The 288,358-nt window shown below is 38.7% G+C and overlaps 4 protein-coding genes and 1 long non-coding RNA gene across 9 annotated transcripts; 3 read left to right on the top strand and 2 right to left on the bottom strand.

Annotated features, from left to right (window-relative positions):
* Nucleotides 1–50,843: 50,843 nt before the first annotated feature.
* LGR5 (leucine rich repeat containing G protein-coupled receptor 5) lies at nt 50,844–186,201 on the top strand. Of its 2 annotated transcripts, XM_081130395.1 has the most exons (18): nt 50,844–51,250; nt 106,866–106,937; nt 120,676–120,747; nt 129,139–129,210; nt 144,780–144,995; nt 147,215–147,286; nt 150,071–150,139; nt 151,460–151,531; nt 154,754–154,825; nt 154,975–155,043; nt 155,181–155,252; nt 158,592–158,657; nt 159,809–159,880; nt 178,502–178,573; nt 179,352–179,477; nt 180,744–180,889; nt 182,456–182,539; nt 183,503–186,201. In XM_081130395.1, exons 1-18 carry the CDS (start codon nt 51,039–51,041, stop codon nt 184,585–184,587), a joined length of 2,721 nt encoding a protein of 906 aa, XP_080986521.1. In that variant the 5' UTR covers nt 50,844–51,038; the 3' UTR covers nt 184,588–186,201. The 2 variants fall into 2 exon arrangements, with proteins under 2 accessions (XP_080986521.1, XP_080986520.1); XM_081130394.1 differs by lacking the exon at nt 106,866–106,937 and having other exon boundaries at nt 50,960–51,250.
* Nucleotides 181,846–183,908, bottom strand: LOC308553913. Its single transcript, XR_013998314.1, has 2 exons — nt 183,585–183,908; nt 181,846–182,406 (listed from the first exon to the last, which is right to left on the bottom strand). It is a non-coding gene; the product is annotated as an uncharacterized lncRNA (long non-coding RNA).
* A 13,881-nt stretch (nt 186,202–200,082) lies between the features above and the next one.
* On the bottom strand, nt 200,083–251,563 carry ZFC3H1 (zinc finger C3H1-type containing). Of its 2 annotated transcripts, XM_081130786.1 has the most exons (36): nt 250,696–251,563; nt 245,370–245,780; nt 238,219–238,283; nt 234,601–234,799; nt 234,126–234,349; nt 232,551–232,674; nt 230,531–230,628; nt 229,330–229,539; nt 228,628–228,792; nt 227,522–227,659; nt 226,641–226,762; nt 226,078–226,227; nt 222,294–222,468; nt 221,949–222,080; nt 221,054–221,593; nt 220,862–220,971; nt 219,908–220,039; nt 219,689–219,810; nt 218,490–218,591; nt 218,117–218,236; nt 217,054–217,237; nt 215,573–215,759; nt 213,830–214,018; nt 212,988–213,225; nt 211,002–211,107; nt 210,720–210,918; nt 210,087–210,181; nt 206,000–206,110; nt 205,622–205,726; nt 205,325–205,490; nt 204,045–204,145; nt 202,083–202,184; nt 201,406–201,445; nt 201,085–201,147; nt 200,929–200,956; nt 200,083–200,598 (listed from the first exon to the last, which is right to left on the bottom strand). In XM_081130786.1, the coding sequence occupies exons 1-36, from the start codon at nt 251,288–251,290 to the stop codon at nt 200,579–200,581; spliced, it is 5,868 nt and encodes a 1,955-aa protein (XP_080986912.1). In that variant the 5' UTR covers nt 251,291–251,563; the 3' UTR covers nt 200,083–200,578. The 2 variants fall into 2 exon arrangements, with proteins under 2 accessions (XP_080986912.1, XP_080986911.1); XM_081130785.1 differs by having other exon boundaries at nt 200,083–200,956.
* An 83-nt stretch (nt 251,564–251,646) lies between these two features.
* THAP2 (THAP domain containing 2) lies at nt 251,647–265,846 on the top strand. The gene is made up of 3 exons (XM_081127615.1): nt 251,647–252,253; nt 259,061–259,256; nt 261,675–265,846. The coding sequence occupies exons 1-3, from the start codon at nt 252,183–252,185 to the stop codon at nt 262,059–262,061; spliced, it is 654 nt and encodes a 217-aa protein (XP_080983741.1). The 5' UTR covers nt 251,647–252,182; the 3' UTR covers nt 262,062–265,846.
* Nucleotides 265,847–268,338: 2,492 nt separating this feature from the next.
* On the top strand, nt 268,339–286,909 carry TMEM19 (transmembrane protein 19). Of its 3 annotated transcripts, none has more exons than XM_081127614.1 (7): nt 268,339–270,186; nt 270,523–270,561; nt 273,002–273,115; nt 281,447–281,584; nt 281,974–282,228; nt 283,310–283,519; nt 285,365–286,909. In XM_081127614.1, exons 2-7 carry the CDS (start codon nt 270,534–270,536, stop codon nt 285,526–285,528), a joined length of 909 nt encoding a protein of 302 aa, XP_080983740.1. In that variant the 5' UTR covers nt 268,339–270,186; nt 270,523–270,533; the 3' UTR covers nt 285,529–286,909. The 3 variants fall into 3 exon arrangements, with proteins under 3 accessions (XP_080983740.1, XP_080983739.1, XP_080983738.1); XM_081127613.1 differs by having other exon boundaries at nt 270,439–270,561; XM_081127612.1 differs by having other exon boundaries at nt 268,339–270,561.
* Nucleotides 286,910–288,358: the final 1,449 nt, after the last annotated feature.

The following is a 288,358-nucleotide window of genomic DNA, read 5'->3' as shown; positions in this document are numbered from 1 at the left end:
GTGCACCAAAACATTACCCATTTGATTCCTAGTCAGGGCACATATCTGGGTTGCAGGTTAAATCCCAGGTCAGAGCATGTATGAAAGGCAGCAGACCAATGTTTCTTTCTCACATTGATGTTTCTGTCTCTCCCTTCCTCCCTCTAAGCATGTCCTTGGAGGAAGATTATAAACAACAGGAAAAAGATGAACACAAAGAGGACCACAGCAAGACACATCATAGTTAAAATGGCAAGGGCTAAAGACATAGAGAGAATATTAAAAGCAGCAAGAGAAAGACAGTCAGTTACCTATAAGAGAGATTCCATAAGACTGTCAGCTGATTTCTCAGAAGAAACATTTTGGCCCAGAAGGGATTGGCATGAAATATTCAAAATGAGAAAAACCAAGGATGTACAACCAAGACCACTTTAACCAGTAAGACAATCATTTAAAATTGAGAGAGAGCCTGGCCAGGCATGGCTCAGCGATTGAGCGTTGACCTAGGATCCAGGCAATTGGGGTTCGATTCCCAGTCAGGGCACATGCCAGGGTTGCGGGCTCGATCCCCAGTCGGGGGCATGCAGGAGGCAGCCGATCAGTGACTCTCTCATCATTGATGTTTCTATCTCTCTCTCTCCCTCTCCTTTCCTCTCTCTGAAATCAATAAAGATATTTTTTTTTAATAAAATAAAATTGAGAGAGAAATAAAGAGCTTCCCAGATAAGAAAAAGCTGAAGGAGTTCATTACCGCCAAACAGTATCACAGGAAATGTTAAAGTGTCTTCTGTAAGAATTAGAAGGAAAAAAACAACAAAGGAACATAGTTATAAAGACTAAAATGGCAATAAATACATAGTACCTATCAATAATCACTTTAAATGTAAATGGTTTAAATGTTCCAATCAAAAGACATAGGGTAACAGAATGGATAAGAAAGCGAATCCCATATATATGCTGTCTACAAGAAATCCACCTCAGAATGAAAGATACACACAGACTAAAAGTAAGAGATGGAAAAAGATACTTCATGCAAATGGCAATGAAAAAATAAGCTGGGGTAGCAATACTTATATCAGACAAAATAGATGTCAAAACAAAGGTCATAACAAGAAAAAAAAAAGACAGTACATAATGCTAAAGAGATGAATCCAAAAAGAGGATATAATCCTTGTTAACACTTATGTACCCAACATAGGAGCAACTAAATATATAAAGCAAATTATGATGGACATAAAGGGAGAGATCAACAGTAACAATCATAGTGGGGGATTTTAATACCCCGTTGACAACAGTGGGTAGATCTTCCAAACAGAAAATCAACAACAAAACAGCAGCCTTAAATGAAACATTAGATCAGATGGATTTAATTGATATCTTCAAAGCATTCCACCAAAAAGCATTAGAGTATACATTATTTTCAAGTGCACATAGAATATTTTCTAGGATAAAACACATGTTAGGACACAAAACAAGTCTCAATAAATTAAGAAGATTGAAATTATATCAAGCATCTTCCCTAACCATAATGGTGTGAAAATAAAAATCAATCACAGGACTAAAAGAGAAAGGTGCACAAAGACATGGAAGCTAAATAGCAAGTTACTAAATAGCAAGAATGGGTTAACAATTAAATCAAGGAAGAAATCAAAAGATAGCTTGAAACAAATGAAAATGAGAACACAACAACCCAAAATCTCTGGGACACAGCAAAAGCAGTCCTAGGAAGAAAATTCATAGCATTACAGGCCTATTTCAAAAAACAAGAAAAATCTCAAACAATCTAACTTTACACTTAAAGGAACTAGAAAAAGAACAAGAAACAAAGCCAATAAGAAAAAGAAGGGAAATAATAAAGATTAGAGCAGAAAAAATAAAATAGATTTTAAAAAAATAAATAAACAATAAAACCAGGAGCTTGTTCTTTGACAAGATAAACAAGACTGAAAAATCTTTAACCAGACTCATCAAGTAAAAAAAAGAGGACCCAAAAGAATAAATTCAGAAATGAAACAAGAAGTAACAACTGCCACCAAATAAATACAAAGGATTGTAAAAAAAAATGAACAACTATATGACAACAAATTAGACAATATGTTGTCATATTTAATGAAATGGATAAATTCCTAGAAACATATAATCTTCCAAAACCAAATCAGGAAGAATCAGAAAATCTGAATAGACAGATTACAACTAGTGAAATTGAAGCAGTAATCAAAAAACTCCCAGCAAACAAAGTCCTAGACTGGATGTCTTCACAGGTGAATTTTACCAAACATTCAAAGAACTAACACCTATCCTTCTCAAACTATTCCAAAACACTGAAGAAGAGTAAAGACTCCCAAGCTCATTTTACAAGGACAGCATTACCCTAATTCCAAAACAAGATAGAGACACTACAAAGAAAGAAAATTATAGGCCAAAATCCTCAACAATATATTAGCAAACCAGATCCAACAATACATTAAAAAGATCATACATTATAATCAAGTGGGATTTATTCTGGCGATGCAAGGTTGGTACAATATCTGCAAATCAATAAATGTGATACAAGGTTGGCACAATATCTGCAAATCAATAAATGTGATAAACAAAATGAAGGCTAAAAAGCACATGATCATATCAACAGATACAGAAAAAGCATTTGATAAATGCAGCACCCATTTATAATAAAAACTCCTAGCAAAGTGGGAATAGAGGAATTATACCTCAACATAATAAAGACCATATATGACAAACCCACAGCCAACATTATATCAACGGGCAAAAACTAAAAGCATTTCCCTTAAGATTAGGAATAAAATAGGGATGTCTACTTTTACCATCTTACTCAACATAGTATTAGAAGTACTGGCCACAGTAATCAGACAAAAAGAAGAAATAAAAGGCATCCAAATTGGAAAGGAATAAGTAAAACTGTCATTATTTGCAGATGATGATACTGTATATGGAGAACCCTAAAGGCTCCACCAAAAATCAATGAGAACTGATAAATGAATTCAATAATGTACCAGGATACAAAATGAATATCCAGAAATCAGTTGCATTTTTATGCACCAATAATTAGTTATCAGAAAGAAAAATTAAGGAAACAATCCCATTTACAATTAAATAAAAAATAAAAAAATATTTAGGAATAAATTTAACCAAGGTTGTAAAAGACCCATACTTGGAAAATTATAAGACACTGAAGAAAGAAATTGAAGGAGATACAAATAAGTGGAAGCCATATACTGCATTCATGGATAGGGAGAATTAACATCATTAAAATGTCCATAATACCCAAAACAATCTATAGATTCAATGCAATTCCTATCAAGATACCAAAGGCATATTCACAGAACAAAAACAAATATTCCAAAAATTTATATAGAAGGCCCTGAATAGCCACAGCAATCTTGAGAATGAAGAACAAAGTTGGAGGAATCATGCCACCTGATATCAAACTATACCACAAGGCCATAGGAATCAAAACAGCATGGTACTGGCATAAAAACAGACAACCCACTGAATGGGAGAACATATTTTCCAATGATACATCTGATAAGGGATTAATATCCAAAATATATAAAGAATTTATACAACTCAACACCAAAAAAACAAACAATCCATTAAAAATGGGCAAAGGACCCGAATAGACACTTCTCCAAAGAGGACATACAGATGGCCAAGAGACATATGAAAAGAAGCTCAAGGTCACTAATCATCAGAGAGATGCAAATTAAAACCACAATGAGGTATCACTTCACACCTGTCAGAATGGCTCCATCAACAAATCAACAAGTGACACGTGCTGGTGAGGATGTGGAGAAAGGGGAACCCTGGTACACTGCTGGTGGGAATGCAGACTGGTGCAGCCACTATGGAAAACAGTATGGAGGTTCCTCAAAAATTTAAAAATGGAGCTGCCTTTTGACCCAGTGATCCCACTTCTAGGAATATATCCTAAGGAACCTGAAACACTAATCAGAAAGAACATATGTACCCTTATGTTCATAGCAGCCCAATTTACAATAGCTCAGATCTAGAAACAGCCCAGGTGCCCATCAGTAGATGAGTAGATGAGTGGGACATTTACACCATGGAATAGTATGCAGCTGTAAAGAAGAAGGATTTCATACCCTTTGGGACAGTATAAATGGACCTGGAGGATATTATGCCAAGTGAAATTAGCCAGGCAGAGAAAGACAAACATCACATGATCTCACTTATACGTGGAATCTAAAGAACATTATAAACTGATGAACAAAAAAGATTCAGTGACACAGAAGCATGGAACAGACTGACAAATCTCAGAGGGAAGGTTGGGGTGGGTGGATGGGGAGAGATTAACCAAAGAATTTATATGCATATATGCATAACCCATGGTCACAGAGAATAGTGTGCTAAAGGCCTGGGGTGGGAGTGGGTGCAGGTTGGAAGGGGTCAATGGGGAAAAAAGGGGACATCTGTAATATTTTGAACAATAAAAAAAATAATAATAATAAAAATTAAAATGTTTTTTAAAAAAGATTGGGGATAGGTAGAAGAGGGCAGTGGGAAGAATTAATGGCTATGGATGGAGACTTGACTTAGGGTGGTAACAGACAATACAATATACAGATTATGTATTATAAAACTGTACACCTGAAACCTATATAATTTTTATTAACTAATGTGATCCCAATAAATTCAATAAAAGTTAAAAATAGTAAATAACAATTGATAAAATAAAATATAACTAAACCAAACCAAACAAAGGTACCAGTTTTAGCAAACCTGGATTCATTTTAAGTTTAGTATGAAAACCATAAATGTGGTGGTTCTGCTCTATTTCATCTCCTGGAATTTACACTCTGATTTCAACTGTGTGTTGTTTTCATTCATTCAAACCCACATACCTGGATCAAAATTCAAGGTGCGGAAGGAAAGGCCTATATATTAATGACATTTGTAATGACCCTAATTTAAACTTTTGTTAATTTAGGCAGCCAAGTTTGCATTGCTTTATTTTGTAATCGTTTACAACAGCAGTAAACACCTGTGTGGTGCTTACAACCTGTTAGGTACTGTTCTAAAGAGTTACACATTAACTCATGAAACCTTCACAACAGCCCATGAGGTAAGGACTCTAATAATCAGCATGTTGAAGGCAAAGAAACTAAGGAACAGAAAGGTTAAGTAATTTGCAAAGGGTTCCTCAGCTAGCAAGTGGCAGAGGTGGAATTTAAACCCAGGTGGTCTGGCTTTGGAACGTGTTTTCACAACTCTTATGCTACATTGCCTGTCCACTTTACAAATCATATTGCACGCTTGTTGTGCTTTGTACTTGAAGATTTGTTCTGAGACCCTCCCTAGGGCATCATGTACAAAACCCTTAATTCACAGTGTATGTCAATGCAAACTGCCCTGCCAACTGATCCAGATGCCAGCCAGCAGTCACCATGATCCCCTTCCATTTCCAATCATCTAATTAAAAAATAGTGACTGCTGAGAGTTAATAGGACTCATGCGCTGGGGAGGAAGTGGAGAAGGTAGTGGGGAGTAGGGACGACTCCGCCTCACAGCTGTTTCCTTCCTTCTTTCCTGTGGCGCTAAGGAGTTAATGACTGCCTGTCAGGGGAAGGTAAAGAGAAGGTCTACGCAGGAGGGCCATGCTGGCAGCTTCTCACTAAGAGTCCATAATTACCCCTTTTCACAGAGGGAAATCCTGCTCAGAGAGGATAACTAACCACCCAAGATAATGGGGTCAGAATTTAAACCCAGCTCTGTTTTAACTCCAAAGCCCAGGCCCGCTTTCCACACTGAAGGCGCAAGCTCAGGAGGAAGAAGACAGTCCTGGTATCTGTATATCTCACTGATGCTTACCTTTTCTTCTGTAAAAAATGACATGAAGAGCAATTTTTAGCATTGTTTCCTGGTTGGTATTACTACTGAATATTTGCTATTCATTATTATAATTCGTATCATGCAATATCATGCAATAAGTGGCTTTATTATGTAATCTCTAGGGAGCACAAAGTAAGCAAAAAGTAGGGTATTGATATGGCAAGAATAGTCATATGTTTATAAACTGCTTATATAGACCTGAATTTGTTTTTCTCGATCGTCTTTCAGTGAGAACGTATGTGTTTGATTGACAGATATTTTCATTTTAAATGGCACTTAGAATGTAAAATAGCTATGCTTATTGTCTCAAGACTAATATATAATGGGAAAGAGTTGGAAACATTTCCTAAGGACAAAAACAAGCAGATGAAAAGCATCAATATTTAAATTTGACGAAAGTTTTGCATAGGGTTGTTGTGGAAATAAGTGGGACAATATGTTAAAGAGCATTTAGCACAATGCTTAGTGGGTTTTAAATAAGTGGTAGAGATTTTAGAAAAACACTATAAAATTCAAATATTGAAAAATTCAAAGCAGTATTGATTGCCAAATTTGTTGCTTTTTAAAATGTTTTCATGATATTTTAAACAATTTCAATTATGTTTTAATTATTTCAGGTAAATAGGAAACTAACAATACCTTTCCACTTATTTTTATACACAAAATACAAACAGTATTTTCCAAAAATAATTTTGCCTATATCTATAAAATAAGTGGTTTTTACTTCTCACTGGTACATTGATTTACCCAGAATCCAAAAGCAATAGTAAATAATTCCAACTGGTCCTCTCAGAATAGTATGGCCTCACTTTCTGCATTTTTAAAAATAGTTTGCAGAGATTCCAAAAGCATCTTTCTATTGCTTTTTCCTATTCTCCAAGGATAAGCATCCTCAGAAAACACTGGTTTAAAAAGTAAAGTTCAGAACATATTTGTAAGCAAACTCATTCTTATAATGCAACCATTAGAACTTTAAGCATTACAATGACCACACACATGCATCAAAACCATAGTGGTTTGTGGGCTGTTGAAAACACTCTCGAAGAGAATGGAACAAGATTCTGTTGCATTTGTGACCTCTAGAGGCCAACATGAACGTGATCTATTTTATTCATTCAAAGATGCCTCAAAGTACGATCTTCAGGAGTTTAAGATTTATAGGCTTTAGAAAATAAAGCAAATTCAAGAGAAGAGGGGTTCCATTTTAGGTGGATATGTTGCCTTGAACTAACAACCACAAACCACAAACTGAAGGTTTAAATAATAATTTGAAAAAGCCTCAGACTCTTGGAGAACCTTCATGGAAAATGAAAACCTTGCCTACTTCACAGTGGAGCTGTCCAGACTAATTACATACTGTGAGTAATCATCATATTGAGGATGAACACAATCAAATGCATCCATTGGACCTGAGAGTCAGAACTCGATTCTAATGTTTGCTAGTTACGTGTTCTGGAAAAATCATTAACCTCTCTGAGCTTCAATGTCCTCATCTGTGAGTTAAGTAGTCCTAATAAAACCTACCTTAACAGTGTAACTTATAGATTAAATGATATAACATAAACTCAGAATTATCTTGAAAACTGTCTAGTAGTAAACCCATAGCAGATTTCATGCTGATTGCATCACTATTTGTTCAGATGCTTCCTGTTATCTCTAAATGATACTTTCTTTTATCACAGTAATAAACCAAAACAAAATATTGATGAAATAAAGACTTAAGGTAAAAAAAAAAATTTTAAGCAGAGCTGGCTGCACTCTCTCCCTACATTGTGTTATTGCACAACAGTCCTAAAAACTGAGTAGAATCAAGCACAGAGCAGCAGTGAGTTAGCTGCCCAATTAGATTTATTTACCTTTGTCTTAAAGCTGGCAATTGAGATATAGCCTCTGGAATGTTAGGGCATTTCTTCCTTGTCAACGTGCTCAGAAACAGTACCCACCCACGTCCCCACACACTCTGCTATTGTGTTCAGAAACTTTCTTCAAGGGCCAAATCTTCCAAATTGGCTCCATTTACAGCTGAAGTTTGTGTTGTTGCATATTGGTACGTGTCTATGGTCTATCTATCATACAAGAAAGGTCAAACAGAAGATGACTGAAGTGTGGCTGCAAAACCCTTTTATCCTTTACTCATTTTTATAAAGCGAAAGTCTAATCTGGCTACCTCTACTGTGAACCTTCTTCCATCCCACAGAGCACTACAGGAGGGATGCGCTTCACTATTATAATTACGTGGTCTCTAACCTCAATGACACCCAAACCCTTACTTGTCAGATCTCTCTCATGCCTCACAATGATTTTTGTTGAATCTCCACTATTCACCTCAAACCTGCTCTACTAAAATCTCTTCTGTTATTCTCAACAAATAAATCTACTCTTATTTTCCAGAGAAAAACTAATGCCTTCGGACAGGAACTCTCCAAACTACATACCATCTGCTTACAAAGGCATCTATAGCCAGAACCATTGTTCCATCAGCGCCTCCTGCCTCAATGAATTAGAATCTCTTCTGCCTGATCTCCACATCATGCCCTGGATCTGTATTCAGTCACAATTAAGTTCACCTTAATTAAGTTCAACTGAAGGAAAGCATAAAATAATAATGGCTTAAATAACATAGAAATTTATTTCCTGTTTGCAAAAATTAAGACCTTACATAAGAAAATTGGGGCTAATATAATGCCTCCATGATCATCAGAAATATGGCTCCTTTTGATGTGTTGTCTCCATCATCCTTAACACATGGCTTCTGCCACATGGTCCAAGATAACTACGACGCTCCAGCCAATGTGTATGCATTCCAGTCAACACACAATGCGTCTACTTTCCTCCCACTGACCAGAACCCAATCACAAGGCCCACCTTGCTGCAAAGCAAGCTTAGAAAATGTATTCTTAATATGCACAATTATGAACCCAGCTAAAAAACTCAAGGGGAGCGGAGAGAGGAATAATGGATATTGAGGGAGAAGTAACGGTCTCCACCACAGTAGTATGTGGCCGCCTCATGATGTTCATTATGTCCACATTTTCTTTTCCTTATACATTTTAATTTCTCCTCTCTAATGAATCTTTCCTTTAGCCATTCAAACATCTTCCTAAACTGTGTCTCTCTCTTACTGCTCTGTTTCTCTCCTTCTCCTCACCACCAAATTTTTTAAAGATTTTACTCATTACCTTCCTTGCAGCATTCACTTCTCAGCCTCCTGCAATCTGACTTCTACCACTGCTGTGCATCAAATTGTGTCCCCCCAAAAGATATGTTGAAATCCTACTCCCTAGTACCTGTGAACGTGATCTTATTTGTAAATGGGGTCTTTGCAGATGAATTCAAGTTAAAGTGAGGCCATACAAGATTAGGATAGATAGACCCTAAATCCAATAACTGCTGTCCTTATAAGAAGCCATGCGAAGCCCTGGCTGGTTTGCTCAGTGGTTAGAGCGTCAGCCCAGGCTGAAGGGTCTTGGGTTCGATTCCCGATCAAGGGCACTTATCTCGGTTGCAGGCTAGATCCCTGCCCCGGTCAGGGCGTGTGCAGGAAGCAACCAATCAATGTGTCTCTCTCACATTGATGTTTCTCTTTCTCTGTCTCTCTCTCTCCCTTTCTCCCTCTCCTCCCTCCCCTCCATTCTCTCTAAAAATCAATGGAAACAATATCCTCAGGTGAGGATTAATAACAGCAATAACATAAAGCGACGAAGAGGAAACTAAGGATCATCTCCTGGAGTCTGCATGGCCCTGCTGACATCTCAGTTTCAGGCTTCTAGCCTCTAGACTTGTTTATTCCCTCCACTGAGTGGATAAATATTTGTTACTTTAAGCCATTAAATTTTTGGTACTTTGTTATGGCAGCCCTAGCAAACTAATGCAGCCTCCAATGACTTGCCAATGTCACAATGGTCTTTTTTCCCCACTGATTTTTTTTTTTTTCTTCAGAGAGAGCAAAGGTACGTGCCCTTGACTGGGAATCAATCCCAAGACCCTTCAGTGCGCTGGCTGACATTCTAACCACGGAGCACACCGGCCAGGGCACAATGGTCTCTTTGTTGCTAAATCCAGAGAGCAATTTTCAAGACTCATTTATTTTCTCTCTATATACAGCATTTGACAAAATTACTCCCTGCTATTAAAATCCTTCTGCCCTTGCACCACTCTCTATTGGTTTTCTCATATCTCTCAAGCTACTCATCTCAACCTTCCTTCCTAAATTTATTTCATACTCTAAATATTCATGTTACCTACTTCAAATTTGATGTGTTAACTGAACCAAAATATATTGAACCACCCCCATTCTGCTCCCAAATCCCTGGTGAAGTGAGTAGAACAATACAACATTTTAAAATCTATCTAAGTCATTTATGTATCCAGCAAACATTAAGTGTGTATTGTGTTCCAAACACTGTGCCAGTACTTGAGATACAGAGATAAACAAGGGAGACTCAGTACCTGACCTCGAGGACTTTCATTCTTTTGGGGATATGATAATAAATAACCAAAGAAATACATGAGACCATTACAAGTGTGGTAACACATGGCATAAAGGAACAAACAGGACGATGAGACGGAGCAGGGGCCAGCAAATCTTTTCTGCAAAGGGCAACATAGTAAATGTTTTAGACAGTGCAGGCCATACGGCCTCTGTTGCAGCTACTCAACTCTGCTATTACAGCACAGAAACAGCCATAGACAATAATACGTCGATGACTGAGTATGGCTGTGTTCCAGTAAAATTTTATTTACAAAAACCGGCAGTGGGCCAGATTTAACCTGTGGAACATAATTTGCCAACCCTTCAGAGAGAGAGAGACAAACTAGACAGACCATTTTACATAAAAGGGTCAACAGCGACCTCCTTGAAAACGTGGCATTTGAACTGAGATCTGAAGGGAGGGAGCCACACCTAATTCCCTCAGCCCAGCAGCAGTGGAACCAGCAATGACAACGACAACCAAAAAGTTTCATTCCTCTTTTGTTAGGATCGGAAAGATCTGAATGGCAATCCACAAAATTCCTAGCTTCAGATGTTAGGGAAACATCAACCCCTGCATCCCCACTGTGGGAATTTGCAAAACTAGAAAGATCACTCAACTTAAGACTATGTTTAAGCTTTAAAGAGGGCTTGGGATCTGAAGCACTAGGTAAGAATTTCTCTTTAAGCAGACTTACTGAAAGAAATGGTAGACAGCATTACAAAATCTTTTATCTGTGTTTCAAGCAAGAGTAAAAATATACTGCATATCTGAATGAAGAATAATATAAAGTGTATATTGCTTTATTCAAAATCCTTATCACCATAGCAGCATCTAATTTTACAGTAGGCTACTATAGAAAATTGAATCAGTAAATTTGGTTTTTTATAAAGATGCAAAAAATAAGATAAGAAGACTAAATTCAAGAGATGGGAACTCTATACAAAAATAGAACATATAAAGATAAAGCAAGAAATTATTAAAATCTCTATTTCAATAAGAGGTGTGTTTTTTTTATTACTTGGTTGTATGAGTTTGGGCCCTGTTTTTTCTCCAAATGTTTTGCCAATTTTCACAGTTCTATTTATTAAATAGTCTACCATCTCTTCAATGATCTACAAACAATTCACTACGCTCTCATGTACACATGGATTTGTCTTAAATTCTATTCTATTCTTTGTCTATTTGGCATTTCTAGTACCAGTATCACACCAAATTACTATAGTTTGGTAATATATATTAATACCTGGTAAGATATTTCCCCACATCACTCTTCTTTTTAAGAATTATTTTACCTTTGTGTGGATTTGTATGGGCCCATTCCACTTCTTTTGGGGTTTTTTTTTAATGTGTTTGTTTTTATTCTTGTTTCTTTTAATTGAGATATAAATGTCAAATAACTTTTTATTAGTTTCAGGGAACTCTATGCAAATACATGATTTGATATTTAATTATGTCTTTTATTCTAACTACATTAAACTTGTTTTAATTTGGGAAGAATTTACATCTTTAACAATGTTAAATCTTCCATCCACAAGTGTGGTATTTCTTTCTTCCTAGTCAGGCCTACTTTTATGTCCTTTAGAAATGTTTTAAAATGTTCTTCATAATAATTTTTACATTTTTACGTCAGTTCCTAGATTCTTTCTTTCCTTTAGGCTATTTTATATGTCATGCTATGGTCTATTACATTTTCTGACTGGCTATTGGTGTAAAAGAATTTTATTGATTTTTACTTATTGATTTGTGCTCAAGCAACCATGCTGAACTCAGTTTAGCTTTAGTAGCTCGTCTATTGATTCTCTTGGGTCTGCTGTGTAAATAATTAAATCATCTACACATACTAACCATTTTGTCTCTTCCCTTATAGTCTTATTTCTTATTTATTTTACTTCTCATATGTCATTGGCCAGGACATCCAGTCCTTTGTTGAACAGAAATGGTCATGGCAGGCACCCTTGTTCATTACTGACCTTAAAGGGAAAGCTTCTAAAGTTACTCCATTAAGTGTGATGTTTGAACATTTTTACCAGATTTACCACTTAGACAATACAATCTCAAATGGTGTGTTTATTAATAAAGAAATTGAAAACCTCATTTTGAGAGACAGAATCTCTTGCCAATATAACACTAAGTTCCAAACTAAACTAAAAGCTTGAACACATTTTTCCAACTTAAAATAGTTTTAATTGTGCTTTTACCTCCCGCGTTTGCTCATTTCCTTTTGCCAAATTTTGACCAGGGGAATAGAGTGTAACAGTATTTATTAGTAGCCATCTATAAAAGAATTAAAATAATTTACGGTTTGAACTGTAGATACTCAAGCTCTGTACCACTATATATGAGGTGTGTAACTAATGGAACTGTTTTTACTATCAAATATTCAGTTTTTACATTCATATATTCATGGATGATCAGTGTTTGAAACCTATCTCTACCCAGAAACTAGCTAGCTATGTGACTGTAGGCAAATTACTTAATCTCACTAAATTCACTTTCTCCTTCTGTAAAATGTGAATTATATACATGTCAACTTATAGGATTGTTGTAATAGGAATAATAATAATACTTAACTCATAAGATTTTGGTGAAAATTGTATCTTCTAGTGACTACAACACTCACAGTGATGCCTAACTTAAAGCTATAATTATTATTGCACAACATCTTATTTAAATCTCACAAAAATCCTATGAGGCAGGTAGAGCCTATGTGAATATGTACTTTTTACTTATTTTACAAATGAAGAAAGTAAAATTAACTTTATAGACAGGCCCAAGATTCAATGAGTATACAATGACACATTCTTATCAGGTGTTAAATTTTTTAACTACTTCCATAAGGATTCACTGCCCAAGCAGCGCAAGTTCCACTAACCCCTCCTCCTCACCCTGATTCTCCAGCTTCTCCTCTGGGACCCATGACCCACACTATGATACAGCAACTAAAAGGCTAACAGCTGGTTAGCAGAAGGGCTTGAAGACAGACTGGTTGGTGAACATGAGTTCCAGATTATTAAGTATTTTAAATATCATCTCTGCTTATTGTAAATGTCAAATCTAAGATTTATGCCCAGGTCTTCATGACACCAAGTTCTAAGTCACATAATGGGCTAAATAAGGAGGAAAACAAAGGATCGTAGTTTTAATGTATAAGCTTCTCATAAGTAAAGAATGTAACAGAATCCAGAAGAAGGAAGAAAATGTAACAGAATCCAGAAGAAGGAAGAAAATGTCAATAGCGCCCTCCTACTGATAGAATTAAATCAACCAAATAATGTTTTAAATGTCAATATAGTTAAAGCTGAAGAGTAATAAAAAAATACACGTATGCAATATTTATTATAAGATTCTTTTCTATTTTGCAGCAAAATTGAATGTTTTACTTTTAATATAACCATATTAAAATGTTCAAAATTATAGAAGAGAAAAAAAATCACAATTCTACTCCCTAGTACAACCATTCTGAATATCTTTCTAAAAACTTAATGTTTTATGATGAAATATGAAGTTATTATTGCTCTTACAGTTTCTGTTATATTAAAGCCTTAAAAACATCCTACAAAGGCATTCAGGGTAATCATAGTAACAGCCACCTGTTTAATTGAACTTCTTAATTTTGAAAAGCGTTGCTCTTTTGGCATTAAATTTAAGAGAAATTCTAGAATAGAAAAAAAAAAAACAATTAAAAAGACACCATGTTTTCATATCTAAAATTCCCAATATCAAAAGTTTGAAATATAAATTACCTGTGGGTGAAAATACCTATAGCAAATTCAGAGACCGTTCATTATTACAAGACAATAGGCAACACTGGCCAACTTCTTGTAGATTTTGTTTCAATTTCACTAGGAACTATAGCCTTTGTATTATAGAAGTAGAATATCTCATTAAATAAAATTTCTATTACATCATTTTAATAGAGTTTATAACAAGTAAATAGAGATAGTAAATATTTACAGGTGAGCTTGGGTTTACTCCCATTTGGGGTTCCAAAAGTCTATGAACTTAGAACTTATAAACCTTGAACTCAGATAGCTTTTCCTGTTGTAATAATTTTCTACTTCATTTTCTGCATCCTTGCATATATATAATCTCCCACTTGAAATTATAAATCCTTTGAAATCAAGACCCACGTCAAATTCCTATATTTCCTCATGGGATCTAGCACATTCGACTATAGATGGCACACATCAACTACAAAATAAGTGAACATATGAATTAATTAATAAACAAACTAGCAAAAAAACTGATTAATGGTGATGAGTTTTCTAGGCCAGCTCTACTTGATTGTCCAATTAAATTCAATAAATATTTATTAATCATCTACTCTGAGCCAGGCACTTTAACCTTATAAAAGTACAAGACCTACAGTGTAAAACCAAATAATCTAATCATAACTCACTATGGATTTATTTTTTAATGCGTTTTGAGTTCCCACAGCTTGAAATGCAAAAAAATCCTTGTTAATTCCTTATTCGATATTAATGTTTTAATAGAAGAAAGCAGTTCTACACATCTCTAGAACTACTCTTAAGAAAACACATACAGGTAACACACACACACACACACACACACACACACACACTCACAGAAAATGAAGGCAAAGAGCACCAAAGAAAAAGGCATCTGTTGGTTAATTGTATCTAAATTAGACACTGATTAGTTTACTACTCAGATTTTTATTTATTTGTCCATAACCTCACTCTCAATAAATAAAATAATTTCCAATCATGTTTAAAAATGGGAGGGGGGGGACTCTTTCAAGGAATTTAATGCCATCACTCACCCACTTCAAAAAAAAACAGTTTAAAATAGCAAGCATTTGTCAACCAACCCAACCAGGAGCTGTAACTAGACCACAATACCGCGTGGCCAGCCATCTGAAATGCTGTTGACAAATCTCCAATTAGAACAGGTTACAATGTCATCATTAGCAAGTCATCAGTCAATCTGCTGAGAGTCATTTTCTATATAATTTCCTCTCTGAAGGCAGGAGGGTCACATAACACCATTGTGTTAAACAGCTCTGAGAAATCTGAAAAATATTTAAGATGGAGAGTATGACATAGTGTATAATTTCCCACTTGCAGCTTTATACTATCAGACGAGCACACATGGTATTCTCATCAATAGCATCAGAAGTTCCATAGACGTATCATAAGTAGTATAAGATTCTATGGTTATAATTTGCTTAAAGTCACATAAAAAAAAAAAAAAGAAAGAAAGAAAGAAATTTCTTGGTATCTAGCTGCTTGGTTCCAGGAGTCATTTATTCTTATTAGAAGACCAAAGCCAGCAATGACATGAGCAGAACTGACAATCACTGCTTGGGAGAAACTCAGAACTGTGATGTCACTTGGCTGACTGTTAGTTGATATTCAGGTGGAAATCAGCCTAGACCTGGCTTATACAAGGTATCTTTTAAGTTTAGTCCAGCTTAAGCCTAATTTTTAAGGTAATATTTAGAGAGAAACTCTCTACTCTCTCTAAAAGTTGAGGGATGTCTAAACACATGGTGGTGTGTTTGTGTGGAATTACAAGACTTTTTAGAAACCTTTATCTGATGTTGTATGGATCTGAGATATTTTTCTTGGGTTTCCAGGTCTATAATCTGTTTCCTGTGTAGCTTACCATGGCCAATTTTCTTATGAGAAAAGCTCAGTTTCATGGACTAACAAAACCCAAAAATCAAATCGAAGTCCAAAGTAAATAGTCATCATAAAAGAATATTGATTAACAGGTCCTTAGTCATTTCAAAATTATCACTGTTACAATTTGTTGACCACTTTTATAATAGCCACTAGTTCATTAGTTGTATTCCTAGAAATATTTTTAATGCAATTGTTCATAAAGTTTTTAAGAGCCGTAAAAATGACTTTTATGTTAAAAATAAATTAAATACAAAATAACTATTTAGCATTGTTATATGCTACATAGGACTTTAAGATGGCTTTCAGAGTAACAAAGCTACTGGTTTTCCTCTTACCTTACAGATTGCTCCTTGTTAGTGTCCTTTGCTAGTTCCTCCTCAACTTCCTCATCTCTTAGCAATTAATTCAAGTATTGCAGCACCCCATCTTCAGACTTCTCTATATACATTGATCACTTCAACTCTCAGGGCTTTAAAGACCATCAAGATGCTGAGGATGTCCGAGTTTATACCACTAGTTCTAAACTCCAAACTCATATATGCGACCACTTACTCAGCATCTCCATTTGGACATCTCATATACATCTCATGATTTATATGTTCAAAATTAAGTGCCTGATATCCTAACCTCCCCACCTACCAACCTGTTCCCCTCACAGTCTTCCTTATCTCAGTTCATCTTTGATTCTCCTCTTCCTCACATTCTACAGCCAATCCATCAGAAAATCTTGTTGGCTTCACATTCAAAATATAGCCAATGGAGTACTAGTTGGCAATGAAAAAAGATACACACATGTGTATGTATGCATAAAAATGAGCTTCAAAATATTACTTTGAGCCAAAGAAGTTAGACACAAAAGAGTATATACAGTATAATTGCATTTATGTGAAGTTCAAGAACTGACCAACCTAATTTATAGTGATAAAGATTAGAATAATCATTACTTCTGGGGAGTTGCTGAGGTATTGACTGAAAAGACACAAAGGAATGTTAGGAGAATTAAAATGTTCTATAGTCTGATCTGGGTGGTGGTTATAAGGATGCACATACATGGGAAAATCCACCAAACTGTTTGCTTAATATTTATTAATTTTATTGTATATCAGTCATACCTCAATCAAGTATTCATATGTGTGTATTACTAGTGTCTTGGAAAAGTCAAAAGGTTAAAGTATTCATTCACAAAAAATTCTTTGAAAAGATTAAGGATATGACTCACAGCCCCCTTTGCTATCTCAATAAAAGCCAAAAATGGGGATGAGGTTATCTAGGAATTCTGTCTATGAATTTGACTACTTTAGGTACATAGAATAGGGAGAATAAAGAGTATTACAAGTCAATGGTTCTGGATTCCTACATTAGTTAGATTCTCAGTTCCTCAAGGTCAGCCCAAGAATTATACTGATTTGTGTTTTCCTTCTTAAATTTCCCTTGCTCCATCATTCACCCCCATACTTTATTCTTACTATCCCCAGAAGTCTCATTAACCTTATCAATCAAAATTCAATACATTTTAGTCACTAAGTTATCTAAAGGGAAGTAGAGTGCCTTATAGCGATCATAAAAATAAAGCTATGGTGATGAAGCTAAACCCTTATTATTGGTAATTTTTAATTTCTACTCAATAGTTCTATGAGACTAACCCAAAATACAGATAAAAGCAACAGTGGCAATAAAAATAGTAGTATAAATAGAGGAAGCTAGCATTCATTGAATGCTTACAATGTGTTAAGAACTTAATATTAAATCTCCTGAGGGAGAAACAAGATGGCGCGTAGGTAACAGCTGCACCCACCGCCTCCCGCAACCACATCAAAATGACAACTAAAATACAGAACCACCAGCGCTCAGAGCCTCCTGAGATCCGGCTGCACAGAAGCCCCACAACCAGGGAGCTGAAGGAGCATCGAGACCGGGAGGAGGGGCGGAGACGCGGGCGGGGCGGGGCTGAATAGTGGCTGAATCACCAAGACGCAGCTGGGGGCCCGCAGCCGAGGGCCCACACCCGGTGCCTCGGCTGAAACCCGGAAAGGAACCTCGGCGGCGGAGGTTTCCTGGAGGAGGGAGGGCCCCCAGCCCAGGGCTCCAGGCCGGGAAGAGACGTCCCCACAACTCCGGGCTGTGAAACCAGCGGGGACTGTCCCTGAGGGTCGCGGAGGCTGCGGGAGCCCCAGCAGCTCCTCTAAAGGGCCCGGCACGGACTCACTCGGACGCTCCCTCTGAGCCCAGCGCCGGGCAGCAGCCTGAAAGGACCTGGGACCCTCGGGGAGGAACTAACCTGCCTCAAATCCGGGCGAGAGCTGGAGGGCGGCTTCCTCCCAGGCAGAAGGGCTGGCGGAGGCCATGGCTCCTTTGGCGAGTCCTCCCCACACACAGCCGGCAGGCAGGCGCCATGTTTGAATCGCCAGCACCTGACTCACACCTTTGGCCCCGCCCCGTGATTCCCCGAGGCCCCGCCTCTCCCCACCTGCAGCTCATCCAGGCCATTTCCAGGGGCTTTTCTGTGCAAGTGGCCTCTCGAGCCTCACACTTAGGACTTTCCTAAAATCTCTCAAGCAAGCAACAGTATGCCCTATAGAACTTGATAAGCGGCCCCAGGCCTGGCACTAGCGACAGCCTGCATTGGCTCATAGCTTGGCCTCTCCTGAACCCCTCTAAGCCCAGCACAAGTAGCAGCCAACTACGGTTTGCTGTGTAGCTCATGCTGGGTGGCCCTGGGCAAGGCACTGGCACAGGCTGACTTTGCACCTCCTGGGAGGCCCCAGAGACAGTGCACCTGGTGCTCAGACTCAACCACGCTGGATTACAACCCTACCACATCCACCAGTGACACTCAAGGGGCGCACTTGGTGAAAAACAAAGCTCCACTGAACTAAATCCTGCTCCATACGGGTGTCTCCAGCACAGCAGCCCTCTGGCTGTAGTTGCAGCTGGTCCTCACAGCTGATTGGCCTGGGGGTCAGTTCCTCCCAGGGATGCCAACAGCAACCAAGGCTCAACTACAACAGGACAGTGCACACAGCCCACAGAGGGGAGCACCTAGAAGGCCCAGCTCAGGTGACTGGGGAGGCTGAGCCACTGGAACCTACAGGACACCTGCTACACAAAGCCACTCTACAAATTCCAAGAGACATAGCAGCTCTACCTAATACATAGAAACAAACACCTGGAAGCAGCCAAAATGTGGAGACAAAGAAACATGCCACAAAGGAAAGAACAGAAGAAATCTCTAGAAGAGGAACTAAATGAAATAGATTCAAGCAAGCTAACAGAGAGTTCAGAATAATGGTTATAAGGATGTTTAAGCAGACCGTTAGGGAAATAACTGAGAAAATCGATAACATAATAAAGCCCCAATTTGAAATGAAGGCTACAGGAACTGAAATGAAGAATAACTTACATGGAATCAACAGTAGAGTAGAGGATGCTGAGAATCAAATCAGCAATTTGGAACGTGAGGAAACAAAAAACACCCAACCAGAAGAGCAAAAAGAAAAAAGAACCCATAAATATGAAAATAGTATAAGGAGCCTCTGGGACAACTTCAAGAGGCCCAACGTTTGTATTATTGGGGTGCCAGAGGGGAAGAAAGACCAAGGAATTGAAAACCTATTTGAAAAAATAATGACAGAAAACTTCCCCTACCTGGGGAAAGAAATCGACTTACAAGTCCAGGAAGCACAGAGGGTCCCAAACAAGAGGAACCCAAAGAGGTCCACAGCAAGACACATCATAATTAAAATGCCAAAGGTTAAAGGCAAAGAGAGAATCTTAAAAGCAGCAAGAGAAAAGCAATTAGTTACCTACAAGGGAGCACCCATACGACTGTCAGCTGATTTCTCAACAGAAACTTTGCAGGCCAGAAGGGAGTGGCAAGAAATATTCAAAGTGATGAAAAACATGGAACTACAACGAAGATTGCTCTACCCAGCAAAGCTATCATTTAGAATTGAAGGTCAGATAAAGAGCTTCTCAGACAAGGAAAAGCTAAAGGAGTTCATCACCACCAGACCAGCACTACAGGAAAAGTTGAAGGTCTTCTTTAAGAAGAAGCTAATGAACAAAAGAATCTGACAAACTAAATAGATCCAGAGACACTGACGCAGGCAACAAACGATCATATTTCAGAGGAAAGAGGGAAGAGGGGTGGAGGGTGGGAAGAGATTAACCAAAGAAGTTATATGCATAACCCATGGACACAGTTAATAATGGGGTGAAGGCCTGGGAAGGGGGTGGGAGGGAAGAGGAGGGGATCAATTGGGGGGGGGGGAATGGGATGCCTGTAATACTCTCAACAATAAAGATAAATTTAAAAAGTAAAGAAAGAAAAAAAATGAAAATCAGAATAATAATTGCCTGGTGTGGACCGGAGACTGACTGGCACAGGACAGGAGGAAACTTTCTGAAGACATGGAAATGTTCTACATTGTGATTCAGTTGTGAGTTTTACATGGATGTACATGACTGCATCTGTTGCATTTCAATATATGTAAGTTATATCCCCCAAAACGTTTAAAAGTAAAAAGTGAAAGGATGGGGAATGGATAGAAGTATATGAAACAAGCATGACAAAATATTGGTTAAGTGTTGAAGCTGGGTGATGGGCCCATGGGAGTTCATTATACTATTCTGTTTGGGGTTGTTTTAATTTATATAATAAAAAGTAAAAAAAAAAAACAATTCATTTAGTTCTCAAAATAACATATAAGACAAGTACCAGGAAGCTGTAACTTTATACTCCCAAGGGGATCACTACTTCATTCCCTGCAGATCACTGGGGAAAAGAATCCAACAAAGGGGAAGATGGGCACATGGGCAATGAAGTTGGGTGATATAGAGAAGGTGCTTGCCTGTCAGTCTAACTTAGGAACAAAGATAATTGGCTAGAGGGTGCAGCCACTGCACTGTGCAAAATCTGGGAAGGGTAAAATCCTCCAAAGAATTCTCTCTCTTGCCACTCACCCTCCTGTTTCTTGGTTGCTCTGTGACCTGCACTCGCCATGTGCCTCCATAGCCTTTGGCCCTAAACCATGAGGAACCTACACACAATGGACTGCAGCTGGGACCATGAGCTAAGCTGGCAGATTCTGGACTGGACTGTGCAAATATGGAGCAGGAACTCTGGGCAGTCACTTTGATTCTAGCTCTGCTGAACACAAAATGGGACTTTTTCCCTGGCTGGACAGAGGAAAATGGGACCTTGGAAACCCAAGAGTTTAATTCCACAGAAATAAAACTTTCCTTCCCCGGAGGCCTTGGGAAATTCTTATTCCCGTGGCACCCCAAGAATCCCACTTCCATCAGCAACAGGTGGAGACACAGACAGCACCCACCCATAACACTCTTACCAATTACATCAATATTTCACAAGCTTTAATCGGTCAGGTACTACTTTCACATGTTTGAGATATTTGTATATAATCTGTATTTCCGTATTATCAGTTATTTATATTTTTCTTTAAAGTCAACTCTTCTTTTAAAAATGAGAACTTTCCTTTTAAAAGTACAAAAAAAAAGGACATGAAAAATGTCTTTCCTGCTACACAAATACCTACCAAGACCCTGAGTATAAGACCTGCTCCCCTCTTTAAAACGAGAGATTCCAAGTGTTAGAAAGTTGTTATAAGTGAAATTAATAGCAAACTAAGATTTTCTTTTGAACTAATCAGAAGATATGAAAGAAAATCCGAAAGCAGTGATTTACCTACTGATTTAATGCTTTGTGATGCCTGTAATCATGTCAAACAGACTGAGGAATCATTCCCTATCTGTTCATGATACCTGCCTCCTACCTAAGGAAACAACACATTGCTATCTATTGGGCCTGGGTGTGCAAGTTAACTCTCCTGCCAAACAAGTACATAAGTGAGGTGTCTGCAATAAGAAGCTTCTCCTAATCCTCATGTTTACTATAAATGATAGTTAAGAGTCTGGTGGAGGGAAGAGACAAGATGACTTGCAAAAGCAATGACAGAGATGGTAGATACAGGTAATAGAAGGTTCAGGCCCCTTTAAAGACAAATGGCATTAAGAATAAAGGTATAATAATGTCTTGTTTAATGAATAAATTTAAAAGAAAAAATGTATATAATATCTAATGTAATAGGTTTCTGTAGACTTCATAAATTATAAATACATTTTTAAATCTATATTTTTATCTTCACAAAGTGTCCCAATCATTAACTTCATAGACACCATATCTTTAATCACTCTAAATATAAAACTGCCTAAATTTTTAACAAAAAGACTTATTTTAAAAACTTACCTTAGACCTGAGAATCTCCTTTCTCCAGCCTGGCCCAGTTGCAAGGCTGAAAAATGCATGACTTCTCCCCTCCTATCCTCAGGCACCTCACATCTCCACCCACTAAAGTGCACCCCAGTTCTTCTTCGCTCTGCCTTTCTCTCCACAATGAATACGGCAAGTATATTTCTGAATCTGTAGATGGAATTAAGTCAGTTACCCAGAAAACATTGTAATTCTTGCCTATAATTTGTCTTGTTGAATTTCAACTATGAAGAGTAATCAATTTCATCATTAAGTGGTGTTTTAAGCACCCATATGTGTTGGGGACTTTGTGGGGGGAAAAACAAAAAACCCTTTTTTAAAGATCCATTTTTAGAAATTTTACTAATATCAACATGAACAAATCTAGACTTGCACAAAAAGCAAACACTAGCCAATCCTAGAATTTTTTTTTACTAGTTAAATAATTGTGACTATTCAAAAGCAGGATCAGAAGAATGAATGAAAATAATTCAGTTTAACTAAACGTATAACATAGGCAGTTACCTGAAACAGACGGGCCAATGGGGAGTTGGGTACATTTAGCCTAATTAGAAAGTATGTTTGGTGCATCACCCACAGGATAGGTACCTTGGTTGAAAAGGGGAAGACTGTGTGGCAGGTATGGGGGGTGAAGAGAATGCAGGGTGGAGGGGGTCAAAAGTGGGGAAAAGGGGGACATCTGTAACACTTGAACAACAAAAATAAGTTAAAGAAAAAAAAGAAAAGGGGAAGGCCCTAAGGGACTGAGGAAGCCCATTCAGGGAGCATCCCTGAGACAAAGGTAGAGCCCCAACATAGCCACTAGGAGTCTATGACACAGAGTCTTAGCAGTAGCCAGAAGACCCCCGTTTCTAAGGCCATAAACATGGTACTGCCTAACATTTTAAGCCTTGTGAAGGCAGTTGTTGTGTCCTGAAGGATGCAGTCTGCAAAGTGTCCTCTAGTGTCCAAAAGCTCTCAGTGCACGTTAAAAACAGAAACCTTTCTCAGTTCCTAAGATCAAGGATCAGTTCTCTCTTACCACAACCTGGTACTTGGTAGTCTACTTGTGATTATTAGTTTTCAAGTTTCCACATGGTTTTCCACTTAATCATTTTTTATTGAGGTATACTTGACATGTAACATTATATTAGTTTCAGATCTAGAATGAAATGATTTGAAAATGATCACCACAATGAAGTTTAGTTAACATCTATTTTTCATTTAATTTTGGTATCAGTAGGCAAAGCAAACAATGTAATAGAAAGCATCGTGAGTGAAGAGCCAAAGGAGGCGTTAGGGCAACTAAGAGTAGGTCTGGGGTCATACAGCCTATGAGAGTAAGGCCTTGCATGTCATTTATGGGCTTTGTGACCATGAACAAATGAATTAACCTCTCTGCCTCTGGGCTGACACATCTATAAAGTATGGGTGATAACTTCATTACCTCATAGGATAATCGTAATAATCTTATGAGATAATAAATACTATTAACTAAATCTGGAGCCACCCTAACTCAAAACCTTGTTCTTATGTTATAATACATTTTCCTCATTTTAAAAACCATCTTTGGTGTGCACTTTGTACTCTAAGTTGGCAGAGTTGGGAATGGCTAAAACTCAATGCACCTGACTCCTAGTCCAAGGCCCTGTTAACACATAATTCATTTCATTCCTCTTCTCGGTCCATAAAAACCAACACAAATCGCACTCCAAACCAGAAGGAGCAAAGAAACCAACCACTTCTTCATCACGTTTCCCAGATGTAATTACAATTCACCACTTTTTGAAGACAAGTAATGGATTAACATGAGATTATAATGAAAAGATACTGGAAGAAATCCTATGAAAGAGAAAAATGAGTGAGTTCCATACATGTCTGGAAACATCATTGATCAGACCTTGAGATACAGAAAAATATAGACAAGTGGAGGAACCATTTTAACATGTTAACTCCCTAACCAACCAATGATACTACCTCTACCTACTTCCCTTCCCTCAGTCCAGCCCTGTGGTTAAGATCACTAGTCCCATTACTAGTTCTTTAGTTAGCGCCTGGCTGTCACTCTGCCTTTCATCCAAGTTACATCCTACTATTTCTTCTGGAGTCTGGGGAGTGAGGCACAGGAAGGTGACTTTTACATTTGCTATTGTGCAGATCATTGGTGACTTCTTTATTGCCAAGTCCATGGTTAGTTCTCAGTCCTCAAGACTTCTTACAGACATTTAATATAGTTGATTGACCACCCCCTTTCTTCTTAAAACAGCTTCTTTCACTGGGTTTTCATGACTTCAATCTCCTGGGCCTCCTTTCTCCTTACTGGTCTCCCCTGCTTGTTCTCTCAGCTTCGGAATGCCTCAGGACTCAGTTCTCAAGCTGCTTCTCCTCTCTCTGCTCCTTCTCTAGGGGATCTTTTCAAATATCACATACATTAATGGATGACTTCCAAACTTGTCTCCAGTCCTGACTTCTTCCCTAAACTCAAAATGCTGTACCCAACTGCCTCCTTGGCGTCAATACTTGAATATCTGAAATAACAAGCATGAAACTGAGCTGTTGATTACCGTCCCCAGAGTTCTCCATGACTCAGACCCCAAATCTAGAGTCTCCTCTTTCTTCCACATTCCATACCCAAACCACTAGCAAATTTGGTTGAATTTACCTTCAAAATACGTTCCAAATCCAATCACTTCTCACTAACTCCATGGCTACCACTCTGATCCCATCCTTCATAAACCATCACCTTGCTAGGCCACTACTATAGCTGCCTTATAACCAATATTCTGCTTCCGCTCCCATTCATTATAGCCTAAAAACATGCTAGATCTTGTCATTTCCATGTTTAACCCCCCCAGTGACTTTTTATCACATTCAAAAAATTCCAACACCTTCTCTTGGTTTACATACCCTTCATAATGTGGGCCTTGGCTTTCTCTCCAAAACCATCTTCTCTCTCTTGCCGCTCCACACTGGCTTCCGTGCCCCTACTTGCTCCCAGCTTAGGAACTTTCCTACAGTTTCCTCTGCTCCTCCGAGTGTTCCAATGGGTGGCTCTCACTCACACAGCTCAAATGTCACCTGTTGGAGAAGCATTCTCGATTTTATCTAAAATAGAACCCTTATTATTCTGTCCTCTTATGCTGCTTTATTATTTTTTTTTCTCAAAGCATTTATTATTACCTTACATTATACTACAAATGCATTCATTAACTTTTTTATCTTTTGTCTCTTGCACTAGAATATAAGCTTTATGATGGCAAACACTTTGTTTTGCTTGTTAATGTTTCCCCAGCCCCTGGAACAGTGCATAATACATATTAGGTACTCGATAAATATTAATTAAAAATGTAAATTAGTGCCTCTCTATTTTACATCTTAAGTTGCAATTCCTAGTGCTTTCTAGTTTGGAAACATAATCTATGCACTGATGAACTGTTCTTAGATACCTCACCAAAATTTGAGGTTCCACCTCTTTTACACCAACCGCTGTAAGATATAACTCAGTGGCTCGATGTTAAATTGGTCTAATGATGGAAACTGCCTCTTAGGCATCTCCAATATGCCACAATGCCTGAAATTCTATAGTAAGCCTTTATAAAATCATTTCAGCCCTCAGAGCTTGCAGTCACCTCATTTGAGATCACTTTATGGGTTGGAGATGGGGAAGACTGTTGGAGGTTCGATTTGCTTTCAATAAATGTGGCTATGATGCCAGAAGATGGGTAAGCCTCCAAGATGTCAACGTTGACCAGCTGGTAAGTATGCCACATAGTACATACTGAAGAAATGATTCTATTGTAGGTCCAAGCCTTAGAACCATCTACTTGAGTGACATGAGAGTCCCATTGTAACTGAGGGTTGAATCAAGTCCTGTGGGCATCATAATCTGGTCCAATTCAACCATCCCATGCATGTCTTTGATGAGAATATCCTTGCAGGTGCACAGGAAACAGCTCACACTCCACACCCTTGCGCTCTGCAAGGTAGAATCTCACGCGCCACACTCATGGCTCCACTTGCATTTCCTTCCAGGCGTCGCTGCCTTCACAGAACATGTCCTGGCTGCGAGCACATCCACCACAGGCATAAAATAATCATGTTCATAATCAGTTCTGTATAAAACATGAAGTGCGAATGTTTTTAAACACTACATATATTGACATCTGGAGTAATGAAAAATGTATAATTTATTCCCACCTCTCCTTTTTTGGAACTGTTTCTTTAAAGTTGTTATTTAATATAGAAAAGGTAACTAGAAATTACTGAGCCTTCACTTGTACCAGATACTTCAAGTGGGTTCCTTCATTTGATTTCATTCTTACAACAACAACCCAGTAAGCTGGGTATTATCACTGACATTTGATAACTGGGGACCTGGCTTAGCGGTATCAAGAGGTCTGCCCTCCAAGCCTCCAATTCACTGTGTAAATGCCAGTTGATTAATATATATATATCATCCCTGAAATTTACACGTGTTTATCTCTACTACACCTACCAGTCAAAATAACCATCATTTCTTACCTGGACTACTGCAAGAGCCTCCTAAGTCATCTCCCGTTTCTACACTTGCTCACTACATACTCCAACCCAGTCAAAGTGATCTTGTAAAATATAACAATAAAACAAACTGGTTTAAACACCTCAGTCATTCCCCATAATATTTAAAATCTAATCAAAATTATTTTACCTTGTAGACAAAACCCTGGAGGATCTGCCAAGAATTCTAACTTCAAGCTCCTCTCTCCTCTCACTCTTAAGTATAAGGACATTTTATTCCTGGAACACTCTAAACTCTTCCTACCATAGGGCTTTTGTTCCAAAATTCTTCATGCAGATCTTCACATGGGAAGTTCATTGTTATTCAGATCTCAGCTGGAACGTCACCTCCTCAGATGGGTCTTTTCTCATAACAATGAAAGCAGCCCACTCTCATCTCCTTATCACACTACCCAGTTTTATTTTATGACAGTACTAATTACTCCTTGCTATTTTCTTGTTCCTTCTGTTGTAGTTGTTAGCCCTCACTTGAGGATATTTTTTCCATTGAGTTTTAGAGTGGAAGGGAGGAAAAGAGAAAGAGAGAGAGAGATGTCGATGTGAGAGACACATGGACTGGTTGCCTCCCGCACATGCCTGATCAGGGCAGGGGATCAAACCTGCAACCCAGGTATGTGCGCTTGACCGAGAATCGAACCTGAGACCCTTCAGTGTGAGGGCCAACGCTCTAACCACTGAACCATACCAGCCAAGTCTATTTTCTTTTTTTCATTCATTCCATTTTTTACTTCTTCCCATCTCCTTCCACTAAAACGCTATTCAATACCTTGCCTGTTACATTTAGCATTGTAACTCCAGCACTTAAAACAGTGCCTGAGACATTGTTAAGTGTTGAGCATTGCCTAGACTTACACTCGGGTGTCCGTCCACAAAGTCTTTTTACTACATTCTGCCTTCTACATGAGTTTATCTTGGAATACAATAATTTTTATAACTTACTACTACTTTACATATACTGACCTCTATCTACCAAGTCCTTTACATTTAAATTATATTTATTTTTCAAGGCCTGTTTTACTTCCCCTATAGTGCTTTTTTTGAAACCCTAATCAAATCTAACCACTCCTTTATCAGTGTTAGTATAACATCTTTATTATATTTCATTTTTGAAACTTAGCTTGTTTTTATCTGACTTGCCACCTAGACCATAAGTTGTTTAAAGGGTGGGATCATGTCTAATTTTTTCTATTTCCCAGTGTCTATTAGACTGCCTTGGCCATAGGAGTTTTTCAATAAAATTTTGCTGAATTAAGTTATTTTCTCTTCATACAAAGATCTTGTTGATTTCCAGAGATTTAAGGCAATCGTAATACAATAAAAATCACTCAAGAAGGCAGAACAACCTGTTTATGGACAATAGTGATACCTCCAGGAAATATATTGGAATGACTAAGGTTCAAGGCAGTATTCCACACAATCTAGAATGACTTCCATGGGGGAATAAATTGCATCTCACTGACTCAGAACCTATAAATATTTTTCAGCTAATATCTACACAGGATGTTGAATTCCAAACAACTTTTAAAAACCACTAATCATTCACATTCTTCCCTAAATGTCACACAGTGTAAAACTGATGGATCTTTTGTGACCTGATGACATTTGTCTCCATTCCTGAAAGCATTATAATGGAAATGTGGTCTTCTATCATCCTGCTACAGTTGGTAGAAATCCACTAGATACTTTTTAAAAATATTTTGGGAACACACAGTCATGCAAACCAATATCTGCCTGTCCCAGCAGGGGATAGTAAAAGACTTTACAAACACCAGATGGGATTTAACAGCTTTAGTAAAACATAAAGTGTTCCAAGAGTGCTAAGCCACTTCACAAACGACTTGAAGCAAATACATTTGATTTCCATTTTACAGATTTTTCTTTCTTAAAATATTTTAAAACTTTCAAATAAAATTTTTGTCACAGTCCTTTGACACTTAATTTCTCTTAAAATTAAATTATAATTTTTACCTTGTGCATATTATTATTTGTGGATATATTAACAACTTTCTAACTTTACCACAAAACTAGAACATAAGGAGTTCTAATAAGTCACCTGATTTCAATATGTTAAATGCCTGCTTCACCAGAAATCCAAAAGGTCACAATGTGACCTTTTATTTTTGTTATCTCTAACTTTAATCTTGCAACTGTGCAAGTGTTGCTATTCTGATAAGTATTTTATAATATAGTAATTGCTAATCATGTCATAATATATGACCTAGAAACACATTGCTATCTAATTTTATTTTTAAAGATTATTTTCTTGGACTTTTCAGGGAATATAAGGTTGTAATAATAAAATAAAGTCAATTTTTTATTCAAAGTGAGCAGAAGCACCAGTAACCCTTCCCTCTAAAAAATATTACTTATGCAGTTGGATTTCATATAATGAGCAGTCAGGTTGGGAATAAGAAGAGACAGTGTCTACAAATGTTCTTTACTATTGTTTTACTTAGATTAACATTGGAAAATGGTTTGCTTTGCTTAACTAATTCTCAGCAAATGGTTGCAAACCAGAAGAAAGAAGTTGAAAGTCAACCCAAGATTTCATTTCAGCTGCATTTAATATATTAAGTATATAATCCACAAACTGTAGGCAACTCAAGAAAAAAAAGTATTCGTGTGGCCCATACCATGGACCACAGCCGTGTCTGTGAGCAGAGATGCTCTGTTCCACCTTCTGAACCACCCCACTTATCTCAGATAAGAAAACAATTCAGCCCTGGCCAGTGAGGCTCAGTTGATTAGGCATCATCCCATGCACGAAAGGTTTCAGGTTCAATTCCTGGTTTCGGCCTCAATCCCCAGTAGGGGGCATGTAGGAGGCAGCTGATCACATCGACACCTCTCTCTCTCTCTCTAAAAATCAAAAAAAAAAATTTCAGAGCAATAAGAGACTATAACAGAAATTAGAGCAGCAAGAGTCAAATGTCTGTTAGTTCATTTGATGACACTCCCCAAACTGAAGAGGTCAAGGTCAAGTATTTGCTCAAATGTGGGTTCAAGAAAGCCACAGATAGTATCTTTAATCTCAGAGTGAATGTCACAAAAAGCAAATCTAATTATGGCCCTCTTCTACTTAAAACTCTTCAGTGGCTCCCTTCTGCCCTCAAGAGAAAGTTCAGGTTTCCTCGAATGCCATCCAAGGCCCTTGAGGAATAGGGCTTGCTTTTTTCTCCAGCATGTCTCTCAACATTTCCTCTCCCTGCCTTTGCAGATGTGCAGTAACGCAATTCTCCAAGAACACGTTGACCCTTCCATCTAGCACGCCCTCCCCTTACTTGGTCTGGACCTGTTTCCATCCATATCGCAGGCCTCCACTTAGAGGCAGCTCCCGCAGGAAGTCCTGGGTCCCCAAAGTCCTGGGAGAGCAGAAAATCCTCCTGTAAGCTGCTCCTGGTGCTCTCCACCCACATCTCACTGTATTCACACTGCAGGGTTGCTCATCTCTGCTGCTGGTCTGTATTATTTAAACCTCACAAAAACTAATGAGGCCTTATTGTGCCTTCTTTCAGATTAAGAAATCAAGACTCGGACATGTGTAATATTTTAAACAAAAATAAAATTAAGAAAAAAATATATAATAATCAAAATATATTTCCAAAAAAAAAAGAAATCAAGACTCAGAGATAACCTGAGGTCAATTAATTAGTGGTGGGAGAAGAGCTAAAACCCTGTACCTTCCCTTAACTGTCAGACTAGGCAGCCATCCGGGATGGAGGCTTTAATCCAAACACTTTGAGCTGTAATTATATTAAATGAGATCACATATATAGAAAATGTAAAGCATAGGACCTAAAACACATACTATGTGCTCAATAAATATTAGCCAGCAGCAGCATTAGCGTTATTACTGTTAGGTCCGAGTTCATCTCTTTCAAGGCAAAACTGCAGGAATCCTGCCAAATCCAGGATCGCTCCGAACAAGGAGATCAATCGTAGGTGATAGTTTTCTCAAACTACTTCCCCTTCTTTCTTTCCTCAGAAATCTTTAAGACCAACCTGTATTATGCTTCCAAGCCAGTCAAAATGGGATTGCTCTCAAACACAGTCTCTTTTCACGTCCGCCCACCAGCAATTACCCCTTGGTTACTGAGGGCTTCATTAAAGAGTCTATAAAAGGATGTGTCTCACATCTTCCGTGCTGTTATTCTATCACTGTTTTAGCATGATATCCATCTCGATCCTTTGGGCTTGACTTGGTCCCATTATATGTGAGGCCGAGGTAGAGTGAACTTTCACAAAACTCTTTATTTCTTCGGGGATGTGAAACTGAACCTCGTCCCAATAGCAGCAGCATCTATTTAAAGACAATCTGATTCTGTAGAAACTTAGAATGAAAACAGGAACTGTCTGCTATTAAATATGTTTCCTGTAACCCAAGCTCAGTAAATTGAGTCTCTTGGTTTTGCTGTTGTTCCACCTCTGGGAGCCCTGTTTGAATCAACAGGGTCTTGTGAGTCCAGAGCAATGGCAGGATTTTCGGTTTCACAGAGGAACAAAGCTTTCCAGGAGGAAAAGCAGCCAGTGCACAGCAAGCACAGTGTCTTCATGCAAATACACTCCGGAGCTCAGAACTGCGTTAGTTCACTGAATCTGAGATCCATTCCTCCGCACTAAAAACGAAGTGCACAATTTAACATACTTGGCATTTTCTTTTTAAGGGCCATCCAAACTTTGAGATGCCTCTTGCATTACAGGCCCAAAGAGACCTCATGAAAAAATAAAATAAAATATTTTTATTATCTTCTTATTCACAGGAGCAATCAGAGTTGCAGTTTATAACTTTCCATTTCCTGAGAGTAAAGTTAACGTATCTAGCCATTAAAAAAAAAAAAAAAAAAATCCAAATTATAAATGACTATACAACGTTTTCAATCAGCTCCCATATTGGAGATGTAGCTTCTTGATTTAGAATTCACAGTTTCATTTTAAATTTGTGGGCAAAAAGAGTGAAGATCTAAAACTTGGCCACATCTCTGGAGAACGACACTAGACAGTGACTCCAACCAGAGCTCCCAGGTGTGGGAACAGCAGGTCTCACGTCGCACGTGCAGGGCCGGGGCTGGGGGAGGCAGGGGGCAGGAGAGAGAAGAGTGAAGCGGGCAATAGAATGGTGGCCAGAGAGAAGGGAGGAACGGGGGGAAATCTGGAGGCATCATCCTCCCCTGTGAACGCCTACGTAAAAATTAAAAAGTGCCTTCATTCCGTATTGAATCTCAGCGCTATCTAAATTAGTTCTAAATTAGGAACTCCTCAGCCAACAAGGAAGGAACCTCAGAGCACTAGGCACTCCCCACCCCCTCTCTCTTCATTGTCCCAGGGAATCTGACAAAGCTCCAAGGTCTGGTGTCTCAGGGAATCTGACAAAGCTCCAGGATCTGGGAGGAGATTTTGGACTATGCACAGATCCCAAGGCTTCTGGAAGCCTCAGAAGGGACCACAGTCCTCCCCTCAGGGTTGCCTCCCACACCCAGTCCAGAGTGGGGAAAAGCCATCATGTCCCCAGCTCTCCTCGCTTCCATGTACAAAATGCTCAAGGCTTTCACCCACACAGGCCTAGCAACCTCGCAGCTGAGCTCAAGAATCTTTACATACTTGGGAGCCGTGCACTGTCCTCTGAGCATCATTTTCTTTTTGTCTCTGTTGTGCCACGAACTTAAGACTCATACTATCTTTCCCTAAATTTCATGAGTATAACCTTTTTTCAGAACTGTGAGGGGGAAAAATGAATTGGCCATTTTAGTAGTTCAAGCGCGGTGATTAACATGCATTTTTCCGAGTTTTCTGAGAATGAGAGTGAAAATATTTTAAGTAAAAACAAAGAATTTCAGAATCCCTAAAGGGGGACTACATAAATAAATAATCCTTCACATCTTATGCAGCACTTATGAACATGGACTTCTACAGCCTTCACCGCATTGGTACATAACTACCCTGAGAATGTATGCAAATTTTAGTAATATGCACATAAGAACATTTTATGTAGACAGGGCCCATGGTTTTTATGAGATTTTAAATCAGGTAAGTGGCCTTCACAAAAGTTTTAGGGGACTTAAATTAACAAGAAGTTCAAAATCTTTATTTTATTCTATTTTCAGCCCTTTAGTGCCACAGAATTTTTGCCAAGATCAAGCACTTTGCCTCTGAAGATGGAGGTATAGATAGAAGATTCTGCATATCAGGACGTCAGGACAATCCTTTCCACTTCCAGCTCTATAGAAGAGCCCCTATTTAATGAAGTATCCATCTTCTTCCAGGACTTACACCTACAGACCTATTTACAGCTCCACTGCCAGGCAGGCTCATAACAATATCCGATAACCATTGAGAGCTCCCTATATATGTACCTGGCACTTTGTGAAGCACTTTGTCTCGTTTAGTTTCCATAACAACCCTATTAGATTACTACCGTTATTATTCCCATTTTGTACATGAGACTTAGAAAATTAAGACCTTGCCCAAACGTATGCAATGAAAAGCGGTAGACCAAGGATCTAAACCCGGAGAGTCTGATGCCCGAGGCAGCTCTCTAAGCCACTGTGACACGCTTCTCCAGAAGGGACTTTACAGCAATGTCACTGAGGAAGCTAACGATGAGGAGAGGACTTTTTTTTTCATTTTGATCTAATATTTTTGAGCTGAGTGGGAGCTCGGACATCATCTCACCATCCACCTCTACATGGGCGAAAACTAGAGAGATTTCACAGTAGTACAGGAGGAGTGATAGACTGAACAACAATAAAAATGTAAGGGGAGGCAATGTAAAAGTACTTAAGTAAAAGAGTAGAATAAGTACAAGGACATTTATTAAATTTCCGTTCTTTTTCTCTTAAGTACTACTTTTTAAACCTATCTGAAAGAACACGTGTGTAAGAATGTAAAGGGTACACCCACTTTGGAAAACAATTTGGCAATTCCTCAAAATGTTAAAATTAGGTTTAACCCATTGATTCCACTCTCAAGTACATACCCAAAATAACTGAAAACACGTGTTCACATAAAAACTTATACACTAATGTTCATAGTGGCAAAAAGTAGAAACAACAACCAAAAAGTGGAAACGATAACCCAAATGTCCATCAGTGAATGAACAGATAAACAAGATGTGATGTGTCTATAAAAACATGGAATATTATTCAGCAGTAAAAAGCCATGAAATATCGGTACATGTTACCATATGGGTGAAGATCTAAAACAGTACGCTAAGTGAAATAAGACAGTCACATATTGGCCGCATATCATATGATACCAATTATACAAAATTTCCAAAAATAGGTGACTCTATAGAGATAAGAAGAGGAGTGGTTGCCAGGGGCTAGGGGCAAGGAGTGGTGAAATCAGGAATGAGGAGTGAGAGCTAATGAATGAAAGGTTTATTGGGGTGGGGGGTGATGAAAATGTTCTAAAATTAGATTGTGGTGATGGTTGTGCAACTCTATAACTATACTAAAAATGATTGAATTGTAAACGTTAAAGAGGGGAATGTTATGGCATGCAAATTATATCTCAATATGGCTGTTAAAAATTGTTTACTAAAGAGCATGTGCCTCCTACCTTTTACTACAGAGAGTGGGTAGAAATGGTCAAGGTATTTTTTTCTTGCCTGTCCTTCAGCAATACCTGCTCTCTCTTCATCCGTCTTCTGCTTAAAGCATCGCTCACCACCAGCAGAGGGAGCTCAAACGATAGTTTTACCCACTCCTTGCACCCAGTCGGATATCTAGCGAGGACAGAAGAGTATCTTCAGAAAATAAAATAATATTTCTTTAGAGAAAATAAAGGATAGTTGAGTTTTACTCTTTCTTATCTCTACCCAAAGGATTTAAAAGTTGATAAAAAATATTCATCAAACCCACAGTGATCCAGTTACACATCTCAGCTTCTCAGTTTCGTGACAATGACACAGGCTCTGGGCCCCTTTCACCGCAAGCTCCCAAACCTGTGTTCACTCCAGTTCTCTACCAACAACAATCCCAGCTAAATTCTCAGAAAGGATCAATAACTACCAAAAGCATAACCAAGCCAAATGTAATGCTGCTTTTCCTTCTCTGGGGTATGTACAACCAATCTTAATAGAGAGGGAAAAAAATCAATCCACAGACATGTTTCCCAGAGAAAACATGGCTAATTTAAAAAATGTATACGTGCTTCCTAAAATCGCAGGCCCCTGTTGCACCAGCTGTTAGAGTTACAATGGTGCATCAAATGAGGGTAATCAATTTTACACAGATGAAGAAAGATATAATATTTCAAGCAGAGCTTTGGAATTAACAAAATTTATATGCATGTTGTAGTGGAAAGAGCGTGGAATGTAATTTCAGAGGATATAGGGTCAATCCTTACTCCACCACTTACAAGCTCTGTTACTTTGGGCAATTTACCCAACTTCTCCAAGCCTCTTCCCCGTGTGTAAAATGTAGCTGACAATGATGTCCACCTCACGGAGAGGCTGTAGACATGAAGTGAGCATGTTCGATGCTCAGTGGCTTCCCATATGGTTATTTTAAGAATGTACTTCCAAAAATGTAATCAAGTTCCTCAAAATAAACCTCTACAGAAAAGAAATCTTTCTAGAAAATGACATTCTCTTTACTTACATTTTAACACAATTGGCCATGTTCACCTATTCAATGAATTGAAAAATTTGGCCTAACTGTCTACATCAAAAAAGCAAATAATTATTAAAGCAACTGGTTATAGTTTCCATATTGTAGAAGAGCTAGATATTGGAAAAATAAAGACACATTCCATAAATGGAATGAACAAAATGGAATGATGATACTTAGTTTCTAAAGAAAGAGACTACTAATTTCCAAAAACAATAGCTATACCTTGGAAACAAAATGATTGTTCAGGTTAAGAGTATTAATGAAAATACTTCCAGTGCCTCAGCTTTACCGCTTACTTATTACATGACTTTAGAAAAACCCCTTAGACATTGCAAACTTCACTTTCCTCACTTTTAAAATAAAGATAACAGCACCTAATTCATAGATTTATTGAAAAGACCAGATAAAATCAGGCATGTAAAACACTTCTGCACAATGCCTGGCACAAGCCGGTGTTGAATACGTCAATTGTATTTTGTCTCAGTATCTGTAAGTGCATTTTAAGACTTTGCATAGAGAATAATTTTGAGTGTTTTATCTCAGATATTTTCAAATATATTAGATCACTTCTATGTCTATTTCAAATAGATTCATTGAATTCACTCCAAGTACACTCTGTTCCCATCACTTCATCAAAATTGTTGAGATTCGTAATGACCTGCAGGAGGCTAAATCCAATAGACAGTTCTTTCTCTGCATAAGTCTATTAGAAGCATATTTTACTTTCAATCACTCATTTCCACTTGAAATGTTTTTTCCCATGGCTTCCAGAGCACCATTCTCCTGATTTTCCTCCTGCTTCGCTGCAAATGTTCCCGTGCCCCATCCTCCACGGCAGCGATTTTCAGCCTGTGTGCTGCGGCTCACTGGTGTGCTCCAAGGATTTTTAAAACATGCGGTACCTGACTATTTAGTCAGGGGCACTGACATCTTTTCCCTGAGATTGTCAAATAAAAAAATGACAGCAGCCAACACAATAGCCGTCTGGTGTGAATGAATCAAAATTACACCTATTTTTTGTCAGACCAGCAAAAAATATCCTTTTTTGTGTGCAGCAGAATTTTAGTAATTAGTGGATGTGTGCCATGAGATGAAAAGGGTTGAAAATTGCTGGTCTGCAGTTAACCTTTTATAGGACAGTCTTCAGAGTACTTCAGGCTCAGTCTTTGGGCCTCTTCTTTTATCTGCCTGAACTCACTCTCTTAATGATCTTAAAAGGTCTTATGGCTTTTAATAGCCATAAGACATTCTAGCAGTTATCAAATTTAAATTTCCAGCCTGGAGTTCTCTGAGCACCAGACATCTATATATTCAACTACATTTCCAGTGTTTCCGTCCAGACATATGCTATGCTCTCAAAATGAGCATGTCCAGGTCCAACCTTCTTCTCTTTCCCCCCAAACCTTTTCTCCCCACGGTCTTCCCATCCCCATTAACGGCAATGTCAGTCCTTCCAGCTGCTCAAGTCAAAAACCCTGAATTCTTCCTTGACCGCTCCCTCCTTCCCACAAACCCCACATCCGATCCATCCGCAACTTCTGTCAGCTTTATTTTCCGAACATACCCGGAATCCCACCCCTAATCCAGCCGCTTGTCATCCCTCCACCACCACCCGGCCAAGCCATCACTCGGATTACAGCAGCCCCGGCCTTTTGCTCAAGCCTCTTTGTAATTCATCTCTTCCCCACCTAGCAGACCAGCGTCATTCTTCTGAATGAAAATGAGACCAAGTGGCTCCCGGGCTCACACCCTCCAGGCCCCCCATCTCACTCGAAGGAAAAGCTGGAGTCCTTCCAATGGCCTTGTTGAGGTCCCCTTCCCTCCTCAGTGCCCTGGAGCTGGCCCAGCATCTCTGCGGTCCCTGCAACACGGCGGGCCTGCCCCAGCCCCCTCAGGGGCCTTCGCATGTGCGACTTCTTCTGCCTGGAAAGCTCCTCTCTGCAGATGCCTGCACGGCCCGCTCTCCCACTTCCTTCAGGCCTCCACTCGATGTCACCTCTCGGTGAACCCTCCCGGGGACATTCTACTCATGACTGCGCGCACCCTCCCTGCCCTCACACTCCTCACCTCCCCATCTCTGCTTTATTTTAGCTAATTACCACATGACATTCTATATATTTTAGTTATCTATTTGTTACTTGTCTGCTTCTCTAGAATGTAAACTCTCTCTGGAATGTAAAGGGAAAGAATTTTTGTCTATTTTGTTTACCTGCTGTGTCTCCAGAACCAAGAACAGCATCTTGCCCTAGCAGGCACTCAGTAACTATTTGTTGAGTAAGTGAAAAGAATGAAGGGATAGTTTTCCTAGGCCAAGAATAGATGTTAATTAACCTCCTAAATATAATTAAAGCCTTAAGGCTTTTGGCACTTAAATAGATTAATTTTTAAATGTTAAAAACTTGCTTATGAAACTAAATCTACTATAGCACACAAAATAGTTGGTCCCTTAGCATCCAATACTCTCTCTCTCTGTGTATATATATACATATACATACATAAATATATATAACCCATTAGGCAAACACATTCCTTTTATAGTGCCTCACTAAGTTTAGTTTATACATCAAACTAAAATTTAAACCACAGTAACATGCTGCTCTTTTTCTCTAAAGGATTTCCATTCTTGCTTCTCTTTGGGGATATGTGTGATGTGCATTGTGCAAAGCAGTGGTTTTTTTGGAATTATAGTTGATATATATAAGAATTTGAATTAGAAATCAGGGAACAGCCTCCATTCTCTCATAAGAGTTTCAATAGAATGAAAACAAGCCATTTCTCCATCCTAGAACCTATAACTTAAGTGAAATAGCCAATAGCGAAATAAATTACAGGACATGAGAAATTCCACCAACATTTTTTATTAACCACTTTTTTTTTCTTTTTTTTTTATTATAGTGTTTGGTTTTTGTTTTTACTATCCTCTCGGACGTCAAAAAAATTTTATTCTTACAAAAAGCCATCCTATAGCTCTGGTCAGTAAATGGACATAAGAACTATGCTCTAGCCAGAGATAGTAACTAAATATTATTTCTTTTACTATTCTAAGTTTACCACCAAATGAACAACTCTTTTTAATATTCTTCTGCCATAGACTTTTTTGACTCTTTTCGTTTCCTTTGTCTTACCCACATCGCGTAAAATAAACAAAAACTTTACATTTCAAATGGTTTTGAGTGAAAAATAGTTGCCTATCTCAACAGTTTCTAAGGAAAATTACTTAATTTTAGAATTATATTGTATATATTTTTCATTTACACCTCAGAATAAACTAAGTTGTTTATTTTTCTTTGCTCGGTGGCCTCTCCTTTTATATGTTTCTCCATTTCGAAAGTCTGTGATATTCGCTCTTCCTTTCTATGTAACTAATACACCTTTTCCTCTGAAAAAGACCTGCCAGATTTCTGCCACATGTTCCATCCTGGGCTGGGAACACAGGCTCTCCGTGTGAAGGCTGAAAAGCATTTGGAAATGAAATAAAAAGCAAGTTGTCAAAAGCTGTCAATTTCAGGGAAAAACACAACCTCTTCTGGCATTTCATATATAGACAAACCCACAATACAAACCAACATTAGAAGTCAACGTTAGTGTCAATTAACAGTTTCACTGTCCACAGTGACTTGGCACTGGAGTGATCACTCAGGAGATTTTTTTAACACTGCAGAACACACTGATCTTGTTCTTAAAAGATTTCAACTGAATAAGTATCTAAAGCAAGCTCCCCTACTTTATATATCCACCTAGCCCAGTGATGGAGCTTGCACACACACCATTTATAATACTCAAGTCAGCCTTGAAATTGGGGCATTTAAACCTCATTTGTTAACACGATTTGTTGCTCTGTTTTCTTTGTCTGCTTGCCACTAGAATAAACCTACAATCAACAGGCCAGCATCACAGTTATACAGCTTCACATGCAGAGGAGAGAGAAAGAGAAAGAGGGGGAAAAGGCAGATAAAAAGTAAAACTATACTCCCATTAATTTAAGATGATAATAATTTATATGCCCTGGTTTCTCTTTAGATAGAGCTAATCTTTTGCCTTTTACTAAAAGAATTATAATTTTATTAGTGTCTGGAATGGTGTTTATCTATGAAAAGAGAGATTGCTAAACAAATTAATGGCAGGAAAACCATTCTAAGAAATGTAGCTTTTTTTGCATGCCATTTTATTTCATTCTCTCATTGGTAAATCTTGCCCAAAAGATCATTCTCAGCACTCAGATCAGTTTGTGAAAAAAAAAAAAAAATTAAGAGTGTCTGTTTTTAATCAATGTCTGTCACTCCCACTAGACCAGAAGCTCCAGGAAGTCGGGGACCATTTCCATTTTACTCACCATTATATCCTCAGTGCCAAGCCCAGAGCAAGTTCTCAATAAATATTTATTCAACAAATAAATAAATGTCCCCTTTTATAGCACTCTCTGTGCCTAGCATAGCTTAAATCTATAATAGTGGTCAGTAAATTTGTATCAAATTGCATTAAGAGGATAGTCTTGAGGGAAGTGGTTTTAGAAATACAAATGTATTCATTAAACCAATGAAGTAATAATTATAAGACATTTGTAACTATTCGTTCAGGCACTACTTAATTTGACACAATTTTGTTAACCTAATTACAGTAACAGTTTTCTTTCTGGTTCACACTCTAAATTAGTAAACATATTTCTTTTCAGCAAAAAGCATATGAGTCAGACTTCTCTTGCCCTCCAATGAATTATTCCTCCAGCTATTCCAAATTATTAGAGTGTGTGCTTATATCAAATTTCCATTGATTACTGGTTAGTCTCAGTGCTGGAAAACTAAGAATATTTAAATGTAGATACAGACTATTATCAACCAACCAGGTACTAGTTTCTTAATAATCATATTTTTCTGAATATTCTTCCTAGCTAAGTAACTAAACAAAGTCGTGTTTCAAATCAAGTAGATGCAGCCTTGATGTTCCCCTGACACCTGCTTCATACCAACAATGATGTTCCTTTGAACAGATATAAATGCCTGTAGTGTTCGATGCTGTGCCTACCTATCCCCTGGCCACAGCCTCTCTGGGCTTCTTTCTAATGCGCTTTCTAACTATTCCTTTTTGCTCTCTGCTAACTCATCTCCTCTAAGTGTTGATATTTCTCAGATTTGTCTTTTTGTTCTCTGTCTGAAAACTAGTATAAAGTAGGGCTAACAGCATAGGTTTAGAGTCAACCTGCTTGAGGTCAAATCCCAGATCTAACACTTTCTAGCTGTGTCATCTCAGATCTGAGTTGCTTCATCTATAAAATGGGAGGACCTACAATAGTACCTGTCATGATGATTAAATGAGATAAGACCTGTAAAATGTTTAGGACAGTGTTTGATGACTACTTAGTGCTGAATAAATGCAAGATATTTATCTACAATCTCTTCCTCCACAATTTCATCAGTTCCCACACTTATATCCACCACCTCTCAATATCAACATTTACCATGACCACTCCATCGACCAAATTCCCAAAAGTAAGGACATCGATTCCTACTCTCTCTTCCAAGAACCCACCTGAAGACCCAGCTGAGTCCCAGGCCACCCACACTCAACACGCTCAGATCTAGACTGCTCTTCCCCAAATCTGCTTATTTTTAGCACCATCTTCCTCCCAACCAGTCAGATTAGAAACTATCTGTTATATTCTGGTTGGTACACCCTGCACACCCTTGTGCTCAATAAGGACACACTGAATCAGACCTTTCTGTCACCTTTTCCCTGCAATCAGCCCCCTGCTTCCAGAGGGAGCTTCCTAAGACTTAGTTCCTTCCCTACGCATCAATCTACAAAGCAGCCAAACTCTAATTCTCTTAATCTTCCACTTTATAGCTTTCTCCTTGGCCAGAACTTCCTAAAGGCCTAAAAGTCAACCAAACTGAATTAATAGCAACTTCCCAGGTAGGTTCTCAGCTTTCCTGCCCTCTTCCCTTTGCTCATGCTGTGCCCTGGCCTGGAAACATCTTTCTCCAATGTCAGATTACTGCCCAGCCTTTCAGACCCGTCTCAGATACAACCTGCTCCCTAAAACCCTCCGTGGTCCCACCAGCAAGACGTATTCCCTCCTGCCTCCGAACTCCTACAGCCCTGTGAACTTCTACAGAACGTCCCCTGTGCTACACCCCAGTTTATTCCAACTTGGAATCTTCCTTGCCAAATTGAGAGGTCACGTACTGTGCGAGAGAGAATCAAATCTGCAACACATTTAGGGAGCTTTTTGAGTTCTCTGAGCCTCAATTTCCTCATCTGTAGGATGGGGGAATAAACTATCATGAAGGCATTAAAACTGGTGTTGACAAAGATTTTAATGAGGAGGCATATTATTTTTCTCATTATAAGTGAAAAATTATAACAATTAGGTAAAAATATATGCACACTAAAAAGGCTGAAAGGAGACAGAATGTTAACAGCACTTGTCTTCAAGGGGTGTGCATGACTTTCTGTTTTGTTTTATGCCTGTTTGTTTTCCAGTGATCCTACAACTGGCATGTATTTCTCTTGCAGCTGACTCATAAACAAACATTTGTAAAATGCCTTCAGAAATTATACAGTGAAGTGATGATACAAAAGGTATTGAGAAAAAACAATTTATAAAAGGAGATATATTTTTTTAATTACTTAGGATAGCACTATATGAAGGTCAGTACCATCAACAAAATAGTGGGAAGAGACATGTATGCCTTCAAAATGCATCAGATTTCAGCTATAATGTGATTGGAAAATGATTGAGGAGAATAAAGAACCTTAGAGATTACTTTCCAAAATGATTTGCTATCATAATTGGTTAGGACACTGGCACAGCTCCTGAGTTGGGGTTTTTCAGAGCCCTGCATCCCGCTCAACACTGGGAGAGAGCAACCTAAACAAAGAGGCCACTGCATCGACCCTGTGATCAAGAATTTACATCTGGCTCAAATCAAAGAATCCACATCAAGAAAGGTGGAAGCTACGAAGGTACATGTTATAGTCAGCACCCTGCATGATTCTGGAAACCTCTCAACTGCACACTCAACATGTCCACTGTTAAAAAATTTACTATCTTCTCTTCAAAGCCTGCTCCCTTTTCAGGGCTCAGAAGCATGGCTCTGAAGCCCGGCAGACCACAAATTCAATGTCAGCTCTGCCGGGAAGTGGAAAAGTGGACTTCGGAAATGTTGCTTAATTTCTCTCAGCCTTATTTCCTTATTTGTAAACAGAAGATGTCTATATTTACCCTACAAGTTGTTGATAGGAATAAATTTTTTTTTAATGTGTTTAAGTCACCAGGCACAGCAGCTGGCACAAATAAGGACTTAAAACTGGTAACAATTCTTTTGTAGTTAAATAATCACCATCTACCTCGTATTCCGAGCCAGAAGCAATAGAGACATTACAGCCACTCTGTCCCCGGGAACCACCACAGACACCAAGTTCTGCCAATTCTGCCCCCGGAAACATCTCAGGAATCTAACACTTCCCTCCTCCCCGTGTCTACTGCTACTTGCTGATTGTCGTTTTCCTCGCCTCTTGCTCAGATCTGCATACTGAAATGAGTGCTAACCCCTGAGTCCTGCTCTTACCACTCATCTCCGACTTCTCCAGCAAGGCCCCACGCTGACACTAAAGCTCTCTTTTCCCAAGGATGAAATAGGACAGTGTCGGTCCCCTGCATTAAGATGCCCTGGCCCCCTGCTGCACCCAGGTCAAGCCCAAGCTTCAAACAGAGCCTACAACACCATTCTCACAACCCCTCTGCCTCTGTTAGCTCACCAGCTCCAACGCATGCCAGTCTCCCAAGCCTCCCACGTGCTCGCCCTACGCTAGAGCCACGCTAACCACTGTGGAAAAATTGCACTTTGCCCCCTTCTGACTCCCAGGGATGTCCTTGCACTCCTCGCCCCTTAACAAGCTCCTGCTGTGCCTTCAAGAATCCTCTCCACACATCACCTCTTCTATGAAGTCTGTCTCCGAGACAGCTAGTTGCTCCGCCCTTTTTATCCTCGTAGCAGGTTCTTCATCCCTGTATTTCAGATACTGCATGTTTCCTGTGTTTTCCATGTCTGTCTTCTCAAACTCAACAATGAACTGCTTGCAAGCAGGTGCCACATTGTAACCCACCCTATACATGCAGCCTCGCATAGATTAACTTTTGTTTAGAGTTTGTAACTTTGTCTTGATTAACCTGCAGCCTCACTGAGGTCACTCTAAAGTTTACAAGGTTTGTGTGGTATTGTCTTTTAATTTGCCGAAAGCCTCACAGAAAGATCAAGGCCTAGCGGGATGTTCAGCCCTGCCCTCGACTGCTAGAACTGTTTTTCAGGAACAAGCCCAGGATGTTCTGCAGGACCAGGGGGGCGAACCTGCTGAAGGTGCCTGAGAACTAAAACATCCTGAGACCGAAGGACCCTCCAGTGCTTCCTCGTGACCTTTCCTCGTTATATCCTCATAATAACACTAAAATCTCCACCCAGCGGCAGAGATTTTCTGCCATTTTGAATATGCGATGTATGTATAGCCATGTTTTCTGAATGTCCCTGACATGCTGGCATGTCCCCACCTATATACGCAATGACAAAGTCTATCTCCGTTTACGCATGATTTCCCCTGATAAAAATAGATTAGGTGCTTTGTTCGGGAACACGCTACTCCTGGAACGATCCCCAGTGTGTCTTTGATTGCTGGCTTATAATAAAGTTCCTTCTCATAAAGTCATCTCAGAGCCATCTTTCGTCTGGCAACTACTTAGCATTCAGCCCTGTCCTGTCCAGTAACAATATGTATTTATCACCATGTGCCCAGTGCGGGGCTTCTATTGGATGTGCAGTAGATGCCTTTGAATAAATATATTGTAACTAAAACCGGGAATTGACACTTTACTGAAAGTGGAAACTGAGACCTGCTAAACGTAAGTCAGACTGTTTCACTCGCAAATGTTCCAAACCAAGGTGATCTCAAAATTTTATGACACATTCTACTTTCATGTGAAACCACCATAAACGTTCAAAGTACCCATGCCATTAGCAAACAAAAAACGAGAGAACCATTGCCTGTTTCAGTTCTCCTATCTCTGTAGAACTGAACAGACTATTTAAGGAAAAAACTCTTTAAAAAAGAATGGAATGTCCCCTTATTGCTACAAAAAAATGCTTAGTGCAAGAACATATTAGCTCTTCTTCTAATAGTTCTGTCAACTTTGTACAATTATCTCACCTTGCCAATGAAGAAACTGGGCCTCAGAGATGAAGTTGCTCCAAGTCCCACAACTTGTAAATGACGAGAGCAGAGATTTGAACCCTGGTCTGTGAGAACCCAAGACTACAATACTGCTGTGTCATGTTGCCCGTCTCATAGGTGACCTAGCACCCTCATGCCATTGCACCCATTCCCAGCAATCCTAATGGAAAGTGAGGGAGAAAACGGGAGTGGGAGAGAGAATGTGCGGGGTGGGGGGAAGAGTTAAGGTTGGTAAGGAAATGAAGGGGATTGTCTCTTAGAAAATGTATTTAGAATGTATTTTTTGAAGCTGCAATGAGATTTCTTTCTGCCAAGTACCAATCCAAAAATCTATGCAAAAGAGAAAAAAAATCTATGAAACTTCAAATCAAAATGTTAGCCTTGTTAAAGAAAAATTAAAACAAACAGACTCATTTTATTAATCTACAAACTTAACAACACTCAACAAAAGGTTTCTGTAAATTTTAATTGCAGCAATCTGGACAATGTTTTATTATGACTCACTGACTAGAGGCACAATGTTTGTGCAATATATTTTGCCCGGCTTTATGAGATTGTAATCACACTGAAATGCTACTATGCATACTCAAGTAAAATACACCAGACTTATCAAAATAAAGCATTTTGGGAAATAGTGTTCTCCCCATTTGCTTATTTTACTTTATAAATCCTGTATATCCAAGGAACAAAACCTATAAATGTGTTCTTCTAGGTGAGCTGTACAATTCCTTCTCCTTGCTTTTACTATTCCTTCTCAATACGTCTGGTTTTTCTTTTCTGAAAAATGCATTCAATTGTTATTTATTATCTAGTGTGTGAGAGAGCTAAGTCCTTACACTTGAATGTTTTCTACTAGCCATTTCACAAATATGTGGCCAGAATAAAAGTCAGGAAGTTCTGTCCTGTGCTCTGCAAAGGAGAACATGTCCAGTGATGGCCACTTATTCACCTGAGCCGACCACTTCATTTCTCCCTCCCCTGGGCTCTGCTCTTGATGGTACTTCCACCCTTCCCTCATCCAAGGAGCTCTAATGCTCTTTTTTTCTGTCTTTTTCTTCTGAGTATTGTTTGAGATAAATATTCCAAGGTTTGATGTTTACAGGTCGTACTCCCTTTACCCAAAACATTAGGGTCACAGATGTTGCAGAATGAAGAATTTTGGAGAATTTAATAATAGGACATTTTGAGAAAACTATCCTGTATATTATATGAAACCTTCAATGGAGTTGGGGGCAGCACCCTACAATCAAACACATCAACATTTCTGCAGCAAACTGAGTGAATATTGATGTGAAATGAGAGAAAGACTATAAATAGAATCATATCCATTCAGTTCTGTTGGACCACCAAGTTTGTTTCAAAAACCTTTCCCTTCTCAGAGCTCTCAGGATCTCTGCATTACAGATGAGGGGTGTAAGTCTGTATATCCTCTAGAGACAGGCCTGGGGGGAGCAGCTCTGCAAACAGGAACTTGTTAGCCCCTTGCCACTCTGGAGCAAGGCTCATGTTCTGTCCAAGCCCTGACATTTAAATATGAGCATGTGGACACGGTAGATGGTTAAAAATTCTAAAAGTCTATTTCTAAAGAGACTAGAAAAAGATTCATCACACTGGGCATGTGGAAGAGTTTGTCTGGATACTAAGGCAATATGTGGCAGAATTAAATAAAGCATGTGAATAAGCAGAAAGATGACTTAATTTCAAGAATTTTATTGTTTCTTTCTCATTAATTTTATTCCTAAAAGAAAACCTACCCATGGCTTACATGTGAGACTGATTGGACACATGTTCTCAGGAAGAACCATGTTCATTATCACACATGAATTAAGACAAGGGGATCAAAATGAGCTAAAGAATTGATAATATCACATCCCGCTATCCTTTCCTTTGGCATGTTTTGAGCATATGGGTATATTTAAAGGTTTCCTTTATGTTGGATAATATGAAAGACAGATCCAATTGATTTTATATAATAGGCTATTTCAAAGTAATGAATTAGCTGAACTAATGCTTTCTTGCAAAATAAATAATTCTGAAAGAAAATAGATCTTTATTCTTAAATCCTCCTTCCTTCTCAATTAATTAGACTTTGTTAGTGAAAGGAAGTTAAGAAATTCAGTATAAGACTGATTATATCATGAATGTAAAATGAGCAGGGCAAATAATGGGCTCTATACTCTTTTAAACAAGTTAAATAAGTCCATAATAGCCCACCAGTTGTGTAAACACTATTTCACTATACTTGTAAAAGAAATATTGACTTACCTGTTAACTAAAATTATCCTGGCATGCTTCAACTAAGCTTATTAGTAATTCTTGTGGTGCCCATGAATGTTTTTAGATTTGGACTTTTATCAAAGATTAAAGAATTAGGAAATCATCCGTTTAGCAAGCCCAGAAAGTAGACACGTACCAGACTGCCCTTTACCAGAATCGATTTTAGGAACTTGCAAACTAAGAGTCTAAGAAGTAAAAAGTGATTTAAATCCTGGCATAAGATATTCCATTACACAACAGCTCATTAACACTGAGATACCTTCCAAAATCATAAATAAGAATGTTTCAACTTGACAAAATACTAAATGAATCTACTTTAGCCTATTAAACTTACTATCACATGTCAGGAGGTTGTTTTCCTCTGACATATATCCTTGTGAGTAACTGGTTGCTGAGAGAAACTAGAAATATATATAATTAAGGGCAAAAAAGCTTCAATATATGCAGACTTGACCCTATTGTTTACATTTTTAAAAATCACCATTCTTTCCCCAACTGGTTCTAATGCAGTCCAAAAATACTACACTTTTCTTTACAAACAATATGTGAATTTCTTAATAAAATAATAATAAGCCCAAAATCCTATCCAGTTAAGTCTATATGTGCCTAGAGTTCTCAAGAGATTTAGAAAAGGTACAGAACTTAAAGTTAGAAGACTCAGGTTAGAATACTGGTTTCATCACTGACTAATTCATCACCATTAGGAAAACCACTTGCATTTTTACCCTTCAACTTGAGGTAAGAATAATACTTACCTCTTAAATTGTTATGAGAGCATGTGAATGTGTAAAAGGCTGACCAACGCTGATGGTCATCATGCAATCTGAGACGTGTGTGTGTGTGTGTGTGTGTGTGTGTGTGTGTGTGTAAGGAATCTAGTTTGCTGTGTTTTCATCATTATTAGCTAAGATAAGTGATTAACATACATGTATTCAGGCAATAAAATCACCATTAGTTGAACCACTGTTATTTTCAACCCATGAGTTTCTATATTTTAAGGTCTACAAGGCCTTGAGCGTTCAAGCTTCCTGTGCTTTCAGGTTTTTACTGAGTGTTGTGGTTTTTTTTAATTATATGTTTTTTATTGATGCTAGAGAGAGAAGGAGAGGGGGAGAGAAAGATCGATGTAAGAGAGAAACATTGATTGGTTGCCTCCTGACCAGGGATCCAAGTGGGAATCATCGAACCGGAGACCTTTCGGTACATAAGACAACATTCAACCTACTGAGCCACACAGGCCAGGACTACTGAGCATTCTCCACTGCAAGTGATCACAGCTAACTCCTCACTCATTACCTCAAGCAACAAGACTAAACAAAACTGATTGGGTCATCCAATTGGGAGCTAATGGAGTAGAAATGGCTTCAGCTCCAGGTGTTTAAAAGATGACCTGAAGATCTTGCTTCTCTCATTCTAATGTTAGTGTTCAGTATCTGGTGAGCTTTCTCCACAAGGCAGAATGGCAGACCCCCTAAGCTCCACATTTCCTTGTCCTTAGAGCTCATGAAGCCAGAGGAGAAGACCTTCTTACCCCAGGGTCCATGACTATCTTACTCTATTTGGGTCACATAAGTACATACCCAGGGGTAGGCAGGGCCACAGGAGCGATAGCCCTACCAGAATCACCTAAGGTTTGGGAGGTAGTTTCCCATAGGAAAAATGCAGAGTACTCTTACCAAAAGGAGAAAGAAGAAATATTGGGCATGCAAAAAAAATAAATAAATAACAGATGTTCACTTCACCTGGTGTCCCCCACTTAATTGAATTGGAAATCCCTCTACTGTACATGAATTTATTAAGGGGCTTCAATTCCTGAAAAGAAAGGCACCAACACAGGTTGAAAATCTACTATTCTACAGTCCAAGTCCCAGGCATTTTAACATTTAGAATCATGAAGATGAATAATATCCCCCTTTTACAGGAAAGGTAACTGAGACTGAGATAGGCTTATTTGTGCTTCTGATTAAATAGCCTGAAACTGGCAGGACCTTGGTTCAAAGCTAGTTCTGCCTGATTCTTTCCACAAACAAAGTGCTATGCTCCTTTTAGCAGCCCTGAAGTCGAAGAAATGAAAGTCCTTAGATGGTAGACACAATCATATTTGGATGCCTGTGTTGATAAATCAATCAGTCAATAAATATTTGTTGATTTCCCACTACCGTGAGCTCATAGTTTCAGTCCTGCTGGTAAAGACAACTGGCCGAGTTCCTGCCTCCAAAATCGTCAATTAAGTTGGCAAAATGAAACTTTTAGAGTTAAACTATGTGGTATTTATAACATACCCTTCAGTGGGATTCATTCTGTAAGTGTGGAAGGAATGGCTGGGCGAAGCATGAATAATGGGAGAGTAAGCAGAGGAATGGTAGTGGATGTGGTGCACAGAGAAAAGCGAAGGAACAGGCTAGCACTGGGCACCGCACTGATATCCAGAAACCAGGGTTAACTCACAGCTTTCAGCAGCTACTGTCAAATTTTCCACACTCTCTGGGCCGGAGTTCCTTTATTTGCAAAATGAGGAAGATGGAGTCTATAAATCTTAGCTACTCTCTCTCTCCGACTAATCCAGAGAATCACAGACTTACTAATGATGGGATTCACCCAAGAAAAGAGCATGTCCAGAATACTAATTCAGGTGCAGGAATCTATATATATTTTGATCAGTTCCACTCGTCATCAGCCAGGTTTGAGAATCACTTCTTAAACGAAGGAGGGTAAACGTACCTCACACAAAAGGGAGGGAGGGGAGATCTTCCCAACTGTGAAATTCAGCAATTCATATGGGAAACTCATCAGAACAGGCTAATTGGAAGAAGATTAGGAGGGACATTGAAAGCCAGAAGGGTTCTCTGCTTTCATCAAGCCAGGAGGCATCGTGCCCCCGAGGGGAAACGGTGCATTTTTGTGAGTTGATGTGGCAGGCTTGGGCCGTCACCTCTTTCGGCCACTCACTCCCTCAGGGCTGGAGACACTGATTTTCCCTTTGGCTCACCGAGGCCTTCTCGCCCCGTCTCCTGCAGGTTCGAGGTGGGACACAGTGCGCACCCTGCAGGGGCCCGAGCCGGATCCTGGGAGCGCAGGGCCTCTCACTGGGCCGGGCGGCACTTGTTAGAGGACCCTGGGACCCTCAGGATGGAAGGGCCGGAGCAAAGGCGCCCGGCCGTCGCTCCGCCTTTCCCGCAGCGTTTTGCTAAAGGTCACTTCCAGGGGGTCCTAAAACGCTGGAAATACCGTCACTCCGCCGTCGCAGGGTCAGTTGGGAGGCAGCCTGGGCGCGCTGCGCCTCCCAGGCTGCGCCCCTGTAGCCACTGGCCCAGCGCTTCGATTTTAGGGCAAAGGGGAGCCAGCGAGGCGCGGGGTTAAGACGCACAGGACCACCCATCGTCCGCCTGGGGACACCTCCTCCTCTGGTGTTGGATTTTAGTCCTTTTTATTTTTCGTTTTAAGCCCTCCGTGTATTACACCCATTATCTGAAGCGGGCTTGGAGGAAGCGTGCCGCATCCTTCGGTCCCTGCGCTTGCGTCCGCGTCTCTCTGAAGCAGGTCTCTCGGGGCTCTTCTTGGATCTGGGTCGCCAGGATGGGAGGAGTGAGGGTGGGGGTCCCCAGCGCCTCACGCGGTGCTAAGCGCGGGAATCCGCCCCCCACCCCCACCCCTGCCCCCCGAGGCGCAGTCGGAGCGCGGAGAACTCGCGGGCGCCTCGCGCCGCCTGCAGCCTCCCAGCCCCGGACTCGGGAAAGGAGGGCGGGAGCCGGGGGAGGGAAAGCGGGGCCTGGCAGGGGGTGCCTGGGAAGCCGGGCTGCGCTGACGTCACTGGGCGCGCAATTCGGGCTGGAGCGCTTTAAAATGCGAGCGTGCGAGCGGAGATGCTGCTCCCCGCCGAGCAGGCCGCCGGCTGCAGCTCCGCGCCCCGCGCCCGCAGCGCCTGCAGCCAGGGCCGCTCCCGAGGTCCGCGCGCCGGCGGCGGGCACGGTCCGGCCCCGCGGCGCTTCTCCTCGGCGCCCCGCCGGGGGGCAGGCGCGCGGCGCCCCTCGCTGCACACGCCCGCTCGGCCGCGTCCCGCGCGCCACGGTCCGCAGCAACCCCGACGCTGCCCTGCGACCGCGTCCGGCCCTCGGCCCCCCGCCCGGGCACCATGGGCACCTCCTGGGTCCGCGTGCTCCTGTCCCTGCCCGTCCTGCTGCAGCTGGCGGCCGGGGGCGGCTCCCCGAGGCCCGGCGCGCTGCTCCGGGGCTGCCCCGCGCACTGTCAGTGCGAGCCCGACGGCAGGATGCTGCTCAGGGTGGACTGCTCGGACCTGGGGCTCTCGGAGCTGCCCTCCAACCTCAGCGTCTTCACGTCCTACCTGTAAGTGCGCCCCCATCCGCTCCGAGATGGGGACGGGCGGGGGGGAGGCTAGCTCAGGACCAGGCTGGGGCCCCGGTGCTCCCGCCTGCTGCGGAGGGGGCGGGAGAGTTTGCAGAGTGCACCTCGGGCCTCGGGGAAATGCACGTGTCTCAGCGGGTAGCGCGACCGCACTTTCTGGGCCGGCGGAGAAACGACCTCCAGCGCAGCCCGGGAAAGCGCCGGTGCGCCCCGGCTCCGCTCCGCGGTCCGGCCCTAACAAGCCGCAGAGCGAACTCGCCCAAGTGCAGGCACTTGCCCCACGCGTGGGCATCTGTGCCCCTGAGCCTGGACCCAGGGCGGGCCGCCGGGCTGGTGGCGGCCGCGGCCTCCCCTCCCCTCCCTCGCTCCCCTCCGCGTCCCGGCGCGCTCCTCGGAGACGCGGGCGGTAAAAAGTTTCCCCAAAGGAGAACTGCAGCCAGCCCAGCGCCAAAGGAACTTACTCGGCATCCCTGGCACGGTCGCGTAATGAAACATTTTTTTTCTTTCTTTCTTTTATCCATTTTTCTTTCTAATGAAGTGATTAAAATGTGGCAACCGCGAGCGCGATTAGAGCTGCCAGAACGTTATCTGCGCCTTTGGCCGCCGCGCGCCCTTTGAAGCGCCGGCCCGCGCTCTGTAATCTTTAACCATCTCCGCTCCCGGGAGGGGGAGGCGGGCGCGCGGCGCGGACACCCGCGCGGAGACCCCGAGCTCGCCGTCAGCCCCGGAGGATCCGCACACCCCTTCTTGCCCCCCCCCCCCCCAGCACAACCTCGAAAGCCCCTGCCGCGGAGCGAGGCCGCGGCGCGTTTCATGATCTTGTCTCTGGAAAGCCCGGGCCCGGAGGGTAACAGGTGGCTGGCTGGGTGGATGGGGTGACGCCGCGGGGACCCAGGCGACCGCGCTGCCTCCTCCGAAGGAGAATCAGGGGCTCGGTTCCTCCGGGCAGAGAGACCAGGGTGGAGCCACTCTGGAGAAGGGGGCACTGGAGCCTCCAGGTGGCACGTTTCGGCGTTAACTCGAGCCCACCCCGAGCCCGCGCGGCCGCGGCGTCGGCGTCTCTCATGTACCTTGGCAGCGCCAGTTGGGATGTTTGTGAACTCGCTCTTTCCTCATTTCAGTTGTTTTCTGGAGGGGAAGAAACATGAAAAGGCTTGCACAATGCCTTCCCCTAAATAGTGATTGTTTTTTCTGGAGACAGACTGGGGAAGGAATATACCTATTTTTACTTGTTTTATATGCAAAGAGGTGAACCATCCTGCTAGATTTTTGGTATTAGTAAGTGGCAATCCCCTCCTCCTCTGCCACTGAACTATGGCAACTTCTTTTCTTTACCTCAAAGGATGATAAAATCATCTATTCCCCCCTCCCCCCCCCCCGTCTCCTTCCGTCGCACTCAGTGCCTGTAGCAGTGAGATTTTCACAGCGATAGAGATCTACTCGCCTAAGTGATCCCTCTAAGAATTCACGTTTCCTCCTGAACAACTGTTTGAACGGCAGAGCTAAGGACTCAGCCCCAGTCTCTCTGCTTTAACCGTGAAACTCGGTTGTTCCAAGAACCGTGTGCTCTCCCATATAGTGAATTTCTGAGAGCACTGTGGCAATTTCCCATAAGAGCTTAGAACTATTCTTTGCCATCACCCTGAAGAAACTGACTTTATGCAAGAGAAGTGTGTGTGATCCCCCCTCCCCCAAACACTTCCCTATTAAAACCATACACTCATTTTAAGATATGTTTAAGAATACAGAAAAAAAAATTTATGAATAGTACCAGGATGCTTTTCTTTCCCACTTGAAACAACTAGCGTTTGTCAGGCCTCTATTACTAAAATGTGGCGTGAAATGCTGCCTCAAATCATTTCCCACACACCGCAAACGCGTTTAACTGCATGGTCCATGTGCTCAGGAGGTCTGACTGCCCCTGTAAGCTATCTATGGTTGCAGATAACTCCCTGGAGTTAAAGTACCGTTAATAAATTGTCATCTTCTCGCACTGTTTGAGGACAGTCTGTACCCTGGCCTAAGGGGAAAGGTTCTTAAACTCGGGGGTGTCTGTGAAAAGTGTCACAGTGATTGTTACATACTTGCTTCTCGTGGTGAACATTTCAGGGAGTGAGTGTACAATGTAGAAATCAGTCCTGAAGTACATAACCAAACTAATGTTCTTCCTATAATGCGATTTCAGAATTTGGTCTCCTTATGGAAAACAAAGTGCCAAGGCCCATGGGATACTCTTCCTTCATGGGTTGAGGGCTTTGAGTTTTTTTGTGTTTTTGTTTTTAAACCATAGGAAATCTGTGCAGACATTAAGGGTAGATGGTGCCCTCTTTTGGTTACACCTAGAATTATCTGTTTCCACCTTCCCTTGTGCACTCATAACCTAAAAGAAGAATTTTTTATTTACTCATATTCAAATAAATAAGCATGTGTCTTACTGGTTTTTCTTATTTTAAGAAATAGCTTCCTTTGCTCGTGAAAGGGAACACTAAGTTACAGCCCCACACCACGGGGGCCCTGCGGTAATTAAGCTTTGATGAGAAAGTTGCCCTGTGTAAAGACTCGTGGGTAAAAGGCCAGACTACTATCTTTTTTTGTTTGTAGTAGGTTATCACCATTTACTTGAGTCAAAATGTTATCGCTTAATCTTCTTCCCTTCCCCACAAAAGCACAAGCATTTCATTTCCTTCACACAGATTGATGATGGCAAGTTCCAGCTGCTTACATTTGGCAAATAGATTTTACCACAATCTGAGAGCTGGCTAGTCAGGCTCCTAGGTAAAGGAAGTTCCTAACTCACTTCATAGAAGACTAGAGCTATTTATGTGCAGTTTTATAGTCTTTCTTTCTTCCCCAGAAAAGCTAAATGTTAAGCCAACATTAATAGTACCTCTCTTTTCTTTCTGAACTGCACTGTCCAGTAGATCTGTAATTGGACCACAGAACATGGTGGAAACACTGGAAAATCTCAATCTTAATTCTCTCCCTCCCTCTCTCTCTCTTTCTCTCTCTCTCAGTCGTTACGGGCTCTGATTTTACAAATAAAGTTCTAAGTAAAGTTCATTCAGCAGAAAATAAGGAAAACACCAAGGTTGAGACATAAAAGCAGACAATAATTGTTGACGATGCTTAATACATCTCAATTTACCAGGCATCATTTATCAGAAATGAAGTAGCTTCTAACCTTATTATAGGTGAGTTATCTTACTTTACCAAATGTGAACATTTGGAAAATATGTTCAAATAGACCCTTGAATATAAGCTCCTGTATGCTACTTTGATGTGTCTTTCATTCAGTTAGTGCGGCATCCAAATAGAAAACTAAATTCTAATGAACACCCTGGGAGAGTAAATATGCTTTTCTTTATTGATCTACAACAGCCATTTTATTTTTAAATGAAAACAGAGCTGTTGCTTAAGGACACGAGCATTTCATCCACAAGCAAATTTATGTCAAGTGAACCAAAGGAAATGAAGAAAGATTTGTTTTTTAATTTAATGTATGCAGCTTGGTTACTTTTCCATATGTAACTTTGGAACAAAATTTAATTTTATACACAATTAGTAAAACGGGTATTAATAAGAACCTATCAAAAACCTCAGTTAGTTGAATTAAGTATGGCCCTGTTGTCATACATATGTTTTAAGCATTTAAAATGCAGTTTCAGTATTTAAAAACATTTTTTAAATCTTTGAAAATGGTTTCCTATATTTCTGCTTCCCTTCAAGCAAAGAAAAGTATTTTAAATAAAGGAAAATGTTTGTACTTTAGCAATGGTTACAAAAACCTTGACAGGTAAAACAGTCTTAAAATTTATATCAATTCCAAAACTGTAGTTTGCTCTACAACCTACTTTTAAAACTCATTTAAAATATAATGATGCCAATGACTTTTCTGCATTTTAATCAAGTTTTTTCTTTTTTCCAGGATTCCCATGGGTTTTTTAAAAATTATTAATGCTTTTATTATAGGGACAATTATTGTAACTAATTGACCAAAGTAGTCTGAGTGATTTTTTTTTCAGTAGTGGCTCTGATTCAAACAATTTTTTAGCATAGATTTAAAATGAATATTTTACCGAATGTGTTCATCATATGCATAGCAGAGTTTGTGTGACGAGAATGAATTTTTACATACAATTAAACATGATCTTCAATCAGGTCTTCAGTCTCTTTCCTTCTTATTCATTTCCTTCAAAGTGAAGGAGTTCTGATAAGCAACCAAAGGTAGCAATCACAAATGAGTTAGGAGATTGGAATAAAAAAATAGCCTTTGTAGTTAAATTAAACTATTTTTGGTAATGGAATCAGTCCCACTGGATGTATTTAAAGAAGTTCAGAAACACAAAACTGGTTTATGGCTTGTCATAGTTACGTTTTATTAATCAGAACTATTTGATTGTTTCTCATTTCTAAAACATATAGCTGTCAAAAGCATAGATATGATACCCAAGTAAGCAGTTAACTCAATAAACCTATCATCTAAAATTAAAGACATTGCAGAATATTTCTGCTTTTATAACTGATACTTAATATCTACCTACCTTAGTAGCATTTTTATATTTCTTCTATTAAATTCATATATTTAAGTCATTTTAGCTATAAGTTTAAGTATGTTTCCAATTAATCCAGATCACATGGCATAAGATAGAAATGAAAACAGCAGTGGCCCTGGCTAGGTGGCTCAGTGAGTTGGAGCACCCTCCCATACCCAGGAGGCTGGAGGTTCAGGTCCAGGTCAGGGCGCACACCTGGATTGCGGCGGGCTTGGTCCCCGGTCAGGGCACATAAGAGTGACAACTGATCGATGTTTCTCTCACACGTCGATGTCTGCCTGTCTCTCTCTCTCTCTCTCTCTCTCTCTTTCTTTCTCTCTCTCTCTTTCCTCTCTCCCCACCACTTCTTCTCTCTCTAAGATCTATTTAAAAGAAAGAAAAAGAGTGAGAGAGAAAAGGAAGGATGGGAGGGAGGGAGGGAGGGAGGGAGGGAGGGAGGGAGGGAGGGAGGGAGGGAGGGAGGGAGGGAGGGAGGAAGGGAGGGAGGGAGGGAGGAAGGGAGGAAAGGAAGAGAAAGAAACAGCAGTGAACTCTAGAGCAATTTTGTCAAGTAATTTTTTTTTAGTTTTGTTTGGTTTTATATAAATTTAGAATAATGCTAAATGGTACTTTTACTTGTAAACACCCCACAAGTGGGTGTTTCTGGTAAACTGAATTTTTCTGGAGAAGACAAATTCCTTTCTTTGAAATTCAACCTCCTCACTCCTGTTGTCATGTTTTCCTTTATAGAACCTCCTGGTAGAGAGATGCATCAGACTGGCGTTAGAGCCACAGCTGATATACACATACCAAGAAAACAAGCTGACTGTCTAGTCCTGTTGCTATTTTTGCTGTATCTTAGTAAAATTTTGTGTTAAATCTGCTCATGAATTCAAACCTACTAGAATTCTTATTCCCAGATCTGTCAGTGTCAATTCACACTTTAAATCAGTTGTTATGGATACCAACCACATGCTCAATTTCACCTGTCGAATTCATTATCTATGGGAAAAGAAGATATTTCACGCGATAAGGTAGAATTTTTTATAAAAATTTTCATGATTCAAAATTAATTTTGTTCTCCAGAAGTTACATGGTAGAAAGCAGGCCTATTCTTGAAATCCCTGGCCTTTTCTCCTACCTCTCCCAGTTAATTTTTTTGTTACATTGATTGAGCCCAATGGATATGTCTTATTTGAAACTGGTGAGTAGAACATTAGTCATTTGATTTCAGGTTACCTAGTGATAATGCTAAAAGATTGTTGACTGAGTGTTAGCATTGGTAGTTTAAGCAGGAGTCCTTCCTCATACCCTCATCTGTTACCCCTATCTCAGTGCTTAAACCTGGGATTGCAGAAGCCGAGGTTCACTTTGACAGCATTCGAAGGAACCAACCCGTGTCCCTGAATGCATCTTCCTTAAAGTCAGATGGAATGAAACTCCAGGCTGTGATGATGGGCTCTCTTTCCTCCCTAGACTGTGAGCTCTTCCATGGGAGGAAATTTCCACTTTCTTTCCCAGTGCCCACATCAGTGTCTGACACTTAAGGGGTATTTAGTAAATATTTGTAATGTCGAATTGAATAGAATTGGCCGAACTGGCTGCTGAAATTCCAGTGCCTAGAAGAGGTCAGAGACAGAGAACTACTTATCTGCAAGGTAACAGAACAACACAAGGCCCCTGGTGTCCCACAATTATGGCCCAGCCCTATTTGAAATACAATTAAATTGTGTTCAGCTTAAATGATGCAATGAGTTGTTTATTTTAACAAACACACGAGAATTTACATATCTAAATTACTTTATTATTTTAATAACAATAATAATAACAGCTGTTTATAGTTCCTTCCTGTGTTCTAGGCATTGTGCTAAGTACTTTACTGATCTTATATCCATCCCATAACAACCTTCTAACACAGGTACTATTTTCGTTCCTAACTTGGGGGGCCTGTAAACTTATTCCAAGGACATTTCCATTGCTCAAAATATTTTTGAACTTCTTTGAAGTTATCTTCAGGACCGGTTTACCAGAAACACAAGAAAACCAGCCTTCTAAGTTAAGGTTATGCCTCAAAGTAAATGTAATTGGTGCTGAAATATTTCAGCACATTTTTCCTTTCAGGAGCACAATTTATGAGGCTCTGGGAAATGTGGTTTTTAATTTCCAATAAAATGAGAATTATATTATATAGCTTAAGGCCAAGATTTCAAATTTAGTAAATACTTTTTCACTTTTTCTTGTCTCCAAGATAAAGATAAATTGTGGTAGCTGCCCATGTATTATAAAGAGTGATCAATTGACTGATAACTTCCAAGTCCAGAACAAAACTACTTTTTTTTCTAAGTAGTTGCATTCTTTGGAATTATTTCTCCATTTAAAAAGACATGAACTTTCTTAAGTCAATGTTATTTGAGTTTGTATCCACCTTTATAACTGATGCGATGAAATGAATTGATGTCAGGAAGGTCTTCTCCATACTGTCATTTATTTAATTAGAAATGGAGAATTATTTCAAAGTTTACATATATAATATATTTTGCATAACATACATATGTAATGTCTAACCTTACATATATACCTTCCTTCCCAAAGTCTATACTAAGAGAACCTAAGAAATTATATCTTATATATATGTGTGTGTGTGTGTGTGTGTGTGTGTGTGTGTGTGTGTATATATATATATATATATATATATATATATATATGATGCATAGTTTAACAAATATGGCAGCAATACAGATTTCTTTGTAATTTAGAAATCTTGGTAAGTCAGAGAAGAAACTTTCCTTAACTATTCATTTAATTTTTTCAGCCCTTCAACTGTTGTTGTAAACCTAACACTGCTAAACATTTACTATATTACAAAGTTACCATGAAAAACAAATAGGTGGCCAATTAATCATAAATTATATTCAGTACAGATAGCCCCTCATCAAGTAAGTACTGATGTTTAGAAAATTTAGGAGATATTGAAATATAATCTCTAAAATTTCTTAAAACAGTTCTCTCAAGTCTCGTTTCCTATTAACTTATCATTAATAATTTAAAATTGTTCAGCAATCCCTAATTTTCAAGTGCCTCATTTCGTAACGCGTGCACATTATTTTCGTATCCATTTGATCCGTCTTGCCTTCAAAAGGAGTTTTGTTCCATCTTCTAACAAGGACTGTGGTCAAGGGGGACGAAAATGATCTCATGCACACACTAACACACACACCAACACCCCAGCAAGAAACAGTTTCTTTTGTGCCACTTGCTCAGCGGCAATGATACATAACATTGACATGGCTTGACAGTGGAGATCCAACCCTTTTGAGGGGAGAGGCTGAGCTGGCTGTGTGCAGGCACCTTCAGTTCAGTTCAGAAGCTGAAATGCAGAAGACAATTGTCCTGGCAAAGGGAGCCCAGCTCCAGCTGAGAACGCATGCACCGAGCTGACCTTCCTCGCCAGCCTGCCAGCGGAGATTAAGGTTTCCTCAAGTGGTCCCTTGTTAGCCCAGCCTTTTCCCCAGTGTCGCTCATCTTTCACAACTGGAAGCCAAATGTTTTAAACTGTTACTCAGTTTTGCAGCCAAATTCCTTTATTTCCTCCTGCCTCATTTCCTCCCTCCCTCCTTCCCTCTCTCTCTCTCTTTCTCTCTCTCACAAGCTGTGATGACTCACCTTACATGCATACTTTCCTTCCCAAAGTCCACACTAAGAAGAGAACCTAAGAATTTTTATGTTTTACTAAAAAACTAGTAAATATTTTTGTGCTTCTTTTTTTTCTTGAAAGCTTGATGACGTAGAACAAGAACCTCTACAAAAGATATCTATTTGCAAAAATAACCTTCCTTTGATCAAAAAGCCACAAAAGTGTAGTTCTCAAGAAAGTAAAAAAACCACACATGATCTCAAGTGGAAAAAATATAAAGAATTTGCTGAATTTTTAACCTTAGCACATAACAAAGATATTATTTCAAACTTGGTTGGTTAATGTGGGCTGTGTTAGAGCTTTCATTGTGTTGTGTTTGGGTTTGCCCAGTGTTATTTTAATGAGTTTATTGGTTCGACACACAAAACACCACATGGCACTCGAAGTTCTTAAGTTATAAATTTTCTTGTGAGGTACTTGAAGGAACTCTGTTACATAATCAATTGGTCTTTAAATCTATCAGCACAAAAATAAGCTTTCACTTTTTGTACGCATATACAGTGAGGATTATTTGGTTATAAAAAACAAGTAAAAATTCCCATGGAGGGAGTTACATTCCTTAATCATCTATTTTGTACATATATCGAGACTTTTGCAATAAACCTTTATCTCACAGTCAATCTATAGACTCAGTTTGGAGTCTTCTAGTAAAGACATCTTCCTCTTTGCCCTCTCTTCATCCTTGCTGTCCTGATGAGACCCTTAGCAGACGGGCTTGCATTTGGCATTAGGCCTACTCTATTATTGTTATAGTGTCAACTGCCCAAAGAATAAAGCCCAGCAAAAAAAAAAAAAAAAAAGATGGCAAGAGAAGTGGTAAGGCTAACCAAGGGAGTCTGCTCTCCAAGGAACAGTGCAGGCAGAACTGAGAGACTGAGACCTCTGCTGGGCGCCCTGTCCCCAGATGGTTCATTTCTCCTGTGTCTCTCCTAATCCTTCCCCATCCCTTTCTTCTAGATAGCATCAGAGGAGGACTGGAAGGATGCATTTTTCTTATCTCAGACACTTTCTCCCCAGGGCTTCAAACTACAAGATGAAGGGAAGTTTAGAAAGAAGAGTCTGGGATTAAAGTATCAACTCTAAGTGCACCGAAATTGGGGTCTTTGATTTTAACTCGGGGGAGCCATTTCACTATCATTGTGGTGGGAGACAACTCACCACAGCCCCTGTTCCCCAGCAGCTGTTGTTCTCTGGGGCTCAGGGCAACAGAGTACAGGAGGAAGTTCAAGATCTTTTTTCATTGAGTCTTCAAGCTCGGGTAGCAAAAGGAAATCCTAGTTAAACCAGATTCTCCCAGGGTGTAAGCATATCTCATTTGAAGATCTCAAAAGTTTTAGCAACATGATTAGCTGACAGCAAGTATCCACCTTCCACCTTCCAGCTTCCCCCTTGCAGCTTAAAGTCCACTTCCACAGGCTCTTATAATCGTGAGAAGTGTTGGGCCGCTATGGGCAGGGCTATGGGCAGGTCCCAAATGACTATTACATAGTAATTTGAAGCTCCCTTTGCCTTAGATGTAGAAGCTCCTCAGAGCATAGGTCATTGTATATTGAGAAGGAAAGGCTAATTTGCGTAGATTTATATTAATTATAATAAAGCCAGTTCAGAACTTGAGCTAATAGCTAACTACGTTTAGAGTAAGTTCTACTCTTAAGAACTCAAAGTATAATCTTTTATCGACAAATTACCAGAATGACTAAGCCATACACCTAAGGTCACATTACACAGTGCAAGACTGAAATTTAATCACAATTGCTAGGGCATTGCCCTAATTGCCCAAATAAATGGAATTAAAATCATTTAGAGGTATTGCAGAAGTTTTTGATGAGTCGAATGCAATGTCTACCCCAGTGCATGGGATTTAGAATGGAAAGGACCTTGAAACTCACCTAATCCAACATCTTTCATAGATGATGAAAGTCATGCTCAGAAGAAGTAAATGACGTTCTCAAAATCAGATAGCTGGCAAAAATGGAATTGGAACCCCAGTGTCTTAAAAACCCCAGTCCAGTGCTCTTTGCTGTCAACTTTTTGCTCCAATGCCAGATACTCAAATGAATTCTAAAACTCTGTTACTTTTCTAGATGTTTCCAAATATCCTGTTGCTCTTCTAGGTTATGTATGTTCATATCTAAGTATGTGCTTGAATTTTAACCTTACCACCTTTTTTGATCTGTCCTAGATACAGATAAAGTGTACTTGGAATCACCTAAAAATCTGTAGAGCAGAATGGAACAATCAAACTTAGTTTGAGGAATAAATTTCCCAAATTTTTGTTCATGGTAGGTTAACATGCCTTTAATGTAATTTAAATTTTATTTGTGACCCTTAATTTGACTAAATTTAGGTCTCATAAATATCTCTTGTATTTTCTTTGCTAGCACTGAAATTGCACGAGTCCACACTCTCCTCACTTTTCTCCAGGATAACTGTGACAGTCTCCTGTCTTTGTTGGCATAGTCCTCCAGGACACACACACTCCCTATCACCCCACTAGTCTGTCCAAGATGCAACTCTGGTCTTGTCTCTCGTATAGTCAATCTCTCAATGGTTTCCTATGGCTTTTGTGATACAATTTAACTCCTCAGTTTAATCCACAAAGCCCACCTCTCTTGCCTCACCCTCAACTGCAAACTCTCTAGCCCCCTATACTCTCTCTCCAGCCATATCAAACTACCTCCTGCAATTTCCATGTTTCATGACTCCAGGTATTCACATGTGTTGGTCTCTGCTTGAAATGCCTTTCTTATTTTTCATTTGCTGACTTCTATGAGTCTCTCTGTACTCAATTCAAACATCACAGAACACTGTCTGTCACCCACCATTTTAGAAAACTGTCTTCGATGTTCCCATATCACACTGAACCCACTTGTCACACACTCACCACACTTGATCACCATACTTGATTTACTATGGTTCTTACTACTGGACTATAAAATATATCCCTTGAATTATCTATTTTCTTGGACCAAAGAAGAAAAGAGTCTCTCTTGGACTTAGATCAAAACACAGAATTAATGTATATTAATCATGTTTTTAATTTTTTGTATTTTATGATGCTTTGCTGTCTTGGGGCCTTGCTGACCCAGAAGAGACTGCCCCTCCCAGAGCTAGCTAATTCCCAGCAATAGCAAGGGCTCCTGGCAAGCACACCTTTCATATGCAGACCCGCCAACCAAAGTCTACACCCCCAGGCACCTTCCTTATCAGGCTTTTGCAGAAAGCTCTTACACTTAAGGTCAATATTCCCTGTCTTAATAACCCAAGGGCCAGATATTGGACAACTTGAGACAGCCCCTACACCCACAGCCTTCTGAAATGATTCAAACTAGCTGATTCTAAGCCTGTTTACCCTGTCCATTGCTTCCTGTGGAGACCACAATAAAGGCTCTTACCCCTGCTTTTCTCCCACTCCTTCTACCTCCTGACAGACCCAGGTGCTTTCCCGTGTAGCCCTGCAAACTGATGTGTCCCTGCAAACTGATGTGTCCCCTACTCTTGGGAACTGTAACAAACTATCTTTTCAGTAGCAGTTGCCTCCTGATCTACTGGCCATACCACACCTGAATAATATTAAAACCTACACTTTAGATGTCTGTGCCTGGGCAACTTCAAAAGAAGATATGGCCAAGGCACATTTGAGAGAGAATCAGCATCATTTTCTCACTCTAGGAGGCACTATTGTTTCCCTAAACTCTATGTAAGACTCGTACTTTGCCCAAACCTAAGATACAAGGTGCCATTTTCCTGGCCACCAAGTGTGTAACAGAGTAGATGAGCTGATATAACCTCTGGTATAATCTTATAATGTGGTGATAAAGAAGTCCTTCCCTCTAAATTTAGAAGACTGCATTGTTTGTAAACTCTCATGATAGAAAAAAATTCAAATAGTGTTTTTAACACTTTTACTCCCAGTTTTTCATTTGACCTTTATAACAAACAAGTAAAAAAGTTATCACTATCCCCACTTAGGGGATAAGAACAGTTCTTGACAAAGATTACAGCCTTATTTTGAGTGACCTTGACAGGTATTCTGTGCCTTGGTTTTCTCACCTGTAAACTGGCAATAATGATAACACCCACTTTACTGGGTTGTTGTGAAGACTGGTAAGATGATGCACGTAAAGCACTTTGCACAGAACCTCATATGTGGAGCATTAACTGTTAAGTGCTATTGTGGTTTTGGTGATGATGTTACAGTTACTTTAACACTAAACCCAAACATTGTTGGCTCTTACTGTTATTTCCCAAAATATTTAAATTAATTGCCCTGAAATTTTACAACTGTAAAATAATTTTCCTGAAACAAGGTTTTTTTTTTAATGTTAAAAACAAGTTAGAGAACAGCAGAGAGGTGCCTAGTTGATCAAAGAATAGGGGAAGCAAATAGGGGCAACTTCAAGTGAGCGGGGTATCACCCAGGGTCTGTTTAAGTAAAAATATTCTAATTTTCATCTCTGATCCTTGGTATCAAATAGATGAAAGATTCTGTGTATCAAACAAAGTTTTAGATTTTCATCTGGGTGTATAACATTGTGTAGACATTGCACAAACCTCCAGGGTGGCTGACTACTGAGTGAATACTTTGTCACAGATTGTGGCCTGGTGGCCCAGGGTTAGAAGTCCATTCCTCAGGCACAACTTAATGAATGGCCCACAATTTGTGGTCCTAGATTTAAATTGTTTTTTATTCTCTCATTTTTCATCTTACCCATCTCCACGATTTTTCGTGCATAGAGAGGAAAACTTCAGTCTGGCAACTTCTTGGCTCTTAGAAGCTCCAGTCTCAGCTGCTGACTTGCTACACATAGCAGCAGGTGAGAGATGGTGGACTTAGAGAGTTGAGAAGAGATTGGGAATCCAACTTTTCCTCAGAGCCAAAGGCACACTCTGGAAAAAACAAGTTTTTAACACACACACACAAAATGTGTTCGGTCATTTTTTTTTATATTAACTAAAAAAATAATTCTACTCTAAGGAACAAACTGATTTAAAGAATAGGCTTATGTCTCTCTGAAAATACATTCAAAACAATTGAATTTTCATGAGGAATTTCTTTGATGAAGAAGCAGTTGGTTCGCCCTGCCAGTGTTTCTAGGTGGTTAGAGCATCTCCCCGTGCACCAAAGGGCCATGGGTTCGATTCCCAGTCAAGGGCATATATCTGGGTTGCAGGTTTAATCCCAGCCCCCAGTTGGAGTTCATGTGGGAGGCAACCAATTGATGTGCCTTCTCACATCAATGTTTCTCTTGCTCTCTCTCTCTACCCCCTCCATCCCTTACACTTTCTCTAAAAAAAAAGAATCAGTGGAAAAATAAAATATCCTCTGGTGAGGATTAACAAAAAATAGGAAGAAGAAGCAGTTGGTTCAACACAATTACAGGAAGAATCTTTGCAGTCGTTGAAGACAACAAAGCTAAAATTATTTCCTGAGGAACAATAGGTACCAGTGACTTGAATCTGTGAGATAGGGGACTCAAAGTTATATAGTGGGGTCCAAGTACTCCTTGGGCTTGTATCTGAGCAGTAGGCGTCCCAGTGATCCCTAGCAGAGAGGAGAGATGGATGGGTGGCCCTTGGACTGGATAGCCTTTTAATCCTGCAGATGAGCCCTGTGTCACCCTCGCCACAGATTCTCCACACGCCTCTACAGCAGAGGCCAGCTGTACGGCCCATCACCAATGAAATCAAGAGAACAGGTCTGAAAGGGGCAAGGGAAATCTCCCCTGTAGCAACACATTTGTGTCTTAGTACATGTGAAAATATGATTCTGGAATTCTCAAGTGCCTACTGAATTACCAAAGTAGGAAGCTGATTAATTTTACAGCCCTAACACAAAAACTGAAGCACTTTCAGGGAGACCTTTATTACGTGTTATCCAGCAGCACAGATTAGAGTAGTGGGATCTATCAGCCCAGCTTTATTAAGCAGCTTAAATAATCACTAAACCAGAAAGGACCAGAAGGCAGCAAAAGTTGAAGGATTTCAAATTAAGGGTCAGAAGATCCTCTCTCAAGCAAAGCCAGTTCTCCAGGTGGAGAGGGGGTAAGAGGACAGTGACAGCCCAGAGGAGACTGGCAAATAAGAAAAAAATTAGAAAGTGTCAAGAGGGACTCAAAGGTGAGGTGACCTGCAGGACAAAGAATACAAGGATAAGCTGGCTACTGTCTCTGGTGTGGGGTTGGCTTCCCAGTGGGTAGAGTTCAGGCCTTCAAAGGGTCTACACACTCACTCACACACATACTACACAGACACACACATGCACACGGGCACATCCCTGTATGTATATATGTAAGTAAAAGAAACTCATTTTGGAAACAACCTCAAAATACATACATCTACCTACACTAACCCTAGGATGATAAGGCAACTGACACACTCCTAGGAACTGGAAAGTAGTTAACAGTACAGTAGTTAGTGCTAATTACAAAAGCAAAACATTCAGAGTAGAGGTGTGCTAGAAGTCTGGATCCATGGTTCTCAAACTTGTATGTACATTAGCTCCAACTAGAATCTAATGTTAACCACCTCAAGGCCCTGATCACACACCAAACCAACTAAATCAGAATCTCCAGGGCAAGAATGTAGGCATCTGAATGATTTTTTCACTCCTGCAGGCAAATTCAATGTGCTGTCACGTTTTGAGAGCCTCTAAGCTAGATCTAGCTACCCCACCAACCAGCCATAGTATCTCTGTCAAGAGGCATAACCTCCCTGCCTCAGTTTTCACATCTGTATAACAGGAGGTGAGCGCATGCTCTGAAGTCTCTCGTAATTCTCTTGTTCTATGACTCTATCAGCTTGACGTTTGTGGGTATTGTAACAGGGCAGGTGTAGCAAAAAAGGAGGTTTCCACACACCCACACCATTCTGTGCAGCCAATCTGGGAGCATTGTTTACCCTCCTGCAGTAAGCATTACTTAAAATGACATTATTTGTTTTACAGTTTAGAGGGCCTCTGTAGGTAGCCTCAGGAGCCCATTCATTTCATTAACATTAAATCAACAAGCAGACCTTCTTTCTGCCCCTCTCGAGCAGGATTAATGGATTTTGGCATGATTTGTGCATCTAGCAGCAAAACCTCGTGCTGAGAAAGCTAGCAGGCTTGACTAATTCCCAGCAGTGCTAACTTCATAAAGTTACTTTAAGCTTTTAACTTTGACTGAAGATTAAAGGTAATGACTTCATGCTGTGAAGTTTGAATGCATGATACTCAAGAGGTATAAAAAAACATACAAAAATGACACACTATTTGATAAATTAATATTATATGTGCATGTTTATGTGTGTGTGTATATATATAGGTGATTTTATGCTTATGAAAATACTCTTATTCTGTGTATCTAAAAAAGGATCCTCTAAAACACTGAGATTTATGTAATAAATAATCATTACACTAAATAGAGTATTGGCAGCTGAGTATGTAAAGTGTAAGCTTGAGAACTTATGGTTAGAATATCATATATATGCTAATAGAAGGCCCAGTTTTGCGTGAAGCTGTAACATAATGGTCTGTTGGATATGAATAATTTCCTAAGAAGCAAAATGATTCTACTCTCTGAGACAGTTATCACCTATAAAGAATCCTACATATGACTATGCTTGTACTTTTTCCTTCTAGTCTTAAATTAAATTCAAAATTCAGAGAAGTCTGCATGAAGAAGGGAGAGAAAAGGAGAAAATACAATATTTCCAGCCCATCTGACAAGACTACAGAAAAGCTTTTGATCAAAGGGTCTTAAGTACACTTTACTGGTGTGACAAACAACATTTTTATCCCTTTATTAGATTTATTTTTCTTCTGAAAACTGCAGTGACCAGGGTATGGTTTGTGAAAGAAAGCTGGCAGGGTTGTGTTCTTTGATTCCTAATTAACACCTTCAGTCTCAAAAGAGAACCAACAGAAATACCATAAAATGTTGCAGCTGCATTGTGATTCCGCTTGGTTGGTTTGTTAAAAGTCGGCTGGGCATTGGCAGCTGCAATAAAGGGAACGCTCAATGGATGTTTTGTATTGTGCCCACTGAAGTGAAAGAAGGCAACCATTTTATTTTTCAAATGGGCAGCTGCAGAGGGAGGTTTAAATGGAGCTAAATACAAGATTTACTGTTAATTTATAGTAAATATATAAAGAAAATAAAACCTAACTCTTACATTTTTACAGTCACATAACAGAAATTTTAGCAAGAAATTCCTAAGGACAGCAATAATTTTGGAACGTTTTAGCAACTGACTTGGGGAATTTGGCAACAAGGAATAGCATTCATTATTAAAATCAAAATAGCCTTTTTGAAAGAGCTGAGTAAGCCAAAGCTTTAGAAATTGACGTTTCCACTTTGAAAGGTAAAGGTATATCTTTCCTGTCTGTGGTAATGGAACTCCCCCCTCACTTATTGAAACCCTAAAATTTGTTCAGATTGGAACTGAGTAAGATTCCATACACCCCTACCTCACTTTTTTTTAAAGAGCGTGGAGTTGAATTTTGCCTGGGGTAGGGAAATAAAGGAGGCATTTAACTCTGGTCAGATAAATCTCACTCACATTCAAAAATGCAATTAAGGAAATATGTAAATCTAGATGTTTCATCAAATGCTAGCTAAGGGGTTACTAGTTCTTTTCGAACACAATGACTGAACTAAAGAACTTTAGTGTCTGTGTAAGAACCATTGTCCAAGCCCCAGTCCCTGTTGGAAACAGAGTCCGGCCTGGCCGTGGGAAATACCTACATATTTGACACAGGCCCTATTTCTGAGAGAAAGGGGATGGAAAAGAAAGTATGGCGATTTTACTGTTGCATTCTAATCAGCCATGATCTGCCTAATTTGCTTTGATCAGGAAGATAAACTAATTTTTCTATGGGCTGGATAAAAGTAATTAGCAAGCCAAAGCTTTCATGTTATTTCAAAAGAGCTAAAGTAAAGAGGATCAGAAATTGTAATGGTGGGAGTTAAATACATCTTTTCGGCTCATCTGAGAGCATTGTTAGTTCAAAATAGGATACTGACACAGAAGAGGAACTCCGGTTAAAGATAGTTTCATGGGCTGCACAAGCATTGTAAATTCTGGGACCCACACTGCTATGTAACTAAACAGAATTACCAAAGGGCGGCTTATAATTGGTGCCTGTGTCATGCAGCCCTGTTCTTTTGTGGGGACACCTTTACCTTCGTGTGAAAAGGTGCGATTATTGCCTGGTTTTAGAACGTTGTTGGTTCTTCCAGAAGCTCTGCATTTCAGTTGTCATATTTAAGTTGTTGGGGTAGTTGCATGTGTTTACTCGAACCCTCGGCCGCTGCTCCCCTAAGCACACAAGCGCCGGCAGCTTGGGATTCTCCGATCCTGGATGCGCTGGAGAAGGATCTGAGATCAGACTGCGAAAGCTGATCAGGAACCTGACTCCACAGATGCTTACATTTCACAGCCTGGCTCACAGGTTTTTGCGCCAGTTACCAACTTCAGTAATGCCGTGTCCTCCTGTCTTGTTTTTTTTTTTTTTCTAAACACCCAAACACATGTAGTTATTAGATGAGAAGGAAAGATTTTGGAATATGGGATTTTGTTTCTTCAAAAAAAATCTATTTAGTGTTAACTTTTTTTCTTGTTGATGTGACCTTGGCATTACTTCCTTTTCTGGCCGTTGTACTAGATACGGTATCTGTAACCCTACTGTAAACTTAATTGCTTTTTTGGCTGCTAATCTCCTTTGCTGAGTTCTTAGATACCAAAGTGTGCATTTCATGTCAGACTCAATGCGTCTTTAAACTACGTGGATCTTTTCAAAGGACCTCTCTGTGTGGTTGGAGCTCACTAAGTTTCAAGGTTATATAGCAACTATTATTGTAGAATGATTCCACAGGAAACTAGAAAATATGAGTTTAGGACCACTAGTCTGTCTTGTTTTTAAAATTGTTTAAAATAATTTTATTTACCTTTTCTCATGTCTTTCTGCTCTTTTGAGGAAGCTGCAGTCAACAAACATTTAACTCTTATTGTTTGCAAAGCTATTAGTAATAGTAAGTGTTCAAAATTGCAAATAAGTCTGTTTTCATTTTGTTGTTAACTGTCAGAGGTCTAGAAAAGATGGCAACTATTAAGATTAAGAATTCAATCTGTGGCTATGGAGGAGATCTTCAATAGTGTCAACCTCAGTGTCAACAGTGTTAACAGTGTCAACTTCATGTTTCTGCATATTCATTCATTCATTCATTCATTCACATAATTAATGTTTATTGATTGCCTACTTTGGGCTAGATGCTGAGAATATAGCAGTGCATAAGGTGGACAAAATCCCTGTCTTTGCAGGGAAGACAGACATTAAGCAAATGCTTATTTAAATGCATAATATTAAGATTATGAAAGGGCTCCAAATGAGAATGGGAGTGCACTAAAAGAGAATCTGCCTGGTCTTGGTGACTAGGGAAGACTTCATTTAGGGAGTGACATTTAATCTGAAACTTGGAGGGCAGTTGGAGTTGGCCAGAAAAAGGAGAGGGAAAAACAATTCTAGACAGACTTTCTCACTTAAGTCCGAGCACTGGTTGAATTATCCTCTTTGCAGTGTGCAACTGTGATGTACAGGATGATGCTGAGGACCCCTTAAGTACCTGGTACTGTGGGGGGTAGGTCTTAACACGGTTACTCCTAAGGCGCAGGATCTTCCTTTGTGATCTGACCTAAACATACTTACTAAGAATTCTCTTGAACATCTGTATGGCAAAGGGCTTTGCAGTTTCTGATCTCATCAAGTATATCTTCTGCTTTATTACCTTATAGTTTTATTGGGCATAACAATTTTCAGTTGTTCTAAAACACAATTATGAACTTATTTACTTGTACTCCTAATAATAACCTGAAAAGAAGAGGCAGTAATCATGTTATATGGACCTGTATGTTTTCCCTGGATTAGATAGGGAGCCACGAAGTAGAAGGCAAGATTTTCCATTGGTCCTCTCATTCGCAGTAGACCCGCCCAATGTCTATTCACAAGGGGAAGCTGGTTAAACCAAAGGGTACACATTTATTCATTCTTTTAATTACACCTAACATTTACTCGGTATTTACGATCAGACAGGTTCTGGACTAAGCCCAAGAAACAAAGATGAATCAAGGAATGGCCTCTGCTCTCTGATGTTCACAATTTAGTTAAAGAAGAGAGACAAGTAAACCAAAGCAGTGTCATGGGTAAGAGCCTCATTCTAGGGCCAGGCTCTCTTTGCTGGAATCCTGGCACTGCCATTTATCACCCTACACAAATAATTTAACTCCTCTGAGGCTTCGGTTTCCTCATCTGTAAAACAACACTCCTTATAGAGTTGTTCATGCGGTTGTTTCTTGAGAGCACTTAGGACAGTGCCTGGCAGGTAGTAAATACAAGGCAAGGTTAGCTATTATTATTAATAGAGGTTGGTATCAAGTCTTATGGAAGCACAGAGAAGAAAGCCATCCCCTTCACCTGGAGTTGAAAGCACTTCCCAGAGAGGGTCGTGTTTGCCCTTGAAGGTTGGGGAAGATTTCCCCATGTGGAGGCAGCACATCCTTCAGAATGCAGGAGCCACCACACCCGCAGGGGCGCAGGCATGTGAACCCACGTGGATGAAAATGCTCGGGTTTGCTGAATGTGACACAGCAGCCGCTGGGAGTGAGAGGGCTGTGAAGAAAGAATGCAAAAGGCATCTGAATGGCCGCAGGAATTCATGAGACCAAACTGAGAGGTTAGTGTGGAGAAACTTGCTAAAGTTCAGCTCAAATCCTGACTGACACCTGCCAAATCAAGTCTCTATTCAGGCTTTCCTTCAAATGACTGGGCCTTCCACAGTAAACCAATCCCTCCACAGTAGACTGGATCCCCTGCACTAGACCAAGGCTCTGAGGCCCAGGGTTTTAATCTTGCCTTGCAATTGATTAATTACATGACTCAAGGATACCATTTACCTTTTCTGATCTGTATTGTCATCTGCTAAATGAATGAATCCATCCAGTATCCATTTTAGTGCAAATATCACCCTGGGTTAACTTTATACACAGCAAGGAATGCTTAGCATGCAAGTTACTGCCTCCAAGCGTGTTCAGTGCGCAGGCATTGCATGTCCAGACACCAGTGGAAAGTGGAAGTGGGATCAGATTGGGAGCTTCCTCCATAACCAGCATCTTTTATCAGGAGTCAGCCAGCTCCAGTTCCTCCTCCCTGACAGAGTCGCTTCCATTCCAACCTGCCTGAGACTTCACTTCCATTTCCTTGTAAAACAAGATTCATTTTCTTCTTTCTCCACACCCTTTCCCATCCCCCAGAATAAGAATAAATGAATGAACAGTCCCTGGGTGGCATTCTCAGCTCTGCTGTATCTTGAAACTCAATCCCACTCGCTTCTAAGGGTCTTCAGCGGTCATTGTCTCTGCTGAAAACAGAATCATGACAAGTCTTCCCCAGGAATCGCTTCTTACCCATTCTCATTGCGAGTCTCTCCCATGTGGGGCCTTAATCTCAACTCTTGCACCTTTTCTGGTTGTAAACACTGCAGCTGGAATCCACAGGGTAGCTTTATCTGGACCGCCAGGCTCCTGATGACCCATGAGTCCTCCCCACTCCACCTCCCCTCCCCTCAGGTCTCAGAAGGGATGTGTCCTGCCTCTTTCCCAAAGATCTCCCCCATCCAGGATTTCCCATTTACCTCCCGGGCCCCATGGTTTATTCATTCAGAAAAATTTTACTCAGAGGGTTCTGTGCAAGGTGCTATGGGAAGACACGAAGATGAAGACAAGTATCAGTTCATTTTCTTCTAATAGTCCGAAATCTAAAAAGTTGGTTTCATTCCATGCTGTATGAAATTTGGTAACCTGGTATGTGACCGGATAAAGAGATTTCTATTTAAAGATAATTACCACTGTAGCATCCTCTATTTCTCCCTCTTTAGTCTATTTATAATCATGGTCCCCACTCCCTGGCACATATAAGTAGTATATAAATGTTTTCTATGGCTGGAATGAAGATTCCTCTCTCTGTTCTGCAATTTCCTCAAATTCTTTTCCCTTCTTTCTCCTCCCAGTTGCTGCCAAAATTCTTGAAAGAGGCTATACTCACTGCCACAATTTCATTACCACCCACTCACTCTTTCATTCCTTTGAAAATCAGCCTGCCACCCCCACCATTCAACTAAACTCACTCTCTCTTAAACACCACCAATGACCTCCCACTGCCAAATCCAAATGGTCTTTTCTCAGCCCTCCATCATCCCAGGCTACTCTGCAGCGTGAGACTCTGCCAACCATCCCCTCCTCCACCCTAAGCAGGGCGAGTTCTCCACAGTTCCAGCCTCAAAATGCACACATCTTAGAATCTGCCAGACCTGGGTTTGGCCACAGTCCAAAGCTCAGTTTCCTTATCTATAAAATGGGGCTAATAAAGCCTATTATCTATGTCTGGCACACATATGGTCAGCCTCCTAATTGCTCTCCTTACTTCACTCTCACCTCACACAGGAGCTGCTGCCAAATTAATCTTTCTAAACTTCATAATGATCATGTCACTCCCCTGTTCAGAAAGCTTCAGCAGCACCCAGGGACTGCAGAGCTCCAAATCTATTGCCCTGCACAGGACGTCTCCACAGTCAGCTCCAGTCGTGCCCTGCTGTGCTCCAACAGTAGGAATCCTGCAGGACTGAGCATCTGGAGACAGGTCTCTGGTCAACTTGGCCTCCGACTAGTTGTCATTTAATATCTCTATCTCTAGTGCCTTCGCTAGCAAGTTGAAACAGCAGATTCATTTAAAGCTAAATCCCCTCTTAGCTCTAAAATTCTATGAGTTTACTTTTGGACTTATTTTTCCATACTTTCCCTTCAAGTTTCCTATTCTTCATGCAGATTGGACTGGACCCCATTTCCCTAACTTACTCCTTGCTTTCCTGCTCTTACCAGCCCCTCTTTCCCTTCCGGCATGTGTAAAATCTCTCCTCAGGCTCTTCTCAAGTGCCATCTTCTCTTCCATGGCCAGGAGGAATTGTCCCACCCAATGGATGCCAATTGAGTGGTATGTTCACATCGGGTAAGTCCTGTTAGGGCCACTGCAAACTTCTCACTCCTTCCCCTACCGCACTGGCTTACCTTTGCACTTTGGCCAATTCTGTCTTCCCATTGCCAGCTTTGGCTCTGCCGCATCTTCTTTAAAGATTCACCTTTAACACAGTCCAGCGCCTCAAGTCCAACATCTTTACCCGAGGCTTCAAAGCCCTTCACCAAAATGTCCCAGATAACTTTAGTTCTCTCATCTGTCAACCACTCTTTAGGGCAAATGTAAGTAAAGGTAGCTGAGCTCGTAGATGGAGGCCAGTGGGCTGTAAGAGCCTTGAATGTTTAATATTAATTGTGCCGTGGACCAAGGATAATACACTTACAAGTTAATGTAAAATTAGCAAATAAGCAAAAGTGTACTTTAAAAACTTCAACTGTTATAGATATATTATTTAAAATCTGGTTACAGTATTATGGTTATTGCACATTTAGCCACTTAATGATAGATTAGGTAAAGTTCCATAATATTTTAATGCATTTGTACTCTAGTTCGATAGTTCATAACGGGAGCAAAAATCAGAATCACTCACGGAGATTTTTCTTAAAGTCCACACTCCTAGATATCATCCCAGAGATTCTGACTTGGTAGATCTGGAGGTGAACCTGGGCATCTGTTTATGAATAGTGCCTCAGGTTATCAAGATCACGGGATCACACAACTCGAGGAATTGTGCAATGCATGGCTGCACGGCTGGCTCTAGGCAGCAACCTAGAGTAAATCTGATTGCATAGTCTCTTTTCCCAGACTTTCACATCAGAAACATTTGGGTTAGGATCTTAGCTTTGTCACTTATTAGATGTGTGACTTTGAGCATCTGTCAAATGGGACAGTAATAGTAGGCGCTGTAGAGGAAGATAAAATTAAATCGAGTTTACAAAATACTCAGGACAACACCTAACACATAGCAAGTAATAAATGTCAACTATGATGATAACAATGACGATTATTTAAGTCCCTCTCTTCAAATCTCTAACTATAGCTTCAAGTAACTTCAAAACCAATTTTCATAGTACTGAAGGAAATATTAGCATAAGTTGTTGATCATTCTACTTATAGAGATTAGTATCTCTTGCATTTCTTATTATTTTTCTGTAGGTGATCAGAATAAATTGTAGCACATATTAATTATAAGGTTTTGTATATGTAATATACATGTGTGTGTAACCTTCAATACATCAAGTGATCATATAAAAGTTTTTGAGCTTGTCTGGTTTTTAAGCCAAAAGTGTTTGGGGGACTTTGTTGACATAGGTAAAAACAAAGCAATGTTTAAGAAGTGATTTGATGGCCCTTTGATGTGTCAGTCTTTGGCCAAAGTGTTATAAAAGCTTCTTCCAGAATATATTATTATATAGTGAACTTAAATACTAGCTTTAAAAAAGATTCTTTAAATCAGATTTATTGCATCAAAATATATCATTTTCCTTTACAACATTTAAAATTATAATTAATTATTTGCATTCTGATAAATGTCATGCCTTTTTCCATGACAAGTATCTCAATGTAAGACTCTAGAGAGACAGGAACTATGTCTGTGTTGTTTACTGTAGAATCCCCTGAGCCTAGCACAGTGCCTGCCACACAATAGGTGCCAAGTAAATATTTGTTGAGTGAGCCCGGCCGGGCATGGCTCAGCGGTTGAGCGTCGACCTGGGATCCAGGCGATCGGGGTTCGATTCCCGGTCAGGGCACATGCCCGGGTTGCGGGCTCGATCAATGACTCTCTCATCATTGATGTTTCTATCTCTCTCTCTCCCTCTCCTTTCCTCTCTCTGAAATCAATAAAGATATATTTAAAATATATATATATTTGTTGAGTGAGAGGAAGAAAGAAAGATGGGAGAAATGGAGAACCAGGAGCTATGCATAGGATAAACTTTGAACTAAATGTGAAATATAAAAAAGACAACCTCAGCATACCAAAGTTTACAATCTAGCTAGGGGTATGTGGAACATTCAGAAATAGGTATCATTTAGCACACTCAGTAAATGTCATAGGAAGATGATAACTGTCTGGGAGGTTAACATAAATGTAGGAGAGGTATGGCTCAAGGCTGATCCAGAAGATAGAACAAAAGCGAGAAAAATGAAGACCCAAGTTAGAAAAATCAGAATTATAGAAGCTACAATTATAGCCTTTGAATAGACAGAAGGGAAATAGTCCTAAGTACTTCTTAGAGTAAGTTTCCACAGGCTAGACAGTGTGAGGATATGTATGTTGTTTGAATAAGTACATTGAATATCACAATTATTTTGGTTTATTCTAGTGGTGGTACTTAATTTGAAATACTTTGAACATTAAAAATTGCCGTGAGGTTTTTATGTTCAGAAAACAAAAGTGTATACTAGAAAAAAAAGCTATCCTGAGAGGAAGGCTCAGAGTATAGGTTTGAGTACAATAGCCCCCCTTATCCATGAAGGATATGTTCCGAGGTCCCCAATGAATACCCGAAGCCACTGCTAGTACCGAACTCTGTACAGCGTTTCCCCTATACCTACATACCTATAATAAAGCTGAATTTATAAGTAGGCAGTTTCATGGGTAGAAGATTTGTGTTTACCGTAGATGGTAGCAAACACTACATACAATTTGTCTTCCCTAAGTCCAGAACTCTCACCTTTTCACTAAAGGAAGCTCCTTTTGAGTTTTTGGTATATCCAAATTGCCAGCATCATTGCTCGTGGGCTCTGAAGCCGTTATTAAGTGAAATAAGGGTTACTTGAATACAAGCACTGCGATGTCGTGACAGTGGACTGGCTAGCCCAGATGGCTACTAAGAGAGAGTGGGGAGCTCGTACAGAGTGGAGACACTGTGCAAAGGGATGGTTCAGCTTCCCAGCAGGATGGAACAGGACAGTGTGAGATTTCATCTCACACTTTGTTCGGATTGGCAGACAATTTAAAACTTACGAATTGCTTATTCTGGGAATTTTCCGTTTAGTGTTTTTGGAGCTTGGTTGACTCTGAGTAACTGAAACAACAGAAAGTGAAACCCCAGATAAAGGGGTACTTCTGTACAGAAAGTTTGGGGGGGGGGGGGCATGCCCTCAGGATCAGACCTGTTGAGAGAGAGGGGAGTGAAGGAGGCAGGACAGGGCTGAGGGAGAAGCTGAACTGAGCTGAGGTTGCAACAAAGTCCTCAGCCAAGCCCACAGGGAACTCTGACATTGGAGTGCTCCTTTAGAAGTGTCCCTTCATACCCTACGCTGGCCAGTTATCGGATGTAGGTCTCCTCTTTCCAGCCCCCACCCAGAGTGTGACCTTGAGCGAGTAGGCTCACTTTAATTGCTCAGCAGGACGACTCCGCTGGAGCCCGAGCCAGCTGTGGGGATGAGCAATTCAGCTCTGAAGTGGGGCATCGGGGCAACATACCATAGCATCCCCTACAATTTAGTCTGGAAGAGGGAGGAACAAGCAAGGCTGCCATGTTTCTTAGGAAAATAATCAGAGTTGACTTGCCAAAACGAGGCAGTGCTGCTCTGAGAATGACCAACCCCCAACAGTATCCTGAAAATTATCTCAGACTTGAATCCTCCTCTGCCTCCTCTTTCTCTTCTGTTCCATGGGCTCCTTTAACTGTCTAGCCAGTTCCTTTTCTATCTTAATCATATGTGTATATGTTTGTGCATTTCTACTCTCCCAAAGAATTGTATGCTCTTTGGCTTTCCTCTACCTGTCTCTCAAACAAAACCCTGTCTCCTAGGATTCCTCAGGGAGTTACAGAAAAGCCTGAGAATACTACCATGCCAGCCCAACTTCATCTCAACCAGCTGCACAAACTACCTCTCTTCCTACATGTATACTCTCCTGATCCATAGGGTAAGCCTCCGCCATATAACACCTGGCACAAGTATGTTTCTCAGTTGCTCTGTTAGAAACTTACCTTAACACTCACTCTTCAGCTAACATAAACTGATTAACTGGCAAGGAGGAAACAAGCAATCTCGTAATCCACAGCGCAAAGGTTACCAAATGGCCACTTCCTAACCACTCAGAAAAATCTAAATAAAAATGATGCAGTGAAACAACAGCAGCAAAGATGCTTTGTTGGTCTTCAACTGCGAACTTTTGAAAGGCGGTAACTGCACCTGTTCTGTGCTCCTTTCCATTGCACAATGTCTAGCACACTGTCCGAACTCAATAGGATGAGATAATTTTTTATCCAGCCCTGCACCTGGGAAGACTGGCAGGCTGCCACCAACTAGATGGCTGGCGTACTTGAGTGATTCCTGAGCCTCTATGGAGAAGTAGAAAGTCATGAATTAAAGCATCTAGACAGACTGCTATGAGGATTAATCCAGTGAATAGAACAGAGTTTTGTTTGTATTTTTAATCAGGACAAAATATACTGGTATAATCCTTCTTTATGAATCGAGGAGAACTGAAGGAGCAAGGCGGATTATGAAATTATGTTACTTCTGTATCATCAACCTTGAAAGGGCTTAACATTCCTTCATTTCATGTTAGCAAAGATTTTATTTTATTAAATAGAATTTAAAAATTTGTATTTGTTCTTACTGAGCTTGCAGTAATTCAGGACTTCTTACTTGGTAAAATGTTAGATGGTATAAAATGAGGGTATCATGCAGAGAAAAATCATCTTGTGTTAACACCTTTAAGCTGAATGGGAAGCCCGGCCGGCATGACTTAGCAGTTGAGCATCGACCTAGGACCCGGGAGATCTTGGTTCGATTCCCGGTCAGGGCGCATTGCGGGCTCGATCCCCGGCGGGGGTTGTGCAGGAGGCAGCCGATCAGTGACTCATCATTGATGTTTCTCTCTCTCTCTCTCCCTCCCTCTCCTTTCCTCTCTCTGAAATCAATAAAATATATTTTCTAAAAAAATAAAAAATGAATAAACCAAATGGGAAGATAATGAAGAAATGCAAAGTAAATGTAGCAGATTAAATAAAAATTAGCCTTTATGTTGAGGACAAAAAGAAAGTAATACAAAAAGATGTTCTGCATCTCTGATTCTTCATGATGATACTATTTTGCATTTGGGTTACCTGCCAAAAAGAAAATAAAACGAATGCTACATGTGATTAATATTTTCCTCTGTCTGCTCTGGCTTTTTATGAGTAGTATCTAAGAAAGATCTGGAAAATTATAAGGAACTGAAAAATTAAAAGGACTTTCTTGGGTATGTAGGTCTGGTTATCAGTCTAGATTTTCCAAAATTAAGGAAACTGAGGAGATAGGAACGTAACTGTGGCTCTTTGGGGAGATATTATTTAGTGAAACTGGCAACATGTCCTCCTTGAAAATAAGGAGAATACAACTGATTTTAACATTGCCGTGAATCTGGAGTGATAATGAGAGTTACCAAAATAGTTATTTGAGGCAGGGTCTGAGTACTTGGAGTGTGAGGAAGGCAAAAAAGGAAAATAATGTAGAGCAGGTTTTGTTGTTATCTCTTTTTTTAGCAAAAGTAGCCACCATTTTTAATGTGCCAGACTTCCCATATGTTATCTTATTTACTGCTGATATCAAACCACTGAGATTTGTTATTTCTATTCTATAAATAAAGAAGATCAGAGAAGTTAAGGAATTGTCCAAAGTCACAAACCTAATAAATTGTAGAGAGAGGGGATTTGAAAAGAAGTCTGTCTGATTTCAAAGCCTATGCTTTCCCTGAGACTCCAAGAATTTGCAAATGTGAACTTCACCTGAATATCAGCTGTGATGACTATTTCACTTACCTTCAGAAGGATAACGGTTTAATTAATAAAAAAGTTACTTTCAAAGGTGGTGAATGTAAATGTACAATTAAGAGAGAAGTGTTCAGGATTTCACTGGTTTGGAAGTACCTTTGGAGTGAATTTGGCCTAAAGAACTGAGGACACAAGAAATGCCAGGGGACTCAATACTGAAGATACTGGACAGTCCCCATTTGTTTTTATTTTTAACATCTGCATCAGGCCTAGCTGGCTGTCATTTCAACTGTGTCTCTGATTACCATGATCTCTCCTGTGATAATCAAAGTGGTTTTGTTTGTTTGATTGTTTGCCAGTTAATAGTGTTGCTTCCTAAGGACAGAGTAATTTGCATGTAACTTCAGTGATAATTAATAACAACAAAAAATATCTTGGAATGATGGTAGAGATCAAAGCTGATATTTTTCGTTGGAACTGAAAGACTAGAATAATTGATGCCAACTTGGCAGGTTGCACAAGAATGACATGGATAGTAATTTTAGTTGCCCTAATTCTAAATATTGTGCCTCAAAACTACTTGTTCTGTTCATGTCATTTCTACAAAAATGCTGTAAGAACTAGGGATGAACTTCAGGTGAAATCCCTAAGTAGGTGTATTTTAACCTCATGAAATTCCAAAGAAGTATTTTATTGTTTAAACTGTATAGCATCACTACATCCAGAGATTTCCCAGAGAGCCTTATCTGAATTCTTATTAATTCTCACAGCATTTCTATAAAGCTGAGATAAATATTTTTTAATATTATATAAACCAAGGAACATTATGTAATAGTAATACAAAATAAGCAGATTCATTTCACTACACATTGTGAAAGTTAAAAATGGCAATTAAATATTTTTAATGCTTTAGCTTTCACTTATCTTGACTTGTTTCTATGTTTGAGTGCCAGAAGTGCTATAAATAATAAACTGGTAAGTAAGACAGTACCCAAGACAGGTACATGTAGTTTGAGCAGGACTACCGGTACACCTGGAAAAATAAAATAAGATCTCTGTTTTAAATAGTAACAATTGTAAAGTTGTCAGTTGAAGGTTCCTATTTGAACTGATTACACTTGATAAAAAAATAACAAGCTGTGACAACTAGAAGGGCAAGATTTCAGTAATTCACTAAAGAATGTCTCTACTCAAAGCTTTGTGGCAAAAAATGTCTTGTTTGGGTCACAATTGCAGAGTTGAAATAACAGCCCATGAATACCCTAGAGAAAGGACTATGTACCCAAGGTGAATGCTAAAGCCTTCCCTTCTGAATAAGCCTTTTAATCAAGGCATTCTCTGGGCCTTGAAAAAGTCTTCAGTGGTCCTACCTAAGGATTAATGGGAAAAGCCGAAACTGAGTTGGCCTATTTGCAGAAACAATTTTAAAGATTTACTGATGGTTGACAAACGCCATTTAAGCTTTCAAAGCCAGCCATATGCTTTTGAAAAGGCTTTAAAGGAAATCCTCCCACTAAAGAAGACATCTTTGAAGGATCTCTGTGGTAGCCTCTAGTTTTTAGGTATGTGAACCTGTTGAGTTTTCTCTTTCCTACCTCCCCCTGCTGTCCCTATATCTTTGCTGAATTTCTAAAACATGTGACTCAGAAAAAGACCAGAAGCCTTCCTCTAATAGATTTCTATATTCAGAAGGTACCTGTATACTTTTGTCAGTGAGAATTAAACCAGCTCTTGCCAGACAATTGTACATATAGAGTATGTTTCTCAATTACCTTTCTATTGATATAGGGGCTGTAAATAGGCCTCTAATAATGAAAGTTTAGTGTAACATTGCTCAAATATATGGTTAATGCTTTTGAAAGGTGTTTACTTTTGTAGATTGTATGTCAATATATAGATTACTTTAGGCTTCTAGAATATCAGAGCCACAGATACATTATTAATCAGATTTCAATGAATATGGGCATCGTTTTCCTTCCACACTCATTCTTCTGTGCATTTTGCCATTGGTTTTTGGCCCAGGTAAATTTTATTCAGCCTCACAAGTGACACATTGCCAAAGAGATTACACTCAAAACATTTCTTCACAGGGTAAAAATCCGAATGCAATTTAAAAATATTATCTAGTCACAATGGGGATTAGAATTGGCCCCGCTTTATACTTTGTCATCCTTCTACTCACTTCTGTGAGCTCCTTGGGTGATTTCATAACTGGAGGGCCCCGCCTGCCTCCCTGATCCCCAGAGCTGGTGAGTCACCCCTGCTGGGCGGGCCTGCGGGACCCTAGCTGCCCCGCTGCCCAGGCCCCAGTGGGTTCAGGAGCAGCATGCTCTGGCCTTGTTTGCCCATTTCCCTGGGTCCCTGACACTGATCCGACAGAAAGTGACACTGACACAAAGCAGCTGAGAGGGGCAGGAGTTGGGGGTGAGGTCAAAGCAGAGAAACTGAGAAAATCCAACGAAGCGGAAGCTGAGAGGATAAGCACATGGGGGCTTAGGGCTGCTCTCGGGGCTCACTTCAGTCGGCCACACCTCCCCCAGCCCAGGAGGAAACGCTGCCACTTAACTGCCTTGGGGACAATGAAAGGCCACGAAGGCAGGGTTTGGACACATGAGCCTCACATCCCTCTCCGCAGCAGTGGGAAAGCCTAGTAGTCACTCTCCTGTTTTTTTCTTTTAAAAGTTAGAATCTAATGAAAGAAAGCTCACCCATAGCCAGAGTGGCACTGCACCACACACATGCCAGCAAAGTGGCCCACCTCTGTGCCTCCTTTGTCACCTGGGTTATTGGAAGGGCCCCTCTCTGCCGACTGACCTCCAGTTCATTCTCCAGCTTATCACCAGGACCATCTTTCTAGAAATGTCCTTCTAATGCCATACATGTTTCTGCCAAAATGCCTTCGGTGTCTCCTGGGGTACCCATATGTACCACCGGCAATGGCTGAGTGTTGGTTCTCGGTCACGGAATCTGGGACATCTCATCGCATAGTGGTTACTCCCTTTCAGTTCCCTTCCAACCTTTCTGGCTTCACCAGTGAGAGCCTCAGTGAGGGCGACTTTGTCTTCAACACCTCTCTTATGTCCACTACACTCCCTTCTTATCAAAGGGAACACAGGCTTCTGGCTTAGCTTGACCTGCAGATCTAACTAGGAATCCAACTAGAATTTAATAGCATCATTTGGTTTTCATTTTATATACCTTAACAGTTTCCTTCTGACACTGATAAACTGGTTTTCTATTTATAGGTAGTGATAGAAATTTTCCACTTTTATTGAACTTACCTAGGTAATTTGAGTTAATTAATCTATATATCTAAATATCTATCTAAAGGTAATCTACATATATACATATACATATATATACACATATGTATATGTATATATGCAGAGTTCAGCTACCATCCTTAAATGGCAAAATAAGGAGTAGTTTGGGAAACACAGAGCTTTGAAATAAAATTCAAACTCCTTACATGGCCTGTAAACTTCACTATTATCTTTCTTCCACTCCTGTCCCCAGGCGAGTTCAGCGCCCTCCACTGCCCCATGCACACCCTGTGGCAAACTACAGCACCGCACACACGGGGCGCCCTTGGAGAACACGCGCTGTCCCTGTTGTCTAGATTGTGTTCCTCAGTCTCCTCCATCTAACTCACTTTTACTCATCCCTCGAGTTTCAGCACCAGGCCATCCCTCACGGAAGACTTTCTGTCCCATAATTTTACCTGCCCTTCCCATGCTCCCATTGGCTGAATTAGGGCCCCTCCACTGAGGTCTCACAGCACCTTGGTTACATCTTTATTAGAGTACTTATCACTTCTGTGCCTCTTAAATTGTTTATCTTCTCTTCCTAGTCTATAAGCCCCATGAGGGCAGGAATTTTGTTTAGGTCTCTGACACACTTGTCTGGAATACAGTATTTGTTCAATAAATGTTTGATGAATTAACACATTCTTTTTACCTGGAAGGCAAACAAATAAGATAGTTAATAACCAAAATCTTAACAATAGCACAGTAAATGACATATAAATAATGCAGCCTACATTCATTGATAAAACAGAGGGCTCTACCAAAATATGAAAACAACCCGAATGTCCATTAGATAAATACAATGTGGTATATCCACACAATGAAATATTATTTGACAATAAAAGAAATGGAGTACTGATACGGAATACAACACAAGTAAACCTTGTGTACAAAATGTCCAGAAGAGGCAAATCTATAGAGACAGAAGGTAGGTTAATGGTTGCTTAGGATTAAGGGGGTGGGAGTGCATCTGTTAGCGACTGCTAATGGGCACAGGGTTTCTTTTCTGAGTGATGAAAATGTTCTAAAATTAGATTTTGGTGATAGTTTCACAATTCTGTGGGTATACTAAAAATCATTGAATCGTACACTTTAAACTGGTGAATTGTATGGTATGTGAATTATATATCAGTAACTGTAAAGTTTTTTAAAAAAAGAGTGAGAGCTCTAAGTCAGATTGCCTGACTTTGAATCCTCCATAATTTACCAGCTAGTGGTTATAGGCAAGGTATTTCGCTTCTCTGTGACTCAGTTTCTCTTCTGTAAAACAGAGGCAATAACAGTGCCCACCACAAAAGATCATTGTGAAGATTGAATATGCCTACCCCAGTGCCTTTGAATATCAGCACTGCAAAATTTAGCTGTCATTATGCTAAAAGGTTATGTAATATATTCTGAACCATGAGGGAAAATATTACATTTTAATGTACTTATAATATTAACTGTCTTGGTTCTTTCGCGGATAGTGATATGCCTATATCATGTATGATATTTTTGGTTAATAAGTCATCCTGTATATACTAAGAAGAGTTCACAATAAAATGCATGCATATATGCACATTTTGTTGCAATTTAATTCTCAGAACAACCCTATAACTATTAGTATCCCCATTTTATAGACACACACAAAAAATGGATATGCAGAACGAGTAACTTGCTCAAGTTTCCATGCCTTATCAGTGGCAGAATGGAAGGCATCTGACCCCCAGGCCAGTGCCCTTGCTGGCACACCAGGTTCTCCCATGTGCAAGTGTGCCCACATATACATACTCAACAAACGGTAATCACCCATGGAGAAGACTGCCCAAGTGGAGACGATGGGCTCCACAGTGCTTTCCTTATTTAAACACATCTCCCACATCAAATTGTCACAACAGGCCCTCCTGTCTTGTCTGAGATTTCACAATAAGAAATATTCTTTTGAAATGGAAAACAGGCAGAGCCTTTGGCTCAAGAATGCTGTTAAATAAATATAATCTAAGAAAGGATAGGCCTGGGGGGTCTGTACTGCAAGGGTGTGATCCTTGTCTCTCAACACCAGCATTATGACACTATTAAGAATACTGGCTAAACAAGTGCTTACAACATCTGACTTCAATCATTGTAGTCAGTAGCAAAAAATGTGTTGCACATGGCATATGCATACCACAGCACGCCTTGATTGTATGAGGCACATCCTATGATCAAAAAAGACAATGCAAAACTAATCCTAAGTGGATCGCAGAATTCACTTGGAACATCTGGGAACAAAGGTCATGGTTTCAGGTTAAATTCTTTCTCTAATAGAGTATTCAATGAATCCATAGGTTGAAGCTTCAACCCACATGTACTGTATTATAAATAATTCACATATATGCATAGTCATATTTGAGTATTTAATTATCACTATATCTCTGGCTTCAAAGAGATTACAATGTAGTCTAAAAGATTTTAACAATGGCTATGTCTTGGATTTTGCATTCCTGGCACTTTTCATGGGTCTGGCACCTAGAAGGTTCTCAGTAAATGTTGGTTGATTCGATAAATGAGTGAGTGAATTATGATTTGGAGGGAAATTACATAACATGTTTATAAATTAGCATTTACTCAACACCCTTTAAAATGTTATTTGTTGAATGGTGAATGGATGCACTTTAAATGAATTAATATGACAAACTGAGTTTCCCGAAAGAGACTGAAAAATGAATAAGGTTTTTATTAATTTCCATTGCCCTATCTGTTTAATTCATTTACAAATGTTTTCAAGATTTGATTTTAAAAGGGGTAAGTTTGTGGTAATAACCTAAGTCACTCTTAATTTTCAGAAAGTGATTATTCAGTTTCACAGATTACTGGTGTTACATGAAACAAGTGAAATTATAAAACAGTTAGATTTCTCTTCAGACCCTGAAGCGATACACTTTGTGTTCATCTGCGACCATTAGAGAGTCTGTGCCCCTCCGGCGCATGAGCGGGGCCTCGCTTTCGCTGGAGTCAGTCTTCTAGCAACTTCAGCCTCTTAAAACAGAGCCAAGAAATGTAATAGGGCTCTGAGCATCGACTCTTACTGTACCAATCCCACGCGCTAAACCCTCTTTAAAAAGGAGCCTTTGACTCTTCCATAGCCTGTTTTCTTTCATATACAATCGTGATAAGCTTGATTTTTATCTTCTGAGTGCATGTTGAATATAAATGCAATTACATAAAAGCTACACACCAAGTCTCTCACTTTTCATTGATAACTGCAGGATTTACAAACAGATAGCCCAATCATTGCAAAGGAGAAAAAACTCCCAAATTACACCGCCCAAGATAAAATAAATCTCTCTGCGTTCATTCGGTGTGCAAGAATCCTGCAGACCTCACTCAGTAGTTTCAAAAGATGTTCCAAATGGCAGCCACGAATAATCAAGACACATTTTAATTTTTTTTAAGAAGGCATTAAAGTATAGAATAAGCTTTTTAAAAGATTTCTGTATGAAATTTTAACATGGAAAAAATTAGGCCTTTTAATGATAAGATTGAATTTAGATGGGAAATTTATTCTAAAATAGATCCAGTAAATGGGGAGAAATTGCTTCTGCATTTAAGATATGTAAAGGAGTGGTTTACTGCCAAAGCATTTTAAAACACTAGATTAGTAAAAATTTTACAAAGCAACATGTGTTTACTAGGCTCTAGATTATGTCCTTGTTTATGTTCAGTTTCACATGATGGTATGTGGCAAAATCAATTTGCTTAACTTTAAGCTTGTAAGGTTTCTTTCAGACAATGTTAAAAACTATAAACAATGTGGCAACTGACCATCTACAAGAATGAGGCTGATAAAAAGTGAATGATATAATGCTTGAACTTGGAAAAGAAGGAAAAATACATCATAGCATAGAGTTACTTTAAAGCTTTAATGTTGGCCAAGGGAGATTAAATTGCCTTTGGGGTGTACAGATGCAGAAGATTCCGTTGGTGTGCTTTTCAAAGCAGAGACAGATGATATTAGGAAATAAAGCATGAGGGCTTCTGCTTTAATCTGTCCACATTATTGTTTTGATCTATGACTAATTAGAATTGCAAGAGGGTTCAAGAAGATTCTTACAGCCAGTCTGAGGCTACAGACATGTAAGTCTCCTAAAAATGCATCTAGGAAGACTGCTTGACCACAAAAGAAGGAACGTGTGAAGAATTGTTCTAATTTAAGCCTGTTGGTGTGTCTAATTCAAAATTAATATGGAATATGCACAAAAATGACGAAAAATTCAATGTTTGCTACCGGGAAAGAGAATAAATGAACTAAAATATACTACATGGTCTCCAAAAATAATATACCACTCCCTTTGTATGTCTTTAAATAAAAGAGAAAAACTAACACCCAAGAGATTTACTAAATCCAAAGATGATGTCATATCTCTGCTTAAAATCCTGCAGTGGCTCTCAGAGCCTCCAGGATAGTCTGAGCTTCTCAACATGACATACAAGGTCAGCTTGGTCTGGTTCTGGCTCTTGGTGCTTTTCCGGCCTTGTGTTGGGTCCTGTTGCAACACAAGCAATTACCATTCAACTATGCCAATCTATTTGTAGTTTCTGGAGAACAGCCTGCTCTCTTATGCTCTGATGCTTTCATGCGTGCTGTCCTCCTACCAGAAATGCTCTTCCTTCTTTCACCCCTCCCTTTGTCTCAGCCAACACATCTCTCTAAGGCTGTTTTAGTGGTAGGTGCCTCTTAGAACACTGTGATAGTAGAAGCATTGTGACTATTTAATGTAAGTGAAAAGAATGTTTTTTAAAGTTTGGTGGAGAAAGAGATTAATTCCCAACCAGCTAAGATCTGGGAGGGTTTTTATGGGAAGGTTGGTCTTATATTGGATCGCATAGGACTAAGAAGCTTTTATCATTTTTATCTTACTTAGAAAATGAAGACTTTTATTCTGTACATCTCATTTCCTCTTTGGTCATTTTACTCCCACCCTGGTACCTTGAGAGTTAGCTTGGACATACTAATAATATAGAAAAATCATCAATATGTCCATGATTGAAACATGATATTGCTCTACCTAGGAAGGTTGTTCTCTTTGAGCACCAAGTTAGATGAGACTGACATATTAATGAGGGAATAATACAACACTGTCAACAGCCAGATCAGTAAATGGACAGCAAAGTTACCCAAGCCCACCAGTTGGAACTCCCAACTATTCCCTCTGAACACTTACCTTGCCTTACTATTCTTCTTTTGACACTAAAAAGAGCTACTGAAATCTCATCTCCTTCAAGATGCCCTCCCCAACAAATGGAAAATGTGTTGACATCTTTTTGGGCATGCAGTATTAAGACATGTTCTTTGGAGGCACACAGACTTATAAGTGGGATCACTCTGGGTAAATTACTTAACTTGTGCCCAAGCTGTCACTACTCTGGGATTCAAGCATGACTGAAGACGGGTTTATTTACATGGAGGACCCAGGACCCTCCTAAGAAGTATCTAAAGTGCACAACTGCAAAATTTGGGTCAAGAGCAGTGGCATTAGTGATGGTGGTGGCATTGGTGATGGTGGTACCAATAAAGCACTAGATACTTTTTAGTCTCCAGTGGAAAGGAAAACGCCTGGGTTGAGCATCTAGGGCATCACTGGCTGATCATTGATAGCATCTTAACACATCACCACAGCAAGTCAAGTCAACAGCAAAAAGAAGTCAACAGCAGATACTATACTACGGTAAAAAAAAAAAAACGCAAAAAAAAAACTAGTTCTTGGCATACAGATGAGTCATCCCAACCAAGGCTCGAACTTCCATAATAATTTGGGAAGGAAATTTATTGGGGGCTAAAGTTCCTCAGTATGACTAGGAACAATGCCATGTAAAAAAATCATGGCTATTTTTAATCAGGCTGGTATGGATTGTAAAAATAAAGCATTATACCTAAAACAAGTAGACTTTTGAATAATTGGTATTGTGGTTTCAGCTTAAGAAAAATATCAGAAACACAAAGCAGATTAAACACGTGTTTACCTCAAGTGGCAGAAAAGTAATTTAAAAAGTAGAAACCTACAAAGACAAAGAGAGCAGGAGACACCCTGGCCAGTGTGGTTCAGTGGTTAGAGCATCGGCCCATGCACTGAAGGGTTTTGGGTTCGGTTCTCTGTGAAGAGCACCTGCCTGGGTTGCAGGTTCCATCCCCAGCCCCAGTTGGGAAACATGGAGGACCAATTATTGTGTCTATCTCACATTGATGTTTCTCTCTCTCTGTCTCTCTCTCTCTCTCCATCCCTCCTTTCTCCCCTCCCTTCCACTCTCCCCTCCTCATCTTCCTCTTAGGTGATGATTAACAAAAAATAAAGAGAACAGGAAAGATAATTATAATGCCCAGGATGTGTTAACAAATTTGTGAAATGACTTAGCAGAGAAATGACATGGGGTAAGTCAAGAAGTAAGCCAATTCCTATGTAAAACCTTAGAAAGGGATACTTTCGAAGGTCCAAGTATTGTTGAAAATAAGGAGGATCATTTAAAAATCTTAAAAATAAGTAGTTAAACATCTCCCTTAGCTCACACAGCCAGACAACTGTCTCCTCACCACCCAAACTCCCACCACAAATAATAACCCTGGTAGAAGACTAGAAAGTTGTAGTCTATAAAGAAAGTGACCCTGAGAGACTCTGGACTAAGAGGTGCAAGTGGTTGCCTCTGGGAAGTAGGAGTCAGAGATGGAAGGGGTGGGGCAAGGGCCTAGTAAGTTTATTTTGTTTTTATATTTGTTTTTTCACTATAAAGCTTATAGTTTTTTAAACTATATATATATAATAGATAATAAATTATACTTATGTATATAAGTACAAATATAAATATATATACATATATAATCACTTTGACTTAAAATTTAAATTGTTTTTAATTTCAAAAAGTAAAATAAAAGAATAAAAAGTATCATATTTTTGAAAACACATTTAAGACTACACACTATTGTATTAGTGGATAAACTCCTTATCTTATCACTGATAATTAATTTAACCAGCTCTCCTGGGAATTTTTTTTTATAATGGCCTCCTTTCATGACACTGAACTGCCAAGAACACGGTAAGTAGGACTGCCACCTATAGCCACACAAGCTGTGAATACCCAACTCCAGGGCAGCTGGAATTGGCAATGTGACAACTAAAGTAAGTTTCCATGAGCGCTAGAGCTCTATTTCTTACTGTTTAATTTGTAGTAAGATTTGTAAACTCGCTTCCTCATGGCTGGTCCAACTCCTTGCCTTTGTTACTCTTTTAGCTTAATCATCAGCATGCACTTGTTGAGTTCCCACACAAGACTCAGTTCCTTTAACAAGATTCATTGCAAAGATACAAGCATGGGCTTTCCTTTTTGAGGTTTCCCATTTTTTTTCTCTTCCATCGTTTCTCAGTTAATAATTATACATTTGATGTAGCTTACACTGACATTTCGAATTTCTGATTCTATATGTAGTCAGACTTGGTCTAAAAGACTCTAAATGTTATACTTTTTTTCATTTCCTTAAGCTTTGTAACTCATTAACCAATAACAATGAATGATTACTCCTCTGGTTGTTTTTAAAAGTTCATCAGTGACTTATTGGCTCTTGAGGTGCTCATAACCATATAAATGAATGTCTCATAGCAGATGTAAGGAAAGGCAGACAAATGCCTTTGTGAGAGCAAAAACTTGGAAGATAAGTAGATAAACCATGTTACTAAAATTACATATTTTTCAAATTAATTCAGCATTTGATCTTTTCACTGTTGAATGTCTGAGTTTTTAAAATCTCTCTCTTAATTGTTGACTCTGCTCCCTCTACTGGAATCTTAGTTAAATTGAATGGGAAAACAGTTTATCTGAATTGAATAGTGTCTCTTTAGAGTTGGTCTGTCGGCCCCAGACCGAAATGCAGACAAACATTAAGTTGGAAAATTATTTCCATGGCATAACCAAAAAGTGCTGCTGCAACATGGTGAAATGTTGTGTCTCTCATCTTTCCAGTGCAGGCCAATGTTTGTGGGATTATTTTAGCTGAAAGGAAAGGATGTTTAAGTCAAACTCTTGGGTAACTGAATTCAATTCAGGGTCTATCTTGTAGCATTTTGTTCTCTCAGATAATTACATTTCTGTTTTTACTACTTTGTTTTGAGTTTAAAATGCTTAAAAACATTGCAAAAATAGCAAGAGCTCATTAAGTATATTGTAGGCACTTCGAAGGATCTCAGAATATGCTATATAAATATTGCATTCACATTCCCTGTACCACTGAGGTAAGAATGGCAAAGATTTTTCCATTAAATGGGAGAAAAAAGTTGATTTAGGGAGAAGTTTAAAAATCTATGTGTCTTACATACTATTCAATAGCAAAATAGGAATGAAGTCCATGCCCTCTCTATTTAATTTGGAAATACAATCATGTTTCTATATCTTCCCTATTCAACTAGAAAGTAACTCAAAAGTTAGTCAATGAGAGGAGTTCTTTATTTTTCCTATTCATTAATCTATGTTTGATAGATTAGTATTCATAATAGAGTTATTTTTAAAAGTACATTTTAGCCAACTGTATGAAGGGAACACAAGGAAGACAGTATTCTTTTTTTTTATGCTCACCTGAGGATATTTTTTTCCATTGCTTTGGAATCAAACCCGGGACCCTTTAGTCCACTGGCTGATGCTCTAACCACTTAGAAAACCTGCCGGGGCTAGTATTCTTTAACCTGCTTTCTATACTATCCTCCAAGACACACAAAAACATCCTTAGTAAAAATAACCCTCCTAGAAATAAGAAAGGAAAGGACTAGTGTGGGAGAATGCAGCATTCATTAGCTGGCCGATCCCTCAACAAAAGCATGTACTGATCGCCCACCGCGTGCCAGAGGCCGTGCTGAGAGCCGGTGGTTCGCCCCCTGCCCTCGGGGCATCCAGGGAAGGAAGATGGGACCACGAACTGTTCTAAGTGAAAAGAGTGGTGGTGGGGAGTTGGGTGGGGCGTGTGGAGGGAAGGAGGCGGGGGCAAGAAGAAGAGCAGGGAAAGGTGGGGAAGGGCCTATTCTGGATTGGAAGTTCCAGAGGACGTATCTGAAAAGGCGATATTTAAGAAGAAAGAGGAGTCAGCCTTTGGAAGGGAGGGCGAGGCACGTGGAGTGCCGTGGGCATAGGTCAGTGCACGGAAAAGGCCCAAGAAGGGAAAGCACTTGGGGTGCAGGAGCAACTGCGTGGGCGCAGGTGTCACCTGTGAGCTAGGGGACAGTGAGTCCCGTTGAGGATGGGGGTCAGGCAGGAGCCAGATCAGTCAGGGCCTGTCAGCCACGCTGAGACATTTGGATTTAATCTAAGGGCAAACAGGAATCTATTGGGGAATTGCAGGCAGTGCTGGGGAATTATCTAATTCTGTTTTGAAAGCTACGTTTGGCTGCCATGTGGAGCCTCGATGGAGGGGGCAGGAGTGGCAGCAGGAAGTGGGAGAGCCTTGGGGATGAGGAATGAGGGGGATCTAGGCCGGCAGATGTGGCTGGGGGGAGATGACGCCTGCTTCCTCTCCATGCGGCCGCGGGCCAGGCCCTCGACGTGCAGTGCCATGGCCTGCGCAGCTCCAGCAAAGCCTGCAGCAGGGAAGCACAGGACCGGGCTCCTCCACAGCCCTTCCCTGAACAGAAAGTTCATTGGCAATATACTTCCCGTGTCCATCTCAAAGGCAAAACCTCAGGACACGTTGGGAGAATCAAAGGCAGTTTGGTGTGGCTGGAATATAGACTATTTAGAAAGGTTTAGAGCGTGGTAAACCTAATCCAGGGAATTAGGACTGGACCATGGGAACTTCAGCCAACAGCCGGTGAAGCCCTTTCCAGGGTCAGACACTGAGCTGTTGGCGTGCACCTACATTATCTCATTTAATCTTCACCATGGCAGCATGAACTAGGCGTTACAACACAGCCTTAGAAAGTTCTGGCCACAAAAGCATCAAAGTGAAAAGTTCTAACAGCAACAGTGACAGAACCGTCATTTGAGACCCTGGCCTCTTTTCCAAATCTATAACCTATTTTCCTTTCCGCATCCCACAGCTAGATAACAACACCTAGGCTCCATTCTATAGATGCTGGGCAACAGGCAAAGGCCTTTTGAACCCATGGCATAGGGTAGGATGATAGATCAGGTTCACTTTTTTTAACAATAACTCAGTTCCTTTGCATGTGCTTCAGGATATTAGATGGAATGTGGATGGGAGAGAAAGATTCCAACCTGTTGTCATGAAAGGGTCCCATAGTCACACCATGTTAACTGCAAGATACTTTAGCACCTTGCTTATTGCACAGAGCAGGGACAACAATGGGGATTTCTGCCTGCGTGAAATAAAATAGACCTAGTTCTTTTAATGAAACATTCTGGAAGATTTTTTTTTTTAAAGATTGCAGTGGAGGTCTTTTCAGGGTAATTATCATGGAACCATTAAGCACAGCCACAGGCCCAGAATTATTTAAGAGACTCAGTGACACAATCCCAGACTAATTCCCTGAATTGTATAAACACTATATCTTACAGCCTTTTGCTCTGCCTTTTATTTATATTTTCATTGTCCAATACCAAAGTAATGAAATTATCTGCTAAAAGGTATTTCAGTGTGGGAGAGGAGCATGGAGTAAAGGTCCTTCTCAAGTCTCTCTTTTGAAGAAAAAGAAATCATTGGCAACTTACATTTTCTGTCATCACAAAAGGCAAAATTAACAGTTCCCTGTGTGTAATTCATGCGCACTAGCTCAGTGTTTCTCAACCAGGGGCGTTTTGACCCTATGGGACATTTATTTGGCAATGTCTGTGCGTTAGTTTGCGAGGGCGGCCATAACAAAGCACAGCAGACTGGGTGGCTTAGACAACAGCCGTTTCTCACAGTTCTGGAGGCCAGCCTTCCAAGATCAAGTTATCAGCGTAGTTGTTTTTATCTGAAGCCTCTCTCCTAGGTCTGTAGAAAGCTGTCTTCTTTCTGTGTCTTCACATGGTCTTCCCTCTGCCCTTGTCTATGTGCAGATTTCCTCTTCTTATAAGGATACTAGCCCTTATAGGGCCCACTCTAATGAACGCATTTTAACTTAATTGCCTCTTTAAAGACCCTATCTCCAAATAGGGTTAAGACTTCAACATATGGATTGTTTTGGGAGAGCTGGGGAATACAGTTCAGCCCATAACAGTCTAGAAAAGTTCTTGGTTGTCACAACTGGGTGGGGAGAAGGGCTGCTGGCATCTTGTGGGGAAAGCCAGGGACGCTGCTCAGCACCCTGCAATCCACGGGATAGCTCCACGACAAGGAATCGTCGGCCCCAAATAACAGTAGGCTCAAGGTTGAGAAACCCTGTTCTAGGTCCAAAGCCAGTTGTTTTGTTTTGTTTTGTTTTTAAGCATAAAGAAAAACAGAATCTGTTACTCAAGTGAACAGCAGTATTATGAATTATAGTACAATCTTAGGACTATGCAAATATCCATGTTTAAATATCTCACAGAGAAAAAAATATTTTCACTGGTTTCAAAGCAACTTTTTGGAAATATAGTGTAAATTATGTTCCAACATTTCTGCATTTCTAAGACAAATTGGGGAAATTTGTGGGTATGAATGTGATATATAAACTATAAAGTTCTAAACCAAAAAAAAATTTAAAAAATGGAGGATTGTTAATGAAAAAAAAGGAAGCACAATATAAAATATTAGCTCTTTTATCTTTTAGGGGAAAAGTTAAGATAACTCAAGAGGGACTGGGAAAGCAGAGAGAATGAAGGCAGGGAGGAGGACCATTAAGAACTCATTTCAATTGTTGATTTACCCTCTGAGATAAGTAGGAAACCCCAGTTTCTACTGGAATTCTGGAATCTGGGGCTATGGGAGAGATGGACCAGGGACTGTAGACAATTGAGCTAAGCAGAACCCCAAAGATGATGTTCAGAGGCTAAGTGGAAGTAGAGTAGATGGTCTAGAGAGGTGGTCTGAGTAAGGTCACTCCAAAGGGGCTGGCCAACAGGTAAGAGCAGCCGGAGAGGCCGCAAAGGTCTAGAGAAGTGGAGAGGCTTTCCCTGAGGCACCTCCTTAAATGCCTGGCTCTTCTTAGGAGCAGAAAAAGGTCAAGCAGATATTAAGACCTAAATTTAAGCTATGGAAGCAAAAACTGAAAATTAAAGCATGGATTCCAGTATACAGTGTAGCTGCAAAGTGGCTGATCCGTTAACTTTGGAGTCAGTCAGACCTGTTTCAGACCCTGGCTCTGCCACTTACTGCTAGTATCAACCTGAGAAAGCTGAAGTTTTATGTGCCTCTGTTTCTTCTTCTCTAAAATGTATTGTTATCTGAAGATTCGTTAGGTTGTGTCTATGTGTGTGTGTTTGTGTGTGTCAGATAAATGTTAGTTATTATTCCAGAAACATTTCAGAGATGTAATCAATAGGACTAATGACCATTTAGAAGAGAGTGAAGATGAATGATAGGATAATGTAAAACAAAATAAGCCCTAAGTTTCTAGCTCGGTTGCTTGAAAGAATGGTAACGCTTTAATCAAGATAAGGAAACACAAAGGGAAAAGCTGGTTTGGGGAAAAGAGCAAATGAGTTCAGTTTATAATGTGTTGCATTTTAGGTGACTAGTCGATTAACCACATGGAGAAGTTAAGAAAGGAAGCTGTTAGAAATACAGATCTGTAGCACAGGTACAAGTTCACGGCTAGAAATTGTTCACAGAAAATAGAAAAAGGCAGAAGAGATAGAACCTTTAAGTGCTCCTAGATACTTAAACTTTATGATGATTTTTGGTGATTGGCTAGTCTTCTAGAATGTATAAAGTGCTACACTCTCTTGGGGAAAAAATTAACTCCAAATAGGCTGAAAGCTTTTGAAATATCTGTAACTATGACACTGAATGATCAAAGACCTATGTGTTTTATGATGATATTATTATTATTAATCATTATTATTATAGTTCTTACGTCTGCATTCCCATATCATTACCAGCCTTGCTGAGTCTGCCTCCCACTGGTAACTTGTTGCTATGGATTTCAAAACAAAACAAAACAAAAAACCCACCAAGATGGCCTAAATGAAAAATAGTTCACTTCTCATTGGGACCTTTTCCTCTGAGAAAAGTGCATAAACATTCATGACGAACTCCATGGCTTTTGCTTCTGACTGTTCAAAAAGGGTTTGGTTTGCTATGGTTATTTTTTGTTTGTTTTGTTCTGTTGTCTGCTTGCTTTTTTCTCTCTTTGGGGTGTGTTCTAAGCACATAAGATTTTTAGATAAGTGATCTCCCCACCAATAACTACCTCTAACTCTTCTCTTTTATAAACAAGGCAGATGAATGCCCAGTCACATTAACAATTTCTATCCATGACAGGAGAATGATACTGTAATTCTTTTAAATGAGCTTTGCTTTGGGGCTCTGTCTTTTCAAAGCTTCCATTAAAAGATTATTAACAGCCCAGCCAGCATGGCTCAGCAGTTGAGCATCGACCTATGATCCAGGAGACCTCGGTTCAATTCCCGATCAGGGCACATGCCTGGTGTGTGGGCTGGATCCCCACTGGGGAGGGGGCGTGCAGGAGGCAGCCGATCAATGACTCTGTCTCATCATTGATGTTTCTCTCTCTCTCACCCTCTCCCTTCCTCTCTCTGAAATCAGTAAAATATATATATTTTAAAAAATTATTAACAAAGCAAAGGGACCAATAGAACATAAGTCAGCTGTCTAAACATTTTTTAAATTATCCTGTAATTTTAATTTTTCAAGATGACCATAAGCATCAATTAGCTAACATTTCTCTACTCTTGTTATGTCTGTACAAGTAAGAGTTTTAATTTGTCAAAACATTAAGAGTTTCCGTTATAATAATGATGATAGCAAAATATGCAGTGCTTATACTATGCCAAGTACTATTTTAAGCACTTTTTATATATTAGCTCAATCATTTCGCACAAAGCAGATACTATTATTATCATCTCCATTTCACAGATTAGGTAACTGAAGCACAGAGATGTTAAATAACTTGCTGAATGTTCAACTCAGAAATAGCAAAGCCAGGACTCAGCCTAAGGCTGAATATCTCCAGAATATAAGCTCTTAACTATTATTACACTATCAGCTATTTTAAAGAATGCCTTTGAAACCTCAGGAAGGATAATTGCAAGAGAAAAAGAATGAGAGGATTATTAGCTTGTCCTTCACATATCAGTGTATAGTTCCACTTGTTACAAGTAAGTTTTACATTTAATATGAAGGTCATGAAATAAGACAAAATATTCTTCTGGCACTTGTAAAAAATGGGTATCCTGATGGCCAAAAGTCATATGAAAAGATACTCAACTGTCTTAGACATGAGGGAAATGCAAATTAAAACCACGGTGAAATACCATGGTAATTTAGCCAAAATGACTAAAATTTAAAAGAAAAATAATACCAATTTTGGTGATAACAAATGGAAACAATTGGATGTAAGGCAATTGGAATTCTCTTACAGTACTGGTGGAAGTACGAATCAATCTAACCACTTTAGAAAACTATTTGGCGGGATCTAATACATGTTAAAGTTTAACATATATGGACCAAGACCCAGCATTTCCACTCCTACATTTATACCCAACAAAAATGCACGCATATAATTTGTTCAACAAAAGACATAGTTAAGAATGTTTATAGCAGCACTATTCCTAATAGCCACAAACTGAAAAGAACCCAAATACTCAACCAAACAGTTGAGTAGATGTATAAATTGTGGTATAGTAATAAAATGAGATACTATATTGCATTGAGAAGAAATAAACTATTGCTATGAACCACACATGGATAAATCTCATAAACATAATGAGCTAGAAAAAAAGCTATGCTTTGTATTACTAAGTGGGGGAAAAACAATCGGAAAAAGCTACATACTGTATGATTCCAAGTATCTGACATTCCGGAAAAGGCAAAACTGTGGAGACAGTAAAAAGTTCAGTGAATGCTAAGAGGCATGGTAAGAGAGGGGAGGGATGAATAGACTAAGAGCACAGAGGATTTTTAGGGCAGTGAAAATACTCTGATCCTGACCTGTGTGGCTCAGTTGGTTAAGTGTCTTGCCATGCACCGAAAGGTTGCCAGTTCGATTGCCAGTCAGGGCACATGCCCAGGTTGCGGGCTTGATCCCCTATAGGAGGCAGGCAGGAGGCAGCCTATGTTTCCCTCGCACATCAATATTTCTCTCTCTCCCTCTCTCTTCTTCTCTCTCTAAAAATCAATAAAAATGTTTTTTAAAACAATAAAAATACTCTATGTAGTACTATAATAGTGCATACATGTCATTATACATTTACCCAAATCCACAGAATGTTCAACACCAAAAGTAAACGCTAATGTAGGCTACAGACTTTGGGCGATTATAATGTGTCAGCAGGTTCATCAGCTGTAACAAACATACCATTCTGATGAGCCATGTTGATAACGGGGAGGCTGTGCACATGCAGGGAAGGGAGTGTATGGAAATCTCTGTGGCTTCCTCTCAGTTTTCCTGTGAACCTAAAACTGCTCTAAAAATAAAATCTTTAAAAAACAACCATGCACTGTGTGATTCCATTTATAGAAAGGGCAAAACCAAGCAAAACCTAATATAAAGTACTAGAAGTGAACAGACTAGTTCCTTTTGAGGGGGAGTAGTGAGTGGAAGGGAACAGGAGGGAGCTTCTGAGGTGACGGCACTGTTCTGTGTCTTGAGTACCAGGGTTTGTTCACACTGAAAATTCATTAGGCTGGACAGTTAAGATTTATTCATTTTCCCATATATGTTTATACTTCAGTAAAAACTAATTTTCAAAGGTACATTGTTTTGGAGTTAAAAACAATAACATGAGAAAAGTACCTGGAAGTAACATTATTCATATTATCATAAAATGCTTCTCAAGCCTGCACCTTTCCTTTTGAAGGCTTATCTTCAGAAGCATATTTGAAAAGTGATCAATTAAAAAGTGCTGGAAGGGCTCCAGCCTGGATCCATTGTTAACAAGGGTGTCTGGCAGAAAGCTAAATGCTGCTGGATCTCCCAAGACAAGTGTTAAATGGTTGTACTTAGAAGAAATAGGAATTGCACTGTGCTGCTAAAGAAGAAAATATTTGTCTTCAGCTGTGGCAGAGATTAAAGACCATTTTTTTGTTGTTTTCGCCATTTGTTTAATAGTCATACTGTAAGAAACAGCCTCTTTGTTCATTGATTCCTGTACTGAGTCTCAAACATTGACAGTGTGGCTGGATTTGAAGATGGTGGGCTCAGTACCTACTGCAGTCATCCCTCCCACAACGAATCCATAGAAACGATAGAAAGACATTTCAGCAGGAAAAGAAGGAAAAAAGAGGAAAGAGGAGGGAGAGGAGAGGAGGAGGAGGGGCGAGAAGCAGTCCCAGCAGGGTATCTGGTGAGTGAGCCTGGGGGTAGGAGGGGAGCTTTTTTTAAAAAAAAAAAATACCTTTATTGATTTCAGAGAGAGGAAGGGAGAGGGGGAGAGAGAGAGAGAGACATCAATGATGAGAGAGTCATTGATCGGCTGCCTCCTGCACACCCCCTACTGGGGATCGAGCCCGAAACCCGGGCATGTGCCCTGACTGGGAATCGAACCCCAATCGCCTGGATCCTAGGGTGATGCTCAACCCCTGAGCCACCCCCGGTCGGGCAGGAGGGGAGCTTTTAAGGAATGAGAATCTTTGAGGAAGCCCTAGGACAGAAAACCGATACTGAAAAGAGAAACCACAACTCTAATTGTGAGCAAAAATCATTGTGGAAGGTGGGCACAACACAAAGTGGGTTTTCTTTCCAAAACTTTTTATATGAGAAGGCTTATATACCTCACACTTAGGAGCAGTGTAGCCATATGCTAAGAAACAGGATCTTTTTTTAAAAAATGGGTAAGATCATTTGCTCACTCACAGAAAAGAAGCAGTAGAAGAGAGTTTGGTTCAACATTCACCGAATATCTTCTACATGGCCAGGCATGGCTAGACACTAGAAGGACTGCGATTAAAAAAAAAAAAAAGGCCATTTTTTGATGGCACAGTAGGCTGTGCCATCGATCATGAGCACAGCCTACTGTGGGAGATAGACACATAAACATATCATTTCAATATGATGCTGTTAAATGTGTGCACACTAAGCTTAAAGGTAAGAGAAGGTTTCCTGGAGGAGATGACACCTTACCTCATATCTTGAAGAATGAATTAGAGTCAATATGCCTGGGTGATGAAGGGTTGGTGTGCTGCACAATGGAGCTTATAGGCAATACTAACAAATCTGTATTTCACTTGGAAAGGTTTTTAGTTGGGTAGTAATTGGTTAATTCTGAACTTTTTTATATATATATAGTTCTCATTGCCATTTGGAAGGTGAGACTAAAGGCGTAAGACTGGTAGCAGCCAGCCACAGAATTGGGAGGCAATTTCCAGTGACTGGGTCAGAGGTGGTGAGGGCCTGCAGCAGGGCAGAGTAAGGAGAGAAAAAACGGGATAGGCAAAGATGGTGAAAAAGGGGGAAAAGGCTTGGATAATATCCAAGATTTTGTCTTTTTTTACTGGAAACAGTTGTGACATTAACTAGAAACTACCTCTAAGAAAACAAGTTTGGAATAGAAAATAATTTTTTCCATTTTGGACATGGTGCATTCCTGTAAGATTGCTAAGTGAACACACCCAGAAGGTTAGTGATACGATTCTGAAACTTAGGAGAGAGATTAAGACTAGGAATATGGATTTAGAAGGTTTTGGGCCTCTAAGTGATACTTAAACCCATGAGAGTAACTAATAACCTCAAAGAAGAAAAGGTAGAGATTGAAGAACACTAGGCCAAGGGCACAACTTCAAAGACGCTGACATTTAAGGAATAGATACAAGAAACTTCCACAAAGGAGTCTATAAAGTAGAAAGGTTGGGAAAATATGAAAAGAATCCTGAGAGAATGATGACTTGGAAACAATAGAGTACAGAGTTTCCAGAAAGAACGCATCTAATGAGGAGTGAGGCCCAGTAAGTCATGTGTTCATTAGATTTGATAGTATGGAGGCCGCTGTTTCTTTGGCAAGAGCAGTGTTATTGGCGTGTAGAGATGGAAGCTTATGCGTTATGGTCAGAAAGGAAATGGGAAGTGGAGACTACAACTATAGACCAGAAACAACCCCAAAGGGAATGAGAAAGATTGGGTAACAAGTAAAGGAAGACAAGGAATTGAAAGATCCTGCTTTCCTTTAGTTTTAGTCGTGGAAAAGACTTAACTATGTTTATACATTGAAAGGGAAGAAGAAGAGATTTTAAAAATACAGAAATCAAAGGAATTACTCATGGAGCAATGTGCTGTAGCATCCTAGAGGGGACAAGATCCAGGAGCTGGACTGAGCGAGGAAAAAAGTATGGGTACAGTAAGTAGACTATAAAAGAGAACAGGAATTTGGCCTATAACATGTTTGGTGGTCTGAAGAATTCCATTTATTTCCATGAAGTAGAGGGAAGGTGACCCATAATGGGAGTGGTTGTCGATTAAGAGGTTTGAGGCAAGTGGTAAAGGTTGGCAACGGTCCCTGTGGGAGTAAATTGAGCAATAACAAATAACAGGATTGTGCGGCAGTGTTGAGAACCCACAAAGACCATGAATTTATAGTCACTAATCTGCACATTTGTGAGTTTTTATTTTCTAGTATCACTCAGTTCCCTGGAATAGTAACAGAGAAAAAGAATGATGGTGTTTTTCCAGAGCTGGGGTTTTGCCAGGAGAGTGAAACAGAAGATGGGGCCTAGGGAGTTGAAGGTGTTGGTGAGATAGTGATCCAGGTGATCAATGCATGATCTAAGCTAGGCTCTTAGGCTAAAACAAGCCTTTGATACTGGAAGTATCAAAGGACTAGGGATTGAAATAGAGAACAACTAAGCTAGAAAGATAAGAGGTTGTGTCAGAAACACAAGGGTCTGTTAAGCTAGATCTTCAATGGGAGAGGGAGGCAAGGGAGCACAGGAGTAGTAATTTGGAAATAGAGAGACTAATGTATTCTTGAAAAAGAGAATCACATGTGTAAAGACAGAGAGATGCAAAGAGGAACAGCAAGAATTTCAGTGTAACTGGAGCACATATTGCACAGAGACAAGTGGTATCAAATTAAGGTAGAAACAAATATCAGGCCAGATCATGAAAAGCCTAAGAAGTTTGGGCATTAGTTCCTCTAAGAGGCCTAAAGCCAGCAGAAGCTCTCAGACAGGTGAGTCCCATATGGCTACAGCTGAGCAGCAGCTCCTCCATGGGGCCAGAACTCCGGGCCAAGCTCTGCTTGCCAAGGCATTCACCCCACTCTGGCTACTTCTGTGGGAGAAAGATCTTTTCTAAAATTTACACACACCTCCAGAGGAGGAGCTCTTTTCCAAATCATCCACCTGAGGGCATGTCTTTCCTATTGGCTAACAGTGGGTTTGAGTGGAATGACGAGCTGATGGACTTTTCAGGGCAACCTCTTGGCCATGGTTATAAGATGGCCTAGAATCAAGAGACATGGTAAGCAGTTATCAGTATAACAAGGACCTGACCAAAGGTAGCAGCCAAGAAGAAAGAAGAGAGGCCAGATCCAAAAGCAAGCTCTGTGGTAGAATTAACACTGAGGGTCTTATGGATGTCAGGACAGTGGGAATGGGAAAAGTTGTAGATGACTTGGATTCATTCTCCATTGTGTTTTTAGACCTGCACACAATTAATGCTCAATTAATATTAATCAAATGAAGAAAAAATAATGGAGCTGCAAGCAACAAAAACATTTTCAAGAGAGAGCTACTATCTGCTTGGATGGCGCCCTCTAGTCATAGGAAACAGTATCTTCAATCATCTTAAGTCTCCTAAATTTTGAGTGACTTACAGAGCTCAGGGCACTCATCTAGAAACTTACAGTTGCTCCTGTGCAGTGGTTCTCAGCCTTGGCTGAACGTTCAAATTACCTGAGAAGCTTTTGAAAATCCCACGGCCCATAGCCAAACAACAGTATGGTGATTACTAGAAGGAAAGGGGGATGGAGGGGGTAGAAGAGAGTAAAGGGGAAATAAATGGTAATGGAAGAAAACTTGACTTGGGGTAGTAAACACACAATGCAATATACAGATGATGTATTATAGAATTGTACACCTAAAACCCTATATAATTTTATTAACCAATGTCACCCCAATAAATTCAATTTAAAAGAAATAAAAATTTTAAAAATAAAAATCCCATGGCCCGTACTGGACAAATTAACTCAGAAACTCTGGGGGGAGGGGTATTAATATATGTATATATTTTAATATATTTTTATTGATTTCAGAGAGAGAAAGGGAGAAGGAGAGAGAGAGATAGAAATATCAATGATGAGAGAGTCGTCATTGATCGGCTGCCTCCTGCAAGCCCCAGACTGGGGATGGAGCCTACAGCCCGGGCATGTGCCCTGACTGGGAATTGAATGGCTATCTCCTGGATCCTAGGTGAATGCTCAACTGCTGAGCCACTCCTGGACAGGCACCAGGCATTAATATTTTTTAAAGCTCCCTGAGGTGATTTCAATATATAGTCAATATCTCCCATAAAACTTTGCAACCCCTGTTCTAGATTACTAGATGTGGTCATTAATGTATAGACAAGAACAGGGTGAGACAGGGCAGAATAGTTTAACACATTTGACCATCTTGGCACAATGAATCATCTATTTTTTTCTGAGATCTTTTTACCTCATGACCAGTTCTTCAAAATTAATTCCAACATCTTGGCAAAGATGAAAAAATTAAAGAAATCCATTCAGTTGCTTCACTAATTTTAGGAAATTCAATCAAGGGCAAAATATGCTACAAAACAGAGCCATCTTTTAAAATAATAGTCTAAGAAGTGAATAATGCACAGGCTTAGAAATGACTTTAAGACCCCCTCATCTGCTGCTAAGGATATATGTGTTCCAGAAAGACCAAATACTATAGAAAAATGAAAGGCTTAAAAATAATTTAAGAGTCAGAATGAGTATGTTTTTGCACAGAGTAGATAGGTTGTTCTCATTCTATCATTTTTAACTCAAAGTTGAGTTCAATTACTCCAGTAATTTATGTCTCTCCCTTCTTGACATGAAGGCGAGAAAAGCACTGACAACCAAAGAATTATCTGAGGACCTGTCCTGTCCATGGCTGTTTTTTACTGATTCACAACAGATAAGAATTTGAGAGTAAAAGTTTAGAAACTTTTATAATAACTGAATAATCTCTACTGAATATGTAACAAAATATTGAGGCTTCTATTTTGTGTTTTTACTTCACTTTTTATAAATTTTTATTATATTTTATAACAATATAAGTCCACAGTGAGTTAGAAATTTTTAAAAATTGGTCTTTCACTCACACAGAAGGAAAAAGTGAATGAGAATAAATTTTACCTTACTCATTTTGAATTAATATTTTAAAGGCCTATTGTCATTATTAAAAGTTGCTTTCTGCTATAGGCTTATGCATTTTGGGAAACTCTTTAAAAGAAACAGCCTGTGTTCGAAAACAGGTGATAAGGTTTTGGTTTAGTGGTACCAGCTCATTTTCTAAGAGGAACCATAATATCAAGTAATGTGGAAAAGATTTTAATTCCTGTTGGGAAAGGGAGGTACTCTCCTTTTTTTTTTTTTTTCTTTTAAATATATTTTTATTGATTTCAGAGAGAGGAAGGTAGAGGGAGAGGGAGAGAGAGAGAGAGAGAAACATCAATGATGAGACAAAGTCACCGATTGGCTGCCCCCTGCACGCCCCCTACAGGGGATCGGAGCCCACAACCCAGGCATGTGCCCTGACTGGGAATCATACCGAGATCTCCTGGATCCTAAGTCATTGCTCAACCGCTGAGCCACACCAGCCGGGCAGTAGTCTTCTTTTTAAGCAGAAAATTAAGTCACTCTCTTCTGATTGGAAACAGCTAATCATAGGGTTTCAGACGATTAATGTAGAGACACCTTTGTTTAAATATGAGGAGGCCTGCACAGGGAGGTTCATTTTCCCAAGATGGTGCAGCTAGTGAATGGAGAGGCCTGAATTCAAACCCGAGACACTCTACCTGACAGCACCTGCACCCTTTCTGCTGCTCTCCCATCAGAGGTGCTCCGGTGGGAACCCTGAGAGTGAATGCTTGCATAAGCTTCACTTCCAGGTAACTGAAATCGGGAATAAATAATGCGGAGTGCTTAAGGATCTCCTTAATGTGTAAATTTCCTTGTTCTATTTCGAGCTTTCTGCACATAGACAAGATTAATGGTTGTCCCGGGCTTATTTGCACATCGCACAGTATTTCAGAGGAGAGGAGGGTCCGTGCTCTCCGCGCCAGCTGTCCTGATGTTGAGGCTGGTTCCATCTAGGTTACCAATAAACACGCTCCAAAAGCAAACCACCTTGATCCTTTTTAGAAAGTAAGTGGGATATCGATTAAAAAGTAAATTAATATCCCTGAGAAATATCACGTCTTTGCAGAGATTACATAGTCACTGTGAGGAATCCAGAAACCGCATTGATTAATTTAACTCATGTCTGTTCAGGGAACTAGACAACTTTACTACTTCAGAGAAATATCTGCACACAAAAAATTGAAAATGCTAATCAGTTATTTGGCTCTCTTATCTAGACAATGACGGAAAAATCCTGATTTTTTTTAATGTGGACAATAGAAATGTTTTAGTCTGTATTTTTGGCATTGTTTAGTTTTAGGTTGAGAATATAGCATTTAACTCCGCTGTATTATTGCTCACCAACATTAAAATTCATAATTCTGCTTTTTTACCACACTCCAAACATTTAGCAAAATATCTTCTCTTTCTTGTCCATACTAGTGACTTTTTTTTTTTTTTTTATATGAGAGTTTACTCGAGCCATACCTGAGGACAATTGCAGGGAAGCAAGATCTAAAATGCCTCCACTGGTAACTTTTTAAAGACAGAAATCCCTCAATTTTTAGCCTCACTGATTAAAAGTTAATATTTGATAAAGGAATCAAGCTATCAATACTGAAATCAGCCGGTTAGGTGCAATGGATGTGGCCACTTCAATATGAGGAAAAATCCAGATTTTTTTTAAAAGCTCATGGATAAAATGGGTGAAGGTGGTCAAAAGATATAAACTTCCAGTCATAAGATAAATAAGTCCTGCGAATGTAATGTACAGCATGGTGACTATAGTTAACAATACTGTGTTGTGTCTTTGAAAGTTGCTATGAGAGTAAATCTTACAAGTTCTCGTCACAAGAAAAGAAAGCTTTGTAACTATGTGTGGTGATGATGCTAACTAAACTTATTGTGGTAATTATTTCACAATATGTACCTATATCAAATATTGTTGTACACCTAATACAATGTTATATGCCAATTAAATCAATATAAAAGGAATAAATGTGAAGCTCATTGTGTTATTGCAAGATAAATTTTAAGTATGTAGACCTGGTCTGAGATTATAATGGTGTCACTTCTGAATCTTTGGGTTTGAGCAACAAGTCTTTTTTAAAGTCAACCTTCAGCGGACTGTTATATACGGTCTTAGCTGGTCTTGATTAGAATCTGTACAGCAGTCAGACATTGGGGAGCTGAGATATGGATGGCATATACCAGTGATGCTGTGGGATTATGTGGGACACAGTAAAACACACATCCACATCCACACACACACACACAGAAAAGTAAAAACAGAATAAAATCTAATTACATGGAGTTTTGCTTAAAACAAAAATTGATTGAGTTCTGCCCAGAGTGGCTTGTTGTTTCCTGTGCCAGGAACTACTGTGCAGGCCCAGCAGGAAGTGTGCTACAGAACAGGATCACATTACACCCTTGTTTTATGGTTCATTTCACTTATTTAATGCAATCTGAGAACCTGTAAAAGGAACATGTTAGAAGGAGGGAATAGGCTTTTTGTCTTGTTTGGTTTTGTTTTGTTTTTTTAAGTTTCTTTGAATCAAAACATTTGTTTTTACAAGGTGCTTATAGTCCCAGAGAAACCGGACTTCCAGGGTTGCACGGTGAAGACATTTCTCTTTGTCACAAAATGCAAAGCAAGACACGAAGTTGAGTTATGTCTAGCACTGAGTTATGTCTTTACTTGCTGTCCTAGTCACGTAGTTTTAAACATGAAGAATTGCAACCATGCCCGCGGATGGCCTAAATCGGTTCGAATCCATATAAGCTCCTCCTAGGGTCTCTAACTTGATAGTCCATGGCGGTGGGGGTGGGGTGGGAGAATAGGAATATGTTTAAGATGCAGAATAGCCATTCATCTGTCAAGCGAAAGAATGAGTTCGTTGGGCTCTACGGCTCGAAGATGTGTGAATCGAACAGCTGGATTTGCTTGCGGTGGCATCCGCTGCTCCTCACACGCTGTCTGTTTTCCTCTCCAGGGACCTCAGTATGAACAACATCAGTCAGCTGCCCCCGAGTCCCCTGCACGGCCTCCGCTTCCTAGAGGAGCTGTAAGTACCGCGGCCGGCACGATGCGCCCAGGCCGCGCTGGACGCATTCTTGTGTTTGTCTCTCATGCTTGCTGTGGGAACCAGATAAAACACGGCAGAAAGGCTGTCAGCACCAACAGTTCTGGCACATGAGGAAGCACTTAGCTGGGGGGAGGAAATAAAAGAATTGCTTGGGATTCTGGAAATCAACTTATAAAAGAGTTTACCATGAGGCTACGGCATTCTAAGGTGAGACCGGGCCAAACAAATTAAAATTTTAAAACAAAGGCTGTTTAAAGGAGCTGGATGGCTCTTTGGAAATAGTTAAGCAGCAGGATATTAAAAGCTTGAATACTGGTTCATGTTTATTAAAATAGTAAGTAAAGCTATAATCAAAACCAAAAACTGCTGCTTGGTTCGGCTTGGGCCAGGGAGTCCACAAGTCATAGCACCGAAGCTTTTCGTCCTGATCACTTTTAATTACTGTTTTCCTACTTTTAAATTTAGCTTCCCTCAAGGCTTGAGCAGAAAAATATGAAATCCACAGCAGAGTTAAAACTGGGCTCTCCCAAACTCACTGTGAAAAATAAAATAAAATTAAAAACGAGGAAGCTAAATTGGTTAATGATACACAGAGGAATCTTGATTAAGTCTTGTAATCAATTTCCAGAAGATGAAAAAGAACTGTAGAAACCAAAAAATCTGCATTTAAAAATTCGTTTGATGCTCTTACCCTTTTGAGTGGTGGGGACTAAGGAAGGGAAGTACCATGGTAGTCTTCATGAAGAAAGTTTGGCACCATTCATTGAGTAAATCCTCTAACTTCTGATTAAAGGAATTGTCTAGACAATGACCTCTTTTAAACATACTTTTTAAAAAATAAACCCTAAAGTCAGTGTCCAATATGGGGAGTATTTGAAATTGTTGATGCACCACACGATCTGCTACGGGAGGTGGAAAGAATGTTCCATCACAACCAAATTACACTACATCAATCTTTTTTTTCCCCAAGAGGATAATATTCTCAAATTTCTCCCCTTTAGTTTAGCTATATTTATTTTGAAAGCATTATATTTTTAACAAATGCTATTGTTTTAATACTTAAATAGGCTGAATATGCCCACGTTGTTATGGAAAGGTTTACTGGGGAAGCTTAGATTACTAGACTGTACAGCCAGTTTTAATCATTCAGTGAATGGATTTTCACTCTGGGTTGTCCAGGAGCCTCTTTTTTCTTCTCTTATTTTATCTCTGGCCATTCTCGTGACTAAAATTCAGCCTTCGTCAAGGTTGGGATCATGTCTGTCTTTGTCACAGCTGGTATGCAATCAGTAATAAATTTTTGATGAATGAAAGAATGATGAACTAATAAGAAAGCAAAACACGGAAAAGGAGCCTCTTATGCAAGTTAGCTGCCTTAGGAAAAAAGTAACAGATTTAGTTGTCATTAGCCAATATTTTTAAAAATTAATTTGAGTACATTTCAAACATCAGGATTATTTTCTCACTTACACCCTTCTCATCCTGCCACCTCCACCAAAATTAATATACAATACTTAGCCCTCTTTAGCCCCATACTTCTAAGACATGCATTTCATAACCTTTTCCCTTTAATTTCCTTATAATATGTAATGGCAAAAGGAACGCCTCAACTTTATACCACAAACTGAATCAATAAATAATTCACTTCTCCAAGGACTTTATTTAATGGAACTCCTCCCTCAGTGACCCAACTTACTCAAAATAACTCCTCTTTCTTCAAGAGGTGAATGTTAATTCTGTTCCAAGGCCAGTTTTTCAAAAGGTAATTGAGAAAAATCAGGAAAAAAGAGAGGGAGGGAACTACCATTTGAAAATGCTGTTTTTCTGAATTGTCTTTTTGTATATCTCTGGAAACTCCATCAAGTATCTCGACCATGGAATAATAGAATGTCAGAAGTAGAGGACACCTTTTAAAACGCTGTTCATTCCACTTTCTCATTCTGTTCTTGAATTCCCTCTGCTGAGCTGGCCAACTTGCTGAATTTAAAGACCACTTTCCCATGTATAATTCTGCGTTGCATCTAAGTGATGTCCTGAAGACATCATTATTTATTTAGTGGGGAAAGGGGATAGTATTTATAGGACCTGGAAAAATGATCAGTTCTGCTTGGTTTATTCCTTTATTCCCAAGGCTAAGTTTATGGGTTGCCTTTGTTATGTCACTAATTGTTTCTGTTAGACTAGCTATGCTTAAGTCTACGTTCTCTTTTCGAATATAAAATCTTTGAAAGAATATCATTATAATGACAATTGTAGTTTACACTGTGCAAAATATTTTACCCATATTATTCATTGAATCTCTGAACAACCCTGTAAAGTTAGATATTATTATGATTTCCAGTTCATAGATTAAAAACAAAAAACAAAAAACCTGAGATACAGGGAAATGAGGAAATTATCCAAGAAAATGGAGTGGGAACATGTCAGAGCTAAGATTCAAACCCACTTTCAAAGGCAGACTCAGAAGGCAGAAGGAGGGGCAGGAACTGTGTGTGCTTCACCTGTGCTCTGCTTTTCCTCGGCATGCCAGCACAGTGCTTTGCACGGAGGAACACTGAAGCGTCGTTTAAACTGAGTTTCGTAATGATAGTGTGACACACGAGTCTGTGTGTATGTGGGGAATGAAAAAGAGGGAGCGAGAGAAAAAGTAGCCAGGAACTATCTACCCAGCAGGTAGAGATCGGATATCCAGGTTATTGGCTATGAGAAAAGTGTCATCAAAATTTTCAGGTATAGAATTTTACCAATTCAGCATTGCTCAACAGGTGACAAAACCTTAATTAATGTTGTTACATATACATGCATATAATTAAGCAGCATGTTTCATATAGTATTCTCCCTGAACTAACAAATGACCAACCATACAGCTAGATACAGACATTTAGACGGCTGTCATTTTCTGTGTGTGTGTGAGTATATATCTTTTGTTATCACAATTAAGGCATTGTTCTGAAAGTATTCTTTCATTCAGTTTATTCAGCTCATCTCTATGTTTTATCTCTTTATCTATTAAATAGAAAACTGCTACTAAGACTGTCAATAATACTAATAAAACTCCCACCCCAAAACCCAATTTTTAAAAATCAATGTTAATAAATCCAAGTTACCACTCTTCCTCTTAGTGCTACAGGATGGGGCCAAAGTAAATTTACAGTTGTTCATATGGAAAATAATACAATAATTAATAAATAATGATACAAGAATAAACTCTGTTTTGCCTACTCACAACTGTAAATCTACTTTTGCGCCACCTTGTATATCATTTCCCTAGTTTAACTTACTTAATTATGTTTTAAACCCTGTCGACAGCCGTGGTTCATTCCTCATTCATCACTGGAGCTTATCAACAGTGCCATATTTTTAAAAACTCATGGACACAGACAACAGTAAGGTGATTGGGGGGGGGGTGGAGGGAGGTGGAGGAGGGAATAGGGGGGATAAATAGTGATGGACGGAGACTTGACCTGGGGTGGTGGACACACAATACAGTGTACAGGTGACGTGTTGTAGAATTGTGCACCTGAAACCTGTATAGTTTTGTTAACCAGTGTCACCCCAGAAGATTCAATATAAAGGAAAAAATTAAATAAAATTTGTTTTGAGTCTTAAATACATAAATAAATAAATAAAATAAAATCTTCTAAGACTCAATAAAGCTCTAGAGATATTCACTGACTTAATGTGTAAAGAAATGCATTGCAACCCTGAAGAATGTGACTATCTACAGCAAATATTTAAGAAGAAGAAAAACCGTCACAGTTACTTGTCTCTTTCTCCCTCTCCTGACTTTCTGGAACACTTACTACCTGTGCCACATGTCTGGGCACATTCAGGTCTCATTTGTTATTTATTTTGTATAAATCTACAAGGTGACCAGACATGCATAGGCAAAATGTCCTGCTGGTTTGACATGAGAAGGAGGACTTTTCTCTTGCAGGAAAAAACAATTTTAAAAATCAAGCCCTATCTGATCAGAGTGCGGTGAGACTGCACTGTTAGAGGCAGAATCCCAGGACGCCTGTGCTGTCCTGACTCCGCCACTTACTAGCTAACCATCCACTTGACCTCCCTGGGCTCAGGGGATAAGAGAGCTTCTTGCCTGTGTTTTGAGGTGTTCCTGAGGGTTGAATGAAGTGATGATGACAGAACTTTGGTAAACTAACTTATATATTGAATTGTATTAGTAAATGAAAATGCTGTCAAGAAGCTTATAACTTCCTTTTTTCCTATTTCATGAGCTTGATTTTGCAGTAACCCCAGGTATCCAGGACTTGTGATGGAAAAGCTATTCCTAGCTATGAGTTTTAACAGATATAGACAACCAATGCAGATAGTTCTTTACCAAATTTTAACATCCTGAGCAATAATTGCTTTTCTCTCCAACAGTATCTCCCCCCGTTCTAGTTATTCAATTCTACTAGGGACTTTATGTTAATGTTTTCTATTTGGACACATAAAAGGTCGTGCACTTGGTCCATTAGAGTGTGGTTCAGATGTTAGGAGCTAATTGTCCCTAATGCTCACATCTACCAGTTCCATTAAACTTAGGTTGGTAGTGTGATTAAACCAGATGGAAAATGAGTTGTGCTCTGGCCGGTGCTGCTCAGTGGTTAGAGCCTTGGCCTGTGAACCAAAGGGTCGCGGGTTCAATTCCTGGTCAAGGGCATGTACCTGGGTTGCAAGTTTGATCCCGAGCCCCAGTTGGGGGCAATCGAATGATGTGTCTCACATAGATGTTTCCCTCACTGTCTCTCTCCCCCTTTCTCCCTCCCTTCCACTTTCTCTAAAAAAAAATCAATGGAAAAAATATCCTCAGTGAGGATTAACAAGCAAACAAAAAGAGTCATTACCATTTTAAACAGTCTAAGTTCTTTATTTACAAGTAGTATTTTACAATATTCCCAGATTCTAATGCTATTGGAATCAAGTACTTGATTTAGGAAGGGAACATGAGACGCTCTAGAGAGGTCTGTTTCTAAGTTACTATTGTTCCCTGGCCCTGTTTGCTCATATTATGGTTGGCCTTGAAGAATCTTTATATAAATAGTAGGTATCTATTATTGCAGATGAAATTTGTAATGAGAGATACCACCGAACTTCCTGAAAGCACACTCTACGCTTGTTACTTCTCCTTCCTCATCACATTGCTGAAAATAGTGAGAGCTGCCCTGCCTGTCTTTTGAGACATTTTTTTCTGAGGATCAAATGAAATGATGAAAGAACTTTGGTAAACTGTAATTTGCGCATTGGATTGTATTAGTAAGATGAAAACACCTTCATGCCCATGAATAATCTTCCTGCCCCTTGGCTTTGGCGATGCTTAATCTCTTGTCTTCACAAATCTGGCAATTGATTATAAATGCTGCTGCTTCTCTGAAACTCTTTTTTTCTCTAGTGTTATTTTATGGAAGTTATTTTGCTTCGCTTCCAAATGTCTATTCATACAAGCTATAGGCATTTAGATACCTGTGTGTATGTATGTGCATATATATGTGTGTATGACTGTGTACATGAATATGTGTGTGTATGTGTATACATGTGTGCATGTGTATAAATTTTATAACATATAAACATTTTTGTTGCAATAACCAGGGCACTATTCTGTAAGTGCCCTACCTCTCTGCCTTGTGTTCTTTTTCCCTTTAGCATCCTTTCTTCTCCACTCCCAACTCCTATAAAATGTAGACATTCCCCCAATTTCTGCACTTAGTTTTATTGTATCTTTTCTCAGTACTTTTCAGTTAATTCATTCAACATGTATTTATTGAGCCCCTGCGAAGATAAGAGTGACTAGGACTTGCCACGGTTCATTCATTCATTCAAGAAATGCCTGCCCTGGGGGAGCTTGCAGCCTAGTGGGGGAGACAGATAATAAGCATATGATGTTTGATTGTGATGAGAGTGTGAAGGACACGAACACGGTTAATTACCAAGGGATGACAGGAGGAAAAGTCTCTCTAAGAAGGTGACATCTAAACTGAGATCAGGAGGGATGGGGAAAGGGCGGTGGTCCTAAGAGCTGGGGTGGAGTGGTTCTGGCAGGGGAACAGTGTGAGCAGGGTCCCTGAGATAGGAAAGAATGTGACATGTTTGTGGATCTGAGAGATCAGTGTGGCTGGAGCAGAGTGAGAAGGAGGGGCGGTGACATGGAGAAGAGGCCCACATCAAGTTGGTCCAATCAGACAACATATAAAATTCAAATAATAGCAATGGGAAGCCACTGGAGAGGGTTGTATGCAGCTTATTGAAAAAATAGGATTTATAATTTTTAAAAATTTCTCTGATTTCTGTAGGCAAGATATATTGGGGAATTATGGGAGCAGAGAGACCCAGTAGGAGGCTGTAGAGCAGTTAGGAGACAATTGCATTTGTCTGAGCAGGAAACCTCAAATCTGAACTATTTCTGCTATGTAGAATACCCCAAAATCAATATTTGTGGTTCAGATCTCTTTTGTCTTTGACTGCTAGACAGACCAGTGATTCTCAGAAGTATGGTTCCTGGACCAGCAGCCTTGCACCACCTGTGAACTTGTTAGAAATGCAAATTCTGTGTCCCACCCCATCCTAGTGAATCAGAAACTTGGGATTGGGCTCAGGAAACTGCCTTTTTAAAAGATCTCCAGGTGATTTTGATGCATGATAAAGTTTTAGGGCCACTACTCGAGGACAGTGGTTCTCAAATTCTTAGTGGTTCTGAGAATTACCTGGAGTGCTTGTTACACCACACGTTGCTGGGCTCCACCAGAGTTTTTTCAGCAGGTTGGGGATGCAAGAGAAGGATGGCAAGAATTGGCATTTAGCCCTGGCCGGTTTTCTCAGTGGTTAGAGCGTTGGCCAGCGGACTGAAGGGTCTTGGGTTGGATTCCGGTCAAGGGCACGTACCTCAGTTGCGGGCTTGCGAGGCCACCAATCAATGTGTCTCTCACACATCAATGTTTCTCTCTCCCTTCCACTTTCTCTGAAAACCAATGACAGAAGCTTCCTCAAAAGCTTCTTCTCCTGCCTTTCCTGCTTGCCAACAGCATTCTGATTATCCAAACTCGTGATTACCATGTCTGTCATTCTTTCTCTCCCACCCTCCAAATCAGCCAATTTCAAAGTCCTAAAACTTATCATTCTACACAGTCTTTCCATTTGTTTATTTTGTCGCCACCTAGTTCAGATTCTTATTATCTCTTTTGTTTAACTGTTAAAATTAACTAATCACCTCTCCTAATTAATGACTAAATCGTTGACTTTGGGGATGGAGACCATGAAGGTCTCTAGGTTAACTTATCAATATTAGACTGTGTGTGAACTGTTTCAGAGTTTCCCACCTTGAATATGCATTAGAATCACCTGAAGCATTTTTAAAACTACTAATTAACTGGGTTTATTCCTAGAGGTTCCGATTACATTTAATGGGTCTCAGTGGGGGCCCAGACATCATTTTTTTTAAGTCTACCTGGGTGGTGGGAACTGAGACCCACTGGGATATATGGAAGCATCACAGCAGAGGAAGACAGTCAGGGACTCATCAGTTGACTGAATGTAGGCACTGAAAGGGAGCTCTGAAGGTCAGAGATGATCTGAGTAAGGTTTTGAGAGTAGATGCCAGGAGACCAAAGAGGCACAGTCAATAGAAACAGGAAATTCAAAGGGAACAACTAGTATTTTGAAGGCAAGAGGATGCCTGGTTCTGGATATAACAAGTGTCAGGTGCTAGCAGGACATCCAACTGCAAATGTCAATAACACAGTGAGAATGTGAGTCTGGAGGGTGATGAGCCTGTTCTAGAGATAATGATGGAGAATCTTACGAAGAGGTGATTGTGGAAGGTGCTGGGGCAGATGGGGACCTTGAGAGAGGGTATAGACTCTGTTTCCCAGTGTGCTTCTCTACCCATATTAAAATTGCCCTGGGCTGCTTATTTAAAATGCATATTCCCTAACCTTCCTCTAAGAAACTGATTCACTAAATCTGGTTTGGGGCCTGGGGCTCTGAATTTTTTATGGATCCTAAGGCATAAAAAAGGTGTGAGGACAGAGACTTAAGGATCATCTATGTTTGAAGGATGAAAATTTAAAGAGAAGCTAGTGCCTCAGCGGCTGAGCATCAAGGCAGGATCCAGGAGGCCTCAGTTCGGTTCCTGGTCAGGGCACACGCCCAGGCTGCAGGCTCGATCCCTAGCAGGGGGCATGCAGGAAGCAGCTGGTTTCTATCTCTCTCCCTCTCCTTTCCTCTCTCTGAAATCACTAAAAACATATAAAAAATTTTAAAAACTAAATAGAAGCTAGCAAGAAAAAGAAAGTGAGACAACCAGTCAGTGGTGAGAGCAGTAAGGTTGTACGGGACCTGGAAGCCAACGGGAGGAGGACTTTGAATGAAAAGCAGTGAGCCACAGTTTTCTTATGGATAATAAAGGATGCAGCCATTCGTGTCCTTGTGTTATCCCTGTTTTAGACCAACCTAAGCTCCAGGCCAACCTACTTTTAACCAAAGTTATGTTTAAACACCCAAAATTTAGAACCAAAATGCTATGTTGAACTGAATTCTCTTGTGTAAACTTTTTTATGTAAGCATGAGCAAATAACTTGACCTCTCTTAGTCTCACTTTCCCATCTGTGAAAGGGAAATAGTCATGTCACTTGTTTAAAAAGATTATAATAATTAAAGATCACAATGTAGAGAAAGTATTTAACATTGTGCCTAGGACCTATGTATAGTTTAATAAAAGGTAGGTAATATGTATATGTCCAAAAGCACTGTGCGTGGCTTTTGCAAGGGCTCAAAGAAACTGATGAATTTAAATTTCATAAGGAGTGTTCTCCAGCTGTTCCTGGCCTGTTATGTAATATGACCTGGCTGCCAGCTTGGAATAGTTATGCCAGACCTGAAGCAACTGTAGCACTACGGCCAACTGTCTTTGGAAACAAAAGCAAATGATCAATCAATAAATATTGATTCAGCTTCTTACTCTAGGAAGGCAGTAAGATGCTTGACCTTAGGAGGCTATAATCGAATCAGGTAGACAGCATTCAAAAGAGTATAAAATTAACCTTTATAGATAGCATTATATAGAATCTATCCTAAAGGAAAGTTGACTGTGACTGAGGTAATTAAGGAAGACTTCAGAAAGGAGTTGAAAATTGAACTTCATTAGTCTGTGGTTAAAAATACCATAAGGTCATATGCCCACGAAAGGATCCCCCCTGTTGACCTGAAGAGTTCATTTACTTAGTCCAGTGGGCTTAGCCCTTGAATCTTGAAATCTAAATTTTTTAATCCTATTTAATAGTGAAAACAAAATGGACAGGTCATAAATACACTGTTTTTGAAAGTAAGATTTGGGGGCTGGATTTGAACTCTTAAATATGCTTAACTCATTGAGGAGCGGGGTGGGGAGATACCACAGTTTTTGAAAGTTGCAATTTCTTGAGGCGTATTAGGAAAGACACTTTTTCTTCAGTGGGAAGAAAAAGAGTTGATGGAATGTCATAATCTTTGTATCCAAGCTGCTAAGTAGGCTTTAGCAAACCTTACAGAGATGAACTCCACAGGATTAAACTTTAAGCATCTGGGCCCTTCTGACTCGCATGGGCATCTTATAAAAGAAAACCTACCACAGGTGGGCTTGGTCAGTTACAACAATGATGCATTACTGCCAGCAGACGCAGGATCAGTAGGTTACAGCTGACACTGAGTCCATCCTATTTGTGTCTCACTCTGACGACCCAGACACTTGGCTTCTGTGTGGATAAACCCCAAAGCCAAACCTGTAAATGTCATGGTCCCAGAAACAAGAGCACTTAATCAATTGAATAGAATCATGAATAGCCTATCCTAATTGACTATTATATTTGGTTTGGTTTTTTTAAATTTTATTTTATTGTCTTTTGAATGTCCCTAATTACAATATTATGGTTTTTGCTAACTTTGTTTTAGGAGAATTTTTTTTTCAAATGGGAGTATTTTGACACCAGAAGAGAATAAAAATTTTAAAAAAACTTCAGAAATTTTATGTTTAAGTGATAGTTTACAATTATTAGGTGAATTATAACACAGAAGAGTGAAAGGAAATTCAGAAAAAGTAACTGAAATTAATATTGGAAAATCACAGAGAAGGAAAATAGTACCAGAAAACTGGAAATAGACAAGGGTCACCCAGATCTTCAGAAGGGGAAAAGAGGGAAAATGACTACCACTAAGCCTGATGTGAACTCTCACCAAATTTCTAGAACAAATTAATTTAGCATATCTAGGATATGTGCCCTCATGTACTTTGTAAAAGTTGGAAAATAAAGCAGTAATTTCTAGGAGCCACCATGAATTTGCTAAGTAATCTGAAATGTCTTCTTTTAAATCATATGCAAGTTCATTCGGCTGATTATTTAAGTAGCACTGTTGTTACATAGCTTCATGCTCCATAAGAAAAGACTGTATTACATTTACATGAAATTGGAAAGCAACAATGTTTTTTGTTTTACATAAAACCTTCCTGAGCTTTGGTATCTTTATCTACAAAGTGTGGATAATAATAATCTCTGATCTATCTCCTGATATAAAGTATGACAGTGGTTAGATCGTCGGCCCAGGGACCGAAGGGTCCCGGGTTTGATTCCAACCAAGGGCACATATCTCCGTTGCAGGCTCTGTCCCCAGACCCTGGCTGGGGCCAGTGCAGTAGGCAACCGATCGATGTGTCTCTCTCACATCGATGTTTTTCTCTCTCTCTCTCTCACATCGATGTTTCTCTCTCTCTCTCTCTCTCTCTCTCTCTCTCTCTCTCTCTCTCTTCCTTCCACTCTCTCTGAAAAGCAATGGAAGAAATATCCTCAGGTAAGGATAAATAAATAAAGAATAAATAAATGGAAGGAACCGGAGACCACAAGTTGCCCTGCCCACCGTGAGCCTCTCCTCCCTTCCTTCCCTGCCACACACAGAAGCAAACGCTGTCACCACAGACACCCACAGAGCACTAGCTGCTCACATCCGCTTCATTACAGTCTTACTAAATACTTTAAAAACAAAATAAAATGTTAGTGGTGTGCAATAAAGAAATCTTACAATAAACAAGAAGAAAAAAGCCAAGTGGAGGGAGGGTGAGAGAGGAAAGAACACGGGTAAGCAGGAAATGCACATGTAACATAAAACAGTTTTAAGGCAGAAAAAAGACCTTAGTGGAAGAAACCTTTTTTTTTTTTTAATAAGTGAAATGAGATGCAGGGAAGTAAAGTGGCTGTGTTAAGTCTCAGCAAATTCATGATGAGAAGAAAGAAAACCAAAAAGGGAAAGAAAAAAACACACACACAAAACAACTAAGAGCTAGAAGTCAAAGGAGTTCCCCCAAGAACTGACCTGGGAGGGCTGGTGGGATTGGCCTGGCCCTCTCGCTTGGCTCTGAAAATGCTACTCTGCCTTTGGAATTCGGCCTCGGGGGCCCATGTTGGACCATTGTCCCTTACACAAGGGTACCGATCAGAAAGCATGGACAAGCACTCCTTTCTGCTCTCAGTGCTCACCCCATTTTATCCACACTTCTCTCTCTCCAGGCAATGTCCAAAGAGGAGGAATCAGGGCCCACATCTGATTCCTTTGCTCTTGTCCCTCCATTTCACAAATTGAAGCTACAAGATAAATAAAAAAATAAATAAATAAATAAATAACCTTTAGATTACTTTACTTTAGAGATCCAAATTACCCTAAAGATTCAAAGAAACATAGATTCTCAAAAAAATGTTTTTGTAGGTTGTTACAGCACTAAAGCATCTAATCATTTGAAGAGGGATGTGTCTACTTAATGATTTTTTTCTTTTTAATGGCAGTTAAGTCAGTAAAACTAATAATTGTGACATAATATGGGTCTTATAGATGGAGCAGGTCTTATATATTTTTTTAATATGATATAAAAGCTTTTTCTTAAGTTGTATCTTATTGTAGAAATGAAGACAGTGACAGAGATATCCCGTGAAACAATTTTAGAAACAGAGAGAAAACAACAACTTCTCAGCCAATTTGTATGTAGGTCTCTAGGGTCAGAACATAGTTGCCCAGAGATTTGTTAGTTCAAATTGTCACAGGAAAGATTTGTGTGCATTCTCACTATTTGTGTATTCATTTGAAAGTGTTTTTTCCTATAGTTTAAAATTACTAAAACCATCCCCCATGACAAAGAAATAAGAGGGGAAGAAGGCAGTGATTTCCTTAAATTGTTTTTGTCAATGAGATACATCTTCCACCAACCCAGCAAGTAGTCAATAACACATCAATTCCTTTGCTTGAAGACAAACCCCCCTGATAACACAGGTCACTGGTTCCCCAAATTAGTTCTGAACACGGTCTTAGGGCTCTCAAAGTCCTTGCCCAGAAGAGAGAAACAATTCATGGGAAGGGAGTTATGTTTCAGGAAATGTAACAGAAAGTTATTTACCCCAACAGTAATTTAAACTAATCAAATAAATAAATAAATTTTACTCTCTCCCTTTTGCTTGCGAAGTCATTGTCCCAGAAGCCATCAAGCTGCTTACGCAGCAGCAGCAGGAAGAGTGACGTCCCCGGCCCAAGGCCACGTCCCGGAACTCAACGATGTGCCGCTGAAGTCAGGACTGTGAGCAGGGTTGATAGGAACATTTTGGCTGCACCTAAACAGTTACTAGCTGGTTTAGTCTGATTGGTTAAGCTGTCTGTGATCATCAACCAAGACTGAGTCTCTTAGTTTAACAAGCAGCTCTTTTATATCACGGTCACACACAATTCATTACTTCAGTATTCTGTATGGTACTTAGTAATCAAATGCCTGTGGGTTGTCTCTAATGTAACCATAATATAAAATGTTGCTCTTTTTTGGCAGCCTACATTTCCCCTTGACCCTAGTGGTTTCACCAGTTGGATTTTTATTTCTTCCACATCAAATCCCACACTTCTCACCACCTCTGCCACGGCTGCCCCGCCCCAGCATCTCTGAACTCCAGTCGTTTCTGTGTTTCCACTCTTGCCTCTAAAAAGCTCCCATCTTTGTAAAGTATATGGTTGTCTAACCACTATGCTGTACACCTGAAACTAATACAGAATAATATTGAATATAAACTCTAATAGAAAATTTAAAGGAATTTTAATTTTTTAAAAATAAACAAGAAAAACATGGCCCCATCAGAAAGCATCTTTTAAAACACAAATCTGGTCACATCACTGCCCCTTCTCCAAATCCTATTATGGCCTCCAAAGCCCTGCGTGGGATGGCCCTGGACACCCCCCAGCTTCACCTCCTGTCATCCTCTCCCTTGGTCATTCCGCTCCAGCCCACCAGGCACACCCCGCCCAGGCCTATGACGATGCTGCTCTTTCACACGGATGCGTGCTTGGCTCAGACCTCTGCCCAAATGCCCTCTCAGCGGAGCTTTCTCCCACCCGCTTATCTTAATAATAACCCATTGCTCCCTCTCCCCTTGCCTAGCTTTTGTATAAAAAAGTTGTTAAATGAGAGTTATGTATATAGTGTGTGTAAGCTATTAAATGATTTCTGCAAAATAGGGAATTTATTCTACTTTTCTTAAGCACTTCTTTTGCCAGCGTTTTGAAAATTTACAGAAATTTTTCACAAACTATAACCAAACAAGGTTTTTTATGGTTGTTTTGGCATTTGTGGTTTGAACATAATTGTACTGTATTTTTTAACAGCTAAATGAATTCCACATGAAAAGAACTGTGCTCACTCTCTCCTCTCCCTTCAAACCCACAGACGTCTCGCCGGAAACGCTTTGACATCCATTCCCAAGGGAGCATTTGCTGGCCTTTACAGTCTTAAAGTTCTGTAAGTAAACCGGGTGTTATTTGTTATATTTCTGACTGTAGCGATAAGTGGATGCTAATTAAGTTGTAAAGACTGAGTTCCTCTAATGAGCTGTTTGGAGCCATGGGATAATTCATTTAAATTCAAGTCTGCCTTCCTTGGTACCACAGAGCAGTATTACACCTAGCTGGATTTGTGTGTGAAAAAACTTCATCTCTCCTTTCCTGATTTTAATATCTAAAATCGTTTGCCTCTAAATAACCAACCTATTAACTCAAACTTAAGAGTATTTCCATTTGCCTTTGTGCTATGAAGTTGGAGAGAGTTTCTTGAATCATTTTGCTCACCAAGGGGATAAATCCTAGAGTTTGTTTCCTTATGATTAAGGATCAGCTAAAAAATACCAAGTTTATTTTACAGTTGTGACTAGGTGTGAAAAAGCCTAGTGATTGTAGATACCCAGGTAATTGTTTGAGAAATGTTAATTCACTGAGACTTGTAAAAGTGGGTTTTCTTATTACTTCATGTCCAACTCCCCAATTTGTTCATCAGGAAACTCATTGTTATTGACTAGCTCCTTCTTCTAGCGCCCACTGCTTAATTTTCTTTCAGTTTATTCTGTGTAGGGGAAAAAGGGCACCCAGGGAGAGAAAATAGGTAACGCAAGTTGAAAGTCATAACAGGAAAATTTTATCTCAGAGAAAATACCCTGATTTTATTTCCTTTCTTTGAGATAAAAGTTATAAACTCTAACTTTTGATATAACATTTGATATATTTCTGATTAATGGAAATTATATTTTATTCACCTTGGGGAAACATAGGCTATTTAAAAAGCAGTTTTATATAAATCTAATATTTGTTAAATATTAAATTTGTTGAAGGTCAAATTCAACAGCAGAACCATTTTTGGTCTGCTTAGGTGATTGGGTTTGCTCCCCTCATACTTGAATTATTTTTGCTATTAAACAGAAATATTTTTAAATTGTCATATTGCCAAATCCTAATGTTAATTCATTATGTGGTAGAATTCTGAGTTATAGCACCAACTTCAATACACCTCTGTCTCCATGAACACAGCAAAATATTTGGAGCCATTCTAAATGCATCACATAAATCAAGTTTGGATAAGACAAACAAGGTGATGTATTTCTTGCGTCAACCTATGTACCACTAAGTATTTTGGATACTTGTTAAATTGATTATACTGAAACTAATCATTTTAATTCACTTAACAAAATGTAAATCAGATATACTGAGCTAGAGTGTGTGTGTGTATGTGTATCTTTGTCTGCGTGTAAAATATATCTCCAGCCATTATAATTATATGTGAGTTGTGAATATATAATGTGAATACATATAAATTATATAATATGAATTAGATATACATTAGATATGATAATTAGATAGAATTATAATTTTATATTTTTGAATTCTTATGCTTGAATTACTCAAGTTTAGTATGAATTTTTTTATAACATTTTAAATTTTCAAATTATATATTTCTTTCCTTTTTTTCAATCCTCACTTGAGGATATTTTTTCCATTGATGTTGTTGTTGTTGTTAGAGACAGTGGAAGGGAGGGAGGGAAGAGAGAGACACAGAGAGAGAGAGAGAGAGAGAGAGACAGACAGACAGACAGACAGAGACAGAGAGAGACAGAAACATCGATATGAGAGACACAGTCATTTGGTTGCCAGCTGGGGATGGAACCTGCAACCCAGGTACATCCCTTTGACAGGGAATCAAACCCAAGACCCTTCAGTTTGTAGGCTGACATTCTAACCACTGCGTCACACCAGCCAGGGCTCTAATTATTTCTAAATTTATCACACTACATTAAATGCCCATGAAATTAGGGATGTTATTTTTCTTGGCCACTGGTCTATCGCAGCTCTTAGAACATGCCCGAATCATAGTATGCACTCAAGAAATTTTGTTGAATAAATGATCCAGATTGATGATACAGTGAGAACAAGGGGTTTCTGGACTTGTCCATGTTTCTTCATTTTGGAAGCTGTAGACCTAATGCTATATGTTTATTAATGGATTCTCTGTTGCATTCTAAACAAAAAATGTGGGCTTCTACCTGTCCGCAGGTTTTATTTACCCAAAATACTTCTGTACACACTTTATTGCTTCCTACAATATATTTTGCCTCAGCACTTCAGAGAGCTTTGGATTAATATGAATTAAAAATGAAAATCATAGGTTATCTCTCAGGCTTGTCATTTTTACATGTACTTTTTCCACCAGAAAAAAAATGAAATGTGGTGTTTAGTTAGACACTCATTTACCCTCTCCCAACTAAGCAGTCTCCTGTCTTCCATAGTCAAGGGTTCAGCAAAGCCTGCTGAGTGTGATACTCAAAGTGGCATCAAACAAATTACTGCTGGAAATACAATGATCAATACTTGTGGTCCATGACCTAAGGAGCTTATAATCTAGTGGTAGATTGAGGGATCAAGATAGTGGGTCCAAGACAGACAAATAGCTCACCTCTGATTCTTCTAGAAAGTGTGTCTAGACTGTGGGTAGGCCACTGTAGAATTTAGTCCAGTCTGATGATTAAGGTTCAGCTTCCTAGGAGAGATAGATGTTTTCCCAAAGAGATGATGGCCTAGGAGTTGAATCTTGAAGCACAACTAGGAATTACCCAGACAAATAAGGCGGATGGCTGAGGGGACAATACGCGCAGAGACACAGTGGCAGGAAGCACCCGGCACGGACAGGCCCCTCCACGCAGGCCGGGCTCGAGCAGGTAGGAGAAGGGGGAGCGTATCTGGAAAAGAGCCTGGAGAAGTAGAAGGAGTCCTGCTCATTATGTTCTAGGCACAGTGAGGAGCGAAGGGCGAGATGTAAGCAAGGGAGTGGCGTGTTCGGACTTCTCAGTTTAGCGACATCACTGTCAAGGTGGGGAGGATTCGAGAGGAGCAAGACCCCCTGAAAATCATGTGCGCTCTTCCTTTTACTTTGCTGACTTAAAGATTAATAACTAAAGAGCAAATTCAGTTGTCAGATATTTTGGAAGTATTTCAGTGTCAGAGCAATGGTTCTCAATCACAGGGGTTCTTCCTACGATAGAGTTTTGGAAATTTGTGAGGGCGTCTTGGTTTCCAGATGATAGACATGCAGGAAGCTGCCCTCTGATGTGCAGCCCAGCCCAGCATGAAGGCTTCTATCCACCGCATCGTACTTGGCTTCTGACCGTCTCTCCACGCCACGCGTAAATCAGTAATACTTTCATAACTAAAAATACTGAAAGGTTTTCCAGGAAGTTCTGCATAAGACTAATAATTTATACAGGAAAAATTAAATGGAATAAATATATTCTCCCAAAATTGTTGAATAATTAATTCAGCTTTTGCATCCTGTCTGTTCTGGATATTATATGATTTCTAACCACATATTTTGCTGAAAAAGCTGTTGGCACCAGTAGAACAAATTCCCCAAATACCACAAAACAAAAATATAGAAGCATGGAGATGTAAAACTTCTTAAAAATAATTATCATTAAATTAGCAGGGAAACATGAAACACAGAGCTCTCACTGAATTTTATCAACAAAAGTTACTTTATAAATGTTTTGTACTATGTCCTTTTAAAATTTTTGAAGCAAAATCTATATTGTGACAATTATATAATGATTGACTTATTTGGGGGTGTCCTGTTGCTTTTTAAAAATCTAACTCTTCTTGTATCCAACTTCTGTGTGGGCAGTTCCCCCCCCACACACTTCTTTCCATTTCAGCCTCGATTCTCCGTTGCCTCTCTTGGGATGGCATATTCTCCAGGGCCTCTTGAAGTGCCGGAGACCAGTGCTCCCTCAGCATATGATGGAATTTTGAGATAGGATAAATGTTTTCTGCAATATTTCAACCCTATCTTGTCCTGAAAGATAATTATTTTGATATGACTCTTACCAATAAAAAAGTTATTTGTGAGAATATCCATGTTCATTTGTGAGAATGTCGCATTTCCTCATTTCTCCACTACGTCTGTAATTTGTCTTGGAACGTTATATTTATTTAAATAAGGGTTATTTCCTTCTTTCCTTATAATATATGTGTCATCTGTGATACATCTTAACTCCAGTTCTTATTCTAGCATCCGTCTTGCCCTCTACTCTCATTTCTTGTTCTTGTACAAGGTAGCTTCTGATCATGTTATTTCTCTCACACCCAACTTTATTCATTAAAAGTAGAGACAAACATCTGACTCATTCAGAAAAATGTCTCCTCGGGCAGTCACATCTGAGCATAGCAATATATAAAGTGATACGTTTATCACTTCATTATAAATTGTTCTTTCATTTCTTCTTTATAATACAGCCAAAGCAGTACATTATGTTGACCTTTCTCTTTGAAATGATGTATGTAGATAGGTTATATTTTTATGAATTTTATCTAAGTTTAGTAGATGAAGTATTACAAAATACTTATTATTAAAGGGAGAATTGGGTCCAATAGAGTAAGAACCACAGTGCTAGAGGCAAAATACTGAACAAGACAGGCCTGTCCTTACCCTCATAGAAACTCTCAAATGTTTTATAAAATCCAAAAGTCATAGGAAGAAAGAAATAACTGATTGTATTGTAGCATGGTGAGAAAGATAAAATAAAAGTAATATCTGTCTGGGACCCTGACCAGCATAAGGAGGGTTAGGAGGGCATGTGGTAAAAGAAGAGGAAGATAATAGTAACACAGTCCATTGAGATGGACAATGAAGACAGACCAGCTGTCCTTGGCTTGGACTGTTTTATATCCAAACTTGTTACTGTGAGCTCTAGAAGATCACTAATGTTTAAAATTATTATCCTTGCAAATATTGACCTTCATAAAAAATAAGTTATTGGTTCTTTTACTCAGTCCAGTGGAATTCTGACCCAGGCTATCCTCAACAAAGGTTCATTTTCTTGTGTAGGCCTTTTGGTCAAGCAATGGCTCATTTCTTGCCACCCACTGCCAGAACCAAAGCCACGTAGAGGTGATGGGTAAAGCTAACCATAGAAAGGTCTCAATTAGCCAGAATTTTCTCATTCCCACATAGGCCCAGAACAGGGCCTTGATAGTTACTTAATACCTAAACACAGGACAGTTAGGTAGAGGGAATATGTAAGAATCAAGCCATCAATTGTTGCAAAGTCCCCATTCCACATATTATTTCATCTCCCTCTGTTTCGCTCACTGTCCATATTCTTATTTAGTCCTTTTGGCAAAAAAGGTAACCAAAAAATTGTACTGTTAGAGTAGCATGGGGATGTTGTATGGAATAGTGAGTATTTTAAAGCTCCTCAGGGAAAGAAATTAAGAAACTGAAGTCATCCTTTGTCTCTAGAGAAAGTGTTTCATTTTCTTTTCTTCCCCATATGTGAATGAAAAAAAATGAAGTTATAAGTGGCTAAACCCATATTCAGTTCATGCACATTCTGCTTGTATTCAGTGTATTGAATAAAAGAGCATTTGCAAAAGAAATCAGCAGCCAGGTTGGGAACGCTTTCTATTTTAATTGCACTCCATGGTGCTGTAAACCCTTTAATTGTTTCGTCTCCCACTGGAATATCTTAAACAAAAATAGAATTTTCTAATTAACTCACTGGAGACTTATAAGAATGTAGTGGAGATAACTTGCTCTTGTTTTGTCATTTGAAAGTAATTAAACAAGTTCTTTACTTAGGGAAAGATCAGGACTTAAATTGTGTGTTTTTTTAATTATATTTTTGGTGTTTTACTGGTGGAAGTAGTTGGAAAATTAAATTGTTGGGAGGTAAGTCAAGAGTAGCTTTAAGAGTTATCATTAATAAAGCTTGTTTAAGTTCCATTTTCTGAGGCCAGATATATAAAGCCACTGAGAAGGTTTGCACCTATTCAGTGAAGGAAAACCATCTAAATATCTCCTATCCTCTTCTCTGATTTTACAATATTTTAGGAAGACCACATTTTAATAGTTTCACTGTTTGGTTAGCAAAGCATAGAACAATTACTACACACTTTGTACCAGTAATACACTACTACTAAGATTAGACATTAAGTTCATTATCTGTATCTTATCATTATTAAATTCATCACTCAATAATGAATGACTTAGAAAACATTTCTATGAAGTTAAAATTATGTAATATATTAAAACTGCTTGGAAAAATATAAAATAACATAGAAATGTAAACTTTTAATGTTCAGGTAAATTATGCAACATATGGATTCAAGTTACAATTTTCTCAACTCCCTAACTGGTCAGTGAAGTGTGAGATCTCCCTAAAACTTGACTTTGTTTGTAAGGAGTTAATATATTTTTTGAGACTCCCATTTTATAAAATGTTAGTTGAACTCAAGTTTAACTTGAGCAAAACTACTGGAATGCAAGTGAAACAATTATATTCCTTACAAAACAGACTCTCAGCCATGGTGAGAAAAGCATAAATTTTATGACCTCCAAGTATTTTTTACATTTTATTTGTATGTGAGCTCATATTTGCATATATGAAAGTATAATAAACACCCTTAAATTTTAATCATCAAACACTTTATTAATCAGATATTATTCTATTCCCATTGTACAGATAAAAGACAAGGGTCAGGAAGGTTAAAAGATTTGCTTCCCAAAACTTAAAAACTTAGAACTTATCTCCAAGCTCAATGTAGCCTCAAGTTCATGTGAAAATATTCTATCAGAAATACTTAGCATAGCCGAGGGTGCTTCTCAGTCTGTGGTGCCTTGCCCAGCATCACAGACGTCACCCAGGAGTTTGCTGGAAATACAAACTCTCTGGCCCCTGCCCAGACCTACTGAACTGAAAACTTTGGGGTGAGGCCCAGCAGACTGACTTAACAAGCCTTCCAGTGGATTCTGCTGAACCCTAAAGTTTGAGAAGCACTGGCATAGGTTTTGTTGCTGCTACTATTGTTGTTGCTGCTGATTTTATTTGCTCAATTAAAATGTCACATTCAGTACAATCTCACTCTATCATTAGTTTTAAGAAGGAGTTTATCACTTCATACAAAAGGGCCAACTTTTATTGAATGCTTACTGTGTGGCAGGTATTGTTCTATGTACTTTCACTCATTGGAGGTCACAATAAATCCTGGCAGGGGAGTATAATTACTGGTCACTGAGACACGGAGAGATTGGGTGATTTGGCTCAGGCCGCACTGCTGGTGGCAGGGAAGAGGTATTCAGATTCAAGAACCTATGCTCTCAACCATACCTTAATCACACCAGACACCAATACAACCTGAGAACTGGTACAGTCAGCAAATATTCCTCAAGAGTTAGACACCAAGCTGTGTCCCAGCTAGCCATCTAATGAACAGAAGCTTCAAATGTGACATTGAGGGAACCAGGCAAATTGTTTCTGAAATCCAAATATAAGTTTGTGACCTAATAAGCAGAAAAATTTCTGTAAAATGTCTACTTTCCTAAAACAATCTTCTGCCTCTGGCTTACATGGACCATGAAATACTCAGGGGAATGGGAGTGACTGCATAATTATTGTGTTATTTTATAAATAAGGTGGCAAAATATAAGGAATCTAATGGGAATTTTTTCCATGCTATTTTCCCATTAACAATGATATATTTTTATTTCATTGTTGTCAAGTGTTTCCATTCTGTAATCCCCATGTTCTGGAAAGAATTGTTGAATGTAGGTGAGCAAAAGTGCAAACACTTCACACAAAAAAAGTAATTTATATCAAAATATGACCGTGAGCAAAAAGGGAGATCTTTAATAGCCTCCTACTATGATCCTTATTTTCATTTTGTCTAATCTGTACAGTCACCAGAGTGATCCTTTAAAAACATAAATAAGATCACATCATTTACCACTTAAACCCTCAGTAAGAGTTTCTCATCACACTCTAAACAAAGCTTTATCATGGCCTGCAAGTCCTCCACGAGATGACCGCAGGTTCTCTCTCCCAATCTCTTGCTCTCGCTCATTCCTCCTCAGTCACAATTGATTGTTTGCTGCTCCTTTAACAAGTCAAGCAAGCCCCAACCTCAGGACCTTTGCAGGTGCTCTTCCCAGTTCCTCAGTAGCTCCTCCCAGATATTCATATGATTCGCTCCCTGACTCCATTCTGGTCTCTACTCAAATATCAGCTCCTAAGAGAGACCTTCCATGAGCACCTTTAAAATAAAAATCTCACTCTTTTTTACTATCTATCCCAAATCCATGTGTTTGGTTTTTTTAATTCATAGTACTTATCACTTGTCTCATGTTATATACTCATTCGTTAGTTTTAATTATCTGTCACTCCCCATGGGAATTTAAGCTCCACAAGGGCCAACGGTTTGTCTGACGCTCTGCTGTTTCCCTGACACCTAAAGCAGTACCTGACACTGCTATGGCCAGTTATTGTTAATTATTGTTAACTTTCTTTAATATTTTTCTTTATTTGTTTTTAATGTGCAGTATGCTGCAGAATAATCACCTAAGGCAGGTACCCACGGAAGCTCTACAGAATTTGCGAAGCCTTCAATCCCTGTAAGTATAGATGAAATTGCAAAATGTCCTCAGGATCAATTTGGGAAGAAACATTGAAATGTTCAAGTGACCATTTTAGTAAATTCCTTGGTTGGGAGCCCTACCTAAATAAGTTGTGAGAGAGAGTTTCCATTAGAGCAGCAGTTCTTCACATCCTCATTAAACAATATGTGTGAGAGGGACTAGTGTTGGAGTTTGGGGTTTCAGGGCAGAGGCTTAATCATAACACCTCCAGTCAAAAGCCTCTTATATATGCTGGTATCTCAGAACAAAACGTATACTTCCAGGATCTCGTCCTACACTCCCCTGTAATTTGAAATTCCTGAATTCAGATCAGGAATGTTACTTTCTCTTTTTATCTAGAAAAATAAGTGTCACAATCTAGACATCTAAACATCTCCACATCTTCAATTTATTCTGTTTTTAGAATAAATTGCTGCTTTGTAATGAAATTTGCTGAGTCAAATAAAGACTTAATTTTTTTTAAGTTCTGTATGTACATCAGAGATTCTCAAATCAATAACCTAAGATCTAATAGTATTTCTTAAAGTCTTACTGCACAAGCCTACAACCCAAGAGCTTCCCCTTCACTACACACAGACATATAAACAATCCCACAGAGACACACACACCCCTCAGACTCACACATCACACAAAGATGCACAAACACACACCACACACAGACACACACACACAAACATACACAGCAGTAGTGTTGATAGTGTTCCGTACTCTGAATCCACAACTTTTCCATTGGGAATTTCCACCGTCCACTGGTTTAAAACCTCTGAATAAATAAAAATTAGTTATCAGATGTTCTGGAGCTTGGGTTGTAAGCAGTTGTTTACAGTGATTATTTGGCAAGACTATGCCACGAGTATTTATTTATTTGGTCCGTAAATCTCTCTCTCATCAGCATGTGTAAGTGTTTACAACATAGTGCATGATTTCCAGCATACACGTGTGTGATATATGCTCTCATCTTGCTCACACTGGAGGTCCTCATCTGTCAAACAAAATACTGGCTTCTGATCTAGAATGATGAGGAAGATAAATGCATAAGTAAGGCAAATAAATATTGCAGACTCTAGTTGAAAATTCCTGTAAAAAGTCCACCGGTTAATAATTACACATGGTTTGCTTAATGCCTTTTATTGAGGTGACATGAGAGAAGGAGGAACTTGAGATTTGGAGATGATACTTTCTTCCTTTGATCTTTTTTTTCCCCCTAAATGAAAGCAAATCTGGGCTCGAGACCATTTTAAGCTTTTCACTCCAGGCAAACAAAGTGACTTCCTAGGTTTTCACCATCCTATAGATAAACAAGCCCACAAGGGCCCCTTTGTGGCATGGGACAGGTCTGCTGCATTTTCAGGAGCTCCTTAATGACAGAACAGTATCACTCCCCTTTGTTGCGCGAGCCTTTTCCTGAAGGGAAGAAGCGGTCGGAGAAGCAAACCGCTCTCCCGTGGGCTGTGCAAGGCCACGGCCCGTGGCTGGATTGAAAGCAAGATAATAGCGGTGGCCAATGGGAACTTTAAACAGCTGGGAGGCAGGCAGAAGATAGAAGGATAAGAGTGTGTAACCAAAAGCCACTATCAGCTGAAAGAAGATCACAACGAGAACACACACCGAAGTGAACTCTTTGAGAAAGAGAAAACCATGAATCTTTTGTTCACTCCAGCTGGGTGGTGCCTCTCTGATAAAGGTGTTCAGATTTAGTTTCTTACCGTCTAGATATTTACTATTCACCAGGTGTCTCTTGAATTTGGTTTCTGGTTCACAAAAACAATTACCTTTGAAACTTTATAAGTATGTGCTCCCTGTAAAAAAGCCAAGGGTTAACTTTCTAGTATGACACTTATCACATCCAAACTGAGGCATCTGGATAGGCCCCGGGCTCGGCGCACGCGGGACCGCAGGGCTGGCTATGTCATGTTTGGGCCCCTTCGCCTGGCGCGCAGACCACGCGAGGTGCTGAGTGCTGGCGGTGCCTGCTGCCGTGCCACTTTTTCTCACTTATGTTTCTTGTGCTGCTTTGATACTAGAATTAAAATTTGACCCAAAAAAAGCATAGACTTAACCGCCAACCACCCAGACATCAAACCGTACCAACTGAAGGAGCCTCCCACCCAGTTTGCAGGCTTGGGCAACAGTGAGCCCCTTTAAAATTTTACTATTGTCCCAGATTCAGGGTGTTTAATAGTACTTCTCCTGCTTCCTTTAAGCATTAGTTTGGAGTCCAATGACCATTCCAAACATGCATTCCTTCTCCATTCATTTTCCATCTGTACTTAAGCCTTCATGCTACTTCTGTGTCAATGTAACAAAGAGGGACAGAGCCGTCTCGTCCATGCTGCCAACACCCGGGAGACCTCCATTCAGTTCCCCAGCTCTTCTTGGACTGTGGCATCCCTTAGACCTTCACCCTTTACCCAATGGTTCCCTTTTTTTCTCTCTCTTGAGTTCACTCTATTTTTCTCAATGTTACTATTTTTCTTACATTATACATGCACTCTCTAAGGAGCACTCCACCTTGCTCAGGACAATAGGTGCATCACCCTGAATACTTGCCTGGCTTTGTAACTTCTGAAGGGGGGCTTCTCAGCCCTGGCTGCGGAGAAGAATCATCTGGAGAGTCCCGAAGCCTAGGCTGCACCCCAGAACAATTAAATATGAATGTTAGTGTTTTCTAACTGATTTAATTACATAGTTAAGAGCTTCCTAGATGAAGACTGGGAAAACCGATGTCCTGCATCCTTCTTTCAGATGATATGTAGATATTCTCTGAACTCTTTTTAAACATGAAATAATAATAAAATCAATAGTTTGCATTCCAGTGTGAACTAATAACATACTTGGAATATGAAATAAATGTTACAGGGTTGCCTTGTTGGTGTTTAATTGAAATAGCTCACATCTGCCTATTAACTCTACTGACAACCTGGAGCAGGTAACATTAGGAGGCCACCTGCTGTATTACCCTGGTATCCAAACGCAGCCCACCAGCATCAGCACCTCCTAAGATATGCAGAACCTTGGGCCTCATCTCTGTCTTACTTACTTAGAAGCTTCCTTTTAACAAAACCCTCAGGTGATTTGTATGGCCAATGCATTTGAGAAATCAAATTTTTTTAGTGTTCTGTGACACTAACAAAGTGGCCTACAAACCAAAAATGATTGAGAACTACTGAAATAGATCATTGGTATACTTTGTTCCACTCATATAGACTTGGCTTCATTGAGCAAAGTTTAAGAAACTTGATATATTGAAATTGGTAACACTGCTGTGAGGAAGAAACAGATTGTACTCATGTTTCAAGAGAGGTAATTTTCCATTTATTCCGCGTAAACAGAAGATATTTTTGCTTTGTTCATAATGAAAAAAGTTAGGTACATTTGTGTTCTTTTAACTCTCTCCTGATGCTTACAAATTGCTCAGCTAAAGAATCAGAGGGCCAGTCCACGTGCTAGAGCCTAGTAGCCCAGAGCGGGCCCCTGTACAATATATACATTCGGCTTCTGACATGGTCACGACTGCCCAGACACCAATTGGATTTTTTGTAATGTAATCAAACATAACTTAATTTCCTTTCTGTTTTTTTGGAAGGGAATAGGAAATGTAATCAGAATTCACAGTGAGTTGTATTTCACCAAGAAACGTTTGGCATTATAGTCATTTCAGGACTAGGGTCAGATTACAGCGATTTGATGGAAACGCAAAACTTAACCCTCCCATGCCCTCACACCTTGTATTAATAGTTAAGAAATTGATCTATTAAAAAAATATATTTGTTTCATTTGCTGATCGTCATTAATGATCTTCAGGCATGTCATTAGTAAAGCTCAAGATGATCAAAGGAAATGGCATATCTGGTTAACCAGAGTATTATTTAATACACGTTGGTTTTTATTCCAAGCCTGCACTACCAAAGCTAATTGTGGAGTATGCATACTCACAAAAATAATAGTTTGGTAAATAGAAAATGAAAGGAGAATGAGACATATCTTTAGTACTATCTCTATTCTCCAATTAGCTAATATTCACCTTCAGAGTATAAGACTATGTTTTAAAATCTAAGAAGAATGTATAATTCCTGCCTGGAACATGATCTGCCCATGCTCCTTACTGTGATATCAGTTTCAAGGCTACAGACCCCACCCCTGGGCCCTGTGAAATGTCAGTAACTTCCCCCAGACTGCCCATAGGAGGGCATGGCTGATAGCAGCCCAGCGAGGAAGTAGGCCAGAGGGATGGGCGAGGAGGGAGGGGGGCACTCACGGTGCTGAGCGGAAAGGAAGGCAAGCCTAGAACCAGTGGCTCTCCCTGCTGACATCCAGCAGCCTATTGGGTTTCCCACCCAGGATAAAGAATGGGAAGGAAGTAACAGAAGACAAAGAGGTGCGAGCAGACAAAAAGAAAGCAAGGTGAGGTAGCCAAGAGGATACGATTAAAGGATCAAAGGGGTTTAAAAAAAAAAAGTAATGGTTTTAGTATTAGTGACACTATTCCTCCCACCAAATACTCTCCAGAAAGAGAAATTATAAGCCTACTTAATAAAAATACACCCTAGTTTTTTGGTTTGTTTTGTTTTATTATATAAGTGCCAACATATTTTGTGGGATGAAGGTGGACTTGGAAGCTCTAGGGGCCGGGGGTTTTATCTATTACACTAAGAGTTCACTTCATGGAACCAATGAGTTGTTATGAGGAGAAGCTTTGCCTTGTCCCCCCACCTCATTTAAACATTAGAAGAAAATTATTTTCAGAGACAAAGCCCTTTTTCCACAATGTTTACAAGAAGAGAGTTCAAATTAGAGCTTTGTCCTCAGAATCATATATGAAAAATATATATATGACTACTTCATACAAGGCTTCATGCATGAAAGATCCCTACATCGAGTTGTCTGCCAGGACTGTGGTAAATCATATAGGTGACAGTCATGTCAGATAGACAGATACCTAAAAGAGAGCGTAGATGTTGTGGAATGAGAAGGAAAGTAAACTTCTTTTAGCCTTGTCAGGTGAAATGAAAGTTAATTTTGGAAAGTAGATTAAACTCTGCGGGGAACCTAAGGGGTGGCTGCTATGGGAAGGCAAATCGTGAAAGAGCAGAGTTTCCCCTTTTCAGGGTAGATGGGGTCTGTGGTGAACTGTGAAAAGGCTCATCAGGAAGCAGCAGAGTATGGGAACCCTGCAGGAACAGAGTGGGACTGTGGAGCTGATTAAACCCCATGGCTGCAAAAGCGGCAGCCCCAGTATTTATTAAGCACCGTTACCCACATCACCCCACTTCGTCCTCTTAGCAATCTTAGTAGTAAGGAAGCAAAAAGCTCAGAGAGGTTGCTTGGCCTTCTCAAGGTCATATGGCTTGTAGTGGAGTCAGGCTAATGAGCCTGGAATGACAATTCTTATCTTCCTGGCTCCAAGATCTGCCCATTTTCCCACCACACTCTCTTGCTTCAACCCCTTGCAGAGAACAGACACTCATGCCTGGGAAAGGAAGGAGCTTGACAGAAGCACATGCTCCTCTAGACATATGCTTGTGAAGGTTTACGAAAGGAAAGGAAAGTTGTAATGCTGCGGGACAGAAATAAATACATTGAAGAAGAAAAGGCAACAATATTTTTTATGGTGCGGCCTGGTCATTTCTTTTTAGTGTTTCCCTACACATTGGGTTGTCCGATCCCTCATTACCTGTGAGGTAGAACTTGACTCCACTTTCCTGATGAAGAAACTATAGGTGAGAAAGGGTATCTTGTCTCTATTGCAAAGGCAAAAGCTGATTAGACTAAGACAAGAAGGACAAGCATTCCAGACAGAGGGAACTACATGTGCAAATTATTGCAGCAGGGCAGGGGTTGAGGGTGAGGGGCATGGGGAGACCCGGCACATCAAGAAGCAGGAGGGCCCGGCCAGGCGTGGCTCAGCAGTTGAGCGTCAACCTGGGATCCAGGCGATCAGGGTTCGATTCCCTGTCAGGGCACATGCCCTGTTGTGGGCTTGATCAGTGGCTCTCTCATCATTGATGTTTCTGTCTCTCTCTCTCCCTCTCCTTTCCTCTCTCTGAAATCAATAAAGATATATTAAAAAAAAAAAAAAAAAAAGAAGCAGAAGGAAGGTCACTGTGACTGAAGGAGAAAGAATGAGATGGAGAGAAGTGAAAAAGAAGCCTAGTGTGGCAGGTGGGGTCCAGCTCTTTTGAAAGCCATTAGGAACATGTCAAGAATTCTAGTCTTTATTGTCAAAGCAGTGGGCATCCAGTGGAGAATTTTAGGCAGGAAAGGGCGAGATCAGATCTGGATGACTAAAGTTGTCTAGGGGAGAAAGGAGAACTTTGTCAGGATTGGGGCAACGAAGATGTAGAAAGGGAGATGGATTTGAGAAATATTTAGATGAAATTACTAATATTTGACAATGAATTAGCTATGAAGAATGAAGGAAGCAGAGGTATTAAGGATAATTACCGAGTGTCTGGTTTATATAACCATATGATTAATGAAGCCCATCGTTGAGATAAGAAACACTGGTAGAGGACTACATTTGGGGAGGGTGGGGTGGGCGATACTGAGTTCAGTCTTAAACACATGTGTTTGAAGAGGAATGACTAAGTAAAGATTACACATAGATTGAAATCCAGATCTGAATCTCAAAGAAAAGTGAAATTCAGGTTAGGTCCTCCTCTCGTGCATTTCCCTTCACCCAACACTTTATTGTAATGATTTGATTATCTGACTACTGTGTAAAAAACATGTCCCATAAAGGTTGGGGCCATGTCTTCCTGGTTTACTGTAGATCTCCAGCACCAGATACAGCACCTAGGCAAAGAAAGCACTGTAGAAATACTTGCTGAACTGAAGCCTTAACCTCTAAGTGATGTTCTAAACTGCTGCTCAGGACCAGCTAATCTCCCGTAGTTTTGACCAAAGCCTGTATTCACTGATCTCCAGGCTGAAAACTCTTATCTCTATACCCTGGCTTTTCCTATCTGCCCTCTTGGAGCTGAGAGTTAGACCCTAGTGGTTTCTTCAGGGAGTTTGGGATTGATCTATCTACAAGAATTAACTTTCCCATTGTCTTAGCTGAGGACTTTCTACTTCAAAAGTAAGGTTCAGGGAAGAACCATAATATTAAGTTGATGTGACTTGGATAGGCAGGAGGTAGGGGATGCTCATGAACACAAGGCCCAGAGAACTGTGAGAAAGACTTGACTGGGTCAGAAAAATAAGAGAGAAGTTTGGCAAGATAAGGTGAATGGAGAGCTTTGAATATCAGAATGGGAAATTTGGGTGAAAGGAGTGGTAATGTGGAAGAACTAAGGATTCTTAACAGGGAAATGACCTAAAGCACAACTTTAGAGAGATTGATCTGGCAGCAGCCTACAGGATTAATTGAAGAGATAAGAGATCAAAGGCAAAAGGACCAGCTCAGAGGCTGTTGCAATAATACAGGTGTGAAGAGATAAGAGACTGAACTAGACAGTGGAAATGGAGAGTCTCCGAGATGCAGATAAATGGAGAGAACTTGGTGAATGATTGGCTGGAAGGCAATGGAAGATTCAAAAATGACCCCCAGGTTTCAAACCCTGGTGGTACCTAAGAGACTAATGGTGCCACTGACAAAAAGATGGTCTTTGTTTTCTATGAGGAAAAATGAAGCTGAAGAAGTTAATGCTCATGTTACTTTGGCTAAACATCATCTCCATTATAAAATTCACAGCAATGGTGACCCCTAAGAAACTGAGCAACCTAATGTAAATTGACTTTACAATATATTTCTCACTGGAGTCTTGCACTCCCCAGTGATGCCAGAGAGACAGAAGTTCAGTTCAGTTGGTGCTTCATCTGACTGCTGGTCAAGCCAGCTGACTAGTTTCAAAATTACTGCACTTCAGTGAACCTGCTGACTTTATCTCTTCCCAAGTTGGAAAAGTGGGAAAAAAACTATTTTACCTTTTCAGAGGTAAGCCTAAAGAACAATTTTTCTTCCTGGTTTACATTAAGTTTACCAACAAATAAGATGAACAATGTTAGAAAAATAAAAGCAGAAATTCCCATATAAGAAATCATGATGTGTGTATATATATATATATATATATATATATATATATATATATATATATTCATAAGTTTAATATCGTCCTAGGATATGGGTGGGACATTTCATTAAAATTGCACATTATGGCCACTCCATAATTTTTTTTAAAAAAAAAATACTAACAACAAAACTGACTCATACTATAATGAAGACTTTGTATATATCAGTATGAATTCAATCTAGAAGAGTTCATATAGATAAAATTCTACCCTGATAGTATTATTATACTGATCTCCTGACAAATTCAACTGAAATGATCCATTGGTTCCAATATAATATAATTTCACCATAGCAAAGACTTAAGGTGCCCTGTCAAATTGTTTCTTTTAAATCATTTTTTTATTTTTTAATTACATTTAACATACATTATTATATTAGTTTCAGGTGTACATCACAGTGATTAGACATTACATAACTGAGTAAGAGATCATCTTGATAAATCTTGCACCCATTTTACACCATACATAGTATTACGATAGTATTGACTATATTCCCTATGCTATACTTTACATCCCCATGACTATTCTATAACAACCAATTTGTACTTATTAATCCCTCTGCCTTTTTCACCCATTCCCTCAACCTTCCTCCCATCTGGCAGCCATCAAAATGTTCTCTGTATCTATAAGTCTGTTTCTGTTCTGCTTGTTCGTTTATTTTGTTTTTTAGATTCAGTTGTTGATAGATATGTATTTATTGCCATTTTATTGCTCATATTTTTATTTTTTTTCTTCTTCTTAAAAAAAGACTCTTTAACATTTCATGTAATTCTTGTTTGGTGGAGATGAACTCCTTTAGCATTTTCTTGTCTAGGAAGCTCTGTATCTGTCCTTCAATTCTAAATGATAGCTTTGCTGGGTAGAGCAATCTTGGTTTTAGGTCCTTGCTTTTCATCACTTTGAATATTTCTTGCCAATCCTTTCTGGCCTGCAAAGTTTCTGTTGAGAAATCAGCTGACAGTCTTATGGGAGCTCCCATGTAGGTTACTAACTGCTTTTCTCTTGCTGTTTTTAGGATTCTCTCTGTTTTTAACATTTGGCATTTTAATTATGATCTGTCTTGATGTAGGCCTCTTTGGGTTCATCTTGTTTGGGACTCTCTGCTCTTCCTGGACTTGTATGTCTATTTCCTTCATCAATTTAGGGAAGTTTCCTGTCATTTTTTCAAATAGGTATTCAATTTCTTGCTCTCTCTCTTTTCCTTCCAGCCCCCCCATTATGCAAATGATGGTATGCTTGAATTTGTCCCAGAGGCTCCTTACACTATCTTCATTTTGGGGAGGGGGGATTCTTTTTTCTTTTTGCAGTTCTGACTGGGTGGTGGGGTTTTTTTGCTTCCATGTATTTCAAATCACTGATTTGGTTCTCATTTTCATCTACTGTATTCTTGATTCCCTATAAATTATTCTTCATTTCAGGTAGTGTATCCTTCATTTCTGATTGGTCCTTTTTAATGATGTTGAAGTTCTTATTAAGTTCATAGAGCATCCTTATAACCAGTGTTTTGAACTCTGCATCTAGTAGATTACTTATCTCCATTTTGTTTAGGTCTGTTTCTCGAGTTTTGTTCTGTTCTTTCACTTGGGACATTTCTTTGTCTCTTCGTTTTGGAATCTTCCCTGTTTCCTGTGTTTGCTTCTATGTATTAGGCAAAGCTGCTATGTCACCCAGGCTTGGTAGAGTGGCCTAATGTAACAGGTGTTCTGCAGGGTACTTTGGCACAGCCTTCCCAATCACCTAGTTGCTCCCCCTCATGTGGGCTGTGTACATCCTCCTCTTGTGGTTGAGCCTGGATTGCTGTTGGCACATCATTGGGAGGGATTTACCTCCAGTCTGATCAGCTATAAGGACTAGCTGTCACCACTGACCACCGTGGAGGATCAGCTGTGCAGAGGCCCACCCCATAAAGCAGGACTTGCTTCAGTGGGGCTTTTGTGCTTACTGAGTCCACCCCTTGAGTGTGTCACTTGTGGAGGTGGTAGGGTTGTAATCTAGCGTGGTCTGAAGCTGGCCACCAAGTGCACTGGCTCTGAGGCCTCCCAGGAGGTGCAAGGTCAGCCACTGCCGATGCCCTACCTGGGGTCACGCAGCATATGCTACAGAGCAATATGCATAAGCCTACTACTACTTTTCCTGGGTTTGGAGGTGCCCAGGTGAGGCCAAGCTTCGAACCAAGACCAAGACTGCGGCTAGTGCTGGACCTGAGGCCACTTAGTGAGAGGTATGGGGCACACTGAGGCCAGCTGCTGCTTGTTTGAGAGATTTTAAAAAAATCTGAAGAATGAGCCAAGACAGGCCACTCAATGGAATAGCCACTGGAAACAGCTTGAGTAGGCCCAAAAGTTGGGTGGGGTGGGGCCCCAGGGAATCACCAATGTGAGGCAAACAGTGTAAGCCAGGTTGTTGGAGTCTCAGATATGTCTCCAGTCTGCCCGCTTGGGGGGAGGGGGCTCATCGAAGGAACAATGGCCTCTGCCAGCACTCTGTCTGGGAGAAAGCTGTATATCCCCCCCCCCCCGCTCTCGCTCTGATGCCAGACAATTTGGTTCTTCCCCATATGTCTCCAGTGCCTTTCAAGCTACTGCCCCAGTGCTAGACCTCAGAGGGAGGGAGTCCAAGTAAGTCCATGTGCTGGCCCTTTAAGAAGAACACCTGGGGCTCCAGCAGCCCTCAGCCTCCCTCAGCCTCAGTCCCCGTCGGGTTTTACAGCCAGAAGTTGTGGGGACTTCTCTTCCCAGCACTGGAACCCTGGGCGGGGGCCTGGTGGGGAGCTGGCACCCCTCACTCCTCAGAGGGGACCTCTGCAGCCGAGATATCCCTCCGGATTTCTATCCAGCCCGTGTGGGGGTGTGAGCAGCCCATTCTGCGTCCCCGCTCGACGTGGCCTCCTGAGTTCCCTGGGTGTGAGATGCCCGGTTTCAGGCAGCTCTGAATGGTGGTTCTGCAGGTTAGTTGTCACGTTGATGTGGTCGTGGGGGGCTGTGTTACCTATGCCTCCATCTCGACTGGAAGTGTCAAATTGTATTAAACACAAGCTTGGAACTACATGATTTCATTTCGTTGCAAAAGTAAGATAATCATCGAAAGTGCTTTTATTTTTTAAGATTTTATAACTGAACTAAATCACTGTGGCCTTTTGACTATTCATGAATTATTCACCAAGTGTACATATGTATATACAAGAGAATTGGTCATTTCTTTTAAACTTATGAAGAGAAATGCTCATCCAAATATAAAAATGTCAGTCATGAAGATTCCATGATTCATAATAGAAAAGAACCCACATTTATTGAAAGAACCTTCCTATGCTATTATACCGGCAGCTGCAACATTCTTCACACCTTGGCTTTTTTTTCTCAAGTCATCCATGTTAATAATTGACATTATTACAGTCACCTCAGATAAGAATTTAGCCAAGATAAATGGCTTATCTTTTGACTAACTCTTTCTTTCTTGTAGTTAATGGCTCATCAAAGACATTCTCAAACAAAGACATGCATTTGTGTGAAACATTGGCAAAGTATCGTATGAAAGATACATGTAAAGGACTATTTTTCTGGAACAACAATAGCAAGAATGAGGTCATAGGTTCTCTAATCCCTACAATAATACCATTGAGAAATAAAAAATTCCTTTCAGGGGTGTGGAGCAGATTGTCAAAATATTTCTTTTTAAAAAGAAAATTTGTACAATTCATCTTTTATGCATAAATTTCAGACAAAAGGTAAGAGAGTGATTACTTTTTTTTTTTTTTTGCCATTCCTGATATTAAAGATTTTTTTTTTCTTTGCTTGTTACCTTCCTAGCTCTTTATCACATAGGATGCATTGATATGAAAGAACTACATTCACAGCGAACATGCAGTTCTGTTTTATTTTTAGTTTATCTAACACTGGGTAACATTCATCCCTGCTCTCACATGGGCTCCACCCACCCAGCTGCCCAGGGTGGAACATGGAGTGATCGGAGCTCCCTTGCCTCCTCTGGCCGCATCTGGCGAGTCCCACGTTCCGCCGGGCTCACTTACTTAGCATCCGTCATATCACTTTCCCCTCCATGGCTGTCCTTCTTTCACCCTGATCACTGCCACTGCCTTGGCCCCTTCCCACCAGTTCCCCCTCCACGCTGCGATCAGAGTGGTCCTTCCACAGCCACCCCCTCGTTCAGGTGTTTTATTCTGCAGGCAGCATCTAACTGCGGGCGGGTTTTGTGCTGCCTCTATCACATTATTGATGGACAGATGCTTAAATGCCAACGTCACTGCTAGGAACTGTCTATGAGAATGTGACCTGTATCGCGTGTCACCACTTCTCCTTTGCCTTTAGAAAGAAGATGATATATTCAGTAATGTATCAGGAGTAAAACACACACACACACACTCGTAATGATAATACTATACTGAAGGCTGAAAAATAAAGGTGGCTTCTCTTAAGTATAACTACAGACACCTCTTAATTATTTCTGTTATGAGAGATGAAAGAAGTTGTCTGCATTTCTCTGACGACTTCGAAATTCTCTGACAACCTAGAATTTAACTGACTTTTGACTAAGGCAAAATTTGAGTTTACCTTTTTGTTTTCTGAACTGATGGTCCAAAGACAAAAACACAAACTGTTAACCAGCTTCAAGTTATAATAATTGAAGATCATTAAGGTGCATTATAGTTTACAAAGTTCCATTGTATTATTTTCTTTAATCGTAAGCAACTCTATAAGACAGAGAGGTGTCGTCCCCATTTTACAGTTGTGAAAGCTGAGTCTATTGACCTGGACATGTTCACAAAGTTACAATACTGACTTGGACCCAAGATTTCTTATCCCAAACCTCTGCACTAAGTCACAGATTCAGAGCTGCCTACACACACATACACACACACACACATATTGTGACTTACATGAAATAGAAATACTAACAAAGAAACACTTAAAATGGAGCTATACAATATAATTATTTTGCTGCTTCTGATAATGTTATAGAACCACATTTTTATGTGTTTTCATGTTCTGTCTAGTGTTGTTTTTCTTATACCCCACTGCTTAAATATTGCATTTTCCAAGCATATGAATAGAAAATGTCCAGCTGCCCCCAAAGAGCAGACTGATATAATATGAGCTCTTTGTTTGCTCACAGAATAGACACAAGTTGTGCCCTGCCAGCTGCTTTGTCCACAGTCTTAACCTTGTTCTGTAAGAACCACCTGTATGACTGGCTGGATAATTAATTCCATGCGCTGGTTCAGCCTGGGGATCTCCTGTTAAGATTAAATCAGAGACTGCCTCTCAATGTGAACAATATACGATACTCTGAATTAGACTTGAACCACTGAGGCCAGGTGGACATGGACTTCAAAACACTGTATTTAGAAGGAGTATCATATATTGGGAGCTTCTTATATGAAACTGTTTGGGTAAAGAAACGTTTTAGTGTGGCACTCAGAATACCCGAGTATCGGGTCTGAGAGTATTAGTACTCGGAGTGTTAGGACTGTGAAGAATTGCCCTGTCTTAGTCATTTCATGTCAGACAGCAAATTGCTCTAAGACTACAGTGTAGAGGTCAGATTACATCTTTGTTCTGGGGGGAGAAAAGTAATTCATAAAAGATATCTATCCAGAGAAATGGACTTATTAACATTGGAAAGTGATCGAGGGTCACTTCAAGATCCAGCAGAAACTTCGGGAGTATCTTTAATATCAAAGGAGACAAGCCTATGACTCAATGCTGAGAGAGCCTTTTCTACAAGTGTAGCCCAAGGTTTGCACTCAACCTTAAGTGTCCTCATTTTCAGGACTCTTGGAGGCCACTAGTCATTTCGATGCCTAAGCGACTGGCAATAATCAGACAGCATGTCAACTAAAACGCGGAAGCTCATACTATTTAAATAAAGTCTTCATCCTTTAATCAGCACAGTCATTAAGGAGAGTTTACATATGTGCTTTATGTCTAGTTGAACAATAACAGTCCCCTCATCACCCCCTGATGAAATTACACCTTATTTGAACACGGCCTGAGCATGTTGTTGCTGGAGAAAGGGGAAGAGATGGTGTTGGGTTTTCCTAAACATTCCCAGCTCCATCCGTTGACAGACCCTTGAGATATTTGGAAGCTGGGCTTCTGCTGCCTACAGTAACAGTTGCTCCATGGGAAATTTAATCGTGAGTGGGCTGTGACACCAAACTCATAAAATTTGTCCAAGTGACCTTTTCTCCATTACTATCAAAACTCAGCCCACGGCCTTGAAGACATCACTTGTTCCCATTCAGTCAGAAGTAGCAGCCAGAGGACGAGTGAAGTGACATGGTGACCAAAAGTGAGGAGGCCCTTGCCATTGCTCCCTACCACAGAGAATTCTGTCCATTTCTAAACTGTTTAAATTTGGTGTGCGGGGGATTATTTCCTGATCCTGGTGTGCTTCCGACATCTGTTTAGTCTTAAATGCTTCCTAAAATATTTTTCAAAATCCACTCGTGATTTTCTAATCCTTCTTAATACATGGGCTGCTTAAAACGCAGCTCTTCTTCTTTTTTAATCCCAGCTTTGGAAAATGCAAACAAATGTGTGAGCCTTCAGAACAGAAAGAAATGAGTGAGGCTGTTGGAAGCAGAGCTGAGTGAAGGTGGTTCTATCGTTCATGCACCTGACAATGTTAATTATTTATCTGTCTGGTCACTTCAACAAGAAAAGTTAGGACATTGTAATTACAGCTGCTATTTGTGTTGGATTAGGGGGAAATAAATGCATTGCACTCCCTCTGCTGGCTCTAAAGTTGTAACAGCTCATTAACCAGATCTATATTTAGACGTCTTTTCCCATTTAAAAAAAAAAAAAAAAAATGGTGTGTGGAAAAAGGAAGCAAAAGCTGGGAATGCTGTTAACTTTATTATTCAGTTAAAATGTCAGGAAAAGCAAATATCTGCCCAATGCCAATGGTTAGGATGGGCAAGAAAGCCAGCAGTTTTTAGGCTCTCCGGCCTGGAACAGCCTTTAAAAATTACTCCATTCCTTTCAAACACTGAAACAATCTTTTCCCAGAGCTTAATAAACAAACTAGCGGATTAGTGTATATTCGGTATGTTCAAACAGTCCGGGAAATACAAAGGCCTGTATTTAGCTTGGGGTGGGAGGGAGGGGAGAGGGTGTCTTTCTCTTGGTGTCAGAAAGGAAAACTAAAAGATCCTCACCTGGATCATTATACCTGAGGGGAGGCAACTTGCGTGCGTGAAAGCTTGCTCTCCACAGCCTGAAAGGCAAGCACAGCGTGGAATTTTACACCATGGGGACCTGAGAAGCAGTCGCTCTCCTCTTGAGCAAGAAAGAGCCCACCAAGAGAGCAAAATTCTCCAGACATCGGCGGATCATGAGGGCCCCGAGCCCTGTCTGACTCGTGTTAATCAGCACATGGAGGGTTTTCTTGCAAGGCCCACGTTTGCCTGCACTTTGCTCTTTTCCATTCCTGCTTGCTCTCTTCCCCAGGCGGCTGGATGCCAACCACATCAGCTACGTCCCCCCCAGCTGCTTCAGTGGCCTGCATTCCCTCAGGCACCTGTGGCTGGATGACAACGCTCTGACGGAAATCCCTGTGCAGGCTTTCAGAAGTTTATCGGCACTGCAGGCCATGACCTTGGCCCTGAACAAAATACACCACATACCAGACTATGCCTTTGGAAACCTCTCCAGCCTGGTAGTTCTGTAAGTTCTATTGATTTTTTTTTTTTTTTCTCTCTCTCTCCCTTTTAACAATTTCTAAATTCACTGTAAGACCTTGACCTTAAAGTGCTGGCCCTTCAAACCTTGAATAGGGACATTTTAAGGGTGGAAAACTCCCTGAATCCCTCCCCAGAACAACTCAGAAGTGTTCTAATTGTATAAAACAATGAAACAACATTTATGGACCACCTGCTAAGTGCCAAACACTGCTGGACTTTCAAAGGTAATAAAATATGACCTCTGCCCATTGTGTATTGTACAAGTAATCACAATAAGTTCAGTGACCAAAGTTAGTAAAAATGCCTTATTTCTGATAATCACTCATAATTCAGGTCAAATTGAAATATGCCTTTCTTATTACTTAATAAATACTTCTTGAACCCCTACCAAGGAAAGAGAAGCAAGGGTGACCCCAACAGTGAGCTATGTATGTAAATGGTTCCCCCACCCCCATAGGTCTAGGTTTCATTATTTTAGTAAATCCAAATGATTCTCAGGTAGTAGTTTGAAAAATAATCAGTGTTCTATAAGAGTGTAGCAATATGGCCCACGTGTATAATGTCAGTCGATGCTGATACAGGAAAATAGCAGCTGCTTGCAAGGTTGTAAGATCAGTTCCTGGAGGAACTTTGACCAAGGCCTCTTCTGCACCATTTCTCCCTTCGCTTCCCACCCGCCCACCGCAGCCTCCAATCATCCTGCTTTACCTGGCTGCATGTCTGTCTCTTGCACTGTGCTATGTGCTACTGTGAGAGCTGGCCAGCATTTATCCACTTTTTTAGGTTCCTCTCAACCTTTTCCCCCATGTGTTGCATGTAGAAGATCCTCCAATAAATATTATATAGATCCCACATGAACCCAAAGTATATTTATTAGAATAAGAAGATTAGTCTGAAAAAATAACAAATTTTTGGTGATATTAACAAATTTCTAAACTGAATTTCACTTACAAAGATGATGCTATGGACATACCAGAAGTTGGATAGCTTTAATTTGTCTTCCACTAGAGCAGCGATTTTCAACTTTTTTCGTCAATCAACAAAAAGATAGTTATGATTTTGATTCATTCACCCCAAATGGCTATTGTCGTGCTGGCTGTTGTCGTTTTCTTATTTGACAGTCTAAGGGAAAAGAGGTCAGTGCCCCTGACTAAAGAGTCAGGTGTGGCATGTTTTAAAAATTCTTGCGGCACACCGGTTGAGAATTGCTGCACTAGAGAGAATGCATTTAGAGAGATCCAGCTCTTCTTTTTCATGCTCTCTTCCTTAAACTAATTTTCCAAAAATCTCTTTGGGACTTGGTCCAGTTTTCAGTTATGCACACAGTTGCTCTCACTGACTTTGACCTCACTGAATCACCATTGAGCCAAAGGTGATAATTATACACACTAATCCTGCGTCAAGATAACTAATCTCCTGGGGCAGCCAAAAAATATGATCACCTTTTTCTGTAGTTGAAATTGCTGTTTTCTGTTAACCTGTGGCCCTACCCTGGGAATGTAGCCATTATAAGCCATCAGCTTCAATAAGAAAATGTGCTTAGTACCCTAGGACCTTTCCTCCATCCTGCGTTTTCAATGACGGTCAGTATCTCTGCTTATCACTCCACATCCCAAAGCCATGCTAAATAACCCATGTGGGAAAATATGCTGAGCAACTACACTGAACAATCTGAATTTACTTTTATCAATCATGTTGCTCATATTATGAGACACTCCCCGATATTTCAAACCCAGAAAGTAAAACTGTGACTGCTTATTAAATTCTATGGTATAGAATCATCTGTGGTGCCCAGCCAGCATGGCTCAGTGGTTGAGCATCAATCCATGAATCAGGAGATCACAGCTTGATTCCCAGTCAGGGCACATGCCTGGGCTACAGGCTCAATCCCCAGTATGGGGCGTGCAGGAGTCAGCCAATCAATGACACTCTCTCATCATGGATGTTTCTAGCTCTCTCTCCCTCTCCCTTCCTCTCTCTGAAATCAATAAAAACATAAAAATAAAAAAATAAAAAAGGAATCATCTATGGTAAGAGTGAATGGGGTATATATGAAGCCTTTTTTTAAAAAATTAAACAAAGCATTTCTTGTATATAATTAGTGCATTGTTTAGTATATGTTTCTTTGGATTTAAGCATCAGAATGTTGTGCCTAAGTTTCTCTGTGCAGTGTGCCTTCCTGACTGTAATGTTCCCCTGCAGGCATCTCCATAACAATAGAATCCACTCTCTGGGAAAGAAATGCTTTGATGGGCTCCACAGCCTAGAGACTTTGTGAGTTGACCTTTTATTTGTTTCCCTTTTTTCAGTGTTTTCATGAGTATTCTGAAGGGATCAAAATAGCCTTAAAGTCAGACTTGCTGTTTGGTTTGGGCAATTGCCTGAGCTTTAAAGAGATACTCACAGTGGCTTTATCTTACACCCAAACACACACCTGGCAAAGCTAAGCAACAAAACTAAGATTTTATCTTGATCTAAAAAGAGTGATAAATTGGTTAGAATCATTATAAGCTAAAGGAGATGCTTTCCACTGAGCAGTGACTGTTTGGGAAGGTGTATTCTGTCAGGGATCAGTTCTGTGCTGTGACTCAGGCTCACTCCCCACTGAATAAGAGGATACAGACCAGGCTCCAACCCGAGATGAACAGGTGCCTCATGAGGAAACAGCAAGGGTTCATGCTGAAAGCAAATCCAAAGACTAAAAAGTGCTGGTAGCTGCCATGTATTGAGTATATCTATGGTCAAATATTGCACTGAGCATTTGGCATACTTTGTTCCAATTAATCCTACGAGCACCCTATGAGAGCAGGCATCACTATCCCATCTTAGGTCTAGTGCTATTAAGTATTTTCCCAACATTACATAGCTAGTCGATAGCATAACTGGGATTTGCTTCCTTCTCCCATTGGACTGTGAAGTCCACGTTTACTGCTGTATTCTACTTCCAAAGAATTCGTCAAAAATTTAGTTCTGAGTTGTTACCTAGAATACAATTAGAGCCCAGCCAGCTACCATAGCCTAGAATGTATTCCAGAGCCACTTGGAGAAGTTCTTATGGGCCACACCCTGGCCGAGCCTTTTCCCAGGTGAGGAACTGCTCTTCATTGCCCTGTTGAGTGGGAGAGATATAATGAGGGTGGGGTGACAGGCAGCGAGGGTCCTGAGGGTTCTGGGAGAGGAAGGTGGTTCCAGCTGTGCTCCCACCCCCCATGTTTTGAATACTCAAGTGCAATAAACCACACAGGGCCACTGAATCTACAATGCTGGCTCCCACCGGGACTGCAGAAGGAAAAGACCAAAGACCACCTCTCCTGTGGCCTTGGAGCCCATTCTTCATTTACATACAGAGCTTAACGATTTGCACATGATCCATTTAATTTCTAACCAGGTCTGGATCCTCTCATTTCCTTCCAGACCATCTGTTGTTGGTGGTCTTCTTGAGGCAATCAGCACTAACAGCTCTCCTTCCAGGGTTACTTAAGTCACTCTGTTTCCTCCCAGAAGGGAAGAGTCATCCTCATAAGGAGATGCCAAGATGAACTTGCCCAGGCAGGACTTTGATGTCAGCTTAATGGCATAGGCAAGCAGTTTCCATCAGCTGCTAGGAAAAAGTAGAACTTCTCCCTTATCTACACAGGGCTGGGCGGGGGACTCAGCAATGGAAAGCACCTTCGGTCCTTTTCAACTCAACAGGAACAAAAACAAGATGGGCTTTGATGGGTATTTTCAGAAATAGCCTTTCTTCTCCCCCCCCCCCCCCATGTATGAGGTGAGGACCCAGGATTGCTTATAAATTCTACAGAATAAAACATTTCAGGAGAAACTCCTGTGAGTCTCATTGTCCCCTTCTCCCCTCACCTTGCCCTGGGCTAAGGAGGATCAGTTGGTTACTCCCAACATTTTCCTTTCCCTCACTGGAAATCCAAGTAATTTATAAGGGCCCAATCCTTTTTTAATCAAAACAGAGCATCTGGAGGGATTTACAAACAGGAAGAAAATTTATGTCCACAAAAGACACAAGTTTCCTGCCTGCAGTATAGCTTAAGGATGGTTTGTGTCATACAAGTAGGAATCTTGATTCATGTTTAACTCAGTTAAATTATCTCTCTCTTAAAATTAAATAGCAGTTCTTCACAGAGGAAGATCTAACCACATCTGATTGCCTGACCAAAAGGTTTTTCTATGTCATCTGGGAAATCTGCCATTCCCAGAGACCAGGAGGCAATTACTTTTTCATACGGAGATGTAGCTAGAAGGTGGAGTAAATCTATAAAGCTCTTGTGAGCAATGGAATTGAAAAGCCATTTGTGTCATAACAAATAGAGAAATTAATGATTTGAGATTGTTTGGCTGTTCCATCTCTTTACCTGAAAAATAATACAGAGCTTTGCCTCACAGACCAACAAAAAAACACACATCATACTTCTGATCTGAATCACTATTTGTGTCCCTGAGAAAATCCTAGGCCTAATGTCCTTCCTGAGAGTACCTTGCGCATATAAACCTCTCTAGGAGCAGGTTGTCATCCTGGACCTCAGACTGCGAGGGATACAGGCACTCCACAGGAGTCAGGGACAAGGCAGGTCTCCAAGATGTCCCCTTAGGGCATACTCTAAAAAGCATGGGGGGAAAAGAGAATGACGGTGGGACCAAGAAAGGGCATGTGACTCACTCAGGTGCCCAGAGCAGTGCACACAGTCTGGCAGCTTAGTGAGCTAGGCTCAGGGGAAGAGCCACATTAGCAAGCTGCCAGCACTGGCCAGGTATCCCTCCTACTTGGACATCAGCACTGCTCCATGTCCCCTCCCTTTTTTGAAATGCCCCTGTGCCATTGAGCCTTGACTCTTTGAAATTTCTCATGATCGATCTAATGACCATTTTAACGCAGATACTTGCGGAATGGTGGTGGTCAGCAAGCCGAGCAAGTCTCTCCATAAAAAGAAGGAATGAGAATTTTCATCAGTGATACTGGCCCATTTACATAGCATGCTAACTTTCCTGGTAAATGTATATGAATCTGTAAATGAAAAACTGAAAATACTGTTTACTTACTTTCAGAGATTTAAATTATAATAACCTTGATGAATTCCCCACTGCAATCAGGACACTCTCCAACCTTAAAGAACTGTAAGTATTTAGGACAAGTTTAATGGGAGAATCTATTCTTGGTGAATTTATTTTAAAATAATGTGACTTATTAGAAAAAAAATTTCAATTCATATAAGTGACAGTTAAGTACACTTGAAATATACTTTAGTTGATTCTATCACCAGCCAACATCAGATCATCTTTTTAAATTTATAATGGATTTCTCTACTATATGAATATTAGAAAAAATATGCATATTTCTCTAAGACATACTTCTTTCCTAACACGTATTTTCCCAATATTTATATACTTTATAGATTTGTACAGAACTGTAATGTAATTCAGTTATTTGCTGAGCATTTTGAAGAACATTTCTAGGCTGCATAGACTTATAGAATAAAATGGGTGTACCAGTACAGTGCTAGATGCTTTCACATGCATTAATTCGCATTCTTTAAATACTTAACAATCTTATTTAATTTAAAGAACCCACAATTTTACTAAAATAGAGCTAACCTTCAGCTATTAGGTTGCATATATTTTCTTTCGCATACTATAGTTAGTTTCTCATTTTATCTAAAAATAACCTATGTAAGCAATGTTCTAACACTTGGAAAGGAAAATAAGCATAGAGCCTATTTTCCTGGCAGAGAGAAATGAGACACACAGCAAAAGGAGGTAGACAGCGGGGCTTGTGTATTAAAAAAAAAAAAAAAATTTAGGAGGTTCTGCCTCAGAAAAGCCGGCTTGCGGCTAACTGGGAAGTCACCGTTGTCTGTGGCCTCCTCTCACCCAGCCACAGGCCCACACAGGACCCACAGGTCTTTGACTGTGCCCCTCTGCCATTCAGACGACAGCACTGACAGAGGAGAGTCAATGTATTACAGACTCACTGAGCACCTTCCTTCAGCTCAGGAAATTTTGTCCTCAGAAGGAGATTACTTAAATCGATACTTTACTGCAGCTGAAGTCAATTTTCTCTTCTCCTAATTCAAATGGGGGCGGGAAGGTGATCATAACCGAAGATGGTTCCCTCTGTCTCAAGTTGTCACAATGGTGCTCTATCAGATAGTAACAGATGAATTTTCTTTATATAACATTAGATTGTAAGTTTCCATAAAACACAATTATTATTTTCAGGTTCTTTATTTCTCTTTCAAGATGACAGCCTGTGATTTCTTTTCCTTCTAGAGAGTAAGGGAGGGAGGGCACATAAGTTTCAAAATGCTTAGAGGAATTTCACCTGAGCCTCCAGTTACTCAAGGTGCTGGTTATTGCCACGGGGGGAGGGCGGAGGACTGTTAAATAATTTTACCCCGCACATGATTTTCTATAAATCGTTTCTTGTTCTCTTTCTAGAGGATTTCACAGCAACAATATCAAGTCGATACCTGAGAAGGCATTCGTAGGCAACCCTTCTCTTATTACAATGTAAGTGGTTGTAGTTCTTTTTGATTTTTCCATCCTGAAATAGAGCATGTGTTGCTCCTTTAAATATAACACAATGAATGTTCTATACATGCCCAAGGTCTTTCTCAGTCAGTGTAAGACTATACAGAGTGGTATTGAGAGAGATGTTTTGCCAGGTTTTAGCTGAATGCTGAAATAATAGAAAAGATTCTTTTTTCTCTAGGGCCTTCGATACGCACTGCATTGTGCTCCGTATCTTCAGATGCCTTGTCTCACTTCACAGTGATCTTAGGAAATGCTTTGCTTCTCTCTATTTTCTAAGGAATAAAACTGATTTTTTAAAGTATCAATGTCAGGGTCACCTAGTCATTCAAAACATGAATCCAAGTATACTAGAAATATAAATTATTACATACAAATAGGAGTCCTTTACAATAGACTCCGGCCTGAGTTGGTGGCGGGGAATGGGAATACTGTTTAATGCTGTCTGTATATCCATTCATTGTCAAGCCCACGCACTGAGTCGCACTTATACGATTACAAGCTACGTTGTAATTCCAGAAATAAGTATATGTTCTAGAAAGGTGTATGTGAGGATTTAGGTACCGTGAAAGCACAAAACCGACTTACAACTATAATGTATAATTAATTCTATGTTTCACATTTAGCACAGACGTAAGATTGATCATATGTAGATATATAGGAAGGTGAAAATATGTTAGTATTAGGCTGGCTCTTAGTTAAAAGACACCTGGCAGGTTTGGGACATAGGATTGGACTGAGGTCATGGGTGAGAGGTCTTGAATTTGGAGGAACAGAATAGGACAGCTGTTGAACATGACTCTAGGGGCACTTCTTGGCAGATATCCATCCTGTGCCAACTTGACTGAGAGGCTTTCTGGGACTGTGTAGCATTTGTCACAAATGACCTGGAGTCCCAGTTAGACCTGACAACTAAAAAAAATAATAATAATACCATTCATCATTCCTGAAATGTTCTGACAGTATGTTGGAAAACTAAGGGTTTTAAAGTTTATTGCCAGTAAACATTAGTCCTCATTAGAGAATATTTACGTAGTAAGAGGTTGGCAAGTTGCATTGCCTTTGCTGCTTTTTCCCAGCAGCTGCAGGACTGGGGTTTTTTTAATCACTCTTTTGACATGCTAATACCGCTTAAGGAGCACTAACAGCCCCCCAAATTATTAGTGCTCCTATCCAATATTTGATGTTGACTAAATTTCCTGAAAGTCTCCTTTTCTTGCTTCTGCCTTTGTTTCCGTCTCTTGTCATTGCCACCCCCATCCATGCCCCCTCCCCGATTCCCACTTTCTGTAAAGGCAAAGGCTACCCAGGCCTCATTTCTACCTCTCTGGTCCCCATCCTATGCCTAACCTCTCATCCCAGCTGCCATCAACCTCTCTGCCAGCCATTACCTCTAGATCTTTATCAGTCTAAGGCTCATCTCCTTGCCTCCACCACTGGCAGGGTCATCTCTCTTAAAACACAGCATCCATATTGTCACCCTCTTGCTGTGAAACTTACAGAGACTCAGGATTGTCTATTTACATTAAGTGCACACTCCTTACCCTGACTTTCACAGCCTTCCATGTGGCCCAAACCAATCCTCCTGGCCAGCTCCCCAAAGCTCTACTCAAATACCCTACACATGACCCAGACAAACTAAGCTAAATTCACAGAATGAATCTTTCCTTATTTCCTTTGCTCCTATGGTTCTGTCCCCTCACTATGCATATTGAAATTTTGTTTTCCAGGGTCCATTTCAAATGACATTTCAATGAAGTTTTTCCTAATGAGGGAACTCCCTTCTGAGATCCCTATAGCTCCTTATTTGTATTTGTGATACTTCTGCCTTATGTATACAAGTGTGTATGTCATATCTGCCCGGCGTACATACATATGAACATATAAGCATATAGTGTAGATAAAGGACAATGTAATATTATGAGGAAAATTCCATTTTTTTAACCCTAAAAGCTATATTTCAGCTCTAGCTCTTTCTCTTACAGATTATTAAATCCAAGGGGAAAAAAGAGGTCAGAAGGTAGAAGTACAGAAGGGGCCTTAGATTTGTTAGGTGACAACTCTATTCCAGGCACTGTGCAGGGTGTTATGCCTGCATTAGCTCTGTCACTGCACACACAAACCCTACAACTAAGTGGTATTTTCTCAGTTTAACAAATTAGAAAATTGAAGCTCTGGGAAGTCATGAACTTGCCAAAGTATCTGACTTTCAGTTTCTTCCTCCAGAAATAAGGAAAATCCTATTAATAAGTGTCTACACTATGGTCTTATTAAGTTGTTGGGTAGATCAGTTGAAAACGCTTTGTCAGCTAGAAAGTGAAATAATCTTATTTATTTGTTTTATCCCAATTTATTCCAAGTTTCTTTAGGGCAAGGACATGTTATTATTCTTCAAACTCCCAGCATGTAGCATAATGCCAGATGCTTGGTAGCTGCCCAACGACAGCCTCCTTAATGGATCAGCCTCTCAAGCCTTGCAGTATCTACCCTCATACTTTGAGCATAGTAGACACCAATACGTATTTTTTGAATTTCATTGAACTGGAAAGATGTCTCCTCTCAGAACTATTTCTAGGACCCCATTCACCAGGCAGTGCAAATACCATTACATTGAAAACATCCGTACAACAAAATATTTTAAGTTCTAATAATGTCTCACCTTTTAGAACAATAATTAATTCCAAAAAATTCTGACATTATAAAAAAATCCAGAATAGCTCATTTTTCTCTCAAATAATTTGAGTTCCTTTTGTGTGTTATGATAAGATGTGATCAGAGGATACAGTTTTCATGTAGCTACGTAGAGCTTCACCTTTCTTTAATTAATGATATGCTTGCCAGCACCTTGAATTACCTTCTTGCCATTCAATGGATAGTGCACAGATGTTGGAGGCAGAGGAAGATTTTTAAGTAATGTTGACAATCAGTTCACATGCCTTTCTCCTCAGTAACTATCACTCATATCTGCCTTACTGTCAGAAATTTCCAACTTTATATAGTATAGATTTCTTACCAAAAGTCTAGTAATATGAGATAAAACACTTTTGAGGTTTGCCTGAAACCACATAATCAGGAATGTTATGTAATGTGGTATAATCAAAATTACATTAATACATTTAATGTACTCGTTGAAAGTTTGAACAAGAATTCATTTGCCATTCAAGTTTTATACTAAGACATTGGTGTTTGGATTTTTTTCAGACATTTCTATGACAACCCTATCCAGCTTGTTGGAAGATCCGCTTTTCAACATCTACCTGAACTGAGAACACTGTGAGTTTTTCTCTTACATATCACTTTCCACTTGTAGGGATTCTGTAAAACCAAACGGGTATTATAAGTTGGGTGCTTTGAAAATGGGAATAAAAATTACCCCTTTCTAGAATCTTCTCCCAATAATACTCATGTACCCTTCTTTCTAGGACTTTGAATGGTGCCTCACAGATCACTGAGTTTCCTGATTTAACTGGAACTGCGAGCCTGGAGAGTCTGTAAGTGCTTAAGAAGGCCCTCGACTTTGACCAGAACAGACGCTGCTTTTAAAGCCTGATCAGTCTGAATGTCAGTGAATCAGTGTCACTGTGTGAAGCCTGAATAAAAGAATTATGTTTGGTTTGTGTTTCAACAGGACTTTAACTGGAGCACAGATCTCATCTCTTCCTCGAACTGTGTGTGATCAGTTACCTAATCTCCAAATGCTGTGCGTATCAGTAAGGCAATAATGTTGTATAAACAGGCAGCTTCCATTTAGGGGTGAAGTGGCAGACATTATTTCAGTGATCCTTTAAAAGGGGAGAAAGTTCTTTCCTCACAGGTCTCCAGAAGGTCAGGCCTCCTTTCCGCTTTGGGCCAGGGAAGCAGGCCTCTGCTAGGAGCCTGCTAATGACGGCAGCGCACCCTTCGTCTCCGCACCCCAAACGGCCTCCCCTTAGAGTTCCAACTGGAGCACATTTCCTTCCAGAAATGGATATGAACAAGCCCAAATAAATTCATTTCCCCCTCTAAAGGCTTTGCAGAGCAGGGAAAAAAAATAGATTAAAAACCCACATGGATGCCAAAATAAAAAATTAAGCTATCGAATGCACTCAAACCTTGATAAAGGCAACCAAACATCCTTCCGGTGTAGTTGTGGATGCCATGTTCTGATGTTTCATCTGATGGTTAAACTGTTTGCATATGTTATTTCTGTTGGCTTGGAGCTTTTTTTCTCTGCCTCTTAGGTTGTATAAAGAGTAGTTTAGAGGAAGCTGAAGAGCTTTGTTTTGACCTTCCATTTTCAGCCCTCTCCCTCAACTCCCACTCCAGCCTATTGTCATCCCCTCAACATTGTTGGGACTTAATGAAAGGGCCCCGTCTTTTGCCATGGCCCTGCTCTCTCATAGTAGCCATCTGCGGCTGCCGGTGAATGCCTGTGATCCCACTAGGCTTTACCTATCAGCAGAACTACGAGCAGCACTACAGATGTTAAGTGGAAGAATGGGACCGTCAGCCGTGGTGGCTCTGCCTTCCCCTTTCCAGCCGGCTACGGCGCCTCGGACCTCAGTTGCTCAGTGACATGGGCTTGCAGTAACCCCTAGTGATGGCCTTGGAGTCAGGCATTTGTGTTTGAAGGAAAGGGGCAGAGCTAGTCTCCGCTTCTTCACCCCACATTGCCCCAGGAGGTGCAGGTCAGATGAGAAACCTGAGAATTAGGGACGTTAAGTGCATTTGTCAAAGTCACACTGCAAGAAAGCAGCAGAGTCCAAATTTTAAATACAAGCAGTTTGATTGAATGACTAGGCAAAAGTGTATGTACTTTTGTGTATGTACAGCAGGTGGTGGAAATCTTGGGACCATCTTAGAATTGTGCCTACCACGCCCAGAATAGGTATAATTATCCTATTTCTTGAGGAAACTGGCTCAATAATATGACTAGGATTTCACATCCTGTAATTAATAAGTAGGGAGCCAGTATTTAAATTGCATCTGTCTCCACTATGCCACACAGTAAATGGCAAGCCACCCAGGTCTAGAACTGCATAAATGGTGGCTGACTGACAAATTGGTTACTGACAGAGGCTCTGGGGTGTGTTTTTCTGGTTCAAGTCCAGTCTCTCTATATACCAGTACAGTATCTTGAGCAAGTTATTAATTCCTTCTCGGTTCTGTTTCCCAATCTATAAAACAGCAGTGTAATTATTTCCATGAGGATCATCATGAGGATTAAATGAGTTACTACATGTCAAATAGCACTGTAAACTCTCAGGCAGCGTTAATTCATCATCTTGGTTCTCGCTTCCTTTGCACCATTGCTCTTTCCTCAAGTTGAAACTAGCAAGGCCTGAGAAAACACAAATACATGAATGGCAGTATCTTGCCATTTTCAAAGCACTTCAAACCTACAATATTGATGTGTCCTTCACAACAACTCTGCAAGATCAGCAAAGCAGGTGTCTTCTCATTTAAGGAGAGAACTGAGAAAGGTGTCAGTGCTTTGGCCAGTGTGTCACCAAGTAGAATGAGTTGAAGTTGAGACTAGAACTCACGGTCTGGCCTCTACTACAGTCTACGTTAGGTTCTGGAAGTAGAGGTCTGAGAGCTCCCCTCTTAGGCCGAATCATCCACTGGGACCTTGTTACGTGAGGAAATTTCACTGTACATGAGTGGTTTCGCCCCCAGGTTACTTCACCTCCGTGGGAATTACTTGGCTGTGTGTGGTTGTCCCCAATTACTAGCTGGTGATCTTAGGCAAGTCACTTCACATTGAATGGGGATAATCACAGTGTCTCCCTCATAGAGTGACCACAAGGAATTAATGAAATAGTTCAGATAAAGCTGTAAACATGGTATCTATATATAAGAAGTGCTTGATCAATGTTAACCATGAAAATCATTAGGTGGAAGTTAGGTAGGAGGTGATACTGTGTCTCTATGTAGAAGGTTTTACATACCCTCTACTAAGAGGTACATAGGAAGGATTTGTCCCCTTGAAATCTGTGATGAGTGAACCAGATTATTATCAGCTTTGATAAGATGTGTGTCCATTTTATTTCACTCACTTTTCAAAATTGCATACCATATTGTTAATCAGGTATATTTATATGTAGGTGGGAGATACGGTTTTGTTATTTTGTTTTTTATTTGGTTTGGTCTTTGAAACCTCTAATATAAACTACAAATTTTTGTTTGCAAACAGCTTTGCCTGAACTATTTATGTGTAGTAAATGAATTATATTTCTATAAAAATTCCATTTATTCAATAAATGTAGGATAAAATGATCAATTAAAGAATAAAATAACATAAAAGCCTCTTAGAAAACAGTATTGATTCTTTTAGTTGCATAGCAGTGATCTGGTTTTAAGAATTAAAATCAGGCATGAAAACGTGTTGATTAGCTGATAACTTCTAAAATATGAGACAAGATTCTTTTACATATATATCTATGTTACTTTATCTACCAGCTTTCTTTTTTAAGCTTTCTGCAAATTACCATGGCTTGTTTTAGATTAGTTATATTTTACTCTAAGTATATCCAGATGGTTTTGTTATTCTGTAATTTGTTGAGTTTTGGCTGAAGACTTTCTTAGATTTCCACCCCCTGCCCTTCCCATAGTGATTGATTTCAAAGTTAATGCTATGTTTTGAATTGTTGTTGGGGTTTTGTTTTAGTTAATTAGAAAAGAACCAACAGTGATTCTTTTAGCTGTAGAAATATAGCAGCTCTTAGAAATAAAGGCACAATTATTTCATTTGATTTGTACTCATTTCAGTAAGATAATAGCTAGACCATTGTAGATCATCACTAACAAAATATAAATAAATTTATTAGGTAAATTATTTAAATCAATTAAAGAAGTATAACAGTTACATTTTCGTAAACATTTGAATCTTCTGCTTAATCCAATAATACTGGTGACTACCTGCTCCGTGTCAGGCTGGAGAAATGTTCAGTGTCGGCCTTTGGCAGATCTATCATCTTGGAGGGGAAAGGGAAGCAGAGCATGTTTCCTTACGATTAATACATAACAGATTTTCCCTTTTGTGCCTTCTGTTTTTCAGAGACCTATCTTACAACCTGCTGGAAGATTTACCCAGTTTTTCAGTCTGCCAAAAGCTTCAGAAAATGTACGTCTATAGAGTCTCTAAGTCACCTAGCAAAAAATAAGATCCTAAACTCACATTTCCAGGGGTCACTGATTTCATTACCCTGCAGTTCACAGGGGAGACATTTGATGTGTTCCCTTCTTACACACACGCATATGACTGCGTAGAGTGGCTGCGAAGCTGGGAAATATTGATAATACTATTTACCATGCATTGTACGATAACTAAACCACCTATTCTTTTACTTTTCTTTTTTTCCCTGACCTTGGTGTAATAATGAAGTAACTTTGAGCTTTTGAATTTTGCTAAACTTACATATCCAATAAGTGGTGTTTTTTAATATGGGGGACTTGAGTTTGTTGGGATGTTTGTTTCACAATAGTCATCTTTAGAGGCGGTGCCATATTTGTCATATTTGAGGTGCCAAAAATGCTACTTACACATGAAACATTTTAGAATTCCTTTCTTAAAATTGCCACCTCCATAAAACAGCCTTATTGCTTTATAGTAATACTTTGGTGTTTTTTGTTTTTATCTTTGATTGATCGATTTTAGAGAGAGCGGGAAGAAGAGGAGAGAAAGAGAGAGAGATTGATTTGTTGTTTCACTTATTTATGCATTCATTGGTTGCTTCTTGTATGTGCCCTGACCAGGGATCGAACCCACAACCTTGGCATATCAGGACGACACTAACCAACTGAGCTACCTGGCCAGGGCCATACTTTGGTTTTGATCAAAACAGTATTAGCCATCTATCCTTTCCCACTTAATTTTTCTCTGAATGCTTTTGGGCAATTCAGGAAGAAAAAATAATTGATCTTGGAAAGGTAGATTTTAAACTCTGAAGACCCTCAAATACAAGAAAGGCTCAGAAGGCAGAGCCAGGATAGGTATCCTCAAAGTGTTTGAATGAGGATGGCATTTGGAATATAGTTTTATGTTCACCCAAAGGAACTAGCTGCTTTGAAGGAGAGACAAACAATACTTGTTTAAGTGTATAATTTATAATGTTCTTTTTTAAAGAAAACAAACTTTTTTAAAATGTCACTTGATAGTCACATTTCATGTGTTTCTTTGATTGAGGGCAGGTAATTCCTCTGTACAAGTTCTCTGAAGACTAATCTTTGAAACCAGTGACTTTGAAATCAATCTTTGGAACTCTGTCATTTCAGAGACCTGCGACATAATGAAATCTATGAAATTAAGGTTGACACTTTCCAGCAGTTGCTTAGCCTCCGATCTCTGTGAGTACTGCCTCCCAGCACCTTCCCTATCATGAAGCACTTCCTTTCTTTTTTGGGTCTTTTCCTAATAATTTATTTTCACTGTATATGCATATTGTTGGGCCTTCATGAATGAACTTGCTATAAAAAGACAAATATTTTGCTCATGATCATTTCCAGAAATTAATTCAAAAGTGTAAATTTGTAATCTGCTCTCTGCCAGTCAGCAGACCTGAAACTTTGATAAAGAGGAAGTTGAGTAGCTGACAAAATGTGTTTCTGTTTATGGCCTGAAATTGTCAGGGATTGTTTTGAATACAAAGATGGAATGACCACACAATTCTTCCTGCCCATTTTTTCTTTAGTGGTTAAATAGTTTTTCTTTTCTTTTTTAATCATTTTTTATTTTTCAATTATAGTTGACATACATCATTATATTAGTTTCAGGTGTATACCCCAGTGATTAGACATTGCATAACTTACTAAATGATCATCTGATAAATCTTGCACCCGTCTCACACCATACATAGTATTACAGTATTATTGACTATATTCCCTATGCTATACTTTACTATTATTTACATGACTATTCTGTAACAACCAATTTGTACTTCTTAGTCCCTTCACCTTTTTCACCCACTCCCTGAACTCCCCTCCCATCTGGCAACCATCAAAATGTTCTGTGTATATATGAGTATGTTTGTGTTCTGTTTGTTCATTTATTTTATTTTTTTTAGATTCAATTGTTGATAGATATGTATTTATTGCCATTTTATTGTTCATGTTTTATACATTTTTTCTTCTTCTTAAAAAAGACCCTTTAACATTTCATGTAATACTGGTTTTGTGGTGATGAACTCCTTTAGCATTTTCTTTATATGTCCTTCGATTCCAAATGACAGCTTTGCTGGGTAGAGCAATCTTGGTTGTAGGTCCTTGCTTTTCATCAATTTGAATATTTCTTGCCAATCCTTTCTGGCCTGCAAAGTTTCTGCTAAGAAATCAGCTGACAGTCTTATGGAAGCTCCCTTGTAGGTAACTAACCGCTGGCGACTCCAGTGTGTGCCCGTGGTGTCAGCTGTTGTAGTTGAACCTTGATTGTTGTTGGTGTCACTAGAAAGGATTGACCCCCAGGCTGATCAGCTTCAAGGATCAGCTGTGACCACAGCAGAGAAGCTGTTGTCCAGGAGTCAACCTTACAGAGCAAGACTTGCTTCAGTGGGGCTTTGGTGCTCATGGAGTCCGTCCCTTGAGTGCATCACTCATGGAGGTGGGAGGGCTATAATATGGTATGGTTTGAAGCTGTCCATTGGGTGTGCTGGCTCTGGGGCCTCCCAGGAGATGAAAGATCATCCACTCCCTGTGCCCTACTCAGGGCCACTCCGCATGAACTACAAAGCAATCTGCAGATGGCTGCTACTTGTGCTGGGCTTGGAGGTGCCTAGGAGTGGCCAAGCTGCAAACCAAGGCCAGATGCTGCTAGTGCTGGACCAGGGGTCACTTAGCCAGAGGTACAGGCACATGGAGGCCAGATGCTGCTTGTTTGAGAGATTTTAGTAAAGTCCGAAGCATGAGACAAGAGAGCCCATTTGTGTGGAAAAGCCACTAAAAATGTCTTGTGAGGGCCCACCAGTTGGGTGGGACAAGGTCTCCGATAATCACCAGGGAAGGTGAACATTGTGAGCCAGGCTGATGGAGACTCAGATATGGTACCCACCTGCCAGCTCCTGGGGTGGAGGGGGTCTCAGAAAAGGAACAATCGCCTCTGTCAGCACTTTTGTCTGGCAGGAAGCTGGACCCCTCCCCCCAGCCTTTGCCCTGATGCTGGACAATTCATTTCCTCCCTGTAAGTTCTTAGTTTCTTTCAAAATGCTGCCCCAGCACTGGAGCACAGAAGGAGCGAGTCAGAGCAAGTCTGTGTACAAACCCTTTAAGAGGAACTGCCTGGGACGTCAGCAGTCCTCCTCTCATTCAGCCACAATCCCCACTGGTTTTCACGGCCAGAAGTTATAGGGACTTCTCTTCAGGGCTCTGGAACCCTGGCCTGGGGGGCCTGGTGTGGTTCTGGGACCCCTCACTCCTCAGGGGGTACCTCCACAGTAGAGATATCCCTACCGATTTTAAACCACCACACGTGGGTGTGGGACCAGCCTGCTCTACATCTCTGCCCCTCCTACCATCTCAATGTGGCTTCTTCTTTAAATCCTTAGTTGTAGGATTTCCATTCAGCTCAGTTTCAGGCAGTTCTGAATGATGGTTGTTCTGTAGTTTAATTGTAATTTTGATATGGTTGTGGGAGTATTCAAGAATCACATTTACCAACACCACCATCTTGACCAGAAGTCTTAACAGCTCTTCAAAGTGTGTCTTAAAATGTTTAAGAATCACCAGGAGGTGACTTTAAAATATGCAGATTCCAGGTCCTCAACAGCCTCATGAGTTAGAATCTCTGGAGTGGGGCCTGAAAATCTACATTTTAATAAGTAGCTAAGGTTTGAGCACAACTGTCCTCAGAATGCTTCTGTTGTTCAAACAACTAAGACATATAAATATTAAATTCCATTTTATAATTGAAAGCCCCCTATATTAACCATAAATGGGGGGGGGAAACTTAGTAACATTTTCTTTTTTGGTGACAGTTGTAACATTTCCATCCTGAAACTGGATGTTAGTGTAATTTTGATGAATGATGACCATATGCAATGTTTAAACTATGGTATATTGTTAAAAACCTTTTATTTCTTAAAGTTTTTCTTAATACTTAAGAGACTATACCCTCATAAAATAAAACCATTCCTCAAAACATTTTAAATCCACCTTTAAGAATCTCCTCCCAAAAGTTTACTTTAAAAATCATCTTGATCTTAATTTAATTGTGTTGCCGCAGTTTCCTCATGTGTAATAATAAAACAAACATCATGGGCTTATTGTAAGCATTATGATATATTACATGGTCATTATTATCTGAGAGCCTGACAGACACTAAATAAATGGGAGTTATTATTATTATTATCATTACGGAACTGAGTAGTTGATTTGTGCAGAAGCAAAAGATGGTTCTATTGGTGATATTTTATAATTAAAATGGGCATGACAATAAATTTTGAGTAAGATAGCTATTAAAAGTGACATTTTAAACCTCTTCTCCAGCCCCCAAAGATTTGGTTTTTCTCCAAGTTTCCTGACCTTCATGAAGTCAGCTTCTGGCTAGAGGTGACTTTAAGACTTTCTATATAGCCTGGCCGGGTGTGGCTCAGTGGCTGAGCGTCGACCTAAGATCCAGGTGATCGGGGTTCAATTCCCAGTCAGGGCACATGCCCGGGTTGCTGGCTCGATCAATGACTTTCTCATCATTGATGTTTCTATCTTTCTCTCTCCCTCTCCTTTCCTCTCTCTGAAATCAACAAAGATATATTAAAAAAAAAAAAAAAAAAAAGACTTTCTATATAAAGTGGCATGTGCAGGAGCACTTTACATATAAGACATGCCATTGGCAGCTGGTAGTTTGTGACATATGAATATAGTGTATGTGGTGAATCTGTTCCTGAAAAGTTGGCTTACATCAATTTATATAAATTGAGTGTTTTAAACAAAAAAGACAAGTTTTCCTTTAGAGAAATGTTATCATTAATTAATTTATTTATTTACTTTTGGTTTATTATTTTTATACTAATTCTACCTATTTTTATGTCTACTTAAAAATAACCAAAGTTCTCATTAACTTATCTACTTATAAACCTTTAATGCTGATGACTGTATCCAAATATCATTGCAATTGTTGTCCAGTATTTTAGTTCTACTTATTGTTTCCATAAATTGACACATTGTATTGTTTTATGCAATCATTATTTGCATAAAATATTTATGCAGATATTTAATAATATATTTAGCATTGTTTTGGTTTATTAATTAAATAATTTATTTCTAAAATGTAAAAGAGACCACCACCCCATTTATCATCTTATCCAACTGTTCATTAATTTGGGTCTGCAAAGGCTGTATAAATTCTATCTACTAAATAACGCTAAGGAGAGGGCTACCAAAGGGCAAGTCATAGTTCATCTTGATTTTTTTTTTCTTTCCTGCTTTTTCAGAAAATCTACAAATATTTCAACTTGCCATTATTCATTCTCAGTGGGTCAGTTTGCTGTAGGTGCAAACATTGGATGAGTAATAAATAGGAATGTCACTTCCCTAGAAAAACTCAGAGCCAAAGTGCTCACTTTTGATTAGTACAGGTGAAGGTGACAGTTGGCATCTGCAGTCTTGTAGGTTAATTTTCTTCTCAGTGGGATACAACCAGATCACAAAGAATCATTCCACTGAGTTCTTTGGATCTCAGGGAGAAAATGAGTCTCATGTCAGAAAACTTTCATGCAACTAGATCACGCTATGTTAGGCAAGTCTGCACAGAGACCGAGGGTCAGGGAAGTTTCATCCATCTCTAACTATCTCTGACTCAGTGATAGGAGCATGGCTATCACAGCCTAAGGCAGGTTCTTTTTTCTCATCTTGTTTTGTCTTGTTTTTCCCTTCCTCTCTCTCTGTTTTTCCCTTCGTGCTCATTTCCTTCTTCACTATGAGTTAATGTCTCTAATATTAGGAACTTATTTGGTCAGTGACCAACAGGAACTCAAAAGGTTATTTCTATGACCTATTGACCTTCTAGTCATGTTTTTAAATATGTTTTTATTGATTTTAGAGAGAGAGGAAAAGAGAGATAGAAACATTGATGAGAGAGAAACATCAATTGGCTGCCTCCTGCACACCCCCTACTGGGGATCAAGCCCATAACCCGGGCATGTGCCCTGACTGGGAATCGAACTGGTGACCTGTTGGTGCATGGGATGATTCTCAACCAACTGAGCCACACCGGCGGGCTATGACCTATTGTTTAAAACCAGACCTGCTTGGAGCAATTTCTAATTCTCTTGATAAAGTGGGTGGAGTTGAGGGTGTTATAATTCAGATGTATCGATTTGGGAAGGGATCGTCAGCTACATTCAGGATAGTTTATGCTTAAAGATCCATGGTCATCTCACCATGTCCCACATTGAACCTCCTTTTTATTGTCATTTTATTCCTAAGCCAGCATGTTTTCTCCTTCTACCGTACCACTTACAGGTAGCTCCATATCTACCACTATTACATATTTTTGTAATAAATAATTTTATATTATAGATAATATGCTATCTATATAATATAAATTTTTCTTCTAGTCATGTAATATTGGAAGCTGGATATCAGTAAATATTTTCTATTATGATAATCCTCAAACATATATACAAATAATGAAGGTAATATCATGAACACCATATCAGGAACTATGATACTTCATGTACTCTTGTATCTTCATGAGCCCCAGAATTATGACTAGCACAAAGCAGGTACTTTATACAAGTTTGCTCATCAAGGTGATTGCCTATGTGTCAAGTTTATTGCCTCCTTCAAAAATAAGAAACAACTTTGTATAATTTCTCTACTTAGAGCCCCTCTTCTGCACCCCCCCTTTTTTGTTCAAAATGAACTTGTTGCAGATCTGTGGCTATAGAAAATTAACTTTTTAAAAAAGAGGACTATTTGGGCATCTTTTGTAGTTTTCTAAAGAAGTTATACTTGTTGAATAGAGAGGGACTTATAACAGGCTTTTTCCTTTACTTAAAAAACATGTGTTTTATGTCAGTTTGAGATCATGGCTGTTTGAAGGTACTTGACCCTAGGGATTAAATGCCTCTAAAAGAGGGAGGGAGATACATACATCAAGACCAAATTAGCCCAGCCGGGTGTGGCTCAGCGGTTGAGCATCAACCTATGATCCAGGAGATCACAGTTCAATTCCCTGTCAGGGCACATGCCCGGGTTGAGGGCTTGATCACCATTAGGGGGCACACAGGAGGCAGCCGATCAATGACTCTCTAATCACTGATGTTTCTCTCTTTCTCTCTCCCCCTCTCCCTTCCTCTCTCTGAAATCAATAAAGACATATTTAACAACAACAACAACAAAAGACCAAGTTAAATGCAACCTGGAAGTATGTTTTATATTTAGAACTTAAAAAAAAAAAGTTTTTTCATATGAAAGTTCCAGGGTATGTTGTTTTTTTCCAGGAATTAAAAAAAGGGTTGTTATCTGCTATGCTTTTACTAAATCACTATCACATTGGTTCCCACAAGGGACTTGGGGAAGGAGGAGGCAGCTGATTATGGGCATCTCTAGGGTAACAACCTGCTGTCTCCTGACCTGTGCATCTAAGACCTAGAAGGTCTCTGGAGAAAATCAGTCTGGGTGGCAAAGGCCTATCCTAACACTCACTGCGTTATCTGGAAATCACTTTCCTTGAGATTGAGTATAAACAGACAACCCAACCAGAAGACCTTCTTCTTCCTGTTTTGAATGTACTGACTGTTGCCCCAACAAATTTCTGATAGTGAGTGAAGGGGCCAAATCACCTTTAACTATGGGGGGAAATGTAGTACCTAGAGCTCAGAGTTCAATTCTAAAATCACTTCATTTTGCTTCAGACCAGTGAGGGGCATATAAAACTACCAACATTTAGCAAAGAGGAAACTCTACACCAATCATAGGATTTTGAGCAAATATAATCCCTACAGGATGTCGGACTCTCTAACAAAGGATAAAGTGGAGATTTGGAGAAATAAGTGACTAACTCGGCTGAGGTCATGCAGGTACTTGCTGACAGTAGATCTTTAGAAGCGGTTTCCTGCCTCCTACAGGACAGGATCCAGGAGTCAGTAACAGGAAGAAAATACGACAAAGTGATGGGCACATACCTGATCCTAAGTACCACGAAAACCAAGGTGAAGTGCCGCACCGTTAGGGTAAGGCCCTGCCCCTCCCCCTCCCCTGACTCCAATAACTGCAGTCCTTTCCCAACCCAGGGAGTTCAGCCATCAGGGCAGACGACCAAAGAGCCTGCCAGTGTCCCAGCCAGCCTAGAGTCTCCAGGATGACCATTCCCCCAGCCAGCCTAGAGTCCAGGATGACCATTCCCCCAGCCAGCCTGGAGTCCAGGACTCCCTCCCCCAACCCCACCCTCCAGCATGGCCCTGAGGGCTCCCCCTTCACCCACAGCAGCAGCAGCAGCAATGGTGGTGTAGCCCCAGAAAGAACCAACAATGAAAACTCCCTCAACTCTGGTCAGCCTGATGGTGAAACCCCAGCCTCTCCCTCTGGCCACAGCCAGGGCGGGCAGGGAATGGCCAGGAGGGTATTCAGCGCCCTACTAAAACTCATACTGTGGGCTGTCCACTAACAAGCAGCATCTCAAAAGGACAAGAGTCAAGCCAATATAATTTTTTAAATTGTGGACGGCCAAAGCAGGGCCACTGTCAAAGACTGAGGGAGGTCAAGCTACACTCCCTGCATTTTAAATGCTGGACTTGAAGGTGCTGAGCTCCAGGTGTGGGAGACGAGCCAGAGGCTGGATACAAACAGCTGTGGGTGAGAGCGGTGCCAGAAATACACACTGTGCGAGGATCCCTGCGTGAGAGGACTTGGTCCACTGGGTGATGGAGGTGTGCAAACTGTCACAGCAGTCTCTGCACGGGATTCACATCAGGAGGGTATCCAGCATCTCCGTGGCTTTCAGAAGCACCTTATCCAAAATACCTGCTGAGCTTGGAGGATGGCCTGGAGCCCCCTGGGAGTCAAGAGGAGAGGCCGCCCTCGCTGCGGGTCCACCCCTCAGCTCCCACCTGAGGGAGAGACTGGCCTGTTTTTCCTGGAGCCCTTCTCCCCTCCCCCGCTCATCTTTTCTTCCATGTTTGTGTGGGTTCTTAGTAAAGTAGTTATTCCAAATTTCGTAATAAACTCTATTTTGGTCATCTCTGCAGAGAACCAGGGCTGTGCTTCCTCCAGTTTGAGAAGCGTGTAGATGTAGTACTTGGACTTTATTACGGGAACTCCCAACAGCAATGAATGGGAGGGAAAAGGCCAGCGCCCAGCTTGCTGCGGGTTCCAGACACCAGGGCTCAGCCGAGGGTGGAGCAGCGGAGGTCTCCATTCTCACGCAGCTGATGGCCTGAGCGCGCTGTGGCATCATCAGGAGTCTTTTTTCCAGACCTCCTGGCTTTGCTTGCTTCCCTCTGTGCTGGTGTCCTTCTCAGGTGGGCTTTCCCTTTGTATAAGCCAGACTTTCAAAGTACTGGACGAAGAGTTCTCCAGGCAGAGGGAACAGCCAAGGGAAAGGCAAGCGCTCAAGTGGGAAAGAACTTGGCGCCTTTCAAGGTGGCCAAAGCTTAGTGAGCTAGAGTAAGGATGGCAGGAGGTGTGGCTGCCGAGGAAGGGCAGAGCCTGTGGGCCATGGGAAAGTGTGGATTTTATTCTGAGAACAATGACCAGCCCGTGAAGGGTTGGCTTTAAGCGAGGAAATAGCACGATCTGATTTATGTTTTAAAGCTAGTCAGCATTTTTATCTATTTCTACATATTACAAGATTCACCAGGCAGGGCAGGTTTTCTTATGCCTTAGAACCAATGAAGAATATGAGTTAGAAACTGCATTTGTTTTCCCCACTTTAATCCCTACCACACCAGTCCCCTGACCACGTGGGAACGCAAATTAAAACACTGTTAAAAGGGAAAGCTCTGCCTGCCGCTGTGGAGCTGACTCATTGGCTCTTACAGCACTGATTAGCAGACCTTGACCTTCCCACTGACGAACCTGCGGTGCTCCTTTCATTTATCTGGTCCTCCTTCCCTGTGATCCCAGCAGCATATGGCTAGCCCTGTGTGTGACTCTCATCACTTTGTATTGTCATTAAGTGGTTCCCTTCCCCTCTTTGCCCTGTTCCATTCCTGAGTTCTTGGGGGCTGGGAACTATCTCACTCACCTTTGTATTTCCAGTCATGACCACAGAGCCAGGTGCAGAGCAGGTGCTCATTTTTCTATATAGTGAATTGTCCCAAATCAGGACACACTGGAGTGTCAAAGGGATTGTGATTAATGTTTAGACTGGGACAATAGTGTAAAGTTGGACTGGGATTAAACTGGGATGTATGGTAACCTCCATAGTCATTGTAATGAACAAAATTGTGAACTCTTCAACTCTGGAGATCTTCTAGAAGGCGTTAATACTCCATTGCCTGAGTTGGTTTAGACTAATAGTTCCCAAAGCATGGGAGACAGAATAGCATAGAAATGTTTGTAAGTAGCAGGGCTTCAAGACTACATAATATAGATTCACACTTTCATAATATAATTCCCTTTTTAATTCTACTTTAGCATTTTTTTAATATGCTTTTATTGATTTTAGAGAAAGGCAGGGAGAGAGAGAAAGAGAGAGAAACATCAATGATGAGAGTCATTGATCGGCTGCCTCCTGCATGCCCTGCACTGGGGATGGAGCCCCAAACCCAGGCATGTGCCCTGGGAATTGAACCACGAGCTCCTGGTTCATAGGTCAACGCTCAACCACTGAGCCACACCGGCCAGGCAGCATTTTTAATTATTACAAAAAGAAACTCTCAATATGATGCGAGGTTATCTTTAACCCCCTCAAACTCCTGCTAATCTTTCCTTTTAAATAAAAAATGAACCTCAGGATCAGAACCTTTGAGTAAGAAATAGTATTTGGCTGGAATTTAATATTACTATGTAATTATATTTATTTTATGTTTTCCTTTTCTTCATGGCTAATTATGATCATTTTCCAGGTAGGACTGAGATATAACATTTCATTTTTAATTAAGCTTTTGAAGTGGGAAAAAAAAGAAAAGATTTAAAATATGTATATATGATAAAGGTCATACACAGATTTTGGCAAAAAAAGCACAAAGTTGATGTACAAGTGACTGGAGTTTAGGAAACTAGATCAGGTGATTCCAAGCCTACCTTGAGGGTTCACATTGTTTTGAAAATATTCATATAAATTAACTTAAAGTAACTTATAAAAATAGTCATATATATTACTTTTATTTATTTGTGCAATCTTTTTCTCATTATAAAAATTGTAAATGCTTACTGTAGGAATATAACCCTGGAAAATACATAACAGCATAAAGATATTTTAAAAATAAAAAATACAGAATAACACAATTCAGGGGAAAACACATTTAAAATGTGAGCTTTTTTTCTTATTTTATATTTTTAGAAATATAATTTTGAATCTCAAAGTGTTACTATATATGTAACTCTGAACCTACATAAAAGAAATAAAAGGGATATGGTTTTGTTTATTAAAAATAAGTAACAATAAATGAGTTTAAGTATCAAACCTTCCCTTGTGTACTTAAAAGTTTAATTTACTCAGAATTTATATACATGTAATATTTAGCCCCATACTCATCCAGTAATTTCAGACACATCTTTACTAAATAAAATTTCATTCAATTTCAATCAATTATAATGAGATGAGTGAAGCTTCCTTTTGGAAATTGTGCATTTAAACCCCTGCTTCTCTTACTTGCCAGAGACACGCACTTTCCAGCTCTTTGCAGACTTACCTTTCTGCTACGGAAGAATCAAAGCAGCACAGTGAGCTGTGTTCTAACTTTCCATGAGAGGAAACAGCCTTGGCTCTGTTGCCCTACCGAGCCAGCAGGTGGGGGGAGATAATTATCTACTTGTAAAAATAGTCCAGGTGTTGAAAATATCTATTTACATTTTTTTCCGAAGCAGAACGTCAGCATAGTATAACATTATTACCTTAATCACAAACTGGCAAGATGATTAGAAAGCAACAACTACAATACCAGCAACTATAGCAACCACTCCACACCAAGATAATAACCCACTGTCCCACTGACAGCTTCCTCTCCCTCCCTAAGGATTTCTCCAGTCAGGAGAATGACTACACCATCGCTTAATTTTGTTGGTACAAGGTGAGAGAGGTAGGAATTATATGATCTTATTAGAACACTTTGTCAGGAAACATAATGAAGCTAAGGGGATAACCCATGATCTTGAAACCAAGTCCTGTCCATTCCAACCAGCCGCACTCAACCTGAATTCCAATTTAAAAGTCTCTACAAAGACTAGAATTCCATGAAGTTGGCTGTGTTCTCTGTGCCTTAAACAAGTGTTTGCTTCCTAGAAAACCTTTTAATATTGTTGAATTAGTATTACAGTTAGTATTAGCTCTATAGTCTCACTGAGGAAACAGGCTCAGAAATGTTAATGTGCCAAGTTCACACAGTGGTGACATGTCTGAGGCCACTGCTTCAGTGCTTTTCTCCTGCAGAATGGAAAAGAGTGATATGGCTTCAGAAAGGGCTTCATATATGGAAAAGGGGAAGTCCAATAGTGCAGATTCAGATTCCTTTTTTTAGAATAAATATCTTTATTTTTTTTATTACAGTTTACCTTCAATATTATTTTGTATTAGTTTCAGGTGTACAGCGAAGGGGTCAGACAATAACACTTTACAAAGTCTTCCCCCAATGTTTCCTGTACCCACCTGGCACCATATATAGTTACTACAATATTATTAACTATATTTCTTATGCTGTGCTTTATATCCCCATTACTATTTGTAACTACCAATTTGTACTTCTTAATCCCTTCACCTTTTTCACCCAGTCCCTCAACGCCCTCCCCTCTGGCAACCATCAGTCTGTTCTCTGTACTTATGAGTCTGTTTGAATTTTGTTCTTTTATTTTGTTCTTTAGATTCCACACGTAAGTGAAATCATTTGGCATTTGTCTTTTTCTAACTGACTTATTCCACTTAGCGTAATAGGTTCATCCATGCTGTTGCAAATGGTGAATTTCATTCTTTTTGTGGCCGAGTAATATTCTATTGTATATATGTACCACCACCTTTTACCCACTTGTCCATTGATGGACACTTAGGTGACTTCCATATCTTGGCTATTGTAAATAATGCTGCAGTGAACACAGGGGAGCATATATTCTTTCTAAATAGTGTTTTGGGGTTCTTTGGATGTATTCCCAGAAGTGGAATTTCTGGGTCATAATGAAGTTTCATCTTTAATTTTTTGAGGACTCTCCATACTGTTTTCCATAGTGGCTGCAGCAATCTGCCTTCTCACTAACCATACATGAGGGTTCCCTTTTCTCAAAATCCTCACCAACACTTGTCATTTATGGATTTATTGATGATAGACATTCTGACAGATGTGAGGTGATATCTCATTGTGGTTTTAATATGCATTTTTCTGATGATTAAAGATATTGAGCATTTTTTCATTTGTCTATTGGCCATCTATATATGTCCTCTTTGGAGAAGTATCTATTCGGGTCATCTGGTATTTTTTAATTGGATTGTTTGGTTTTGTTGGTGTTGAGTTGTATGAGTTCTGTATAAATTTTGGATATTAATCCCTTGTCAGATGTAGCTTTGGTGAAAAATGTTCCCCCATTCAGTGGATTTTCTTTTGTTCACTTTTTTTTTTAATTATAATCAGGGGATATGTTTTTATTGATTTTAGAGTGAGAAGAAGGGAAAGTGGGAGAGAGAGAGAAACATCGATGTGAGAGAGAAACATCAATCAGTTGCCTCCGAATGTGCCTCAACTGGGAATTGAAACTTGCAACCAGGGTATGTGCCCTGACCAGGAATTGAACCCAAGACCATTCAGCACACGGGACAACACTCCAACCAACTGAGCCACACCTGCCAGGGCAGTGGATTGTCTTTGCATTTTGTTGATGGTTCCCTTTGCTGTGCAAACACTTTTTAGGGTTTCAGTCAAGATGACGGTGGAGGGAATGCCTAATACACTCAATAAAATGTTTGATAGCTGAAAAAACACTTTTTAGCATGATGTAGTCCCATTTGTCTATTTTTTCTTTTGTCTCCCTTGTCCAAGGACATATATCAGGAAAAAAATGTTACTAAGAGAAATGTCAGAAGTTTTGTTGCCGATGTTTTCTTCTAGTTTTATGGTTTTGAGTCTTATGTGTAAGTCTTTAATCCGTTTTAGTTTGTTCTTGTGTATGGTATAAGAAGGTGGTCTACTTTCATTTGTTTTCATGTATCTGTCCGATTTTCCCAACATCACTTAGTGAATCTTCACCCCACTGTATTTTCTTGCCTCCTTGATCAAATATTAATTGGCCATATAGGCATAGGTTATTTCTGGGCTCTCTATTCTCTTCCATTGATGTATGTGTCTGTTTTTATGCCAGTACCATGGTGTTTTGATTATCATAGCCTTGTAGTATAGTTTGATATCAGGTAGTGTGATGCCTCCAATTTTGTTGTTCTTTGTCAAGATTGCTGTGGCTATTCAGAGTCTTTTGTGGTTCAATATAAATTTTTTGACTTTTTGTTCTGTGAATACCCCATTGATATCTTGATAGGAATTGCATTGAATCTATAGATTGCTTTGGGTAGTATGGACATTTTAGTGATGTTAATTCTTCCTATTGTATATGCTTCATTTATTTGTATCTTCTTCAATTTATTTCTTCAGTATCTTATAATTTTCTGAGTATAGGTCTTTTACCTCCTTGTTTAAATTTGTTTCTAGGTATTTTTTTATGCATTTGTAAATTGGATTGTTTTCTGTTTCCCCTCCTGATTGTTCCTTATGGGTGTATAAAAATGCAACTGATAGCTGCATATTTATTTTGAATCCTGCTACTTTACTGAATTTCTTTAGTTCTAGTAGTTTTTTTGGTGGAATGTTTAGGGTTTTCTATATACAATATCATGTCATCTGCAAAAAAATGACAGCTTTACTTCTTTTCCAATTTAGATGCCTTTTGTTTCTTCTTGTCTGATTGCTGTGGCCAGGGCTTTCAGTACTAGTTGAATAAGAGTGGTGAATGTAGACACCCCTGTCTTATTCCTGATCTTAAAGGGAACTCTTTTAGTTTTTCCACATTGAGTATGATGTTGACTGTGGTTTTGTCCTATATGGCCCTTATTATATTGCGGTCAGTTCCTTTTATTCCCACTTGCTGTGAGTTTTTATCATAAATGGGTGCTGGAATTTATCCAATGTTTTTCTGCATCTGTTGATATGATCATGTGATTTTTATACATCATTTTCTTTATGTGGTGTATCACATTAATTGATTTGCAGATATTGTACCAACCTTGCATCCCAGGAATAAATTCCACTTGATCATGGTGTATGATCTTTTTAATGTATTGCTGGATTCAGTTTGCTAATATTTTGTTGAAGATTTTTGCATCTATGCTCATTAGGGATATTGGCCTATAATTTTCTTTCTTTGTACTGCCTTAATCTTGTTTTGGAATTAGGATAATGCTGGTCTTGTAAAATGAGCTTGTGAATCTTCCCTCCTTTGAATTTTTTGGAATAGTTTGAGAAGGATGGGTGATAGTTCTTACTTAAATATTTTATGAAATTTACCTGTGAAGCCATCCAGCCCAGGACTTTTGTTTACTGGGAGGTTTTTTTTATTACTGCTTCCATTTATTTGTTGTAATCAGTCTGTTCGGATTTTCTGTTTCTTCTTGATTCAGTTTGGAAGAGTGTATATTTCTAGGAATTTATCCATTTCTTCCAGGTTGTCCAATTTGTTGGCACATAGTTATTCATAACGTTTTCTTATAATCCTTTGTATGTTTTGGTGTCAGTTGTTCCTTCTCTTCTTCCGATTCTATTTATTTGGGTCCTCTTTTTTTCTTGATGAGTCTGGTTAAATGTCTGTCAATCTTGTTTATCTTTTCAAAGAGCCAGCTTTTGGTTTCATTGATTCTTTGTTTTGTTTTTTTCGACTTTGATTTGTTTATTTCTCCTCTGATCTTTATTGTTTCCTTCTTTCTACTCACTTTGGGTTTTGTTTGTTTTTCTTTTTCTAGTTCCTTTAAGTCAGGGGCGGGGAACCTTTTTTCTGCCAAGGGCCATTTGGATATTTATAACACCATTCACGAGCCATACAAAATTATCAACTTAAAAATTAGCTATGAAAAAAGCTCTTAGATCTATTGAATTTTGAGTCCTGCCTGCAGTCGCCTTGACAAGGCCAAACCAAATAATTTCACAGGCCGTATGTGGCTCGCAGGCCAGACGTTTCCCACCCCTGCTTTAGGTGTAAGGTTAGATTGTGTATTTGAGATTTTTCTTGCTTCTTAGGGTAGGCCTGTAATGCTATGAGTTTCCCTTTTAAGATTGCTTTCACTATGTCCAATAGACTTTGGGTTGTTGAGTTTTTATTTCTCAAGGTACTTTTTGATTTCTTCTTTGATCTCATTGTTAATCCATTCATTTTTCAGTAACGTTATTTAGCCTTCATATTGTATTTCTGGTTTTTTCTTGTGATTGATTTCTAGTTTCATACCATTGTGGTCAGAGAAGATGCTTGACATGACTTCAATCTTAAATTTGTTGAGACTTATTTTGTGTCCTAACATGTGGTCTAGCCTAGAAAATGTTCCATGTGGACTTGAAAAGAATGTATATTCTGTTGCTTTGGGGCAAAATACTCTGAAGATATAAATTAAATCTGTCTGATCTCGTGTGTCATTTAAGGCCACTGTTTCCTTGTTGATTTTCTGTCTGGAAGATCTATCCATTGATGTCAATGAGGTGTTAAAATCTCCTACTATGACTGTGTTACTGTGTCTCTCTCCCTTTATGTTCACAAAGTTTTGCTTTATATATTTAGCTGCTCCTATGTTGAGGGTATAAATGTTTACATAAGGGTATAAGAGTGTCCTCTTGTTGCATTGATCACTTTATCACTAAATAATGTCCGTCTTTGTCTCTTATAGTCTTTGTTTTAAAGTTTATTTTGTCTTACATAAGTATTGCTATCCCAGCTTTTCTTTACATTTCCAATGCATGAAACATTTTTCCATCTCTTTACCTTCAGTCTGTGTCTTTTGTTCTAAGATGTTTTAGATAGCATATATATGGGTCTTATTTTCTTGATATTCAGTCCTTTGATTTACATGTAAAGTGATTATTGATAGGAACCTTTTTTTGCCATTTTATTCCTTATAATTATGTTTCTCTTTTTTTCCTTTCTTCTTCTGAGTTTCTAAAAGTTCTTGTAATACTGGTTTGGTGATAATGAATTCCTTTAGCTTTTTCTTTTCTGGGAAGCTCCTTATTTCTCCTTCAATTTTAAATTATAGCCTCTGGGTAGACTAGTCTCGGTGGGAAATTTTCAGTCATTATTTCTTCAAATGGGTTTCAGTCCCTTGCTTTCTCTCTATGATGCGGATGTTGTTGTACTTGATGTTGTCCCAGCGGTCCCTTAAACTATCCTCAATTTTTAAAATTATTTTTCCTATTTTGCTGCTCTGATTGGGTGTTTTCTGCTACCTTGTCTTCAAATTGCTCATTGGATCTCCTGCTTCATCTAAACTTGTGTTGATTCTTTCTAGCATATTCTTCATTTCTGACTGGTTCTGGTTTATGGTTTCTTTGTCTTTTCTGTTGTTGTTGTTAATCCTCACTCAAGGATATTTTTTCCACTGATTTTTTGAGAGAGTGGAAGGGAGGGAGGGGGAGAGACAGAGAGAAACACTGATATGACAGAGACACATCGATCAGTTGCCTCCCACAGGTGCCCCGACCGGGGCCAGGGAACAAATATGCAACCCAGGCATGTGCCCTTGACTGGAAATCTAATCCACGACCCTTGGGGACACTCTACCACTAAGCAACACTGGCCAGAACTCTATGTCCTTTTTGATGCTTACTGTCTCTTTAAGTTCTCACTGAATTCATCCGTTCTTCCCCTGAGTTCCCTGAGCATCCTTATAACCGTTGCTTTGAGTTCTGTATCTGGTAGCTTGCTTGCCTCCATTTTATTTAGTTATTTTTCTGGGGATTTCTCCTGTTCTTTCACATGGGGCATGTTTCTTTGTCTTCCCGTTTGGACTGCCTCTCTGTATTTGTTTCTGTGTGTTGGGTAGAATTGCTATGTCTCCCAGTCTTGGGGTGGTGGTCTTGTGTAATAGGTGCCTTGTGGGGCTCAGTGCACAGTCTCCTTGCCCACCTGCACTAGGTGCTCTAGGAATGTCCCTTGTGTGATTTATGTGAGCCCTCCTATTGTAGTTAAGTCTTGATTGCTGTTGGCCCATTCGTGGGTGGGGTTGTTGACCCTCAGGCTGGCTGACTATGAGGATTGACTCTGACGAGCTGGTGTGAGGGGCCTGACCCCATGAACTGGAATTCATTCCAGCAGGGTCTGGTGCCTGCCAAGATCTCCCTGTGGATGTGCTGCTTGTGGAGCTAATTGAGTTGTGCTCTGATGTGGTCTGAAGCCCTCCACCAGGTGTGTTGGTTCTGGAGCTTCTTGGGAGGGATTCTGGTGCAGGTCAATGTCAGGTGCTGCCTGTAATGGGCCCTGGGCTGTCTGTTTGGAGCTACAAGGTGATCCACAGTTTATGGCTGCCTCTGCGGGGCCTGGGTGTGAATGGGAGGGGCCAAGGTGAACACCAAGGCTGGCTTCTACCAGCACTGAGCCTAGGGGCAGTTCTCAGAATTCTGAGATCCACCTCTACCTGTTAGGTGCAGTCACTGAAAGAGCCTCTGGTGGTATGTGAGTTGTGTGAAGTACGTTTTCAGTGAGTCACCAGGTAGGGGTGAATGTTCACCAGGCTGATAAAGGTTCACACTTAGCACCAGGGCTGGGTGTGAGGGCCACTCAGCAAAAGCTTCAGGGTATACCAACTCTAGCTGCCACCTGCCAGGGGCTTGTGGACCCTTGTGGTGGGCTAGGGCCTCAGGGAGTTGTCAGGGTGAGACCAGCAGACTCTCAGTCGCTGCCCATGGGAGCAGGGCCAGCCCTTTTCACTTCTCTGCCCTTCCTTCCAGTCTTGATGTGGACTCTTCTGTAAATCCTTGGTTATAAGACTTCTCTTCAGCTAATCTTCAGTTGGTTACTCAGGCTGACTGTTCTATAATTTAGTTGTAATTTCAGTTTGGTCCCTGGAGGAGGTCCTGGGATCTTGGATCTCTGATAACTCAATTTATTCAAATGTCTACACTTCCATTACCTTTTTTAGTTAGGCATTTTTAAAAATACAAATTTTCACTTCATTGCTCTTTTTTTAAAATGTGGAAGTCCTTATGCCTGTGAAATTATCTACATTTCATTATATAAATATATATGTCTGTGGAGGGGAGGGGTTAGGGAATTTCGTTTCTCCATAAATTGTAGATTTTCTTTGTTATCAAAGGATTTTATTTCCAAGATATGCTAACCCCCTTTTTTATTCTTTTCCCAGTTAAGGATTTAAATCCATGTCTCCTTTACTGGGAATTTTTTTTTGAAAGAATCTCTGTTCCTATTAAGGCCTGGCATACACTGGCAATGTAGACAAATTCTTGTTGAACTTCATTACATACCCAGGGACATTTTATAACTTAAAATGTACTTGTTTGTCAGATGAAGAACCTCTGTCTCTTCCCACTCTCCTACACCCACTCATCTTAGAAATGCCCTAATAAAATTTTACAACCATGTTAAAGTCAACATTTTAGCAAGAAGAGAGTAAAAACTAAAATATCCACCTGAATAATTTTCCTTGATTAATTTTAACAACGTTGCTTTAAAGTTCTCTCTTTAATCATTTGATAGTCTTAATATCTTTATCTGAAGGGTGTTTTAATAAGTTAATTGTTCCTGCCCTGAATGAAAATTAATTTTTGTTAGAAGAATAAACATATATGTTAATACTTCACACGGTTATTTTTTTTATGTAATCCTCTCACTTTTTCTTTTAAATAGGAATTTAGCTTGGAACAAAATTGCCATTATTCACCCCAATGCATTTTCTACTTTGCCATCTCTAAGAAAGCTGTGAGTATTTTATTACTTGTTTATGGCAGGCATCTTAATAATTGGGGGCCGTCTAAGTCCGCAGTGTAGAGATTGCCCAGCCCTCGGTGTCCTCGACACCAGAGCCGTGTAAGAGCAGAGAGGAGCCCCCTCCCCCTCCCAGGCCACGTGGGTCATTATGTGGATAACTGAAGATCTGGGTGACAGTTGGTTCTCATTATTGAGGTGAAGTTTTCCATTTTTGCTGAGCAATCAGGTGGAACGGAATGAGAACTGTCAATTCAGTTCTAAAGGGCTTTCATTTTATAGTTGGCCATCTTGACTAATAGAAAAGCTTTCTGTCCCTTTCTCTCCCTCCCTTTCCACCTCTTGCTCTTTCCTCTACCTCCCTTGTCTAACAGAAAAAGAAGGGATCGGTCAGACAGAAGTTAAGGGGGAAAGGAGGGGAATCAGCCCCCAACATTTTCCCCCTCACCCTTAACTTATCCAGGCAGCATCGCTTTTCAAATTAGATGCAGCACCTGCCACTTCATTCTTGATATCCCTCCTCTAGCAAAAGTAAGCTTGAATATAGAAATTCCAATTTGGATGCGATAAAAACATTTCCCCCCTGCAATTCTGATTGTAAAAAGAAAAGGTAGCAGGAGCTAAAACCAAAATGGTTACTTTTACTATTACAAGCGAGGACTCTGCCTAGAAGTTTTTATGGAACAGCATAAAAATCTTTAAGTTGCTTTTTTAACATAAACATTTTATGCTAACACGGACTAAAAGCCAATTGTTGTTTGATGTTTTGCAGGGACCTATCGTCCAACCGCCTGTCGTCTTTTCCTGTAACTGGGTTACATGGTTTAACTCACTTAAAATTAACAGGAAATCATGCCTTACAGAGCTTGATATCATCTGAAAACTTTCCAGAACTCAAGTGAGTTTGTCATTAAAACTAATAAGATACATTTGTGGTCATGTGAAATAACAGACATGTTATAGTGGTTTTCAAAATTTATGAGGTCATGGGACTCTTTCAAATTGTATTTCATGCCCTCAAGTCCCCTGCCCCTGGGGCACTGTTAGGACAAGTCCCGAGGTGGGAGAAAGGGTCTTCCTGACCACATTTCCTTTTCTCAAAGATGCCTCCCGGAATCACTGAGTTCATGGAAGGAGTTTGAAAACCATTGATCCATGGGATCTAAACTAGGACATGTAATTAAATAACATTCTAACATTATTGTACTCTGTTTATATTTTTATTTCATCTGGCTTGTGTATGTATTCTAATAAAACATACAAAATTAATATTTGCTTGAGGAAGTAATGCTCTTTAAAACCCGTTACGCTTATTATCAAAAAGGAAGTCCCTTGAAAGATTATATATATGTGTGTATTTTTTTAATCAAAGTACTTTTTACATACTTTTATTTTTTTATTATTATTCTTTTTAATCCTTACCCGAGGATATTTTTTCCATTACTTTTTCAGAGAGTTGGGAGGGGGAGAGAGAGAAACATCGACGTGAGAGAAACACATGGATTGGTTGCCTCCCGCATGTGCCCCCAACTAGGGATAGAGCCAGCAACTGAGGCATGTGCCCCTGGGAGGAACTGAACCCAGGGCCCTTCAGTCCACAGGTCGATGCTCTAGCCCCTGAGCCAAACCTGCTAGGGCACTTTTTACATACTTTTAAAACCATAACACCAAAAGAGAGTTTGGAAATTAGAAGAGGGAAAAAAATCTGAAAATACCCCCTAACCAACTTTTTATGTTATTTCCTTCCAGACTTTGTTTCCAATGCATTTTTAATTGTTAGAATCATAGAACAGATGCTAATTTTTATGTTTTCCTCACTTAACATTTTGTCATATCATAAGCACCTTTTAGTGGTGCTGACAATTTTCCTAGCAGTCATTTTTTGGTCTTTTTATTATGAAAGTTTTCAAACACAAAAGTAGAGAAAATAATTAGTAGCATTTAGTAGCATTTCATAGCAATAATTAGCAATTAGTAGCATTTCATAGCACTAATTTTTAATGCCATTGTTATTATAAATATCACTGTGATAAACATCTTTGTGCACATAGTTAATATTTTAGATTATTTATTAAGGCCGAAACCCCAAACCAGAGTTATTGAGTGAAAGCAGATGAAGACGTATTTAACAGTTTACTTTTTCTTTGGACTTATTCCTTTAAAGGGTTATAGAAATGCCTTACGCTTACCAGTGCTGTGCATTTGGAGTGTGCGAGAACGTCTATAAAATTTCCAATCAATGGAATAAAGGTGACAACAGCAGTACAGACGATCTTCCTAAGAAAGACGCTGGATTGTTTCAAGTTCAAGGTAAGACCAGCCGTCCCGGTGATGAAATTGTGTCTGGAAGGGTCTTGAAAACTCATCAGACAGGTCATCTGAACTCCAGACACTTCCCTATGTAACCACCCCAACAAGTTGGGAGTCTGTCCCACTTTCTAAAAACTCCCAGAGAAAGAGAAATCTCCTTAGGCATTCATTCTAAAACTTCATCTTCTCTGTAAGTGCGTTGTTAATTCGTATGTATATTAGATCTTCCTTAGCATATATTGTATAAATATGGAGTAATTATTAATATTGATATCGATAATTTCCATAAACTTTGAAAAGGGCCTCATCTCTGGGGTTACCTTTCTCAAACATGCTTCTGGGTTCTTTTCTCCAGAAAATAGAATCCGTTTCCATTCTTATGTGGAGAATATAGGCAGTTTAGATGCTTCCATATTTCAGCAAAAGGGCTTAAGAATCCAACCTCTTATCTAACTAATTCCAAAACATTCTCCCCTCCTACGCTCACAGGGGTATCTGTCAGGAAGGTGAAATGAGATAATGTCTGTGAAGCACTTGGCTTTCCTTAAAGTGAGACCTTACTTATGTAGACAACAATGCACCTCAAACCACACCTGTGGTAATGAGGAGGCGCTCTGGGCAGCCCCGATTTTCCTTCCCCAGCCAACTTTGCATGTTTGCACAGAGTCTAAACAGACTGGCTTTTCTTCCTTTGGACCTGAATGATTTGTTGATTCCCAAGCAAGTATGATTCAGTCTGTCTGCACATAACATTCACATTTCTTCCTGCACACACATCAGTTTGAGGAGCTGACATTTTGACCCTCTGCTTTTTTGTTTTAGGCCACAGCATGTGCCTTGCACTTGTTCTTGCTTTAGTTTATGCTCTTAAAACCTAAGGTAGAACAATTAGAGTGCCTACTATGTGCCAGGCACTGTTCTGGGCCTAGAGGTACACAGTGAACTAGAGACACAAGGTTCTTCATGGAGTTTATTTTCAAGGACAGTGATTCTCAACCCTGGGCCTAGAATCACATGGTAGCTTTAAAAGAATACGCATGCTTAAGCCCCGCAGCAGATCAATTAAATCAGCATCTATGGGAAAGTGTGTTAGATCACAAAACTTCTCTTTACTAACCCAAGCACTATCAGAGAACACAGCCCCGAACATTTGCACTGGAGCTATCTATGTAAGTGTTAGAAAATTGGCTAAAATGGTTCTTCCACTGGAGAGGCCCACAGCCTCTCTCTAATTTAGGTCATTGCAATTTGGGGCCATCATGAGCTCCAGGGAACAGGAACAGAATGAGAGAGCTTGAATGTTATGACCAGGAGTCCAAGGTTATTTTCCTTTCCTCTTAGTTTTCCTGGAATACTATATCATATCGTGGCTTGAGTAGAACATCCAAAGGCAACTTTATAGTAGTTTGCAAGAAAGCCAGAGCCCAGAAAAGGGCAGGATGTCCGACCTTCCATTTCCTTCATGACACTTCATGCTCAAGGGTAATCCAGGAACCTCCTCCCTGGTATTTGGTCCCCTGAAAAGAGAGACAGAACTAATCATTCCAGGACTTCTCATTCCTACAGATGAGCGTGATCTTGAAGATTTCCTGCTTGACTTTGAGGAAGACCTGAAAGCCCTTCATTCGGTGCAGTGCTCGCCTTCCCCAGGTGAGAAAGACACCAGAACTGCCTCGGCGGCAATTCCCACCATTGGCTCAGCTACACTTCAAAGCAAAATCTGGGCCACCTTTGTGGCTCCTCCCTATCCCTCCCCATGGGATTGCAGTTGGTCTCCATTCACAAATAAGATTTTGGGGGGAGACTTTTGATTCAGGTTAATGGAAACTGTAGCTAGAAGCATATGTAACTTTTACAAACGATATTAGCAATTTAGCCTGAACTAGTATGCAACAGTCTTGCTTCCTGTAATCACTGATTTTTTGAAAGTGATTTCTTTTAAGTCTTCCCTAAATAGCTATTTGGTTAAAACAAATAACAGTTTATATATATAAGTAAAAAGTATCTGTATACGTGGACTTCATAAATTGTCCCATTCCCAGAAACAGGGTGGGCCAGGTGGAAAACAAAGACAGCTGGGGAGGTTAACGTTTTATTTTCAACAATTAGAATGTCCCTTGCTCTCAAACATCAAATGCCATTCTAAACCTAAAACAAGATTTTCAAGAAACATGCCTTCAGACTACCCATACTTCCTCTTCTAATGTTATTGTTAGGGAGTATTTCCGTAGGATTCTCCTTCTCTGCTTACAGAATAAAAAAATTAAAAAAAAAAAAAAAACCATAATGAAAAGCCCAGGAGACCTGGCTGTTTGCCTGGGCCCAGCGCCGCCGTGTTCAGGGACCCTAACGACGTGGTTTGAGTCGCCCAGCCGCATGTCTCCGTGGAGAGCGTGGAGACGCGAGCGCCCGGTGTGCCGACCGCAGCGGAGCGCAGAGGCGGCCGTGACCGCGGCTGCAGACAGCGCATGGAGCGCGCCACAGGGAAACTGTTGCTGTGGCTATTACGGGCCACTATCTCTCGGTGTCCCAGCAAGAGAAACAAAGAGGTAACTTGGCAAAAGCCTAAGCCGTCATTTGATACCCGGTCTTCTTTCTTGCTTGGACCTCTAGGCCCCTTCAAACTCTGCGAATACCTGCTGGGGAGCTGGCTGATCAGAATTGGCGTGTGGACCATCGCCGTCCTGGCCCTCACCTGTAACGCCCTGGTGGCCTGCGCCGTGTTCCGAGCCCCGCTGGGCGTGTCCCCCATCAAGCTGCTGATCGGGCTCCTGGCGGCGGCGAACCTGCTGACCGGGGCGGCGAGCGCGGCGCTGGCGGGCGTGGACGCGCTCACCTTCGGCCGCTTCGCGCGGCACGGCGCGTGGTGGGAGCAGGGGCCGGGCTGCCAGGTCGTGGGCTTTCTGTCCATTTTTGCCTCGGAGTCGTCCGTTTTCCTGCTGACTCTGGCGGCCCTGGAGCGCGGCTGCTCGGGGAAGCGCCGGGGGAAGCCGGACGCGAGAGCGGCGCCGGCGGGGCTGAGGGCCGCCCTGGCGCTGGGGGGCGCGCTCGCGCTCGCCGTGGCCGCGGTGCCGCTGCTGGGCGGCCGCGAGTACAGCGCCTCGCCGCTCTGCCTGCCGCTGCCCGCCGGGGAGCCGGGCGCCGCCGGCTACGCGGTGGCCCTGGTGCTGCTCAACGCGCTGTGCTTCCTCGCCATGACCGTCGCCTACACGCAGCTCTACTGCGGCGCGGACAGGCCGGGCGCCGAGGCCGCCTGGGACTGCGCCATGGTGCGCCACGTGGCCCTGCTGCTCTTCACCGACTGCGCGCTCTACTGCCCCGTGGCCTTCCTGGCCTTCGCCTCCCTGCTGAACCTCACCTTCGTCAGCCCCGAGGTCACCAAGTTCATCCTCCTGGTGGCCGGCCCGCTGCCCGCCTGTCTCAACCCCCTCCTGTACATTCTCTTCAACCCCCACTTCAAGGAGGACCTGGGGGGGCTGGGGAAGCCTGCGCCGCGCTGGGCCAGGCCGAGGCGCCCGAGCCTGCTGTCGGTGAGCTCGGACGACGCGGAGAAGCGCTCCTGCGACTCCACGCAGGCCCTGGTGCCCGCCGCGGGCGCCCGCAGAGCGCACGGCCCGCCCGCGGGCGGGGCCCCCGCAGCGCGCGCGGCCGCCGAGGGCTGTCATCTCTCGTCCGTGGCGTTTGTGCCGTGTCTCTAAGAGGGAGAGCGGTTTCCAAAATGGGGAACCCCAAAATGTGAGGTTGAGTATTATCTGAGCAGCGGCTGGAAAGAGCTGAGTGGAAACTTGATTTTTTTTTTTTTTTTAAATCTCTCTGTGAAAAAGCTGAAAACCTATTGAGACTGGAGAGTGAAAAGTAAGTCTAGATGCTGCTCTGTGTCACCTGTTCAGCAACGAGCTAGGTCAGTCGTGCTACTTCGGTAAGCCCATCTTAAAAAAAAAAAAAAAAAGGCAGATTGAAATGTTCAAAAAAGATTCTCCATGATTCCAACGGAATTATTTTTCAACCACCAGTCTAAAGAGGGGGACCCTTACTCACAAAAAGGGGTTTTAAACCCCCCAAACGCCTTACAAGCTAAAAGGTGGTTGGAGATATTAGGAAAATAAGGGTTTTAAATGGCCCTTACTTCGGTGGTTTACTTGTTCCAACAGGTAAAGGTTGTAGCCAATAGGATTTCACTTTAATGACCAGTGACCACATGGAGATGTTTTAGTGCTACTCTGCCTTTCCTCAGAAAGGATCCTTCCATGTCTCTTTCTCTCTCTCTCACAGACACACACACTCACACACACACCATGAATGGCTAACATAAGGCTTTATTAACTCACATTCATGTCATTTTTTTGAAACGCCGGATTTTATTTATCAGCTCTAGGTGGTTCCATCCTCGGTGGAATAAAACTGCTTACAAATATTTGGAAAGGAAAATGAACTTAAGTCCTTAAATTGCCACAAAGGCAATCCCTCTGCAGGTGAGGTTTGCCTTGTCGCATTCATTTTTAACTCCTTGGTGCCCAAGACTCAGAAGAAAAGTCCGTTGCCGGCAATGGACGTACCTAGTAAAGATGGGAAGCAACCTGGGAATTTTTTTTTTTTTCTTTCTCCTGGATGAGTGCACATCTTTCGCAGGAGGTTTTATCAGTTGATTCAGACTGAGGTACATCTTAAGGTAAATGGTCAAATGCAGGCGTGACATAAATTAAATCCACCGACTTAACTTCCCACACATGTATCTCTAGTAGCTCTAGGAATGATGTCTGAAATCACTTTGGACTCAACAGAGACTTGGTAACATATTATCCTGTTTATTTAGCGTGGTTTTAGCTGTGTTGTCTTTGGATCAACCCATTTGATGTCAGGAACATGACTTCTCTGGTTATTCCATATTTAAAATGTGTTAGGTATTTTAAGAGGCAAAATTATTAAATACTAAAGGTCAAAGGATTAATTCGTAACTTTATTATAATACATTAGCTTCAATACATCCAAACCAAAAGACTGTTAGGTTGATTTATTTTTATATAAGCATGTTTATTTTGATCAGATGTTTTAACTTGGAATTGAAAAAAAAATACATTTATAAGATGTTTTATAAGATGTGTAAATAATAGAACTGTATTTATTACTACAGTAAAGATTCAGTAATACAAAGAACCATGATAATAAACCATGTACAGTGGCATATTCTTCCATATATATTGGGTTTCTCTGCCGATTTTCTTTAAATTCAGTAACTGTATATAATATATGTAAATGTATAGTACTTGTAAATAGATTCCAAACTTGCTTTTCTATTGGGTATAAAATTAAGAAACTTGTAATAAAATATGTGACTATAAAACAAAATATTTTTAAATCTTTTATTGAGCCTATAGGCAAATATATGGTCTCCTAAGTGTTTTTGATTTTTGATGTGTAAATACATTTGCTAAGTATTTACACTTCAATATGTTAGATATTTTGGACTTACCTTAAGAAGTAAATCTTTCACAAGAACAAAACAAAATACCTTTACCAAACCCTGGACGGTTTTAACTGTGGCTGATAAGCCATTTTGTCATGACAAACGACTCAGTGAGGTTGATTGTCCTCCGTGATAATTGGATTTCATAGCCAGAACCTATTTCTTGTGCCATGTAAAAAGAAAAAAAATAGAAATGCATAAATAACAAATGAATCTTAAAATTATTTAATATGAACACGACTTTTCTATAAATTTTTTCTTTAAAGAAAACATGTTGCTTTTTCCTCTAACCTTTCGGTGAGCTAACAGCAGCCTGCCTTGGCTCACTTTCCAGCCTCACCTAGGCGTTCTCCTATTGCTGCTTCTACCCTAAGCCCTTTGTTTTACTGTCCCCAGCTTTAATAAATGTACTTGCAAATTAAATATATATATATTTCTACAAATGATGTATTATAGAATTGTACACTTGAAACCTACATAATTTTATTAACCAGTGTCACCCCAATAAATTCAATTAAAAATTTTTTTTAAAAAATATTACATGACCATGTCAAGGTCAAAACATAAGGACATGTGACTCCCAGGGCACAAAGAAACACACTGTTCCCCTTCAGTATCTTCCAAACATAAGATATGAAGTGATTTTTCTACACACCTTGGGCCAGACCCTCCCAGCTTCAGTGGTGATTCCTGATCTGCCATTACAGGTTATAAAATGAAATCATCAAGTACTGGTTGGAGGCCCAGCCTTATTATTAAGATCAACCCATATTTACTAAGGACCCTCGGGGCACCTAGTGCTGAGTTTCCCACCCATCCATCAGATATAACCACATGCTTCAACCTAACCTAGTTAACAGGCTTCCAATGGAGTCCTGTACAGTCCACACTTGGTCTTTCTGCAGCTGAAACAGGGACTATAACACAGTCTCACTCCTCCTAATCTCACTCCTCCTAGTCTAACTCCTCTTAGGCAGCAAATACAAAAGTTGCCTCCAGAGCAATGGAGTTCAGTTTTTCCTCTCAACATACTTGCTTTTGGGTGCCCAAAATTAGGAACATGTCCCAGAAGCCCACCCCTTTTGTTCCCACTCAAGAAAAAAAATCAGTGAATTAATTTTTCAAAGGGAAAAAAAACAAATCTACTCAAACTTCTTTCTTTAAAATCCCCAACCTCTGTTACTTTATTAGCAAAATTAGTTATAATACACCTCACACCAAACACTGCTCTGTTAACTGTCTACTAAATGTTCTCCACTATAATACAGTAAATCAGAATGACTGAAATTACACTCACAAATAAATAAATCTACAGTGAGAAGGAGAAAAGATATAAATATTGACAGACTAAAGAACAGCCAAAACAAAAAATCTAAAGAACATAAACTAGTGGACTAGCCTAGAGTAAGTGGTTAATAATTTTTTATGCTTTCAAAAATGGATTCATTGCCCCGGTCGGTGTTGCTCAGTGGTTAAAGCCTCAGCCCTCCCCCCACGAGGGTCACAGGCTCAATCCAAGGCCCGGTCCGTCGGTCGGGGCACGTGTGGGAGGCAACCAATCGATGTGTCTCTCTCCCATCCATGTTTCTCCCTCTCCCTCTCTCCCTCTCTCTCTAAAAAAAAAAAAATCAGTGAAAAAAACATCCCCAGGTGAGGAATAGTGAATTGATTAATTCAGTCAACACAAATTGCGTGCCTACCATGTGCAGTGTTCTATGAACGTGGAATAACAAGACAAGGCCTGGAATGTCCATTCCAGTGGGTGAGAGCTACACAATACGCACATATAAACAAGGAAATATCTGAAAGAAACATGAAGGAAATGAAAGGGAAGAGCATGACAGTGAAGGCTCGTAACTTTAGACACAGAGGTCAAGAAAGTTCTCTCAGGAAAGGCACCTACTCAATAAACTAAGATCTCATTCAAAACGGAGCTACCTTTGCTTTATCATGCGACCAGTTCCATCAATAAAACCCATCATTATTAGTCCCACTATTCATATGTTACCTACAACAAACTTCTTTGAGTGACATTTTAATATAAAAATACATTAAGTGGCTGTTATTACATGTATTCTTTTTCTTACAAGTGTTACTGGAGAAAACCATTCTTATACAAAGTAGAAAACATCTTTTCATTTTGTTTTGGCCAAAAATAGAAAAACATGGCAGTGAAAGGTAATAAAATTAGCAACACCCTGTTCATTTAGAACCAGAAAAGCTGTAACATCTGAAAAAATAACAATGTATTGCTTTTTTTTTTTGTTAATCTTATCATTACATGTAGCTCGGGGGCCTAGTAGCTTCGCCTGGGCTCACTGTGATCGTTCTAGCTCCATTCACGTTCTTCAGAATTCGAAAGTTTTACTTTACAGTCAACTCTGTCAAGAAAAGAGACTGTGTCCCTTCAAGCCACTAAACACCAACAATTTTCTCTCTGAGGCTACAGAGGCCCTAACGTAGTTAGGTTATGGTGGTGTTTCCTTGTAAGTGAAGCGGTCAGGGGCTCTGCAACGGCACCCCTGTTTCAGTGTCTTTTTGTGAACATTTCTGAAGATGTTGACCTTAGATTCTACAGTGACTCATTCATCCCAAACACAAGCTCTAGTGTGTCTGACCCTTGAAGCCAGTTGGGTAAGATGATAACAACGCTTTAGCTTGTTTGGATTCAAAAACTGGTGGAAAATAGATGTGATGAGCGGGGAAGCATTGTGGAATGTGGGTTTTCCAACTCTAGTCACATGAGGACATGACTTCCTATTCTGGTTACTACATTTTAAGTGGGACATTGAAAACATACCACTCCATGAAGACAGTGAATCGAATGATATGGGGTAGGGAAATAACTCACCAAAAAATAATTGAGAAAACAAACGAAGCATTTCGCCTGAAGAAAAAAAGTCTAAAGGAAAACATTTGAAATATCTGAATCATTGAAATTGACTCGGTGCTTTCTTAAGTACCAGCTCATAGCAGGCCAAATAGTGAAATGGTTAAGCCCAAGGGTTTGCTGCCAGACAGACCTGCATTCAAATCCTAGTTTTATTACCACCTTACTACCTACTATCTATCCAGTCTCAACTTTCTCAGTAAAAATACCACCATTCTCATAGGGTTGGGAGTATTAATAACTCAGTGTGTGTAAAGTTCTTGGCACAGCACCTGGAACGTAGTAAATACTTAATAAATGGCTACTGTCTTTTTCCCCTTTCTCACCAACCCTATGACATGAGCAAAGCAGGATTTGCCATTTTGCAGATGAAGAAATTGAGAGTCAAAGTAGTAAGTGACCCCTAAGGTCAAAGATGAGGAGCTAGGATTAAAACTTGGGTTTTATTTAATAGAACCTGAGAGGCAGCCATGGAGTAAGCTGAATTACTCTCTCGGTGAACAAGAACCAGCTAGTGAATGAGTCAAGAAGGCAGAGCCGAGCTTCATCTAAGCAAGATTCATCCATCAGATGTCTTGGATACCAAAGGAAGTCCATTATAGTGAGTGAGAAGCCAGATTATATAATGGCTGACTTCTCAATTCTCAATGTTTTAAATGAATTATTGTGTTAATCTTCTTGGAAGGTATATTATGATGGATAACATGAAACACATAGTTGGTTTTGGTCCCCATTCATGGCACAGAGCTCCTAAAACCCTTTGAATTTCCTAAGTGCTGAGTGCCATGAAGGTGTCTCTTGTGTTAATGAGGTGAATTTTGGGAAATCCCTAGGTCACCTAAGGGTTGCCAAGAAAACCAATCCTGTGATTAGAAGGTTGGAACTTTCAGTCTCACCCCTTCCCCTACCCACCCTATCCCACCCGCAACCTCCTGGCCAATGATTTAGTCATTTGTGCCTATGTAATGAAGCCTCCATAAAAAGCTAAAGGACAGGGTTTGGAGAGCTTCCCAGTTGGTGAACACGTGGAAATGTGGGGAGAGTGGCATGCCTAAAGAGGGCACGAAAGCTCCCTGCCCTTTCCCCATGCTTTGCCCTATGCATCTCTTTCATCTGTTTGTTTCTGAGTTATATCCTTTTATAATAAACCAACTATCTATTAAGTAAAATGTTTCTCTGAATTCTGTGAGCCACTCTAGTAAATTAATTGAACCCAAGGAGGGGGTCTTTAGAACATCCCTTCTATAGCCAGTTTGTCAGAGGCACAGGTAACAACCTGGGACTTGCAACTGGCATCTGAAGAGGTAGTGGGAGGACCTACACATTGGAATTAGTGTCAGAATTGTAGAAGAAATTTTAGAGATTTAGTAAATTGCTGAGAAAGGCAGTAAAATCTTAAATCAACATCCTGAAACCTAGAGCACAAAGCTATGTCATGAGTGAGGGGCATTCAGTCAGTCCATTCAGTGATGGTGAAAGATAAAGACTTGGGCCTTGAACTTACTTACCCCTTCTTAGAGACTTCAGCTCTTGACCACCTCTGATTCTTCCCTGTAGCTACTGATGAGACAATATCAGCTCTCTAAGGTTATATAGTGTTACCTGTGAAATTGGACCTCAGTTCTTGAGTTAGGCAAAGAAAGAATTCAGAGACAAGAACTCAAAATATAAGAGAAAGTTTATTTAGAAAGTTATAGAGGTAGTAGAAGTGGGCCAAGGAAGCCCAACAGTCACAGCACAAAGTCACAGAATGTACCAGCCCAAAGAGCATGGATAGCCAAGTTGACACACCACTTGTCAATTTTTCTCTTTAGCTGTTTCAAATCCTTACACACCTGTCTTTCACTTCACTTTTTGTCTTTCTTCTTCCTTTCCCCTGTTTTGAAACCCAGGCCGTAGATACTAGAATACTGAAGCAACATATTCAGTAACTGTGGTTGGTTAGGCTTCCTTGATCATAAGTAATGAAAGAGAGTGAAGAGTAATTGAAAGAATACTCGTGGCAATAAGAACAAGAGTCTCAAGGGAACACAGGGACAGTAAAACTGACCTCCGGACCTTAGTGTGGTGTTGGAGAATTGGAAGGCTAGCTCTAGGAATAGAGCATTGTTGATATCCCTTCAGTTTATGGATCTCTCACCACAAGAGTGATCCGATTTTTCTGTTTTTGCTTCAACCACTTCTGTTGCTACTGACTGACCAACTCTGTTCCGTAGCTTTTCTCTAAGTCATAGCTTTGTTTATTTATAACTTGGTATTATTCATTACTTCAGCCCACTGTCACCTCAAAGGGCCCCACCTCTCCAAGGTTTCACTTTAGGACCCTCACTACTATTGCCTCGCCTTTTTCTGTAGCTTCCACTCCAGCTCTAGAAGGGAAAGAATTTGATTGATCAGTGTCCCTATAGGGCAGAGCTTTGGGGAGCTAGGCCATCTCAGGTCACTGCCCAGATAATGGATAGGCTATCTCTTGGCCACATGACCCCTTCTGATTCAATTAATGATGGTGGTGAGAGGAGGAAGTCAAGGTCACATGGTCAAAACCATGACCATCTTAAGGAACCAGCCAGGGTCACCTCCTTCTGCAGGCAACCATGGGCAAGGATCTTTTAGACAAGTCTGGGAGCTCTTGATTGGCCTGTTCTGTATATGTGACTAATTTTGATTTTTCGTACTAAAGGAGACAGATTAGAGGTACTTGTCCAGCCCAGGCATGCCCCAAATTTGCAATTGGTCACCAGCCACAACCCCTGTTAAATTCTCCTTAGCTTAATCCAGGTCAATCAGACACTATTGCCAAAGGATTTGTAATTAGGACACTAAGACAGTCTAAGACAGCTGATGATGGGATGGGTGCTTGAACTGAAAAATCAAGCAGAATTTTAGCTAGCACTGACACCATGAAAAGCCAAAATTTATGTGTATATTTAAGTTTGGGGAGGCCCTGGCCAGATAGCTCAGTTGGTTAGAGTGTCGTACTGATACGCCAAGGTTGCTGGTTTGATCCCCAGTCAGGGCACATATAAGAATCAACCAATGAATGCATAAATAACTGGAGCAACAAATCAGTGTTTCTCTCTCTCTCTCCTCCCCCCCTTTTCTAAAATCAATTTTTAAAAAGTTAAAGCATCTATCAGATTTTTTTTTTTTTTAAGTTTTGGGAAGCAGAAATAGCCACTCTGCAGGGAAAAACAAAAGATACAGTGAGCAGAAAAAATAGGAGGCAAACAGCCCCATGAAAGATGGATTTTTTGTAAAGTTCCATTTCCTGGGGTAGCCTGGTCATACTGTCTTGTTCTTAGAGATGTCCATGATGTTGCTCGTATGCCTTCAACTGACTCCCTTTTTCACTATAGCTAGAGTGAAGTGCTTTTTGTTGAAGTTATTGTCACTCACGAGCAAGCCTCTCCAACTAAAACGCCTACCTCCGCTGTCCAAAATTCTATTCCGATATGTTGCTTAGCCTCTCTGCAGGAAAAGTCAGTGAGAGGGTGGATGCTCCCAGGAGTTTTACTATGACAGAGCTCCCCACACATGGAGGAACATCAGGAGGGAGGAACATGATTTCTCCCCACATCCTTCACTATGTTTTCTTCTTTTAATTCAATTCTTTAGGCTTAACCAGTAGGGCTGTGAACAACCAGAAGTATGGCTGTCCTCTCAGGGGAAGATATCAGCTGGGTATCTTCTAGGCAGTTTTATTTACACCTTCACAAAGTGCCCCCCCCCCCTTCAGAAATCACAGTTCCTTGAAGACGCCTGACTGGGAGCACTGGGGACTGCAAATTTGACCTTTAGAAGGCTCTGTGATTCCATGTTTTCCAAAAGACCTGGTCTTTTCTCAGCTTTCAAATGCCCCAGACTTGCTTAATACCAGTGCAATCTGCGTAAAAACATTCATTTATCTGTGGACACAGCCTCTGTAAACTTCAGTCATTTGCCAAGTTCAAAATACTACATTGCTGAAGGCTCAAACCTCATAGTGGATTTGAAGGGTTCCACTAAACAGCACCCTTTCTCTTGGCCTGAATTCTAAAGAAGTGAGAAATAAAAGGTAAAATAAAAAATAAGACATGATCAACCTGTCACATTTTCTAATTGCAGACTGTGGCTTAAATACCCCAGCAAGTGGCTCTTTCCAGAGTTAGCCACCTTCTTTCCCAAGACACTGGCAGCTCTAGATGACCACAGCCTCCCCACATGGAGACCAGGCTCTCTATAGTTATTCCATGGAGCAGCAGAATTGACAGCTCCTAGTCCCAAATTTTTACAAAAGAGAATAGGGGTTACCCAAGCAGGCCAGATCCTTTCCCAAACTCGTCAAGAAGATTTATCATTCCTACTCCCCTGGGAGAAGTCACTGAGTGGGCTGAGAGACCAGGACAGTGTAGTAAAGAAGCTTCCTCGATTGACAGGGAAGTATACTGTGGGTATTTGGTTAACACCATTTTACAGACGAGCACTCTGAGGAAGGGAAGTGGAGAAAAAGTTTCATTTTCATTGAAGGGATGTGCAGCTCACCTGTGTTTGATACTTACCTGATTAACTCCTCAAATTTTAAAACTCCTGCCCTGGCCACTGTGACTCAGTCGTTAGAGGGTTGGCTGGAGAACCTAAGGGTCCCAGGTTCGATTCCCAGTTAAGGGCAGGCACCTGGGTTGCCGGTTTGTTCCCCGCCCCAGTCAGGGCACGTGCAGTTGATTGATGCCTCTCTCTCACATCAAGGCCCACCCTCCCCACAGAACTCGGGGTCCGGGTAGTCCCTTAGTGTGAATTTTAAAAAGGGCCCCCCAGGCCAACTCAACCAGTGCCCTTGGATGCTTGATATGCTGACCATGGGCTCAATTTCAGCCCCTGGGACTTCAGCCTTTTACCCACACGCAGGACTGAACAGCAGAGCCCTACGTGGCAGCACTCTGGAGAATGGAGGTCACACAGGACAGGGCGACTAGACCATTCCCAGGTCTCATCACCATGGAGTGCCACACCCGTCAGCCCGAGCCCACCTACTTGGATTTTTACTTGTTTAAGCCACTGCCATTTTCCTTTTTGTTAGTCCTAGCAACACACTGGAAGCCCCGGATTTTACTCTTGGCTACTTCGACCCATAACTCGTCTTCCCCACCCCCCACCAGCTCACACTGCTTTTATGAGTACCTCATTAATCAGTCACCCAAAGTGAATGCAGTGGTACCTCGGTCTTCAAACGTTTCTGTTGGCAAACATTTCAGTTTACAAACGCCGTAAACCCAGAAGGAAACGCTTCGGTTTTCAAACACGCCTCGGAAGTCGAACATGCCACACAGCTTCCACTGAGGGCAAGATCCTGAGGCCCAGCTGTCGGCTGCGGATCCCCGGTTTTCGAACGTTTCAGAGCTCGGTCTTCCGGAGCGGGTCACATTCGAAAACCGAGGCACCCCTGTACTACCGAGTATCCTCTGCTCTACATCGTTTTACGTTTCCACCGCTGGGACCAGAGCTTCTGCCAGGTTGGGCCTCATTACAGTAAGACCTTCACATTGATCCCTTTTGACTTAAAGTTTTAAGGCCATCTGCTAATGGATAGTTTTGTTTTTTAATATGTTTTTATTGATTTCAGACAGAAAGGGAGAGGGATAGAAACATCGATGAGGAACATCAAAGGGCTGCCTCCTGCATGCCCCCTACCGGGTACTGAGCCCGAAACCTGGACGCGTGCCGACCGGGAATTGAGCCGTCAGCTCGTTCCGTAGGTCAAGACTCAACCCCTGAGCCAGCTGGGCTGATAATGGATAGTTTTACCTGTTATTGTGGACAGTAACACCAGGAATGCTCCACTGAATTTAGATAGCAGTGTTCTCCATTCTGTTTCTTAGTTAGCAACTAACTCATGCTTGAGCATTGTTAGGCTCCGAATGGTGGTAATGAGATTATGCCCAGAAAAGGCAAAACATTGTTTTGTAGCGCCTCTTTGCTCTCAAAACCTTGGAAAATGATCTGAAACTAAAAGTATTACTTATTTTTAAAGATAATTTATATGATCCCTCAACACCCCTGAGGTCAGTGCACATATTTCCGTATTTTGTAGATGTGGAGACAGACAAGGAGCAATGAAATAGCCTGTCGTGATTACAAAGCTAGTTAGTGGAGCTAAATCTAATATCCAGATCTTTTAGATGTTCTCATTACTCACATTGGTTCACAATCCTTTTATTTCCTGAAACTATTTCTTTGCAGCTCCATTTCAAGACAGCAGGAAGTGCCAACACTACCCACAGGCAGTCTCGTTTTTTACTGTACAATGTGCCAAGTTGAGTGTTTGTTTTGGTCTTGGCAGCAGATGCCCTGATTATCTCCATCAACGCAAACAGCTCCCAGTCCTCTATCACTCTTCCTAATTGGTTCTCCCCCCTTAGGCTGTTGGCTATCATTCTTTCATAAGGCTTACATCACTAGGTAAAGAACACTTGCAAGATTTAATTTGCTTGATTGACCAAACAACATAGTAAACCCATCTTTGATTTTGACTGAGTAGATCATCTTGAAGCTTTCAAATTACCAAGGAAAGGGCAAGTGCACTGTATTCTTTTCAAACAGCTGTGCAAGTAGTTTTCATGTTTGGATTTAGACTTTAATTCATAGAATATGGCCCTTGAAAAGTCATATTCATTGATGCTTTGGGTGGCCTCCAAAATGTATTAGTCTTGCATAGAAATAAAACACTCATTGTTCTATGCTGTGTGTGATACAGCTGACTCACGTAGTTTTAACATCCTATTCACTATTTTCTATGCAATGTTGTATTTTTACATTGAAGGAAAAAATCCAGACCCACCAGTCTCATCACTGAAGACCAATCAAACTGGCCTCAGAAGTTGTGAATCTTTACTTTTTTAATGTCTCAATTTTTTTGAGGAAGAGATACAACAGCAATGAGAAACATCGATTGGCTGCCTCTGCACGCCCCCTACTGGGGATTGAGCACGCAACCCAGGCAAGTGCCCTGACTCGAAACGCAACCAGGGACCTTAGTGCACAGGACTACACTCAACTGAAAGCCCTGGGCTGGGCTGAATCTTCCTTCTGATGAAACCAGGAAGCACATATTCCTATGAGCTCCTGCAAATTATTTTGCTCCCCAACTGAACTACTTTATTCCTGGCATTACTGAGTTCAACATTTAAAAATTTCTTGTATTGGGCTAAAATGTGTCATTTGGAAAAATCAGTTTTAAAGCACTGAAGACTGAGCCGTCTCCAGGTGGGCTTCTATATAGATAGAAAAATAGCCATGACTCTTAAAGACAATACTACTATAACTTGGTAGCTTTGACTGGGACTGAAACAGGGCTCTGCAAAAGTTGTAGGTACTAGTAAATGTTGAAAGTAGCATTTTATTCATGCATTACTCAAGAAGTTGGGGGGGTGGGAAGAAAACTAGTAGCAGCCATCAGATTGCTACTAATACCACTCTCTACATCAAGGCTGTTTAAACGGGGCCTGATATGAATGCCTCCCACCCAGTCATGCTCATGTGCACTTCCAAGCTCAGCATGCCCCAAGAGGTCTCTCTTCTGGACAGATGCAGCTGCTATAGAGTTTTTGCATGTCTTACCTGTCATCATGTCTTACAGTCAGTCAGTTGTAAGTGAATTAGCCAAAGAAGCTTTGGGGGACTTTTTTTTTAATGTACAGGTTTCTAAACATATGCAAACCACTCTACAATATTCAGGTGTAAGTGGCAAATAGTTTTTGAAAATGTATTACTGGCCTCAGTTTTTCCTATTTTGTGTCTTAGGCAGTAATTCACTTTCATCCAGTAAGGCTTTCCCAACCTCCAACCCAAATGTGGGGCCCCTTTGGAGATGCTCCCTTGCATGTACTCTTCTGTTGTTAGATTTGGGGACCTCCTTATTCACCTTTGTGTCAAGTGTCTAGCAGGGCTCAAACTGATCCTCGAATGAAAATGCCTGACTCCGAAAATGTGCTTGGGGTCCCTCTTGTGAAGGCCACTAAATGAAAAGTGGAGACAAGGCCTATACTCATTTTACCATCTCTAAAAGACAGATACAGCTTTCCATTACCTACTTCAAAGATGTCAAGGAGGAAAAAAATGAGAAATGTTTCACATTTATTGCAGGTATCTCAATCGAGTAGTGTACAAGAAGTACTGCGTAGCTATTGTTACTGAGGAAGGTGACGGGAGTGGTAGATGGGAATGAGGGCAGGGTGGGGCGGCATGTCCTTAGGTGGCTCTTCACTGCCCCCTGAAATAGTAAGCACACAACTGAAGAAAACCTACAGAAAGTGAGGGGACTTTCTGGTGGTATATGGAAGAGAGTCCCCAAAAAAGAAGTAAATGAAAATACTTTCTTCAACTCAGTTTTACCATCTACATTAGTAAGTACCACAGCCTGGAAAAATATAGACTATAAAACTGTGAAGTCATGAGGAAAAAAGCAGCGGTACCAAAAATGTTCCTGCTCTGGCTGGTGTGGCTCAATGGTTTGAGCATCAGCTTTCCCACCAAAGGGTCCCAGGTTCAATTCCCTGTCAAGGGGACGTACCTAGGTTGCAGGTTCGATCCCCCACCCCAGTCAGGGCCCTTGCAGGAGGCAACCGATCGATGTTTCTCTCTCTCTCTCCACCCCCTTCTCCCTCCCTCCCTCAACTCTCTCTTAAAAAGCAATGGAAAAATATCGTGTGAGGATTAAAAATTTTTTTTCCTTAGAAGCCTGCCTTTTCTTAAATTGTCTTTGTTCCAAAACACACTGAATAATTATTGTTAATTTGTACTGAGGGGCATAATCCTCAAACCTGAAAGGTCACTAAAATTGTATTTCCCCATTCTTCCCTCACACTAATGTTAACACACAGACAGGAAAGCATACTTAAGGAAATTATGACTTATCTGTGAACATGAGACAGCTTTAAGCAACAATATTGGCCCTGCTTTGTATTATAGCCACATGTTCCTACTTTTCAACAACCTTGAAAAATAAATATTTGAACTACAATCTTCAATAAAGTCCCTCTACATTTGTTGTCAGCTTTAATCACCTTTTGCTTGTCTGCTTAGTGCTTTTCGCTCTTAGATGTTGCACCTGGAGATTCTAGCTTGCTTTATGATGTAGGTTTATACGCCCTTTAATTGAAAGCAAACCGCCTTAGATAATCCAGTGACAACAATGTTACAAGGTCCACTTTCCGTTAAAAAGCAAATAGAAATATTAGGCTGTTCTCTAAAATGAAGAAAAACACATAAAAATACACCACAATCCTCCTTTATCAAAGATAAATCCCATAGTCTAAAATGCCTCTTTTGTGCTTTTTCTCTGCCGTGGCAGGGATGGTGGAGTGTGAAGGACTGTAGCCCTCAATGACTGATCTTTTCTCACTCTATTTCTCTGCTCAAAGACAGACTTCAGTCATATAGCATGTTAACTATTGTACTCATGCTACTACAATAACTGTATCAACTTTAACCCCAAGTTTTATTTAATACTGTAATTATTACTTGTTGAATATGGAAGGATGACAGAAACATAAACTTCACTCCTAAGCAGTGTTTGCTATTTTTCTGTGTAGGTTAAAGTGAGTTTGTAAAATGACAGGAAGGAAAGGTGACATAAGAGGCCCCTTTAAGGCAATATAATTTCTGTAAGATAGCTTCATGATTTTAAATAACAATATGACAAGTGATCAAAAAAGAAACAGCTGGTTAACATATGCTAGGGGCTCTGTCTGCTTAACTGTGTACAACTACCCCTGGAGTTGTTACAGTGTACAGCTTGCACGGCTGAAGGGGGGTTGCAACTACCAATGGAAGTTATTTTTTCAAAAAAGGTCGAAAGTTACTGCTGATGGAACTATTAAAGAAACTAATGGAAGGTTTTAGAATATACAAAAAAAATCAAAAATTAGCACTGTCTCCAAAAAACTATTGCAACATTTCGGCTAACATCAAAACTGTTAGAATACGGGGGAGGGGAAAAGACTGGAAATATTTTTCCAAGCACCTAAAATGGTTTTCAAATAATAAGAGCAGGAAAAGCATTCAAGGTTAAATAGTTAAATCATACAACGGAGGAATACCCCTCTGAGGTTACCATCTTCCACCCAAATGTCTTTGGTTTTAGAAAAAAACAATTAGCCTCTTTTTAATTTAATGAAACACACTAGACAAATGGGTTCCATTCTTGACATATCCAAACAGCTCTTATTAGCCAAATATGCAATGTCTGGTAGACACAGAGAAGGACCTCAAACATGGTTTTATTTTGACTGAGCATCACATTAAGTGTAGAGATGTACAAATTTGCCTAGTATTTCATGGAGCTGCTGCTCTGCAATAGATTGCACTGTAGCTGTAGGACCAGGTTTATTACAGTGTGTGCATGTGTGTGTCATTAACAATTTTTCTAACAGGGTGCAAACAACCCAATATAAGCTAAAAACAAAACAAAAAGCAAGGTCTCCTTTATAATTTGGCCATATTAATATTCAACACAAGCCAGCATGTCACTAAGAAAATCATTCAAACTACAGCTGGGAGATACTTTCTAAACACTGTGGTCAGTGCAAACCTATTTGTTCACTATGCTCAGAAGAGAAAAGGACCATCTTCTCGTAAATTAAAAAGTCACTGGAAGAGTTTTTATGGGACAGCAGGTTCAAAATAAGAAAGTATTGATATAGTGAATATACCTATCTCCTACTTCAGCCCTTTCCCACAGGGTGTGAAAGTGAATAAAGACAGCAACATTTTTTAATAAGTTAACTTATATTAAAAATATTGTTTATAAACAATTTTAATACTATAAAGTAGTATTTCAATACAAAGCAGTTCAAATATTAACTGTTCTTTAAACTGTTAAACTTTATTATAAATTAAAATTTCATTACAAAAAAATTGCACATAATATTTGACCACTCTTAGGTTCTGATGCACTGGCATTTGCAATTGTTTCTTTAATCTTCAAGTTAAACAGTCTCGGCAAGGAGTCCAGAACGTAGAAAGGGCAATAAACGACCCTGTTAGAGCATTCAAGTGCAACTAGCAAACTTGTGGCCATGGCAGTTACACTTTCCTTAAGGTGGACTGCTTAAGTTTTAATCCTGAAATGAAGAATCTCAGAAGGTTTAAAAAGGAAGAACTAAAAGGGACTGCCTGCTTTTTACTGTAAACACAGCCCTAGAAATTAAATCCCAAACAAGAATCTCTCAGGCATCAGAGTGTCAAGTGAATCAGGACTAGCACAACATAAAAGGGGAAAAGTAAAAAAATAAAAACAAAAACAAAGCAAAATTAAAATATATGTCAGTCACTTTGAAGAACTATACTTACGTACATGATGTTATGAGAATCTGGCAGGGCCTAGAGGCAGACCAAACAGGAAGTTCATTTATCCAACCGAAGAGGGTCACGTTCATTGCTTCCGATTTTGAGGGTAGGATATTGTAGGGGACTTGATATGATCAGTAATGTGTGTCTGCATTACACAGACCTTAGCCAGGGATCAGCCTAATCTTGAAGGATCATTCAAATAATTTTGGCAATTATTATAAGGACTTAGAACTGACTGTGCACCCAGTGTTCAGTGATTCTTGCTTTCTGTTTTGTAACTGTTTAAATTTAAGAGCTCATTTAGGCTGACTCCAATCTCTTGGCACTTGGAAACTAGTTTTCTCAGGTTATCAGTTTTACCTCCTTCTGAAGCTTCAAACAAGAGTTGCTGTAAAAGACAGGGAAGCACAGGGGTAAGACTTAGCTAGACTCTGAGCATTACCACATCAATGGATATGGCACATGCAGAAAATTTATAGGAAACTTCAAGATGAAATAAAAGATAAAAAGCATTACATCTTTCCACAGTGATGCACAAAGAGGTAACTTCTGTAAGGCTCTCTGATATAAACGGTGGACCTATAAGATAGATATACACACAATTCCATCAGGAAACATGATGAAAACACCTTCATAATCCTAACTATTGAAACAATACTTCATAATATAATTATTATGGTTATTCAAATGGTTACATTGGGTTTGGGAGTTTCCAAACATTTAGAGCTCTTGGAATGTTAACTCCTATGCTTTATTCCTTTTAAACTGAGAACTCAATGAAAGGGGCAGAACAGCTTTTAAAAAAAGTGACCCATCTGATAGTCAATTATGGCTTACCTCTCTTTGTCCCTTTAAAACAATCTCAGCAGCAATGGCTCTAAGAAAAAAAAGGAATATAGAAAAGGGAAAAGAAAAATTTATATATCTTTGAACAAAATGAGATACTACCACTGGCAGAATACTGACTGTGGGAATCTGAGTACAAAACTTCCTGAAAGTAACAGGCTAAACTTCCAAGGAGGGTAACCTATAGTGAAAAGAAAAATTCAACAATTTTTATCAACTTTACAAGAATAAAGCAGACCAGTGTTTTGAACATAAATAACGTTCAAGAAAAATATTCATAATTACTAGTAAAAAATACGTGGCACTATCACCTTTAAGAGAGAGGGAATATCACACTACAAGTAAAGGAAATCTCGAATTTCAAAAGGGGATGGTCTTAAAACGTGTGTAACAGATTTACGTGTTTGATAACAGAATTGTTATCTAAATGTTCTCCTTTAAGGAAAATTATAATTCTATCTCTTTTGTGTTTAGAAGCAACTGTTAATGAGCACTCCCCCTCATTCTTAGTGTAAAATCTCAGCAAGTGCCAAAAACAAAAGTAAATTTAAAATCTGTCCAGGAAAAAAAATCAAAACAATAGATGTCATTTAAGATTTACCTGTCTGGAGCAAACCTTACAAATAAAAGCAATAGCTATAAAAACATATACATGATTGTTGCATTACATTTTCCAGGTGGCCAGGCATGTTGGGATATTATATGTAAACATCTTGGCTTGAAGTTTCAGAATCTGAACATTGCTTTCTTCCCATTCATGATGAAGTAGCCTGCAAAGTATATTCATGAAAATGAACAAAGCACTGCAAGTGTAGGGAACCTCAAATACGCTCTATGAACAGAATGTTTGATGAGGTACAATTTCTGGTCAGTTAAATACCATCAACACTATTCAGCATGTATTTGTAGAATGTCTCTTACAAAAATTATCCTGGGACAGGAACATGCAAACTAGCAAGAGGTCCAGTCAAGACCCACGCCATCTTCAACAAACTAAAATAAGGCCCAGGTAGTCCTAGAGAATACTAAAGCATTCTCTCCAAACTATACTCCATGTGACCCCTCCCCCAAATTTTCTAAAATAATGACTTGATACATTAATGCAATTGTGTGGTATTTTTCTCTCTTTATTAAACAGAGTATACTTAATTGTGAATGTTTTTTGAGCTAAAATGTATAAGTACAATGACTAATAACTAAGTTCTCTATTCTGAAAAAAAGACAAGGAAATAAAAAGTATCAAAATATAGAAGTGGACCTTTACCAGGAAGACTAACAATTAAAATACCTATATTCCAAAAACACTTATCGCAACAGAAATATTCCAAAACACTTATCGTAACAGAAACTAGTCAAAAACAACATTTTCCTGTTTCACCTAATTTCATGAGTTTTACCAAAGGTGATGTTGCACATTGTATACAAATAGCTGTAGTTAGTTTCTACAGATTAGCATGCTTTCTAAGAATTTTTATTCTAAAACGCTATGACTATTTTTGTCAAAGCCTCAGGCCTTCAAACTTTTAATTTTGAAAGATTTTTTTAATTGATTTTTAGAGAGAGAGAAAAACACTGAAGTGGGCGTGAAACCTCAATCTACTGCCTCCTGCAATGCCCCCTACCGGGGATCTAACCCACAACCTGGGAATGTGCCCTAACCTAGAATCGAACCACAACATTTTGGTGCACAGGAAAACACCCAACCAACTGAGCAACACCAGCCAGGGCTGTTTTTCAATCTCTTACACCATTTTCCCGCATACATGCCAAATGGAATGTAAATACTTTGAAACACAATGGAATATTTGATAAATATTTTAGGTATCTTATGATTGATTAATAAAACAAACTTAAGAAACAGAAGATACAAGTGATGCAGTGAGAATGACTGCACAAGTAGAAGCCAAAGTATGAGCATGTAGGGTAGAGCTTTTTGAATTAAAAAGTAAAATTCTTAAGAGTAAAAATGGGTTTTCTCTATCAGAAAAGAGAAACTACCAAAAAAATGCTTAAAAATCTTCTAATTGAATGTATGAAATCCCTAGATAAATGTTTTTCAAATGTGATTTGAGAGCTCAAGTTCAGGAACCTGCATTTCATTCCTGGTGCATGCTAATATTTGAAATCAACTGACCTATCTGAAAATAAGTCAGTGACCAAAATATATACAGGGGTGAGCAAAAGTAGGTTTACAGCTGGTTCAAATGAAAAAAGACATGCAGACTGTGATTATATACAAGAATAAACTGTTTCATGTACTCATAAGTTGAAACCTAAGCTTTTGCCTACCCCTGTATATAGTTGGCTACTATCTCTGTAACACTTTAAAAATCTCTTAAATAATGTTCCTTTGCCATGTAAAACCATTCTTGGTGCTTGTAATACGTGTATCAGAACAGATGGTATATGCTTAGGAAACAGAGATGAACTTTACTGAATTATATGCCCCCCCTTGTAACCTGCAGTTTCCTGAAGTAATCAGATTTTTATACTGACTTAAATACGTAGCTTAACAACTCTAATATTAAAGTTGTATAAGAACAGATTGCTTTTACCAAGCTTAAGAATCATTTTATATGAAAAACCTACACTATTGTGCTGAGAACCAAAAGAACTTTATTTTTTCCTACCTCAGTGCAAGTCCGGAATTAGATGGCATAATTGTGCAAAACCGTTCCAAGGTTTTGGAATGCTGGGTCTTTGGAACACAGCTCAAATAAAAGTAAATAACCTGCAAAGGTTGAGGGGAGGAGAAAAATAAATGCAACAAGATGAAAAATCCAATTAACTATGTGCTTTAATGAGAAAAACAAAATGGTCTTTAAAACATGAATGTATAAATTATAGTAATGTATGATGATATGAGTTACAGTTCCTACCATTAATTTTATTAGTGATTTCCTGAACATGAATTAGGAAATATGGTCTAGTGATGACAGCCATGGACTGAGAACACTGACAAAAAGCCAGGAGTCCGAGTTTGCATTCCTGAGTCTACTTTTACTTGCTGTATAGCTGGGCAAGTCATGGGGCTAATAATACCTGCCACATCTTGCTTATGGAATGCCCGTGAGTAAATGACTTAATGTCCATAAAGTGATTTGAGATCCTGGGATAAAGAACGGCATGGAAGTACAAAGCATAATAATTGGTTATCCTGATTAGCAATATACCCTGCCCCCCAAAATAAAACATGTATATGTTTTAGCTTACAGTAAGCTTTTAGTCTATATTAGCCTACACCACAAGGAATGAAAAGGGCCTCTGAAAATTTAAAAACAAAAACCCTTGCATTGTTCACAGAATTTTATAAATCTATCATTAGTCAGATTCTACTCTTAAAATTCTAAACAACATCTGACTTTAGCTTTTTTTATGCTGTATGAATAGCTGTATTTCCTTGACAAAATTTTAACAAAAAAAGCTGCTACACTGTGTAATCCATTCTTACTCACTGTGAAATTACATAATTTTTCATTCAGTAAAATTTTCAACTATTGAAGCAAAACATTACAGATATAATTACAATTACTTCTTTTGATCTTTCTTCTTTAACACGTATTAAACCTTAACATCTCTTCATCTCTTTGCTTCATGTTAAATTTTCTTAAATATAGCATAATAGCTATGTATCTTAACTGAACCGTAAAGGGCTCTTTCTGGAGTTAGAAGAGGTAAGTAGTAAACATGATCAAGAATAGCAGTATCATAGACTTGTACAGTTAAAACCTATATAATCTTATTAACCAATGTCACCCCCCCCCCCCCATGAATTTTTTTTTTAAAAAGAGAATATTAGATGCTAGGAAAGTGGTCCTAGGAAAAGCTCTCTTGATATAAACAGGAGTTTTGCTGTCATTTTTAAGTCCCCTTCTTTTGTGCAAACATCTAAAGAAAAAGAAGTTCTTACCCTATTATGAAATTCATAGTTGGACCAGTAATCAGCACTGCTAAAAGGAATGGGATATCGGGCAGGGACTGTAACCAAACATCTATTCACTAAATCAGTAAACAATCTGAATTCTTGGACTTTGTTTCTGGATCCAGCAGCTCTATTATTGGCAAAGACAAGATAACTGCCAAAAGAAAAATATTATAATTTAGAATAACTAAGCCAGTAATTCTCTCACCAAGAAAGCCCATCACCCTTTACCCACCATATCCCCATATTTCAAATACCATTCTTATTAAGAGGAACTAAACTTACTCCATCCAAATCTTCTGCACTATATCAGATCTCATGGCCACCCCTAATGCTGCCTCATATGCCTCCACTGTCTCTTTAATACTTGATTGAAGAGGATGACAAAGGCTGTTTAAAAAATGAAGGAAAACATTGTATGTCTACAGCTCAATTCTATTAGGTAAAGGAATGACAAAGTGTATTTTAAACATTACAGGTATTATTACAATGGAATCCTTCTTTTGATCTTTCTTCTTTAATAATGTATAGACCTTAGCATCCCTTCAATTTTGCTTCAATTAGTTTAACATCAGGTTAATTTTAGCACAGCATAATTCAGTAATAAATAACAAATGCAAGCCTAGTAAGCAACATTTCTCTCCACAGTTGATAATGTCTCACCAGTAAATCAGCCACAAATAAGGAACTTGGTGGTTAAACATCTCATCATCAAAATTCCCTTTACATAAATGGGCTGGAATGTCAAGTGGTCCTGGTATATTCAAGAGATACCTGGGGGGGAAAATGCTGTTTGAAATTATGTCTATGCATACATGAACTACTAATACTTTAAAATAAAAATTTTTAAAAACCTCAGTTTCCACTTAAATTTCCTTCAAAAATTTTCATAAGGTAATGAGACTTCATTTTTACATGCATACCACACTGCTTTGGTCACATCTCTAGCATCACTGAATGTTTATTATTTTATACCTAGACAAATAACTCATTTCCTAAAATGATTTTTTTAATTCTATCCCCCAAATTAAACAAACCACAATAATCTAGTTAAACTTAAAAACAAGTAACAAATGAGACAATCAAATATTTAAAATTGTCCCACAAAATCTTTTTTTTTTTTAATTTTATTTATTGATTTTTAGAGACAGGGAGGAAGGGAGAGACAAGAGGAGAGGGACAGAGTGAGAGAGAGGTGGAGGAGAGAGAGAGAGAGAGAGAGAGAGAGGGAAACAGACATATTAATTTGTTGTTCCACTTATTTATGCATTCATTGGTTGATTCTTATATGTGCCCTGACGGGGATTAAACCTGCTAAAATTAACCTTGGCATTATAGGAATGACACTAACCAACTGAGCTACCCAGCCAGGGTAATCTGTGCTTTCTTGTAAAAAAAAAAAAAAGTTCTTTAAAAGTTACAAAACTTAATATCTAAAAAAATATATATCTTGCCCAGCTGGGTAGCTCAGCTGGTTGGAGTGTCATCCCATACACCAAAAAGGTCATGGTTTCAATTCCGTCAGGGCACGTACGGGAGGCAACCGACAGATGTTTCTCTCACATAGTTGTCTCTCTCAAAAATCAATAAACATATCCTCCAATGAGGATTAAAAAGATTGAATTTAAAAATTATTTCAAGGGGTAAGTTTTAATGGATTAGAGAGGCTGTATGGGGGCTTTGGAGAAAAGTGGGTGGGAGAAGAGCTATAAGAAAGGGAAGATATGGGACATGTAGAAGTCAGGTATCACCCCAACTTGGCTATAACTAGCTATATTATCACAGAGTTAATCACTTACCTTCTAAGGATATTAGTTTTCTCAACTGAAAACTAAGTTAAGAGGTCACTTCAAATCTAATCTATATAAAGATTATCCCTGGGCTAACTTCAGTAAATTAAATCCCCAAGTTAACTGTTATGGTTATCTACTAACCTTCAAATTGACTTGAAACACATGACAATTACAACATCTAGCTCTTTCTGCCTTTATACTAAATGTTACATAGAAAAGGAAATGATAAAATCAAACACTGGGTAAATATTAGAGTTCCTAGTATTTTGTTTTATAGTTTCTACACATGAACTTAAAAAATAAGACTTTGAACCTCTAGACAACATGACTTCTATTAATAAACTGTCAATATATATAAACTTAAAATTTTATATCAATAAGTATGACAATGCCCAAAACTATCTTACTGCCATTTTCCTAATAATTGACTCAAAAAAGATTTCCTAAATTAACAGAAATGCACACTCAGTGTAAATAAGGATTTTAGCATTACCTAAAAAACCTAAGCACAGGATACCTTTTTCTTGTAACTCTCGGTGAATTATGAATTATGACTATTTCCACAAAAAATTTAATAAAGTAATATGACTTAGTACACAACCAGAAGATTATTTGGAGGCAACCCATTTTCAAATGTTTATTGACACTTATTTATTCTGCTTCATAAATTGACATCAAGATGATCTGAAGGCCCAGCGGGTGTGACTCAACGGTTGAGTGTGAACCCCTGAACCTGAAGGTCAAGTTTCGATTCCCAGTTAGAGCATATGCCCAGGTTTTGTTTGTTTTTAGTTTTATTTTTTTAAATATAATCTTTATTAATTTCAGAGAGAGAGAGAAACATCAATGATGAGAGAGTGGTCACTGATCAGCTGCCTCCTGCACACCCCCTGCTGGGGATCAAGCCCACAACCGGGTCATGTGCCCTGACCAGGAATGGAACCGTGGTTCCCTGGATCCTAGGTTGATGCTCAACTGCTGAGCCGGCAGGGCCATATGCCCCGGTTTTCAACTCGATCCCCAGTGTGGGGCATGCAGAAGGCAGCCAATCAATGATTCTCTCTCATCACTGATGTTTCTATCTCTCCCTCTCCCTTCCTCTCTCTGAAATCAATAAAACCATATTAAAAAAAAAAAAAAAAGATGACCTGAAGATCTTTGATTAGTTACTACAGCAAAAACTGGTAACACTTTTTTTTTAAGCTAAACCAACTGTCTCCATGTCCAAGAGGAGACCAAAATCAGCAAGTCTATGAGAAGTTTGGTTCAGCTTTGGATTTATCCTGTGTCAGAGTTTGAGATATAAAGCAATCTAATTTAAACAGCAAGGGAAAGCTGAACAATCTCTAAATTCCTTATAGAATAGTTTAATTCTTCTCTACTAACCTGCATTTTAATTATTCTTTTGAAATTTATTCTAAGCTATTAATCTAGATACAGCACAGCAGAAAGAATTTCAGGATGAGTACTGAAATCACTGTCAGTAAACTATTATTTTAGAGGACAGATGTAAAGACTCATGTCTAGGAAAAAATACTGCCCTGAAATCTTTTTGCCAAATCTCTAATAAAACTGCGATCTCACAAAATATTCTACAGTGAATGGATCAGCAACTTAAAAAGAAGTAGGTTGTTTTTTTGAAAATATTTTTATATAACATGGGTATATTGGGGGTGGGTGGAGGGAGCACCTAAGAAAAGAAAAATATTTGCAAGCACTGCATTTGCATATATAAAACCAAGATTTTATCTTCACTTATTTTTCCGCAAGAAACTTTTTTAGGAGATATTCAACTTAGGCCTTCCTTCTCTCTAACATAAAATTACAGACTATGTCATGATAAAATAGTTTCCTTTGGCTGCTATTTAGGATCAGCAAACTACACCTGTTTTTATAAATAAGGTTTTACTGGAATACAGCCATACCCATTCATTTATATGTTGTCTATGGCTACTTTCTTGCTACAACAGCATAGCTGACCAGTAGTGACAGACCATATGGCTTATAGGCCTAAAATATTTACTATCTGGCTCTTAGGAAAACAGTTTTCTGATCACTACAGAGAGATGATGATGGAGAAGGGAAGAGAACTTTAAAAAAAAAATCATTCTTCATGATCTGCTGTTAGAAAAAGAACTCATAGCGAAACAAAAGCAAAGCATACAGAGCTCTACATAAGTTACTGAGAAAATGAAGGTTGAGAAAAGAATCCTATATAAAGCTTCTTACTCAACAATATTTCATAGGCTAGAGCAGTTCTCTTTAGAATTAAAAAGGTATAAGGCAAATTATTAATTTTTAAGGCAAATTATCTGAACCCACTTTAGATTACCAATCAAATAAATTAAAACTCATTTTTTAAAAAATCACTTATTGTCTCAGGATAATTCAATGCTATAGTATTACGTGCTAAAATTAACAACAATAAATTAAAAGCAGAATGAGTCACCATGGTGTTAATATAAGCCTTCTTTAGTGTCTTTTTTTTTTTCCTTCTTTTTTTTTTAAACCCTCACCCCAGTATATTTTTTTCCACTGATTTTTTTAAAGACAGTGGAAGGGAGCAAGGGAGGGAGAAAGAAACATCCATGTGAGACACACTGATTTGCTGCCTCCTGACAAGCTCCCCAAACAGGGTGAGGGATCAAACCTGCAACCCAGGTTCTTGCCCTTGACTGGGAATCGAACCCGAGACCCTTCCATTATGCAGGGCCGGCACTCTAACCACAGCCACACTGGCCAGGGACATTAGTGTCTTTAATACAAAGAATATAAAGCATTTTACATCTTTCCATTTCTATTAAATTCTACTGCCTTCATAACAGTCTAAGAGGGTGTTCAAGTATTTTTTAAAAGTCAGTCTAAAATGTAGTCAATCCACACAAAAGATCTGTAATCTTTCCCCTGAATTATACTACCTCTCATTCCTCTGCAAATCAAGAGTTCTACAAACTTACCGAAACAGATCCAAGTTACTATACTTCTCAAACCCTGGTTTAAAGAAGGACGCAATAAATTTCCGCAAAAATGGAAGAAGATTATCCCCTCGGTTCTATTTTAAAAAGAGGAAGGAGGAATACACATTAGGCTTACAATGTTTTAATTAAAGGGAGGAAAAACCCCTTTAAAATTCACTAATTAGATCAGGTTTTTTGAGTAGGTGGGGTAGAGATAACTTCTATATTCTGATTTCCAAATTAAATTCAACTAACCATTACACAGCTTGACACCCAATGCACCACAGTCTCAAGTTGCAGCTACCAATTCCCTATTAAGCTTCTATTATATGTTTGGCACTGTGCTAGGTGTTGGGGCTCCAAATCTGAGTAAGACATGGTCCTTGCCCTCAAGGAGTTCTTAACATAGTATATAAAGCAGCTATAAACAAAATTACAAAGCAATTTAATAAGTGTAATGGTAGAACTATGCACAGGGTATTATATAGCAGAGAGAAGAAATATCTAACACAGTTTGCAAAGGGCAAAAGGACAAGGAAATGCTTCCTGGAGAGGCTGATGCCTGAAACATCTTAAGAAATTGTGAAACATAAAAACATCATATTTAAACATTCTAAGTCATTTCATTTTTACCTGCACGATGAAGAATTTGCACGTATGATAAAAAACCTCTGCATTCTGAGGATTTTTTTCAAATGCAGTAAGCCACACTGCCCTGGCTCTGTCGTGCTGATTTGTTTGCAAATATAAAGCAACAAGGGCTTCCAACAACTGGCAGTTCATGGGACAAGATTCCAATAAACATTTACAAAGTTCTACTGCAGCCTCATACCTTAACAAGAAAAAAACATGTCTATACACATTTTAAAAATCAACTTTTAACACAAGGTTAACTGCTTGTCAATTAAGTTTTACCTCTCTAGCAGCTGGTGCAGAGCAATCATGTTTGTGTAAAGTGGAACACAGACCTCTATTCTTTCCTCAACAGCAAGGCTCTCATCTGTGCAAGCTTTCACCGCATCTATCCAAAAATATCACAGTAACATAAATCAAACATAAAATGAATTATTTGACTGTTCTTTAAACTCTGAAAGACCAATAGGAGAAGATGGCCTGTCCCTCTGCTTCACCATCATCTTTTTTTTTTTTAATGTTTTTATTGATCCTAGAGGGAGAGGAAGGGAAGAGGGAGAGAAACATCAATCTGCTGCCTCCTGCATGCCCCCACCGGAGACTGAGTCCGAAACCCAGGCATGTGCCTAACCAGGAAATGAACCGTGACCTCCTGGTTCATAGGTTGACACTCAACCTCTGATTCACACCAGCCTGGCACTGCTATACTTTTGCACATTTCCTCAGAGGAAATACCTCATAGTTTCAACTACTGAATAATTTACTGAGAGAATACATTAGAAATTGTAAAGCACTTTGTAATACAGTAACTTTTATGTTAATTAATTTTCAAATCCATTTTTCTATCCACAATTGTCCACCTTTAAGGTCCACTTCCTTACCTTCCTTATTTCCTTCTGCCAACAGGCATTTCTAATTGAATGACCAATTACCATTCACAAATACTACTACTACTACCAAAATCAGTCTTTCCAATTTACCAGTTTTCTATTAATGTATTTCCCTTTTCCCAGTCTCAGGACCCTGAATTCATCTTTGACTATTTCTTCTCTTCTTCCCTGACATTTAATCTGTCTCCTGCATTTATATGTGCTAACTTCAAATGTCTCTAACAAATACTGTCTCTCTCCTAGGTTACTTTTTTGGTACCTCAGTTACAGGAATGAGTTAGTTTCTGGTTGGCTTTCCTACCTGTAGCATCATTTGTCTTTGGCACATTTTTTTCCTTCTTAAAGAACCTCTATTGCCATCAAGCCTAATACAAAGTTCTTGAAAATTTGGTATCATTCCACATACAAAAGTTAATTCCTACTATTCTCCAGCACAAAACTCTTTAATGGGGACTATTCCTTATTCATATATCCCTTCAAATCCAATGTACCAATTCCTATCTACTTGCTGCTTTTTGTTTACTTAACTCCCCTAAAGGAATGTCTCTTTTTCTCTTCCTTTCTTTATTGGTTTATCAACAAACATTTATACAAAGCACGTAGTACACAGACAGACATTATAGGCCCTTGGAAAATATAGAGGTAAGACAACGGTTCTATCTTTGAAGAGGGCCACCATTTCACATCATAGTTGAGCTTCAAAATCTAGTCCTAAATCCTTCTATGAAGACTACCTTGATCATACCAGCCCACAATAATCTCTTCCCTTTGAGTTTATGGCCTATACCATGTAATTGTATCAATCACAGATCCTAATCTCTTCTAATAGGCATAGAATTTAGACTACATACTAAGACACAATTATCTGGCCTCATTTGTTAATAATTATGTCAAATGTATAGATTTTATCTTCGGACTAGGCTATATACTTCTTAGCAAGAAGGAATAGGCTTTATACCTTATATGTGTCCCTCAGCAGATACATTACTTAGTACACAGTAACAATCAAATTCATTGATTGATGGATCAAATATTAATTTTGAAAAATAAGATAAAATATTTAACTTTCACTTTGATGAACTTCTTTTAAAAAAGAATTATTTGATTCTATAATTCAATCAACTCATCAAACCTATATAATCAACTTATCTAGCTGATATCCTTTGCCATAATCAGAAAAACTAATTATGTAGTGTAGTTACAGTTCCTAGCCTTCAGATGCCAATGCCCATCTTTTCTGATTTAATCCTTAATCTTTAAAACATTATAAAGTATAAAACTACAACTTGCAATATGTAAATCTGTTCCACTTAATTATGAAGAACCAAAAAAAGGGATAAGTTGATGTTCTAAATAATTTATAAACATTTACACTTACCTTCAAAAACTGCTAACAACATATCAGGATTAGTCTTTACATCTTGAACTGTTTGCCATGGCATTATAAATGGTTCCGTGTTAACAATTCTTGAAGGATTGGCATTAGATGGATCATAAAATTTTGAAGGGAGACTGTTGAATTCAGTAAGATGTATGTAGGCCAGCCATGCCAAACACCGATCACTTGTTTTAAGGTACTCAGCTACTACTCCATCATTAGCTGATTTCAATGCATTCTAGGTAAATAAAAAAATCTCAGTGTTTTTTAAAATAACGACTCCTATTCCTAAGATTCAAAGGTAAAGGCAACAAAGAATAAACAACTGTATTTCTTTAGAGTAGTTCTTAAATACCTAAGTTAAAATTCTCAGTCACCAATTTTTTTAATCAAAAACTTTTTAGAACTTTTACTATGCTAAGGTTCATAACATACTTAATGAAAAAAGAGTAAATTTATTTTGAACATTTTAAGTGTCTTGTTATTCAAAATCTGATAAGATAAAGTAGTAAAAATAAACCAACAAACAAAAATTCCACACCCATATAGATTTTCACAATGAACTAATTTTTTTACCTTATTGTTTAAACACTGAAGTTTATTCTGTTGGGTACTGGACATACATTATTTTCATTAAAACCTCATGAGCACGCTAAAGAAGGTATTACCCCCACTAAGTAAATGAGAAAACAATCATAAACTTACTCAGCTTCACACATCTTACTAGTAAATGGTAAAACAAGGATTCAAATCTAAAGCCTGTGTTCTTATCATTGAACAATGCTACCTATATTTTAGACCTTTTTAAAATTCTCTACAAAGTATAATTAAATGCTATTTACCTGTAAAAGTGCAAGTGCACTTTGGGATCGTCCAGTAAATATATGCAGTTGAACTCTAAACAAAAGAGCCTCTAAAAGCTGAAAGGACAGAATATCTGATGCTTCCCGCTTGGCTGCTCCCATCAGAAACTCCACCATTCTCTCACATACATAATCCTTTTCTTCAAAGGTGCTTTCTAGGTGCAGAAACTGCCCAAAGGGGTTTCATACAATTAATCCTGCTTCATAAGAACAAACTGTAAAACTACAGATTTTTCACATCTCATTAAGAAACTGTCTCATATCAAATCTTCAATTTCTACAAAAAGGATAATTATAAATATACATAAACTCATTTTCCAGTATTATAACCTAGATTTCCCCTTCTACCACAAGCTGGAAAGTGAAATCAGATGAACACTAGAACAATACTGTTACACTCTCAGAACTGTCACTGAAACAATTCTATCTTTCCTTTCCTTGAATCAGTAAGTAAATGACAGCAAGATCATGATGTATCTCCAAAAACACACATTTACGATCACATACAATGTACACTACTTAGGTGTGTGTACAAAATTTTTGAAAGTACCATTCATATTAGAACTATGTGGCAAAATAAATAATTTAAAAGACTTAATCAAGAAATTAAAAGGCCATTTAAAGACCAAGCAACTTTAAGGAAAAATATTACACACTAAATATTCTTGTGGTGATCAAGAAGAGCATTATCTTTGGTACAAGGCTCCAGGTCAAAAATCAAGCATATTTCACTGTCCACATCTATTCAGTACTTGTGTTAGGCAAATAAAAGTTAGAGTAGCAAGTTTATTCATTAAGAGATACCATGTTATACAAATCTATTTGTTCTGAATTTCAGTAAGCAAGAAAGTGATAATTTGACAGTAATAGATTTATCTGCAAGTTTATCTGAATCTAACAGCTTCTGAGTTTAACTAGTAAAAGTTCAGATATTAATAAATATTTATTTTACAAGTGGATTAATTATAGCTTTAAGTTTAAACCTGAGTAGGAAACATCCCATCCTCTCAGAGAATGAGGGAGACCCTATTTTGCCATCAAATTTTTGCATCTTGGCAAAGTTCACTATTAGTATGAATTACAGATTAAGAATATTCCCATAAATAATGTGGACAGAGAATATATTTCTTGGCATTCATATAAATGCTTTACATGCACAAGAAATTCTAAAGAAAAAATTTTTTTAAGATGCTTTGCACAAAATTCACTAAACTTTGCCCAAACTAAAACTGCTTAAGAGCCCTGGCCTGGTGGCTTTGTTGGCTGGAGTGTCTTCCCATACACCAAAAGGTCAGGGGTTCAATTACAGGTCAGGGCACATACCTAGGTTGTAGGGTCATTCCCCAGTCAGGGCGAGTATGGGAGGAAACCAATCGATGCCCCCCCCCCTTCCTTTCTCTAAAAAAAAATCAATAAAAATATATCCTGGGGTGAGGAATAATAATTACTGCTTAAGAATAGGTAAGTATAAAATGTTTATATATTTTTCTGTACCAACAAAATTAACAACAATCACCTCTTCACTAAATATTTTTGTCTTATTTAGTGTCTAAGTTAATCCAGACTCAGAGAAGCGGTTTTGAGGTTACTGGACACTAAAAGTAAAGGTATTATATCTATATGCAAATAAAGCATATGATCTATTAAGCTAAATATCAATATTTAAGATGATCCAAAGAGTTATGAATACACACAGAGGACTATGTTATCTTTTCTACTCACAGTCCAAAAACTTTGATAATCGGGAGCATATTCAACAGCTGTTTCACACATTTCCTGCACCTCCTCCTTGGTTCCTCTTTTAGAAAACAATCGGAGGTAATGGCACCAAATTTCTGGATTGTCTTTGTTGTTTTCCAAAGCCCTCGCCAGAACGTTTAAAGCAGAATCCAAGGACTCTGAACATAGCCTGCATGTTTAAAAGGAAAGCAGGAACATTTTTTTCTTAAGGTTTGAAAGTACTCTTAAATTGGGCTAGTCTACTGAGTCAGTTTTTAAATTCCATTTTCTACTAGAATCTACCAAGAAACTAGTCACCTATGACAAAGAGAGGTAGATTAGGATTTTCTGTCACATCTGTTCAAAACAGTTCATTTCCCAGACTCAACAATTCCTTTTTAAATGGATGCTCAGTTAGCATTTATCAGATAAAACTACTGTGTTATAAAACCACTAAATTATCAACTTCAAATGTGCTTTATGTCCATACTCACAATACCTTTTATGATTTACACTGGTCTGGGAATAAAAAAAGTTAAACAATTCTCCCTCAAGGCCAGCTACTGCCAGTACAAAATATCAAAGCTTTCAATATAATAGTTCTTTTCAACGGTCAAGGGCTTGCTATCTCTTGGAGAAGATAATTGTCTCTCATGATCCTATTCATAAAATAATGTACAGTTCTTTGGCCTTCACTCAGTAAATGAGTCAGAAAAGAAAACACTGTAACTTATCCCATTAACATGGAAATGACACACAGGGCACCTTAAATAAGCACCATATTCAGGTATGTGAGCTGTATTAGCATTCTGCAGCATTGCCTTATTAAAAAAGCTTTTATACCAAGTTCTAAGATAGACGACCAGAGTAGTCTATTAAAAAAAAAACACATGAATTACTATAATTTTAAAATTACAATAATAAAAGATTATTCCTGATAACAGAAGATTATTTCTGGTAAATTTATCAAAAAGTAGGAGTTAGAAAATGCATTTATGCAAGAAGAGCTGTCATTTGTGAGATAAAATATTATTTACCTTATTTGCATACATGTAACACCACATGCAGAAAAAAAGGCAATTCACCAAAATTTAGAGGATCTTAGACAAGGCTTAAATCTCTAAGTGAAGATTAACAAAAAAATTTAACCTGTTTCACTACTTCTTTTTAAAAAAACCTAATAATCAATCCTTATACCACTCAGAATTTATTGTTTTTACTAATCCTACTTTGAAATAAGAGCCTACTACAGTTTAAAACTATAGCTAATTTATTACCTATACACTGAGCCATGCACACAACTCAAAATCTAATCTTAAACATTTTTCTAATAGCTTTTAAACAATAAAGTGCTTCTGGCTCTGTCAAAAAACAAAGGCTCCACCGATACTAGGAAGGAAACATGATTACCACAGAAGAAATGAACCTCAAACACAAAAATATAAATGTGCAATAGTTTACACAAAGATTAGAAGTGGGCCTACCCTTCATTTTGATTCAGGTACTTGTATGCAAGCTTTAGCCAAAGTTGTACATGAGAAGGATTTTCAAGCACACTTGCTTCTAAATTAGCAATGTCATCAGTCTCATTTGTAAAGTATCTGACATCATCTGGAGTCACAACTGTATCCAAAGCTGGAACTTTTATTCGGTTCTCTGGCTGAAAGGCTATAAAAAGACATCATTAGTTTCATACTTTCTCTTACCCAGAGACAAAAGAAAACAAAATGGCCGCGTCTTTAAAATAATCTAAACATCTAAAGATTCTAATGACATGCAGTAGTTCATAGCTTTATGCAAAGCTATAATTTACTGTCCAAACCAGGACACTTCTAAGAGTGAAAGGAGGTGTTACTAAATATTACACCAGGACAACAGGTATAAATAAACTAAGACTCTGTTGGGCCAAGTAGAAGTATGGTCTCCCTACTTTACGGTAAGTGCCATCATCTGATAATTCACATTCATTAAATTGTAAGAGAAAGTTAAAATTTATGAAGATGATTTATTATACTACATCTAAATTAGAGAAAAAGTGTTACATTAATGTAAATAAGCACAAGACAGCATACACCTATCAGGTATTTGTTAATCCACAAATAGTAAACCATTAAATTATGCAAACTTAAAATTATAATGTAAGATGTGCTTGACAACAGGCACTCATTCACATATTACTCTGTTCATTCATTTATTCACTCGTTTTGTGAGACTACTTACTGCATGTCAGAAAACCTAGGTTTAAAGATGAAATAAAATAGACCATCTGCCATCAAAAAGACACAAGCCAGGCAGTTGGTTTGAAGCTGTCATGATTACTAAAAAGTAATCCTTGAATTTAACGGACCATGAATACAAAATGCCCTGCAGCGTAACAGGCAGTCCTGCATAATGAAGAACTACAAAATTGCCTTAAATGCCAAATGGCATAACTGTTTTTTAGAAACAGAAATAGAAAAATAAAAACTAGGCTAGTAGATACACCAAAAGATTACTAAAATGGAACATCACAATTTAATGATTCCTGTATAATAAATTACTTCTTACCATACTTAATTGGTCCTGTAGACTGTTCCTCATCACTACTGAAACTATTCTCTGAAATAGGTTTTCTCCAAAATTTTGGCTTCCACTTTCTTTTATCTTTGTAGGTTGTAAATGGAGGTGCTAAAGTAGACAGCAAAAGACTTTTAGTTGATACACCTAGTTTTTATAGTTTTGAAGGCTACCTAAATAACACTCAAAAAGAGCTAAATTCATTCTGTTGTATTAGAAATAACATATTTATTTATTTATTTATTTATTTATTTATTTATTTATTTATTTATTTTATACTGAGAACATAATACCAGAAAATTTGCTGTCATAAAGAAACTACAATATCCTTTTGTGAAAGACAGAAAGAGACATATATACTCACTATGGCCTTTACTTTCATTGATATTGCTAACGAGAAGAACAGCCATCTGGTCCATTGACATTCGATCTTTGTTTACTCCAAAAAGTTTCTCAACATATTTTTCTGAAATTAGACCAATGCTATCTTCACAAAAAGTATAAAAAACATGGATTTCAGGAAAGAGGGTAATTAAAGAGTATGACGTGAAGAATAGTTTAAGAATTAAAAAGAAAAACACCTATGGCTTCTAGAGGGCAAGACCCACATCATCTTAACTACTATGGCAAATCTTACCACATCATGTATCCAATTTGGGTTGAAAAAATATATATTTCCTGAAACAAACTAAATAAGTGAAAATTAAAGTCCCAAATTGGGGATGATTAGATCAGTGACTTTACAATCACTCTGGGTTGTGATAACACTAAATTTAATAAACACCAATTCCTTTACTTCCAAAAGACTTGTTTTAATATCTGGCACTAAATCTAGGGAAAAGTTTAACAATATTTACTCATAATGTCTGATAATAATGTATGTTTTTTATAACATCAAAGTATATGAAGTCTTTTTTAACTCACTGCAGAATCTGAAACTACATACATCTTAACATCCAACTCTCCTCATTACTAAAATTTCTATACAAATGTTTATATATTCTCTAAACTAAACTGTTTAGATAAGCTCTGTGCAAAGGACTTTCTGCAATGATAGAAATGTCTTATATATGCACTGTTCTACTGGTAAGCCCTTACCATGTTGAGCTATTGACCTCAATAGTGGCTACTGAGCACCTGAAATGTGGCTAATGTGACTTGATGGAGTACAATTTTAATAAATTTAAATTTGAATAGCAACATATGGCTAGTGACTACTGTACTGGACAGAGCAGATCTAGATGAAGTGTCATAGGTGAATGTACTGAATTATGATAGCAATTAAAAGATGTTAAGAACTGAATATTGTTGGGGGTGGGTGGGAAGAGATTAACCAAGCATTTATATGCAATATGCATAACCCATGGACATAGACAATAGTGTGGTGAAGGCCTGGGGCAGGGGACTGGGGCGGGGTAGAAGGGGTCAATGGGGAAAAACAGGGACAACTGTAATACTCTCAACAATAAAGATAAATAAAAAATTGTTTAAGGAACTGAACATTAAATTTTTAAATTGCCTAAATTTAAATATTCACTTGGGGAACAAGAGGTCTTTAATAACCTGCTGCTGCAGCAATTTCTTCACCAGTGCTTGTCTCTGAACAACCAATCAAAGACAGATTATATGACAGAATGTCCTGGAATAGCTGTTTTCGGCTAAGCGTATAGTCTTGTGTATGCTGCCTAAAATAAAAGATAAAAGAAAAGATAAGATAACAAAGCCCAAATAACCAAGACTGACTTTTAGATCATAAAATGTTCACAAATTAAAACTACTCACCACTGACAATCATCATCATTACATGTTCCTGTTAAATCAAAACGGCAAAAACACTGATCTGGTTCAATCATATTACTGTATGACACTGAGCTCAGGGGAAGTTTCTCCTTGGTTCGATAGTATGGACTAAATCTAAAAAAAACAGTGGACATATTATGCTCCATAAATATACCCTAGAAAATTTTCAAATTTTTCATTTTTCCTTCCCAACTAAAATTTCTATACTTTTAAGCATACTATGTATCTAATATTTAATAACAAAATTAACTCCAGAAAAAAAAAAGAATATCAAGTGGTAGTGACAAACTTTTATACCCAGAACATAAAAGACCTGAAATAAGAAACAAAACCCCAAAAATTCTGTATTTTAAAAATAGTGTTCTCACACCACATAATAATATGCTATATAATATTAGTATTTCTTACACACATTACCAGCCAACAGAAAAACTAGGGAAAAGGTCTATGCTACCTGGTAGGTGCTTTATAATTTTATAATTGAATCACACCCATTTAACAGTCTCACAACTTCTGGAAGTCTAAAAACAAAGACAACTTCCCACAGAATTAATCATCTGAAATACGTAAATCAATTTTATGAAAGCCAATGCATTCCTTACACAGAGTAACATTAAAATTAAAAAACAAAAATTAAAACTTCTCATAGGACTCATTTTTTCCTAAAATCTCTAACAGGCAGTAATCCAGAACTCACAATTCCACCAGTAGCAAGAAATTAGAATTTGATAAGAATTAATAAACCCAAGTGTAAGCTAAACCTTACTTCCTGATATGATTTGTGTATGACAAATACTTAATTTTTATTTTCCCTAAAAGAACAAGTTCATTTTTCTGTGACCATGATTTAATTTTTTTCATTATTATCAAATATGCAAAGTTAAAATATCAAAACACAGGAGTAATACTGAAGTTCATTGAATCTTTCTTTTATACCTGTAGGACTTAAAAACTAGAAGAGGGCTGTGGTAGGGACTAAAAGGGCATGGCTTCACTTCTGTTGTTTTACTCTGTGCTGTCACAAAATCTACATCCACAGCAATCTCCTGCAAAAGAAAATAATTTCGTAAGGCAAATAAGGCTAGGGTGAATGCCTCATTTTTAAAGAAATATGAAATGTTCAGTTACCTGACCACGTAAAACCTTTCCTGTAATGCCTGTGGTGGTTTTTAAAATCAGTTGTTTTAAGCTGTCAGCTTTTGAATATAATTTTTGCAATTCACCAATTTTTAACCCTAGAAAAAGTTCCGGTTTTTCTACCATGTTCTTAGGTTTGTTTACGCATTCTTTGTTAGGTGTATCAGTGTGCTTAAGGTTAGGTTTAGTAAAAGAATTGGATTCTAAAAAGGATCTTCTTCGTTCCCTGTTTGAACCAGACAGAATCTCATCATCGACATCATTTTCCTCAGTGTCCAGACTTAATTTATCTTGAGTCAGATCATGAAGTGAGGGTTGAGGTAAAGAAAATTCAGGTTCTTCTTCCACAACTGGAGCAATATTTTGTTGTTCCTTTGCTTTAAGGGCCCGAGCTTCTTTCAGTTTCTGAATTTTCAGAGCATATTCATATTCTAGCTTTTGTAATCGTCTTTTTTCCATAGCAATTAGTTCTGCTGAATGTTTTCTTGGACTTGATACTGGAGAATTGTCCAGTCTCATTATTTTGTTTGGCTGTGGGGAAAAAATGATATAAATATTTTATATCTCTATGATTTTATAAACAATTTTTGGTAAGGTAATTGTGCTATCCCTACGATATAATGCCAACATTATAAAACTAAATAACGAGAATAAAACAGTGTTTTATAAGTCCCCAACAGTTTTGCTAATCTATGATCTATAAAAACCAAAAACACAAAGTTAAGACAAAATAAGCAAGGTTCTAAAATATGGCTATCATTTGAAAACAAAGCTTTAATCTTATTCTTTTTGAATGTGCAGGAACAAACTTGAGTTAGTTTACATCTCTTACCCTCATAAAAATGTTCTGCTTTCCAAAAATAAAATATTTTTACAAATAACTTACTCCAAGGCGATCTTGTTCCAGTTTACGTTTTCCTATTTCTTTACTAGCCACTGCCTTTGCCCGAGCCAGCTCTTCTCCATACTTTAGAGTCAAAGCTTTTTTCACTGTAACACGTTGTTGCACTTTGTGAATCTGAAAATATAGGATAATTCTGAAAATGTAAATGTAAACCTTAGGAGAGGAAATAACTTCTTTTTAACATAGCAGCTTTAGGGTATTCAACTGAAAACAGAAATATTCCAATATTATGTCCCAAGGGAGAACATTACTTCATTAAAAATTTGGCCCATAAAAAATGGGTAATAAACATGAGACTACAATATTTTAATTTAAAAAGAACATTACTTGTTCCTGAAGCTTCTTCAAAAATATTTTGTTGACACTGAGAATTTTCTCCGTTGCCTGAAGCTGTTCTGTAAGTTTTGCAATCTTTGTTTCTGCATTGCGAACAGATTCTTTCTTCTTAGCTTCTTGCTGTACTAGATGCTTTAAAACAGATTCATCTTTCATCAATAGAATCCTAATTAAAAAGTAACAAAATCCTCATTAATATTTTTCTAAACAAGTGTGGACTAACACCATCAGAATAAAAATTTACAAAGCAGTAGCTCTTTTTGTTTTATCCTTATCTGAGGATTTTTTTTCCCATTGATTTTTAGAAAGAGTGAAGGGAGAGGGGAGGATGAAGAGAGAGAGAGAGAAACATCAGTATAACAGAGACACATCAATTGGTTGCCTTCCACACATGCCCCGACTCAGGGCAGGGATGGGACCTGAAATCCAGGTACGTGTTCTTGACTAGAATCAACCCACGACTCTCCAGTGTGAAGGCCAACACTCTAACCACTGAGCCATGCCAGCCCGGGTACAGATCATTTTTAAATATATATTTAGGATACACAGGTGAGAATTTTAAAAGATTAATACTTTCATATTCATCAATCACACAGGTATTCAAATAGACACTGTTACATTTTATAAAAGTTAACTATAAAATGGGTCTGATTTTTTTTTTAAATCATTTAAATCTAAGTAATATGAATTATAGTTGAAATGTTATTAACAGTAAACGTTTAATGTTGGCTGAATCTGACCCTGTATGACTCCTGAAAAATGAGGACTTAAGGCAGAAAAATGCTATGTTTAGCTTCATTTATAATGCTAATAAACATACAAATAAACATCTAATAAATATAATTAAGCACATTTAATTAACTTACAAATCTCTAACTCATTTTATCTAAAGCAAGCATAGAAGGGGAAAAGGAAGTGTAATTTTAAAACAATATACAGATAAAAGATTGGAACTGAGAAGTAAAACAGGACAAAAGACAAATTTATGGATATAAACTTTCATCTTTTCAACTACTAAATATCATGGTTTAAAAAAAAAGCATTCTTCCCAGAAAGATACCATATTTCAACAGTCACAACAAATGGCATCTAGAATGAATCATAATGACAGAGACTATGTGATAGAAACGATAGAGAGTAGAAAGACAAAGAATTTTTAAAACCTTTTCATTTGTTTATGAAAGTTATTAAAGAAATAAAATCTAAATAAATGTAACTTAATTTCTTACTTTTAAAACAAACAATACAACTTCTCATTGATAATTTTAGAAACTTACGTTCATTACAGTATTTCATCTATAAAGCACATCTTTCAGATCTCTAATACCAGGATGTGTCTCAACATTATGGCATATCATAGTTCAGCTAGCAGCATCCTGTCTTTTTTAGTAATGTATAAAATAACAGAAGTAATAAAATATGATAGCACAAATATCATTCAGAAGTGAAGACACACTATCTCCTTGAGATGTGTTACCTTGTAAAAACACTCAAAATTAATTTTTTTTCATGATTTAAAAAATAAAGAATAATACCAAGGTGATTGTAATGTTAAAAATAAGGCTGTAAATTTCCACTTTTTTCCTTAATTAACTCTAGATAGGTAAACTTTATTATTGTTAATCGTCACCTGAGGATATTTTTTTCCATTTTCAGAAAGCAGAAAGGAGGGAGGGAGGAGAGGAAAGAGAGAGAGATCTATTGGTTGGCTGCCTCCCACATGTGCCCCAACGGAGGCGGGGATCAAACTTGCAATCCTTGACCCGGAATCAAACGCTCGACCCTTTGGTGCAAGGGCTGACACTCTAACCACTAAACACACTGGCCAGGGATAGATCGATAAACTTTTGAAGCTTGTTTTATTTTTATTATTTTTTTAAATATATCTTTATTGATTTCAGAGAAAGGAAAGGAGAGGGGGAGAGAGAGAGAGAAACATCAATGATAAGAGAGTCATTGATCGAGCCCGCAACCCGGGCATGTGCCCTGACCAGGAATTGAACCCTGATCACCTGGATCCTAGGTCGACACTCAGCTGCTGAGCCACGCCCAGCTGGGCACTGAAGCTTGTTTTAAAAACCACTGAATTATTTATATATTATATGGTGAGAATGCAGACTGGTGCAGCCACTATTGAAAATAGTATGGGGTTTCCTCAAAAAATTAAATATGGAACTGTCAATTGGCCCAGTGATCCCAGTTCCAGGAATATATCCTAAGAAACCGGAAACACCAATTAGGAAGAACTTATGCATCCCTATGTTCATAGCAGCACAATTTACAATAGCTAAGATCTAGGAACAGCCCAAATGCCCATCAGTAGATGAGTGGATAAAATGGCTGTGGTACATTTACACCACGGCATACTATGCAGCTATAAAAAAGAAGGATCTCTTACCCTTTGAGACAGTATGGATGGATCTGGAGAATATTATGCTAAGTGAAATAAGGCAGTCAGACAAGTATCACATAATCTCACTCATATATGAAATACAACGAACAAAATAAACTGATGAACAAAATAGATCTAGGGACATAGAAGCATGAAACAGGCTGAGGAATCTCAGAGGGAAGGTGGAGGTGGGGGAGTGGGTGGGGAGAGATTAATCAAAGAATTTATATGCATAAATGCATAACCTCGTGGACAAAGACAATAGTATGGAGAAGGCCTGGGGGTGGGGCAAATGTGAGATGGAGGGGATCAATGGAGAGAGAAAAAAGGAGGGACATTTGTAATATTTTCAACAATAAAGATAAATTTTTAAAAAGGAGTTAATTCATCACTGTAATCATTTTTTCACTATCAAGATTTAAATTTTAAGAACTAGTTAATGAGTTACAAAAACAGGACAGGGAAAGTCTTAACATCTCTGCACAGAACCTCCCCCTTATATTTTTAAACCTAAAAGGAGACTCACAGAACAAAGCTCAGAAGTATTGATGTTACCTAAAAACAGTTTGCTCTCCATCAATTAATGATATCCTATTGTTTGGAGTGGAGAATGTCTATCCATAAAATGATGTGATTTTTTCTATCAAATAAATGCTAGTGGCCCTCATCACAAGAAAAAAAATTATGTAACTACTTGTGGCAACGGATGTTAACTAGACTTACAAGGTGATCATTTTGCAATATACAAATTATCAAATCATTATGTTGTGCACTTAAAACTATGTTACCTGTTAATCATACCCCAGTAAAATAAATAACCCAAAAATATGCTAATGAATTCAAATAAATTCTATCATTCAACATATTAATCTTAACATGCCGATGTGTGAGTTTTTACACATGTTCTCAAAATTATGAAACACCACTTAAACAACATGGTAATTTCACAAAACATGTAAGAGGTTTATGATCCTCAACTTTATATTCACACTTTATAACAACACCATATTTGGCCATGTGTCTTATTAAACAGAGTAGGTAATGATTATTCCCACCAATCAAATCCACCTTTTACAATAAAAATATGCCTCCAAAGAAGGTATTTCAAAAATCATGCCAGAAGTTTTAAAGAAAATTACAAATAAGCCATGTATGAATCTGAAGGGAAAAATTCCTTTGAACTCTTGGTAGTTTTATTTAAACTATTATACTATTACTTTATGTAAATGTATAATTCACCAAAATGATAACCTTATAAAGTTCTACCAAGTATAAACGAATCTGTAATCATATAGTGTACTTAGTACTGACATACACCACAAAAGAAATCCCTCTAACATAGGTACATTAGATACATGCAGTATTTAATCAGACGAGGCTCACCTATGTTTTTTAAGTTTTGCTTCTGCATCTGAAACCTGCTTAGTAACCATTGCTATTCTGCCAATCCCATCAATTTCCACATCAGAGTTGGCTGGAGATGATGAACTTGTCTTCAGCTGATCTGATTTAATCAAACGCTGTTTTTCCCGACTAAAATAATAAAGATAGGTGGATTATACCAAAGAATAAACTGAAATTATTTTCCTTTGAAGATGTATTCTATTTCATAACATAAAGTAAAAATATTAATCATATTGACTAATAATAACAATGATGACCAATATGCATGACCCAAGATGGCTTTCAAAGATGATAGTGTAGCTCTCCTTTCTATTCACTTTTCTCTTATTATAAGCTGTTTTGATCCCAGTGCATCACTGTAGTCAAGTCTATAGATGATCATCTGGCTCCCCCTCCTGTGTGAGTTGTAAAAATATTAACTCTGTATGTTGAACAAAATCACCAACTTTTCATTTCCCAATGCCAATAAACTGTATACAGCTTTAGTTAAGTACTGAAAACAGCACATATCTTTAAAGCAAATTACATAAAATGCCACTTACTTGGCAATCTCTTCCTTTAACAATCGATACTCAATCTTCTTTTCTTCAGGCAAAGCTTCAGGTGTTCGCATGGGATCATTTTCTTTTTCAGATTTTGGAGGTACTTTGGGTTTTGAAGCTTGCTAGAAAACATTTGAAGTCAACCAGATCAACAGCTTTCACTTATCCCACACTAAGACATATATTTTACACTGCAACCTAGTGTGCATTTATATATTTAGAAATAACTATCTTCATTATTTTCTATTCCTTTTTTAAATTAAATTTACTGGGGTAACACTGGTTAATAACATACAATTTCCAGATATACCACATTATAATTTAACATCTGCATACTCTATTGGGTGCTCACCACCCAAAGTTTAGTTTCCTTCCATTACCATATATAGTTGACGCCCTTGACACACTTCGCCCTCCACCAGCTGGTTGTTAACCACCAAATTAACTAGATAATGTACTAAGAAGTCAAGAAATACAGTTTGAAAATAATTGAACTAAATCATACCTAAACAACTGCTGCAGTAAGAATAGGGATAAAAGTAGCACTTAGATCATACACTTAAATAAAAACTGTTTTCTGGTAATATAACACAATTTCAAAACAGTAAATTTCCCTAGTACAGAAGACAATTATCCACTATTGTGAAAATAGGATTAGTCAATTGAAAATAAAAATAAAGGGGATCAATAGCTAACTCTATATAAATTTATACATGCTTCACTCTATCATACAAAGTCCTAATAATACAAGTAAAATATATCCACCATTTAATATATTAAAAATCAATGTCTCTAAGAGGTCTAATTTTTCAGGAAAAAGAATTAACTTTAATGGCTGTCAATAAATTATCTTTCTTTTTATCTTTCATTATTGCACTCACCTCAGCAGTTCGTCTTGCCTCTTTAATCATGGACTCCAATCCACCAAAAACACTATTTGTTGATTTGGAAGCCTCTCCATCAGATTCACTGTCATCTGAATCATTCAGTGTTACAACCACTGATTTATGCTTTGGAAGCTGCAAAGACAATATATTTGCTACCCTTGATGACAAAAGTATCTCTATACTTTTCTTGGCCCTACCACTTTTCTTGGCTCTACCACAATCAGCTGCATGGCATTGAACAAGTCACTTAAACTCTTGAAATTTCAGTCCATAAAAATAATGGGCTCCAAGTAGACAGTCTATGGTTCCTTCTAGACACATTGCATAACTGACTTTGTCCCACTCTAGCAATACTGATTACATGCCAAAAACATGCAATATTCTATATTCTCAATCTTTAAAGACACTACTATGATCACCTTATTAAGTTTTATTTTCTCCAACTTTCTATAAAGAACCATAATGTCATCTTAAATTAACTCTTACAACCAAGGTAAAAATAAGTAATTCTAAATAATTATTTTTAAAACTTTCTGGCTTTTGTAGTTATATAAAGAGGGTAAGTAACTAAAGTTGGTTTACCTAACAGAGGCAAAATTTCAGTTTGGCATTGCCCCACTTATTTTACTTTGAAGCCATTAGAAAACAAGGCAGAAAAAAATTGTCATTTCAATCTCCTTAATAAACACCATAAATAAATCCTTAAAGTACAGTCATTAATTGGAAAAATATGAACAAAGTATAAACAAAGACGGGTAAAATAAAAATATACAATTTGCTAAAATTAACTCTAGAATAGAAACCTGAACGGAATAATTTATATAGGAAAAATCTGAGGAAAGGCAGAGGAAAGCATACCACTCTGATGAAAATAATACTTCCCCAAAAACATTATCATAAACTACTCCACCATTTTTCAAGTGAAGAAGCTGCTCCCATTTCACTATCAATAAATAAAAAATAAATTTGTATTTACATATGACTTTGTATGTGTATATAAATGAACAAGGAGGTGGGGAACAAGACAGCAGAACTACATACAACTTTCTCCCAGGCTGTTTGAGTAACAGTATGATTAAACATTTTGTTTGTTTTTTTACCGAGATCACAGTTCGTGGAAGACGAGGTCCTCTGTGAAACTTTGGGTTCTGTATCCTAGGCTGAGATACTGTATTAATACTGACTATTGACAGATTGCTTCTTGGCACAGGCTGTGAATTGTTCAGAGCTGGAGGTGAAGGTGGATCACTATTACTGGATGTTTCCTAAACAGGGAAGAGAGAGATATCAAACACTTTAAAAAAAAAAGACATTCTATCATCTTTAAAAATCTTGAGCAAATTAGTACCAGACTTATCCCTACTTTATAAAAGTCCAATGAGCCCTAGCCAGTTTGGCTCATGGACTGAAAGGTCCTGGGTTCAATTCCAGCCAAGGGCATGTACCTCGGTTGCTGGCTCAATCCCCAGCCCCAGTCGGCAAGCAGGAGGCAACCAATTGATGTCTCTCTCTCACATCAATGTTTCTATCTCTCTCTCCCCCCACCCCACCCTCTCTGAAAAGCAATGGGAAAAAAATCCTCCAGTGAGGAATAAAATAAATAAATAAATAAATAAATAAATACATATACACACATACATTCAGATGTGTGTGTACATATGTATATATACGTGTGTGTGTGTGTGTGTGTGTGTGTAACACACACATATAAATCCAATGAATTCCAAATAAGCAGAAAAGAGTAAGACTGCCTAAAACTTAAGCTCATGAGCACCACCTAGCGGTTCAGGCATCTAAATTACCTCTGGCTTAAAAGCTCTTTTATTGGCTAGAGATTTAAGTAGTTCTTCTCGAAGCAGCATTTCTTCCTCCTCTTCCTCATCTGCAAAAGGTGGTTTTGGAGGCTGTTCTGGATCTTCAGGTGGAAGAGGTGGTAAAGGTGGTACAGGAGGTAGAGGTTCAAGAGAAACACATAAGCTTTCCACGTAAGGCTGGCTCAAAAGTGGCAAAGACTAGTTTTTTTAAAAAAAGAAGAAATAATAATTACAACGCAAATTTTACCAATTGCAAATGTTTATCTGTGGAGCATCATTAAATTGGAAAAAGGTAAGCTTTAGATTATTATTTTAGCTGTAAGTACATTGTAAATCTCAAAAACTAACCCAGAATTCAGTATTCGGCCATGAAAAGAATAGTTTTTAAAATTAATAATATTTGAAACGTTTATGAACTTCAAGATAATTATACAAACTTCTCCGTTCCTATAATCTTTATTTAACAATCTAAAAGATATAAAAATTTTATAAGTTCTATCACTCTAGATGACTACTTGAAAACACATAGAGATACTGAAAAACCAAGAGCATGATATTTAATTACAAATCAAAAATAAGGAACCAGGAATTCTGGAAAATATATAATACAGAGTATCTTAAGAAATAAACGTCAGAAAGACTCACCACTACCCACTTAAATCCTTGAGAACCAGCTTGTTAGAGAGTATCTATAAAGAAAACTAATTTTACCCAAATTCCCAAGTTTATATATATTTTTGCTTCAAAGACCTTCCAGTATCACTCTTGGCTTTTAAAACAGTTCAAGAAAGAAAGAAAAATGTTTTCTCTCCCACTCTTTGTTGTACTATTTCCCTCATCTTAAACTTTCTAGGAGTACACCACATATCTACCTAGGAACTATGAAACGGCAAGATTCCCTCTAACCTACTGACAAAGTTCCAGTTTGGTCTCTGGGACCTCTCAATCTAGAAATAACTCTGACTTTGTGATTTCTCCACATTCTATTTTTTTCTTTTGAAAAAAATCTAATCAACTGCTTAGTCCATAGATTTCATAGCTATTAATTTTGGTAAACAACTCTGATTTTTTTAAAGTTCTCTTCAAACCCTAACCTTATTCATTAACTACAATGCCAGTTTTTCAAAATAAATTAGAAATGACACAAAGCAACAAAATTTTCTTAGAAATAATATCAATTCTCACTTACAGTAACCTGAGGAGGTGGAGGCAAAGAAATAGATGGTGTTGAAGAAAAATAACCCAATGAACATTCAGTAAAGAATGGTTGTTGCACAGGAGAAGGAGCTGAAAAAAATTTTGTAAGATTTTAGTAACAGAAATACTTCAACATGAATGAATTAAATTTATGGTACCTTTGGAGAAATACAAATGCATCTAGGTAGAGTGCAAATTAGACTTTGTTAATCTCTAATAAAATCTTTAATCTCCAAGAGACCACCTCCACCTATTTAAAATTGTCCTTATGTAACCACAAAGTCAGCCATCTCCTTAAGCTGACATTAGTCCCTCAAAATTCTTCACTTTGTTCTAATTTTCATCTAATGATAATAGCACAGAATAGAGCAAGAAAGGCTAAAAACACTATTTTTTTTACAAATATACTTTTTAAGGAATAAAACAAAAAATTCCCCTGAAACTGCCAAAGTGCCTGAACTAAAGTAAAACAGTGATTTGATGACTCCATTTTTCCCTTCATGTGGATCAAAGAAAGTGAAGAAACTGACTATTTAAGTTGTGTAGGAAGCAAGTAGGACTAGAAATGAAAACAATTACCTACTGTGTTTAATCAATAAAGTGTACATTTTTCCCATTTTAATAATTTTGGAATAGTTATTGATGCATCTCAGTTAAATTATTAGCATTTCTTCTTCCTTGGTAGCAGATAAAAATAAATGTGCATTTTATCTTCAGTGCTTTTTTTAAGACTCAGTAAAATATGGCAGATTCCAACTACTCTTGCTACACAATAATTATATAACCTTAGGGAAAAACTAATGTTTCTTTTTTGTCCCGGGTGTCTCACAAGTCAATATGGACATTACCCACATGACATGTATGGGGTTGACTTGTGGCCCATTTGAATATACACTGGCCTTTAGAGCATTTTACTTCTTAAAAATATAAATATCTGTAGTAAATATGAAAAAAAGTTAAAATCTGACAAAGAGTAGAAAATACATCCTCTGTATAATAATTTTTTTACAAAACTCTTAAAAGTATGGATCGTAACATTAGTTTACAGAAATACAGAGTATTAATATTGTCAACAGTTGGGAATTACTATGAATCATCTCAAAGACCCTAGAAATAAGAAAATGAAAAACTGACCAAAGAGAGTTAAATTATTTAATCAAAACTTATCATGTAGGATTATCAAACACGAGCCTAAAAACAATATGCATTACCCCTACCCTATCAGACTTTGCCTTGTCTCTAGTCTACACACACTAAAGTAGGATTTTAGTTTGATTTGGTCTCACACTATAACCACAGGGAGAAATAAACGAAACATAGTTTTTTAAATAAGTATTTCAATTCTGAATGCCAACTGCATTTGGTTGTCTGCCTCAGTCTCATGCGTTTTAATTAGTGAGAATAGTTATCTTACAGCCCCTCACTCCTGATTATCAACTCAAGCAAGTCTCTAGCTCTCCAGGTTACAGTCACATCTTAGAATACGTAATCTAATTGAGGTACAGCCCTGACCAGTTCTAACCCGTCTTTCCTGAGATGCCACTAGTATCACTTTCCATCTCCAAAGTCCTACAAAGTATCACCACTGGAAGGAGGAAAAAGGAAGCCTAAAAGCAAGTAAGATCCTTTTGACTAAAATTCAAAATATCTTGGATTTAAAGATACTTCAGAGATCAAAGGTTTGTTCATTTTTTAAAGCAGTGTTCTCATCTGCTTTTAAAATCTTCACTTTTTAGACCAAATAGTTAGGTGCTTAAACACTGTCTTTCTATTTATATGCTATCCAGAAGAAACAATGGGAAGTAAAGGTTAACATTACATATTTGACATTTGCTCTCCAAATTTTCTCTCCAAGTATTTACACCACCAAATGATGCCTATGGATGAACAATTCACTAACAAATCTCACATTCATTACATATTTCTTTCAAGGTTTTAGGTAGCTTCATGACCATTTTCTATTTAATAATTATGAATATGCAAATGTTTTAATTAAGAGTTTTAGCTCATACCTGGAGAACTGGTTTCACTATCTGTATCCATAGCAACTTCTTCATAGTTATCATATTGATAAATGCTTCCTCCACTATCAGTAGGTTGCTTATCTAAGGATCGTCTCAGGTCAGGATCTGAAGACTAATTACACAGGATATTTAGTTTCACAGCATTTACTTAGACCATTCTTAGGCTAAAAATTATAAAACAATTAATAGTTATTTTCTAGGAAACAGTATCAAAACTCATGGTGATCCAGTTAGACCTGCCTATCACATCTGATTTGGGAAATTCAATGTACATGACAGGTGGCTGACAACTGTCAAATAGAAAATGGAAGCTAGCAGGGACTATCTACGCAGAAGAAATCTTCCACAGTTAACTGAGCAACTAACCACCTATTTCTCTATAAAATAAGATGACATCAAAATCTGTTAATACTTATGGCCTCTCTCTGTATAAAAAACTAGACGAGCCCTGGCCGGTGTGGGTCAGTTGGTTAGAGCATCATCCCATGCACTGAAGGGTCGTGGGTTCAATTCCCGCTCAGGGCACATACCCGGGTTGTGGGTTTGATCCCTGGTGGGGGTACATATGGGAGACAACTAATCAGTGTTTCTTTCTTTATCTCTCCCACCACCACCACCTTCTTCTTTCTCTAGAATCAATGAAAAACACATCCTCTGGTGAGAATTAAAAAAAAACTAGAAACTCTTGGTTGATGTATTTGCATAGTTTCTTTTTTCACTTCTTCCAATGTTTCACTGAGATGTTTTATAACAAACTGAAAAACTAGCAAAACCTACACAGATGGATGTAAGAGTAATGTGCAAATACAATACTTTTCTCTAAATGAAGAATCTATCAGAGTGTTTTTTAGAAGCTTATTTACAAATTCCTTGCTTAAGCAAACAAAACTCCTGACTCCCTAGAATTATGGAGGTCTTACTCTTAATACCCCTCTATTCTTCATTAGTACATTTACAAATGTAGTCTCAAAGCTCAGAATTCTGAAAATTAGCACTGATAATAGCACTAGATAGCTCAATATTTAATTTCCAATATACTTCCTGACACATCCATAGAAAATAATTAGTCCTTCAGTCATTATCAATCATGTATATATACTAAAGACTCACAAATGCTTGATAACTAAATAGCCACTAAGGCTATTATTATATGTTGATTTAACTTTCTTTAAAATATACCAATTAATCATGATACACTTCTAACTCTACATTATTAAATAAAGAAAAATTAATGAAATTCTTCCCCTATACTTAGGTAGCAGCCATTTTTAGAATAAGTCCTCACTACAATTTATTAATCTTACTTTCTTCTAACTAGAAAATGATAAAAAAGCTAAATGTCGGATTTGCTAACCATTTTAGTTTTATTTCTTGTTTTTAATATCTATAACCATAAAAGACTCATTCTCAATTATAACCTACCTTTCCTCCTCCCCAAAAGTTATTTCTAAAACAAGCTGTATCAAACATAAGAATTTTATGTTTCTTAGTTGACTGAATTTATGAAATAAGGACACTTAAGTTTGAGTAGTGTTTTGATTTTTATATTTTTGCACTCCTTACTTTACTTCTTGACCGCCTCTTTCCACCAACCAATTTCATGAATCGATTGTACTGTTCTTCCTGATTTGAGAGATCTCGAATTTTTCTGATTTCTTCCTCTCTTTTTCTTCTCTCTTCTTCTTCGGCTTGTTTCCGCAGATCCTCTTCTTTCAGTCTTTCCTGTTCTTTTTGTTGTTGTAATTTCTTCCATGCCTTTGTTTGCTGCTTCCTCAATGCTTGTTTAGCTTTAAATGAAAAATGTAGAAACATCAGTATCTATTAGTTAGAATTTTCTGAAGGATAAAAGAAAGCAAGAGCTTTCAAAATTATTTTCAGTACCATTAAGTCATACATATAGACACTCCTCAGTTGTTTACAAAGGACTGCCCTCCATTCAAAGCCCTATAATTCTCCACACTCGAAATTTTTTGAATTAAAATCTAGACACGATACTGATGTATAAAATCATTTAAAAGAATTTAACAAAAATAATCACCTGTAGTGCTAACTTTTTTGGTCGAATGTGTTTTTGTACTGGTTTTAACTTTTTGCTGTATATTTTTCGTCTTAGTCAACTTTTCTTTGCTTTCTTTCATCACCTGCTGTTCTTTTTGTTGCCACTTTTTACTGGCTGACTGAAGAGCCAAAAGACGAAGTTGTAGTTCAGATAGTTCCTCTTCATCTTCACCAAGTTTCTTTTAAAAAAAATAATTACAATTTTTAAATTATCTGACTCTAAACATTTCACCAAGTCAAATCTTTTATGTGATCAAAATTTAAAGTTAGCTTTAAGGCAAATATTTAAATGGCAAATACAAATAAAATAAGGAAACAAGATTACTTACCATAGCCCTAGACCCTAATTCAATCCCTATAATACAAACAGAAGATCAATCTGTGTATATGTTCATGTGTAGGGTTTGAGGGGAAGGGTACAACTGATGAAATAGGATAATACAAAAAAAAGGAGCCCTAGCTGGTGTAGCTCAGTTGATTGGACGTTGTCATGCACGTCAGGAGGCTGCCAGTTCAATTCCCGGTCAAGGGCACATGCCGGGGATGCAGGCTCGATCCCCAGTAGAGGTCGTACAGGAGGCAGCCGACCAATGTTGCACTCTCACAATAACGTTTCTGTCTCTCTCTCCAAAAATCAATAAGCTATTCTAAAAAAAAAAAGTTAAGGGTTAGAGATTAGTATTTAACTGGGCTTCCCAAACAAGAAAGAAAATCTGAATGAAGCCAGTGAACTAAAAAAAAAACCTCAATCCAGGAAAGATAAGGAATGAAGAATAAAGTGCTTATCAGGTTATTTATTAGCCTTACAAGTAATACAGAGAACTGGTACACTGAAAGTCAAGATTCAAATTTGCGAACTTTAAAAAATATACAATAGCTAAGATCTGGAAACAGCCCAAGTGCCCATCAGTAGATGAGTGGATAAAAAAGCTGTGGGACATTTACACCATGAAATACTATGCAGCTATAAAAAAGAATCTTTTATCCTTTGGCATGGCACGGAGGGAACTAGAAAGTATTATGCTAAATGAAATAAGCCAGTCAGAGAAAGACAAGTACCATGTGATCTCACTTATATGTGGAATATAATAAGCAAAATAAACTGATGAACAAAGTGGATCCAGAGACACAGAAGCATGGAACAGACTGAGGGATCTCAGAGGGAAGGCGGGGATGGGGGAGTGGGTGGGGAGAGATTAATCAAAGAACTTATATGTTTATATGGACAGACATTGGTATGGGGAAAGTCTGGGGGTGGGATGGATGCAGGGTTGAGGGGATCAGTGGGGATAAAAAGGGGACATCTGTAATATTCTCAACAATAAAGATAAATTAAAAAATATATATATTTTATAATCCTATAGTGTTGAAGGAAAAATATGTAAAGATTTGCTTATATTTGAACATTACAAGTTCTAAACCTATAGATATTTATCTGAATATCTAAAATACTTTAAACACCCAAGACTTTTCTTTAGAGAAGCTACAATAGGAAGATAGATTCAGAGTGAATGTTTGAGAACTTTTTTCCGATTGAAATAACTTGTTTTCTCATTCTACCTTTTTTATGATAATTTTACAAATTAAATTCTCTACATTTTCGATAAAATAAAACTGAAAATGTCAGGCAACCTAAACAGAAGTTCTTAATTGGAGTATATGGGTTTACAGGGAAAGAAGGTAAAGGGTTTGGTCCTTCGGTCTCCCTATCCATTAAAGTTAAATGCAAAATTGTATACATTTTTCCTTTATGTATGAAGAGGGGAAAATCAAAAGTCTAAGACTCAAAAAGGTCAAAGCCGACTTAATCTAATAACTTTTTCTAATACATAAATTGTAATTACATTTTCCTAAAACCCAATTAAATTATTTAATTCATTATTAAGCATAAAGAAAACAGTAGATCCTGTACCAACGGGATTCATCCTTACATGAACTATCATAAATCCCTAACTGAACTAATAGTACTTCAGTTTACCCAAACCAGGATATAGTTACCCTTTCCACTATTGGGAAATATATGTAAAAAATGAGTTTTAAATTTATCATGATTCTTTTTTACTCTAAATCACTTAAACATACCAAATTCTACTGCTTGGTACTAAAGTTCTAGAGCCATACTGTCTAATATAGTAGCAATGAGTCACATGTGGCTACTTAAATTTAAATAACCAAAACTGAATACAAAATTTAGTTCCTCAGCCATACTAATCATTTTAAGTGCTTAACAGCCACATGTGGTTAACACCTACCACATTAAAGAGTACAGATAAAGAACATTTCCATTATTGTAGAAAATTCTATTCCATTTTGGACAGTGCTGATCTAGAGAGTTTAAAGTAAAGCTATCATCACTGTTCCATTGAGACTTGAGTCTTTGATTACTTTTTGCAACTACTCCTTTTAGAATTAAAGAAACCACTGATTCTATCATGAAACTATATGCTATTTAAACAGCTACTTGATCAGCAAGAAGAGCACTGAATCTTACTCCAACACTTAAGTCCTATGTAATATAGGCAAGTCACTTAATCTACCCATATAAATCTTACCTTACCTGTAAAACAAATGTCAACTTACTTTATGAAGTTGTGAAGGTATTAAAAAACATATACACATCTATATGCATGTACATGCACGTGTTCCGTGTGCATATGTGTGTATCTGTTATATTATCATCTTTAAATTCAGAACCACCTCTTTCCTAAAACTCCTAGGATCTTTGCATCATTACCATTTACTCATAAAAACTAGCTGAAATCTTAATTGAATAAATTGCAGCTATTTCAGATCTCTAATTGAACAAAGAAAAGACCTGGGTTATTACAGGCCCATTAAATGTCAAACACAGTGTTTGATGCCTCCATATTTTATCCTGCATAACTTCACAACAAACCCAAAGAACAGATGACATTAAACTCATTTTGTAAAGCCAGGCCAGTGTTGCTCAGTGGTTACAGCATTGGCCCCTGCATCGAAGGGTCTCAGGTTCAATTCCTGATCAAGGGCACATACCTTGGTTGCAAGCTTGTGTGGGAGGCAACCAGTAGATGTGTCTCTTTCACATCAATGTTTCTCCTTCCCTTCCTCCCTCCCTTCCTCCCTCCTTCCCTTTCATTCTCTCTGAAAAGCAATGGAAAAAATATCCTCAGGTAAGGATTTAAAAACAAAACTCATTTTGTAAAGAAGAAAAACAGATGCAAGCAAAGGCTCACACAACATCAGTCAGCTAAGAGGAGGAGCTAGAATTGGCTACCAGGTCCAGGTCTGTATAACTCCAAAAGCTTTCCCACACAGGATAATCCCCTCAAAATTGAAAAAAAAATTATCTGGATAAAAATTAAGTTTCAAAAAACAAAAAGATCATCTAAGGAAATAAATAAGACTTAAACACAATTTAATTGAACCCAGTGGAAAAATATTCTAAGATGTGTCTCCAGATTTTCTTATCTTTACGCTTATGTCCAAATAAAGATACAGTAATGATGAAAGAAAATTAGTGGAAAGGAAGACAGAATTTCCCTTTCTAAAGAACAGGGTAAAGCAGTACAACAGTCAGTCTTACAGAGCTATCCAATCACACAAAGCAGTATCTTACCTTTTCAGATAGAATATCTGAGGCACTAAGTCGTCTTGTTAAATTTTGTTCCTTATCTTCTAATCCTTTAAAATAAAACAGCATACTTTGAACACTCTAAAAGAAAGCTACAATCAACTTAAAACAAAATGCTATATAATGTCTGATATTAATTATTCTAAAGGGTCTCATTAAGGGTCTCATTTTCTCAATCTCTCAGGCAAAAGATTGCTGTTAGAGAAAATGAAAATCTGACTGAACTTCTCATACAGGCCTCATTTCTAAAAGTTAGAAGGCAAGTGATTCAAAGTATTAAATAATAAATTAAAAGCCCATTTTGATAAAACAATTTCAAAACTAAAAATAATTATTTCAAATAAGAACAGAATTTATAGAGATAGATAACAAGCAAAGCTTCATTCCCAAATAGATAATACATACTGATAAAATAAAATGATTATTAATTCAGACCTCTAAATGAAATGAACTCAACATTCAGAGATTGCATTGGATTTATACATTAAAGAAATGGTCCTCTACCTAGAAAAGCATCAGCAGAAGTTGTTAAATAGCAACAAAATTAAATCCATCCACACATACTTCTAGAATTCTAGCCTTGGGCCAGATTTCTGAAGAAGTTATTTACAAAATCTTATTTACATATTACCTATTCTATAACTGCTCAACAAATCTCCCAATAAAGTTACAGTACATTTACAACAACAATGAGATACATTTTTGTAGCTAAAACAGATGAAGTTGAAAACTAAGAGAATCTTTCCACAAGATGACACAAATGAAGTCTAAACTCCAAATCCAGTTTTCCCCCCTTCATAATGCCATCTGTCAGTGTTCCAAACAACCTAACTTGATTGCTTAAGACCTACAGGTAAAAGAACAGGCAATTTATTCAATAAATAGAGAAATTACTAAACAAGTACCCTAGACAAAGAAAATGGGAGGCAACCACCAAATTTTGAATCACATCAGTTCTGCTATAAGGCTTGTTTTGGAAATGTGAATTTGTTGCAACATGACTGATATTTTAGAAAATAATTTGAGCATAACACAAATTTCATGTTTGCTTAAGTGCAGTTTGTCCCCAAGAAACACTAAGAGAATGCAGAAAACTAACCCCGGGTAATCCAAGCCATGTAGGAATACAAAAACCCCCCAAACTTTGAGCATCTACCGACTACTTCAGTTCACCATGTATGTTATCAGCCACACTCATCCACATCTGGTGTAATAGTTTACTGTCCAATCTCCTTGCTCTGCTTTACAGTAATTCATAAGCTGAAAATCTTCCACTTCCACATGCACACTTTAGGTCTTTTTCAAAGTAAAGTGACATTTACTGTAGTATTTCAAGCATTTTTTTTAACCCATTTAACATACAGCTGCACTACCATTTTTATTAGGTTCCTAACTTTTTTCATGTGTCACTGACAAAGTTTTTGAATGCTGTTTCCCTAATTCCATTTTGTTCATAAATCCTGTGCTTTTTATTGTGCAATTTTGCAATGTAGTGATTTTTAGGAATGCATGTGTCACATTATAGCAAAACTGATCATACTTCAAAGAACACTAGAATAGTAATAATTATTAGACAAAAAAATGAATAAAAAAAGACACCCCTTCCTCAGAGTGGAGGAACTGAAGTGAAAATCAGTATGGACATAAGTTTACAATCAGGAAGTAAGAAGCTGGAAGTTGAATGCAATCACCTGAAACAGAGCAAGCTCCGAGGCTGACAATAGAGATAAAAAGCCTGAAAAATGATGAAGGTTTAGAAGAGTTGAAGAAATTGGAGGAAAAAAAATGCTGACCAATAATTTAAAGGTTTGATGGCAGAACTGAGTCTTGCTGAAGACTGGAGAAAATGCACAAGTAGAAATACTATATAACTTATTTAGAGAAGTGCTATTCTTTTTAGTTTTCCTCCAATAATTCTTTACACAGCTGTCAGTTATTTTCTTAAAACAGACATCTGATCACATCATTTTCCTGCTTAAAAATATCTGCCTGCCCGCCTGATATTTAAAGAAACTCTAAATCCTTTAGCAAGCCCTGGCCAGGTAGCTCAGATTGTTAGAGCATCATTCCCATAGCCAAGGTTGTGGGTCTGATCCCCAAACGGGGCACATACAAGAAACTGCCAATGAATGCATACATAAGTGGAACAACAAATTGATATTTCTTTCTCTCTCTCTCCTTTCCTCTCTAATATCAATAAATTACAATAAAATAAAGTTCTTTAAAAAGATATTCAAGGCCCTTTGTAATCCAATCTCACCTATCCTTTCATAAATTCATATCCAACCACTCCTAGAAACATACCATATAGCCCACGTTGCAACCATAATCCAATATCCTTTAAAAGTTCTGTGACTTCATCTGCTCATTCGGTTCATCTGACTTCCCAAGTGGAAAAGACTCATTTTTTCAAGACATATTTCAAACATTTCCATAACTATGAAAACTTCCTGAATCCAAGAGGAGACTTTTATCCTCCTCTGTTACTGCAGCCTTCCATACACAACTCCTTATTATACTCTATGACACTTATGTGTGTCTTTTCTAGCCCACTGATTATATTTCTCAAACTGTCTTCTGGAATCATAGTATTAAGCTGGGGAGGGGGGGAAAAATGTCCCTAAGAATGTGTAACCAAAATCAGTCACCACTCAGGTTTGCAACCAAATTTACACTATATGAATGGCCCTGAAAACCTCAAATATAAAGTGGTCCAAGAGCTAAAGTCTACTCAAGTACCTGGCAGCAACAAAAGCAAATCCTCTCTGGGGAATCCACCTTTGTGCCAGGCCTCAAAAAATTCCCACCAAAAAAATTCAAAGAAAACTGAGCACCTCATTTAAAAAAAAAAAACAAAAAAATCAATCACCAAGTGTTCAAGAAAAGAAAGTACCAAAAACAAGAACCAGCAGAGATAGCAAACATCAGAAATCAAACCCACAAAGACCTCAGACACAAGAAATCAGCAGGCAAAGGAGAGAAACAAAACAAAACAAAACAAACTTATGGTTAACATGTTTAAAGAAACAAAGATGCATTTGAAAAAATAAGTGGGGAGAAAGAAAACTAAAAAGAAGGAGGCAAGTGATATGAAAACAAAATAAAAATAATAAAATAAAACCTGTAACTGAAATTTAAAACTCAATAGGAGAGCTTAAGGCTTATCAGACACAGATAATCAGTGAACTGAAAGATATAGCAAATGACATTTCCGAGAATGTAGCAGAGTTATAAAGAGATGGGAACGTAAGAGAAATTAAGGGAAATGGAAGAAAAGTGAGATGATTTAATATAATAGACATCTACACAGTGTCAGAAAAGAAAGAGAAAGGGACAATATTTTAAGAGATGACAATTTTCCAGAACCAATAAAAAAAGCACAACATATCCCAAACTGGATAAATAAAAAGAAAACTACGATCAATACATCATAGTTAAACTACAGAATGCCAAAGACAAAAATAAGATCTTTAAAGCAACCATAAAAAGATACTACCTTCCAACTAGAAACTATTAATATAGCTGACTTTTCAAAATCAACAACAGAAACAAAAAAAAAAATCTCCAATATGTTGATAATATAATTAACCAACCTAGAATTCTAAACCTAGAAAAATTCTTTTTAAAAGGGGGCAAACAGAAATAAGTTTTCCATCTAGCAAACACACATTAAAGGAATTTTTTTTTTTTATCCTCACCTGAGGATATTTTTTCCAATGATTTTTAGAGAGAGTAGAAGGGAGACAAGGAGGGACGGACAGATGGAGACAGAGAGAAACACCAATGTGAGACACACATTGACCGCAGGGACAGAACCTGCAACCCAGATGCATGCCCTTGATAAGGGATCAAACCTAAGACCTTGTAGCGCATGGGCCAATGCTCTAACCACCACGCAACACTGGCCAGGGCGAAAGGAAATTTTTTTTAATGTATTTGAAGCATAAGTGACTCTAGATACAGAAGGAAGAGTGAACCAAGAAAGTGTTAAATAGATGGGCAAAGCCAGACAAATTCTGGTCCTTGTATATCAGGGAGAGGGTAAAGACCTTGAATAATTTTAAACATTGATAAGAATTCATGTTATAACTCCTAGAGGAACCAATGAGAACAGAAACTTAGTTACTAACTTTCAAACAAGTAAAAAAGATTATATAAAAAAAACAAGAGAGTCAAGAAAGAAAAAAGGAACAAAGAAAATCCGAATATCAGTAACCATGAAAAAATGTAAATGAACTATATGTTCTAGTTAAAAGACAAGACTGTCAGACTAAATTACAAATGATACCTAGCTCTATACTATGTACAAGTGACATCTGAGACACGAGGATAAAGAAACATTGGAAGAATGAAAAATACTATACAAGGCATATATACTTATCAAGAGAAAGATGGTATGGCTAAAAATATAGACAAAATAGCCTTTTAGGCAAAAACATTATAGAGATAAAGAAGGTAACTCCATAATAATGAGAATAGTGTAAGTCAATTCCCAAGCCTCAAAGTACTTAAAGCAAACACTGAAAACCACTATCATAGTGGCAGATTTTAACAAACCTCTCAGTAATAGATCAAGCAGATCAAAAAGTGAAGGAAGATATATGAACAACATAAAAAGCTTGACCTAGCCCAGCCGGCGTGGCTCAGTGGTTAAGCATCGACCTATGATCCAGATCATGGTTCGATTCCCAGTCAGGGCACATGTCAGGATTGCGGGCGCAATCCCCAGTAGGAGGCGTGTGGGGGGCAGCCGATCAATGACTCTCATCACTGATGTTTCTATCTCTCCCTCTCTGAAATCAATAAAGATGTATTTTTTTAAAAAAGCTTGATATAACAATCCATATGTTTCTTTCAAACACATACAGAACAGTTCTAAAACTCAATCATATGCTAAACAATAAAGCAAGCCTATACAAATATTTCAAAAGACTGATATTATATAGATTTCATTCTCCAACAATGTAATTGACTTAGAAATCAGTAACAAAAAGTACAGCTAGAAAACCTTCATGTTTGGAAGTTAAACACTCCCAATAGCCTATGGGTCAAAGAAAGAAAATTTTTTTAATATTTAGAAGTGAATTTTAAAAACTTACACGTCGCAAACAGATGTAGCTAAAGTTGAAACTTCATAGCCCAAAATGATCTTAACAGGAAAGAGGCTGAAAATGAATGAGTTTTAAGAGCTATGGACTTATTTCTGGGGAAATCTTTTAAAAGGGGAAGAGTTTATCAATGCTGCAGATAATTTTTAAAGCAGGAAAGAGATTCTTAAGAATAATTTTTTTATAGACTTTACAACTTACAGGAAATGGACACATTACTAGAAAAATAGTTTACATAAACTGCCTTAACCAGAAATAGAGAACATGAACAGTCAGTACAGTGGTACCTCGGTTTTCTCATGTAATCCGTTCCCGAAGACTGTTCAAGTTCTGAAACGTTCGAAAACCGAGGGATCAACAGCCTACAGCTAGGCCTCAGGATCTTGCACTCAGCGGAAGCCGTGTGGCATATCTGACTTCGGAGACATGTTCGAAAACCAAAGCATTTGCTTCCGGGTTTACGGCGTTCATAAACTGAAATGTTCATCAACAGAGACGTTCAAAAACCGAGGTACCACTGTAGTTTAAAATCTTCCCAGAAAAAAACTGCATCCAGACCCTTTAATCAGCAAGATTTATCAAATATCCCAGGAATGATTCCAATCTTGAACTAGTCCAGAAAATAAAAAGTGAACTACTCCCCAACTCATTTTGAGCATCACCTCCTTATATTAAATCTTGGAGAGCAAAAGAAGGGTAAAAAATTAGTCTTTAAACCTAGATGAAAAATTCTAAACAAAGCATTAGCAAACCTTTATTTATGAAGGTTTTAAATTGCCCGAAACTGCAAGAACTCTAATGTCCCTCCAACTAGGAAATGGATAAACAAACTGTAGCATAGCCATACAATAGAACACTCAACAACAAAAAATAACACACTACTAATATATACAACCACATGGATGAATCCCAAATACACTACGCTGAGTGAAAGAAGCTAGAAGCAAAAGGCAATGTACTATATGATTCCATTTATATGAATTTTTTTTTTTAATCCTCACGAGAGGATATGTTTTTATTGATTTTAGAGAGAAAGGAAGGGAAAGAGAAACATCAATGTGAGAAATATCAATCTGTTGCCTCCCGTACAAACCCCAACCAGGAATCAAACCAGCAACTTAGGTATGTGTCCTGACCAGGAATCGAATCCACAACCTTTTGGTATATGGGACAACACTCCAACCAACTGAACCACCCAGTCAGGGCTATATGACAGTCTTGAAAAAGCAAAACTATAAGAACAGTAGAGATCAGCAGTTAACAGGTGGGCTAAGGGTTTGGGAAGTGAGGGACTGAAGAATCAGTGGGAGTTAATAGAACTGTTCCATATCTTAATTGGAGGCTGGTGATGGTTACCCAACTGCCTGCATTTGTCAAAACTAAAAAAACTGCACACTTAAAAAGGATACATTTTACTGTATTATAAACTATACATTTACAAAAAGAAAAATTAACTAACCAAATCCATGATGCATAAGAATGATATATCAATGAACTAGCTGCATTTATCTCGAGTACACAAGAGTAGTTTAACCCTACAAAATCAATTAACATAATCCACTACACTAATAAACTGAAGGAGAAAAATTAGATGAATGCTCTTCTCAATAATGAAGTAAAAAGACCTGATAAACTTTAACATCCATTTCATGCTGAAAATCTCAAACAAGCAAAAGGGGGAAGGAAGAAAAAAACTTTTACCCAACAAGGGATACTTACAAAAACTTAAACACCATGTTTAATGGTAAATGTCAAAAGCATTCCCTTTAAGTTAGGGAACAAAGGTGCTCACTATTACTTATACTAAAAATTGTACTGTAAGTTTTGACCAGCAAGTAAGGAAAAAAAAAAAAAAAAAAGATTGGAATGAAACAAACATCATCATTCAATGGTGTGACTGTATAGAATGTGCAAGAATAATTCACAATTATTAGAATCATATCAATGAAGCATGCCACCAAAATAGGTCATTACCCCTTTAGAGATAAAATAATCTTATTACTTAATTGAAGTGTTTAATTCCATTACCTTGACTGGATTCAGTAGTGTCAGATTTCAAGGAAAGTTTTGTTCCATCTTTAACTTTTTTCAATCGGTTCTTATCTCCTGGTAAAGTCAATTTTTGCCTGAGTGGTTTTAATTCAAATGCCTGAAAAGTTTTGACCTGTGTTTTCTCCTCAGGAGCTAATTCTTTACTTGAGTCCTTTGTAATACTGACATTATCAGTGCTTGTTTGGTCCTCAGAGTTCAATGTTTTTGGATCTTCCTGCACATTCTCTTCTTTGCTACTCAGAGCTAGTTTTTCATCCTTATTGATGCACTCCAGTTCCAACTGTATCTGCTTATACTTCAAAAGTAAATCTTCAAAAGTTTCTTCCCCACAGTTTTCACTTTTTGATGAATAACTTTTTCTTGATGGAGATCTACCAAAACTTTTGGCTGAACAGCATATTAAGGAAACCAGTTTCCAAAAATTTTCCAGTTAATTTAACAAAAACACATTAAGTAATAACAGATGAATTGTCTCCCTTTTTTCAAGAAAGATGAAGTGATATTTTTAAATTACTAAATTCCATTTTAATGTATGTGCTACTAATGCCCACTTTCATTCTGTGCCCACATTTCAAATTTAACAAATATCCATATAAATAGTCCACTTACAAAATCACTAGTGTCAATTATTACCCATAGTATCCACAGGTATTCCATCTGGTTAGGTTATAACATCCTTCTTTCTATAGGTATCAGGAAAGCCCATAATGAGCTGATGTTAGATTCCTTTCTGAAGGAAGAGGGGAGAAACTGAATGGTTTGTCACAGATGTGGATAATTTACACTTCAGATAATCAGGAGGAAAGTTTTTTAATTACTTTCTTCTCATGTGTCAAATTTTTAAAAATAAGAGATAAAAAATGAATACTGACAATTATTAAGACTGATTTATGAATAAGAAACATTTACTTAAAAACCTAATACATAACAATCTTAGAGCTTATCAACTATACCAACATCCAACACATGTATAACTAAGACAAAGAAAGTAGTTATATGATAAAAAATAAAACTTTTAAATAGTATTCAAAAAGTATCTTCTAAACATTTTCCCCTAAACCAATTATCTCAGTTATTTCTGTCTCTAACATACTGACAAACACAGCACAACTTTTCTTGGAAATGGCTACAAAGTTCCAACCTACAATTTTTATTCAAAATAATTTATACATGAGAATTGTTACACCTCACTTTTCCAGCCTACAAATTAACAAGAGAAAAGACAAGTACTTCATGTGGTTTTAATACAATATGATCATTTGAATCAGCTAGAATATAGCATTACAGTTCCCAAATGTTTCTTCTCTGTTTAGTAACTTACAGGACAAGCAACTTGCAAACATTTTAAACTTCCCTAATGACCAATTCAAGAATGGGTATCAATACCATATATTTTAGAAACTAAACAAGCATTACAACTGAAAATCTTAATGGTTCTAGCAAAACTGTTTTGGTAAATCCTTGGTTCTCTGATCTCTATTCTTCAGAGCCAAGTTTCTTGAAAGAATACTAGTTTCATACAATGCCTCCATGATTTGACCCATACTTCCTTTCCAATCTCACCCTTCCTGTTCATCACAATTCATGCATAGCTTTGTGCCTAGGTTTTTCAGTTCTTCAAATTGACTCCAATTCAAATGTCACCTATGTGAAGCCAAAAAATTATCTGCTACCCCACCCCACTGATATGTATTCTTTGTACATAAGTTCTGTAATTATCTGCATTTACATCTCACTTTTCAATGGAGCTATCTATAGGCACAACTCTGGCCAGTGTTGCTCAGTGGTTGACCATTGACCCATGAACCAGGAGTTCAGGGTTTGATTCCTGGTCAGGGCACATGCCTGGGTTGTGGGCTTGAACCCCAGTAGGGGGGGTGTAGGGGGTAGCCGATTGATGACTCTCTGTCATCACTGATGTTTCTATCTCTCCCTGTCCCTTCCTCTCTCTGAAATCAATAAAAACATATTAAACAAGTAAATAAATAAAGGCATGACACTAGTAATTTTTTAAAAATAACATAACCTTGGAAACATTTGTAAAAGGAAAAGATTCAATACTCTTAAGAAATAAAATAACTAAAGGACAGAAAAATGAGGTAAAGTCACTGAGTTATGACTTTAACTGACTAATCTTCAAGGCTAAATGAAATCTTATTTTTTTTAATTTTTAATTTTATTGATTTTAGAGAGGCGAGGGGTTCGGGGGAAAAAGAGAGGGGAAAAACACCAATTTGTTGTTCCACTTATTTACGTATTTATTGGTTGATTCTTCTATGTGCCCTGACTGGGGATCGAACCCACAACCCTGGCATAGCAAGACAACACTCTAACCAACTAAGCTACCCAGCAGGACTGAAATCTACTTCTGTCTATAAAGGACAACTAAAAGCAAACACTTAAAGGATTTCATTTTAAGCTGGTCAGGATGCAATTTCTAGCTGAAATCTGGTTTAAAAAAAGAACTGTCAACCTTTACAACTGCAGGTGAAAATAGAATGACTTTCTACTGATGAGAAACACTGACCTAGTATTTTAGCTCTCATCAGATTTGAAAGTTTAAAACAGTAGTCATCCAAAGGAGACATATGCTAAGACTAAGTGTCTACACTAAGAAAAATTAAAAATGAGAATGCCCTGGTTGGCGTGGCTCAGTTGACTGGAGCATCCCGTAGGCCAGGAAGGTGGTGGGTTCGATTCCAAGCATATCACTGTTTCTCTCTCTCCCCACCTTCCTCTCAAATCAATTTAAAAAAAAAAAAAAGAATGAGAATGAAAATGAAAATAAGTACTGGTACTGGCTGGTGTGGCTCAGTTGGTTGGGCATCGTTCCATGCACCAAGAGGTCATGGGTTCAATTCCCAGTCAGGGGACAGGCCCGGGTTGCAGGCTCTATCCCCAGTAAGGGGCATGCAAGAAGCAGCTGATCAATGACTCTCTCATATCTCACATCAATGATTCCTTCTCTCTCCTCCTTTCCCTTCCTCTCTCTCTAAAATTAATAAAAATATATATTTTTTTTAAAAAAAGAAAAGCAATAGGATTTGGCTTATTCTATTTCTTTTAAGCTACATTTAGCATACCTTAATCATTATAGAGAAAGGAGTTAAAAAAAAACAAAAAACCACCAACCACCTGTACTCATGCTGCTTTACTTCTGGATTATGGAAATGAGCCACAGAAAAACTCTTATTCTTTCTTAATGTAACATTTATAAAATAAAAATGTCATTATTATAATCAACAATGGAAATATGAATTAAACTCAGTTCAATCTTGGTCTTAAAGAAATCTGAATTGGGGGGATGAGAGGGTGAAGGGTGGGTCACTGGGGGGAAAGGAGGACATGTGTAATACTTTAAACAATAAAGATAAAGTTTTTTAAAAAAGAAATAAATTTGAATTTATAAAATTTCGTATTACAAATTTTGTTTGCTCACATTATACAAAAGTGCCTGAGAACTATGTTTTCCTTTACAAAATCTTAAAAGAATACCACCTCTAGGACAGATTAGTGATACTTCACGAGAAAAACAATGAGCAGAGGATCAAAACAAGCATCCTTTTCTTAAATGCGGCATCTGTGAAAAGGAAAACATCAAGACAGCTTATTTCTGATAAGTTACTACAGAAATCAGACTGGTTATCCTCCTGTACTTTTTCCCCACAACTTCATATCCATTTATTAATAAAAAGGTATGAACTTAGCAATTAATAAAGGTATATGACAGTCCAAATTGATATTAAATGGACAGAAGGAAGGTAAAGGAAGGAGGTAAGCGAACCATTCATCACCCTCTTCTCTAATATAGAATAACATAAGAATAAACTTTGAGCTCCCATAATACTTTTTACATACTTCAATTTGAACATTTTACATTAAACTAATTATTTATTTAAGTCTGTCTCTCCAATACAAATTACAAGTTTCATCTTTTCTTAAAAAATATACATACATGTGCTTAAATACCTTTCTGTTTTTAGATTCAGAATTGACAATGAACAAATCCTTGGTTAATAAATATCTTAGGCAGAGATTTTCCAACTTCAAAAGTTAAATACCTAATGATTTTCTCTGACATATTCCTGGAATGTTCCTAACCCAACTTTTGGTTGCAGAAATAAGCTTTTACACGCCACTAGCACCAGAAGCTGCTACTTCTTACCTAAACCTACATTTCTTGCCCCCTTTATATCATGACATATGAAAAAGACCATATGGTTCTAAGTAAACTATAAAAATAATGTTGAGTGTCTTCCAAACAAATGTCATTATATGTAAGTTTCATATATAATAACTACATTAAAAAATCATTAAACCATGGAAATTGCAACCAGTAATAAAAGTGCTTAGTAAACCACTTTTATGTAGTTATCATGGAATAAGTCAAGGCATAGTTCTACCAACCCATCACAAAACAGCAAAACGTCAGATGACTAATTTTTCAGTTTAAGTCCTGAGTAAACTCAGGAATACTAAAGATAACTAATAAGGTTAGAGGGAACAAAAATCAGATATTTTGCTATTTTCCTTCTTAACCTCGCCACAATCTCCACCTTCCCATACATCCTCATGGCTTCCAATTTGTTAAAATTAAAATGCTGTTAAGTTTATCCTTCTCTTTCTGACCCACATCTGTCAGCACTAAGAATTATAAAGTGTCAAAAAAGTGAACTAATACAGAATTTAAGAAGGTAAAGTTTTCCAAGAAGTTATATGAATTTAAAACCTCTCAATTAACAGAGTTGCTGAAGGTAATACCAACAATGGTCTTTTTTCCCCCCCACTTTAAAAGACACCAATATCTAAGAATAAATCAAGAAAGGTAAAAACAGAATCATAAACAGAAACGGTAGGATTAGGCAGAATGAAATTTCGTAATTTACAGTATCAAAGTGTAATATGATAAAAGAACACTATTCCCCAAATTGTTTGTAACTATGTATTTTGCCCCCTCTAACAATCCAAGTTGACCTCACATATAACGTTCCTGTACCAGCAAAAACAAATGCTAATGAAACGTGGGCTTCTGATGTACTATTACAAATCTGATTTTAGTCTTAGATTCCACTAGCTTGGCCCCAAACCATGACACGGTAATGTTAAAAAACAATATACCCAATAAAACAATCTTTAAAAACACTACAGTGTGACACATGGGATTATTACCAAAAAACTTACTTTAAGTAACAAATTAGCGGCTCTGACGGTTCAGAGAAGTTACTCATCTCAAAGACCTAGTAATGACGCTAAAGGGAAACTTTAGTGACACACCCAGGGCCGACCGCCACGTTAAGGATACAACTCTTCCGAGGTGGGGAGGGCTCACGCCAGCTCTGACTGCCGTTGAATCCGGATCCCGGTCCTCCCCCCAGAGGTGGTCTGCCCCCCGGCTTGCCTCCTCGGTCACCCCCTCCACGACCCCGACTCCAGCGACTCCCACCCCGGTAAGGCCTGCCTCGAAAGCGGAAACGGTCCAAGGCGATGTGGCTCCGTTCCCAGAAGGACGGTCGGGGGTTGCTTTCGGACAGCGAGCTCGAAGGCATCCGCACGGAGGGCTGGTGAGATCGGAACGGCTCTTTGGGTCGGTAGCTGTTGTGTCCCCTGAGGTGGCCCCGCTCCGACGCGTGCCGCGAGCGTGAGAAATTCCTCAGCTGCTGCTGAGAAGAGGACGACGACGACGACGAGCCACCGCCTCCGCCGGATCCACCGCCCCGGGCCGGGTGAGGAGGCCTTCGTCGTGGATACGGTAACAGCCCGCAGCCGCTGCTGCTGCTGCTGCTCCGGCTCCGTATCTGGCTATTATCGTCATCGCTGATCTCCCCATCTTCTAGCTCCCCTTCTTCCTTGGGTGAGAGGCCACTGGAGGCTGGGGCCGGAGTATCTGCGGTCGCCATCCCGGGGGCAGCGCCTTCCACACAACCTTAGCCCTCCGTCCGGGGAACCGCCCGACAATTAGCTTCCTCCTCGGTCCCTTCTCTTCTAACGGACCCGGTTGGTGCGGCCTTACCCTACTCGGACACCTAGCGGGTTCTGCTCCCCAACTTCCCGGCACCCAAGCTCTTTCTCGCCGGACTGTCGCAACCCAGTTCCCTACCCTAGCGCCCCCTTGCTCCTCCGCGAGCGGGTTTCTTCCGCCTCGCGAGAAAAGGGCTCCTGAAAGTGGCTCTGCCCGCGACGTCACTTCCTGCGGCACACAGGAAACAAGGCTCTCAGTTCCCGCGATAATTATTAAGACCACGCGATTCTCAGTGGGATTTGTAGTTTTTCTTCCCTGTCTTAGGGTTTGTCCTTCTAGCCGACAACTCACACCCACCTTAGACTCTGGATTGGAATATCTGGGTGCGTGTTGGAACGGGCGGGCCTGTTCTTAATCTCGGCCCGGAGACAGTATCGTAGAGATGGGGGGCGGGACGGTGGGTAATACCTCTTCTTTTTTAATTGCTCCGAGGACGGCTGTTAAAGAGACGCAGTAGTCCCGCTACCTTTTGGGGGGCCAGGGAGAGGGTAGGGTTGTGCCCGCCATGTTGGTGAAGGCAAAGGAAGGCGACTGGAGCTGCGGGACCGAGGGCTCGGCTGTCTCAAGTCCGCCATATTAATAAAGAGAAAGGGAAGGTCGACCCCCGCCACCCGACGCACACACAAACACACCCTTTCTTCCCACCCCGCTCCCACGACTCCGCTGGGTGGGCCTCTCCCCGCCTCACTTGTCCATCCCGCCCGAGGGAAGCGTAGCAGACGGCGCCTCAGACCGGGCTCACGACAGCGCCGAATGAGGGGGAAAGGGAGATGCCGACCAATTGCGCCGCGGCGGGCTGTGCTGCTACCTACAACAAGCACATTAACGTCAGCTTCCACAGGTAACCGGGGCGGGGGCGGGGGCGGGGACGCGAGCTGCCAGGTTATTGCTTTTGTGGAAGGAACCCGGGAATTCTGCTAATTCTCGTAACTTCACTACCCTGGTGGTAGCAGGGAAGCATTATAGTCTTTTCCCTTTGTGTGTTTCTCAAATCTGTCCAATATTTCTCTCCCCTCGGGGAAGATTTACTCACTTTATAAAAAGAAATCCCAGTTCTGTACGGTGATTACTCCTTGTAAAAGTGACGGGAGGCTACCTTGATTTTCTACCCTTTTATTTCGAGGTATTAGACGGGTCTTGACATGAATGACGCGTAAGGTATCTTTCTGTTCAAGTCGGCAATCACCTTAAAGCCTACTGTGTTCCCGTTAAAATCAGGAAATCCTTCCTAGCTGAGTTGACAAGGGAAGGATTAGATTTCTAATAGTCGCACAGAGTAACTCTGCGGAGGAACTGAGTCATCACGGATGATAATCGTGGAATTCAGCGATGTTAATGAAAATGCAAAAGATAAGCTCTGTTCTTACTAGAACAGAGTAATAAAAAGAACCTAGTTTCTTTTTTCCCCTTCCTTTGCAGGAAGAACAATCAAAATTATTTAGCTCTCTCAAATCAGAACTCTTGAAAGTACTTTGAACACTATATGATATACAGTAAGTAAATGTTTACCTTCTCTGCAACTGCCTGCCATGTGACTGAAAAAAAGAATCATTAAAAAAGTTAAGTGCAGCCCTGGAGGGTGTGGTGTGGCTCTGTTGAGCATAGTCCTATGCACAGGAAGGTCGCTCGTTCCATTCCTGGTCAGGGTACATACCGAGGTTTTGGGTTCAATCCCCAGTCGGGGTGCCTGCAGGAGGCAACCAGTCGATGTTCTCTCCCTTTTCCTTCCTCTTTCTCTCTCTAAAAAAAAAACAAAAAACAAAAAAAAAAACTATAAAAACATATTTTAAAAAAGGTTAAGTGCAAACAGTTCTGATTTTTATATACCTCACAACTTAATACAATCTTAGAATGTGGGAAATCATATCCTTGACCTTTTCCCTACCTCATGATGACTAAGTTTACTCCCTTATTAAAAGTTGCCACTGAAAAAAAATCTTTGTGATGTTTCTGTTTTCAACTACTTCATGCAAATGTAGTGCTTTATTCATTCATCCACCAAATGTGTACCGACTTCTTATTTGCGTGATAGGGTTCCAGAAAATTCTTATGTTCCTGGAGTTTAGCGTGTCATGAGAAAGAAAGACAAACATAATTACAGATAAGTGCTACAGAAAAGACATTCAGGAAGAACTAACTTAGCCTTGTAAAGTCAAAGAACACTTCTAAAAGGATGTGAAATTTCAAATGAGACCAAATGGTGACATAGATTTGGTCCTATATGCTCCTTTAAGAATTTTCTATTTTATCCATTAGTACTTAAGAAGCCGTGGAGGGTTTTAAAAGAATGCCATGATTAAATGTGCATATTAAAAAGTCCTCTGGTTGAAGTGTGGAGAATAGTGTTATTTAAAGTGCTGGTTAAGCATCATCAAGAGATGAATTTGATGAGAAAGAAGCTTATTAAAGAACATTCACTTACCTATTGTTTCTTTCACAGGGAATTCTGCTATAGTGTCAACTGAACTATACAATGTACTTCTTTGCTGGCACAACCAGCAGTAGACTAGAAGAGGTGAGATTTGATAGAGAAAAAACAGGAGCCTGTCATAAAACAAGGGAGACATCCAGTGGCCTCGACTATAGTAGTAATGACAGGATGGAAAGAAGTGGGACAGATCTGAGAAATATTTGAGGAGATACTACTGTATTTGATAATTTGATTTGGAAGATGAGAGAAGGAAAAGGCAAGGCACCAATAATACTGAATGTTTAAGAGAAGCACAGTGATGCAGTAGCATGCATACTTCCTTTCCATATAACATTATTCACAATACATTTCTATTTTATAAATACAAACAATATTAAATTAACTCCTCTCCTAAGACATTGGTAGCCTCCTTTATTCTCATGTACAACTTGTGTTGCCTAAATGTAACTGTCTTCATTTCTCTTATTTCTTAGCCCTTCCAGACTAGGTCTCACCAATAGTTTTCTGAAACTGCTCTTGCTAACATGAGTTGTCACTCCTACATTCCTTTTTCATGGCGTGTGATCATTTCCTCCTTGAAATACTCTCTACTTTTGAATTACTTGACACTAATTTTGTGGTTTTCACTTACTTCTGTGGCCTTATTAAAAAGATTTCAGCTGTTCCTGTGGTCTCACTTAACATTACTTGCTGATGCTTCTCAAATCAATTATCTCCAGTCCAACTCTCTAATGAGTTCCAGACCTATAGGCCAAGTGTCTCAGTATTTCCCTGTTCTCTCCAGTTCCTCAGATTTATATCCAAACTGTACTAATAAGCTTGCCCTTCCCTCAAACTACTCCATTTCCCATAAGCCCTTTCTCAGTAAATGAAAACAACATCTACCCAGAAACTGGAAGGTCATCCTTCCTTGACTTCTCCCCATTCCCTTTTGACTGGATCATTATATCAACCTCTTAGCTGGTTCACTACTTCCATTCCTGTACTCCAAACTTCTCTTCTGTAATCAATAATGTATTGCCAAATGCTTAACAACAGAATCTCCAGGGAAGGGGAAAGCCCTGATTTGTAGTATTTGCCCTACTTCTATGATATAAATACTCCTACCCTGGCTGGTTTCAAACTACCAACATGACATCATAAAGTTGGGAAGAAATGTACAGTGCCACACTATTCTATGTAGCATATTTACCATACAGATATACCAGACATAAATAATTTTAAGAAAATAGATAATATACCTTGCCAGTGTGGCTCATTTGGTTGAGCGTTGTCCCATGCACTGGGAGGTCACTGGTTGAATTCCCAGTCAGGGCACATGCCCAGGTTTTGGCTCAATGCCCAGTAGGGGGCATGCAGGAAGCAGCCAATTGATGTTTTCATCTATGTTTCTATTTCTCCCTCTCCCGTCTCTCGGAAATCAATAAAAAACTTAAAAAAAAAAAAGTATTGATAATACTAAAATAATTAAGAAGTAATGGGTTTTTAGTATTACCTTTGTTTTTAATTTATTGTAAATTTACATGATTTAATTTTTAATAATGGCTGTTTAACAGCCAGTTAAAACACTTTCTGTTAACAGTCAGCTCTATAAAATAAGACTTATCATGGCTTACCAATGCCATTTTGGATAAAGTTCAAAATTACTCTAACTTAGAAAGCCCTCTGGCATCATTTCATGTCATAACATTCTTCACTATTCCCACGCTAATTCCCCTAGCTAATTCCTACTATCCTAAAGCCTCCAGACTAGATTAGCTATTCCTGTTTTATGGTGCCATTTGACCTCGTAGTTACTTTTATACTAACAAATAGCATTTATTTACCATTTGCCATAAACTGTCTCATTTAATCCCTAGAACCACACTAGATACCATTATAATGGTACCTTTATAGATAATAAAACTAAGGCCTGAAAAGGTTGCATAACTTGCCTGAAGTTACCTAGCTGTTAATTATGTAAAGGAACCAAGATTAACCCCTGATTTGACTTGAGAGACAATGTTGTCAGCCATTCTTCTGCATCAGGCTGTCCAATCCTCTTATCTTCCTCATTACAGTATACCCTTAGTAGAACGTAGATACCATAAAAGTAGGTCAGTTTTGTTTACCACTATGTGTTCAGTGCTTGGGACAGTGCCTAGGACAGTGCTTGGAATATAAGAGGCATTCAGCCATTTATTAAAGACCCAACCAAGCAAAATAGCATTGTTTAAAATGTTGAGTGATTTTTTTCCAAAACATCTAATGTTTCTGAAAGCCTGGTTTTATTATGGTGCAGACAAACATATATCTATCTGTTACCACTATGTTATTTTTTAAATATTTACAGGATGATTTATTATTACTTAAATTCAACTATGAGCTAATATCTACCACCCTTTGAATATACTAAGAAAAATCCAAACAACACATGCAAAATATGGTTATGGTTGATGCTGTATAAAAGCATTATCCAAAATCAAATATAAAATTGTTACATAAACACAGATAACTAAACATTATTTAGTAATGCTAAGCTAACCCCATTAGTTCATTTATTCATTGATTCACTTGGAAAAGTTCATTGAGTGCTTACTTAACAGGATATAGTGAAAAACAGTTCCCAGCTAGGAGAAATTTAATGATCTAGTGGTGGAGATAGAAAGGCAAGCAATTAGCCCTGGCCCATGTGGCTGTTGGAGCCTTATGTTGGGGTCGATTCCCAGTTGGGGCACTTGCAGGAGGCAACTGATAGATGTTTCTCTCTCTCCTCTCCTCTCTCTCTCAAAAAAAAGGGAAGAAAAGCAAGCAATTAGAATACAGTGATGTTAGTCCTATATCATATAGGAACATCTAACCTAGTCTTCTGATCATGAGAAACTTCTTTAGGAAGATAGGATTCCTAAATTGAGTCTTAAAGAAGGAAATAAAGTTTGTTCAAGTTAAGGTTCAATTCGAGGCACTGATTTCATAATTAGGTAGTTTTAAAAAGAGCTTAAAAACATTAAATATCTGAAAGCTTCATATTTCTGAAGAGTCTTATACAAATGATAATCCAGTTATAGTACCTAGTTTGTAAATTCTGAGTCTTTATTGAGGCCCCCAACAAGAAAAATTAGTAAGTTTAGTGTTTATAAAGTAAAGCTTGATTTTTTTTTAGCTTAGGTCACAGGAAGTACTTCCAAACCATTGAATATTGGAACAGAGATCTTTGAAATGAGAATACATTTTATTAATAGGTGAGGGGTAAGTAGAGTAGATACATTTATCAGAGGTTTCTAATGAAATAGAAAAAACTTACATATATGAAAGCATGAACTGTAGAGTGACATACAAATGCTAGTATCTTCAGATCAGGATATGTTTGGGGTTGAGGGGATAGGGACAAGAGATTGGAGGTATTTACTAGTAAATCTGGGCTTTCATCTCTTTGTGCCCCTCACTGCTGGTCATTTGAGAAAACCCCAGATATCTGATACAACCAAAGCTGTTACCTAGTGAAGCTTCAGTTAGGGACTTCTGAGTCACATGATCTTCTAACATGAATGGTTCTTTTTAAACACTATTCAGTTCATAATTAATACTTAAAAGGATAAGGTAATCAATCTTAAAGAACTGAATGCAAAGTTGTTACATGTGAATGTTGATTCTTATGTTTCCAAGTCAGTCAACACAGTTACCACTAAAATTTTTGACAGTCCCTTATATTTTTCTCTTCCTTAACTGGATACATATTAGTATATTTTATATTTGAAATAAATATGAAAGGAAAAACATTCCTGCTGGGCTTGTCAGCAGCATTTTACTTTTTGTAATTATGATTTCTACTGTACTACATAGCTTAAGAGTTCATTTTTTAAAAAACATATGCTGTTTAGGCCGGCTGGCATGGCTCAGTGGTTGAGCATCGACCTATGATCCAGGAGATTGAAGTTCGACTCACCATCTAGGCACATGCCCAGATTGCAGGCTTGATCCCCAGCAGGGGGCGTGCAGGAGGCAGTCAATCAATGATTCTCGCATCATTGATGTTTCTCTCTCTCCCCCCTCCCTTCTCTTTGAAATCAATAAAGATGTATATAGTTTTTTAATATACATATATATATATATGTACATATATATGTGCTATTTACATGGAAGTAATACAGTGAGTTATTAATTTATATATTCTGTCTCATTTTAATTAAGCAAATTTTTGTTGATTCCTTACTGTTGCAAGGCACTGTACTAAGTGTTAAAGAGATAAGCCCTGGCCAGCATGGCTCAGTGGCCAGAGCATTGGCCCAGGCACCAAAGGATCTCCGGTAAGATTCCCAGTCAAGGGCATGAACCTGGGTTGTGGGTTCCATCCCCAGCCCTGGTCAGAGCACATGCCAACCGATCGATGTATCTCACATCCATGTATCTCTCTCTCCCTCCCCCCCTTCCTTCCACTCTCTAAAAATCAATGGAAAAAGTATCCTTGGGTGAGGATTAGCAAACAAACAAAAAGATAAAATAATACAATGATTCCTGGCCTCAGGAAATTTATAATCTACTTTTCTGTGAAAATTTATTAAAATGGAAAAATTACAAAACAGTGTGGTAAGTATCATAATGAGGGAACACAGAGGAAGGCATACCAGAATCTATCTAGGCTTTCCTTGATAAAATTTAATCTGTAGATAATTTGATTTGTCTTGACCATGTATATGTGCAATGTGAAGTTACTCCTGCTTATAAGGTTCTATGCAAGCTTAATCTAGATCAATTTAGTCTTTTTTATTTTTATTTTAGAGAGAGGAAGAGAGAGAGAGACATCGATTTGTTGTTCCACTTATTTATGCATTCATTGGTTGATTCTTATTGTGCCCCAACTAGGGATTGAACCAGCAACCTTGGCATATCAGGATGACACTCTAACCAGTTGAGCTACCCAGCCAGGGCCTAGATCAATTTAATCTTGTTTATTTTTACTGCCCATGTTAAGGACTAGAGTAGGAAGAAAGATCTCTTTTTAAAGCACCGAAATATAAAATCACTCAAGTCAGTTTTTTATTAATTTTTTTACAACTTAGAAAAATTAGCACGAACTGGTTTCTGTTCCAGTGTCTGGATATTGGAAATTTTAAAATTTTTATATAAATTGAGGACATTTTAAATCATCACCACTTAAAATATGTTTTAATCATTTAGGTACGACCAGAAGTATGCTAGTTGGAATTTGAGATGCCCTTTTTTTTTTTTTTTTTTAAGGTTTCCTTTGGATCCTAAAAGAAGAAAAGAATGGGTTCGTCTGGTTAGGCGCAAAAATTTTGTGCCAGGAAAACACACTTTTCTTTGTTCAAAGCATTTTGAAGCCTCCTGTTTTGACCTAACAGGACAAACCCGACGACTTAAAATGGATGCTGTGCCAACCATTTTTGATTTTTGTACTCATATAAAGTCTATGGTAGGTAATGTTGCTTTTTGTACCCCATTTTTAGAACCTTTTTTTTTGTCTATAAAATGGAACAATTCAGAATATATTGAAATTCATATATGATGATATGCCTCAAGAAAGTTGCAAAATTCCCTCTTGTGCAGTAAAGGTGCAGGCCAGTATTAGAGCTCAAGTCTTTCCCTAATCCAAATTTCCTATACTGTAATTTTACTTTACTACCAATTATTATCAGTAATAATTGATAATATTTGATAATAACTGAATAATAATAACTGAACCATTGGTAAAACTGAGAAATCATGAGTAATGAAACATCTAGCATCACTCTGCTCTGATTTTAAGATGACATACAAAACGTGTGCCAAGTTATTTAAGAACACTTCACCCAAAGAATACCAGAACTATACCAAAGAATGTAAGTTCAGAGAGAGGTATAACAGAAAACTTCATAGAGCTCAGGCATTTAGGCTGGGCTTGAGCTTGGAGTTTGGAATTTAGGAGAGGGTTCTTGACCCAGCACAGAACAACTGCAATAGCATGATAACAAAAGCCAGTGGGTTGAAGGGTGAATGCAAAATAATCAAATGTTACTAAGTGATATTTAAAAGGAAGGAAAGAATTAAGGTACAGGATGGATGTATTAAAACAATATTTTACATAGATGAGGAAGATCTGATCAGAAAGGAAAAAGCTAATTGAGAAAAACAGGGTCTCCAAAAAATAAAAAGGGGTAGGATGAACAAAAATAGAGAGGTTAACTTTGAAAAGGAGGACGGGCATCTTTTCCTCTGAGAGGAAAAACCGCTTTTCTTGAGTTATTTGTGACAGAAGAATTTGTAAGTGTGCATGAGTTAATATTTGGGTGGGGAGACTGTGGTGAGCAGGTTATCACGGATACGAGAAACGCTCCACAGAGCAAGACTTTGTCCTGTTCACTCCAGATCCTCAGCAACTCAGATAGCGCCTGGCACAGTGACACTCAGCTACTTGCTGAACTTGAAGCATACCTTACTTTTGATATTTTGATCATTTATTCATTCAACAAGTATTTACTGAACTTTACATTATGTGAGACTCTAAGTCAGATGCTAAGGATGTAAAGATCAAAAAAGTGTCCCTGCCAGTTCCTCTAGGCAGAGGGCATGCCAGTTGTAGGTTTTGTGAGGATAGGAACCATATTTGTCCAATTTGTTCACCATTGTGTTCCCAAGAATTCATAAATAAGTTCCTGTGTGTTTCAATAAATGTTTGTTGAATGAACGAAAGGCACAAAGTTATAAGGTTATGATATAGTTGGGAACTACAAGTGGTGTAGTATTGCTGGAGTCCAAGTCAAGATCATGAGTGGCAGAATGGGTAAAATCCTAAATAGCATAGTATACCATATAAAGATTTCTTTTTCTTTAGATAATGGGGAGGCAAGGAGGAATTCAGCCAGTATAGAAACATCAAATCTGGTAGAAAAATTATTCTGCTGGCAGAATACAGATTAGTGAGGATCCAGATGTGGTGGGAATCAATAAAGAAGTTTTTAACATGTTCAAGCTAGATACTATATATACCTGATGTGGGGAGTAGCATTAAGAATGCTAGAGAGGGGAGTAGGGGTGAAGGGGGCCTAATACATGGTGCCCGGAGAAGATTTGACTTTGGGTGGGGGGCACACAGTGCACAATATACAGGTCCTAAAACATAGAAACCCACACCTGAAACCTATGTGATCATATTAGCCAATATCACCTCAATAAATTTAATAATAATTTTTAAAAAAGAATACTAGAGAGGTGATTCATGATAAAGATATATAGGATGTCAAATTAATAGGACTTAATGACTAATTGAATGAAAGTGAAAAAGGAAAAAAGGGTCCTCAGGTTTCTGATTTGGGCAAAAATGTCTGCCTACATTTTAAAGCCTTGAATGGAAGCTGTAACTGAGCAATTAATAAGTACTAAATCTATTCAGGAGTTTGATATTTGGGGATATATTTTTATCAAGTAGGACCCAAGGTCTGAAATACTGAGAAAATAACATTTACCTAAAAAAGAGATCAAGTCAGTATCACATAAACCAAATGTCTAAATACATTATATTGGCCTTGGTGAGCAAATTGCAAAAGATATGTAAAGTCTCCATAGAATCAATAATTTGGACGAGACCTTGGAAGTCCATTGTCTGTTTCCAAACTAATGTTTGTATCTCTCAGTAAAGGGAAAACAAAAAGAAGTAGGTGGCTGGAGTTATTTAATTCAACTGGTTTAGAAACGTGAATCCATGATTACATGAGATGGGTTGGTGAGGTTTTCTGTCTTTTAAAATCAGTTTTTAAAAGAGCAGTTTAAATACTGTTACACAAACCTGGATAAAATTTATTTATTTGTGATATTGTTTAATTTCTGTACAACCCTCTAATTTTATTTGGCCCAGAAACTCAAGTCACGGAATCTTCTGAAGAAAAACATTTGTACTCCAACCGGACCATCTAATTTAAAATCAAACATTAGTAGTCAGCAAGTGCTACTTGAACACAGTTACGCCTTTAGGAATCCTATGGAGGCAAAAAAGAGGATAATTAAACTAGAAAAAGAAATAGCAAGTTTAAGAAGGAAAATGAAAACTTGCCTACAAAAAGAACGCAGAGCAACTCGAAGATGGATCAAAGCGACATGCTTGGTGAAGAATCTAGAAGCAAACAACATATTACCTAAGGGCACATCCGAACACATTTTACCAACTGCCTTAAGCAGTCTTCCTTTGGAGGATTTCCAGATTCTTGAACAAGACCAACAAGATAAAATGTTACCAATTCTCTAAATCTAAAACCAATCTAGAGTACTTTCATTTAAGATTAGCCTGCGTAGATCTTGATGCCCATCCTTTATTGAAAGGTAAAGATATTTAAGGAAATAATGCCAAAATTGGGCACTTAATAAAGTTTTACTTGAAGTAACATTACTGTATAACTTATGAAGACTTGATTACAAAAATGGAAAACTTTATGAAACTTTTTTGAAAAAGCATGGAAGTGCCTTACATGAGAATTACATACTTTAAAATTTTGCTAGGAAATTTTGCAAGATATGTTGTGGTTTTGCCTTTTTAAACAACTTTTAAAAACGTCTATGACAAGTAATGTGTTTATATAACAAAAAAAATGTTTTTGTGTACCAAAGTTGAGATACTACATTGTAAGTAAGATGGTAAGTAGGAGTTAACCAACATTAAATAAGACTTTGAAATTGCTAGATTTTATATTAATTTAATTATTATTGACACTGTGATTTGGAAACTTTGTTTTTAAAAAGCCTGAGGTACAGGGCAAGTTCTTTTATTTAAACTTTCTGTACCTTTCTAACAGTAAAAGTGAGCTAATCATGACCCTCCGTCCTAAGAATATTATCTTTTAAAATGGGTTGTAAAGTATTTTGAAAATATTTTTGAATGTGAAGTACCCTTGAGTCATCCAGGCTAGTAAGGCCTCGAGTACCTCAGACTAGTAAAAACTGTTAACGATTATATCAACCTTCTAAGAAAATATGTTGTGAAATAATGCAGAGACCAAGATCTGGCTTTTACTTTAATTAAACAAAATAACTCTATACTACTTGTATACTACTGTTTTACTCAAAATAAAACCAATACATTTGGAATTTCAAAATTGATGTATTAAGCAAATTAAGTTCCATGTTAGGAAACTCCCTCTGCCTTCAGGTATATTGATACCAAAACTTTCAAGCTTTTCCCCCCCCATAAACCTAAAGTAGAATTTAATTATAAAACATTACTTAGCATATTGTAGCTTTACAACTTAAAACTTAAAATGGAATCGATTTATCTTACACATCAGCTTGCTTTGCTTTTTTTTTTTTAATATATCTTTATTGATTTCAGAGAGAGGAAGGGAGGGGGAGAGACAGAAACATCAATGATTAGAGAGTCATTGATCAGCTGCCTCCTGCATGTCCCCTACTGGGGATCGAGCCCCAAACCCAGGTACGTGCCCTGACCAGGAATCGAACCTCGATCTCCTGATCATAGGTCAATGCTCAACCACTCAGCTTGCTGTTTATCTCGTTTCTTTGTGAGAGTAGAATAGAACAACCGTACTGCATAAGGGAAGTAAAATATAGTTCTCTACAAAAATACATGTGTCTCTGAATAAAGCTATGCAAGTGCTAATTATTTTACAAAATGGAATATCAGTACTATTCTTATAGTTGCCACTTGACCAATTAAAGGATTTGCCTTACTTCACCAGATAAACGTTTAATAAGAATACTTTCCTTCAAATAGCTTTGATCAAATCATGCAAAGTTTTATTAATGTATCATACAAAGTTATTCAATCCTGATTTAAGCTTTCTGACACCACCATATGAAAGTAACATACGCCTAATCATAAACTGCTATAAATCTTTCCTATAAGGTAAATGCTACTTGATGATTTAAAAAAAACAAATTTTTTCCCCAACTGTTTTGATTGCTGGGTTAATGTTTTTTAATTTATTGATGAGAGAGAGAGATATTGATTTGTTGTTCCACTTATTTGTGTATTCATTGGTTGATTCTTGTATGTACCCTGACCAGGGATCGAACCGGCAACCTTGGCGCCATATCGGGCCTGTATGCTAACCAACTGAGCTACTCGGCTAGGGCTTAGATTGCTGTTCTGCTTGGACCCTACCAACAGTCTTTTTACATTATTAGCACCCTCTTTGAATAAGCAATGCCTCCTGAGCAAGTAGATTTTACAAAGGCAAGGGTAGGAAAAGTCTGTTTTAATTACAAGGCACTTAAATATTTATGAAAATCCTTTTGTGTATACAAGGTGAGGCAGAAGTAGGTTTACAGTTGTGAGTACATGAAACAATTTATTTTTGTATTATTTATTAATTATTGTATTATTTTCCATATGAACAACTGTAAACCTACATTTGCCCACCCTGTATTGTAAACCTTGTTAGTCATTTTATCTTAAATAATTAGATTTAGCTCCTTGGAACTGTCATTACATGTTGTTTTTCTAAGATGGTTTCAAATTATCTTTTTACCAATACCTAGTCATAATCATTAGCAAACACTTTGACCATATCTACTTTATACCTCAAAGTAAATTAGGCAAATAATCATTTAAACATAAAAACTATGCTTTCCAAATACAGACTCTCATGTGGTTCACCACTCCTCCCCAATACAAAACAAAACACTAATTAATGTAGGCTAATTCCCATTTACAATAATATCTTGGTATCTTAATATAACATTTTTAAAATCACAAAAATAGAACATTATGAAATACAACAAGCTTTTAGCAAAGTTACTTAATCTCCGTTCATTATTATTTGAGACCACTGAATAAACTACCACTCAGTAATTTTAAAGTAAAAAAAATGTTTGGTATTTTCCCCATGTCATTTTCATGTTACTGTCCTGAAAACATGTTCCAAACTCTATCTGCATCAAATTCTTTCATTAACATACATATGTCTACCTTAAAACTAGTCTTGTAATAGAAAAAGCAACTATCACTTTGACCATATAATATAAACTAATCAGAATTATAATAGCTCTTTGTCCTCTGCTGGACACAACCCATATCTTCTGTTCATTCATTCTATGTCTACTTAGGCACTAACCTCTATAAAGAACCCGCCCAAGGCTAGTAACTTGACATAAAGATGAATCGGACTTTATTTTCTACCCTTAAGTTGCTCAAAGTCTCCTGAGGGGAAAAAATATTATTTATTATACAATATGATAAATGCTATAAAAGACATATGTGTGAAGTGCTTTGGTAAATGATGTTGCATTGGAATTTAATGATAACATAAACTTCAGACCTTCTTATAATGAAATACTTTTCAAACAAACAGATTTCTAATGACTTAACCAAAGGAAGTAAAAGGACACTGATGTTGGCCTGAATTGCATACAGTGTCTTTTTAATGAGTTGTACGACATTTTTCCCTTTAAAACGAACAATGAACAAATTTGTTGTTAACGATATCTTTGTTAATAGGAAAATGTAACTAAATAAAATACTACATCAAAGCCAAGTACTGGAGTGTATTTGACATTTGATATTTTTACAAAATAACAAACTGTTAACTCAGATCTTTAAAAACATTTTAGCTCAGCGTCTTAAAGTTAACAAAGCACTATGGCACCCATGAGTTCTCTTGTTCACAAATATTCTGTGTGGTAGGTGGATTCTCCAGTTTATAGCTGAAGAAATCTGTGCTGATGTAACTTATTCATTCAGACATTTATTGTGCCAACGGGCACAAGGGATAGAGTGCTAGTAATCTAGGAAGTTCTAGATTGAACATTGGTCTTCAGCCTCCAAATCTTCTATTCTGCATTACAGCCCTCTGTTAAATATGTAAATCATGTTATTAAAATAGGACAAGTCATGTTTCCCAAAAAACTAATATAAAATTTTATATATATATATTGTAAGAATAGTCTATGAAGTCATCGTTGATCTTTTCTAGGTACACTTTATAATGTTGGTATTTTATCTTATTTCTCAATGCTAGAATACGGGTAAATTTTAATTTTGGTATAATATATAGAAAATGGTTCAATTTTATGCCAGAAAATGGGATTCTTTTGCTATTTAGAAAGTTTGAAAACTTTCTAAAATTATTTTATAATATATATTAAATAACTGCATATTGTATTCATAAAAAATGTATTCTGAGTATGTTGATATTAAAAACTTTTTTCCAAGGACATTACTATCATGACTATTATTTCCAAAAAATGTGCATGAACATTTCAGTGGAAGTCCTTCCCTTAAATCGACCCCTTGTGATACTTCTGTAGAAGTTCTTCTCCCTAAATTGAAGCCAATGTAAATAAAATAAAGATATGTAAAGCCTGGAAGAGGAATTATCATTATCGTTTTTGTTGCTCAAGTTATATCTAAACGTCCATTATAGTTTATGTGCAATGTTTTGAATACTGGTTATGCAATCTAAACCAGATATACCAACGGCTATAAAAATTCTGTCTACACTGACAATAATTTGAGGCTAACAAAAAGATTTACTTGTAGATATGATTATCAAAGCATTATTTTAATTAAAAGGATACAAGATGTGATTTTTCTTTTTGATTATTAAAGTATTGTTTAATACTTTAATTCAAAACATACTATCTTAACATTCACTAAGAGACATTGAGCAAACTAGGATGAACTAGACAGACATGGTCAATGTCTTCAAGGCTACTGGGAAAAAAATACTCCATTTGTTCCTGCCCTCACTGTTCCATACCCTCTTCCTAATACCCTTTTAGAATGAGTTGACTCTAATTCAACATACCAGTCTTAAATTTACTGCCTAGGCTTTTAAAATTTGTGCTCAAAAAACTTCTAAAAAAAATCTTTGTGTTTAATGTCAAGAAAGCAGATATGTGCCTATCAGATTAATTTTCAGTTTAATTATTTAGATATTTCAAACTTGATCCCTGACTCTTTTCCATTCTCTTGAACTTCCTATTTTCATGCTCCTCTTAGCCACCAAACCTTTACACATTGTCTTTCACTTAGCTTGGTAACAACCAACTCCTTCTCATCCGTCAAGTCTCAGCGTTGACACTCCCTCTCTGATACCTTCAACAGTGATTTTTAACCTTTTTCATCTCAGCATACATTAATTACTAAAATTCTGCAGCCGACCAAAATATACATTTTTTGCCAATCTGACAAAAAAATTGGTATAATTTTTATTCATTCACACCAGAAGGCTGCTGCAGTGTTGGCTGTTGTCATTTTTTTTATTTGACAATCTGAGGGGAAAATGGCCAGTGCTCCTGACTAAATAGTCACGTATTACTGCATGTTTTAAAAATTCTTGTGGCACACTGGTTGAAAATCGCTGCTTTAACATACCAAAGTGACATAAGTGCTTTACTCCTTGAGTCCTGTTTTATACACAACTTAAAGTTGCCATATTACTATAATGTAATTGTCTACGTATCTATTTTCACCTCCTATGTTCCTTCAATGCAGTATATGTAGGTGTTTTGTTTTCTTTTTGGGTCTGACATGTATACATTAGACGTTCAGATATTAGATTTCAAAAAATCTAAACCACTCCTTTAACTTAGATTCAAAGGGATTGTACATAGAACCCACTGATACTTTCCTGGCAATGGTAGGTGCTTTTTGCCATTGGGATGATTTTTATAATTGGTGTTAAGTACCAAATGTCTATCCCAGAAAAATCCAAACTTGTTTATGTCAAAAAATAAACAAATAGGTATTTATACTGTGACATTTAAAGGTTATTAATGCAACAGTGAATTTTCAGTCTGTTGCTCTGGTTACTATAGAAATTCTCAATCTCATGTTTTCTGAGTGAAAGGAATGAATCTGGTAAAACAGAATTAACTCTATTGGAAAGATTTAAAGATGTTCAAGTTCCTTAACTTTTCAGAGCCTTTAACAATGCGTTCTCACAGTCCTACGAGTATACAATATTTCTCAACCTTAAATTTGCTCAGAGGTATTGGGTGGGGAGTAGAGGCAGAGGGTAGCATACCTACTAGTATCTTGAGAAATAAAGTTTAAAAAATGCTTAACCAGAAATCCTCTGTTGCTAGAAAATGGCTATTAAAGTAAATAGAAAACGACTTTGTTGATATTTTTAAGATTGTTAAAGTCTATAAAAATTATTGGAGTGTAAAATTATGGGGTTTTTATAAATTTATTGTTGACACTATTACAGATGTCCCCTATTTCCCCCCTTTACCCACCTCCACCCAGCCCCTCCCTCTGGCCATCACCACAAAATCATGTGTTGTTGTTTTTTTAAATAATAGTCTATCTTAACTACATTAACCCTTTGCGGTCATATTAAATTTGGACATGGGTGTTGTACTGGTCGGAATTAAGAGCTTTCAGAGAAATTATGAACTGATACATGAATGGAGTTAAGATTCGTACGGTTCCTTGCTGTGGTGGCTGAGAGCAGACATACGACCGCAAAGGGTTAATTCCCCAAATTGTTTCAGTCTTAAGCCAAAATAATTTGTTTGTGGAGAACAACAGCAAGAATTGGACACTAAGAAAAATGGAAGTGAAATATGGACCCTTCATTTGAAGGGTCAGTTACCAGCACTATTATTTATTATTTAATATGCAATTTTAGCCAGACAGTCATGAGAAAAAGAAAAATCACCCCTGACATCCAGGAACTAGGCTGACAGTGTTCTTAGGAGAGGCCAGACACAGCTAGCCCATGATTTTCTGTTGGAGATAAAAATATTCAGAACAAAATCAGACAATGTTACCCTGTGATTGTGAAAAAGTGAGGGGGGAGGGAGAAAAGCAAGATTGTTTTATAATTTTGAGACAAAAAGGAAGTCAATATGTTAAACCACAAAAGTACTAGCTTTTTTTTTAACATATCTTTATTGACTTCAGAGAGAGGAAAGGAGAGGGAGAGAGAGATAGAAACATCAATGATGAGAGAGTCATTGATCGAGCCCACAACCTGGGCATGTGCCCTGACCAGGAATCGAACCCCAATCGCCTGGATCCCAGGTTGATGCTCAACCGCTGGGCCACGCCCAGCCCGGCGGTGCTAGCATTTGCTATTAATAATAATAATAGTTTGGAATCACTGATACTGGCCAGTCAGCTTTCTGAGGTAATCCAATCATTTGTTTGAAACAGACTAAAACATGAATTTCCACATGAAGTCGTAAAACAAGGCCACTACCATTGAGTCCTACTTCACAGATTTGGTTCTTAGATTCCCTCACCAAAGGAAAGTGTGTTTACTTGTCTTGGCATGTATGTTTAAATTTAAAATAGTGTGGGTTTTTTAAAAATACTCTCAGTGGGTTAAAGCATTTGAGTTCTGTGTCGGAAACTGACTTGCCTCCTCTTCTTACATTGTCAGCAATTAAGTGAAAAAGTTCATAAATATAACGAGAGTATCAATTAGTTACTGTTCACCTAGGCAAACAAAATTTATTTCAAATAAAACGTAAAATCAGCCAGGAGATTCGGATTGTTAATGGTAACAAGACGTTGTGCTTTCTAAATGAAATGACTGAATGTACACACTTCAAATGAGAGGTGTGGGAACAGAGTTGCACATTGACAGTGACGTCATGACTAATCTGAGCGCTCAATAGCAGGAGCTACGTCCCCCCTTATCTCCCCCCCCCCCAGCATTATCTTTACATCGCTAGCGGCCAGCAGTGCCTAGCACATTATAGGTACTAAACGTGGTTTTAAATGATTTTTTCAGTCATATAATTCCGTTTTTACAACACAATGTGTCCCCCTCCAAAAAAAAAAAAAATCCATAATATATGCCATGAACTCCTCATAGATGAAAAGTATTTGAATATTCTGCTTGAAATGGACTTCCTGCTGGGTCTAAAGTCACCTGCATTCCTTTACTCTGTGACTACCCAGGTGGTGGTTTCACTTTGCGGCGTTTCCTTGTAACCTCAAACACGAGGCCCACGGTCCCGGGAATCGGTACTACCCGAGGAGCGCCGCAGACGCCCCAAGCCCGAGCCGCGGCCGACCCTCTCCGGCTCCAGCGCCCGAGCAGCCGCCCTTTAGACGCTCACGTGGACGAGGCGACGTCCCGGGGCGGCCGCGGCGCCTGCGCGCGGGAGGGGAGCCGCCGGAGGTGGAGACTCGGCGCGGCTCAGGCTGAGCTCCAGGACCCTCTTTCCTCTGGAGAACTGGACTTGGGCTCCCGGGCGGGGCGGGCGGCCGTTGGATCGTGGCCGCTGTCCGTCACGGCCGGCTAACTGCCGGGATTCGTCTTGGTGCCGACTCCACTTCCTGCCACTTTTCATTCGCCGACATCCAGGCGTCTGCGCGTGGGCGGGCCGTGGGGGCGGAGCTCGCTCTCCATAGGACGTCCGCCTGGCTGCTTCCGCTTCCCTTTTACCTTCCTCTCCGGGTTTGTTCCCTCATGAGGTGATGGAGGTCTGGGGGTGCGCTCTCTGAGTGGGTGCACTTTTTTTTCTATGGAGCCTTAACAACTCGCCCAGAGGTGCTCTCCACCAACAGTGTCCGGAAATACTTCGGGTTTATATTCTTGTTTTGATCGGTGGAAGATGTTGACATTTATGTTCGCCTTCACACAAGTGTTTTGCTGGCAACTTAAATGATTATTTTTCTCAGTTGCTCATATCTTTATTTTTCATGACAGATCTTGACGACAGTATATGCAGAAAATATATAAAGATGATAACTAATATAGTTATATTGAGCCTGATCATTTGCATTTCTTTAGCTTTCTGGATTATGTCTATGACAGCAAGCACCTATTATGGTAAGTATGACTGTTCTAAGTTATATTTTTAATATATTTTTATTGATTTCAGAGAGAGGAAGGGGGAGGGAGAGAGAGAAAGAAACGTCAATGATGAGAGTCGTTGCTGGGCTGCTGCTGCACGCCCCACACTCGGGATGGAGCCTGCAGCCTGGGCGTGTGCCCCGACGGGAACCGAACCTCGCCTGGATCACAGGTCCGCGCTCATCCGCTGAGCCATGCCAGTCGGGCTCAGTTATTTTTTATATAAACTAATCGGTGGCGCATTTAAAATCTTACCATTGTGAAATCCAAAACTCATATCCTCCAAATGGTTATGAATTGTGTTTACTTAACTTCTACAGCCTGGATTTAATTTACCAGAAAACATAAACAGTGCCTTTAACGTTCTAAGCCCTTTAATAAATGCTGCTTGTGATAATATTAGTTTTACCTATTTCAGAATATGTTCTTGTTTTATGTAATTATAACATCCATCTTGGTGAGAGATAACTAAAGCATAGTTTTGTAAAGCACATGCAATGATACTTTTAATGATATTCATAATATAGTTTATCAGTTTCATTTGTCCTGTAAAAATAAAAGATGATACAGTGTTTATATTTGGAGATTTAGAGGATTTGTATGCTGTTTGGTCACTTCAAAATAACAGTCCTTTTAAAATCTGAACCCACTTTGCATAATTAGAGTTACCCCAGACTCAAGTCTTTAAGGTTTTTAATCTGCTTTAGAGCATAAATATGCCCTTACACAAACTTCCTTGGTACTCCTATAAAAACAGAATACTGTTCAGTTCAAGGAGAAAAGTGAGAGGTGGAGTGAGAAAGTAAACTTTGTAAGTGATGTGTCGTAAGAGATTGCCAGTTCAGACTTGAGTCCTTTTTCAGAGACACTTGAACAATCGAATGGGCGTTTTCCAGGGCAGGAAGCTTTCAGGGCTGTTCAACTGGAAGGATGAGGGCTTGGGGAGGAGAGGTATGGAAGAAGAGTCTCCTTAATGCCAGTATTAACTGTGAGGAACTGCCCGGCTGGGCGTGCCTCAGCGGTTGAGCCTTCGACCTAAGATCCAGGAAATCGCTGTTTGATTCCCGGTCAGGGCACAGGCCCGGGTTTGGGGCTGGATTCCCAGTGTGAGGCTTGCAGGAGAAAGCCGATCAATGACGACGCCTTCATCATTGATGTTTCTCTCTCTCTCTCCCTTTCCCTTCCTCTCTCTGAAATCAGTAAAGATATATTTAAAAAAAAAAAAAAAAATTCTGACTAACTCAATAGAATAAAACAGGATTTGTAAATGAAGGTACCCCTGGGGCCATGCATCTGATGCAAAGGAGTGAAGCTGTCCCAGGTCTTTGTATATTAAACATGGGAATAGTTCTCCTTTTCAGAAATAGGATTTTCCCGTTTTTGGTTTTGTTGTTGTTGTGGAACACTTGATGCTCTTTATCCTTTATTTTCTTATTTTTGATAGAAACATAGGCACAAGCAATAGTTCACATGTTCCATTACTGTATTCACTCAGCCTTGGTGTTGAGTCTTTCAGGAATGGTGAGGACTTCAAAACTGCAAAACAAAAGAGGCAGCCTCTCGTCACCTGTAGTCAATTCTGCCACATGGCCCAAGTTTATAGTTTATAAAACAAGCCAAGAATTTGGATTTGTATATGAAATCTAATCTTTAAATATTAACTCAAATTGTTTATTTTCTGTTTGTTTTTGTCATAACTCAAATTGTTTAAAAATGTTATGCTAGCCAAAAACAAAACATCTATGAGTTGGATCCAGTCTTTGGAAAAATCGGTTGCTAACCATTGAATCCTGAGGTATGTAGCATGTGAGAATGTTACTTTAAAAAAAAAAAAAATCTCTGAAAGGCAGAGGAATAATTGAATCCTGTTAAGAAAGGAATTTGTTCTGTGGTATTTTTGAGATTTAATACATGCCTCGTCTCCAAAAAAAATTTATTTCAAATCTCCAAATATGGGTGAAATACCCATTATTGTAAATAACCATTTATAAATGCTTTCCAAAACTTAGACTGGGACTTATTTGGTTATTGCCAGTAGTGGAATATACGAGTATACAGGTCAACATAAATATTTTACTTTGGTGACTTTATCTCAGTTTCCCTATTTATTAACAGAATTTTAATCCAGGATGCAGTTATCAAATTTATAGCCAAGCCCGGCTGGCTGTGGCTCAGTGGGTGAGCGTCGACCTAGGATCCAGGCGATCGGGGTTCGATTCCCGGTCAGGGCACATGCCCGGGTTGCGGGCTCAATCAATGACTCTCTCGTGATTGATGTTTCGCTCTCTCTCTCTCCCTCTCCTTTCCTCTCTCTGAAATCAATAAAGATATATTAAAAAAAAAAAAAAAAATTTACAGCCAAGACTAACCTATGCAGGCCTCACACAATTTACACTCTACCTTTATAATTTTTCAGGTAACTTCCAGCCTGTTTCTCCTTGGCGTTGGCTGTTTTCTGTTGTTGTTCCTGTTTTGATCGTATCTAATGGCTTTAAAAAGAAAAGTCTAGATCACAGTGGAGCTTTAGGAGGTATGTTTTGCTATTGAATGTAACCATATAAGTGCTTGCTTATGTAATTAAACTCATGTTTTCTAAACTCTGAACGTATGAGACTATAAATCCCAGTGTTATATATATATTAGACAATGTTAAAGTTTATGCATTGCTCAGCATTCCTATTCTGTCAAATTTTCAGATACTAACATACCCTTTTAATGTAATGTGCAAATTTAACTTTGTAAATTATATCAAGTAAATTAATAGAATAGACTTTTGCGGACCTTGATTACCCTGCTCCTATAGTTGGATTAAATTATCTCCTAGCAGAAACACTGGAGCACTCTTCCTAGGTGTAAAATAAAGGAGCTATTGGAAAAAATAGCTAAGAGACATACTGATATTTTTATATATATCTTGTCTTACCATATAATCAATAAGTATTAGGAATTATGTTTTATTTATTTTGTAAGTGTTATGTTGTACATATCAAGCATTGTTGTTAGCACTTTGGAAATATTAACCCATTTATAGCAAATAATTTAAACAATTTCTGCTTAAATATAATAACACATTTATGCTTTGCTAAAAATATTCTTTCTCAGGTATCCTTGCCATGTTTTTTATTATTCTTGACCTGAAATTCTGTCTTCCTTTGGTTTCCTTGTTGTATATTGACCTGCTTCTCCTCTTATTTTTCTGATCCCTGTTTTTGGTTTTTTTCTGCTACCATTTTCTTTTCTGCCTTCTAGCCTTTGGGCCTTTCTTCATCTCTACTTAGTTTGATTTAGAATTAGAAGATAAGTATTTGAATCCTATCACTGCCACCTGCTATCTCTGAATTTTGCCACATGATCTAACTCCTCAGAGTCTCATTTTATTTTATCTTTTGTGAAATAAGTCCTGTGGGCTTATTGGTAAGGCTCAAACAAGATAATGTGTGGACAACACATCTTTTAAAACTATGCAGCATTATACAAACATTCACTGTTAATGATTTATTTTCTATTTTCAACCATGTTGTAAAATCTCTAAAGATAGAGTGTATCTTATGCTTCTGTGTCCCATGCTTCTTTGAATAGTGTTACACACAATAATAGGTGCTTAGGAAACATATGTAGATTGATTTTAAAACCTCTGCTCTTTTCCTAGTCATTTCATTCTATGGACTGTTGGTATCCTTTTTGCTTGTAGCTTTTTTCCCCCTTAAGGACAAAAAACTGGAATGCTGATTTAAAGTATATCATAGTGCTTGGGAATACTGTTGTGGAATATGATTGCAAGTCGCTTAAACTTTCAGTGTTGTAATTTTCCCATCTGTAAAATAGGAGAGGATAATAGTACCTTTAACATTGACTTATCATGAGGAGTTGTCCATATGAAATGTTTAGCTTAGTACCTGGCATGCATAATAAGTATTTTACAAATGTAAGTTGTTGTTTTTGTTCCACTACTACTATTCATGGTCAAAGGAATTTTACTAAGGTTTGCCATATTATGACTTTACTGTGCTTAGGATTGAGAAGAGTTTTAGAACTTCCACAAGATCTGGGCATTTAGAGGCCGTATTGACATAGGAACACATAGCTCAGTGTAGATAGAAGAGGGAGTGGAGTGGTTGCGGCAGTGCTTAAGGTGGACACTGAAGTGGAGGGCTCTGGTCTCCATGAGAGAGTATTTCTAGAATATGGAGTGAATCACAGTAGGACATGTGGGAAAGTGCTTGTAAACTATAAAGCACTGTGCAGGTAATTTTCTCCAAAGAAATATTGTCTAGACTTAGTTATTCATTGTATGCCCTTGAACATGTCAGTGGGACAATTTGTCACCAGGCTTTTGACTTGACAATTTAAATTTAATTTCACTTGCCAAGACCATTAGGCTTAATGGTTTACCATTTTTTTCATTCAGTCATTCAACAAATATTTAATAAGGGCCCCCTCTGTGACAGACACTGTTCTGTGCACTTAGGATTTAGTAGTGAACAAAATGGATAAAAATCTCGCTGTCAGAGAGCTTACATTTGAAGTCAGGAAAGACAGGTGATAAATATGATGGGTTTGAGGCATTTATTCCCCAGGAGATGCTTTACCTGTAATGAAAGTGCACAGCAATGGGGTGTTGTTAGGAAAGGCTGGTGGTTGTGCTCCCTATGGTCTCACAAGGGTGGCCTTGACCTCTTTTTTTGTCACCATAGTTCAGGTCTGGTGTTCAGTCTTTCTGAAATGGAAACCTCATTCTGTCAGGTACCCAGAGTTGATCAGACCCAAGGAAACTAGTTTATGCTGCTCATTGTCACAAGGGACTGATATATGAGCCAGAATGCTACTTTATTAATCTGATAAAATATGGAACTACCAGGCTAACTGGCATATAAACGTCACAGTTCAGGCATGCCCTATTCTTGTAGTCAGGTTATTTGAGAAGTCAGATTATAATTAGAAGGTTACTTTGGTAAGTACAAAGGCTGAGAAACAGTAATGCAAGTCCATAGATCAAAGGGTTTCATTCCTTGTGTGGTGTTCAACAAGTCTGCCAACCTCTGGTTCTTTAGGCCTTCATGTTGTTAAACAAAAAAACCTTCGCAGCCAAAAGCTTTTGTGAAAGAGCCATATGCTAGCCAGATAAAAGATCATGTCCTAGGACATATAGTCTAAACCAACAGCAACAGAGACAGATGGAGAGACAAAAATGTCTTTATCTTATGAAATAGGACATCATGGGCTTATTGGTGAGGGAAGCTGATGGGGCTCTTTTAAAGATGTATGTTGTTTTGAAAGAATTTACACTGGCTCTAGAGAAGGAGGGGGCGAAGCCGGGGCGATTCTAGGATAGGTACACAGTACTTACGGAAGAAATATTTACTACTTTTGATTGGCTGTGGGCAACATTCAGGAAAGTTCATGCATAAGCAGGATGCAGCGGCCTCTGGAGGTTGGCCATTTCTTTTTAGAAAGCTTCCTGGAAGTTCATTCAAAGCTCCAACATATATTGAGGAATGTGCACAGTCTTTAGTTAGCTGGACCACAGCTATTAACTGGATAATTACCCTTGTCTCTTTCTCCCAGTCTTTGGCTCACTGTAATTTAATATTGAACACCTCAGAATTTTTCTCCTGTCAGTGTTTTTATTTTGGGTTGTTTTTTTGTTTGTTTGTTTGTTTGTTTGGGGTTTTTTGTTAATTCTCACCTGATGATATTTTTTCTATTGATTTTTAGAAAGAGTGGAAGAGAAGGAGGGAAGAAGGAAGGGAGGGAGAGAGACACACAGAGAGAGAAAGAGAGACATCTATGTGAGAGAGACACATCAATTGGTTGCCTCTCGCTACCAGGAGTGGGGATCGAACCTGCAACCCAGGTACGTTCCCTTGACTGGGAATCGAACCCAACACCCTTCTGTGAGTGGGCCAATGCTATAACCACTGAGTCACACCTCGTAGGGCTAACCAGCCTTCTTTTTTTTTTTTTTCCTTTTTTTGTTTATTTTTCTTTATTGTTGAAAGTATTACAGATATCCCCCCTCTTGTCCGCCATTGATCCCCTCCACCCACCATCCACCACCCCCCACCCTCGGCCTTCACCACACTATTGTCTGTGTCCATGGGTTATGCATATATGCATATAAGTTCTTTGATTAATCTCTTCCCACCCACTCCCCCACCCCTGCCTTCCCACTGAGATTCATCAGTCTGTCCCATGTCCCATGCTTCTATGTCTCTGGATCTGTTTTGTTCCTCAGTCCGTTTTATTTATTAGATTCCACATATGAGTGAGATCATGTAAAACTGAATCAGGAAGAATCAGAAAACCTGAATAGGCTAATAACAACTGATAAAATTTGAAGCAGTCATAAAAAACTCTCAGCAAACAAAAGCCATGGAGGAACTTTCTAATTCTTTAAGGTGCAGGATTAGATAGTTTACTTAAAATTTGTCTTGCTTTTTGAGGTATGCCTACAGTACTATGAACTTCCCTCTTAGGACTGCTTTTGCTGTGTCCCATAGATTTTGGATTGTGCGTTCATTTGTTTCCAGAAGTTTTTTATTTCTTTCTTGATCTTACTGGTAACACATTCATTGTTAATAACGTTATTTAGCCTCCATATGTTTGAATATTTTTGAGTGTTTTTACTGTAGTTGATTTCTAATTTCATGCTCTTGTGATCTGAGATGCTTGATATGATTTCAGTCTTCCTGAACTTGTAGAGACTGGTTTTGTGTCCTAACATATGGTCTACCTTTGAGAATGACCCATGTGCACTTGAGAGAAATGTATATTCTGCAGCTTTGGGGTGAAATGTTCTGTAAATACCAATTAAATCCATCTAATCTAGTGTGCCATTTAGTCACTATTTCTGTGTTGACTTTTTGTCTGGAAGATCTATCCAGTGAAGTTAGTGGGGTGTTAAAGTCCCTGACTATGACTGTATTGCTTTTGATCTCTCCCTTAAAGTCCTTAAAGTTATTATTGATAGGTCCTTACTTATTGCCATTTTAATTCTTTTTGCCTATGTTTCTCTCTCTATTTCTTATTATTACAGCAGTCCCTTTAACATTTCCTGTAATGCTGGTTTGGTGGTGATAAGCTCCTTTAGCCTTTTTTTGTCTGGGAAGCTCTTTATTTCACCATCTATTTTGAATGATAGCCTTGCTGGATAGAATAGTCTTGGTTTCAGATCCTTGTTTGCATTACCTTGAGTACTTCAAGCCATTCCCTTCTGGCCTGTAGAGTTTCTGACGAGAAATCAGCTGACAGCCTTATGGATCTCCTTTGTAAATAACATATTGCTGTCCTCTTGCTGCCTTTAATATTCTCTCTTTGTCTTGAATTTTTGGCATTTTAATTATGATGTTTCTGGGGGTGGCCCTCTTTGGATTCTTCTTGCTTGGGACTCTCTGTGCCTCCTGAACTTGTATAACTTTTTCTTTCACAAGATTAAGGAAGTTTTCTGCCATTATTTCTTCAAACAGATTCTCTAACCCTTGCATACTTTCGACCTCTTCTGGCACTCCTGTGATGTGAATATTGTTACGTTTCACATTGTCCCCTTGGCTGGAATCAAACCCAGGACCCTTCAGTCCACGGGCCTATGCTCTAACCACTGAGCAAAATGGACTAGGGCAAGAATGCTACCTTTTGTGTAAGGAATAAGAGAAAAATAACAAAACATGCATATATCTGCTTATCTTTATAAAAAGAAAACACTTAATAATAAACTGGAAAACAGTGAAGTTGGTTACCTACAAGAATGGAGGGAGACCAGAATATAGGGGGAAGAACAGAAGGGATTTGGGAGGAAGTGGCATTTCTCAAGTAGTATACTTTTTAGTATAAGTTTGACTTTTGAAAGTGTGCCAGTGTTCTATGTATTTACGATAGTAAATCAGTAAAGATGGAGGGGGGAATCTAAAACTGAAAACAAACTAAAACAGATGAACCCAGTTGTATTTTAAATCAGTACTATAAGTACACTGAAGAGAAGAAAAGAAAAAGAGTAACTTACACAGTATTTAACTATATTCCTTTAGTCTTGGTTAGGGGAAGGGGAGAATTCCAAAGTTTTTTTGATAGTTTTTTTGTTGTTGTTGTAGTAGGGGTGAAGCAATTCCAAAATAGTTTTAGATGTAATAAAGGATTGAGCAAATGAGTGAAATTGTCATTGTCATTGAAGCCAGAGTTTTTACTAAGGAGAAAGGCATACGAATATGCAATGGGAAAAAGCAATAGAGAGCCTGTAGCATTGGATTGGAAATAGAGTTATTGGTGTAATCTTGTGATTTATAAAATATATATGTGTATGAGTATTTACATATATCTATTTATATTTCCATATTGTTCATGCATTGTTTTCTTGAGTTTTGCCACATCTTCCTTTATTCTTTTCAGCATCTTTAAGACAGTTGTTTTGAAATCTTTGTTTAGTAGACCCACCATCTGACCTTTCTCAGTTATCTCTGTTCAATTATTTTTTTTGTTTGAATGGGCTATACTTTCCTGTTTCTTTGTATGCTGTGTGAAATTTTTGTTGACATTGAATTACATGGTAACTCTGGAAACCAGAATCTCCTTTGTCCCCATGGTTTGCTCTTTTTTTGTTTTTGCTTTGTTTTTTATTGTTGTAGGTTGTCTCTCTGCCAAGGATCAGCCTGAAGTGTAAAACCTAAGGTCTTCACAGTCTTTTCTGAGCCTATGCCTTTCCCTGGGTATGCATGGTGACTTATTCATTTGTGACATAAATACAATTGCTTTTGAATGTCCTAGTCTTTAATGTCTGGCTCCCAAAAGGAGGAAAAACAGAAAAATGAGGGTGAGCTGGGAACCAGCCGTTTGAATCCTCTGGAAGACGGAGGGGCTTGAAACAGTGTGGTGTAGAGTATAACAGTAGCTGCCAAGCTCTATGTCTGTACCTCTGTGACCAGAAGTAGCAATCAATGATCAGAATACAAATCCTGATATTTGGAAAACAAGATCCACATTGCCCACCTGGCTCCCACAAGCTGTGTACAAACTGCTTGTGCAACTCCTACACTGCCTGCTGACAGTGGTTGATGGGGGGAGTGGCTACCTAACTAAGAGCTAAAATTAACAAAAATTAACTTCAGCTTCCCTTCCAGACCTTCCAATAGAAACTACAAGCCTTCAATAGACTCTAGAGTTCCAAAATAATTTTACCAGACAGATTCTTCCAGTTCTGTTTTCCGGGTGGGAAGACAGGTTCCTAGTCCTTTCTACTCTGCCATCTTCCCAGAATCCTATCTCTAATTCATTTTTATAGGATTAAATAACCATTGTGTTAATAGAAATGAGGGTACTTTGCTACCTTGACATCAAGTTTTACTCACTAGCACACTTTGAAATTTTGTAACAAAAGGCCTTTAAGGAATTTTTGTGTGATTTGAAAAGCCAATTTCAGTATAAGTTCATACTTTCCTTTTAGAATTACCTATGGAGAGAAATTATAATTTTTAACTTAACCCATAGCAGGTTCTTTAAGTCTCAAGCATGTTTGATTGATTTAGCAGTTGATGTCAGGGCCTCTTTCCATATTGCTGTGACAGCAAAAATCCATCTTTCCTTTATTTCCTCTTCTGTGTCATGAAAGGTAAGTTTCCCTTTTGTTTGTTTTCCTGATTGAACTATAGGTTTTAGAAGCTTTCCTTAAAATTGGACATTCATGGAAAAATAAAGAATATCCCCTTTTTTCTTTGTTTGCTTAAACAGGAGACAAAGAAAAAAGTCTCAAAATCTAAAATCACATTCACAGACTATATTCCATTTTGGGTTCCACAGGTATCCAGAATTTTTTTCATAGATTTAAGTAGGAAACTTTAGCTAAGAAATGCTCTATCTTTTCACATAGTTTGTGAAGCTCGACACGAGAACATGTGAAAATTCTTGGGAAAGCATAAAAAGCTTATCTTTTTAAAATTTTCTTTATAAATTGGAAAATCAATCCCAAGCTAGCATAAATCCCGGCATAGCTTAGTGGTTGAGTGTTGACCTATGAACCTGGAGTTCATGGTTCAATTCCTGGCTAGGGCACATGCCCGGGTTTTGGGCTCTGTCCCCAGTGTGGGGTGTGCAGGAGGCAGCCGATTGATGACGCTCTCTCATCATTGATGTTTCTATCTCTCTCACCCCCTCCCATCCTCTCTCTGAAATCAATGAAAAAAAATTTTTTTTTAATCCCAAGCTATGGGGGGGAAATGTAAAAAATAGAAACCTGATCCGGCCAGTGTGGTTTAGTGGTTGAGCATCAACCCATGGACCAAGAGGTCCCCAGTTCAATTCCCAGTCAGGGCACATGCCTGGATTGAGGGCTTAATCCCCAGTAGGGGGCATGCAGGAGGTAGCTGATTGATAGATCCATGTTTCTCTTGCATCAATGTTTCTCTCTCTCTATCTCTCTCCCTTCCTCTCTCTCTAAAATCAATAAAAACATATTTTTTTTTAAAATAGAAACCTGGAAGACTTTATAGTCTTATTGCCCATGAGAGAACGACAGTTAATTTGAAAATTCTTTGTACTAGCCATCTATCCAAATATTATATATAATGTATATAATGCATAGTTTAATAACAATAGAAGCATATCGTGTTCTTCATTATAAAGTGTTTCTAAAATAATATCTTACATTTATATAGCACGGTTTGTTTGAAAGGAGGTCAAAATATGGTAAAAAACAGATCTCAATTTAACCAAACTGACATTCAATTTACTGTTTGGTAATATCTTATTTGGTAAAAATGGAAATGTACATTTCACGTTATAATGTGAAAATAACCAATAAAAATCCATCCTTTTTTTCCCCACAGTATTAATGTGTGGACTAATATAATTCTGTGTGTATATGTGTTTCTTTCAGGGCTAATAGTCGGATTTATCCTAACCATTGCAAACTTCAGCTTTTTTACATCTTTGCTGACGTTTTTCCTTTCTTGTTCTAAACTCACTAAATGGAAGGGAGAAATAAAGAAGCATCTAGAACCAGAATATAAAGAAGGTAAAACGAATTAAGTTTGACATTATTTAAAAGAGTAACTTTGTTTCATTCTAACATAGAAGCTTTTAATCAAAACATGTTTAGACTGTTGAAATGGACGAATTTTATATGAGAATTGCTTTAAGTAGTAGCCTGATTTAGTTTACCTTTACTTCACCACAATGACAAGTAACAGCAAAATTTAAGAAGCACTAAAGTCTTTCAGTAATTACTCTAAAAGAATATAGAATGTGGGCAAAGTTACCATCCTACTTTTAGTCATTTAAAAAATTTTTAGTCATTTTTATTTTCTTATCTGTTAAAATATTTAAGTTCCTATATGAGCATAACTTTTCTTCTGAGAAGAAAACATTACTTGTCCCTTTTTCTTCCTACTTGTTTGCTTCCAGGTGGGCAGAGAAATTGGGTTCAGGTGTTCTGTAACGGAGCTGTAGCCACAGAGCTGGCCCTACTGTACATGATAGAAAGTGGCCCCGGGGAAATCCCAATAGATTTTTCCAAGCAGCACACTGCTTCATGGATGTGTTTGTCTCTCTTGGCTGCACTGGCCTGCTCTACTGGTGACACATGGGCTTCAGAAATTGGCCCTGTTCTGAGTAAAAGCTCGCCAAGGCTAATAACAACATGGGAGAAAGTTCCAGTTGGTGAGTCTTCATTTAAGTTTCTTTAAAAGCCCGGCCGGGCGTGGCTCAGTGGTTAAGCATCGACCTAGAATCCAGGCGATCAGGGTTCGATTCCCTGTCAGGGCACATGCCCGGGTTGCGGGCTGCAGCCGATCAATGACTCTCTCATCATTGATGTTTCTCTCTCTCTCCCTCCCTCTCCTTTCCTCTCTCTGAAATCAATGGAGATATATTTTTAAAAAACTTAAAGAAAAGTTTATGAAGAAAGAAAAACCTGATATTGTATTTCTTATTTAAGAGCCTTTGAGGAATCGTTAATCTTCTTACTTGGAAAATTGCTGTAGGCTATTAAATTGGTGATGATAAGTATTTGCAGCAAAAGTTAGCAAGCCCTAGATAAAGAATACAGAAACATAGGCATTGATTCACAGACGCATCAGTGGGAAAGGAAGAGGGAGGGAACAACAGAGTATTTCTTGAGGATCTGTTATGTGGTTAGTGCTTTAACACGTATCTAAATTCCCCGTTCCTATTAGCAGCTACTGCCGCTCCTTCGTCGCCTTTGTCTCTGCCACCTCCCTCATCTCCTTTTCCTCCTCCTCTGTCTCCTCCTTTTCTTTTTCCTGCTGCTTCTCTCCTCCTTTTTTTCTTCATCATTATCATCATCATGAACAGCTAACATCTTTGAGTACCTACTACGTGCAAGGCACTGCTCTACATGGATTACCATTAAGTGCTCTTAGTAACTGTACAAATTGGTTCTTTTATTATTTCTATCTTACAAACAAGGAAACTAAGGCGTAGAGAAGTTAGGTAACTTCACGAGTCACATAGCTTGGAAGTGGCAGAACTAAGATTAAAACCAGGCCGTCTCCCTCCACTGAACCATTCTACTTCACTGCTCAGAATGTCAGCAGTTACTGAGGAGAAAAGACTGTTTTCTAAGTAGGCTGTGCTCTTACGATCTTTGGGTTAAATGAAAGAAAACCCTCCTTTCTTTAAATTAGTCTTGATTGGATAGGTGCCAAATTTTTTTGCTTTCCTTGTGTTTATGTGTTTGCTGATTGTTAACCAGACGATTTTATCCATGTTTCTTCTTCAGGGACCAATGGAGGGGTTACGATGGTGGGCCTGGCTTCCAGTCTCCTTGGTGGTACCTTTGTGGGCCTTACCTACTTCCTCACACAGTTGGTTTTTGTAAATGATTTGGACATTTCTGCTCCCCAGTGGCCAATTATTGTAGTTGGGGGTCTGGCTGGCTTACTGGGATCAATTGTGGACTCATATTTAGGAGCAACAATGCAATTTACAGGTAAGAACATTACCTTATTACTGTATTGCAGCTTGTTGGTGTATTAAAGAAATGGGAAAGAAATTAGAAGATAAAATAAAAAGATATGGCAATGAAAACAATCCCAAAGACACCAGGACTTGAGAGACCAGGAATGATAGGGCAGTCTCTTCTATAATTTTTATTTTCTTACTCTTTCTTGTTAAGCTGATTGAAAGAGAACTAGTCCAGAACAATGAGTAGAAGCTGTGTGGGGAGCATATGGTAGTGCAGGAAGCGTGGTTTTGCTAATGGGACTTCACCTAATCCCAAGAAAGCAGAACGTTTGGGATCAAATCACTTTAATGCCCCGTCCTTCTACTTGTTTTACAAGTCCATGTGAGAGAATTATTTTACTAATCTGACTATACACATATGACCTCCTTTTCCCTTGGGACTCGTGCTTGCTTTCCTCCCTGCTGAGTTTTTAGCCCCACTTAAGATACACGGGAGAGTCAGTTTTCTCAAAAGTTTTCTGTGCTTTGCTCTGAGGCTCTCCTGTCATGTCAGGGTACTGACATATTTTGTTAGGTGTATATTTGCTCCACACACTAATGAACTACGTTTTCTCCTTTGATTCATATAATGAAGAGGCTGGGATTTGGGAGAAAGTTTCTGTGATTCTCCTCATGCCCCAAGATAATCTACTTCCCTTCCGCTCCCCTTCCCACCAGTCTGAATGTTTGTATTCTCAGTTTTGTTAGTCTCATCTCTATGCTAAAGAAGAATCAAACTGATTTTAATTCACACTAAGGGCTCAATAATTATACACACACAAACATATGTTGTTGTTTTTTGTTTGTTTTTTGTTATTCCTTGCCTGAGGATATTTTTTTTCCATTGCTTTTTCAGAGAGAGTAGAAGGGGGGTGGAGAGAAACGTCTATGTGAAAGAAAGAGACATCGACTAGTTGCCTCCCACACGTGCCCCAACTCGGGGCGGGAGGGAACCTGCAACCAAGGTACATGTCTTGGACCATGAATCAAACCTGTGACCCTTCGGTGCATAGGCTGACGTAGCCACTGAGCCACACCTGCCAGGGCACAAACGTATGTTTTTTAAAGAGCTTAGGTTTTATTCTAAACTGGGCTCTAACTGGGCAAGTTTCTGATCATATTGAATGGGTTGAATAACAATTGTGGGCTGTGTGGTGAGGTTAATTCATTCAAGAGATCTTGGTGTGCCTCCTTTGTGCCAGTACCACGCTAGTCCTGGGTATCCATTGCAGAGGCTGCTGACATGGTCTCTATTCTCAGGGGCCTCATAGGTTGGTCTTGGAGGGGAACCACTGGGAAGGCAGGCCCAGTCTGCCAGTTTCATGTCATCTCTGCTTTTCATATTCTCTTCTACTTCTGAATGAACTCCAGCCGTGTTGAGAGAACAATATTGAGGGATACTAAAACCCATTTATTCAAAGAGGCCTTTTGTAATCAAGGGTTCCATATCTCTCAGCATATAGATTATCCACTAAATTCTTTGTATAAGTAGCTGATAATCTTTCAGAGATTTCTTTCCTGCCTGGCCGGGCGTGGCTCAGTGGTTGAGCATCCACCTATGATCCGGGAGATCACTGTTCAATTCCTGGTCAGGGCACATGCCCGGGTTGCAGGCTCCATCCCCAGTAGGGGGCGTGCAGGGGGCAGCCAATCGGTGACTCTCATCATTGATGTTACTATCCCTCTCCTTCTCCCTTCCTTTCTGAAATCAATAAAGATATATATATTTTTAAAAAGATTTATTTCCTTTGGAGGAAAAAGCTACTTTTTTTTTTTTTTTTTATCAAGTCATTTGGATTTTGGACCTCACTTGGCTTCTTTTCCACTCTAGGTTTGGATGAAAGCACTGGCATGGTGGTCAATAGCCCAACAAATGAGGTGAAGTACATAGCAGGGAAACCCATTCTTGATAACAATGCAGTGAATCTGTTTTCTTCTGTCCTTATTGCTCTCTTGCTCCCAACAGCTGCTTGGGGTTTTTGGCCCAGGCTGTGAACTTTATCTCATTTACAAAGATTGAAACTGGTAAATTCAGCAAAATTTGCAATCCTAAGTTTCATCCTAAGAAGAACAATTGTAATGGCAAAGGGGAAATGCTAGCACCTCTCGTATTCCGTTGTGATGGAATTCTACATTTTTCCTCTCATCTACTCTCTTGTAACAGCTGACATATTCTAGTGAAAGACAAGAGTACATAGAACTTATCCATTTTTTTCTTCTGCTGAATGGAGCTTCTTGAACAATGATGCCACAATGCGCCTGTATATTGGCATATATTGAACTGAAAGCTAACATATTGAACTGAAAGTTCCTACATGGTAGGTACAACTTTTGTTTGTTTAAACTAGTGTAGGGACTAAAAGTCATAAAATTTTAAAATGGTTCTCAGCTGTGCCAGAGAAATGCCACTGTGCCAGTTGCCCAAATGTTAAACCCATTTTAGGTGGTTTAAACTGATGTGTATGGAGGCCTGAATAAGTGTAGTATCCTGGACTTCTTCCATTACTTGCCATTTACAGTTGTGAAAGGTGTGCAGTTTGATTCCTAGTGAGCCGTGAGGCCTCCTCCACATTTGTTCTTCCTTCCTCAGGATTAGTAATGAAAAGAAAGTAAATGTCTTTTTCATATGACCATTAGAATGCATGAAAAAATATTTTTAAGTAAGAGCAAGAGAGAGCTATCCTGTATCTAAAAAATGTGCACCTTACTGTATATTTTAGTTGATCTCTGAGGAGAAATTATCTCAAATTTAATATTTTTAAATGTATTTTCTAGCTGTCTTTTAAAGGTGTATAGGAATCTGCTTTACGTTGTCATACCAAACAATTAAAGAGTCACTGGAAAATTATTTGCTAATCTAGAATTTGCTGGGCGATGCTATGATTTCCTGTGATAACCTTTTAAATTGTGCTCACCTTTATATTATAGCCTCAACTAAAGTGAATTATACTTTTCGGTTTTATTCTATACTGTGATTAACTATGTTCTAAAGGATTTTGATATGGTGTGGATTACTTTGCTAAAAGTATTTTAAGATATTTCTCATGTGATTTCCATACCTTTCTTTCCCTGAGAAGGAAAGACTGTTTTCTAAATAAGTTATCACAATGAGGAAAAACTACTTAGCCACCAAATTCCTGGTGATTTATACATGCTTTAAAGAAGTAAACACAATTATGCAGCTTAATTATTTAATCTCCTAATGGAGTATCTGTCACTGTAATTCTAGATGGTGCCGAACATTTTTAAATCATATAGGTCTTCAATATATGTTTGTTAAGTTGTTTGACTCCAAGCATGTTTCTTTAAGAGTCACTGAAAGTTGATAATCAGGAACATATTTCTGGAGGAAAATAAAAAAAACAGTTTACCTGAATATTTGAGGCCTGTGATGATTCCAATATTTCTTAATACATGTGATGCAATATTAATGATTTTGGAACTAACGAGTCAGGAAGTGCTTGCAGGAGGAGTGAGGGTAAGGCCATGTTGGCAGGGCAAGACTCCTGAAATTATTCTCCCTGTCAAGACTAGACATGTTAATTCATTTATCGTAACTGCCCCTTTCAAAATTTATTTTACACATGTCACAACCCTTTTTTTATGTTTGTATTTTTTAAATTAATGTTTAATTCCTTAACTAATACACTGAATTTACTCTTCTTTTTAAAAAATTAGAACATTAAAGATAAAGTTAAAATATCTTTTGCCTCCTCTACCCCCTCAACAAACCTAACCCCCTCCCACTTTCCCCAAAAACTTTGAATCTTCTCTGCGTAGTAATTGTTTTGGGTATATCTTGACACATTTTTATTTTTTTTAATATATCTTTATTGATTTCAGAGAGAGGAAGGGAGAGGGAGAGAGAGAGAGATAGAAACATCAATGATGAGAGAGCCATCATTGATTGGTTGCCTCCTGCACACCCCTGACTGGGGATAAAGCCCGCAACCCGGGCATGTGCCCTGACCCAGAATTGAACCCCGATTGCCTGGATCCTAGGTCGACGCTCAACCACTGAGCCACGCCCGGCCAGGCGACACAATTCTTTTTAATCAATGGAATTTTGCTCTAATTAGTACTATCATTTTGCTGCTTCAAGTTGGATGCTTATATCCGAGAAAAATCTGTCTTAAAAAGATTAGAAAGATATATACTAAAATATTTAATGTGTTATCTGAGAAGATTACACATGATTTTTTCGTTGAAATAGTTTTATTCTAGTATATGAATTATACCTCAATAAAACTGTTACAAAAATACATATACAAAAGTAATTTTAAGTACTTTCCAAAAAAAAAAATCTACAATCAAATGTTTCTTCTACAAATCAAAAAATACTTAAACAAAATAATCTCTAGAAATTACCCCCTTCCCCATCTATCTCTTCCCATCATTATTTTAAACAGTATTCCTTCTGTTCATAAACTATCTTATTAGCAATGAAGTAAGAGTAAAATAGGATTTTAGTATAACCTAATGAAAACTGTCATACCCAAAGGCATCTTTTGATATCTTCACTTACAGACTATTGCACAAATCAGTAACAGTATCACATATCTTCATGCCTGTATAGTATGTTTTGTTTTAGACTGGACTTAGTTGCAGATTTTTGAAATTCTTCTGATCTTGCTTAGCTAGTTGCATTTGGAATATGTCAGACACCTTATTGCATGACAGAATTTTCATCACGTCATAGAATTCTAGAACAAAAAACCTTAAGGAATCTTCTCAACCCATTGCCCAGACTTGAAGCTAAAAAATACATATACCATCTCATATGAGTATGAGAAAGCCAGACAATGTCAAAATCTTTTCTAACACT

This window comes from Miniopterus schreibersii (assembly GCF_964146895.1).
Source record: "Miniopterus schreibersii genome assembly, chromosome: 2".
NCBI lineage: Eukaryota > Metazoa > Chordata > Mammalia > Chiroptera > Miniopteridae > Miniopterus > Miniopterus schreibersii.
This window is presented reverse-complemented; position numbering and strand designations above follow the sequence as displayed.

Bases quoted from the DNA above. Each gene is read 5' to 3' on its own strand.
- TMEM19 (XM_081127612.1), top strand. From the start codon at position 270,432: ATGACAGATCTTGACGACAGTATATGCAGAAAATATATAAAGATGATA. The intron at 273,116-281,446 runs GTATGTTTTGCT...TGTTTCTTTCAG, and splicing joins TCACAGTGGAGCTTTAGGAG to GGCTAATAGTCGGATTTATC. The intron at 281,585-281,973 runs GTAAAACGAATT...GTTTGCTTCCAG, and splicing joins AGAACCAGAATATAAAGAAG to GTGGGCAGAGAAATTGGGTT.
- THAP2 (XM_081127615.1), top strand. From the start codon at position 252,183: ATGCCGACCAATTGCGCCGCGGCGGGCTGTGCTGCTACCTACAACAAG. The intron at 252,254-259,060 runs GTAACCGGGGCG...TTTTTTTTTAAG, and splicing joins ATTAACGTCAGCTTCCACAG to GTTTCCTTTGGATCCTAAAA. The intron at 259,257-261,674 runs GTAGGTAATGTT...TATTTGGCCCAG, and splicing joins GTACTCATATAAAGTCTATG to AAACTCAAGTCACGGAATCT.
- ZFC3H1 (XM_081130785.1), bottom strand. From the start codon at position 251,290: ATGGCGACCGCAGATACTCCGGCCCCAGCCTCCAGTGGCCTCTCACCC. The intron at 245,781-250,695 runs GTATCCTTAACG...TATGCTGTTCAG, and splicing joins CTCCCCACCTCGGAAGAGTT to CCAAAAGTTTTGGTAGATCT. The intron at 218,592-219,688 runs GTTATTAAAGAC...GTCTAATTTCAG, and splicing joins AGAAATTGCTGCAGCAGCAG to AAAAATATGTTGAGAAACTT.
- LGR5 (XM_081130395.1), top strand. From the start codon at position 51,039: ATGGGCACCTCCTGGGTCCGCGTGCTCCTGTCCCTGCCCGTCCTGCTG. The intron at 51,251-106,865 runs GTAAGTGCGCCC...TTTCCTCTCCAG, and splicing joins AGCGTCTTCACGTCCTACCT to GGACCTCAGTATGAACAACA. The intron at 154,826-154,974 runs GTGAGTTTTTCT...CCTTCTTTCTAG, and splicing joins CTACCTGAACTGAGAACACT to GACTTTGAATGGTGCCTCAC.